Raw genomic sequence first — 288358 nt, forward strand, 5'->3', positions numbered from 1 at the left:
GGAAACCAAAGCATAAACCAAAATTATATAGATAGTTTAGACGCGTTTTCTAAGGAAAAATTAACTTATGCAATCATGCTGAACTTGAGTGTGTGCACGTGAGTGTGCATCCTCATAATGACCTTGAAACCACCGGAGAATGACAACACCAAACTGTTGCATGGGGTTGCAGCCCAGGGCTGCCTCTCAGAGGGCTGGGTTAGCTGTGAAAATCCAGCTAGGACACATGCAGACTCCAGCATCCAGAACAAAATAACCCCTGCAACACTACAGTGAGTGGTGTCGTAAGGCTGTAGGAGACTGTCAAGTTGCTGTTGCAAAAGAATCATAAAAAATACAAGCCTCAGTTGAGAAACTGATAGCATGTGGCCTTGATGTGAAGAGGAGGAGACAATAGGTTCTTCCATCACTTAGCTCAGCCTTAAAATAGGTCCATTTCCAATTTGGGAAGCAATTACAAACACTGACTGGAGTAGTGGTGCCAAGCAACATTTAAGTGCAAGTAACAAAGGTAAGCATGGCCAGAAAAAAAAAGACTACTTGCAAAGCCCAGAAATGTAGCATAGCAGCTTTTTTCCTCCTCCCTCAAAAACATAATTCATTGACAGAGATAATATAATTTTTTTGTTTTCTTTTTCTCCCCAGTTCTTCGAAATCTATACAAATGTGGAAACGTATACAAAAGGGAAACCTTTTTAAATTCATGCATTACAAAAAAATAAAAATTTATCTACTCACTTGGTCATGAATAACTGCATTTATGCTATACCTGTAAGTTCCTCTGTTCACTAAAAAACTAATAAAGACCTACACAAGCTGGAGAAAAGAAAAAACAACCATATAAAGTCCTGTCTGAAATATAAAACATGACATTTGATGCCCAGTTGAAGGCTACAGACATACTCTTTGACTTAAGAACTGAACATCTGAAACCACATTTATGGTTGATTCCTCCTACAGAGAGATGCAATTAGAAATCAAAAGAGGAACATAGATAAATGTTGCTTAGAAGAAACTTCCTGGTAGAGCATCCCCTTACAATGAAATCAGAAAAACAAAACAGGACAGAGAAACATCAGGAATTGGTCACTGCCACCTAGACAAAAGCACATGACAAATTCTAGATGTAACTATGCAACTCAAGCCTGAAAACATTTCCTGCTCCTTGTTTGGGACAGAACTATGAGTGATCACATTGTCTGTTAGAAGATTTACCATTGAAACTCAAGAAGCAAAACACTGCCTAAAGCTGTGAGAAAAGAAAAGCACCTCAAAACCTACACCATGACACTGTCTTGGGCCAATGCCTGGCTCTGCAAGGTCAGCAGAGCACCTTAGTGAGGGACCAAATCTGCTTTATTGCTGATTTGCGTTATACTTTATTCAATGCAAAAGACACAGAATGTTGAAATTCTTTATTTTTCTAAAAAAAGCAATCAGACTTTCTACACTAGAGAACTGTACTCTGCTTTTAGCCTTGTATCTTACTCAGAAAACATGGTTCAGTCATTTAATTAGAATAGTCTACATATGATTAATAATATACCAGCACACTATTTGCCATTTACATATGCAAATACATTTACCATAGAAGGTAAAACCAAAATAAATAAGCATCCTTCAAGCATACATGAGGGCTGCCTGCACTGGGATGGAAATTTTGTCCACCAAAATATATTCTTCCATTGGAAATTCCACATCTTATCTGAACCTTAGAACTCTAAAGAGAAATATGCAAAATTCCGATCTTACACACAGACATGCATATAGTTATATTTCTAAATTACTTTCCAATTGTAAAATTAATCTTAATAACTAATAACTCATCATTTTACACACACTGCATGTTCTTATTGCATGTTAGTACTCAAACATTTTAGTCATCTTAGTTATATAAAGCTGCTTAATTATAACCTTGATGAATGGTTTGTAAAGCTCTTCATTTTATTTATTTTTGAGTTATCCTCTGAACTATATGAATTCTGTAGAAGGAAACAACAGATCAGCAAGCAAGAATCGGTATCTGACTCATACTTAAAAATAAGTCATTAGTCACAGGTATGCTTGAGTGTCACCCTTGTCTTCAACATAGTCTTCATCATTCATCATACGCAATACATCTGTCCCTGTACAGGCGACACTAACCATCTGCAGTGTCTCTAAACTTGACTTTCTTTACATTCTCACCAATACCAGTAACCACAGACAAGTATCAGTTTGTACAAATATGACAGCACTCGTATAAAATTAGATAAAATCTAAAAAGCTACGGAATGTTTCTATTTTCTCTAGTGCAGTCTGATGTTATTTCCTTACAGTCATTGAGAGAAATGCATATCTAAGACTTTTTATATACGTATTCTAATCAGCACTGTGCTCCTTAATTATATCGAAATGTCTGTTAGAAAAATTCTGCAGCATACTATCACTATACTGTGTAGGATACTACAGCCAGTGGAAACGTGTAAGGAGAAAAAATGCAATCATCAGTCTTGACAGCTGAATCCAAATAAAATATAAATCAAGTATCAAATCCTAGAAGCTGGAGGAGGTGGTCTTATATCAGTGGCACTAGTTCTATTGCTGTTGTGCGGTAAAGGTTTGTGACACAAGTACTTAAAAATTGTTTTTATCTTTTCCAATTTAGTTGTATGAACTGGTTTTAGGACTATTAAATAATGAAAAAAAAGTATGCTGTGTTACAGAATATTTATGTAGGAATGGAGGAGGATTCTAATCTTTGATATGAGAAAATATATTCAAGAGTAAGACAAGAATATTAGAAAGAGCTGCTACTCATGTAGCTATGGAATAAGAGCATTTAACCATGTTTCCTTCTTTAAGGGTAGCTATAATAAAAGACTAACATTGTGAATGTGAAAATGACAGTAGGAATCTGAGATGTTGCTATATTATGTTATATATAATATATACAAGTATTATTTCAATAGAGATGGAAAATCACATGGACATTAAATACAATACTAAATATCTAAATTCACTATTTATTTCAAGATTAAACATCATCTGTGTTCCAAACAAAGTTTTTTTCAGATGAAGTTTTCAGCAGCTGTGGAAACTTTTCAGAACGTTGTTTTTTCCTTTCCATCTAGAATGAAAACCAAGCGCACACAAACACTGGGTGTTTTCTGCACCCTAGAAACTGAGGAGGTTAGTCAGCTCTGCTGAGCTTGTTTTTCATTTTCTGTGACCTACCTAGTGGGAAACTTAGCATTTTGGGGTGGGTGGGTGGGAGGGAGTGGAACAACCACCCAGCTCTTCTAGCTGTGGTTCCTGCCAGCAGCTCCTCCCTCCCATCTCCAGCAGCACCCGCAGCCAGCTGCCGCGCCGTGACAAGGCACCGAGCAGGGGGGGAACATGAGAAACCCTACAATCACTTTTCTGCTTATTGCAACAAAATTGTCGCTCAGCATGAAACCCATTCACTAACTGCACACGCTTAACATGGAATCAAATAAATATCCTCACCTATAAGCAGCATTATTTTTTAAGCAGAAGTGAAACTCCCTAGGGACAAGCCGTGTGCACCCACTGTGCTCTCCTGCTCTCACTGCTGACAGTGCAGAGTGCTCAGGAAACAGATCCCAGCATGTTGGCCACCAAACCCCTTGTGCTTCACAAACACATTCTTAACAGGAATTAATCCCTTGTACCCTTCACACAAACACTCCTCTAACTACACCTCCACTGGACCGGACACCATTCTTTGAAGTTCATTCCCTTGCAAGTATGAAACCTAAATACTTCACCTCAACTTCCACCTCCCAACAGCAGTAAGATCCCTGTACGTCACTATGGACAGGCTACGGAGGGTGATAGCAAAGTGAGATACTTCTGAGCATGTTAAATTCACGTCCTTTTCTCAATTGTATATGGTTTGATAACGTATTTAGTGCTTTTGAGATGAGCCCAAGAGAAGCTCCAAGACTTCTCACATCACAGCCAAGCTGCTTCAGAGTGGTCCCTTCATGCCCTTTTGTATTTCTAACGCCTAACTTCACACAGGTGACTCCCAGCAGCTGTTACCAGCTTCAGGTTCGGGGATATTTAAACTAAAGTGAGGTTAAACTTAGTTCTATTTTAGGTTAAACCTAGTTCTATTTTCCCTAGTTTTCAGAAGAAGCAATGCTTCTCAGCTCAGGAAAGGCCTAAGATACACTGAGACAGTACCGACGTTTATATTTTTAGCTAGTGAAACTGACTTCAGTACGTACGGCAAAACAAACATATCTGTGGGTCAGAGCTATTTGGTTTGTAAACCATAAAGTTTATCTAGCAGTCTTAATTCATATTTTCACACTAGTCAAAGAAATTCTGACTGAATTCCAGATTTTAGGTCCAATTGACTATGCTACTACAAAGGAAAGCACTTTCACTCAAAAGTGAGCAAATTTAACGAAGGAATCACCAAGAAACACAAAACCACACCACGCTATTAATCTCTCCAGTGTGATAACCCTTCTGGTATGGAAATACAGAATGCTAAAACAATTACTAGTGAGGAAAACACTAATGAGATTCTCATTTTTAAGCACAATGTTTTAAGCTTCCCATCAAAGGAACCATGCTTCTTTATGTTTACAAATGTATTTTCAAAACAGAAGTAGGAAAATACAGTAGGGGAGAGGAGCTTGTGGGCAGATCACTCACTCGAATTTTTCTCATCATCTTCTTACAGTTCTCTCAGAAGTCTGACCTTATTTCTCTTTTTTATTTCCAGAATGATTTTTAAATTTCTCAGCAACAAAAATAATAATAAATTGCAAGCAATTCTCTTGATTTCTTTTTATAATTTTGTTCAGTTAACATCAACAGCTGTCCTCATTTTTCCCCATGTGGCCTTTTTATTTCCCGTCCTTCTTCTCTCACAGCTTACAGGTAATTCCCCTCTTACTCCATGTCACCGGCTAATCTTCTCTGGTCTGCTTTCACTCGGTTGTCTTCCTTTCATTTTCTTATTCCTGTCCCCACTGACCTACCTTAGAAACACACTCATTTTCTCTCTTTGTAGCACCCGAAAGTTGTTCTGCTCACCACCTTGCAATGCTGGTGGTGAACACAAGTTATAGAGCTGAAGACAGCTGCCTTCTGGGGACAGAACTGAATCGCTGCATCATCTTGGAATTAAGTGAGCTTTGCACAGGTTTAAACAGCTCACTTAATCCCATCAGTCTTTTGGAAGTCCAGGCAGTGTGCTCAGCCAGATGTCGAACTGCAAAGTCTTTGCGGACAAACAAGCAATCACAGCCGGGGAGCACTGACCCAGATGGATCTTGGAAAATAGGACAGCTCCAGTTTAAATGAACTAAATCTATATGCAACTAAACCACAGTCCATTCATATTCGGGGCTTCAGAATATTTGAAAGCATGTTGAAGTATGCTACCTTATTTCAGTTTGTTCCTAAAAACAAAAAAAAAGGAATAATTTGGGCAGCTATTGACATTTAAAACAGAGAGAGACCGGTCTGAGCCTGCGTACACCATGCTTGTGTTCAGAGTACCACTGATAAAAAGAGGAGGTGGGGAACAATAAAATGATGATGGTTCCCACCTATAATTTACACCAGAAGAGAACTAGAATAAGGATTAGATCCCTCTGCTGAGTTCTTCAAGCTGTATTGATTTGGGGAACTAAAAGACAAACAGAAGCTCAGATTTATAAGTTCTGCAAAGATGCTCTTTCATTTAGTATTTTGAATATTAGACAATAATTTACTTACCAAGAACTATTATACCTACTCTGTAGATTTAAAAAGTAAGTCTCTGCAGTAACACGTTGGTCATCTTCCTTGTAACATACACTGCACACAGGCCTTTGGTTTATGAGATCATTTTGTTTCTTGTAGGATCGTTCATTAAAACTGCAAAACAGCTAATCTTCCATTTAGAAAACTACTTTCAATGAATCCAGTAACCACTTTAAGTAGAAGCACATCTGCCTCTATCATCATTTAACATGAACAGATGAAAAACTGATAATGGATGCACTAACATACAACAATACAATAATAGTTTGACATACTTTACATTACTGGTGAACTGATACGAACATAAGACTCCCTCTTAAAATAGAAATGTCTTTGAGAAATCACAGGACTAAATAACCTTTAAAAACATTTCATAAAACACTGTTTCATTCTACATATATTATACAAACACATAGAAGGAAAAACTTATTTAAAAAACAACAAATCAGAATAAACAGTTTTTGCCAGATAAATTAACCAGTTACTACACATCGAAAGATTTTAGCTTTTTCAGAAAAAATACTTTTTTTTTTTTTTTTTTGAAAATATCAACTTTAACTGTAAGTCTACACTTCTAATTCAGTCTACTTTTATAATTCAGATGAATATTACAACTATTTAATATTAGGGCACTAATCGACAAAGGAAAATAAAACAACAGAAAAACCCCTGTGCAATATTGACTAGGATTCTCGTTGTGAATCCATAGCGTGAATGTTTTGTACTCATAGCTCAAAAAATTAAACAACATAAAATCTGTAGAGCAGGTGATGAATAGTTACTCTGCTGACTCATTCCAGATGTATATACAAGTTCCAAGTATGGGAGCTCCCACGACTGATGCCAGCTGAGCTGGAGGTGAGAGGAATGGCCCAAAGATCCTTTTATCCTTTTGGAGGCAACTCTTCAGTCAACCTGCTGCTAAATCACTGTGTGCTGTCAATCCAAGACTGCAAGTACCACACCGCGTTGTTAACAGACTTAATTCCAAAATCTTCCAGCAGATGTCCTCACAAGGCAGTTGTGGCAGGGAGGTTAGAGATGTGACCATTTAAAAAGCACTGAGATGAGAAGGTAAATAGACTTACAGTGAGGGCAATACACATATGTAGACAGATAAAAGTATTTAATTGATTCTGAAGTGCCGAACTTAAAAAAAAATAGGCAGCATGTTAAAAAACACAAGGCTGTCATCTTAAAAGCTAAAAAGTCACGTGAACAAATACATAACTAGCACATCCGTTTTCAGTAGCACATCTGTTTCAGTTTTGTTAGGTAGTTCTTATATCTCAATTATAAACAAAACAGAAGATTGAAAAAATGACGGTAAAAAGCATGATCACAAGTTGCACATAGAAAGCAGTATAAGGTCGCTAATCCTGTCTTTCTCCCTCCTGTTTCATGTTAAAACAGACACTAATTTTATCATGTACTCAGAGCTGACGTGCAGCTTTCTACACTACTCCCTGGTGGCAATGACACACAAGTGTTGTCACAAAGCTCGTATTCTTGGAAGCATAAAATCCCTCAGGGGTTTTAAGGGAGACTTAAAAAAGGAACAATTTTGCTAGAAACAGTGATCCTTAGCATTACTATTATGAGTGGGAAGTTAGAATAGCACATTAAAATATTTGACTTGTCCTTCTACATCGTGGGCAATGCATCCATAGGTAAGCAGCCATAGGCACTGAGGTGACTCAGTCAAGTACTGGTCAACAAACTCAAAGCAGGGATTCTTTAGCCAGGCCTATCAGACCAGTATCTCCAACAATCAATCCATTACCTGCTTTAATGCAGATGTTCCTGGCGTCATACATGAGAAAAAAATCAGGGAAAGATGAAATCAAGGTGATGAGCATCAATGACTCATCTACAAGAGCATATACAGAAATAAAGAAATCATACTTGGGGCTTATTGGGAGACCAGTCAACATGGACATGTCTCTTACTACAGGTAAGGGGCAGGTGGAAAGAACTTGAGACTGTTCCAGCTTCTGAAATGTGCTTGGAGGGTGGCTAAAATAGCTGGGACAGATTTCTCTGCCACAGGTTCTTCGGTGGACCCATTACTGCAGACAAAGTCAGACAGTGTTGCTATGTTCTACACACTGAATAAGGTGAAAGCCACCATTTTCAATTATAGAAACAGAGTGCTTATGAAATCTTAAGAGAAACAGGTTTTGACAATATCTTGTCTGAAACTTCAGACAGATACTTCAGATATGCATGGCTGATCTTCTGCAGCCTGACTGTCCTCATTGTCAATAATGGAAATAAAACCAGATATTTAGCTTGGTGTCAGTGAATGACCATCAGTGAACAATAAAGAACTGTCACATTTCTGAACTGGTCAACATTTTCACACTACAGAAGCATCAGATAAAGTTCATTCTGCACTAAGTTTGTCCTGAGAAAAGAAGAATGCAGGTCCCACATCCTGAAAAGCATGGCAAATACAGTATTAAAGCTATTAAGCTTCTCCCAGCTTAACTAAACTTCTCTTCAGCTATCATCAAAACAAATAATCTCCTTAACCTTTTCATTGTGCTTTACTTAAAGCAAAGAAAGAAAGAAACAAACAACAACAAAAAACTACAGAAGAATGATCTGAAATCAACATTTGCATTGGAAATACAAGAGGACAAATACAAGTGAAGCGTGATGGCCAGAAGGCAGCTACGGCATATTGTTAACCATTTGTACTTCACAACGCTGCCTCTCTCTTGAATCACAAGCTCCTCACCTTCAGCCACATAAGGAACATAGTGTCTGCTTGGACTTTAATTCTTACTCTACTGTTTCCAAATACAGACTTGTGATGGGTACAAATACACATCTCAAACAAAGATATAAGAGATTCTGAAGCAAAACTCATCATAACCAACTTTTCCTCCGAAGTTTGGTTTCATTAAGTAAACATATCCCAGTTAAACCCTTTACAAACTATGTCAACAATCACGATCTTCCCCTCTTTCCCCAGAAAAACTGGAAGGATAACTGTACACGTGTCCAAGAAATAGAGGATGTCATTTTATTGGAGGTCCACAGGTAATTGTATCACATTAGGGAGTGGAAGAATCTTATGGTATGGCACAACACAATACCTCACTCTAAACACTTAAACAGAAGGTTAAATGATATGCAACATGATCAAATCAGTAACTTTCCATCTTCTAGGCACCACTGATAAATTTAAAATAAACTTTAATAAATTGAAAAAATAATATAGTCCATTAATTTGTTTGTTGCACTGTCTTTAAATGAAACAGCACTTTGAAAGTCACAAATAAAAAAGCAGCACTTTCTCTTAATACCAACACCACCGTAACACATACTGTAGCGTGGCATGCAAATCCATATCTGCAGTCTTTTTTTTTTTTAATTTTGTATTAACAAATGGAATGGTAATTTTCTACCTCAAATATTAGTAGCATAACATGTAAGTGCAGATCATTCTGGCCACAAGTGTGGTAAGCCTTAACAAGTGTGTATTACAAGAGCATAGAACACAGAGCATGACACTTACATCCAAGAATCTCTCTTTTGTACTGTACATGGTCTTTGTTACAGGCTGAATTCCAACTTGCTGTACCCAAACTGCAGGAAACAAGATTATTGACCATTTCTGGTTTTGCTTAAAAATAAGATACAGTCACCACCAAAGCATAGCTATTAACAACCTGGTCAAAAAAATGCCATAGCTCCAATGGAAAAAATAACTTGTCTTTTTAGTAGACTCCATTATGCAATAAAGTTTCCACTATAGCCATGTTATGAAGTCTTACAGTGGTACTGCAGCGTCATTCCTGTTAAAGGTTTGTGTAGACACCATGAAGTGGTGCGATGTTCATAAAAGCTGTTCAAACTGAGCTAAGCTTCACGAGACCACGTACTGAGTCTTCATGCAATGAATCCTGGCTGGCTAGACTCAGGACGTGCATTGTATGGCTGTGTGTAATAGGACTTCCACTTGGCAGCATCCCAGGGGGTGACGGAGCTTCTTCAGGAGTAAGAAACTGATGGCCTTCGTGTTCCTCTTTTAAAGGTATCATGTCTGTCAAACCTGTGTCTGATGTGAGATTTGGCATGGAAGATGGTGGTGTTGGTTGCCCTAGAGTTAGAGTTGCACAAGGCCCACTGAGAGAAGTCTTTCCAGGTAAAGGTAGCTCTTCACTAGTTATGCTGGGCTCACTCTGTAGTAGAGGGGTGGCAGCAGCCTGCAAAACGAATTTAGTGCTCTGAATGCACTGGTCTTGGTCACACTGTAGAATGGAAGGGTGTCAAAATTATAAGGCAAAGAAAACAGGGTAAAAAAAAAAAGGAGGAAAATGGACAAAAGACATGGAAAAGAATGGGATGTGAAGAGAAAAAGAGAGAGCCATTAGTATCATTCCGTGGTTAGCCACCCAAAAATCTCATTGCATGCTACCCAGGAAAAAAAACCATGCATAACTAAGCCGGTGCTTTGGATTGTTATCAAAGTAAATTATAATAAATGTCTACAGTGTTCACATAAGAGATTTTGGTTACCTCCAAAATCCTTACTTTTGTAAGTACTGTAATTCAGATACTTTGCTTAGTTTTGTTCAAAGCAATCTGGAAAGCCTAGCTAACAGTCCTTGTGTAACTCACTGCATGGGGCACCTCAAAACCTCCCTGGCTCTAGGTGAGGGAAGCAGGCAGGCGAATCACTTCTGCTCTACTCATTTTTATCCTCGAGTAACTGGCAGTTCAGAGAGGCCCAAAGGCAAAATTCAAGCATCATTCCAGAGTCAAAAACACAAGGCGTGTGTCTTATTTTACTGGTTTTCACATGGAGGAATTAAGGTGCTACAGACGTTTTCCAGAACAAGAATTCCTTTGATGCAGATGGTTTTATACAGATATAGGTGTTGACACAGCCTCTGTGATCTCAATTTTTATATTCCAATTTAATACATTATATTCTTATTCTAGAAGACATGTAGAAATAAGACAGTACTGCATATTTATTAATTTGATAGAAAAACAGCTTTCATGATTTTTAGGCTGTTTCTTTATTAATTTAATCTTGACAATACAAAGAGTCAAGCTACTAAACAAAAGTTTTCTGGCAAGCACTTTCACAGTAGCAAGCCAAATTCAGCATTATATAAATCCAATTAAGCTCAGTGAGTACGCCCAGGAATGCTTTTGGCCCTGCATCATTCCTAAGCACCATTTACACAAAGTTGTCATTCATTCCTTGAGATGACAAGACAGGCGGGTGTTTCAGCTGGCTAGGTGGCTAGTAAATCTATTGCCTATTTCAGTTTAAGTACTTCTTTCTAACTGGCATGATTTTTGAGAGCTTCCAGACAATATATATTTAATATATTTAATATATTTATATTTAATATATATTTAATTCACAGCCCGATCAGTTGTAACATCTGCAGATTTTTAAAATCCCGTTTGATTCATTTGCCACACTACTGTTCTGCTGTGCAAGAGAAATGCTACAGTGATTGAATACAACTACAAATCCAATGCAGCAAAGAAAATTTGGAAGCAAACAGTAAAAATAAACATATCCTGAGGTAGGACATGCCTATTTACTATAATTTCAAGGATTCCATTAAAGATACTCTACTTTACAACTGATTTCTTCAATCTATGTCATATTCCCGAAAGACTTAACAAATCCAACATGTATTCGAGATATTGCCAGTCATCAGTAACCACTGCTACTGACATTGCAGCAATTCCCTATAGTGCCCGTTATTTAATAAGCCACTGTGATATACACTATGCAAACTCTTATTAAGACTTTTGCTTCCCCTCGTCTATGATGAAAACCATCACTATGAAAGGTTCCTCTGATATTTTCAGGTCCTCTGATTCTACAGGTTAATTCCATAGGTTAATGGTGGATGCACACACATTATATTCAGACAGAGTGCAGGCTGACTGCTTGGTTACAGTAGACAGGTAGTATTTTAAACACATCTGAGTGGTTTAGGACCCTGACACCAACTACTTTCTGACAGGCAGAAGTCTGATCCTTACTCAGTTATGTATTTTCCAACACTTATGCTTTCAGAAAGACAAATGCACTCACTTTGTTACATATATTAAGTTTATACAAGTTTCAGGCAATTTTTTGCCCCCACAAAATTATGAACAGCCTCAGCCAAGCAATTTAAGTAGTCCCATATAACTTCACAGAATCATAGAGTGGCTTGGGTTGGAAGGGACCTTAAAGACCATCCAGATCCAACCCCCCTGCCACGGGCAAAGATGCCACCCGCTAGATCACCTTGTGCAGTGCCCCATCCAACCTGGCCTTGAACACTTCCAGGGATGGGGTAAATTTCAGAGGGATTAATCACAGGCTTAAAGCCAAAACCCTGCATAAACACCTTACTAAGGAGAAAATTGTTCAGGAGTCTTTAAAGTCATGCTTTCAATTAGTAATTCACTGTGAATAACTCACTCTTGATTAATATACTGTTATTCATCCCTGCTCATTTAAATTAAACCATACCCCTTGAACTAACCTTACTGTGCAGACTTAAAAATCCGTTAACTGATTTTTTCGAGCTTCAAAAAGACAAAATCCATCTCCTCTGAAAAGCAGTAGCTAAGGTGCATGTTAAATAACAAAGGACTGCCCATAACCACTGGGGTCCATTGAAAAAAAAAACACTAATCTTAGCTGACTTAGTCGGCTTTAGTGAAGCTTCAGCACTGATCTTCAAAAGCAAATCATTACTTAATATGTTCAGGCAATACAAATACACACCTTTAAAATAGCTGGAGATAATTTACTTGAATTCTTTGTATAGTCTGAATTAATTTTATTATTACTGAACTCTACTGCATTTCAACTGAATCAACATGGAAAAGATAAAGCAGCCTTATAAAGCTCCACTAAACAGAATGTTACAAAACTTTTGCAGGTACTATATCTCTCTTCATTTTCCACGGATTTGTGACTTCCCTAAAGCCTCTGCTCTTATTCAGATACACAATTTCAATTTTTCTTTTTTCTACCTATTTTTTTTATTTAATGAACAATGATCATCATGAAATATCTTATGTAAACAGAAAAGGCTGTAATCAGCTTTCAAAAGTGATTAGAGTTGGGGCTTATACTAGAAAAGGTAGACGTGTTAAATGAAGCTCTCAAAAACATACGATAAAAAGAGCACATACTATACAAGCAGACTATTCTGCAGCCTAAACAGCTAACACAAAACTAAAGAAAGAAATCAGATTTGTTTATAGGGCTGGCATGGTGGTTTTTCCTGGATTCCATATTTGGTTTTTTAACCAAATGAAATCTATGAGCAGAAATCTGTCAACAAGATAATCTTGTTAACAAGAAAAAGGAAGCCAAGCTCTGAAATCTAAATAGTTAAAAATCTACTGTAAAAATTATTCCACCAGTACCTTCTTACTTCAGATCTACTGATTTTATTTTCCACTTGCAATTTTCACTGTTTCAGAGGAACAGCAGATTCCAAAGGTAAGACAAGTTTAATAAATTCTACAAGTACAGAAATTCAATTATATATATACGCATAGAAAATTTCAGCCATCTCTATTTTGCATTAAAAGGCACAAACCAAAGCAAACTAGACAAAGCCTAAAATTCTGAGTTTATTTCACAAATAAATACAAACAACTCTGCCTGAAACAATACTTTTAATTTTGTTTTTCTGAAGTCAGTTTTTTTCCTAAGCTACAAAAAACATACACGTTACGTTAACAAAGCTCTTGAACATGGTAATATGTTTTTTTTTTCACATTTCTAATGCTAAACCAGAGGTTGTTTACTTCAAATTTAAAATTAACTTTCTTAAAATTTTGTCTAACACTGGTAACATTGAAGAATTTTTACAGTTCTCAAAGATGGAGGAAAAAAAAAGTTGAACTATCTCAGCATCTCTGAATAAAGTACAAATACCAAAAAAATCAGAGACCTCACAGCACTGACTGACAGTGCTGAGCAGTAACAGCAAGGATGCTGAAATACTAGATGGATACAACAGATGGGTAAAGAGTGGAGGAATGGAGCTGCATAACTGTTCACAAGGGCTGTAGGATTCCACACCCAGAATCAGGTACTGTGCAAAAACCAAGCCACAAGCCCAGCAAGACAGTGGCTTCACTAGCAAGAAGTACAGTGCAATAAGAGTGGAACTATGAAGAGAAACAGCTCTGATGCAAAGTTGAAATCGCTCCTCTTTCAGGGATTTTACTTCAGACTAGCTACAGTTTGCTTTTATGGACTGAGAGCCCATGAATGGTTAGAACACACTGGGGGCATTCCAGGAGCACGTCTTCTGCAAGCAGCCTAGTCCACGTGCTCTGATCTTGCTCTGTGTTTGGAACAAAAATGCAGCAAACATGCACGATCGCTTCTTTGCGATTCAAAGCAAAATACTAAAGACAATTAACTGCATGTGCCCTTAACCTGTTTTAACTATGAAGTAAAATGCTTTAATGAAAAATTTCTATCAGCCTTGGCCATAGTAATGCTGACTTGGTAAGATCCCTAAATTCTGTCTGGGGCAATGAAAAAGCATATTTGTCAAGTACAACCGTAAATGTTGAAGGAAACACCTGTAAAACTCTCAGCGAAGTGGGGCTCCAATCCTTGCTGATCTTTGTGCTGTCATAGTAGCACACTGGGATTGTCAGTTAATGTTCCCTGCATCAGCTGGATTCTTTCTTCCAGATCACTGCTAGAAGTACTGATATGAACATTTGGGAGAGGACTTGCTGCATGTCTCACTGGTAAGAAACAGCTGCCCATGTACTATAATGGTTCCTGTGATTCACAGTGGTATGCGTAAGAAAGAAAACAGACTCTCTAACTAAAGAACTTGCATATGGGAAAGGGAGGACTGGGTATAAGGTAATTTGGCACACAAGCCGCTGCCTAAGCACTAAGAAGACACCTAGAACACAGGAGTGCAGGTAAATTTCTTTAAAACAAAGAAATGAACGTGTCCTGATATAAAGGCAGATGGAAGTAAAATCTAGCACTTAAGGCGTTAGAGAACTTCTAGAGACATCATGGTAAAAATAAACCAAACCAATTCCTCTTAAAAAAAAAAAAAAAAGTACACGGAGTGAGATGGATTCTCTGTTTCTTCATAGCATTACTAAAGAAAAGACCCTGTGCATTAAAACCCAAGAATCAACTCAGGCTTTTAAGATAAAGCTAAGTACTAGAGAAGTCAGATTCAGGTAACAGTAGCTGATGGGTTTATGCTGAAATAAGAACCTTTCCATAATACAAAGAAAATTAAACCTTAAAATGAAAAAGGAAAGAAAGAATTGAACATACTTAGAAAATTATGATTTCACGATGGTTGAGATACTGCCTGTCATGCAAAAAAACAAAACAAAACAAAAAACAAAACAGAAAACTCTTTAGAATAAGAGAGATGCTCAGACAATTAAACTAATGAAGAGCTTGCAATAAAATGCTATAGGGAAATACTTTGGAAACATCAGATCTACAGATTATTAGCTCTAAGAGACCATGCTTGTCACTTGGATATTAAGAAGGTGGCTAATTAATTTGCTGGATTAATTTACCAAGAAAAAAAATTACATGTGGTACCAGCCTTCAAAAAAGTAAATATAGCTTCATCCCTTAGTAGAATAAGGTAGATACTAAGAAGAGACCAGGAGAAAAAGCTCTTTTTTTTTTTTTTTAAATGAGATCTAAAAAAATTACAAAATAGTATGGGTCTGTGAAGCCCTGATGATAAGAAAAGCCCTGACTTTTGAGACTGTGGCAAACAGAGTCAATAGCAAGAATAGAGCCTATATGAAATATTCGAAGTTTTAAAGGCAAAATTATCATTAAAGCTTTTAAATATAATAATAATGCCTCACAGATGGTATGCTGAATAAGAGAATTTATTGCACTGAAAACAAGTGTCTGGCAACTTTAAACGTAGAACGATACTTGTTTTGAACTTAAATGCAAAAATGATGATCTGTTAGATGTATTAAAATAAATGAGAACAGAATATAATACTAAGTAACCTCCAGAGACTTAAGAAATGACCAGGAGCTGGTTGGATGAGGCACAAGAATTCTATTTAGAAAGATACCATTCAGTGGGTAAAAGATTTGAGGGAAGGGATGGAAAGAGGGAAGGAATGGAACAAGAAAACACAGTGAGAGAGCAAATGCTCATTAAAATCTTTAATATCGAAGTGCAAGAGACATTTTAGCACATTATTTGGATTTAGTATAACGGTTAGAAATTAAGAGTCAATATAGACATAAGATGTAATGCATTCTGCAATAAAATCCTAGGAGACATGCCATAAAGATGTACTGGAACACACTTCAGATCTCTGATAAATGACTTCCTGGACTCAGAGGTAAATTGCTAAAATAACATTATCATCTCTGGTGATGTATAAATGGCTAAACCTCTGCCTATTTAAACAGTATTTATGGACTAAGACTGACCTACATATGATCTTAATTTAAGAAATTTAACTTTCTTTGTCCTTTTCTGAACCCACACTAATACGAGCTGCAGTTTCAGACTCAGCTCCTTCAACCAGCCAGTTCTTTGGGGCCTACCTGTCTCAGCTCCAAGAATGCATTTTTCAGTTTAGGCCTCTGTCTTTATTTCCAAGAGGTATGCAACCTTCCAGAGGGGAAGATGGAATCTTATTCCATGTATTGCATAACCTTTGTCAGCGAGGACAGCTGGTAAAAAGGAAACCTCTTCTTCCACAAAGACTTTGCCTCTACCATTCTCCATCCACTGCAGTCTTGGGCTTGAGCCAGTCAATGCTTTAAACTTTCAATCACCAAAGGAAATTTTGATGTTCACTTTTGAACTCCCAGCAAAAGGAATTCTAGAGAATCTTGCAGAGATTCCTTCTCTAAAATAAATGGGATGTTGTGTGCCTTTTTTTTTTTTCGTCTGCCATGAAGCGTACTCCACTGCCTTTCATTTGAGAAACTCCAGCAGTCTCTTTTCAGAGGACAGCAAGTGAATGGCTGGTGTTCCTAGCACTGCTGCTCCCAAACTCCTGAAGAAGAATCTAAGATTGTGTACTGGGAAGATAGACGAGAGAGACTGGTAACGTAAAGCTTGGAAAAGCAATAGAGGTCACTTTGTGGGTAAAAGTTTTAAACAGAATGATGAAGTTTTACTTGATTAATTCTGTCTAAATTTAAATTGGAACGGGAAATCCGGTAACCAAGCAGAATGGATGAAAGCTAAGCTAGCAGTAAGGTGAGTTAATTTTGTTTACACACACAAAAAAGTCCCATTATGTGGATGAGATCGAGATCTTAACTGCGGATTAGGGAAATCAGTTTTGTTGTTTGCTGCTTTATGAGACAGGAAAGAGAAGAACAAAGACAGGTACAAGGTCCACTGAGAAGAGCAAAAACATCCACCTTAGAAAAAAGAAAAAGGGAAATGTGAAACAAGAACACATAAAAGGCAAAGTTATGTTCCACTGCACTGTAGCCAGCAGGAAACGCATTTATAATTTCTTATGCTTCAAACAATTCAGGAAAGAATGTAAGATTTTAAACAGGGAAGAGAAAACAGTGCTAGAGAGATTAAGCAGGTCTTTAACAGTTTGCAACACAACAATGGAGAAATTTTAACGCTAATATGCAGCTGCCACTAGAATCCAACTGGTCTTCCATAGAGACCAGGAATAACACCCTGAGATGTAATGGTATCACTGTCTCAAAGAGTTCCTCCATACAAGACACGGCCTGTTACATTTTAAAAACTTATTTTGTGAGATCATTTTCAGGAATGAAAGCTGCACATTTCGAAGCATCTCTAATATCTGTTAAAGAACCTAAACCTTTCTTGCCTTAAGTACCATGATATAAGGATATAAGAAGATCAAATCCTTGAAGAAATGCACTTGCATATTTACAGGTACTACACTCTAAAATCATAACAGCTGCCTGTTTGACAAAGTAATACCATAAAAGATTTCTCCATTTCCAGAGACAAATTTAGACAATCTTCTATCTAACTGAAAAAAGGTTTGCTCGTTAACATCTCATAATGATAGTATCTTCTTACAATGTGAGTTTAATTGCTATAATGTTAAGATAATTTAATGCTAAGAACTTACTGAGGGCTGATGATCATAAATAATTAGTCTTGACAAAGTCAGGAAGTTCAGGTAAACCCTGAAAGACCTCAAGCTATTTTTAAGTTTTGCTTTCTTTTCCTTCCTTTAACTTCCCCTTCTCTTTTCGGGGTTAATTTTTTGAGAAAAATTTGCACAGAGCATTACCTTGTTCTGCACAAAGGCATCTCACAGAAGATTCAGACTTAATGTGTCCCTAATACATTTTCTCATTAAGGAGACTAACTAAGCTTCCATTTAATTCTCAAAATAATAAGCAGAAACAGGTTAGCAACTAGAGTAAAATTTTTATACCAGTTTATCAGCAACACTAAAACTATCTGTCTGGGAAGATGTTAGAAGGCTTTGTGGCCTCTTCCTTGTGGCAGAGGAAGGGGGTACATAACTCATGGCTTCTTGGACAAAATCTTAGAACCCAAGATAGCGTAAAGATAGGTGGAAAACAATTCAGAAGTAGGCACATGTAAGATTCTTGCCTCTGGAAAAAGATCTCTTTCACTTATTCTCCTTGGCACTGGAAATCCTAGCTTCTATTATAACAGCCATTGCTACCAGCAAAACAAAACCAAAAACCACCAGTAAAAACTATTGGCACGGTTTCAAAAATGTTTAAAAGTTTTGTTGTTACAACCCAGTTACCATGTTTTGTTCATTGGAAGTTCAGTGTCCTCCTGCTCTTTATTCAATACACTTCTCCCTCTTTGTTCATCTTTGCTTTTTAAAACACATTAGTCTATGCAAAACTGCAGTATACAAGCGAAGGAGGAAACATAGTACGAGAAAAGTGCTACATCAAATAACAATCAGTTGGAAACTGATGAACCAGAGCAAGTCCATAATACTTGAATATTCCAGTTCAAAACATAGCATGTGTCAACAGTACAAGTCAAAATGTCGGTATATTCAATAAATCAACAGTGTAGAAAAACTTTTTTTAAGAATCCATGAGCATTAACTATTACACTTTGTGAAACACATTAAAAAAAGCCTTGTTTTTCTTTCTTTACTGTTAATAAACAAGTCATTCTACCCAGTGTCAGCTGTATCCAGTTAGTTATTACTTGATTAGTTCACATGAAAGTGGAGAAGGAAAACATTCACAGGAATCTTGACGAACACTATGGGATGATTCCTACCATGTTGCTCTGAGATTGTGTGGCCCCATACATAGTGATGCCATTTGATGGTCCTGCTAATTGGGGTGTATCTGGTTGTATAAATCCTCTTCTGTCAATTAAACTATGGAATAATCAAAATAAAGAAGAAAAGAGTTAGAAATATTTCAGATCAATAACTCTCCTCAATTAAAGGAAAGAAAAAAATTATAGCATACAACAAACCTTAATGCCCTACCAATAACTTCAAATGTCCCTTTTAATCAACTGAAGAAGTGCAAGACTTCATTTCTACTCATCCTCAAGGTAAGTGCTTCCTTGTAATATTACTGTCTATATAGTTATAATGTGCTGCTACTTCTCTGGAGGTTTATCAGGGACAAAAAATTTAGAAGCTGACCAGCAGGTACCATGAAAACATGCATTTTAAACCACAGGTGTGAAAACAAATTACAAATTACAAATCTCATTAGTGCATTTTGAATCAGAATCTATTTTAAAGTTTTTTTAAATTATTATTCTGTTCCTAAACCTCAAAATTAAAGCTCAAGTCCAAAAATACTGATTTCTTAACAGCTAATTAATCACAACATTTAGAAAGAAAGAGGAACTTTTGTTCAGACAACTTACTTGCCAGGTGCTTCATGACAGCTATCTAACACTGCTCATAGTTCTCCACTATTCTTATCAAAGTGATGTACTCATAAGAAATTCAAAAATAAAAGGGTTTGTGGATAAATTAATAGAAAGAAGTAAGAATCTATGTAAGATTACATAAAAAAACAATGAATGGAATCACCTGATGTAGCTAACGATTTTGCTAAAATTCCACATACAATTTTACCCTCAGTTTGAAAACTGTAAGAGTTACTATGGTTTTGCCATTTAATAATTATATAAAAAGCTGAACGTACAGACACTAGTACTGTATTCTACGTGTGGATTAGCTCATATCACTTCTACTCAAAACAAAAACTTCTCAAAACTTTTTTTTTGTTTATGCTTCAATTCAAAGATGTTTTAATTAAATATAGTTTCAATTATAGTTCCATACATTTTTAATTCATAAATGACAATGTTATTTTCCTGTGACATGAACAGTGTTGCTTCCCATCTGGAAAACTGCAAGCTTGAGAAATCAAGAATGCTGTAAAATTTTAACACATACACACCAAGAAAAAGAAAAAAGATATACCCCCCTTTTAACCAAAGACAACAAATTTTAACTGGAGGTTTTATCCTTCCTGTTACTAAAACCTAAGGTGTTTTAAGGCATTCCTGTCATAAGAGCTAAAGTCAGCACAGAATTGGTTTTATTTTTTGATTTATGGAACCTCTAAATCCACTCTAGGTCAAGACAACCTCAATTTTAAAAGATAAGAACAGGACGTACAGAAAAATCTAAGGCGTTTCCCCTCTCCAAAGCCAATGATGTATCCACCACTCAAAAAACCATTTAAGCTCTTGTCAAGAAGCTTTGCAGAACAGGTTTTTAATGTACACTCAAAACACTTAAAAATCCATCTGAAATTAAAATCTGTCTTGTGGAAAGCACTCCTTCCAAAATCAGATGCTTGAAAAAAGTGTGTTATTATATCAGATCACTAGTTAGACCTATGTTGACAGCTATGAATCAAATTAAGATTTGAAAGTTACTGTTGAGGACTTGTAAAATGCACTCTGAATTTGCTAGCATGGGTTTCAAATGAGAAACACGATATTTAAAGGAAGCGAGGAGACTTTAAATTATTATCTCAATTTGCAATCCATTTTCAAAGGCACTTGAACCTTTTGCATTTTAAGCTGCCATCACTAGTAAGCTATTTTACGGTTTTTTAAGGAAAAAAACAAACTTGAATATCTAGTGATTTGGCATGCACCTGAGATTAAATATTTCAGAGTGATCTCGTTCACAAGTGGAAAATTAGATTCTTTGTTAGATTTCAAATCAGGAAAGAGCAATAACCAAAAAAAAATAAGGCTATAACTTTTGTTTTGAAGTCAGAAAATTTTTATAGTCACAAAATATCTCCCTGCAGAAACTCTACGTTTACTTTATCATCTAAAAGAAATTATATTAGTATATGAAATTTAGGAAAAAAATGTGCAACCTCTATGAAAACACAGGAGCCAGTGCCACTCTGGTTTATTGTGTGTGGCTAATTGTATCAGTCAAAGCAGTTATTTCAAATACTGAGAAACATTATACACTTTTAATAACTATTTCCATGTGGAGACAAAAGAATTTGAAGCAAGGCATTGAGTTTTTATGTCACATACTTCTATGAAAAGCAAAAGAGCAGGATTAAAGGGTTGGCTTCTGACACCATTCCCAGAGGCAGGAAGCAGAGGCAGGGCTACTCTTTACAGGGATTACAGCGTTAACCCAGTACGAGGAAATAATATCTCAGGTATCTGCCTCCTTAGGAAAAGATGCCAGCCTCTCCTGCTGACCTCCTGCTGCTCTGTGGAACAATCTCTGGTATTCACAAGAGCAAAGAGAGAAATCCCACTTGCTGTGAAAAACTTTGGCCACTGGACTATAAAGTCAATTCCTCTTTCTTTCTCAATAGTACAGATTCATTTCCAGACAAAGCAAACCAGCTTCAACAGATGAGTATTGTCACAAAAAAAATAATCTACAGGATGAAATCATTTCTACATCTACATGTAGAAATCCATCTACAGAGGAACTAGGCCTCTCCTGTACACTTATTAGATGAGCTATCTAACCACTGGGCACTGAAGTAAGAAGGAGGAGTTGTGCCTTTCCTGCTGCCAATGTTTTTTTCCTCTGGTGTTTACTCTGTCTTGAATATTTAATTCCAGATGAAAAAACAAAAACATAAGCAACCTTGACTATACAAATGTTTTGGACCTGTAATGTGAAAAACGTATGCAGCAGAAATTAATCCAGTAAGCTTTCTCTGGAATTACTTTGGTTTAAGAGAACCAAAATCAACTTGGTGTGTATATGTTAAGAGTAGCACAAATAGAAAATATTGTCAATTTAAGTAACAGATTTCTGAGTGAAAAGGCAATATGAACAATTATCAAACTAGTTGTAGAATCAAGGTTCCAAGTATATTGCTCTTCTAGACTCATGTCACATCTGTTAGTTATATATGAGTCTAATTAACTTTCAATAGCCCATCATGTAACATCTAATTACTACTTTTTTTTTTTTTTTTGCCAGCAGTTATTAACTGCAGTGGCAAAGGTTCAAAGAAGAAGTTTATTTTAATTTCAGACATCAACCTTAAATCCACATATTTTACAGGATCCGATCACTAACTTAGTCTAACCACAATTTGCTGTGTCTCTTTAATACTGAAGAGAAGTTTTAGTTAACACTTCTAACAGACAGTAAAACAAAACATTATTTTAGTTGAGTAAACTCAAGAAGTCTGAAAGAATATTTTTCTATCGATCATCACCTGTCTTCATTTACACTATTTTTGATATTCTTACCTTGGAGAGAGGGGCCCACAGAGTGCAGCACAGCAATTAGTAAAGATGTTGCCATAACTGTATGGATTATAGTTTTCTTTACCTCTTTTATTTGACCATGATCCTTTAATCTGAAGAGATATGAACAAGATGCATCACATGTAATACAATATGGAAAATGACAGAGGCAATTTAAGGGTTACCAAAGCAGCAGCATGGTGCTTACATCAGAGGCAGACCAGAGAAAACCCATGATTACACTTTCCTAACAGCTTTGGACTGTTATGAAAGCTGGAACCTAAAATCTTACAAGCAAGCACAGGCTTTACCTCAATAGATTTAGACAGCCCCAAATCTCAAAGGACAAATATACTCACAGCAGGAATTTCAGCATCTAAACATGTTTTGCATAATGGTCTAAGCTTAATTTTACAAATATTACAGACTGTTCTACAGAAGAGGTTTGACTGCAACATACCATTATAGCCAGCAATAGAGGACTTGTTTCCCATACCCTTGGGTAACTTCTCAAGCTGTCCAATACCACACAACATCATTTGCTCCTACAGCCCACAAATGGCTCTAAAATATTATGAAGTAATTGCAGTCATTACTGCCTTTTAGTACATACTATGCTTTCTTTTAGACAATCTTACTTTTCTGTTTGTGAGGTGCTTGAGAGCCTGGATAATATACCTTACTGTATTCAGCTGGAAATGTGTGCCTTAAATGAAGTTACAGAAGAGTTTACTTGAAATTCAGACATGTTACACTCCTACAGTTCCCTGCTCTCTGACTTTCAACAGTCCAAAAGAGATTTGAGGGCTCCTTGGTTGGATACCTGATACAGAGGTACAATTAATTCCATGTCTGCTTGGTAAGTTTTCCTGGTTGATTGGTATTTTTTTCAAGTTTATAATTGTAACTGTGACCTTAAAATAACAACAAAACACAGATTTGACAGTCCCAAAGATGCTACTTCTACATTCAAAAAATACCTATGAGAAAAGTACAACAGAAAATTACAGTAATTTTAAATTTGCAGTAATTTGTTAGATTATTTGCTCAGTTCCAACATGCTTTCTAACATTAGCTAACTAGCTTTATTTCCTTCTTTCATTCATTTCCTATTCCACCTGTTAGTGAGGGAAAGACACACCAAGCCTCCACACATAGTTAAATATAATTTCACACTGAAACAACAGAAACCTATGTGCAAAATAGGACAACTGTAGAAATGAGAAAGTTGACCTTTGAATTAATTACATACTCCTCACTAGAGGTTTTAGATCTTAGAGAAACAAAGATATTTCAAAGGAAAAATACGATAAAAGATGAAATTTTAATTTTGAGAATTCAGCGTTTTCTAAAGTAAGTGAATTTTGAGTCAAATGGTATTTAGGACTCCAGGTAAAGAAAAATACTGAAAATTTAGTAATTTTCTACTGAATTGAAGCATATGAAATATACTAATTTGTCTTCTCTCTTCTGTACTACATTTCCTATTTCAAGATACAGGTCCTGGGGGTGTAAATCATAATGGATGCACTGTGTAACCACTACATCTTCAAGCCACAACTACAGTCCAAAAGAGTTCTCATATTTTGAATCAAGCATGACCAAGTTACTTCCTTCTTTACTAGTCAGGCATTCACAAAACTATGCATCTATGAGTGGAGCGCTCTGAGAATTACAGAGAAAAACTGCATAGAATTAAAATTAGAGATCTCCTCATCACTACAATATAGAAACATGTATGTAGAAATATACTGTGAACTTACATCTTCATTTGTTGTTTGATTGGAGCTGATCAAATACGTGTGAAAACCTGAGAGGCCTACAATGGACCATACAGAGAAAAAACACACCACAGCTTCCAACACAGTAATTGAAAGTCAAGGAAATATATGCAAATGAAAAAAAAATATATCCAATAACAAGCAGTTACAATCACAAAGTTCAGTGTAGGCAACTTCTAGTCCCCAGCTGTCTTGAGATCTTTAGGGCACTTCAAAGGGGTCAGCAAAAGCCAAACTCAGAAAAGCAAACCTATTGTCATTATGCTTTGGTGCACAGACCACTGAACACCACTGACACCAGCAAACGTTTAAGGGTCTGCACACTGAAAAAGGACCAACTACTGAGTGGTTCTGATCTCAGCTGCTGAAATTCAAACTTACACGTTCATTCTGTAATGTTATCACACTTCTTTTAAGATAGGTACATTGAGAAATAACAGTAAATAATACTTCTGATGGGCTGAGGGGAACATCAAATACAATATAGGTTTTCGAAGGCTAACTAAGTAGCAAAGACTGAGCAGATATGTTTGTAAAAATATTTAGCGTACAACGGGGATCTTGAGCAAGGACTATGGGCTCTAGATCTGTTCTCATAAAATACAAAGTCAGAAAGCTGCATCCCAGTTATATTTAGCTAACTGTCCTGTCTTTCTTCTGCTACTGTGGTTAAGATGCAGAACATGATGCTAACACTAGCATCAAAGTGCGTTAGTCCAACTAAAATACAAAATTCACTTGCTCTCTCAACCCCCCCTGGATATATAATAACTGAATACATTCTACTCTATAACTGTGGGGGTGTCCAAATGGCCCAGCCTTGGCAAATAGCCAGGACAATAACTGTTAAGCTTGTGAGCGTAAACAAAATCACGGAATGGTTTGCGTTGGAAGGGACCTCAAAGCCCACCCAGTTCCACCCCCTTGCCATGGGCAGGGACACCTCCCACCAGACCAGGTTGCCCAAGGCCCCATCCAGCCTGGCCTTGAGCACCTCCAGGGATGGGGCATCCACAGCTTCTCTGGGCAGCCTGTGCCAGGGCCTCACCACCCTCTGAGTGAAGAATTTCTTCCTTGTATCTAATCTCAACCTACCCTCCTTCAGTCTAAAATATCTAGCCCCTCTCCTGTTACTACAGGCTCTGGTAAAAAGTCTGTCATTCTTGTAGGCCCCCATTTAACTTTTGAAAGGCTGGAATAAAGTCTCCCAGAGCCCTCCCTTCTTCAGGATGAAGGACTCCAACTCTCTCAGCCTTAGTTAGGTTAGGCTTGAATACTTGGGGTAGGCTTGAATACTCAGAACTGTACAGTATTTGTCCAAAACTGACAGGAAGACTGGGAACCCCCAACTGATTGCTAGCTAATTATATGTCATCAGTGAATCAATAAGCTGCTTCAACCCTGGTTTGGTTTAAACTCCATGAACTGAATGGCTTTTCAATGCAAGAGTAACCTTTACCTTTTCTAATTTCTCCCAATGGGAACAATGCAAATGAAAAGCACAGAATTACCTTCCTAAATTTAGCATAAAAGTTAAAAAAAACAAAAACAAAAACAAAAACAAAACAGGCTATGCTATTAGATTGTTTAACTGTTTTTCATCTTGCATCTGTTACTCCTTTCATTCGCTTTCAAACTGCTTCTGTTTTCACTCCTTACAAACTGCATAACCTGAAAGCCACAAAGAAGTAACTACGTTTTAATAGACTGTTATACTAAGAAAGTCAGTCAGCACCCAGTGTTGCATACTTATTACAGTTTATATAATTCCTTTAACTCTAAAGGAGTCATCATCTCAACAGCAAGACAACAAAGTAGCTTCTAAACTTCATATACTCAGGCAAAAAGAGCAAGTTCCTATGGAAGGTTTTATGGAAGGTTTCCTTCTTGCTTTTTTTTTTTAATCATTATTATTTTTTATTTTTATTTAGTTTCATTTACCTACAACAGCCATGAACGCAGAATACATTTGCTTCTAGAATGCTATTTTCTCCAACCCTTAAATAGTGAATTTTTTTAGGGAGCATGAATCAAAAGCAGAAAAGGTTTTGGTTGCTAGAAAAATTGATAGAATAAATCAGTTAGAACAAGACAATGCGAAAAGAATAAGATAAAAATAATCTGTATACTAACTGTATGCTAACCTTTAAAGAAGCCAGTTTCCAAGACAACAGTAATTCAAAATATTCCAGAACAAGGACACAGCCTTAAAAGATACAAATAACATTCTTACCACTGAAGCTATCAACAGAAGAGAAATATGACAGCTCCTCACCATTATACAGAGACACAGGCTGGAAAATACATGGATGGACATAATTAATTGCAATAAAATATCCTAATATTAGTTAACAGTGAAGAGTCTTGTACTGCATGTCTGCTCTGACCTAATGAATTGGGAAATACATGAACTGTCTGTACAATTTTAAAGTGGTTTAAAAAACAGAAAAGAGCTGTTTGCTTTATGACCCAATCTGTTTCAACAGCAGCCAAATGACCGAAGTGCACTGCTGAGCAGCATGTTCTGACTACTCTGTCATCTCCTCTTCAAACCATGTGGAGAATCAAACCAACACAAGCTAGGAAATTACTCTCAGTTGGCTGTGCAACAGCCATAGCTTAAAGCAAGGAGAATAACTGAGAATGGCTAAGGAAGCAGATTGTTGTTAGCAGGCAGTTCAGAAGGTGTAAAACAGCCCTCCAAAATTGGACACAGTACAAGTCCACCTAATTGGGCTTTGAGAGGGTAGATATCATAAGAAGGACTGTAGATGAGCACTGCTCAGTAGAATCTACACACCAAGACCAAGAGGATGAATCACTTGGTCAGAAGAGGAACCTGAGAAGGAGGGATGCTCTCTGCAACCTCATCAGCAGAATGAGCACAGCAGTAACAAGATGTTTCTTGCCATGATTACACTCCAGAGGGTCAAAATACAAAAGTTAGTTTCCTACTGACAGAAAAGGGAATTCCTCAGACTTCTTTTTGGATCTTGGTTTGAGGAACTGGAAGATCTCTAGAGCAGGTGGTTTTATGTTAGCTTAGCATGACTGAGTCTGTTAAATAAAAATCCAATACAAAAAAAAGCAATATTCTCAATATAAAGCATAGCTTTTTAGCATAACATGGTATCTTGCACAGGCTTTTTAGCAATACAGACATGAAGCGTTCTCCGTGTCTGAATGAACTGATGCAACATTCCCAATACCATTCAGACAATTTAATTTTTTACTGCTCTGAATTGTAACCAAGCTATTAAATTGTCCAATGTGTCACTATCAAACCAGGCCATTTCAACAAGATTGACTACAGAGCCTGTCAAATTGGCACATCCCTGAATGCAAATTATGAAAAGCAGTCTATTGTTCCTGTACAAGGGTCCTCAAATGCACAGTCAATTACCTTTTGATTTAAGGACAATTGAAAGCTATTCTTGTTTGAACAAAGTATGAAAGAATAATCTTTTGTAAGAAGTAATTGTAATAGTTTTATTTGGAAGCTACTGTTGTGCTACTTAGAATAGTTTGTTTGTGGTTTGTAAAATTATTTGCACACTAAGAAAATTTAAACACTGGTTTTGCTTAAAAGGGAGTTTGCAGCTCGTGGGCTCTACCTAACAAACACACATTAAAGAAAATCATATCTACAGAATTTGTAGAATTTGACACTTGGAAAACCTACCTGGAAAGAGTGGTTTGCCTTTATATACAGCTACAAATGACTGAGCAAACAGGATGGGAGTTTCTTTTCATCTACTGTCAAAAAGAGAAAACTTTATGATGTGCAGTGTCCAGAAGAAGTTTTCTTGGCAGGAGTATGGAAAAGAATTATTTTTATAATAGCTTTATGAGAGGTGCAAACTGCTTATTCTGACATAAACCATTCAAAACACATCCATAAGAAGTGCGAAGGTTACAGTCTGTACAGAAATGTAAGGAAGAAATTAAAGAGAATTTCTGTCAGCTTCCCATTTTTCTGTTATGTTAGCTGCTTTCAGGTAGGATCAGGAAGATCCTTTTCCATTCTCACTTAGTGGAAAATACACAAAAAGCTCCCATGAAATGATAAATAGAACACTGGGCATTTAGAGAATAGTAGTCCCCCAGTATGCATCTGCTTACTTCTATGTAACTTAACAGAAGTTGACACTTGAAAGTGACTTCCCTAAAAACAGTAAGTCAATGTAAAAATACTTCTAGGAATTGAACTCTTCAGAGACAGTTGTTTCACAATCTATTTTTTCTATTCTGACAAGAATCAGCCATTTCAGATATTTTTTTACCGTAAGAGCAGAAGAATCTTTTGATATTTCAAATGAAACCACAGCATGGGCATAATGTGAAATATATTCATGAATTCCATCACAAATACATGGAACATATTTCCCTCACACATGAAAACTACAGACCTTTGTTAAGGGTACTGCTTGCAAAAGATGATGAATAAGAAAAACCCAGACTAGTCCCTTTGCTACCTCTAACATGTGGTGAGAAATCCTGTTGTGCAAGAAGTGATGAAATCATTAATTGATAAAATCCCAAATGTACATATCCAACAAAAGCAACAAAACAAAAACACATCCCAGATGTTACTTTACAATAAGATCTAAAACCTGTTTCAATGAAAGGATATCTTGCAGGACTGTCCTTGAGGGCATTGAGGAACCCTGTTTGTTGAGAACCTGTAGGAACAGAACCCAAATTACCAACTCAGTAAGAAATTGGACTACAGGCTGTTTTCACCATAGTGCATACACAGTATTTGAAGAACAACTGAATAATTGTAGTTTAGGGTTTACTGATGTGAATCCAAGATTATGTTATTCAGCAGCAACAAATCAGAAAAAAAACTTGTGTATGTTATCAGGTCTAACATCTGCAGAATATTTTCTCAGTAATACCAAATTGATGCATGCATACTTTCCTTTGAATAAGATTTCTGATTATCCCTGCTTTTTTCAGATCTAATATGGAAACAAAAAATTGTAAGCTAATTCTTTAATTTTGGAATACCAGTTTTCAAAAGCAGCCTCTTGACTTGGAAAATTTACAGCAAAAACCCAGATTCTCAGCTTTCCCTCCTTTATTCTGGAAACAGACAAAGTTCTCTAGACTATAATTCTGCTCCTACTGCACCTGTGTAGACATTTCTTTTTATGCACCCGCCCTTTTAGTAGGTGCTAATTGCCTCTGGAAAATAAAAGATATCTACTAGCTGAAAAGAGCTCCAGAACAGCATGCTCCAATGATCTGGAGATGGAGAGTTCAGTTCCACAACCGTGAGATATTTATCAAAAAGGACAATTTGACTGCTGGCTGATACATATGCAGCAAGTGAATTTGTCTGTAGAAATTGATTCAGTGTCACATAAGACACATACTTGTTGCGTTTTAGTGTGCAATTTAAATTATATAAACGCATCAAGTTGAAAGTATTTCCCATTAGCTAAATCCATCTGAAGGTTTGTCTGAGGAGAGCAGAATCCTGATTAATCAAGATGTCTTTCAAAGAAAAGAGAAAAGAGTGTATATCCTGATATCTGACCTGTGAAGTCAATTTTTCTGTTTATCGTTAAAAAGGGAATGTTACTTACCTTGTATTTTGAGTCTTTTCAGACTCTCATAACTTGGTCTTAGCCTCAAGGCACAAGACTAGTGGAACTTTCCCCTAGCTTCTTACTATTTTTAGGATCCTTAATGGCAATGGCAGCAGGTAGTTGTGATCTCTATTCCCTACTGCTGGTCACTTACAAGCAGTTCCCAGCGTATCAGAAGGGGAAGTTTCCTCACTCCAACATACAGCTGAAGTACTGATACCTCATACAAAGATGAAAAACTGAAGACATACTAGTATTGAAAATGTTTTAGGCTTGGGGAGATGGAAGAAAATCTTGCAAGACAATACCTTTCAATTAGCTGACTTACAAAGTCTATTTATTATCTTTAATACTAATATGTGCAAAGATTCTTAATCCTGAAAAGGGCAAATTTCCAAGGGACGTCTTGAAAATAACGCCACAGAAAACAAGAAGTTTGCTGCATCTCATTACCACATGGGTTTACCAAAAAATTATTAAAGTGTCAGCATGTAAGACTTATAAAAAAAATTACACAGATTTCAACAACTTGTCTATATCAAGAGATATTTAAAATAAAATATGTTTCCTATGTAATCAACAAGGTCAGAGAAGGAACTTCTCTATTAGGATGAACTATGAGAGATTAAAAAAAAACAAACACAAATGCCTTCAAGTTGCTTGTAAACATCCCTCAGCCCCTTCTCAAAAGGATATTCTCCAAAGGCATTCAGCCCAATACGGGCTGAATATTTTTTTGATACAGTCAAGAATATATTAGATAAATTTGAATGCTGAACTTGAAGCTCAAATGTAGTAAACATCAACGAAATACTCACAGTTCATACCTGCTCCCATTGCCTTTGAGGACCAAACAGTCTTTAGAATTATGGACATTTTTGCTGTCTCATCCAAGGCAGATAAACCTCCATAGTGAGAATGTTTTACAGCTGATACACTTAGACAAGTTAGCACTTAACATTTACTGTATGTTACCTCTAACACCTATACAAAGCTGAAGTTCTTCGCAGCCACACAGAGGCAAAATTAATCTCTCTGATCTTTGTCTAATTCACACTTAGAATTAGATATGCATGCTGTGAAGTAAAAATCCACTAGATAAATCAACATGATACACAAAATATGAAATACTGGCATAATATTGGTAATTCTTATGCTGAAAACTGCAAAAAAAAAGCATTGTAGTTTTTGTGAAATAAAGGTAGATTAGCTTCAAAAGTAGCTTTATATTGTCAGACCAATTGTTTTCAACTACTGAACTTTAACAAAGTAAGGTGACAAAAAACATGCTGATGCCTTAACTGTAAAAGGTATGCAAATACATGCACATGTATGCCCAAATAAATTTTGAGTATTAACAGAAAGCGTTCTCTTTCCAATAATTACTTTTCCCTTTTAAACAATTAGGTAGTTTTTTCCTCGTCTCTTTAAACTGACATTAGAAAGGCCTTATCTGGCAGCGAGAACAACTTGCTGATCCAGACTCTCCAAAATCACTGCCCCTAGCTCTAGTGCTGCATTTCTGAACTGTGTGACAGCCACTCAGTACTTTTGCCCTTCTTTTGTGAAGCACGAACAAGAGTAATAGTTGTGTTTTTCAAACTATAAACTTTCATCCCTTCACAGCGTAAATTATTTAGGAAATTAAACATAATCTGGCATATTTTTCAGTAAAGCATTCTCTAAATATTGCCATTATCAGGTTAGCTCTATAAATGTGTTATAAACCAGAATTATTACTTCTATCAGGCTTCCATTGTAACACAGAATATAAAGAAATGAAAAGATCACATTTCCAAAATGACTGAGGAAATACTGTTCAAGGCAATATCCTATATAATTAGTGAAATATTTTAATGGGTCCTAATGAAAATGGGTTAAAACCCCTTACTATATACAAAAGGACTTCTTTTTATGACAGTTCATAACCTATCACCACAGATTAGATCATCATCATACAGGAGCTAACACAATTTGTTATGTGTTAAAACGACAAAAAAAAAAAAAACAAAATAACAAAAATGAACACCCCAAAGTCTGGGAAATATCTTCTTTAAACCAAATTCACAATACAAATAAAAATCAATCTCAAACTCATCAATATTCATCTACCTACAGCTTATCTGATTCACTCCATTATAAATTGGCCATTCTCAGAATGTCATGCAAATGAAAGTAACATGTTAAAAATAGGGTAAAGGAAGATGTAAAACTGAACAGTGAACAAAAAAGTGTAAAATAGGTCAAAACTAGTTTCTAGTAGTTTACCTTTTTGTTTGGATGACAATTGACCTATACTTAAACAAAAAAAAGTTCTTGGGAAAATGATGCTAACTGTATACTTAGACATGCAGTATATGTGCTGCTTTTCCAAAAACCGTCTATAAAACTACAAAAAAGATCAGAAAATTAACACTCTATTAAGGTAACGCCAGTGCTAGATCAATGACTACCATGACCAGGGTCTGCTACAGACCAGAGTGGGAGTCACTGGGGGTTGTGAAGCTTCAGAGGAAAGGCAAATAAATAAATAAATAAACAAACCCTGAATGATCAAAAGATTAACTTAAAAGTAAAAAACTCAAGTAAATGGCTACATACGTAATCTGATTTCACCAGCATACTTACGAAGGATGACGTGGGTGATAACGAATGCAAATATAAAGACTGTCAGAAAGGACAGAGATAAAATAAACATATAAAAAAATCTGTAGTTTCTTTTCCCCACACAGTTGCCTACCCAGGGACAGTGGTGATCAAACCGTTCTGAAATGAGAGGCAGAAGAAAAAAATGGAAAACAATTAATAAAATGCTGTTTACTTGGAAAAAAGCTCTCTGAATACTTTATTAAAACTCACGATTTAATTGGCATTTGCAACTAGCCCCAGAGAAATTCTTACTTAGAAGGGAAAAAGAACAGAAAAAAGGAATATTTTAATGAAAACTTACAGCTCTTGAATAAATTAAAGCATGACTGAGGTGAGCTCCCATTGAACTTGCAGCATTATTATGATAAATTGTGCAGTCAGACCAAAAAGCTTGTATTTATCCACTGTTACATGGAGCAGTACCAACTCAATTGCATTTTTTCAAAGCAAGGATATTTTCTTCCAGTGACTTTCCTACTCAGAATTAGTTTTCGTATTTACATCTGTCACGATGACATCTGACTTTTATGCCCACTACCATCCCATCCATTAATTACGGCATATGAAATATTCACACCCTCCCACTTTTTTTTTTTAATGCTTTACTCAAAGTATTTTCCATTCCAGACCACCTATTTTTCAACTAAGAGTTGACGCTGCCTTACAAACCCATTCAGAACAGTAAAACCATTCACACAAACCATTTTTCAAGCATTAAGATTTAGGCAGCCTTGTAAAATTTGCTTATACTTTTCTTTACTAAACTGAACCCTTTCCCTTTATTTCCCCGAGAGGTTAACGTGTTAATGGGACAGGAAGACGCCAGGGCAGTTCAGTATCGAGCGTCCCAAACACCAGTGCTGGAAAACAGCAGTGGGACCAGTGAGCCCTGCAGCTCCAGGCAGCCGGGAACCTCCTCGTCCCAAAACTCTGGGTAATGAAAATGGAGCGATTGTCAGGAAACAAAAGGGCCTTTCGTAACTGGAGAGATTACACTGCCATAATGTCAGAATTTTAAATTTCTAATCAAATCCAAGATCATAACACATGACAGATGCTCTCATGCTGACTGACTCTCACCCTCTGATCCTCATCCAAACCCTGTTTTGTTTTCTGTGACTTTTATGCTTCCATTGACGTACAATATCAAACTATTTGTAATTGCACAGGAAAGGCAAGCTATAAATTTGAAGTCCTTAAGCTCTATGTTAAAAAGGCACATCTGTTCAAACACACCAGTTTATTTTAACTATGGCTTTATGTTAAAGACCTACATGGGAGGTTTTCCTTGAAGGATGTATTTAGGATTATCTCCATTTAGGAAAAAAAGACATCAAAACAACAGGCACAACAGATTTCTGAGTTCACCAGACTTTCGGGTTTTTTAATGGTTTTGTGTAACAGATGTTTGGACCACATGTTTCTGCCATAAATCTGTTTCAAATTCCAGTGGGGCTATTCAAGGTGAAGTTGCTGAACTTACTTAGGATAAGGCTTCAGAAACACTTTGATTTAGAGAGACTGCTAAGAATACCAAGAACTAAATACCTCCAATATCTAAGAGTCGGCAATTTATTCAGTGGAATACACTGTTATTTCCAAAATAAGTAGCCACTACATTTCAGTAGTGCTGATTTTTACATTTGTGCTTCTGAATGAGTCCTTATTGTCTGATAAACACTTTACTTCATTTAACAAGTACCTAACATAACACATGAGCAAATACTACCACAAAGAAAAATACAGTTATAGAGACTTCTAAAAGTATAATCCCAGGGTACTTTTGCACCCTAGTGCTTCAGGAAAAATAAAAAAAATCACGACATGTCTTTAGAAAATTAATTCCATACATTCACATTAATTCTCTTCTATGCTCACACACTAGGAATCAACGAATTCTACTGACATAAAGCTCAGTTTCTAGCTGTGAAACAATATTTAAATATATGTATGTGTTTGATAGATGCAGATAAATGCACACATACAAGCACACACCTATGCAAATACACACACCTATATGGAGGCGCATACACATAAACATATACTTAGTAATAGAGACGTATTTTGACTTACTCGCCTCTCCTCTCTATTTCTGTCTTCAAATTTTTTTGGTAAGCTGAAGGCTCTGATTGCTCAGTAAACACCTTGCTCAAATTGTGGAGTCAAGTAACTACCTAGTATATTTATAAAGCAGAAATGTACAGTAAAGGCTAGTTGAAAAAAAAACACTACAGTGCTAAATGTGAAACAAGTCTAACAAAGCAAGGGAAGTACTAGAGGATTTATGTGAGTTATGAATAAACCAGGCCTCATTTTTCCCAGACAGTCATAAAATACAAAGGGATGTGACATTTATGCTATAATGCCACAAAATAGTATCTTAAATAGCAAGGGATTAGAAAACAGCCAATCCTGGCAAAATGAGCAGACACATACTAAGCAGAAACTCCTAGCACTGTTGAGAAATATGAACTCTCTTAAGACTAGAGCTCTTTCTTCTTCCTTGCAGAAAGTACTATCTTAATAAGTATCAATGAAGAAATAAAGTATCATCAAGTTCCCCTCCAGAAGCCTGCAAACTGAACAAACAACAATTTGGAAAAGGAAGCTTTTGCCTTTGGTCTGGACAATGCAGGTAACAAAAATTAAGATTCACCTTCATTGAGAAATGAGAAAAATACCAATGCTGAGAGAAGCTGGGAATTCTGGCCCTTGTGAACCAAAAATGCTGGGCAAATACAAATGCAACTGATTCATGTTATGAAGAATCATGGACTGTTTGGAGGTGATGGTTGTGGTTTTGGTTTGAATTTATAAAGTATCCTGGCATAGTTGCTGTATTTATACACTTAATGCCAAACTTAATTTAAAAATGTTTACAGCAAATGAAAAAAATCAAAATACTGCTAATACAAGCTCTTGTTAATAGAAAGTATATTAGAACTTAATGAGGAAAAGAGCTACAAGGTCTGGAGTTTGTCTATGAAAGCATCTCAGGGACAAAGCAGCTTTGACAGATCATCATCATGCATTCAATTTTAAGCGAATAAGCCAGGTATCTGCTTCAGGATGTGGTATGGTGTTACAGCCATAACGACCTAATAGAGAACTACTGAGAAAGACAGCCCTGCTTCTCCTCTTCTAGAAATCCTGTGAACAACCTCTTGTCTGTGCGTTCTCCCTCCACAGACCAAGACTGGTGCATGTTTTACCTTGTGGGGGCCTGGTTCACAACGTCAGACTGTCTTAAAACTAGGGTTGATTTTCTGTTGCTTAGCTCCCCAAACCAGCTCATCCCAGTATCAGACAAACACCGAAGCTGACACAAGTGAAGAAGAAAGAACACACTGCCAGAGAAGGGATGACCCTTTCTGAACCAGCTCAGTGTTAATTCAGCTCAGCTCTAACATCAGCCTTACTACTGGTTAACACTTGCCAGGACCGCAGGAGAAATTCAGTTTTAATGAACTTTTCAGAGTCTGAGAACAAAAGCAGATGTAAACAAAAAGACTGAAAAAATGTGTGAACAGTTTGTAAGGTGAAGGATCAATGAAAAAAGAAGACAGGTAAATGGAGACTAAAATTGCTGCTGTAAAGACCACAGAAAACCAAAGATGTAAGAAATCTCAAGAGATGTCAGCAAACCTCCAACAGTGACTTTATTTTACCAGTTTGTCCCAAGTGATCTAGCCTGGAATTTGGCTAACTACTTAGGCTAACCAGCACCTTCGTAACTAAAGCCCAAGTGTGAGGCCTCACAGGATAACTGAGCCAACCTAAAAGCTCAGTAGCAGTGAAAGAGGTGGTCCCGTGCTGCCCTTCCTGTCACCTCATCCCACTTCCTTCTTTCATTGTCTAAGCTGCTGCTGAGTCAGCTCAGTTCACCGAACTGGCAGGAAAGAAAAAAAGGAAATTATTCTGTTGGCTGCTCAGTGAGTAAAACTGGCTTACCAGCGGCTGTGTTAGTAAGGGCTGCCTGAATGGGCACAAAGGCGACAATCACATGAGGGGGAAAGAAGGAGGAAGTTCAGATGGTGTTGCCCTAGAAGTGGTGAGCTGTCGGCAGGACCCAGCGGTCTCATTAAAACTCACCCAGTGATATATGGGATTGGGACCACATAGAAGAACACGCAAGTTACATCATGCTTTAGACACTTCTCTCACTTTTTAACTTCCCTGAAACATTTAGATCTGATAACTTGCTTAAGAAACATTAACTGCTGAATATCACAGATAAAACCAAAAATGATAACATCTCCCATTTTAATAAGCAATGGAGCGTTTGGGCCTTATAGACGCAGAGCGTTTCCATTAGAAGCCACATGGAAGCTTGTTCCTTGATGCTCAGAAGCAGAGAGCCAAACCTCAGCTTTTCCACAGCACAGCATGGAGACTCCTTAAGTTCTTAAATGCTCAGCTTCCACTTTTCAATCCCTGAGCTCCAGGAAACCATGTACAAAATGACTCTAAAGCTTTCTTCCTTCTTTCAAAGCACTCAGTAAAAGCTTTCTAACTTACCAAGAACAAAAAAGTGTTTTTACACAGAAATTTTACAGGCCAGCCTAGTCCTTGCAGCTTTTGTTGTCTGGATGCATTGTGATTTCAGAAACGTTTATTATTATTTATGAACTGCTTCCTTTTGCCTTTGCTCGACTGGATCCCTGCACACCAACGTATGTTTTCTGAAGCTTAATGTGAAGGCAGGTCTAAGGAAGACAAAAGGCCTGCAGGTACAATTTGACATTAAATTGCAGATTCCAGTGAGCGCAAGTCAGAATTCACTTGGCAATTCCCCCATTTCATTCAATTAAAGCATTGCATAGCAAAGACACAAACCTAAGGCATTCACTTAATGTTTACTGTGCTTTGTTTAGCACATGAAAACATGCACCCTAGGATGGGGAAGAGTCAACAGCCCGCTATTCAAATTTTGTGACAGTCAAACTCACATTCCTACTCAAGTAACCAAGACAGCTCTAACTGAAATTACTTTTGATAGTAGCAGGACAAGATAGGACCACGAGATCCTTTGTTCTGGATGCACACTGAGCAATTATGTAGAGATACCAACACATCTGCACATATTTATTATAATGACAATTAAAGCTCTTTGTAGAACTATGATGTCATGATATGACCACATCTATTTATGCTTCTTGACTTAGTATTTTGTATGACAAAAGGGTATTTTCAGAATTTGGTTGCTCTTGAAATGCTAAGGAACACAAACGAGGGTTTTTTTTTAATTACAAAAAGTATTTTTCCTTCTAAGATACAGTAATTCAATCTCAACAGCCTGAATCATGTACACATACACAAAACCAAATATAACCATGGTATTAAAGCCTTTACAGTCAGTTTGACATAACTAATAAAAAGTCTTGTATCCATTCTTCATAGCTTATTCATAAAAAATATCCTTAGATCAGCTGTTTCGTTCCATTGACTTAGAAGTCCTTACTCATGAGAAAAATTTTTGTATTAAAAAGACTGATGGGACTTGCCATCAACTGGCAACAGCAATCAAAAACATGGATCAATTTGCATCACTTAATATACACAACATTCACCTGTGAGACTGTCATCCTCCTAACAATGCCTTTGCTGTTACTTCAAATGAAATTGGATTAGAAATTTATGTTGAAGTGAATAACAGAAGACTGATTGCAAGTTACATTCATATGCATGCTGATGTTATTTTAGAACATCTGTTAGGGACAATGCACAATAGATCCCTTAAACCACCAAGCTTTAGTACTTTTGTATTCTGATCCCCAACCAAAATACCCCAAGAAAACAAAATGGAACAGAGCGAACCTCCTGGCCTCAAGTTTACACTTGGGAAATATGCACCAAAGGTTTACTCCAAATTACTTTCTAGACCCTAAACTGATTTCTACAAAATGATACAAAGTGAAACAGCAATGTAACATTGGGGAAAATAGGCCTCCTTAATTAATGAAATAAATTAATAATGTGCATGGATATTTATACCAAAAAGTCATTCAGAGATGCAAATGCAAGGGATACTCAACACATTTTACTCCAACAACTGCATAAGCACTACCCCAGAAATCTAAGCTATTTGTGCGGATTTTTAAGAAAATCAGTTGCAATGTCAACTTTTTCCACTCTAATCAACTTCAATAGTGGCAGACTAATGTTACTCACAAAAAGAAAATAAACACGCTTAATTTTGTTAATAAAAAATAACGATTTATTAGGAAAACGTCCAAACATTGCCTTAGCATGCTCACAGTAATTAAATTCTACCGACACATAGCCCACTTCACTGTTACCTCCAATAATCAATGTTGACTAATTAACAATAAATCCTGTTGACTGCAAGCACACTAATGGTGACAATTTCAAAGCACCAGCAGTTCAGAATAAGAGTGCACAGTGAAGGACCTCACTGCTTAACCATCTTCTCCTTGTACACATACTTTTGTAAATATGCTAAGTTACACATAAATATAACACATTAGGAGCCATAAAATTGCCAGACACACACCCAAATCATGAAGGAGGAGAGCTCAAAAAAACCCAACTCATTCCTAAGGTAAGTGTGGTATCCATGCATCAACCTCTACAAAGTTCATGGCTTTATTCCTTTTTTATTCTACTGAAAAGCATTTTTTTTCTTTTATTCACTTCTACCGTTGCCTTGTACCTACCTTCTAATTCCTTAACCATCTTTCAAAATGTTATTGCACCAAATGTAAATATTGGTTATTTATTTCAGTTTCTAATAATATTCTTTTGCATTTTCTCCTAGTTATTTCTCTCTTTTTTTTCCCCTCTCAGAAATCTCTACTCTGACTTCTGAAATTTACAGCATCATTTACATACTCAGGGATTTTGATAATCTCTGCTCTTTTGTACCTATTCAGACCAACACCTTAGCTATAATATATTTCTCTGAAGTAACCTTAGACACCATTCCATGTTTTAAAGAGACTTTCTGCCCAGTGCTTTGGCCTAAACTTAAAAAATAAAAACAATCTCTCTGACACACATACCATGCTCCCTGAACTTCTAAAGTACATCTGGTATCTAGATGGCACAATCATAGACAAATAATATACAATGTCTGGAAATGCTGCTGTGTGCTCCATCTGGCAGCCTCTTCAGTGCCCCAAAAAGGTAGCACACCTTCAACAAGAAGAGACATAGCCATTTCTCACCTGTGAAAACTGGAGAGAAAACTAAAGGGGGAAAAAAAGGAAAAAAGGACATAGCAGCTAACCTTGTAGTTTTAACAGCTGAGCTAAAGAGTCACTTTTCAAGAGACCTGGAGCTAGGGCTTAACAGGTTCAAAAATCAGGCCCCTTAATGAAGTGAAAATGACACTCTTTTCATAGCAGTACTTCATAGCTTTATCTAAACCCAGAAAATGTAAGAAAAGAAATAGGCAAAGGTCGTGAAAAAGCTTTGACAGCAAAAAGAGAGATAATAAGGGAACGAAGGAAGTGTGCTACAGAATGGAATTAAACCCAAGCAAAATGAAGCCCTCACATCAAGTAAATGTACGTTGGTTATAAAGGACCAGGAATTCTTGGGCAAATTACTCTCAGATACAGTGTCAGTGTTATAAAAAAAAAAACAAACAACAAAACCACAAAAACTTACAATGCCACCACCCCTCAGCCTGCTTTTGAAGAAACTAGTGTTTTCCGGGCTGGAAGATGGTGGTGTCTGGAATGATGTCTGGGAAGAGCTGCTCCCAGAACACACAGGTAATTCTATGTCTTGCATCGCGTGTTAGATGTTATGTACATTTTAATCAATAATTCCCCATTTGAAGAAAATACATTTACAACATTAGTGCTTAACCAGGGAACCTATTTTTTAGAACAGTGATTTTTATCCAGAATCTGCTGTTTGGCATACTGCTAAGTACATGACACACAGTATTTTCAAAACAATACATCGATGTAAACCAGCCAGGATCAGAAACAAGACTATGGCTACAACTGCCTAGTCAAAATGCTTTAGGGAAGTGATGATTTAACCAGAAAGAGGGTGTCTATTTGCTTCTAATATAGCGTATTTTCTGGTTTTGTTTTTTACACAGAAACCATTTGCTCTTGCTTACGTAATCCACTGCTTTGTCTTCCTTAACAGCTCATTGATTCTGATCACCAAACCCACTAAAATATCCTCAATGTCCTAGACAAACCTGTACTATATTTTACTAATTTTTAATCAAATACTCCTTCGTACGCTTAAGGACCTTAGTAATACAACTCACTTTTAGCTTTCCAATATTGGGTTAAAAAGGATAATTTCTTTACCATTGATGTATATCCTCATATACTCAAATATGGTTTTGATTATTAAAGGACCAGCAGTTTTACTATATTTTGACCTCAAGTATTTCTCCCTGCTCCCAAGGATCTAGCTTCTTTTTTTTCCCTGGCATGCTCCCCACTGTAATGTCTAGCTTCTAAGAGAAATCCAAGCTAACGAAAATCTGAAACAATATTTCCATTTCATCAACGCCCCCAGAAAGTAGCATATATAATTTTACAGTTGGATATAAAATAATTAATACTCTATGCTAACTATATAATATATGGTTAAAGGAATCAAAAGAGAAAAGAAACTAAGCTCAAAGTCTTAGATTTTCTAGACTCACCTATATCTTTAAGTCTTTACATAACACCCAATTTCTTCAACTGTAAGAACATAAAAACTGAAAAAGACAACCCAGATCCCTGCCAGCCTAATAAAATCTTGACACTTGTTTTCATGTTTAGGAACTTTAGAAAAGCAACCAAACTTACAGGTGAGAAGAATCCTACTTCCTACAAAAAACAGAACCATTGGTAGGATTGATGAAGAAGGCTACCTCAAATCCATCAAGAGCTACGGAAAACAAAGTGTTAACCCTCAAATGCTCAGGAAAGCCTATTTTGAAAATTTCTGAAAGCGTGAGAATATTCTGCAGGAAGTATCACTGCATGCTTGCCCTCTTCTTCTGTTCTTCCCTGGGGATCCACTCTGGCCATGGCAGGAAACAGGCTGCTGCACCAACTGAAACCTTTGGTCTAGCTTAGCATGCCATTCTCATGCTCATAATGGATCTCTGAAAAATCAAAGTGATTTCTTAGTAATCCTAATGAAAACATTTCAAAAAGAAGCCATCTTCAAAAATTTGAGCTTTCAATCCTCTCTGGAAAAAGTTACCTGCGTTGAAAGAAACACAGTGGGACCTGACAAGAGAAGCTATCTTTATCCATGAATCACCCACAAATTTATGACATACATTAAAAAAAAAAAGAATAAATAAATAAGGACAAATTCTATTTTAGGAATATAAATGGTAATTCTCTTCTAACATACTGGATTTTTGCCTTGGTCTAAGCCAGTTACTTTGCTCGATAGGCAAAACTGTGGCATGTGAATACAAAGAAAGCTTTAGACATCTGTTTTTTGGACTAAGTTGATTTACTGCTTGCTAATCATTAGTCACTGTTTTTGCTTAGTCATTCCATACTATATCTGGGGAAATAGTTTGGAAACAATCAACTGCCTCTTGTTCAGCTTTTATTATAAAAATAAAATTAAAGAAATCTAAAATTATTTATCACAAAAGAAAGTTGATGTTGAAATCACCAAAAATATAAAGAAAAAGTATTTTCAGAAGGAAACCTGACAATTGGATTTTTAATAGCATCAGATAAAGCATCAACATTCCGTTGTCAAAACTCAGCAATAACTAGCCCAGGCTGAGAAGTTGATTGCTGGGGTTATTCCTTTTTTTTTTTTCTCCTTTAGCTCTTGTATTTATATGTACATTATTTTAAATTTGCCTATAATTTTTAAGCAACATATTGTACACAGAAAGCCCTTGAGGGGCTAACTTCCAACTGCCATTCATAAAGGCAGTTAAAAAAAAGCAAGTCAGGAATACATCCAAGATGTTTGACTGAAGGGAACTGACCAAATTTTTGAAGGCATTACATACAAATGCAACAAACTGCACTTGTATGAAAATCCAGATTTCTCTGGATACTACTATGAAAACATTGTGAAGCTAAAGGAGTTTGAAATTGCTACTATATGTACCATTCTAATTAGGTAGTTTTTAAAAATACATTATTTTTGTGTAAATAAGCTACATGACCTTTTGTGTAAGTAAGCTACATGGTTACATATAAAAATGAGTGGTAGGATGAAAATCAGAAACAGTGCCAAGAAGTAACAGATAGGCTTACTGAAAAGGTAGTACAACTAATAAGGGGGGAAAAAACATGAATTAGTTTTCGCAGGTACTCACATGTTAAAAACACTGCTAAGGATTCCTTACAGGAAAAAAGCATCAACAGAAAACACTGAATGAAAGAACCTTTCTGTCACACTGCATTAATTTGTCCAGTATCATAAAACACCTTTAGGGAAAGGTAGTAAGTTGTTTTTTTCTGCGTAATGAGTGCTGGTTTGAAGAAAGACTCCATTCCTTTATCACACACTCTCTGTAGTTAATTATTATGCAGCAAAAGCGTCAGGAACTAACAAGAAGGTAAAAAGGAATGCGTAAGCATATTGGTAGTGGGTTGCAAACATAAGTTACTCAAGTGCCTGTATATGTGTGAAGCAGGAGTGTTTTTGCACTGGTTTAATTAAGGAACTAGCAAATTATAGCGACAGAAGAATACTCACACCTATTGTAAGATATGTTAAACTAAAATTAAATAAAAGCATTATCATATAGACAATGCTGACTCTTAAGAATGGAAGCAAACCTCATAACATATGTTCTGAGTAACTGTACACTCTTGCATTGTTAGGTTTTCAAAGTATGTGAGCAATCCAATTCTCCTGACATCCATTTTTCATAGAAAATTGGTTACAAATACTTATAGATTTCACTTATTGCATTAAATACACATGAACATTTGTATGACAAATGCCTGCACCTAGACAGGAAACAAAGTACTACATAATATACCCTGAAAAGTCACAGTTTATCATAATTCCCATTATAAAAGCTGATGAGAAAAAAATGCGGGAAATTCATTCCAATAAATTAATTATTAAAAAAAAAAAGCTTTAAATCAAAATTGTGTAAGAACACATTGCAATCATCTCACCTATTTTATGAGTAGAAAAATCTAATCCTGTTGGATACAGTTATCACTTATATGAGTCACTTGGCTCAGCCTCTTCTCTGATATATATATATTCATACAAATTCACAGCTGTTGCTTCGATACAGATAAAATCAGAAGATAGAAACTGTTTTAAGTTGGTTTTCCCCCCCTCCATCACCAATTATTTCTTAGAGTAGACTACAAAATTTAATATCAAGAGGACATAATCAGATTGCACATAACCTGTAGAGAAAATCATCGTTTATTAAAATAGCCAAAACGTAATCTTAAAATAGGTATGCATGGGAGGGTTGCTCTTACTTACGATGGACTCTCTTGATGAGGACAATAGCATTTATTTACTGCACTGGCCAACAGCTGCATTTTCATGTTGTCAGCTTTTTTGAGCAATACCACCACACTATAATATCCAGGTTACACATTTGATATGATACTTTCCTGAAGAGGTGTCAGCTGCAATTCATAAACATCTCTCCTTGCCACATCCAACAGCTTTTACAACACTTAGAAAACTCTAACAGCAGCAACACCGAGGGAAGCATCTACAGATACCAACTGATGGCACCAGGCCAAAAGGCTACACTTCTTGCTCTCATGTAAGCGTACTCAGTCCATGAATATCATCTACATACGAAACTGTGATTCTTCCAGTGACTGCTTTATATCTAAAAATATCACTGCTGAATGCTGCAATTACATCTCTCAGCTGGAGACATCTTGCTACATTATTTTCTTGAATGCATAAGACACAGGCTCAACGGCGTGCTAATCAGCAGCACTAAACTCTAAATGGGATCTAATTAACTAGAAAACTACTCAGATTTGATTGGTGGTTCTTTTTTATTTTTATTTTTTTTTAATTTTTAAGTTTGCTTTTAAATCCAAGCATATCTTAATCACCTTGCCTGCCCTCCAAAGCAACAGTCATGAAAAAGACAGGATGGTCAGAGGGAAAAAAAAGCCCCTATCGTTACAAAATATCCTCAGGTCCTGACATCATCTATTTACTCTCTAAATATAGCATGCTTGTCCAGTAATTTCATATGGATTCTGACTTAAAAAATCCTAGACTTAAAACTGTTCAAAGGTAGGAATTACCTATGGTGTGTGTTCTGGTCAGAGTGCAACCCTAGCCATTTGAACTATGCCTTGCAGAGTTGGTCTTAAATTAAAGGGAAAAGCAGCTCCTTGTCTGCAATTTAGTTTGGGGAAGGAAACAATCCTGAGACTCATGCAAAACTCAGTTCCCTCTGCACTGGAATGTTCTCCTCCTCCTCTGCCTCCTCTCAAGCTCTTAACGTTTAACAGAGCTCGTAGGAAAAAGGATGAACACAGCAAGTGACCTCATGAGTAATCTTGTCACTAACTCAGATTTCTTCTTTTCTCTCTAATATCGAAAGTATTCAAAACACATAAGCAACTAAGTCGAACATATGCCATATCTTTTTTTTTTTTTTTTTACTCACCTACGCAGTTATCACAAAGGCTGCAATGTGAGGCACGAGGTGGGCGGAAAATCTTGCAAGTAAAACAGTATTTTAGTTTCACTGTCTGTCCATTGATGATCACTTCTTTTGTTCTGGGAGGGGGGCGGTATCCTCCTGAACTGGAGCCATTTGCAATATCTAAACACGGAAATGCAACACATTAAGTTTTGCACACAAACTGTACTGTATACACATAATCATCCTTGATGGCAATCTATAGCAAGTCTCAAATTTATATGAACTCCATATTAATAGACTTAAACTACTTTTTTTTTTCCTTCTCATTCTCCTAAAATAACAACTTTTACAGATAGCAAAGAGATGATTACAAACAGCATCCACAACCAACTAATTTCAATTAAAGAGAAAAAAGGAAACACTCAAATCCAAGTCTCAAAAGCTGAAAGCTACCTAGACCACCAAACTTCTATGCTGTCATATCCCCTAGTAGTTCATGAAGAATACATTACAGACAATTACGGCTATTGGTACAGGATAGTTGAAAATAGATGTTTTTCCAAAAGACTTTATTTAGTTCGACCTTGAAAGGTAAGTTTGCTCCAAGGAAGACATTCATCTCTGAAAACGAGAGTGGACTGACCAGCAAGAAATTATTTACATTATTCACAATGGAGCACATTTATAGATCTTGCTTTTCTGAAATTTAAAATCTACCCCCCAATTTTACTTGTATACATTTTGAAGGTGTTTTTTTGTTTGTTTGTTTTTCCTCATAAAAATAGTTTCCAACCAGCTCATGTGGTAAAAGTGGTGGGGTTTGAGCTTTCTTTTTGATTTTAGGACATCGGCATTCGTTTTTCCAGTAACTAAAGGACTGATTAGGCTACATCACAGAAGTTCAGTTCTGTCCTTTAAATGCTCCCAAGCTGAGCTATGCTGTGCAAGGTGAACGTGTACAAACAGTACTTTTTTCTCCATATACCAGTTCTCGTACAATCACAGTCAAATAAGACCACAGAAGTGAGAAAACAATTTATTACTTTCAGACAGGAAGAACAGTAAAACCAATAGGAAAACAAAGACAATTATTTTCCAGTACGTGACTGAAACTGCATTGCAAAGTCAGGGTCACCTGCACAGCTGCTTTAACGTGTCCCAGCCTGCTGCTCACCCACTCGGTAAGCCCGCACCAATAGAAGTATCTGTGGGATGCCACTGCGAATCTGACCACTGAAACAACTGCACTTCAGAAAACTTTCTTGGAGGAGGTGGACGGAGGGAAGCAATAGCTGCACGTATGGGAACCAGGATACGAAGCATTCCTGAGGGGAAAGAAGTGGTGGGTACTGAAGAAACAGCTGCTGAGGTGCATGGATCCTGTTGGATCTGAACCAGTCCCTGCTCTGTCGCTGGGATGCTGAGCCAGGTCCTATGATCTGCACGTGGAGGCAGAGGTTGCTGTGTGGCTCCCCCAGCAATCAATAACACTGATTTTGACCTCGAGGCCAGTACTACTTGCTATAGTATTTATGATTTAACAAGTATTGCACTGTAAGCTACTAGTGTAGCTACATGTCGAAGCATATCTCTACAATAAAAGTTGTTTAATGTGCAATATGGACATTATCTTAAGTTTCCTAGCTTTTTCATACTTATGCTTCTTAAAAGAAACTTAGCTAAATGACTGATTTTAAAGCACTCTAAGCAGATACATGAATTTGATGAGGTCACTAGGAGTCATTTAATTTCTTCAGGTTACACTGAGAACCATTTTTTGCGTGCATACAATTTACACTGATTACACATTGGTTTGAGTTAAGTAACTTTTTGCTTTTGTTTTCTTATTCAGAACTAAGCTGAAAAGACATTCTTCTGAGGGTGTAGCATAAGTGCACTTATACCGTATAAAGCTTTGCAGAGACACAGGGAAAACAGGGAAGAATTTCTTATAATTGTGGAAAGAAAATCTTTCATATTTACAGAGAACATTTTTTCTCTGTAGAACAAGTTGTATGCTTTGTGAAATGGTGAAATAACTTGTAGGAGGAGTACTAGTCCACATGAGACAATATAATACTTTTTAGGGGAGAAAACTGTCAAAAGTCGTGGTTATGAAAATCCTCTGTTGCTGATTTTAGTTGCTATCACTGTAAAAGATAAATATGCTTCCATATGCTGTACCTTCAGTGATATAATCACAAGCAGGCTTGCAATACCTGTTATTCTTTACATAAGTCCACGGACCTTACAAAACACAGGGTAATGTCCATTTCTGACCATAAGGGTCAAGACAGACTACTAAGTCGTGAACACAAATGTAGGTCATTAGCCCTAATTAGCTTTTCATCCAAACATGTTTGTGACTACTAGTTCATTAATAAACTAATGTTTTCCATTTGATACTTATAGTCAAATTGAGGTATACAATTGCAGCTTTCAATACTGTTTAGAAATGCCAATGCAATGAATTTTGTGAAATAACACTAACATTATTTTTTTTTCTCTCAGAAAATGTTACTTGGAAATGACTTTCAAATCACAGTCTAGGTGAATTCACTTTTTCCCTCTCTTGAAACATTTATTCATAAAAAATCCACAGCAACTGAAAAAAACTTTCAGAAGTTCAGAAAGTCCCCTGTATTTACTTTATTTTAAAATGTGCTCTGGCAGAATCTCAAAGGCAACTTTCCTTTCCTCTGGTGCAAAAGGGAGACTACTGGCCAGCCTGTTACACTTACAATGCTGGTTTTCTAAGAGGATTTCCTTCCTAACCTGTGCCATGAAGTTCAAGTTCACAGAGACAGCCAATCCCTATGCTCCCTAACTGAGGCAAATTAATCTGAAAATCCAAGTGCAAAAGCTGATGCAAATTAAATTAATGAAAACAGTCTTGCTGATTTTCCATGGAGTCAGAATTTTCCCCACAATCCTAAATTGCACAATCAAACCTGAAAGACTCAGCCATTCTGTTTATTAACTTTTTTTTTTTTTTCTGGAAACAACAACAGGGCAAAGTCAAATGTGCTTGGATTTAATCAGATTTATCTATACTGCGTGTGCTAAACATGCCTTGTCGTCGTCTCATAATGATTTTCAGACTGCAATTAGCCTTCGGTTGGACTGCTCATACTTGTGTTCTAACACGGACAAATCTTTTAATATATGCAGTCCCTTTAATGCATACTGAGATTAACCTTCACAGAATTGCCTTCCCCAAATAAACCTCCATTTGACCACTGCTTTTTACATTTTTCTCTTCCAATCCACTACTGATGCAGTTAGGCAAGCTATTTTATAAAAAGGGTAAAATTCTCCCACTAATGGAATTGCCTTCCATCTTCCATGGTACTTTGCTGTGATAAATTTTATAGAACGTATCTAGCAGCATTAAATGTTCATGCACTAGATGGGGCCCCATCATTTTTATTTTAGGAAAAAAAAAACAAACCACAAAGGACACGATCCATATCCTTGTAGGACCAAGGTACCTGAATTGCTGCAAGAAACTTGCTTCGTGTATTTAGCGGAGAGACAGCAGTCCCGCAAGCTTCTCATATAACATTATAACATACTCCACGTAGTTCTCTCAAATTATAATACTGATTACTAATTGGAGGTGCAGTTTAGATGAGAGACGGGAGCTGGAATTTCGTATACATACAGGATCCTTCCACTCAAACATTTGCTATTTTGGTCAATTTTCCTACGACCTTAAGAACACACACACACACACTCTAGAAGGTATCTCCACATTTTCTTCATACAAACTTAACAAACCTTGCATGATATGGTCATTGGCGTCAACTTAAAAGTGACAATTTCAATCTTCAATCATTAGAAAAATCAGTACCTATGAATACTTGTAATGTTTCCTCCTGAGGAAAACAGAATGCAATGAAAAACCTTCATGTATGACCTACAACATCTGAAGAACAACAACAACAACAAAAAAATCTGCAAAAACATAAACTTCCTCTAAGAAATGTCTTCTCTGTGTTGAACCACTTAAATTTAAGCTACGTACTTAACAACTGGGGGTTCAAGAGGAAGAGTCATTTTATAAAGTGAAAAGAACTTAAATAACATTTGTCTGTTTCCAGACAGTAACCTCAGGGACTAACAATACTGGGAACCTGGCTTAGACAGCCACTAGCAGCTGCTAACTGCATTCTTCACATAACTCTTCATCTGATAGGCAACAAGAAACACTGACCAACTACTGCTCCCGACTTTAGATAAAAGACTTACTGCCTTGACTTTGGGAAACGCTACACGTTATTTTCTGAAGAGCTGCACTGCATCATCTTCTTTAGGCCTAGAATTTTCTGTGAAACGTATTCTCACTCCCAGAAGTAAATGTAATCTTCAGTGATTGATTTGCTGGGGGAAAGAAGCCTTGAGTGCAAGAGCTTTCTGAAAGACTTACTTGATGCACGGTGTAGTTTTATTAGATTTATTTTATGAATGTTATTTAAAACATGCAATATCAGGTATGACAGTTAGGCTGGTATCCCATCTTGGGAAAAGGGGGAAAACATAAGCAAGTTGCACTCGTAAGCAGTATTTCTTTAGGCTATTGTGCAATTCTCTGAAATGCCTATGTTGTGGTGGCCACACAGATTTAATTTTATGAGGCTCTAAGGAAATCAGACAGTGCATTTCAAAACAAATGAAAGACAGGAGGGGGAACTGTGGATAAGTCTCAAATGCAGTCCTAAGCATCAATGAAATTAGAGAGACAAAACAAAAAGAACCCTCAGAGATGGCATGCTGATGTAGCTAACATATTGAGTTTGGGGCTTTTGGAAGGACAAGAAAGAAAGTGAGCAGAAACTGAACTGCTTGTACAGAATAAATGGTGAGGATACACATAAGTTAGACAGTTACCCTGAAGAAAATTCCAAAGTATTTCTTCATTATATATGGGCCTTTTTAAGGCTGGAAGGAAAAATTAAAGTGGCCATTTTTTTATTTATCTACATCACTCATCAAATGCAAATACATACAAATATTGTAGAATTGTTAAATCTTATATACATCAAATGAACAAATGATTTCCCATCTTGAAAACCTATTCTGATGGGTTTGGTTATTCTTTTACACCTTCATATTTAGAAGTATATTATCCTAGAAACATTTTTTTTTCAAATTTTGAAGACTACTCCACACTAAATGAACCGCAAGAGACAAAAATTATAACTGCAAAGAGGTTATGAAATTCCAAGTGATAAAGATTTGTGAAATTCAGTGTTGATAATGCAATGTAATGCACACAGGACTAAACAAGCCTATTTATTATGCTATAAATGGCCCTGCAAAACAGTCGCGGAACCTTCCAAAATGTATCTTGGAATTACTGTGGCCATTACAACAGAAAGGCAGCTCAATACTCAAGTATGGTTAAAAAGCAATGAAAGGTAGAAAATATGATGGGCTGGTGCTATACTAATGCACAATGCTTCTTTATACTGAAGACTTACAGAATCCTGCTGCCTGCATCTTAAAATGATATAGAAGCAATTGAACTAAAACAGAGAAAAAATGGAAAAGAAGATCAAATGTGTGGAACAGCTTTCATACCAGAGAAGATTACACAAATAATGCATTCTGAGGCTTGAGAAGAGATGACTGATTGAACATGTAAAATAGAAAAAGAAAAAGCACAGGAGCAACCGTTCAATGTCAGGAAAAGAATTACTTGGTGTCAAATGAAATAATCAGGCAGCACTTAAAACGAAGCAGCAGTACTTCTTGTCTAACTTGCAAACTCAAAATCTAAATAGCATTCCAAGTTTCATCAGCTTCAGAAAAAAGAAAGACAAATTAATAAAGAACAAAACCTTATAAAAATATATATATATATACAACCCTTAACTTTAGACGTCCCTAAGGACTTCTGTAGGTTATGGGGAGCATTGAGGGTACAGCAGAGCTCCTCGATTCTTTCTGTGTGTTACTTGTCACTATCACAGATCAGACATCAGGCTATAGATGGACTACTGATCTGGTCATGTAGGGCTGCTCCTGTTTTCATGCTCCCATAGAAACATCAGCCCTTCTCAACACAGTATGTTACAGGACCACAGAACCCACATACACACCATGAAAAAAATGCAACTATTTTTTTTCCAGGGCAACGCCAAGAAAGTTTTTTCATGAAAATTATAATTAAGTAAAAATACTACATCAACAAGTTTAGTTTCTCATTTGGAAAAAAAATATTAATAGGTCCTGCTGCATTTGACTAAGATTATTGTACTTTAACAGTAAATAACTCTACATTATCTCCAGTGATTTTGCATTATACAAGCCTCATGCATCTAGTTGCTTTTGTTCTATATCATGAGAAAAACATACATTGTTTTAAGACCTATGCTCCTTTCCTCTCCTAGGCCAAACACATACAAACATATTCTTAAAATATTTCCTTATAGGTCATGTTTTCTTTGTTTCTCTTTCTTGCTGCCTTCCCCTTGAGCTTCACATATGGTGTCAAAAAACTCACAGTGAACAGAGCCCTCATAATGACTAGGTAGTGCAGAATCATACCTCTCCTGGTTTATGTATGATTATTCTTCTATTACATCACCAAGTGATTTTCCCTTTTTATCATGGTATCACAATCTGTGGATAAAACTCAAGTCCCCTTTTATTCTACCATTCACTAGCTAGAATCCTTTTTGTTAGTATTTGATTTACATTTCTAATCATACATTCTCTACTTGTTCATTACATTTGCTAAGACTATTTAGAGTATAAAAAATAAATAAATCAATCAGAACACTTGCAAATTCCCCCAACCCAGCACCATCTTCAGAGTCAAGCATATTCCCTTTTTCTTGAGGCCATAATCAGCCTCTGCAAGATCATACTTTATCACTTACTGTTTGCCACTGAGAGTATATTTTTGGAAAGCTGCTCACTGGCTTTGTTGTAACTTCATCTACACCTTATTTCCAAAATCTGCATGGAAAAAATCCTATGCAGGACCATATCAAGAGCTCTGTTACAGTCAAAATTTAGCTTATCTGCTTCTTCTTTTCCGCTAAGACAGTTACTCCCTCAACGAAGGGCACTGTTTCAGTTATAACTGACTTTTCTTGAAACACTATGCTGCTCATTTCAAGCCTTAAATGGCCACAACCCTGCTGCAGCCCCAATTCTTAGAATTTTATTATTTCACAGTTTACCCCAAGTCTTTCCAGAGACAAAATAGTTTCCAGAAATATAACAGATTTCCATATAGTAGAATAGCTAATAGACAGATATACATATAGCATAGTAGAATTTTTGTTTTGTTTTGTTTTACCCTCTGAACTACTACTTTTCCTCACTGACCTACATTTCCTATCAGCAGGCAAGAACCGTGCAGTTTCTCTCCTGAGATCAAAGCAGCGTTGAATACTTCAGATTCCCCTCTGGTTATCTCTCATTTCCAAATTACATAGCATGCATTCAGCTTCTTTCTTCCTCTAACAGAGCCCATCCTGTCATCTTCAAATGTTCCTAGCTAGTTTTAACTAACATTTCTTTCCCCACTTTTGCCTTTCTGACACTTTTACTACACGCTTGTGCTACCTCTTTTGAGTCATCTTTGAAATTGTCTCCATTTCCGATACAAGTACTTTTTTTGACTGAACTCTTCATGCAACAGTAATACAGCCAGAATGGCCTCTTACTACTCTTCCCAACCTACCTCTATATGAGCATAGTTTGAATTTAAAATAATTAAATTAATATATTTAAAATAATATATCAATATAATAGTTATGGAAACATTTTTCAGTAACAGAGTTCTCTTTCACTTTGGGGATATTCCTAATTTTTATGCAATTCCCTTCACAGAAGGATTTGTCGAAATTACCAAGCTTACTCCTCTCTATAAGAATTGTCATAAGCCCCCACGTCTGGGAACTTGAGCCCCCGACTCCACGCTTGCTGACAACGTAGTTCCTCATTTCAAGACTCCATTGGCCCTTTTTGGAAGACCACAAGTTTTGCTACTAAAGAAAAGCCAGTATTTTCGATTAGCTCAGTGGTCTGTGCCTGTGAAGCAAGTTTTGTGCTACAATAATTTTTAAAGCAATTTTAAATGCAAGTTCTGAAACACCCCCGCATGGAAACATCTTGAGTCCCCTAATCAACTTTTTAATATTATCTTGGATGCTAGGAAAAAAATCACCAAATTTATACTTTTCATTTTGCATATCTAAATCTCTGTATCTGACAGTCACTTTCTGTGAGGCAAAAATTATTATTGTCAGCCGCTTATTTGAAATAATGTGTTTCCTGACATAGATGAATGTGTCTTTGAACACAGGGGAAATAAACAATTATCTGAACAGGAACTGCTGCCTGTATTTTGGATTAAAGCTGGGACCTTATTCTAGGAAAAAGATTCCATGAGAGAGCTTGACGAAACTAGACAGCAACACTGATTAGGAAAAGGTATCAAATGAATAGTTCACTATATTCTTCTTTATTTTTAAACATTTAACAACAGCAAAAAAAAAGACTTATGTTTTTGTAGTCTAAGGTATGTATTTTATTGTGAGGTTTGCAGATGCTTCAGTTAGATGATTCAACCCCTGCAGAAATTCAGATGAACAGTGAACACGTTAATAGCACTATCATAGAGACTTTGAAGAAAGGAGCTGAAACCTGGCACACGCCGCAGCCTTTGAGCTTAGCACACAACGTTTTCTGTACAAATCTTGGCAGAAGGGGCACAAGGAGGGTCATAATTCATACATCTGCAGCAGCAGCTTGTTACAAGCTACAAACTTTCATATTTCTTTACTGTAGAGCTCAGACTAACTCCTTTTATGAGTACTCCACCACTCCAGAGAAGCCAAGGATGCCACATTCGATGAGAAGTGGGTTCACTGGAGACTGCTGCCATCGAGCACCTGGGGCAAGGAACCTGGCTCTGCTCCCCACTACCTCAACACGAAAGAGGAGGCACCTGCCCAGTCCAGAAAAAGGAAAGGCTTCAAGGAAGCTCCATCATGGTATCACAAGGTGAGCAGAAAGCAGAGTGGAAGGAAGAAAGGAAGTATCAGAAAAAGAAGAAAGAATGATGGACAGCAAATGATGTAACCAAGTAGGAGCCAGTTAAGAGTCATGGAAGCAGGGCTGCGCAGGAACACAGGAAAGAGAGGAGAACTCAGGGCGTGTGTACCTAGTAGATACAACAGGAATAAGAGGCAGAAGAGAGCTACAAAAGGGGCTCAGCACCAGAAAGCACAGGATGCTCCACAAACAGGAAGCAAAACCCACTGGTAAAGCATGTCCTCAGCCTACCCTACCCTCGAGGCATAGATCGTGCCATGAAGGAATCGCTTATCAGTTATTTTAATAGCCCTGCGGACTCAAGGAAATTACAGAAAAAAAGAAAAATTACTAATAAACATTGTTTATAAATCAAGTACTCTCCAAATGATATTAAGGTAAGTTGGCTGGAGATCATCTGTCCAACCTGAATTTGAACCCATCAAGAATATCTTTCGTAAATATAATAATTAATTTCATGACATTGTTTTGGATTTCTATTTTTACTAAAGCCTGTTAGAACCAGCCACCACTGCTCTCCAACATACATGTCCAATCCAGCCCGGAAATATTCACTCTTCCCTTTTCATTTTGACAAACACATATATAAAAACCACTAAAACACCGTGCTGAGACAGACGAGCAAGTTGCTGCAGGTCGCAAGCCTCCCCAGTTCAGCCCCACAGTCCCTACCAGTCCGTGCAGGTGTTCTTTGCCAACACTGGGAATTAGCACAGCAGCCCCCACCCAGCAGCTGACACCTGCTGGTGGAAGCCAGGAGCAAAGGTCTGGAAGTAAAAGGCCCTTGCAGACATACTACAGACATTTCCGAACAACCAGGAAATACATGTATGTGTATGACGTGTTTTTTTTTTTTTTTTTTTTTTAGGTTCAAGCAAGTTAAAACAGTTTTTAAAAGTTTTAAGCTTTTAAATGTGCTGTTGTGACTGGAGGCAGCTAACGTGCCTTACTGTAGTGTGGCATCCATGTTAAGTTCACACAGAAGCTTTTTCAATGAATAACAGGAATCAACATTTTTATAGCGAATTTCTGAAACCGTTAAAGTTGTCAGCAGCACAGGAAACAATTTAGGATGGGAAGGTGCCAGCCCTCTAAACTAGAGGAATGCTAAGAAGCTCCTTCCCTCACTGCCCTCCAGAATAAAAGAAAGTCATAAATTAAACTTTTATAATTATCTGGGAAACAATCCCAGTCCTGTGTCTGGGGGAACTCCGTAAACAGAGACCAGTGAAAGTATGTGAATAAAGCCCAAAGGAAACAAAAGCTATCAATAGCTAGAAACACTGTTGTAAGGAACCAAATTTAAATCAAACCCTGAAGCAATGGAGATCTCCAGGAATCTTCGAGTCTGAATAATGCCTGGAGCAGCAGCAACCAGCTCCTTTATGTGCCTGTGTGATAGAAGAGCTAGGGTTTTGTTTGCACAGGATCTGAACAGAAAATCCTGGGTGTGGTCACCGCTTTCCTTCATCTGGAGCAGAGGGACACCAACTCTTCCAGCAAGCCAAAGCACTTCTTGGAACAACCTGTGGTAACTTGTTTCTGTGTCAAGGCCCTCACAACAAGAAGCGCATTGTTACAGCGCTGCCTTCTGCCTTATCTGTCGAGGGTTTTATTATTCAAAGAACATTTATCTCCTCCTTTTGGATTCTTTTTTTTGCATCTTTATAACCACTGGATTATGAAAACAATGCATCTAAGACACTTCCTGTGCCAACTAGCAAGCATTCAAAATACCTTATCCTTCAAATGGGGACAAGAACACACCCAGTTGGTATTCATAAGCCTGTTTATATTTCTGCCGCTCTGTAAGAGCAGAGAATTAAATTGCACATCATAAAAACCCTAAAGTGACTATTACACCACAGCCGTTTCAAAACCATAGATTCAATTAAGTATTACATATATGAATACTGGATATAAAACCTGAAGAATTCATTTGCTGTGCTTCAATTGGGGCAATCCTTTAATAAAAGCATATTTAAAACATGAGCTCCAGAATGCTCCTGCATTTCACCAAGTAGCTGGATATAGTAGTGAAAAATACCTGTCACAGCTAGATAGCTAAATGCTAATAGCTACACTTCAACAACTTGCTTGCAATCTCTTCTAACAGACCACTATCATTATTACCTTTATATGTAATTACCGAAAAGGTGCATTTCCATTAGAAAGCCTGGCTGCTTTACATAAAACGAACAGGCTATATAAGTTTTTGTTCAGAACAATTTTTTTCCTCATCTGCACCATCATTATTATTTCTGGTAGATAATCAGAGAGTAAATTTCGGGAGCACCTTCATTAATGGATTTTAATTTCATTTTCCTTAACTGTCTCAAGAAATTCAAAGAAAGACACAGAAATGGAAAAGCACCTACAGAAATGACAGGGAACATAGGGCAGTGCCTAAATAGATACTATTGTTCTTTCCAGATTTTCTTACTCTCCACTCTATTCCTCTCAAATGAAGGTGTGAAAACCTGTTGTTTGGGAAAATTTTACTTCATTAGTTTTGAAACAGTTTAAAGAATTACAGCTATGATTTTCTACAGCTGAACTCTCAGTCATCAGTGTAGGTGGCCCAATTCAAATCACCAAATCTGCCTTTCTCTTCTAAACTGAGGACCATTTTATTTTACACAGCATACTTTTCTCAGAAGGGTAAGCAACAGAAGGGTTATTCTTACTTTAACCAGAGTTAAGATAACTTCCCTCACCAAATACATTTTTCTTCACATAAAATTATGCTCCAACTTTTCCTTACAACGACCTCACATTAGAGTAGGCACAAATTCTTCTCCATCTGGCTAGATGTCACCTTCTTCCTGTCATGGCAATGTCAGCTGGCTCTGGGTTCTGCACAATTACTCCAAGCAATGAATAAAAACAATACAGATTGTCTTACTGAAATATGAATGCCAACAAAACACTCTGTTTTTAAAAAAGCTGGATCTATAAAAATTGGTGAACTGCACATCGGACTTCACAAACCCACGGGGGAAACATTTCTTCCCACGAAGTTCAACAAATACAACTGTTACATGGTCATACAAAAGCCTCAAACCTACACATAGAACACATGGAGCAAATAAAAATAGCTGCTGTACCTAGTATGTTGCAAAAGCATTGGCTTCACTTCATTGAAGTATACAAAATACTGTTTGTTATACAAACCCCTTTCTATCCTATGACTTAGCAGACTGTTACAGCTGTGCTCAGGACCTTCCAAATCTGATGAAAGAAAATGATCTCGCTGTAGCGACCACCAATAAATTCATCACTCTATTTTGAAATTCTACTTCTTAAAATAATCCATAACAAAGGTAACATGCATCTTTCCAGAAAATAAAATAATTCTTCCTCCTCCAACAGCAATTTTCTGAAACTGAGCCCAACAGAAAAAAACTTTTAGTGACAATGAAACCGTGAGATGCAAACAACCACTAAAGTACGTAAGCTATTAAAAACAAACTTGTTACTCTTCCTTGGTGTTAAAGGCTCAGAAAGGCTTAAAATAATTAATTAAAGTTGTCAGCTTTCTTGTTTTACCTTAACAATATTTCTTTGCCCAACACATTTCTTAAGTGCAATGCACAGCTTCAGGATGCCTACATCATGCCCGCACTCTTATCAGCTGAGTCTGAGGAAACTAATGCCATACTGATGTGAACATTTGCTGTTTTGACATGAATTCCCCTACCATTCTTCACTTACAAGCATGATTCAGTGTGATTTTGTTGTGTACAAACCACATTTGATTTCTGAGGAAACAAAACCAGAACTTCTGCTACACATGTACAATAAATGAGCTCTACCCCAAATCATGGTATGAGAGTCCAAACCAATGACTTTGCCCTCACACAGTTTCACCAGTATGTTGTGGAGGACATTTAGTCTAGAGAACAAGACGAAACCTTTTCTGAAGTAAACCTCTCAAACTCATACATTATTGATGTAGGATTGTTTGCAACAACAGCCTTAGTCCACTCTTTTGCTTTTACTGCCTTCAGTTATTTGTCATGGTAGACGAAGTCTAAGATCAGGGACCCCACAGGTAGTACTCCTGTGCTTGCATACACCTGTTACCTGTCTTTTCAATTATATGAGTAAGAGTTCCTCTGAAATGACTTCAGTTCACACAATTTCCAATGGCTACCATTTCAAAGTAGATACAGTAGCCATTAGTAACCTTTAGTAGTCTACTACAAAAATAAGCAAACACACTGTTTCATGAAGCAGCTCTGCAAACTTGCCCTGTGTTTTCTTATCTAGGTAGCATATTCAAACTATTTAGTGTATCTGTAGAAATTCCACAACTAGAATTTAGTTGTCGATTCTCTCGATAAACGAGGTTGATTAAAATCTAGTTCACTGTCCTTTAATTGTGCAGGCTTTACACAGATACTGAAGTACAACCTTCCCAAGATTACATCAACTTACAACACTGTATATTAATACAGAGACTTATCTGACCCTTTCACAATATAAATAGCAATGTAATTAAATTCTGTTAAACTCTGAGGGTACATTACTTTAAAAGATGCACAACTTTACAACCTTTGCCGTATCAATTTGCTTGCTAAAACCACTTTTAAAAGTATTCACTTGTGCATTACAGGGAAACTTCTACCATACCCGTTGAAAAGTATTTACAGTAATAACTATCACTCTCCAGGTTTGGTATTTTGTTTACTGCCTTTCTTAGCTAAGAGCTGATCGACCATCTTTCCACAGGAATCACTGCAGTGTCATCAGACATGGCAACTCCAGGACAATTACTGTGGCAAGATAGGAGTAACTCTTCCCAGGAGCAGAGCAGCACGCTACCTTCACACAGCACATACACCCTCGGGAGGAAAGCGAAGAGACAACAGACCTTCATTGTTACCTATTTGTCTCTCTAGATCTGCTGCTTCATCTGGTGTTGCGCGTGGGAGGACACCAGGATCACTGAAACTAGTACGCAGCAGGGTCCCCATCACGAAAAAGAAAAGAATCCCACCAATTGCAGGTATAGCAGGTGTAATCTTCTCTGATAAATACGGACAACTGGAAAAAGAAAAAAGATTAAACAATCAATAACAAATAATGCAACTTGTTCTCAACAACTGTTTACCATCATAAATGCATATTAAGAATTCACTTTCTCACATGGATACATTACCTTCTTTGGAACATTTATGAAAGCTGACATTTCTGTTTCTGTTTGTGACACTTCTGAAATTTCTCATAATCTGTTTAGTACAATACAGGTTGAAACAGCATAGCAATGATCTTCCTAATATGCAATACATGCATTTACATAAGAAAATGTTTTTATTACAGGATATTATGAGCTAATATATTTATTGCAAACTTGCATGAAGTCAATATGGGAGGAGAAGGAGGGGAAGAAGGGACAGGAAGTAGACTGAAAATATTCAGCCATGAAGACTAAAGCAGATAACATGATGAAACAATACAAACTAAAAATGTAATTAAGACTAGGAAGTGAATTTGTAGTTCACCAAAAAGAAGGTGCTCAAGATCTTAACACCTGTGGCACATTCCTGTAATAGCCTTGTTAAATATATTAATATTATAACACCAGTGGACAGTGTCCCAAAGCCTACTGATTCTCTTAATCCATTTCTTGCAGCTTAATAAGCTTGTTTACTCATTTGCAAAGTAAGGTAAATGTAATGAGAGAGCACTGCAACACACCTGGAAACAAGTAATCCAGCTGGTCTAGGGCAGCGTCCACAGCCCTTTACTAGCACAGGCTCTACAGTTACCAGATTTACAATATAATTACAGGTTTTAGAATTATATAACAGTTTTAGCAATTTTCCTCTGTATTTCACATGTAGTAAAAACAGTAGACAGCAACATCAGAATCTATGCAACACATAAATATAAATATCTCCTTATGGTTGTGCAAAAGGAATGTGGGTATATGAAAACTTAGATATTACACAGTACACCACCAGCTAATCTGAGTCATATAATAAGCACTGTAGGATCATCTCAGAAAATGCACAGAAAGAACATTCTCTCCTTAGCTCCTCTATTAAGCAGAAGGGACAAAACACACAGATTGCTTCATGTATTTCTGATGTCTGCATGAGGAGTCGTAACATAAGCCTAAAAATGACACAAGCCTAACACCAACAAGCTCTAGGCCTTAGGGCTTTGTCTCCAGTTTCCAGGTATCAATCAAGTTTAATTATCATCGTCTTCCCTGTTTCTGTTTGCCGCCTTAAACGATGATTCAGACATGCCAGCTTCTGCACCGCATGTTATCCTCAGTGGGATGTTAACACTGAGCAAGCGATGACAATGTCAACTTCACTGCCCATCACTGCAGCCGATGGGATGGGGAGGGAAAGGAAGCACTTTTCCTACCAGCTACCACGTACCAAGCATTTATCTTCCTGCACCACCCCGTTAAATGCACTCGGATGCTTCATAGAACAGTGGGTTTAATGGATACAAGTCCAAATACATTACACGGCGCATCATACCACCCCTGTGGTGGACCACCCTTTCACCCTACATGAATCAACAAAAGATTAAACACACAGTTGTGTATGAAAATTAAGAAGGGGGGCGGGGGGAATTCATAGACAGGATAGACTGTTTAAATACTTGGAAACACACTTGAAAATGCACGCTTTTCAGAAATCTGTTTCCAAGAGCCAGATCCATGAAACCAGTGCTAGGGGAAGCAGCAGCAAGACAGCTGGTAGATGTAGGCCTTGTTCCCTTACCGTCAGAGAAGCCAGTCGGAACGAACAACCAAAAGGAAGCTTTCACAGCACACAAACACCCTACTGCTCATTTCATTTCTTGCCACAAAGGATCACTGAAATCAAAACTACCGTAATACGTTCAGACAAGAGTACAAATATGCTGCAAGAATGTATTTTTAAAAGGATTAGAGGGAGCATGTACATTAATGAACGCTAAATATAGCACAGTGCTCTTATTCTTCTACTGCATTATTCATTACACATACCAAAGAAACTGCAACTGTGCTGAAGTTTGTTGACCAAACAAGAGCTGTATGTGTGTGAAAGGCACCCGGGAGGTAATCTTAGGGTAGCATGGTAGGTGCAATATGGTTTAGATACCAGTGCAAAAATAGCAGCATTGTCAACCTACACAGCTTACATCTCAACTTCTCAGTGATACACACAGAGCAGAAACTGAAGGGTCATCAGAATAGTAAAGTGTTTTGTTTTAACAATAACTTCATATGGAATTGGTAGAAAGAACCAATTCCTATACTGAAATACTGTGAAAGCCTTGCATTGCTGGAAAGTGATGATTTCACTACAGGAAAAAATACATGAATATGTCTGTCTGTGCCTTGCTGAATCACAGTCCATCTGCAATGAGAAAACACTCAAAAAGCCCTGCACGCTCTTCACCATATGCAACTGTAAGGTGATCTGCTTCTCCTAAAGGTGTTTTCAGGGTATAAAACCTTGAAATTTATTAACTTTGGCTTGGAATTGTTTCTGTACTTTATGCCTGTTAAAAAAAGATTGAAGATGTGATCTTTGGCAGTAATAACCAAACAATGCTCCATGAGTTCAGAAATTAATTCAAATTGAAAAAACAGTCTGCACGGAGATTCAGATAGAAAACCCAGACAGGACCATTCAGTCCAGTCCGACCTAAATAGCAACAGGCCCTACAATATTACACGGGCCTGCAGACAATGACATCCACCTTTTAGAAAGGCCCAATTAATTTTTCCAATTCCTGTCAGTTAAATTCAAAGAAACAGAAAGCGTATACATCACTCACTTTCCGCATTTGACAGCACCCTGTGTAGCCCTTTTTTCTGTGAGTATGAAGACAGATAAGAGATCACAGACAGCTCTGGGAAGAGAAGTTCATATGGACTTTCTGCCCCAGACTTTGGAGGGTGAGGAAAGTACAGCTAAGTATGTTCCCTTTGATTAACTATTTTTTCCTCTTTTTTTTTTTTCTGGGCTATTAAAAAATAAATCCATTAAAACAACTTCAAATTAAAAATTTGGATTTTAGCTCAAAATTATCAATACATCTGTAGAAATGCACTTGCATTTATAGAATTTGTATTTGCATATTCATATAAACAAATGCATTTGTACTGGTACATTAAGTTCAATGTTATTTTAAGCAATTTATTTAAGCTATTTAAATTCTCTATCATTCTACTTTCAGAATGGCCAAACACTATACACAAAAACCGCATTATTTCTAGTATTTGCTCAAATTCCTTAATTAATTTACTTCAGTTGAGTTTGCATCCCATTAGGGATTACAGCTTTCCTCATATATTATTGAAAATTTCTTTCTGGACAGTATTTTCAGATTACTATTTTTTCCAAGTAAATATTAGCAGATATTTCCTGACAGCAAATTTCAGAACTTCCGAACACTGCCAGTCCCCTGTTGGCAGCACCATCAATGACAAAGCAGCATGGAAACAAACCCTTGTCCCCCACATCAGCACAGCAAGTACAGACAAATCTTTTAACCTCATCTCTTGGTAACCACTAGACATGAACTAACAGCCCCACTTTACATCTTAGACTCAGGAAAACAATTAGCCTTAATCAGTATTTGTAGTGATCGCACAGAACGAGTACTGATAGGGGCCATCCCAGAAAATACATTTTTAGGACATATTCTGTGGCCAGAGATCCCACTACAAATGCTATTGTAGATATGACTTCCTCAGAGAACAATGTTTGGTTTGCACATAGCAACGAGTAATACGTCCTAAAGTTTCAATTTATTAAATAAGGTTTTTAATTAATTAAGGCTTTGTACAGATCATCCCTGGATTTTGCCTGGCTTCTCAGCTCCTTTTTTGAAGCATCATGTGAAAGTTTGCATGAGTGTAGGAGGGAAATAAAATCTGCTGGAAGACTAGTCTGTCACAGCTAGATAAAAATAAAAACACGTTGGCATTTAAGAGATAATTATCAAGTATCATGCCCGTGAACGAAGGATGCAGAAGAACAACAAAAGTAATTCTTTATCACCCAGCAACCCTCTTAACTGCATAAGCATGCTCCCTGTGGCTACCGAGATGAGCAGAAAAATACATGTAGTAACTGTATTGAAGTGTGCGCACACTGGGAATCCTACAATTTTTGAGCTCTTTCACTAGAAAAGGGAAAAACAAAAGAAGCCTGCTTCAGGCCTGTCCTGGAAAGATAAAGGCTTTCCTGAACAGTTCACTGACAGTCATTGTTATTCACTGATGGGGAGATATAATAAATGACAACTCTATCCAGTCTAAATAATGGATACTTAGACTCTCTAACTTGAAGAGAGACTCCATAGTTACAAAAAAAAAAATTACTAACAAATATAGCTACTACTCCAGAATAGAAAAAGACAAGGCTTTATACCCGAGAAACTTGCTGACCTGAGATCCCTGAGATATTGTTTATTATTTGCCAAGTTGGCAGACAAAAAACAATGAAAATATAGATTTTTATGCAAAGATGTAGCCATCACAATTATACTAATTTAAAAAATAGAGAGAGATCTATGAGCTTGACTGGTGAGACTAATAATAGGATACTATATGTCAAGCTTTTCACTGACAAAAAACTCTTTGCAGCAGACATTAAAAAAAATGTACTCCAGGAAAAGGGTAATATAGTATGTACAGTAGGACCATGTAGCATCAAACAAAGAATTACCAACTGCTCATTTTCCTCCATCATCAATTGAATTTCTGTTTTGGCGGATATTGCCTACTTAACGTAGTGGTAGATATTGATGTGTGGGTGTTGTCCAATGCTAAGAGAAAAAACTGAATTCCGTTCTACGTGTTAAAAGCTAACTTCTAAATGAGACCATGCTGCTTTCCTTAAATTAACACACGGGGTTTGCTTGCCCTCCCACTCTTATTCATGGCTTCTCTCAACTTCTCCTTCCTTTCACCTCCTCTGCATCATTGCTCCAAGTCACTCAGTCCCATGCTTCTGACCTGATGTCAACATAAATCTTTGTCAGGTTCTTTTGTGAGCCAAGTTAGTTTACTAAAATGTAAGAAAACTGTACCATTTTGTTGATGTCTGTCTGACAAATCACACATGCTCTTGGAAAAGTCTCCAGAGCACCCATGTTAGCATAAGGCAGGAGAAACAGAAGTACATACAAAAACTAGGAGACAGAAGCTGGGATGGAGAAAGAAGACCTTAATTTCAGCAGCTTCAGTAAGCTTTTCATTCAGACTGCTGCCTTTTTTGAAATATTCATCTCTTTCAATTTACAGATGGCAACAGAGTGCCTATATAGATAGATCAAAGACAAATCCAGACTCTGGACTAGAACAGCAGAAATGCCTTATAATCTAGCTTTCTAATGACAAGTTACCAGTTCAAAGAAAGCAGCCAAAGATGCGCATGCAGACCACAGCACATAGAAACAGTGGAAGATGTGAGGATGGGCAAAACATGAGGGTACAGCAAGAACCTTGAAGGCTGCCCCCTGACAAAGGATGACAAATGGGACAGCGGGAATTATCAGAGTGAAATAATTTCACTGCTGTAGGGTTGTAGGCTTGTCTCTTTTTAATTGTTTTCCACCAGGGTTTGGATCAGGTCCAGTGGTTTTCAGGCAGGACCACAGTGATGAAGCTGGGCCGAAATTAAGCCAGTCAGTCCGTTTGTGGGCTGAGGTCTGGATCAAGGGGCTCCATGGCCGGGCAGTGGCACGGTCATGGTTGAGCCAGAGACTCTGCAACAGCTCAGCAGGGACTAAAGGCCCCAGGCTGAGCTTAAGTAGACCTCCTGAGCCCATAGGGGTAGAAGAGAGACCCCAGGTGATGCTGCTCAGGACCATTATGGCCTGTTGGTGCACTCAGGGCCATGACAAGAACCCAAGAACCCAGCTGTAGAGAAACACTTCGTATGAGATGGCTGGATGATGTTACACATCATGTTTTGCACCTGTGCTGTGAAGGCTGCATTTGTGCTGACAGACTAGCTAACAGGTGTTGGGAGGTCCATGTTTCTTCTCTCCTCTTTCCCTCTCTGTCCTCCCAGTTTATTCTGTGTAACAAGAACTGCACATTTCTATAGGAAAAATCATGTTTGTATGGACAGTGTTGTTCACGGTCAAGATGGTAAGAAGTAAAATCAAACGCAGACATAAGAGGATTGTCAAAATAATTTACTACAGAAAATACCAAAACAGTCTTAAAATATTAAAGACATAGAACTGCCTCATCTAAAGCAGAGTTAATTTTGTTGTATCTCTGCGCTGTAACTTCTGAAAGTGAGGAAAAACATGAACTTTTTTGTAAATCTAAGATTTATCAAAACATTTCATGGTACCAGTTCTTCAGTCAGTATTTTTTGGGATGCTCATGTTTTCACCCCCAACCCAGAAATTCCAGCATCCTACAACTACCTTTTTGAGAGGACCTTATTTTAAAGTTAAGGTGAAGAAACTCTTCAGAAACATCTGACAAGAAAAAATTACAGTGGGAAAGAACTTGCTGTGTGTTAACCAGCTTATGGTTGATTCCTCATAAATATGCTCTTGGCACACAGAAAACAGGATGTAATTTGAGTACAGATTAGTCCAACTAATGTTACACGAAGTGCCTAACAAGATTAGCTAGAGAAGTTCTGCATTAGTTTCCTCCATCTGCCTGATACTGTTATATAGCCTTTAAAATTCCTATTTGAATTTTTGAAAGATTAAGGAAGACACAGACTATATTCAATGGGATTTGAAATGTGCTTAGAAATTTGATTTATTTCATTCTTCTTTGTGTTTTGAACTATTTGGAATATCACAGAATCACACACTGTTTGAAGTTGGAAGGGACCCCTGGAGGCCATCTGGTCAGACCCCTGCTCAGAGCAGGCAGGGCCACCTAGAGCAGGTTGCCCATGATCATGTCCAAGCAGCTTTTGAAGATCTCCAAGGAGGGTGACTCCACAACTTCTCTGGGCAATCTATCATACACTTTTTCACTTCCGAATGGTCAATAAAATTCAAAAACTTGCTTGATAAAATAACACAACAAATATCACTCCTCTAATACTTGCATCATTCCAAAGCCAGGAAATTTGGAATCAGCATTCCAAACATGTAAGGACTATGGAAAAAACAACAGCTAACGAAAGAGAGAATGACAGCAGGAAAGGAAGGAATAGAGAGAATTTTATCTCCTGTAAAATCCAAAAAATATTATACCCTAATCATAAATACAGTTTTATTGAATAGTTTCAGACAAGAAGCATTTAACCTTGCTTGAATGCTTTACAAGTTATTCTATACTTTAAGATAATGGACATACCTTATTTTTTCTGTATTTGTTATCTTATTTGTTCTGTATTCTGTATTTGTTTTCTGTATTGCTTGGGGGCAACTCCACTTAATTTTAATTCTAATTAACAATCATTTTTAAGTGGGCATACATACAGAGTAACAGTAGTTATATGGTGCATACAAGCATCCTAGACTCTACAAGCACTTAGAAATTACTTTAAAAAAAGATCAATATGATGAAATCGTACAGATTACAGAACAGCATGACCTTTAAACCTAATAAATTAGATACTTTAGAAGTTCTCTCAAAACTAGTGAAAAATAAAGTTAGCTTAATGCTATCCTGAACAGCAAAACCTCAACAACCAGTCTTGAAAGTTCATGTGAAAACCTGACACAGTTTGGTCTTTAATACTGATGTCAAAACACCTGAGCAATTTCCAAAGGTAAAAGACTGACAGGGACCTCCCTCTCCCTTGCTCAAACCAGCAAGTGTTCAATGGAACTGTTGGCCCCACTGATTCCATTTAGAGCATTAACACTGAAAACAGATTTACACTGGCTGAATTTTGATGGAGAAGTTTAGGTGAAACTAAGCAAGCACTGTAGATTACGACATTGTGTAAGATAAACCACAAGCTCCCTCTACAAGTGAAGGTCTTAGCAATCTATCGTAGCAGATATGCAACAATCAAAGTAATACCCTTGTGTGATCTCCCAATTTTCATTGCTACATGAATCAACTCTAATGAACCACTGTCAAACTTCAAAGCTGGGACAGAAAATGCATAATGCAAAAAGAGGCTTCTACAAAACAGATGTGGTTACTGAAGCTCCTACAAGGGCAATTAAATTTTATTTTATCTAGAGAAGGAGCTTTGTTTGTACTAAATTTTAAGATACTGACTGCATCAGCTGTTGGACAGAAATTTCAAAGCAAGGTAGTAAGAAAATGGGAAATATCTAACTAACTACATCAAGAGCCTGAGTCTTACCAGCTTCTTTATGGAAAGCCAATGCACATATGACATATCCCTGAAAGACAAACTTAGAAAAAGCAAGTCTTCCAACCACACAGCAAACAGAGGCTTTCTTTTTTTCAATTTCTGCTCACTGACTAATTACTTGAAAAGCTAGAAATGTATTTGTACTTTAATTCTGTTTTTGCATGCTGCAAAAGGTCTGGTTTCCATAGTAAAAGACTACCAATTAATAAATTCTATTAGGTGCACAAGATCTCAATTTGTTTTAAACAGCTCATGTAGAACACTTGTTTTTCCTGTTATGCTTCATATCACTTCCTTATTATTTCTTAATATTTCCTGTTACGTGATTTTCTAATTAAACCATCAGTTTAATCCTAAGTACTTATGAACACAAATGAAAACTGGGCCAAAACAAAGGCCAAAACGTCTTGTATGATAACCACAATTTCCTGAACAACAAACTTTCAGGTGATTTTCCACTGGATTCTCTGGATATCAAAACCTATGCAAGTAAATTGCTCCCAGACAGTGGGCACTGAACTTTCAACAAGTAACATTTTGTGTTCGCCCTGCTAAATGACCAAATGTAAAGCCTAACTCTTGCTAAAATGCAAAGGCCTGCCAGTGCAATCCCTACCCAGGGCCACACTCTGCTGTCACTTCCCTTGTATGGGGAGTGAAATGGCCAGCAATGGGTATTCTGGACAGAGGAATTGCTCTCAGTCCCTTCCCCTTCCTAAAAAACCCACATTTGTTTCCTGCTATTTTTCAACGTCACAGCACGATGAAATGAGTGCCAGTCATCCAGGAAGGATGGATGAGTTGAATTGCCATTTTCAGAGGCATTCATCCACTACGTGAGTGAGCTTAGCTATAAAACGAAATCCTAGATACAGTCATAAGGGCCTAAGGATACCATATCCAGTGATCTATAAGGATTTTATTTTCTTACTCTCTTGTTTTTCCCCCTGCACTTCTGCATAATTGCCAGTCTTTTGCATAAAACACACAAAATAAAGTTTTAATACTTTTCCCCTGTATTTTAGATTAAAGATAACTCCTCAATTGAATGCACTAAAACAGAAGCCTTTGCATTTCACTGGAAAACAGAGCTAAGCTTCAGACACAGCACTTCCTGGGGCTCCTTTACTTATCAAAAAATAAAAGAAAGAGAGAGAACTGAAGATCCTGCCCACACTACATATCAGAAGTGTACAACACATTGTTATAAATAAAGCAACTAGGAGCATAAGACAAGAAGCACAACAACAACAACAAAAAAAGATTTTAAACCTCATGTTTCCCAAAAGAAGCAGGGTTAAGCAGCAACAATTCAGTGAACTGGTCATCCTTCCGACAGTCTTAGGCATGTCTGCATTAACCTCACAGGCTTGGGTTTCACTAAGTGCTGACAGAGTTTTACCTGAAATGGCATCCTCTTTTTCTGCACTGCATCACCAGGACTCTCAGCACTGCCTCACAGCATCACCACAACTCTCTTATCCCAGCCTAAGCACTCACTTGACAAGCAGACCGGCATCCTACAGGCTACTTCAGATTTAAAAAACAAAACCCAAAACCTAATTGGCACGCATCATGCCAAAGCAGTGCCAGCTCTCTATATCTAAATCCATATCTAAAATGAGTCAGTTTAAAAATAAATAAATTGCAAGACCAGTTTGAGGCAAATCTTTTCTTTCATGGAAAAAATAATGCACCCAAAGCTTCACCTACACATAAAGCTCTACCACTACAAATATTTTGGTTAGCAAGATGTAATTTAAGCAACTAGTAATAGCCTTTTATTATTTTGCATTACAACTGAGGTTTGTATGCAAGTCACACGAGTCCAAGCATTAAAACTTTAAGAAATACTATACCCTGCAAGATTGCTTCTAAATCACCAGAGTTAACAATATCATAGCATTTCATTACCTCCAGGGATGTGAGGAGAAAAGGAATATTGCTCTAAGTACAGAAATATTTTTATCTGATTTTTTTTCATTTTTTTTTAAAAGGATGAGATAAAATGCTCTGTAGAGACTTTTATGTTAAATATTCAGTTACAAAACCTAAATAAGCATGTTCACATTTAAAATCGGTAGCTTTAGCACATCATGCTTTTCTCTGTAGTTCCAAAAATACACCAAGAACAGGCCCTTTCTTCTTGACAAAGACCACTGACCAAAATTTTTCATTACATATTCCCTTCCTGGACACTTGTATAATTCACCAAATGTTACTTCTACCATAAAAAAAAATCTGATTTATATAACCCATTTAAATAAGGGAAACATTTTCTAGCGTATTTTCTCTTTAGCCAACTAAATCAAGAAATAAATAAAATGGAAAAATACACTTACAGTTATAACAGGTGTTATTTTAAAATTATAAACAGAATGAAAATTATTCATACTAATGTTAAAAGTTAAGAGTATCACAGAAGATTCAGTAACAAGCTCAACAGAAAAAAAAACAACACATTTAAGAGAATGACATTCATTCATTAGGAACTACAGGTACCTTACAGCTAGCTGGTGCACAGTAACTAAATATTTTGACTGCCAATGCATATAACGAGACCTGAATGGAAGACGGACAATAAAGAAATGCCCAGCTTTTACACTGTTTCTCAAAAACATTACATTTAATTTAAATACTTCACCAAGGGTGCATTTTATTTCCTATGGAATTTTTGCTTTCTAGTATTTCATTAAAATTTTCCTAATTGAGTTGTTATTGCAATTTTGTTCAGTAGTTACCACCAAACCTAAATTTTAATGTAAACTGAACCACAGCATCACAGGTAGCAGAGAATAACAAACTGCCACCCCTCCTCAGAGGTGTAATTTACTTCTTCAATTTAATGTCTGCTTATTTTTGTCAGACTGCCAAAAAAGGTGTCACAAGAAGGTGAAGCAAGCAATGAAGGTCTTTATTATATCCATTGTAACTGTAAATTTCAACCTTTTTCTTTCGGCGTTTTAATTACGTAACCTGTTACTGCCTATACAACACAACCCCAAGGCCCGCTGAAAGACAATTTCTTCAGCCACTATTTATACTGAAATGTTAGTAGATGATTTTGCAAGTGGAATAATGTGATCGCTATCCCTAAGGCTAGCCAGCCTTGAAAAACCAGAGCAAAGCTCAGTTACTTCATTGTTCCCAGAACACTCTCCAGGGAATTGCGACACAAGACTTGCTCCCTGGCTCGCCGTTGTCCAGCGCGCTCTGCTGTCCGCCCAGCTTCAGATGCTGCTGCGTAAACAGTTTCTCCCAGACACACTCAACCATGCAGACACCTCTGCAGCTCTTGGGCTGCACTTCGGCACATTCATAACGACGGGAAAGCAGTTTGATAGAAACGGAGATCTTCTGACTACATAAAACCGAGTCTTCCAAGTGCTGGCCTCACGAGCCCCATCTTCTGCCCATGGTTTGTCTTTAGCCAGGTTTGCCTTCCTTTCTCCAGCCTCTCCCAAGCTCACAGCAACAGACCCTACACAGGACGAAGTTGCACTGTTTGGTAATTTTCTGCAGTTGTTTTCTTCTAGCCTGTGCTCTGATTAAGTCTATTCTCCATGGAAATGTTTGCCTTTGGGGTCTGCAAAACTAAATACTACATTCAAAGAGATGACCTACCTCTAAGAATAAGAAGTGTGCTGGTTATTTCAACAAAAAATATTAATAATCATTAATAACTAATGATCAATAATGAATCAAACATAATTGATACTAAAATTACTATTTTGTCAATTTAATTTGTTTAATGCAACTTGAGATAGTTGGCCTGAATGAAATGGCAACGCCCTGCGTGTTCTTCCTCCTTCCACCCTGTGCCCTCCCAAACATGACTCAAAGTTCAGGTGAGGTCTGGAGCTGCCCCTTGTTTTTCAATAGCTTTCCTGGGTAAAGGTACAACGTAATGGGGATTTGGAGCATATTCTGTCTGCACGTTCAGAAAGGAGAGACCTTGGTGCATCATGCTCCTGGTTATAGGGAATATCAGTATAAGAAGGAAAGCTTCACGCAGACAAAAGCTGACAGCATGTATACACTCCTCAAAGAAGAATATATTAGATTTCACACCTGACAAGATTCTTGGAGTCTGTATGTCAAATACTATGAAAGTCAGGGTGGTTTTTTTTGTTTGTTTTGTTTTTAAGGAACACTTGGAACTCTAAAAAAAATATTTAAATCTTAGGACAACTTCATATTTACTTCCAAATATTACTTACTACAATTTAGGAAACTTTTGTTTTTATTGTTTTCATTTATAAGAATCTGCATAGTAGTTATTCACGGTTTTGAAAGCAAAATCCATACAAAAAATCTTACTTGAGGTCACCAATGCAAAAGCAAAACAATTTTGTAAAAACACAGTGTATGTAAAGTGCAAAAATGACAGTATTTTAGTGTGTATAAGCATCATGCAAATGCTCACAATGAGCATGTGATAAAGCAAATTGTATGAAAGACACATACAACAGGGCAGCAGCAGAAGTGATTTCTGTTTCTAAATAAAAAGACCAGGAGCACAACACACTATTTATTCTCAAGTATAGAAAACCCTTTTTCCTCCCAAAGCACAGGTAAATATCCTGCTTTGCAACTGAAGTATAGCATTCGTCCAATACTCACTCTGCTTTGTCTGCAGAGGAAAATAAAAGAACAGAAATAGAAGAACAAGGACGAATGGACTGTCATGCAAGCAACCTTAAATCAAAACACAGCTGTAAATCTAATTTTAGGCCTATTGAACTTGACATTACAAGCTTAAATAATATTATGTGCACTTATTCCTCCAAGAGCAATTATTCTGCCCTCTTATACTTGAAAACAAAACTTCCTTTTTCACATCGATTAAACAATAATGTTACCTACTGTCTCATTATCCTGAAAAGTATCAAACCCTCAAAGCATTCACAGGTATGAAGCACACATAAAATAATTCATCGTATCACTGAACACATTCACAAATCAAAACCCAGAAGCAACGCCAGGAAACTGGACTACTCATTTGATGAGCTGAGTACTGAACTTGTGCTTGTTTTGTTTTTTTTTTTTTTAAAACTCTTCTTAAAGTAATAAAACAAATTATTCTCACTATTGGACCACTTCCATGCTTTTCTCCTATTTGACACTGTCAAGTACATTTCCTTTCTCTCTATAGAAAGAAAGCTTCTTACTAGCAGACAGAAGCTTCTAACAAGATTTTGCTGAAAGGATGAAAAAATGACTGAAGACTACACAGCTTACAGACAGCAGACATGATCCTAAACCACACACTATAATCTAGAGAGAAATTCACATTTCAAATGTATGCTAATTAAAATTCTAAACATTGCATTTTGCCCTGGATTGCAAAACAACATCGCTATCATCTATGTCCCAAATACATACTAACCATCTATTAACTTGTTTAAAACATGCAGAAAACGGGAGGTGGAGGGGGGATTGAAGTAAATATGCAAGAGCAGAGTGCAGTTTTCTATTCAGAAAAGCTAGAAATCTCAGAGTGCCGAAGGCCAAGCTGTTGGTATAACTGCATCCATTCCCAACAAAAAAATTAATGTAGCCATCTCAGAACTAAAATTAAACGATCACAGAATGGTTTGTGTTCATAGCCATTAATTCATGTGAGGCCCGTTATTGGTGTCCAGATCCAGACAAACACCAAGATAAGACCTCTGTGCATTTTTTTTTTTCAATCTGTTAGAACAGTGAATAGCCATTAAAATGAAATAAATATTCCATATCTGCTAAGCTTGAGTTCCAGGCTTGTGTTTTGGGCTCATGTACTGCACAGAAGGGTACAATGAGCTCACTGTGAACATCCCCAGGTCAGCACAAATCTCGCTCTTTGCAGTCAACACACTATGTTGTTTCTCCACAGCAGTAATAATTATTCACAACATCTTTATTTGGATCAGTAACCTAGAAAATGTAAACACTTACTCTGCAAGCCTGTTCTAAACCAGGAATATGGTCCCAGTTCCAAAAAGCAGCATCTAGGTACACGATTACTACTGACTGCAATGGGACCTAGATGCCAACATAAGTCTAATCTTTGAGGGAGTTTCATTAATCCATCCTCTACGAATCCCCTTCTCTTCCTTTTCTGGCAACACACATACACACATGATCATATTAATTGGAATAAAATTGTGTCCACAACTGGATGTTCCAAAACTTAGCACCTAGCTAGATATTAAGACCAACAAAATGGAATGCCCTCTGAGACGGAGCTCCGTAAACTGAATGACCTGCGTTCCTGCTGTGCATAAAGAATGATCACCACAAAATTTTCACGGTAATTACAGCTACATTAAAAACTGCAATGAAACCATAAATGAAACAATCCTTAAAATAGAAGAGTCAAAAATGACCAAAAAATTGTTTTTTTTTTTTTTTTTTTAAGAAAGCTGAAGAACAGCAAATACTTTTATATAGATTCTTTTATTGGTTTAAATTCTACTTCTTCACCAAAACACTCTCCCTAAATCAAAGGACTTGTGCTCTTTCTTTCATTTTTCCTTATCGTTCTGGAAAAGCTGGGCACATTGCTCTTGTTAAACACTTCCCACCTACCACTGAAGATAAAAGAAGTTAAACCTTAAAACTATAATAAAATAAAATTCATAATTCTGAAGGATTATTTCTATTTCACTTAAGACTAAAGTAAAAAATAAAAATAAAAATCTCCATTCTAAGCAAAGCCAACAAGCGTAAGTGAAGCGTAAACCGAGGCTCTGGAAGCATGGCTGGCCAAAGGTGATCTGCTGCAGTCAAACTGGTACAAGAAAAAGCCTAGATTAGGGAAGCAAATTTTAAAAACTATTGAAAATGTATGGCTTAAACACTAGTTGTTGGTACACTTCCTGTGAATGTCCTGCATTGCAATCATCTCTATTTTGTATACGACATACTACTCATGCTAAAATTAGCTAAGACTATATATTCTTTCAAAAAAACAAAGCAGCATTCCTTGTTTTTTGATCTATTCTGCGCTCAGATGCTTGTAGCTTAGCCAACCCTCTACAGCTGCCTCGACACCATGCCAGTGAGTCCACTTCCTCAGCCTTTCTGTGCTTAGGAAAGAATCTCCGGAGACCCCAAGAGTATTGCGCAAACAATGCCACGTCCTCTAACAGTTCCTAAATGCAACATCCATCTTTGCTTCTTTTGTCTCTCTTGAAGGGCGGAGAAGGTAGGCTTTGGACTTCGTTTTTGGTTGATGAAATATTTTGTTTTCTCCCAAAAGGGTGACGGATTAACCTAAGAGAAGCCCATTCAAGAGAAGTCAGCAGCAGTTCGGCGGATAGGACAGGACCAGGAGTCAAAAGTTCTCTTCCTGGATCAGCCAGGAATCTGTTGTGTGACCTTGAGCAAAGCCAACTCACCTAATATCCCTTTGGTTTTCTGGAGCATACACCTATCCAGGACACAAGCAAGACAGGATAAGTATGTGCCAAATTCTGTATGACTATAAAAATACACACACGCACCATTTATTTTCAGTTTTTTTTTTTTTTTGCCGTTTTGTTTTTGTTTTTGCTGCCAATGAATCCTGATCATGGTCTTGGACTCTACTGTACAAAACACTATCCAAGCAACAAGCAGATCAGCTGGAATCTCTAGGCAATACTGAATTACAAATAATTGTTAACAGGATACACAGCTTGGCTTATACAATACAATAGGAACAAAAAAGGAGGAGGACTTAAAATAGTAACTCCATATGTTACTGTGCTGATTATTAGTTGTCTCAGGAAAAACCTACTGTGGTCAAAAAAAATAAATGAGAAAATACATGGAACCAGAAGCATTTCAGCCTCTCATAAAGAGACAGGGTGTTTGTCCTTTATAAATTTAAATCGTATTTTCTAAAATGATACTGAATCAGGCTTAGACAAGAACTTAACTGGTTTGCAAAAACATTCACTTAATAGGAACCTGATGTTGACAGATATGTTAGCAATAGTTTCTTTCCAAATATAGCCAGTGCATGTCCATCAAATATTTTAGACAATAGTTCTGCGGAAATTACTTTAAAGTTCTGGGGGGAAAAGTTTGTTGAGATACTGTAATTCTCTCTTTTTTTTTTTTCTGTGAAATTAGTGATCTTGAGAAACATGCATGCTCCAAGAAAGTATCGTAATAAAAAAGCCCTAAACTTTCTGGATTACAATATCTGAGCCTGGAAACAATCAAATATTAAGTATTTGCCACTCCAAAGAGTAACAGTAGTCTCTACAGACCGAAGTGATTTCCTTCCCCGGCACGCTGACAGTGACTAACTCTGTTGACAGTGCCAGCTTAAGCTCCTCTTCCTCTCACCCAGCCCAGCCATTTCCACCCCTGCCTTGTGCTGACACAAATGTTTTTGCAGCTACACGGTGAACTAGGAAACAGTCCCGACTGACACCCTCCCCAGGAAAAAAGGAAGAGCAGGAAGTGTGCTAGGGCAACAAGTTAAATGGTTGTTGAAAACTTTTTGGTTTTCATTGTTTTAATTTTGCCTCTTGTATTTTAGATTGTCATAAATAGTTGATCAACAGCCTTCAAAGATCTGAAATCATCTTCAGGTAAATTGTAAACATACCCATAGCAGAGAAAAACAGCAAAATACTCATTGGCAAAATCAGGTATCTCCATTTGATTGAAACATGCCATAGGACTGAGTACAGCCTGACAGTGTACTAAGTACTGTGCAGTAACATTATAAGGTACAGCCGTAATCCCTGAAGCATTCTACATAAGCACTGGACCTGCAAGAATCAAACAATTTAACAAAAATCTTTAAAGGGAAGCGGCAGATACTAATAAAGGCTATTCAATTATTTACAAAGCAGTACTTGCTGCGTGCCATAATTTAGATGATTAAAGAAACAACTCACACCCTTACATCCCAGTCTTTTCCACAAACTGGACTTCACTGTCTGTGGAGCGAAGAGACAATCCCCACTGCTAGGGTTCAAGAGTCCCAAGCGTTGTCCTTCAACCCCCCCCCCCCCGTGCTCATCAGCCTTTAAAAAGAGTGCCTTGTTCGTGTTGAAATGAATCCTTCAGAAGGTAAGAACAGTACAGCTGTCTGGGGAAGCATCCTGATAATCAGTTCTCACAAATAAAAAATGAAATTTTTTTTTTCATAGTTAGCCTGCAAGCCTACCTCGGCACCCGACAAATATTCAGCGCTCCAGCTGTGCAGTCTCCAACCAGGGGACCATTCCCTCTGCTCAGCAGGGAAACAACTACAGAGATGACTACACCTGAGAGGCTCTTTATACGTGAGGATGTCATAAAACTCCACAATTTTAATGATCCCAATCTGGCAGGAAAGAACAATATCCAAGCGTTATAGACCTATAATGAAGAGAGAAAAATCTTTTCTTTTTTTTTGAAGGTGTTTTCAATACAGCACTGAAAGCTTCATTTTTGTTCCTTTCAGCACTGTTTCTTTCTCCAACAAAAGCAAATTTTGAGCGACAGAAAAGTACATTTCCCTCTCTGCCCTGCAGCTCACTCCGTGACTGTGCAATCAATGACGAAGTCTTAAATGGGAAAGAGAAAGAGAAAAAACGACATTGCAGTGAATGATGAATGCCATACAAAAATATATGTCCTTGTATAGCCTCGAGCTTCAAAACAAGGGAAGTAAGATCCCTGAACAAATGCAAACATTCAAGAGACAGACAATCCTTTGTTACCAAAATTCGCTTTTCTTTAAGTATCCCTGGCAACTACCTGCATACCACTGCTACTGTTTTATTAAGTGACATATTAAGTTAATTAGGTCAGCACAATGAACATGACCAGCAAGTACTGTCCTGTTGATAAAGTGTACAAAAATATGCTTCACATAAAAACAAATTCAGATTATGAATTTTATGTGTTATGCAGTTATATGTTTATGTTATCAGATGAGCTTTGTAAATTATTTCAACTTCTATTACAATTTTTCAGGCACCTGTTTTTTGTTTGCTCTGACAATGGAGAACGGAAACACTATCAATTGCACTTTGGGCTTTAACCAGGTCTCATCTGCACTCCTCAGTTGCATCATCTTAATTAAAGGCGGGATTTTAAGCAAGTTGAAGCAGCTTTATACCCTATAGGCAAATCACCAATCCGCTCCAAGCTAATTTATGTGCAATTCAGTAGACCAAAGCAAAAATGCCTACAACAGCCATTATGTAGAAAGTATGGAAACTTCCCCCTGTGTGTACAAGCTGAAACTTAAATGAACTTTCCACGTGAAGTCGGTATCGTGGCAGGTTTGGGGATTCTACGAGTCCCAAAGGGTTTTTTTGTTTTCACACCCAAGGCAAGTCAGGAACACAACAGAGGGCTGAGGAATTCTCCACCTACAAGGAGAGCACAGGAAGAGGTCCTGATATCAGTGGGAGCTGTAGTCATAGCAGTGGTTCATGACGAAACTCGGCCTGAACGTGCTCTTTCAGGAGAGGTTAGAGAGCAATGATAGACATTTACACTTGAATGTAAGAACCCAGGAAAACACAATACGAAAAGTTAGAAATACTGGTTCAGGATACTAAATTCACCACACTAAAGAAACTACAGAAAAAGATACTAGGATGTCAATGTCAAAGCTGAAGGGTGTATGGTATCCAGGAAAGTCAGACACTGAAGTGACTAGGAATGTGTTTCCAACTAAAAATAAGGATTCCTCGCATAAAGCGCAATTAGCTTTGGTCAGAATCACTTAGGGAAATGTTTGTTTAAAAAGGTTACTTACAGTACTGCTAATGGTTCACTGTAATTGGGCTGGGAGATGAATAGAGGTTAAAAGAAAAAAAATCTCATTTTCACAAATAGACCAAAAAACAACTAGTATCAACAGTAGCATTCCTGATAGACAAAGGCTTCTTCAATGAAAAAGCACTGCTCTAACAAAGAAGCAATGTTAATTACAATATGGTTTTAGATTGCAGGAAGGACTTTACAGAAGAACAGGTCATGGAAAATAAATTGGTATTAAAGTAAGTCATTTTTTTTAACCACTGAAATTAAATGCAAAGATAACACACACAGTGATTTGAGGCCATGCCATGCTCTACTGTGGGGCTGATAATCCAGAAAATTGAAAAAGCAGTGTATTAAAGCAGAAACTACACAGGAAGATTTCATAACAAAACGATGAAATTAGTTGTATGTTCTCATATGACTAGCAAGTAGCAAATAATTGGATTTATGAAAACAATTCTGACAAACCTAGAACTCTAAATTTTCCCTAAATACCATTAAAAAGCTTTGGAATGTATTTTGAAATAAGTAACTACAGAAATAGAAAGTAAACAGAGATAGACTACAAGGTGGTTCAATATCTGCTTTTGATGAGATTAAAAAAATATCTAGACAAAGCAGATGCAATCCCACCTAGTCTATCTAGGCTTTAGTAAAAAAGTGTATGATATAATCCTACTTGAAGGAGAATGAAGACTGTACAACAGTGGTAAGCAGGGTAAGAAACTTGGTAGAGAGAGAATGATGATGATACCATAAGATGAATTACCAGGACTGAACAAGGATACTCACAGAGCTCTTCAAGTGTCAGGAGCAGTTTTACTGACACAATAAAATTGGTGCACGCATGCAAGATGTTTTTAATGCACAGAGCACTCCAGAGGACTGGATATTAAACACAGGGAAATTAATCACTACAGCACAAGGACTGGGGCAATTCTCACAGAAAGCAGCAGAAGGAATTCCTGCCATGCTGCGGTGACCCATGTACCAGGCATGACAGGAAGAGTGACAGAGGGAACAGGGAGCCTCTGGGCCACCTACGAGGATGTGGCCGTGAAGGCACCAAATGTGATGACAGACAAGAGAAGGGAAATGACACAAAAAGTTATGCAGAGCAGTGGTGACACTGGAATACTGTATTTCGGTGTGTCCCGTCTGTGTTTGTTTTCAGGTGTGTGTTTGCCCCTCTAACTGCTTACATTCCTGAGCACTCAGGCTGGCATAACACCACGGTCATATGCTACTCTGGAAAGAGTGCTGGTATTGTCATTCACTACTTGAAAGAAAAGAGACTTGCTATTCACATATTTTTTTACATATTTTACATTGCTGAGAGTTCATGAAGTGCAACCACAGATACAGAGATATAAAAGTGCAGATGGTGTATTTGAGGAAGCAGGAAGGAGGAATACATCACTTATTTCAAATAACTCAAACAGCAAACACGGGGCTTTCCTTCCTTCGCTGAGATAGACAAGCCATTCAGCTGACTTCTAACAAAAGAAACTACTCATCTTTGAGAGAACCTCTCATTTAAGAACTTTACAGCATTTAGGATAAACAGACACCAAACAAACCACTGAAGTAACTCAGTTTTATTATTCCTACACAGAACACAAAGACAGGCCTATAAACCATAAACTCTAGAAATCGAAAATGCAAGGCTACAAACCAAGAGGCTCTTGTTTTATTTCTATCTACAAGACTTTAAATATTCAAATGCTTACTGGTGGATACAGAACAAGGACTTAAACAGAGCTGAAATAAAAAGACTGCCAAATACTCATAATGGCACTAGCCACTGTGTAATACACCTGAAATAGAAATGGGACAACAGAAGTCCCATCTCACACCATTATTCTTCCTGCATTTACTCCTCAGCTGAGGTGAACCAATGATAATTAAGTCAATGTGTAAAATCAGTTATACTCCAGTGACAAACATTAACTTGTATTTCTTCACTATTAGAACTACCGAAGAAATTCCTACTCCCTGTCCTATCCAGATCTACGTTCACACCGTCTAAATCCAAACCATACCCCGTTTTGCAAGGACCTACACAGTATCCCAAAACTTCATGCTGCTCAGACTTGCCAAAAATCTCTACCTCACCTAAATCATAAGAGACGCTCACATCATGAGAACGATTCATTAAAATTAAAAGACAATATCAGGAGCTTACCTATTAGAGGAGTCTAGGAGAAATTTCTGAAGAGCACCACCCATTATTTTTACTTACACAATCACATTTTAACTGTAGTTGCTTTTGCAATTTCAATTTTCCATGCACAAGTCATCAAAACACCAGTGTAAAGTACTGACTGTGTATCTGACAGCCTGCTTCAATGACTTTGTGTCAAATTAGCACACTTTTTAAAAGCAGATTACTGATCCTAGATTACTGCTACACTAAAGAACCCTAATTTATTAAAAGGACTGTTATGAAGAAAAGTTGATTTAAATAGACACAGAAATCAGCATCACCAGAAACAGCTGTTTACATCCAATTTTATGCAGGAGAAAAAATACAGAAAGATAAAAATATTTTCTCAGAGTACTAAGTGATTACATATACACAATAATATGCAAGTGATGCATATACATAATATAAAACAAGCCACTGACTACAGAAAATTATGTATTCTGTCAAGTACCCCAAAAACTGACAACTAAAAAGTCAGTATTTCTGACTTATAGTAAATAAAGTGAGTTAGGGAAAGGTACAAGTTGATTACAGTTATTTAGATAAACATTTTGTGATAAGAGATAAAAGTATGTTATTGGCAACTGTTTGAAAACCTGGAAAAAGCTACTATTAAATAGCAGTATTTTTAATAATGATTAAGGTGTATAAAAATTGTAAAAAGTTGCCTCTAAGAAACATTCAGGGATAATGGCAAAGCTGCACATTTACATACCTTTTGCATAACCAAAGGAACTATTCTCATCTAAATTGTTTAATTTACAGGAAACGAATACTAACCCCTAGATTAACAGGGCCACCTTACAGACAGACCTGGGCAGGCAGGAGGTGTGGGCAAGCAAGAACTGTGTGAAGTTTAACAAGAACACATGCAAGGTCCTGCACCTGGGACAACATAACCCAAGAGCCCAGTCCAGGCTAGGATCTGTGTGGCCAGGGGGCAGCCTCGCTGAAAGGGACCCGGGGTCCCAGAGAACAACAAGCTGCACACAATTCATCAGTGTGCTGCTGGAGCAATGAAGGCAAGTCTTACGGGATCCTGGGCTGCATCCGCAGGGACATTACTAGCAGAGGTAGAGGTGATCATCCCACCCCACTCAGCGCTTGTCAGGCCACACATGGAATACTGTGCCCATTTCTAGGCTCCACAATTCAAAAAAAATACAAGACACAGGGTCCAAAAGTGGCCCACAAAGATGACCAAAGGGCTGCAGAAACTGCCCTGTGGGGGAAAGACTGAAGGAGTTTGGTCTTTTTTACCCTGGAGAATAAAAGGCTCAGGAGGGACCTCAGCACAGTATGCCAGTACTTAAAGGATGGCTACAAAGAGGAGAGAGGCTGTCTCTTCATAAGGAGCAAGATGTACAAGCTGCACTGGGAAAGGTTTCATCCCGATACAAGAATTTATTTATATATATATATATTTATATATTTCTTGCTGAGAAAGCAGCATAACAGGCTGAAAGCAATCCAGGAGACTCCTGGAGTGAGTGGGTTGAGGACAGCTTCCAGGGCCGGGAACTGACAAACCAACCAGAGAAGTGTTACTGGACCTGGTGCTCACGAATGCAGACGAACTCATGAAAGAAGATGAGATTGAAGGCTGTCTGGGCTGCAGCAACCATGCCCCGGTTGAGTTCATGACCTCAAGGAACATGGGCCCGGCAAAGACCAAAGACAGGGCCCTGAACTTCTGAAAAGCACACTTCCAGCTACTTTAAGAGTTAGTGGATGAGATCCCTTGGGACCGTGTCCTTACAAACACAGGAACAGATCAGAGCTGGCAGCTCTTTAAGGACACTTAGAGTGCAAGAACTCTCCATCTCCAGGTGTAAGAAATCAAGCAGGGAAGGAGGAAACCACATGGCTGAGCAAGAACCTGCTGGGCAAACTGGGGTGGAAGAAGGAAATGCGTGGACAGTGGAAGCAGGGACACGCGGCCTGGAAAAGTACAGGGGTACATACTGTCTGTATGTGTAGGGATTCTCTGTCTTCACTGGCAGTGAAACTTCCCATGTCTCTCAGGGCCCTGGAACTAGGCAATCCTTAAGGTCCCTTCCAGCCCAAACCCTTCTGTGATACTCTCTCACTGAGCATGAGATTCATCCCTAGCAGACAACCAGCACACAACAAAAAACGCATTTTAAGCGTTTTTTCAAGTACTGTGTTTGCTTGATGCTGTCTCACTCTTAATCGAAGAAATCTAGCTGTAAGAGCAGCCACCATTTTAAAGCAATAAGCCATTAAGTAATCATTTCTCCTCGATATTTTATTTTGCTTCATCAAAACCACTTTGAACTGTTATTTTTACTCCTGATATTGCTAGACACAGCTAAGACCTTAGAAGAACACGTTAATTATAAACAACACTTTCACTCTCAATGCATTGCATCACACTAAAACCAAAACAATCAGAAAAGCTGACAACCACACACTAGATACAATCAGCGTACACCAAATACAGCACAACATAATATGTTAAACTAAACATCCAATCTCGAGGAACTTCTCAGCTACAAGAAGACCGGTCTTTTACTAAAGCTTCCAAAGTGATGGCCATGGTTACGAAGTTTCAGCTCCTGCCAAGCATCTTCACTGATCTCCATAACAGGCTAGATGCCTTGACAAAATAGGGAACGAAAACGCGCCTTTTGCACCAGGAATTATTCCGCTGTGCAAAGCATGAATTAAAATCACCTCTGAACTCTTCTGAAATAGTTGTATGTGTAAATCTCAACCCCAAGGAATTCACTGAACTTCTTCATGCATTCATGAGTCTCACAGAAAACATGCTTTTCAGGATCAAATATGCATACACAGATTTACGTGAATTTTACATTCTGTACAGACTTACCTATATGCATATATGCTTATGTACATGCAAGTGTACACACGTATGCACATATATTCTCACAGCCTCAAGAAAGTTTAAAAAGTATTTCCATGACAACTACATCTAACTGTGGAATAATCTGAACGTTAATTCAAAGTTTTATGTCTGAAAACCAGTGAAGACAGACTACACAAGCATTCGCTACTCCAGAAGAACTAGAGAAACTGGAGGAAGACAAAGAATCAAAAGTAGACATTTGGCACCGGCAGTTCCATTGTCAAGCATATTTTTACCAACAATATAAAGCTGACCTAACCCTCTACAAGAGGGAAGTTGACAAAAACGTACTAAAAATAATATATGAGAAATCGTTATCAAAAAACTTGCAGCTTCTGACCTTTATTAAGCTGTATGTCTGAGCATCAGTGGGAGTCCTTACTGATTGAGGGCTATGCATTCCTACATTCATACTATGGTGCTACTAAGAATAATCAGAAAGGACATTCTGAGTAAGAAAAATATATTTGTCCTGAGCATAGCAAAGCTGGAATTCTCTTCTCTTCCAGGCCATCTGATAGAGAATAGTCACTAGAAACATTTCTGAAACTGTTAGTTGACCAGAAATAACTATTCTAAAGTGCAATCGGTTTCAAAACAGCAAGTTTGCTGCAAAATGGAATTGATACAAGTTACAGGAAGTAAAACGGATAGCATGGCTCCACAAGTACATAAATCATATTCTTCTTTGGTTATAAAAAGTCCATTAAAAAAGTTGTATCTTAACAAATTCTATCTTCAAAAAAAATTGTAATTGGATTATTAAAAAGGTCAAATGTAAAAAAAATCTCATTAGTGACTGTAAACGCATTTTTACTTTGGAATACAAGTGATATATTCCAGAACAAATATTTTCATTTCTTTCACTATCACAGCTTTTCAAAATACCAGCAGGTTGTAATTTTTTTGTGTGTGTGTGTGTCTAAAAATAAATGTACTGTGAATCATCAAGCCATTACACAGCACTTCCTGGGCTCTACTAATTCAGCCAAAGAATTGCCATTTTCATCCTTTCTAGAGCCACTTTCTGTAGAGTCCAGGCATTTCAAAGCATCAATTAAAGCTGCAATCTATGTAAACTTATCCAGCATTAACATATGGCTGTAAATTTACAACTCCTGTACAAAGCAATCCTCCAGATAAGGCTTTGCTAAATATGTGCCTATGTTTTACTACAAAGTGTCAAATATCAGAAATAATGCACTATACAGGAAGAACAAAATTGCCAGGCTGCAGTCTGTATTATGAAAACAAGGGGAAAAATGGCACAGAGCATCACATAGATGATGAAATTGGATGCAGAAAAGGTTGCCAAAGCAGGGATAATAAAAAACATTAATGTAATACTGTGTGTTATTAGAAACAAACCAACCCCCCACATTGTAACCCATACAGGAAGATGAAATTTTTCTTTACTGTTATCTTTATTTTCCAATTGCTTCACTGAAAGCCCTTGGGATATTTTGGTGGAATGTCCTCTAACAGGTTTTAAATTTTAAATTAAAAATTTAACTCTTAAAACTACTGCCTTTTCTTAAAGCTTCATTTTTTTTTTTTTGCATACGCTATATAACAGCTTCCAGTCATGGACAAGAGAATATTTTTAAAACCTTGTTATATGCTGGTCTCCCTCCAGTGAAAACTGTAAGGAAAGACCTTAAGATGTTACTGAATTAACTCTGCTCTCTGCCTACCTTGTTACATCAGCCGTCAACGAGGTCTTACCCAAAAAGCTAATTAAAAAATCTGGCAGGAAGAGACCTATGCAATGCTGATCTGGAACTTGTTAAGAGGATTTATTTACTGCAGTGCTGCCTATTGGAGTTAAATCCTTCCCCAAAAGATGTATATTGACCTACAAATTATGTAGCAAAGGTTCCTTTATCTTGACACTGCAGACACATTACCCTATGGACTTGTATAAAACAGCCATAAAAAAGGAAGGGGGGAAAGATATAGGGAAATTGAAAGCTGCTTCTTTTCTGTACATTAAATCCCGTATGCAGACTTCAACTTGAAATCAGTTTGCTCCAATTATGCTATATCTTTTCCTATACTAAAAGGCCACATATTTTGCTTTTAAAGAAAAGAAAATTTCTGAAAAGAAATTTTTCTTTTAAAGAAAAGAAAATAAATTATTTCTGTTACTATTATTTTAGAAAGAATATTTTTATTTTTTTTTCTATCACCTGCATTAACACTGATCAAAGATTAGTTCAGCTGTTGAGGGAGTGAAAAAAGACTGGATAAAACAGGACTAATAATGATTCCTCATACTAATCTCTCTGAAAGTTGGATTTTTCAAGTGAAGTTTACAAATAAATGTATAATGAGTAGTTTGCATCTTGATATACTTAATCCAGGGAAAACAGGTTGCCCAGAGAGGCTGTGGAGTCTCCTTCTCTGGAGATATTCAAAACCCGCCTGGATGCCATCCTGTGCAATGTGCTCTGGGTGATCCTGCTCGGCAGTGGGGTTGGACCAGATGATCCCCAGAGGTCCCTTCCAACCTTAACCATTCTGTGAAAAAATCTCTGGAATCTACTTAATTTTCCTACCTTTGATCATAGAATAGTAATAGTTTAAGAGAAGAAACATGATAAAAGATAGCAGGAAAACAACTTTGACACAGACCGTGTGTTCAGAAGTGAGGACAATTGGGAGCCATGAGAAAACTGAACAGAGGAAGGAAATACTTGGAGCAACAAAAGCGAATTCTTTTATAATGTGTCTGCCTACTGAAAGGAAAAAAATATTAATAAAAAGGCTACTGAATATCTAACTTTTATGATGTTTTAGATATGAAGAGCCTCGACAGAACACAGCAGGTTACAGTAGGATGCTGTATGTGAGAGCTCCATTTTCCATCTTTCCAACTAAAAATACTCCTGCTGGGAAAAACTTCTCACAACTTAATTAACAGCAAGTTTAATATAGAGTCTCTGAAGTACACTGGCGGTTTTCGGAGAGAGCAGCAAAATCAAAATAAGGATATAAGCAGCAGAGGGCATGAATGCTGCTTGGCACGCACAGAATACACAAAATACAGGCGTACTGCCTCCCTCTCCTCCTGCCGGGTGGAAGGAAGGGGGACGTGACCGCACGGCTCGGCTGGGTGCAACCTCCACCGCTCAGAGCTGGCCCACCCGGCCGCAGGATGGTATCAGATGGACGACGGGTTCTTTCCTAAACATTCAAGTTACTTTTTGGATGCCGACGGAGTTATTTCTGGAATTATGAAAATTTTTACAAATCTCTTCCCATGACCTTCCTGACATTCAAACTCCGATGAATAGCTCCCACACTAAACTGCTCATTCTGAGAAGGAAATTTCATGTTCCTTTTCCTTAGTGGCAGATAAGTTATGGATTGTCCGCAGCAATGATTTACCACAATGTACTAACACAGTGGCATATCAGCCATTTGTTCTTAATTCAAAAATGCCTGGCCCTTTTTTTTTCTGGCATGACCCTTTTCTTTCCAACCCAGTAACAGACCTTGTCAAAATAAACTTTGAAAGCCTGCTCAGTACCATATCTCATTAATGTCATAGGTTCTGTAGGCTATTCCTGGAGTTATACAATTACAAACAAAAAACATTAAGTTGCAAAATCAAGCTCTCCAAAGTCAACAAATGACAAAGGCATTGCCAGAAACAACACGCAAAATGCCTGGGATCCTTAATTTGCCCTGTGTGTATACATTACGATTAAGTTTTTAATTATATGATCACATCCTATCTTCCGTACAAGACTGCTCCCTGATTCAGTTGAAAAATAAATTAAAAAAACACAAACAAGAAACACCAAACAACAACAAAAATCTTCAATATATTTACCAAGCAACTACTCAATATTTTATTTTCTTCTGGCATTCAAAACATAGCCCAAGACCTTACACGCTGAGCGCTATTCAGGCATTTCTATGAAGGTGGAATCCTCAGCTTCCTGGTGTGATATTCCACAACATTCATTGTTATATCAACTCAACATCTTGTAAAACACTGTCCTCAAAATACATCTATGAAATCTACAGAGCCCCTAGAAATCTACTCCAAGATTTGAGATGGGACAATTCAGCCACAAAAAGGAAAAAAATACAGCATATTTTCCAGACCAGGTAGCTTTGAATAGCATTTTCACTATAGAAACATAGAATGGTTTGGGTTGGAAGGAACCTTAAAGATAAGCTAGTCCAACCCCCCTATAAAAGTTGCACTTTATGTTTAGTCAGCACAATATTACCATGAATTCAACTGCAGCTGAGACCACATAGCACTCACTTTTGCAAGTTTATGTTGCAGGTTCTTAAGCTGAAACAGAAGAAAAATATAGAGTAGTGCCCACCTACAGAAATTCTGATTTTAAGCAATTCCTCATAAGAATGCTGGAAAAGGTAGGAATAAGTCCAGCTTTCAGCACTGCACTGAGCTGTACTCTGTAATTAAATTCTAAAGCCAAGTTGATGATATGGCTGGTAGTCTCAGGCTCCTCAAATACATACTTGGGCAAAAAAATGTAGGTCACCAAACTAAAAATAAGAGGATCACACAAGAAAGGCTGAAATTTTGTAACGGGTGGGGCGGGAACCAACACACAGAAAACTAGAGTTAGTTTTGGTTTAGAGTACCAAAACCTACACCCTGAAAGCAACTTTGCACCTCAATGCAATCATATGCCAAACAGAAAAATACTCCATATTTGATAGCTTACTACCACCACACAGGGCGTATTTCAGCAACTCAAAAACGGACTGACAGGAGCACTCTCACTGCAAAGCAGCTAGGCATGCCAGCCAATGCAACGCTTTTTCCAGTACACATCCAGTGTGGGAAATGCCAAGTACTACGGTCACACACAGCTGACATGCAACAACCTAATGCAGATTAAAAAAAAAAATACTTTTGGAGAACATTGTGAAAAGCTAGAGAGGTTCTAGATGCTCTTGGGACAGCACATGTTAAAATACAAATACCAGACAAAAGTTATTAACATGTGATAGCTAAGGTTTGTGTTAAACAGTAGCAGGACTGGATAACAGAAGCTCTATGCTGGGACTGGTTTCAGAGGGAAGGGCATTTAAGAGGAAGCTCTGAAAGAATCATGCTGTTATTATTCCATGAATCTCCATAATTTTATAAAAAGCTTGTACAAGGTGGAACTACAACAAAATCTTTTAACTTCCATCAGTTCGTGACTTTTGTACTATATCCACACATCCCATGTAAATGCCAAAGGGAATAACAGAATTCCCAAGAACCAAAATACATTACATGGAATTAAAACTAAGAATAAGCAGCTGTTTTTAGTCATACACGGTTTTATTATAAAGACAGAGATGTAAAAACTGTTACTATCCCAAGATGATCCATTTTAAATCACTGTTATAATAAAGCAATACATTTACATCTTTTGCTTGCTTGTTTCTAGAGGAGCTCAAGTAATCATCGGAATAAAACTAGCACAAAAAGTAGTGTCGTCTTCATCCCTTGATGTCTTTGAGTGGAGCATGGATATCTTTAGCTAAGCACAAAGTGTGCTTTGGTCAGATAAGTCAAAAGGCTCATTAGGACAACTGGATGAAACAAAGACCTGTACTATGTAAGGATGGGCAGACCAGATGATTTAATATTCTCTTCTGGGCATAAACAGTATCAAGAACTATCCCAAAGGAAACCATACAATAAACGCATCATTATGATCAATTAAGCCATGCTCACATTCATTAATCTAAGCGTCCCTCACTGTTCTCATTGCTCCCCTCTAGAGGTGTTATCACAAGGTAGACTAGACAGATGAATGGCCTACATCTTCCTCCTTCATTTCTCATCTCCAAATGCAATCTGCTGTATACTTGGACTTACCCCTTCTCTGTATCTTGCTTACGCACACTGCTCTTTAAAAAATAGAAGTAAGCGGTGTGGTGTTTTTTTTTTTTTCCTCATTACTTTCCCAGTTAGACTATTTTCTGTCAACAGGCAGCAGCCTTACCTGTGGACGTGGCATTTAGGAACATGGTTTATTGGGGGACTTGGTAGTGTTTGGCTGCCGGCTGGAACTGATGATTTTAAGGGTCTTTTCAAACCTAAATGATTCTGAATCTACTGCAATATGCAAACCATGTCTACTCATCAGAACAGTAACTGTCTGTCTCAGCTCCTAACGCAAAGTCAAGTTACCCTCCGAGAACAGAACAGCACCTGTGCTGCTAGCAAGCAAAGAAAACTGCATTCAAAGATAGATAATCATTTTGAAATCCATTTATTCTTCATGGTATTCTCTGTGGTATATAATATTGTATCAATGTCTCTTGCTGAAGAAGCTTAAGCGATCATACTTCTAATGCAAAGTGATCATTATGCATAAAAAGTATTTAAAGTACTTGTGACCAGCTTCAGGAGGGTCTTTAAGGTCTCCCTCTGATTCAAGCACAACACCACATATCTAAATATCTCTATGGATCAGAGTCTACTTGTACTTTAATCCTATATAAATCAGCTTTATTATGATAAAGACAGAAGTTTATTTTGTTGTTCTGTAGAAATAAACAACAGTAGCATGATATAAGAGATTCTTTCAAATAGAAATCTCATTAATACATCACAACCGGGAGCTGACAATCTGAAGTTACCGAAAGGACAGGGAATTATGCTAAAATAAAGGGTGTAAGATTCCTGTTCAGGCCAAGTGGATGACACGCACTTGCTGAAAACAAACCTGCCAATTCCTCTGTCCTCTACAGAACTCAATACCATTAAACCCAAGCAGTGGAGAAAACGATGAAAATCTGTATGACACTACTCAGGTGCATGTTAAAATTTTATTTAACTGGTAAGTTCAGAGCACTCTAGAGGTTCCCTGTTAAACCAAAAATGTGGCAGCTGGGAGATTAAGTGCTTCAGTCAAACACACATGAAAGCATAAACTGCAAAGGATCGCCTGTCTCTGCACAACTCCTGTAAAAAAAAGAAAAGAAAAACGCAGGTAACTAAATTCTAAGAAAACACCCCGTGGCAGACATCTACAGTAGTTCCTGTCTCAGGTCACCAATCCAGTCGTTGCAACAGTCACAGAAGTCCTTGGCTGGGCAGGATGTGCAATTACTGAGTTCTCATGCATACATTTTAGGTTAATTTAGCAACATCCAAAAGCATACATACATTTTTCTGAGAAGGAGGCAGACTAACTATTACATGTGGCCTAAAGTTGAGATTTTAATCTGCCACCTCAAAGCATCTCAGTAATTATTTTGCTACTGAAACAAAATACATAATTTTGGGAACAAAGACACAAAGAAGAACCCCAAATCATTGTATTTGGCATATCATTTTCACAAGAAAAAAAACCAAAACAACACACACTATTGAAACCAGTATCAATCTTTCACTTGGATTAAATTTCTTTGTTTATGGTCTGCAGATCTGCTACTTAGCACACACATCCTCTTGCCACTCAGGCTGAGACAACAGTCATAAAAGAAGGAGCATGATATTTGGGCTTTCTGTTTTTCAAAAATCCTTTTTAAAGCTTCCAGCTAATTATCTGCCTCCATTTAAAAGGAAAATACGCAACAGCACATTAGTTTTTGCAGTAAATTTTACTTGTGTATTTTCACCTCACTTGGAAACATCTTGTGCACTTGTGCATCTATACAAAAAATCATTCAAAATCCTCTTCCACCACACAAGTAACGTGAAGAACTGAAACAAAATTAAACTATTTTCATCTCAGCTTTTCTAAGGACCATGCTATCCACCTACTCTCTCTCTTCCAGCTTCTTTCTATAACTTCCAAAAGACCAGGACAAACCTGCCATCTGATTTTGACGATGTATAAAGGAGCGAAGGATATCTAAAAGCTTGTTTGCTCTAATGAAAATTAAAAGGTAGAGAAGACAAACAAATTAGCAGTCCACCAAAGCAACAGCTGCTGCCCAGTTATCTTTTGTACAGGAGATACTGTGGGAACAAGGATACAAGGCCACTGGTGGCAGGTATCGTATCTGAGGGTTCTCCAGAGAACCAAGGGCATGGCATTTTCACGGAGAGAAGGTGGAGTTGTTCTGAAAGGATTTGTAGGTGATGAGTCAAAAAAAAAAAAGAACAAAAGCACCAACCCTTCACTATTTCCCCCATATAAAGACCCACTTGTTTTACAAAAATGACTCAAAATGCTCCAAGAAATGTTTTCTCTTGGGTCTAGAACCTAACTCAGGATCTGTAGAAAAGTTAAGTCCTATTTGCTTCACTGTCTTCTTGACAGATTAACTGTTTCCCATATGCAAATCCTAGTTTTCTAAAATTTATTTCCCCTACAACACAAGAGCACCAAAGGGTTAGAAATGTAACCTGCTTAAACAACACGTTTAGGTCTTCAGTAGTCAATCCAAATTTTGCAATGCTGTTTTCTATAAGCAATGAGGGAAACAGAACCAAAGTCACAACTGTACTGTAATTCTCAATAATAATCATATGTTCCCATCTGCACGTTTTAATAATAAAAAGCAGATGATCTTATTAGAGGATTATTCAACTCTGGTATCTACATCATTCCTTAGGAAATTTGCTTAGGGGAAGCACATGCCTGGTTATGGCACTGCCATCACGTTCAAAACATTGCTTTCACACTTAAGCTAGAAGTCACAAGTACTAATTACAAAAACGTGTTAAGTTTGTTGGTGCAGTTCAACAGTAAAGTATTATACAATCACAGACACGTCTATGTTACAGAACATAGACATACCTATTAGAAAAGTGTAGGGACGATGAAAAAATAAAAAATAGGTCCCGGTTTGTCTAGGTGTTTTGTTTTAACCTCAAAAGGGAGAAAACAGGAAATGCTGTCAATTGCTATAAAAAAAATCCTTCAATTTTTATTTTTCCAGCAATATCATTACAATATATCTGTGATTTTTATCTGGCTACTGCAAGACTTTCAAATATTGTTTGGTTTATCCTGCCATGCACCTTTCTTGTTAACAAAACTGAAAGAAAAACGTAACTTGGAGAATAGCTTGCTATCTGAACAATCAACACCGCTTTCACAGAAACACAGTTAAATTGTATCTCCAGTCAGCTGTCAATAAAGAAGACAGGGCACAAAAACTTATCCCAAAATGGTATGAATATTTAAGTCTGAGTTTAAAATCAAACTACATCATACTTCCCATTTAAGTTGCATATTTACAAAAAAAGAAGGGGCACCATCACATTTGTTTTAATGTTACCATGCTAGACATGATCTAGTTAGACATGATATTTATGAAAAAGGAAACTCTCATGTAAGCAAACATCTGTTTATATGGTAAAATGTTTCCAGTATTTGTACTAAATGAACTCTGGAAGCAATTATAATCCACGTAGACCATTCCCTAATAAGACTTTATCTAATCTCTTCTACAAATAACTCCATTTATATTGCTGTTAATACTCCACTTAGTGTATACATGTTACATAATTAACATTATTCCTTCCAATAGGCCAAAGACAAAAGTTATCATCTTTGCTTAAAAAAAATCAGAAAAAAAACATGAAAAAACAAAACTTATTAGAAGAAATATTTCTTTGGAGCATATGTATTATGAGTAATGAAAGTCATGTCAATAAGTAAAAAAAAAAGATTATATTTAAACATTTATATTTGATTTTTTTGATATTTTTCATTTGATTTATAGTTGATATAATATATATGATATATTTATAATATTTACATATTGTAAAAACCTAATGTGATTCTGATTATTGTGAAACTTTGGAAATACGATTACATTTTTGGCTGTATTTCTATGAAGTTTAATTTAAGGTAACGTCTTGCACTGTAAGGAGTGAGGAACCAATTTTGTTGACGAGGCTAAATGTCTGAAATAAAAGACTGCGCCAAAGCAGGACACTCGTCTCTTACTCTCTAGAAATGACTGACATGTCCCCCAAAATAAATTGGAGTAATTTCTATTTTGGCAGGAGTTATTCACATCTCTGCTGACTATAACAAAGAAAAGTGTTTGCTTTTTCACGTAAGCAACCATCCAAGAGCGGATTTTGATAATTATAGTACCCAGAAGAACCCATGGGTCAGGACTCTTCACACTTAGGCTCTCTGAAAAGCAGTGCTGAAAAGCACTGCTTACAAAAAATGAAAAATATTACAACTGCTCCACAGGATTGCTTTATCCACTTCCTGATATTTAATCAGTCTTGCTGTCATGTCCTTCAGTCCTGACTACACACTACAGATTAACTGCGGACAGGACTGCACAAGAATCTGCAACCGGAGGTCAGGTTCTGCAGATGGCAGTCAAATAAAATAGCCAAAAAATGAGTTTTCTTTCACGTCCAAACGTAGACGTTATATCCATACAGTCAAAAGCACTATCACCTATAAACATTTCTACAAATATATAGCATGTCTTCTGTAAAGGTATTTCCTGTACACCTTCCCATGAGTTTGCAGCAGGCATTTTACAAACCCTTCTTCATCTATAGAAGACTAAATCCCAGCAGGCTTCTGGCAGGCCACCAAAAGTAAACTGCTGTGCAAATAGCAAGACAGCTAGGGGCTACGTGAACAAAGCGCTCAAGCAGGGTGCTTCTCTCTGCCTATACGCAAGACCAAACCCTCCTGCTGTTACCGCCATCACACATGAGAAAATGCAAATTGGAGAACTGCATTTGTGGCATCCGATCTACAGTGACCACCACTCCATGCCAACAAACCAGAAATCTGTAGGAAGTAGGCTTACAGCTCCTGGTGATCGAAGAGGAAGCGGGGAAAGGAGGTAAATGGTGCTTTCTCTGACTCACGCTAAGCCTGAGTTGACGGTTGGATATCCACAAGAAAATCTCAGAGAACGAGGCTGAGACATCAGGTTAGGCACCAGAAGTGCCTAACCAGCCATCTGCACAGACAGATGTATCTGAATTACTGTCACCACAAGGACAGCAGTGGGCTTTGTTATTCTGCCTTCCGTGACCGTTTACTTCTAGTTCTGACTCTGAAGTACCTTGGTTGTTCTGTTGAAGTTTTGAAGGGAATTGTTTGTGTCCTATTTTTTCCCCTCACCTTTTTTTTTCTTCTCTGTATTTTGTCTTTGGGTTATCTTACCCACAAATAAAAATCGAAAACAGCACGGATTGTGACTTCAAAAGCTGCTGACAGGACAACGTAAACAATGCAGCTGTGAAAATTGCTCTTTTGTTTCAGTGGCCTCTTCTTGGAAATCTTGTACAAGAGACATACTAGAAATAGAATAATTCCATGTGTGCTACTTATATCCTAAATAGTTTGCATCCAAATAAAATCAATCATGAGAAGCCAACCTATCCCTCCACTGGTGAGGATGTAAGACACTAGGACACATGCAAGAGAGATTTTAGAGCTTAATTGATACAATCCTCATTATCTGCTATAAAGGAAGACCCAGATCTATTTAAACAACATCCTTGCTCAACCAGCCAAGATGCAAAGTAGGAGATCTCCTCAAAGACCAATCACGAAGTAATCATAGAATCATTTAGGTTGGATCTAAGATCATCTGGTCCAACCTTTAACTTAGCACCGCCAAGTCCACCATTAAACCATGTCACTAAGCACTACGAAGACCTCCAGGGATGGTGACCCAACCACTTCCCTGGGCAGCCTGCTCCAATGCTTCACAAAACTTACAGTGAAGAAGTTTAGCCTAATATCCAACCTAAACCTCCCCTGGTGCAACCTGAGACCATTTCCTCTTGTCTTATCACTTACTGCCTGGGAGAAGAGACCAATCCCCACCTTGCTATAGCCCCCTTTAAGGTAACTGTAGGGCATGATAAAGTCTCCCCTGAGCCTCCTTTTCTCCAGGCTAAACAAGCCTAGCTCCCTCAGATACAGATATTCAGAGAGGACTATATCACAGATGAAAATCAGAAAGAACTTTTACATCAAAAGAAAAATCTTTGGCAACATACAAAAAGCTGTATAATGCAAAGCCATTAAAGTTAAAGAAAGGATCCTTGCAGGATTTCAAAAGAAGGCAAGAACAGACAGCATGAACTTGCTCATCAAAATGTCCATGTTTCAGCCGTGAATATGACAGCAATTATCGATTGTAAACCTAACCAACAACTTGAGATTTAAATGTTAGTTTATAAAAAAAAATAACCACCACATTGTTGGTTTCATAACCTTCTGTCCTAGACCAAAGGAGTTAATCTTTCTTTTTTTTTTTTTTGCAAAAATCTACAATGCTCAAAGAAATATTTTGCATCTTTCAGTGGGAATGAAACTGGCAAACATACAAGAGATGCTATACTTTCTCTTTTACAAGGATATAGCAATGACACAGAGTTATTTTTTATTATTATTTTTTACTGTTTTAGAAAACACTTAATGACAATCAAAGGAGATTTGGAAACTAACTGTGCTAGTTTCCAAAATAGCCTAGAGCTACTCTCCCTCCAGAATCAAACTATGCACGGTTGGTAAATCTCACACATAAAACCCAAGGGCTGTCAAACAAGGAAGATAAAATAACCACTCTGGTGACTACATTTCTGATCTAAAATAATGAAGACATAATTCTGTCACTATGAAATGACACAGAAGATTTTCCAAAGAATTTTACTAATCACATTATACATTCCTAGAACATGGACTGAAGTTAAAATAAGGCAGTGTGAAAACACAGTTAATAAAGCAGACTTGAAGTGTACCATAATAACTGCTCTAAATCACATGCCAGTCAGATTCATTATGGCTATTTAAATCTTGCATCAACAAAAAACAGAATATATAAGAAAATAGGTTTTTACAAACAACTGCCTACTGGTTTGAAGGTGCTGAGAGATCAAGATCTTTTTAATGTAGAAAGTTTTCATAGAATCATAAAAGTTGGAAAAGACATCAAGATCATCTGGCCAACCATCAGCTCATCTGAAGTTATATACTTCAGAATCTCTCCATAAAATAAAGATTACTACATAATTTTCTTTCAATGAAAATGAAGTATTAAAGATAATAAATCCACTTCAGAGGTCTTTTTTTAAGTATACTTAATATTCACAAATACTTGAATTTTTTGAAATCCAAATATCCTGATAGCCAGTGGTTTTTTACTGTAAATTTGAAATACTGAACAAAAACACTTAACTACACAGGAAAAACATGAGATCCCAAAGATGTACAAAACAAGAGATCCAGAAGTGACTGCTTATATGTCCAAATTAATTATTAGAATACAAAAATTATGTATAATAATTACAGCCATACCACTCAATCCAAAAGTGTCCTCTCGCTCCCAAATTGCCCCAACAGCAATTTAAGAGGTTATTTCCTGTAAAAACCCTGACAACTTGTCCCCAAAATACTTCAAGAGTCTAAGAGAATAGCAAGCTCTCTTATGCTTGCCACTGTGGATCAGTCTCCTGTCCTCCCAGTCAATTCAGGACTGTTCCAGCCATTTGTTTGCCACTGCTTTCGTTGCTTGCCTTCCTCTAACTCAAAGTCGCCTTGTTAAATTAAGGTTTCCATTATTCATTCTCATTCCAGTGTTAACATCAGACAGGTAAACCTGCTTAGACATGTTAAAAAAAAAAAAACAACTAAGAAATGGTTCATTGCAATTCATATGCTCAGTACTGGGAACAGTGATCAGAAGAGTGGATTCCATGACTACTTTATGTAGGTCAAAACAAGAATTCATGGTTTCACACTATTCATTTTTAAACTCCCTCTCACAAGTGCTACTGAAACTCACTGGATAATACATATTTAACTTTAAAAATTCAGATATTTAGAGCTCAGTGTATCACATGAGCCACATAACTGCTTTGCAAGTTTTTCAGGTTTCATGTCCCATCTTTGATTTTAGTTCAATACATTTAAGATGCCAGATCACACTGTTTCTAATAAGGTGACTCTATGAACCTCTTTTGTGGCAGAAGAATCCCTTTTCAGGCCATTAGGACGAGAGGGAATGGCCTCAAGTTGTGACAAGGGAGGTTTAGGTTGGAAATGAGGAGACATTTCTTGTCAGAAAGAGCAGTCAGGCATTGGGACGGGTTGCCCAGGGAGGTGGTGGAGTCACCGTCCCTGGGGGTGTTCAAGAAAAGGGTGGACCTGGCGCTTAGGGACATGGTTTAGTGGGTGACATTGGTGGTAGGGGGATGGTTGGACCAGGTGATCTTGGAAGTCTTTTTCTTTTCCAACCCTAATCATTCTACGATTCTAAAATGGCTGCCTTTTCCCTGCTATATGTCAAGAAAGCTGGAAAGCAGATAGACAGTAACTCCAGGGTTTACTAGATTCTATGCCTGAGCTATCTGAAAAATCGGGTACGCAGGAACTAAACACTACTCTCAGACTACTTGGTCCAATCTACCCCTACACACCAAAGTCCCTGCAGACATCAGCAAGCTGTTCCCATCTGCCATTTTTCTTGAAGGGGGGAATGGAGGGGTTCAATTCTTCTGTATTAAGACTAGATATACATCACAGGTGACATATTTCTCCAAGAGAAGTGATGCCCAGAAGTCTAGTACCACTTGTTTCTAAAGAGTCCTCAGGCTTCGCAGAAGATGGATAGGTGTATTGTCTTAGTAGGCAATAAGACAACTGTATGTTTACTACTGGAGCATGATTTTTCCAACTAATAAAAAATATCTAACTGGTTGATTAATATGAAAACAGAAGAGTACATGCTTTATAATAAAATTAGATTTTTCTATTGTATGCAGCAGGACTGGAAAACACCATCTGGTCAATTTTGTAACCTACTAAATTTTTCATGTCATTCTCCATTAATTACCTTTCCTAAGACATCAGTGAATATTTATAGATTGATTTATTCCCACATGAATAGTTGTTGACAACCCCAAACTCTAGATCTTAGGTTCATTTTATAGCTATTTAATATGAGTCACCAATAGTCCTCCCCCTTCCTTCAGAAGTTAACAAGTTCTTTCTGACATTGCCTGTACATGGTAACAGTTATAACACATGAACCACGGACGCATGAATCGACAAATTACATTTTACTCAATACACAGTACAGATGCTTTCCTCTCCCCACCCCTAAAACTACTGCATTATTAATAAAGACATGAAAAAGCAGAGTTTCAGCTAATATCCTTCTACTGTTTTATAGATATATTCCTGAGTAATAGCAACGCCATGACCTTTGGAAGCTACCTTTCTCCAAGGAAAGATCAGCTGTATGGGAACAACCTCAGATGACGCTTCATCTAGCCTGTCTTGTGAAAACTTCTAATGATGACAACTCCACAATCTCCCTAGGAAATTTATTTCAGTCCTTATCCATCCTTACGCTTGGAAAGTTTTTTTTCCCCTAATATCTACTAACCTCTAACCTGAATACTTCCTGTTGCAACTCAGAGTCAGAGCTTCCTGCCACATCCCAAGCAATGTGTTGAAGTATTTATCATCATCCTTCTGCATATCCAAAGGCAAGCACCATAACTCTCTCAGCATAGTCCTCTCTAAAAGAAATCCTGACTTTCAAAAGCCATGGCTTTTTGAAGTACATGGGGTGTGGGAGGAGTGAAGGGGATGAGAAGGAAGAAATTCTCATGACAAAGCAGCTGCCGGTTTGTTTCTTTAGAGAACCTAGTAGGTTCTCTAATTTTAAGAAAAACAGAAAGGAAGAGGTTCAGAAAATTGAAATTAAAAAATTCAAGGCATTTCTCAGTTTAACAAACTAATTTATCATCTACTGAAGAGAAGCAGTACCCAAGGGAAGACAGCATCCTTCATTACCTAGCAGCTGCACATCACCCCAAGCACACGGACTACAAGGGATGAGACAATTCTCCTGTAAAAGCAACAGAAACAAGCACGTGTTCACGTACTTAAGTACACACCAGTTCTGATCTACAGTAACAATTTCCACTGACACTAACAGCATTTAACTTTTTCAGTACACATTGTAAGCATTGCCTGTGAATTGTTTAAAGTATGTTAAGATTTCAGTCCAGTAGTTTAAGAGAATTGCACTCCAGTCTGAAAAGGATAACTCGACATAATCTGGTCTCTGCATGGGTTCTTAGTGCCTTATCAGCCATAGCTCAGCAACACCAAAAGAGAAGTCCACTTGTCTCCAACAGATTTCTCTTTAGACCACGTCTTTATTGTTGTTTTGGACAAAACAGAGCAAAGATGATTTGTTGAACTGCTATCCTGAATTTAACCAAGCAATGCTGCAAGGAGGAATTTACTATTTTGAGGAGTTTCATTTGACTAGGCTGGCCCAGCTAGCAGAGTACAAACTGAAAACAGTTTCTGAAGAACAGTTTAAAGCTTGAGCATGTGAAAAGAGCCTGAAGAAACAAAAAAATTGGGAAGATAACATCTTAAAACACTGTGCATTCCAAAAGATATTTTTGGCTGCAATAAACAAGACCGTGAAGTTGGCCTTCAATTTGTAGCATGAATTGTGCTACAAAACCACATTTCTAGAACACTGCATTTCACAGACACTTCTCAGGAAAGGATGCATTATGCTCTTCCCCAACCAAAAATAAATAAATAAATAAATAAATAAATAAAATTGGGACTGCATTTTCAGTGGTCCTTTTCTTCTTTGGAAAGATTCAACCTTGTGTCAAATTCCAGTCTTCTACAGGTACACCTCATTAACGTGGTGCCATAGTTCTGTTCACAAACATTAGCAGAGATCTAAAGATACACAGGTGATTAGATTCAAGCTTTCCCAGCAGCTAACCTCCCATTTCAAATTAAGTCACAAATAGTGCTTAAATTTCATTGATATTTCACCCTAAGAAATAGACAGTCCCTTTAAAACTCTGTTTTCAAATAGAGAGAAAGGTCTGCTTCTGGATAATATTTTTGCTTAAAGAAAGATTCCAGTGGAACCTGCCAGCACAACAGAAGGCTGCATTCAGCTACCTTAGGGTATGCTCCTCTTTCATTTTTTACAGCTGCTGAAACCTCCTCAGTGTCCTGAGGGTCCTTGCTTTAAGTGAGGGCAGGCAGTGGCACAACATTGTACACGAAAGGTCAGTAGTTCTGAAACACATTCACTCCCACTGGTCAGAAAGAAGCCTGGACATCGTGACCTTCAGAGCAAGGTTCATCATTTTTCCCAGGCTTTGTGCAAGAAAAATAAACCCCAGATGGCAGGGAGCCCTGATAACTAGCTAAGGAAGCAGCCAGTGCCAATCCTATTGCAAAAACAAAACAAAACACCAAACCATAGTATAATAATGTAATAACAACAAACAGCAAGGCAAAAGTTGCTTTGCTACTCACTCCTGCCAGCTGTTTAGTATAAACTAGTTGTTGTACCTTTTGATTAACACAGCTGAGGAAAATCTCACACATACTAGGCCAGTGCTGTCACTGGAGAACCAAGCTGACCTCCTCTGTTTCCTACGCTGGCAAATGAACTTTACTCCATTTCAGCCAACAGTGCTATCAGAAGGCGGAGTCGTCTTACAAACTGAAAATAAATTTAGAACCATTACACATGACAGCAACAAGGTGCCTTCAAAAGAAATGTGCATCAGTTTAAGAATAAAATACAAGACAGACCCCTCTGTCATCTGCCAATAAACACACTAACGTTCATTATTTCATTCATAAAAACGACTTAACCATTTAGGTTGATTTTTTCATCCTCCATGTCATGGTTTTGCACTTTGATTTCAGCCACACCTTTAATAACTTTACTAACCTCTAGCTAACCTAATAGTGGATTTTCCAACAGAAAACGCCAGGTAGCTTGAAATCAAACTTGCCTATTGTTCCAAACAAATAACTATACCGTGTTTGTTCTTCACTGTGCAAACTGCGAGAAGCCAGCCGAATTACTCAAAACATATTTATTTTGCGTTTATGCTTTTATACTACCTTGAGAAGGAGCACAGTCGCATTCCACCTGGCAAGGTGCGCAGAAGGCGCACGCACTGCTGTGCCTTGGGGTGCACAAGGTCAGAAAAAGCATTCTGAATTAACAGTGAAAGACAAAGTTTTGCAGACGCCTGCCTACGCATAACAAAGATGCAGAATAATCCACTGTCTCATCTGTAATGCAACCTACAAGCCTGCCTTCTAGGTCTGTCCCTCACGAGGACATCTTTGGCCAGAGCCACGGAGCTTCACTGTCAGAAGAGATTAGCACAAGATAAATGAGGAACAGTAAGAAAAATATTTCAGGACTGAAAAACACCCACAAAAAATGTTGAAACTCTACAGCACTACCGGTATTACTGTCCTTAACAGCTGCCTTTTCTGACCTATTCTTGATATATATATATATATGTACATATGTACATATGTATATGTATATACACACATACACACATATATAAATAACCAAACTCCAAAAAGAAAAAAATAATGAAGATCTATGCATCGCACTGCCACTCCCAGAGTTCTCAATTCAGTGCTGATAAACTAGGACTGCCAGTGCATCTTCGTGGGCCATTTCAGCACTCATATGTAATACACATAACCCACAGCGAACATGAATTAGAAGCACCTGTTTAACCTTTTCTTGGCAGGATCCCCATCAAATATGTTTATCTCCCCATCCAGACAGTTAGCAGTACTGGAAAATAATAATACAAGTTCTAAACTTTAAGGCTGTGTCTATTTTAATCAACTCCTCATGTTTCAGCTTAGTAACAATGAAAACACTTCAGCCACACTCTCAATTTCCATGTGCTAAAACAATCCTACAGGGCTTGGACTGCAAAGAAGTCTTACACACGAAAACTGCTTTCTGCACATACAGCACACGTTTGGAGGCCAAGTACAATCTGGCATTTCTGCCTTGAAATAATTCTCTCTTTCCCTTTCCGTAACCTCATGCCTTTAGAATGTCCGCCTTTCCACAATTCAGAGATCTGATAACAGCACAAATTTACTATTCACATTTATTATGTCCTTTTATTTGTCCAGGTTTTTCCCTTGAATAGTTATTGTGCCATTTACTTTAATATGTAATGTATCTTATGTATACAGTATGTATTAGATAGTTTACTTTAACACACAATTTTTACAACTGGGAAGTATTTGCATATTACTCATTAAAAAATATCAGTAAGAACGTTTTGGAACTGTACCTAAACTATAAGGGAAAATCTTTCACTTAATCTGATGAACTGTCAGCCTATACTCCTTTACTGCTGAATTTTAATACTGTGTGGTACTTCCTACACTGCAATGAGTATTTACTGGGGAGGTCATATTCGGGCTTTCTTTTAGAAGCATTTTGTTTTCCCATACCTGCATTAATATATTTGATTCTGATCAATGCCTCAGTAATAGTTTATGGTAACACCTTCCCTTCTATTCACAAGTCATGTTTATTTTTCATTTTTACCCTCTACCAAGAGGTATGTTGGTAGCATAGAACATACACTAACATTCCAGGGTGCAATGTAGCTTAAGTATCTTGCTGCGTTGTTCAACATACAATGTGCTGGACACATTAGCAATAACTGAAAAATCCACTACGTATATCAGAAGTTATTATTAGCTTATTTATAGGTACTAACCAAACATGGACATATAACTGTCTCTGAAGTACGTGAAATTAATTTTCAAAACCAAATACTACAGATGTGTCAGCTCCACCCCACTACTTATTTTTTTTTTCCTTCAAACTCTTCTGCAGGCATTGAAAAATCTTCCGAAATTGTCAGTGTCACTCTTTTTATCTTTCAAGATATGAAGGCAAGAAGAGCTGGCTTAGAGACGCACTCATTCTGGAAGCATAGCACAACTCTTATCTGGCAAGATCGACTTCAGTGGCAAATTTCCATGCTCCGTAAGTCTTTGACCTTTATTTTGCAGTCAAAAAAGACTTGCAATAAAGCTGAAATTAAAAGCATATTTCAACAGTGAGTTACCTTTGCAACAGATGTTGCCTCAATTAATCTCTTTGTATAGAGCTGAGAAGTTACGAACCCATGTTCTCCTTCCACAGACAACATTTCTTTGCTGTAACAACGTCTAGTGCCAACAACTGTTTAAAAAAAAATGTTTCAGAAGAGAAAATAAACATACTTTTGCCAAGAACAGTCAAGTATTAGGTAATATCGCACCTCCAGACTATCATTTAGCAACCTGAACTGTTGGTTAACGTTTTCTAGGCTGCAATAACAGAAAGGTATGCGTATTGGGAAGGGCATGTTTATCTTCCAATCGAGCTGGATGTTGGCGCACTACAGTCTCACTTACTGGGATCCAAGCATGTCAGCTGCCTTCCTCATATCATGCTGTTTTGTTTTTCCTCGTTCACAGCCAAATGCCTGTTTCCCAAACTCCTCAAGTGCGAGCTGAGGAAAAAAAGCAAAATATTTTATCCCGCCCAATTTTTATACGCTTTCCTCCGAAATGCCTTTCCACTCCCAGCACGCATATTTTGATGTACTCAAGTATTGGAAGCGAGGTTCCAGCTTTCAGCAACTGACATTAAAAACCAACGCACGGGGTAGGCTGTTCTTAAAAGGGGCTGGGGTTCCTTACATCAGAGCAAAAACATCTTTTACTTTAAAGGCGAACACTCACAGCAGTGGTTGAAACTCTTCTTAGCCTCCCCAGCCCAGGCTAAAGAAAAGAGAGCCTTCTAAGCTTCATGCCTTGTAAAAGAAGAATGATTATCCTCTCACGGTCTTATATTGAATTAGATTCATCTCTGTCAGATTTCAGTCCACAGCTTTTTGCCCGTCTCTTGCTCTATAGACGATTCCTTCTGCTCTGATTAGTTTTAGGTGTCTTATTTAACAAAATCATTTTAAAGGCCAGTTCTTTTATTGCACTGTGAATAGAGACATCCACTCCAACTGTCTCTTGCATGCAGACCGTTCAATTTTCCATTAACTGCTTTACGATTCTTCCTCCATCCTCCTAAGGTTAAACTTTCAACATTAACAATACCAATCAAACCAAGAACACAAAAACCACCCAACTACACAGCTGAATGAAACTGAAGAAACAGGCAATTTCCCCAGGTCATTTGCTGTCTCATCTGAAGCGTGGCAGAAATGGCAAGGATTATGAGAATACTCTTTTCCTGGTTCAGCTTAGCATACATTTTGAGCTAACTCAGCTGTTTTCACACAAAAGCAGGTAAAGAAGTGCTCATGCAGCTTTTTCCATGGGCTTTCTCATTGAAGCAATGCAATACGTTGGCTCCACAGTCTGGCTGTGGGGAACTGAGAGACTACGTGGGCAGGGATGCAGGAAGAATTGCATCGGCTATTGCCTCTGTGTTGTGTTACAGAATTGGGTATAGTGTTTTTAACAACAACAAAAAAAGAAATTATGAAAAACAAGACATGAACAACTAAGAAGCACTTAATAATGTGTTATTTAAAAACGCTACAATTCAGTTTTATTAACTACAATTCAGTGTCCTTCAGAAATAGAATACAGTGAAGTAGTCAAAACTCAGTAGATTTTCCTTAGGCAACCAACAGCCTAAAGATGTGCACAGATGCCAAACAACAAACGGAGACTACAGAACTAAGTTCCTCAGGTTGGGGTACAATTGCAATCCATAGCTAGGATGACCTGACAATCTCCTCACTTCCCTGTTTCTTTACACTAGGAAAAGTATTCTGAGTTTTCAGATAGTCAGCTCCGGGATGTAAATAAGCAGACAGTTTTAATCTGTGTGGGCAGAGGGGGTGGATAGGCTTTCTGCAGGAAGTGAACTTCCTGAACTGGTTCACCATTGGGTGGGGTAAGAGCAGAGCCAGGCAAGAGAAGTAATATCTAACGGCTGGAAAAGTGGAAGAGGTGGCTCCATCCTTTTCAGCAGCCTATGGCCATTAGATTGGCCTTGGTGCAACTGAAGCTGCTTAATAGAGAGGATGTTCCTACGAATTGCTCCAAAACTTTGCTTCAATTCATGAACAGTAAGAATGCAGCCCCTGTCACCATAGAAAAAAAAAAAAAGGTAGAGAGGTCTACAGGCATGAAGCTCACCCTGAAAATCAGTGCTTTAAATACGTGGTACAGGGAGATGTGCCTTTGGCTTCCACCAGCCCCAGAGAAACTTAACAGGGCTGTCACAGGATTTAGAGGTTCAGTGTATTTCACCCAGATAAAATACATTGTTTCATTTATACTTTTTTTTTTTAATTTTTATTTGTAATACTGTTTGTAATCCAGAACTCTAGGCCTGTCAGTAGAATTTACTTTTTTTTTTTTTTAAGCAAATCAATGTTTAAAAGGAGTTCAGATTAATCTGACATATCCCAGGTGGTACCTTGCCCCAAAGACAACAAATCCAGCGTTAGCAGCTTTTCAGACAGACCATTTCATCATTTACGTCTGAGAGCCCAGAAGCTGAACGTGCGATGGATTAAGGTGCAAGACTCAGTCTGAAGCTGGAAACATCCAGCAGCAGGCTGGAGGAGGAAGCTGAACAACTTTATGAACTGGCTCAAGCATTGAGAGAAAGACCCCACGACTTTACACAGCTGCACAATGATATAGGCAAATGCAATATAAATCACAAATACTCGTGGGAAGAAGAAGCGTGTGTTCATCCCTTCCACAGGGCAAAGGGAAAAAAACAAGTCTTTCGCCTTCACCTTTACTCCCTCCCTACCTCTTCCACAGCAACAGCGCTATTGGGCTATTAAAAGCAAACAAGTGGCTAGGGAAGTTAGATGGAAGGAAAGAAAAGTTCACAAAATTTAAGTGAGATACGGACAAACTGATGAACACAACGTACTGTTGCAACAATTGCATTCAGGGACAAGAGTGAAATTGATTTTATTTAAAATTGTTGCTGCTGTTTACTTGGTAAGACACCAGTACAATTCAGCATAAGCCAGATGGATAGCAGAAGACAAAACCTGATGGGGAATGGTAGATAAGTCAAAGAAAGCAGGAAAAAAAAACCAGAATTCTTGGAAAATGTGCTTTGAACTGAGAAAGCTATATTCAAAGGTAAGAAAGGAGGGGGGTAGAAAGAAGAACGACGACTATTTCACTTCTAAGGTCTTAAATTTTATTGGAGTGAGGCTTAAAGTTCAAATCCTAAGAGTAGATGATGCTGAACTAAGTTCTCGTGAAATATGCATGTAATAAGTGGGTTCTTAGGAACTAAAACAAGATTAAAATTATCTCCCTACATATACCTTTTACTGTCTTATGGGAAGAAGTTGTCAGAATTACTACAGATAAAACAGACCGGCTGAGGCAGGAAGGGACCCCTGGCTATCATTTTCTCCAAGCCCCCCGCTCAAAGCGGGAGCGGCTAGAGGAGGCTGCTCAGGTCTGTAGCTGGTCAGGTTTCAGCACCTCCACAGCCTCTCTAGGCAACCTGTGCTCTCTGGGCAAACAAAACAAAAACAAACAACAACAAACCCCCTTTTTCTCATGTTTAAATGTTACTTCATTTTGTGTTCATTACCTCTTGTCTCGTCCTTGGTCACCACTGAGCACAGTCAGTTGTTCCATTTTGTTTTGTTTTTGTTATTTTAACTTCCCCTCCCGCAGTCAGGTACTTACACACTTTAATAATATCCCTCTGAGTTTTCTCTTCCCCAAGGTAATCCAGCGAGGCAAACCAGAAGTGAATACACTTTTTACACTGCACACTCCAATCTTTATAGCATACCACACAACATGTTTTATGCACCAGTCTACTCAGAGCAATGATCCAAGTTTACTTTGTTTCCCCACCCAGAGCCTACCAAGCCCTGGAGAGAGTTCAGATCTTGTCCCATGCTAAAAGTATCTTAAAAGTTGTATTTTGTCACCATATAGAAGCATTATGAGTGGAAGCCCTGAATAAACCATGTACACGTGAAGGAAGTTTATTGCAGAATAATAATACTGATGCAAGAGAAATCGATACTACTCCAGCTTTTACTCTTCTTCTTGCTTTTAACTATTTTGCATAGCTCCACCTGAGGAAGAAATATAACTCCTCCACATTCTATTACAACGCTAGAAAGCCCTTTTTACCAATAAGACAGCGTTTACTAAGCAACATCTGCATAGATAGCTATGCCATGAAAACCCACACCATACTACAAGCACACCACTGAAATTTAAATAAGGGCTGGTCTTACACTTGCTTCTTCCCTCAAACACAGCATTCATAACCAGTGGGGTATCTGACAAGTGTACTGGACACACACACAAGCAGGACTGCTGTTCCCTGACATCCAGGCATCTCAGTGGGGAGGGTACACAAAATTTATTGCTATCAGTAAGAAAAGTTTTGTATAGCGTCTCATTTCTATTCCTTTTTCAATCGGAAAACAAAAAAATTTCAGCCCCTTGCCAGTGGCATTTAACCTACATCCATAACTCCTAGTAATATATTGGGTGATTATACCAAAATAATAAAATTCTAGTATATCTGTTCCCTACTCTTAATTTCTTAGGAACCAAGATGTATTGATATGTATAACAAGCATATAATTTCATACATTCACTCAATACAAACAACATAACAGTTATCTTACATTTAAACTATAACATGAAATTCCCAAACTGCAGATTTTGCATTTCCTGACTTCTGAGTTCAGGTTCTCAGATTTCAATTTAATTGTCCATATTATACTGAATCTCCTGCAATTATTTTCATTAAAAGAGCAGAGCTACCGCGCATTCACCACAATAAATGCATTCTGCCAGTATTCACTGCAGTAACCACCTTAAGGGGAGGGCAGGAGTGGAAAAACAAAACAAAAACAGCTGTGATCTCATTAGCCAAGCTCATTAGGTAAGACCTCATTAGCCACCATCCCACAATAATGTGAATAAACCCTGCAGACACTAATGAAAAGGAAGCAATCACGGACCAAAAGCCAAATAATCATATAGCACTGCAGCCCACTGCCAACCAAGCACTTAAAGTGCTGGACTGAAATTGGGCGAGATACCCAGCGAGGCACACAGCTGAAATCCCACGGTCAGGCTTCCCAGGCACAGAGCATCCCTGTGCCAGCAGCACAAACAGGAGCTCTGGGTGCATCAAAGCCTCTTCCAGCACGAAGATGTACAACTGAGTAAGGAAGAGGGTGTCTAAAACAAAACTGAAACTCCAAAATGCTTCAGCTTTCCTTCTGATAATTCGGCCTCAGAGGTCCTCTAAGTTTTTAATGTTAGTAACATTTAATATTTCCACTGTGTGAGAAAAACAATTTTATTTTTCAGCTATTACACACTGACTTTATCTTGATTTCAGTCTGTTTCTTTGGTTTGTAAACAGTTTAACCGCTTTCCAGATTTTGTATTAAGTTCTGAAAAAAAAAAGTGCTATAGTTATATAGAGTTTAATAAATTTTGGTGTTTCCAGCTGACTTCAGGGAATTTTTCCCCTTTTTCACCAAAAGAAAGATGAGCAGCAGCATTATGCACAAACCTTTGTTGGGAGCCTTGAACTTTAGTGATCATCAGCTACTGCAGCTTCACTTCACTATAAGAATCACCAGTCAGGAAAACAAAAATTTCCTAGATAGTGTTGGTATAACAGTTTAAGCTTTTTAATATTTTTATCATTAATGTCCCGGTACTTCAAGATTTTTTTTTTTTTTGACTAGGCTATCTTGAAACAACCACGCAGCCTAGAAAGTTAAAAATATTCTCACAGCTTTCTCTTCTTCTGCAATCACCTTCAATTTCTCATTACTTAGTTCACATTTGAATGTTCAGACTAACAGTTTAAATCTGCACTAGAATAGAGCCCCTTTCCATTAGAAAGACAGTATAAAAGGCTTTGTTTTGATGTTGTTTTAACTACCTAAAAGGTATAACTTAGCTGTTAAAAAGGAATTTATGTTTTAAAATGTCCAGTTCAAATTTCAGTATATCAGTTCCTACTGAATCTATAAATGAGTCTAGACATTTTTAACAAAATATTTTTCTGCCCAAAAAAGGAGTGAAAAGACTACTTTTGTTCAAATCCTACACAGACTAATAATTTATCTTTTCATTCTAAAGGACAACAACTTCTCAATCATCCAAAGGCCAGCTCATCACCCATATACTTTGTATTTTGTATGAAATGCCATTTACAAAACAGTAATGCAACACAGAAAATAAATTATGTAACAACACAGGTATTTTTTCCACTATGAACCCAAATTTAAAAATGAGTAAAAGGAACACTTTGCATGAAGCTAAAAATGTAGTATGGTCCCTGAGAAACTGACTTAAAAAAAAAACACATTTGAAAAAAAAATAAACAACAACTTTCCTTCAAAGTATGAAAATTACCGAGGGGTGGACATGAGAGGAGTCCCAGATCAGGTCACATGGGAATGCTAGCCTTCTAAGAAACAGTAATAGAAATTATTTTTTCTGGTACTGTAAATCTAACATGATTCTCCCCATCCCAGTCTCTAGAAGACACACTCACTACCCACTTGTTAACATAAAGGAGCAGCAGTACCTACTCAGAGAAATCCAAAACAAAACAGACACACTGTACAGATTACGTGGATATAAACCTCCAACTTCTGAGTGATGAATTGAAATAGATTTTTAATCAAACAAATTCCACAAAATTACACGTCTAATCTCACAGTTTGGAGGCTGAAGATGTACAGAAGTATTATGCACAAGCAATGGATATTTGAAGACATAAAGGTAAGAAGACCAACCAAACTTTTGAAATGACCTGTTTCTCACTCTGAAATGGGTATCGTGAATCAAAGATGAGAATTTACATCTACCTACAGCAACCACGCTGAGCGACAACAAAAGCAGCAAACTGTCCCCCATCAGACTGATGTGTAATTTTCACTCTTCCTTTTGAAGAAAGAGAGACATCAAGCAAAGGAGACCACAGACCTTCACATTTCACTCCACAGATACACATGCATTGACGATCAAAAGCCATACAGTAAGTTCCTCGAGGTCCTGAGAGGACGTGGTAGCTGAGGAGCCAACATGACTTCCCACACACAGCTATATTCTCTATTTTCATGTCCCTCCACCCCCACAAAGAAAAGGGGGGAAAAAAGTGGAGAAGCTGAAGCTGAAATGTAAGTAGAACACTAAGTGAGAAAGGAGTAAATTAAAAGATGGTTTCTCTATGGAGTAATATAAGGCCATCAAAAAAACATAATAATAATAAAAAGCTGCTTAACATTTCACTGTCTTTTGGAAAAGGAGTTAAAGTGTTACAAAACCATAAAATGCCTCTGCAGTTTCAGAGGAACTAGAGAATGCATGACTTCCAAAAATAGGAGAGGTTATCCTTCTGTTATCCTCACAGAATTTTACTCTGGGAAAAAAAATGAAGAATTTAATAATTATTCATTTCCAGATAAAAAAGACCTAGCCTTGAAACGCAGCAGTGCATGGCCTAATATCAAATGCTGTTGGTATATTTCCAGGTTAAAAGGATTTAATTTTGTATCATATAATTCATTCAAAGCTGGTTTAAAAGCTTAAACAAGCTTACCTGCTCAGTGAAGTGCTACTTTGAAACAGGCTAAAACAAAACTGCTCCCTTTTGGCCAGACAGAAACTATAGGTGACGTCTTCTCACAGAACCTTGAAAAACTTACGATATATGAAGCAAGCAAGCTTTTTGTGATCAAGAAAAGGAAAATCACCTGTCAAGGAAAACAGTATTAAATAGACTTTGCCCCTGAAAGATATTTGATTCTGACAGTTGATATTTTCAGGGTAAATTAAGTGCAAAAGAATAAACAACACCTGCTCAGAATGCATTATAAATTTGCTATATCATTTGGTAGATCTATGTAAACTATGTTCAAAAAGTAAACCCAAAAGACTAGGCTTATTGCATTCCATGTCTTTTTCACTAACATGGCAAAATGAAGAATTGAAATATTGCTCTGTTTTCATTTTAATTACATTTTTTTGAACAAAAAATACTGAGGGGAAAAATGCCTATTCATCATTGCTTTTGCCTACACCATTAAGCACTACTAAGCAGCCTTCCGTATAGGAAAGGATGCAGTTCTCCGTTGAACAATCATTTTATTTTCTATGTTGTAAGTTTTATTTTAAAGGCCATCTTGACATCTTCAGCAGGAAGTGTCCTGCAAGCTTATAGTAGCCTTTAACAGCTGAAGTCAGAACTGGTAGCACTTCCTTCTAGCAATGTGTAGTTTACTTACATCCTAAAATGACCACGTCCTTAATATACTCATCTTAAAAGCAGAGGAAGAAAGACGAAGGAGGTTACCAGATGGAGCACGTGCCACCTACTCGGAATACAGCCTCACACTAAGAATCCACATCTCGTAAGAGCACGAAGCACAAGCCACGAGATGAAGATGCCTGTTGATGCCACGGTGAAAACACTCAGCCTGCTAACATCGGTGTTTACACACAGAGGCTCGTCACAGTGAGCAGCAAGTTGCACCACTTTACCGTCGCGTGTGCTATAGGAGCTCAATATTGAACCACCTACATCGCATCAGAAAGCGTGACTCACGGATGTCCTCCAGTCACACTGGTTTTCAAAGCAGGAGGGCTGGAAGAGGTTGCCAGCAACCATAAGAGCAGATAGGAAGCAATGCTTTGTAGACACATATGCGCATGCACAATCTCAGTTTAAATAATTTTCCAACATCCACCTTTGGGAAAAGAGTGCAATTACACAGATGCCCACCAAAATCACGTTTTAACTAGCTCAGACAAAACTCTCCAGTCGGTTGAATCAGTGCAAGCGTCAAATTATATCAGAAGCGATAGTGCTGTGACTCACATTTACAGAGAAAAGAGCCGCACTGCTTCAGCCCTGCCGGCATCCAGCCATCTGCTCCAACCTTCTCCGAGTTACTGACCCTGCAACAGAGCTGACAGAAGAAAACCTGACTGTGCCCAAGCCAGTTTTATTCTGTCAGCATCCTCACTCACATCCACCTTTCATCGGAAGCCTGAACTGAAGCAGCTCCGGCGCAGACACGTTCCCTCCTGTGCAGGCTCCAAGAAGGAGCCGTGCTGGCAGCCAGGGGCAGCTCACAGCAGCAGAGCTCGCAGCCCACCCACCACAGCTCCAAACTAGTGAAGCTTCTGCATCCATACGAGACCTGCCGTTTAACAAGATGCCTGTTTTACACATCTTCCTGTGTTAAATATGCCATCCAGCCTCCTTGTTGCTTTTCCGTAACCTACAGTAGCCCAAATGACCCTAAGCATGAAGGGTTCTCTTCTGAGAATGCATACCTAGCTAAATAAAAGCAGTAAGTATGAAGTGCCTTAATTTTGCCTGTCTTTATTGCACCAATAAAGGGCTTTACATACATGCAAATACAGTGGTTGAATGGACTAGGCACAGCAGTAATATCTGCCCTTCAGTTACTGATGCTATCTTTGCTCTGGGGAAAGGAATTTGTTTTCCAAACTTGTCATGCAGATACTTAAACATGAGCACTGAATAGTATTTTTAAGAAAACTGTGTCTCTGTGTAATGGGGCAAGGCAAAGCAAAGTCCATCATTGAGCCAAATTTGCAAGAAAGAAGAAGGAAAACATCATAAGGTTATAGTCAGGAACTGTATGTCCAAGATAAAGTAATATAGCCAAATTTTAAAGACAGATTGAAGTGAATTGTGGTGCTTAGTCCTGAGCATTTTGAAATAGACGTAACTTTTAAGAGTACCTCAAGCACAACATCTCTGTTGGGTCCCCCAAGTACTTGCAATACATCATGTTATATTTAATAGACAGGTTACAGAAATAAAACTGTTTATTTGCATTTCCTTCCTTCAGAAGCAGGGGAAGATGCAGCAGTTAGATTGCAACTGCTTGGAAGCTTAAGATGTTGGTTTTTTTTTGTTGGTGATGTTTGGTTTTTAAAGCAAAATCTCTTTTACCTCTTTTCAAATGAAAAAGAATAGCAAAACGTCAAAAGGAAGAAGTAGTGATGTACCTCGAATATTGGGGAGAAAAACACCAACAGAGAGAAAGGAATAAAAACAGCAGAAAGCAGGAAGTGGAAAAAAAGAAGTAGGCAGGAAAAAGCACAGAAGCATAAATATGAAGAAACATGAAGATTACAAAGGCATGATTCAAAGTCAAAAGCTATGCAGGTCAAGATGTGTTTGCTTTTGGAGAGCTACAATTTGTTGATTCAGTGAAATGCATTTCTACCCTGGAGATGAGTCGAAAGCACATGAAATAGCTCTGGATGAATGGGTGTCAGAGCAAAATAAGAGGTACAGGAAGAGATGACGTTAGAGGAACAAATGAAGCCAAAAGGATACAGGACAAGTGTTTGTTTGCACGACTCTTTCTCAGGAATCAGCTGTCAGGTTCATCTCTTTCCTAGTCCCCCTCTTCATTGTCTGCAACTGGGGAATGACTTGGAATGTTAGCACCTATTTTCCAGTTTCCAAAACCCAAGTGGACAAAGTCCTCTCTTCCAGCTGTAGCGAAGAACAATTGCAAGAACATACACAGTATCTTCCTCTTCACTGAGAGCTTCACCTCACAGTTCAGATACACAAGACACACATCCATTTAAAAATCGCTTGGGCCCACGTGTACACGAAGGACTGAAGCACTTTGCTATCACATCCTGTAAATGGCTGGTTGAGGAGCAGCTTCCTAACCAAATCAGTTAAATAACAAAAATGACATTCTAACAACTCAAGACCTTCTCAGCTGATCAATAAATAGCAACTTCAGACCACTAATGAGTGATACAATGAGAAACTGCTTCAGAATAACACTTTTTAAGCAAGGAGAGTCCCCTCTTCCCTTTATAACCTTACCAAGCTTTTGTAGTTCAAACACTGCAAACATGCTGAACACCATTCCCAGTCTCAAAGTTTGAGGGATTTGGTGTAGGTTTTTTTGTTTGATTTTGCCTTCAGAGGATACACAATAATTCCAGCGTAAGTGCTTTTTAAACACCAAACCTACCTTATCATTATTGTAAAAATTAAATATCATTGCTGCCCTCTATTTTTAATTTCCTTAAAAGAAGAGTGCAAGTGATACAAGAACGACTCGAGCAGTACACATGCTTTGCTCATACAGTTATTTAAAGCCAAAGATTTCTCCTTGCTTCAAGATTTCTGGTTAGAAAAAGTACCAGTTTCGTATCAAAATGCTGTAACTTGACTCCAAATGTGGTCCATCGCACACAGTTACACTGCAGATAAGCTCAAAGACACAATACCAGTTGGAGCATTCGAGTCTCAAAGAGCACATAACTCACAGCGGTAATGAAATCAGGTGACGAAGAGCTAGCGGCTCATCCTGCTCTAGCAGTTCTGAATCATGCAACTGCAGAGAATATTTCTCTCTGAAGGATCAAAGTGTTATAACACATAAATAAGCCGTAAACGGTGGTTTGGCAAATAAGTTTTACAACCACGACTATAAAACATTACACTTCTGATCCTACATTAACATTCTGGTGTTTATGGGAAGTCCAGCACTTGCCTTTGGAAGCTCTAGCGAAGGTGATGAGACCACACACAGATATGAGTGTCAGCCCACATGGAAAACCTTTCCAAAATTAGGCCTAATCACACCAACCAGAACAGAGTAGCAGCCAGTTCTGATGCAATACTATCAGCAGACACCTTCGATACCCCTTTAAAAAGAGGAAAGTAAGCGCACGTGCGGTAAATGGACACCATCATCCACTGTGCTATTGCAATTACTCAAAGGATGCTCAAGAAGTTTCATAATGTCTGCAGAAGATTTACAATGAATCACCCCTCTAACATCACCCGGAGCCCATTGAAGACAATTCACCTGAGCAATTCACAGACACCTTTTCCGGTCACACGGATTTAGACTCTGATCACCTACTGAGCATTTTTACCTTCTTAAATGCTACTAGTATGTTAAGATTGTCTTCTACATTTAACTGGCACAAGTCAGAGCTTGCTAATGTCGCTATCTCTTTCTTTAAAGGCATCAGGTAGTAACCTATGCTGTTCAACTGTATTTTTTTTTTCCTGACGCAAACCACAAATCAAGCTAGGATAGTTTTAAACAGATGAAGCAGGATGATATCTTTAAAAAGAACTCAGTAGTTCCTATAGCAAGTATTTTAGCAGTCTGAGCACCATTGTAACTCAGTGCTTTAAATAATTAAATAAAAGGTGAACTGCATTTTACATATCAAGTACCTAATTACTGGCATGCATACTTAATTTAGCCGCTCCAATATAATTGCAAAAAAATCAGTACTTTAGATTTGCTGCCACTGTGTCTTCACTTGACAGAGATGAAAAAGATTCCTGAAGACTCACAGCAACAGAGAAAAAGGCCCTATGAGGACGCCAGAAACCTGCTTAAAAAATAAATCCAAAACTGTAAGACAAACATTGCTTACAATAAGACCCACCTCACACACAACAAGTTACCATCACAAAGTAATGCTGTTACCTAGTGGTGAAAAGCTAGGTACATACAAAATTGTATAGCTCTGCCTTTTATTTAACTAACCTGGAATTCTTTTCCACAAGCTATTAAATGACTTCAAGAAGGAAAAGATGGGGAAAAAAGCCTGATTTATGAACTAACAAAAGACACTGCTTTCCTCGCACTCGGTTCTGTGACAAAAGGTCAGTATTTTTGCACCTGCCAGTTTTGATTCTAATCAGAGTTACTGACGGACAAGCAGCTACCTCATTTCCTGACCGTCCCAAACCTGTTGTTTTACGCTCCTCTTGCCACAAGAACAAGAGCTGGAAATCTGCAGTATAAAAGCCGTACCGCCTTCATCCTCAGAGCTGAGTTTTCCACAGAGCACAGTAACGAAAACAGGACTGCGTGCCCCTCAGCACCTTACCACAACACATTCTCAATTACATAAACCGACGGCAGCCGATTTCAGCCAGCACCCCCTATGACATCTGGATAAGTATGTTTATGTTGCTTTCAGTCAGCAAGTAAATAGCTACAGGAAGAGAGCGAAGACATGAAGACTTTAACGTCACTTACTCAAATGCAAAGAAGAGTCCACTGGTGACCAGGATGAGAACAAGAGTCAGGTAGAAGACTCCAGTCTGTCGAGCCATCATGATCCTCCCATTGCAGAAGAATTTGTTCCTTCCAGGAAAAACCTCCCATTTTCTCTTGGGAGCTGTTTTCTTTTTCTTATGGGGAGACTCCATGGGAGACGAAGAGCTGTGCGTGCTGATCTGACTGTATTCGCAGTCTTTCATGGGCCCACTGCCACCTCCAGGAGTCATCAAGAGAAAGTAAAATGTGGGGAGAACCCCACCAAAAAGCAGGTACAATATATATATAGTGTGCAAAGCTTCTTCTGACCAAGGTAACCCTCTCCACCAGCCCCAGTTAAAAAGGAAGAGCCTGCTACCAGGCCAGCGGTAGGTGCACCACGCAGACCCCGGTTAACTCTTCAGACACCACAGCTGTCATGTCAGCAGTGTTTGAGAGGGCTCCGTCCTTCCTCCACCCGTTACAAAACAGGACAATCCTTTTTTAAAGGGACGTATCGCAAAACGAGAGAAAAATAAGAAGATACATAAAGCAGTTAGGCTGTCCAAAAAAAAAAAAAGTCTTTTTTTTTTTTTCTCCGAGTTTATTTTCGAGCGGGAGGCTTTCTTCTTCCTCCCCACACACACACCCCGAGGGGCAGACGTCCCCGCGGTCCGCAGGCTGGCCGAGGCACGGTGCGGGAGCGGCTCCACCATCCGCGGCAGCGCCTGGCGATCAAAACCCTCCTCGGCCGCCGCACGGCGACCGCTCCCCGGGGAGCCCCGCGGAGCCCCCGATCCTTCACGCGCCGCCGCGGCACGGCCGGCCGCGATCCGCCTCAGGGCAGGGCGGCGGGCCGGGGCCGGGCCGGGGCCCGGCAGGCGGCGGCTGCCCGCCGGCTCCTCATCCCCCCGCCCCGCCGCGTCCCCGCCTCACGCCCCGCGCCCCGGGCGGCGCCGGCTGCCCGAGCCCCCGCCTCCCCCCGCGGCGCGGCTCCTCGGAGCGAGGGCGGAGCGGGAGAGGGGCGGAGGGCGCCGCCGCCGGGAGAGCTGCGCCGGGACCCCGCCGGCCCCTTACCATCCTCCCCGCCCTCTACCCGGGCTTATCCCCCGCCGCCAGCCGCCTCTTCATCGGTGAAGCGGAGCGGCGGGCGAAACCCCCTCTTTCGACCGCCCGCCCGCCCAAGTGCTCTGCCCTCGCCGCCCCCCTCGCAACCAGCCGCCCCCGCGCGCACACGCACGGGCACGCGGAGCCTCCCGTCAGCCCCGGCCGCAGGCGGGCGAGGTGTGCGGGGGAGCGCTCGGCGCGGAGAGGCCCCGCCCGCGCGGCCCGGCCGAGCGGGACCACCCTCCCTCCGCCCGCTGGGAGCTGTAGTTTGGCTGCCCCCCTCCGCCGAGCGGTCCCGGAGGAGGGGAGGGCGGAGGAATGGACTACAACTCCCAGCGTGCCCCGCGAGCCCTGCTGGCGGCGGGGGGCGGGGCGGAGCGCTGCTGAGCGGTCGGGGCGCTGAGGTGGCTCCGCGGTGGGGCTGAGGTGGCTCCGCCCGTCCCCAAATTCGCTCGGGTCGGGGCAGTCCTGCCCTGCCCTGCCCTGCCCTGGGGCACGTCCGCAGCAGTCCCAGCAACCACAAAGCGTGCCCATCAAATGTCCAAGTAAATTAGGCTCTATTACAGCCCCACGTGGTTGAGTGCTGTCCTAGGGGAGACACCGAAAAGTAAACGGTGTGAGGGCGCAACTGAATTCCTGTGTGTGGGCAGCGATTTCTGCTTTCATAATTCCACTTCTAATTTTGCAGATATTTATCCCTTTAATGCAATAAACTAATTATCAGTAAAGAATGACTGGTAACAAAGGAACTTTGGAACAGGCTGACCAGCACTGGATACCCCCCTTTCCTTAGTGAAAATTCATAACTTTGGTAACCAAATAGTACGGACTGACCTGGCAGACACTCTCCTGGTGGGTCTGCCACCCCAATTATTGATATGCAAGAATCATTTTGGAAATGTTCATGCCACATAGGAAAAGTATGGAGGGGTGTCTCACTCTGTAAGGTTTAAAGGAGTAATCCTGTGGTAAGAAGGCAGCAGGATGCAAAACCAGCTCATGATAGCATCTCTTGTGAAAATGCAATGGCATCCCCTTATTTATTCATTTATTTTATTTATTTATTTATTATAGTAGGTGCTGCTGCACTACTCCTTTCCATATCCTCCTCCTCCCCCCAGTGCTTATTGTCATCACTTTGCCTGCTATCTCATAACTTACACATATAGGCAATTCACATCACAGCATTTTCATTCTTTGAAATGTTCTTTATAAGCAACTGGTGAGTTTTCTTCCTGTCTTCATGAATGCGGCATCAATACATGCCAGCAGAAGGCTGCTGATAGAAATGTGATTCACTGAATTTTAGTCTTCATCAGGTTTTTATTAGCACATTGCTGGAGATCTGTACTCTGACAATATTAATGGTTGTATGATGTGAAATAGCTCTGTTCTCTCCAGAGGTTATGAAATATTTCAGGCATTCAGAAAACAGAGCAGACAGTTTATGTAAAAATGTCATTGTTGGCTTATCTTCATTGGTAGCACTCCGGCTAATTTCAGAAACACTCTTCAGAAACAAAACATTTGCAAACAATACCAGCACCTCATTCAAGCTGCTATCTACTCCACGGTATTTCACTTGGGTTTTGTTTAAGACACTGTGGTTGTGAAGTGAACTTCAGTCATGTTAACTGAGAGGAATATGTAAAAGAAGCTGAGGAGTGCCCCAACAAATAATTTGAAAAGTAAAACTCAAGAGTGAAAGTCCAACTTCTTCTGCTTTCAATAGGCAATGTATTTTGACTCTATTATGATCACCCAGTGCTACCTGTGGTACTTTTCACACAGAAAGCCTGTACTAGTATCTAATTTGTACCAGTCCTGCCTTGGAATTCAGATTATGATCCTTTTGCAAATAATTTGAAGACAGTATAAACACCTTTTTAAAATTGCTTTTAATATCACTTGAAGACTCCTGTACAAAGGTATTTTATACAACTAATAGTTACCATTCGATGGTATTTTTGAAAGCATTTTTTATAATTCATTCAGAATATTAATGAAAATTGTTTTGAGGCACCAAACAGATTAAATCATAAACACAGTAGGTAGGACGAATAGATTCTCTCCTCGTAAAACTTTGTAGGATCATGTGTTCTGGTATGTCCTTTTCTGATTTCTTTTCTGTGACTCAGGTTGATCTCATGCAATGGAAGAATATGGTGCAGCAACAGATAGTTAAAAGAAAAAAGCCTATCTTTTTGTTGAGAAAATGACAATGGAAGAGTTGTTACCACTGAAACTTGCTGTCTCTTATCTTGTCTTCCGTGTGGAGGTGTCATAAGGGCAATTCTTAAAACAGCAGCTAATTTGCTGAGATGACAAGTCACCTTATGCGTATAGAGCGTTGCCATGCTTCATGGCAGAATCAGCTTGACAATGGTGTGAGCGTAATCAGAAAAGGTATTTAAACGATTAGATAATCACAAAGTAAAAAACTGTAGAATTTTGAACATATATAAGATGTCTGTACTCCACACATCCTACGTTGCCAAACCAAGTGCTTCTAATGAAAAAAGGAGGAAATAGCAGGTATCGAACTGAAAGATCCAATATTCTCACAGGTGGAAAGACATCAAGGCACTGCCACAGACATGGTTTCTAGGGACATTTTCCAAATCTTTCACAATCAGTTTTTGGAAAAAAAATAAAAGTAAAAAGTATTATTATTGTCAGGCAAGGCACTGAAAGAAGCCTTGCAGTTTCAAACCTGCTCAATAGTACAGAAGTACACCATACATGCCAGTTTGTAATGTCAGTAGCACTTACATAATGTTAAGAGTTTTTACAATTTTAATACTAAGAATTTTCTTCTTTTTCCCTCAACAAACATTTTTCTCATTTTTCTCCTTTTTCCCTCAACAAACATTTTTCTCATTTTTCTCTGATGTTTTTCAAAAGTAACTCTCTACCACTGCTTGGCCAACAAACCATCATTTTAGCTTCTTACCAACACCAACTGTTCCTTTTGTGAAAGTACTTCATTTCCTTAAAAATGTTTGGGGTAAAACTGGAAATATTACTAAATTTCGTAAAAGTTGCCAAATAGCCTTAGAGGAAAAGTTATTTTGTTTTTGTTTTCCCATTACTCCTCTGGGAAGCTAAATAGTTCAGTTTTCTACTTTTAATGTTATCTCGTTTTTTTTTTTGAATGAGCTTAATTTTGTTAAAATCATTATACTTCTCTAAAAATGTAGCTAAATATTTTGCAAAGTATAAAATAACTTTTTGTGGTTTTTGTCAAGAAAACTGAAAATGAAATTACGTACGCAGCTTCAGTACCAACAGCACTAACTTTCTTTGAAATGACAGATTTGTTTTTCAGATAGGCCACATCCCCAGAGAAAACTGTCCAACTCATGACCATTGAATTTAAAATTGCCGGTGCAGTAAGTCCTAAGAGACTAGATAATATTAGGCATGATGAACATTAAGAAAAAAAAAAAAAAAGAAAAGAAAATGAAGAAGTGAGACACTGCACATCTGAAACACTATCTAAGGAATCAAAAAAGTAAACAGAGGTTGTCATTTCTAAAACATAATCAGCTTAAGCAGGTCCAAAAGACTTTTAAGTGTCTCTTAAGTCTTGCTATTGAAAGAGCAATGTGTCTAGTCATTTATTGTACAGCCTTCCAACAAAGCAATACATACACTGCTTCTCTGCAGTGAATTAAACAGGCAAGAGGAGGTAAGGAAACTTTTCAATTTCTGGAGACCAAAATCAATTTTGTATTTACAGTTTACCCACTTCATGCTAAACCATATCTCATGGTTGTTGGTGGTGTATTTTTTTGTTTTGTTTTCTCTTTTGAAGCGTTGGAGAAATAGCTGTTTATAACTTGAATGTCTGAAATGGCTTAATCATATAGAATATGCAATATTTCTACAGTTTTCAGCTTACAACTTTGGCTTCTTAACATATGGCTTCACTGCTTTGGATAGAATTCAAAATCTATGGATATTTTCATTTATTCCAGCAGATGATCATAATTCTCCTTAAAAATGCAATTAAAATCCAAAAGTTTTCGGAATTGGGCATGCTTCCATGATCAATGACTGATTCCAAAGTTCAGGAGATACAGCCTCAAAATCTTACAATTTCAACTGAAAAAACAAACACAAGCGTTACGTGAGGTCATCGCTGCGGTATTTTAACCCTATTTAACAGTCCTTCTTGCACTAATATGAGTGAAAGGAAGCAGAAAAAAATGATCATTTTGGGAAGTTCACATAACATGCAAGTAAAGAAAAAGAAAGGACCAGGAAGAGAGTAAAGTTACATGAGGAAAAAATATTTCCACTCTTATCAGTGTTGGAGCACATAAAATGATCCCTCACTGGAGCCAGGAAATAATTTTCCTCCTTAAATCTGAAATCCTGCATTAGTGTAGTGGAGTGAATTATATTTTGTTTGTAGTTTTGCTACCATGTGAAGAGCCTTGCATTCCTCATTGCTTGAAGCAGAGCAGCTCCATTTTATCGGTCGGTGCTATGCAGAAATTTCTATACACTCCACCGAAGGTCTGTAATAAGGATATTTTACTGATTCTTGATTAACATGGTTTGTACAGCTCTATCCTAATCCCAGACCACCAAACCGTTACCTTTTCTACTGTAAACTTCCTCTTTAAAACCACACTATTTTTTTTTTCTTTTTCACAATACGTACAGGAAATGAGCTTAGTTTTCAGAGAAGTAAGCATATGATCACGGGTCATGCCCGTCTGTATACTCTTCACAGCACATATGCTTTCTGATTTCTCGGTGTCTCCACCACGGACTGGAAATTCCTTGTCATTGAGATAGGCCTCACTTCTTCTGTGCAGCACATTCAATATGGAAACAAGCGGCTGTGGGAGGAATGGATGCAACGAAGCTAGATTTCCTTTCCCATCACAATAACCTTGTGGTGAGGAGAATAACACTCTCCGAAACTGACGGTGAAGGATGGCAGTTGTCCTGTCCTCTCCTCTGACCCTTCCACCCGCTCATGTAGTTCCACCCCCTCGCTTGCAGTCTCTCCACTGCTTCTCAGGCTTTTTGCTGAGCTGTCTTGGCACAGAGGTATCAGCAGAAAAAAGGACTTTTTTTTTTTTTCTTTTTCAATTCCCCTAAATTTTCTGCCACCTTATCATGTTGGAACTACTCATCAGAGGACGTGACAAAGCATCCAGGACTGTCACAAGGGAGGGGCAGGAGGAACACATTGCCCTGCAAAAGGGAAGTGAAAGAGGAAAGAGGAGAACAAAGGGGCAGGGAGCAGGACTGCAGCCAGCAGTTGGATCGGGCTAGGCTGCCCCTGAACTTCAGGCTCAGCCAGACCTGCTCATGGAGGCATCCCCTAGGTGCTGGCAAAAAGCGAGAGGAGACAACACACAGCTTGAAAGCAGAAAAGGAAGGGAGAGCATGACCTTACCCTGCTAGGTGGTGGTGAACTGTTAGATAAGCTCAGGCTTATCATTAAGACTTGCTGAGGGTGGCAATATGTAGTGGCCAAGTTCTCCCCACAGCGTTGGCATTAATTTGCCTTTCTCTCTCTCATAGGTTTTTAGGAAACTTTTAAAAAATTAATTATACTTGAAACTTCTACTCTTTTTCCTATTTATCTGAGCAAGTTACAACGTCCTTCTTTAGAGAGAGCAGGGAAGTCTCACCGACGCTTTAAACCATTGTGTAAGTCCATTGCAAAAGGAAACCAATAAAACCCGCCACCAGCAACAGTACATACCTGCAAAGGCTTGTGTGATTAGCGTGGCGCTGTCAACTACAATTACTTTAAGTAACCAAAACAATGAAAATAGTAAAAATGTTTTGGGTTAGAGTTCTTTAAATAATATCTCTTGCTTGAAAGAATATCCCTTTCACAGGCGGTGTTTTTTTTTTGAACTCCTGTTTCCTACCGTGGGTTATAGAAGGGACGAGACTCTTGGTAGATCAAAGCATAACCGCAAAGATGCTCAAGTTTATCTCATCTATGACCTTTTCTCCCCACCTCTGTGTATGTTTCCTGGCTGCTGCTTCCTTTCTCTTCTCTGCTGCCCCAGCGAAGAGCCTCTTGCAGGGCTGGGGAAAAGCAGCTCGTGTTCTGCAGTGGAGTGCAGGAAAGTGTTGCCACCCGGCTCCTGCAGGAGCATGACGCTCATTTAGAGAAAAGCCTCTGTTATAATTACAGTCGTGGGCTGCTTTCGCTGTTTTGAACTCCACGCTTCAAGCAGCCATCGCTGTCAGTGGAACACATCCGTGACGCGCTGATGCGGAGTAACACAAAGTGCATAATAGTTTTCCTTGGAGGAATTAGGCCATTAGAGACTTTTGAAAATCCCAGAGGGGGGCTATCTGCATCACTGAACGCTTAACTAGGCCATCTGAAAATCGAGCTAACTGCTTCTGAAAATCTCTTTAATGCTTCATTGTCACAATTCAACGTCATTAACTGGGAAGATTTAGCATTGTATCATTGCTTTTCTCTTGCTTCCTTCTTTTCTTTCCCGTATTCCTTTTCCTGTCTTCAACTTGGTTTTGTGTCTTTTCTACACCTGCCCTCCCCTGCCACATATACTTCCCCCCAGCAAACAGCAAGGTCTTGGGTTTCATACCCATCTCTCTTCCCCACCTTCTGCCATAAAGCAATGAGCAAAAATAAAAAGGGAGAACAGGTCATTTTACACCTCGGAAAGCTATTGTTTTCAGGACAATAAGCCATGACAGACTCTGGGGTGCAGCAAGGACCAGATTAATGTTGAATTTGGAAGATCTACCTCCTTCCCCCCACCCCCAACAGAATAAGAAACTTATAATTTATACTCTCAAATATGAATATTCAATGAGCTCTGTAAACAAAGGACTAGACATGACTCATGAATCATATGGCTGACAACACTGCAGTAGAGAAAGGAAGTCTGACAAGCAACAGAAATGTGACACAGATGATATACAAGTGTGGTCAGAGACATAAAACAAACACATTTTCCCTGTGTCTTTGTTCATTTATTTACTATATTGTTCATTCATGTATTTCTGTGAACACATAAATGGATGGGCTTTGCTCTTCTCAGAAGCTTGTGACATCAGAAGTTTAGCAATTACTTATACTAGTACTGAATGCAACTTTTTCAGATGGAAATGTACTTTTCAATTCATAGTTTATTTCATACCACAACGAGTACAGTGGCTCACTTTTAAGTGTTCTCAGAAGCTTGCATTCTTCAGATATGCCCAATATCTGGCCTCATAAGACATATTTCTATTTTTTACTCTAAGACTATTATTCATTAATTATTTTTATGAACTAAATGGAATGGAAAAGGCATGGGATTACATGTGTGGTTAAGACAAAGTTTTGACCAAGATTTGGAGAATGACTTGTAAAGGCTTTAGAACATCTGCTTTTCACACCAAACTAGGAGAATGAGTTTATAAATCTTTTTCTTTTTTCCTTTTTTTTTTTTAGAATTAGTTTATACTAATCTAGTAGCATTTATATAAATTAATTCTGATGAGCAAATGGCAGCCTGTAGCATAATCATATCTTAAACCAATAAAACTGTAAGCATCAAATCCAAGAAATCCGTTCAGAATTCTAAAGAAAATTATTCATGCAATAAATAATATGCAAAGATTACACTTGGAAGCATTATAATACTAACAGGAATAAAACAGAAGAAGAAAAAAAACCCAGAAACATTAGCTTCAGAAAAAAAAAAAAAGGCTTGGGAGAACAATTTAAACTCAGATTTGACGTAAAGGCAATGAAATTGCTTACCAGTAACCAGAATCCCTCCCTCTGTGAAATTCACATATTCGTTTGTATCACAAGTGTTCGTAGGTAGAAACTGGAGAAATCTTTCCACTTTCTGTGGAGATCTTATAAAAACCTTCTGGTAATTAAAGGCAGCTTACAAGAAAGGTGAGGGGGGCCCCTATCAGACAGTGTAGTGATAGGACAAGGAGTAATGGTTTAAATCTAAAAGAAGGTAGATTTAGATTAGATATAGGGAACAAATTCTTCACGATGAGGGCCCTGGCACAGGCTGCCCAGAGAAGCTGTGGATGCCCCATCCCTGGAGGTGCTCAAGGCCAGGCTGGATGGGGCTTTGGGCAGCCTGGTCTGGTGGGAGGTGTCCCTGCCCATGGCAGGGGGGGAACCAGGTGATCTTTGAGGTTGCTTCCAATCCAAACCATTCTGTGATTCTACGACTTCAGCTATAGCAGGTTATGCTCAGACCTACCTTCCCTCCAGCCCCGAGCAGATACGTGGAACATCCTACGTCAGTTGTCTCTCAGCCACAGAACCCCAAGTGACCAGCAACATCAGGGGGGGGACTGCAGGAGGGGGATGCTTGTGTGAACGTCTGAGCTTGAAGAGCTTCAGTTACCAGTAAATAGGCTCCCTTTCTAGCTTTGAGATAACTTTGTGATAACTTCAATAGATATTTAAATGTGGAAATTTATAAACTGGGTGCATGCATAGAAGAAGGAAGTTTCCAAATACACATAATGAGAAGCCCGAGTCCTTCAGGCAAACAACGTCAGCCCTGTGTGCCTCTGAGGTGGTGTATACTTGGTAAAGTCAATGGCTGAAGCTTCAGGTGGCTGCTCAGAGCTGAGGAGTAGGGCCCAATGCCATCAGGACAGGAAATATTAAGCAGCTGCTGCCCGTGGGATAAGTTGCAGGTGGATTTTTAGGAATACCTTACATAAAAGAACATCTTGGGGGGCGAAATCATCTGTAAAAAGCTGTGTTTCTCCACTTTCAGAATTAACTGCACCAGAAGGATTTGTCCACATGAATGCTGTCAAGGAGCAAATTACCAGTGGCATGAAGGGGTAGCTCATGGTGTTCATGAGAACCTGCTTTAGCCCCATTTTTTGTGGTTCTCATTCAGGCCAACTGGTGCAGACCAGCTTTTGGCATAAAAGTTAGGGCTTTCCTGAGCAGACTGGCTTCATCCTTACCTTTTTTTTCTTTCTTTCTTTCTTTTTTTTTTTTTTTTCCCATACTCAGTGAAGCACGCGTTAATGCAAAATCCAACCCCCACTTTTTTTGTTGTTGTCTACCTACCACAGCTTTATTATGCTCCATGCAGAACACACAGCAATTGTCTGCTCTAACCACAATGCCTGACCACAACATGTTGCTCAGAATAAGCCTAACACACACTGGTAACCTTTGCATAGCACACACTGCGAGCACGCCCCACCTGCTGTTGTTTTGCTTGCTGCAGGTGACGCTGCTCCTTTGCAACAGCTCAGGAAACCATGACAGCATTTCAGGCCTCTTCTGAGCCTGCCAGGTCCAGGTAAGTCATCTCCAGATGTCACCTTCCACATGTTGCCAAAGCTTCTAGATTTACATGAAGTAGAATTTCTTTATTTATTCATTTATTTACTATTCTGAAGACAACAACCAATATTTCACGACTTAGGAGGTTTTGCATCTTGGAGACCAACTTTCCTCATGGCACCATGCCATATATCTGGGCTCTGTATCTGAGCTGAGAAGCAGATAATCAAGAATTCTTGGCCACAGGAAGCCACATGTAAGATGCCTGTCTGAGTTAGCACCTGCCATTCAGCGCTAGCAATCTGGGCACCCATGCATATTCAGGAGGCAGCTGCTGCAGTTCAGCTTTCGCAGATCCAAGGTGGGTCTGTTTGCAGTCAAGATCTTCAAGGCCACTGTCCAGCGCCTGTATTCCCGTACAATCCTCTTCAGCAACACTGAAAATATTGTCAGCCCTTTTCCCAGTGTGGATTCCCCTGTTGCAGGGAACAAAAGATGGGATTCACGTTCCCAGCAGCTGTCTCTGTATGGTTCTTGTAACTACACTAAGAGAGAAGCTGTCATTGTCATTTTCAGCTCTTCACTCTTCCAAAGTGGGTAGCTGGCACTCTCCCCCTTTGCAGAACCTGGGCTTCTGCAAAGCCAGGAAGCCTGTGTTTATTTCAGGCATTGCAGCTTTTTTATCTTGGATGAAGTGCCCCTTCCCAGCCAAGCTGCACATGTGCAGTGATGCAAGGGACCGTGACCTCAGCTCGCCGCCCACGTGGCCTGCTTTCTCTCATCAGATGCCAGTTCCTACATTCTGCAAGAATCCCTGTGACCTGATGTATCTCTCTATGAAAGAGGTGGTGAACGCTTAGATATGGATTACTACCATGAGTCTTTCAGTCTGTGTATATCCATCTCAGCACTGCTGCTGGCTCCAATCAGTCCTGAGCACAAATTTCCTTCCTTCCTCTGCACCTCCTCAGGAACACAAAAGCAAGAGTTTCCTGGCCCTCTTTGCACAAAAGACCCCCGCTTTCTTTTCCCACCCACTCTCAAAGTCATGAAAAGCACCAGATTCTCTCCTCCTCACCAACCTACCCCAAGTATACAACTCTCCATCTCCTTAACCCTCATAAGCTTAAGTCCCCTCCTATCTCTGAGCAGGTGACAGGTTCAGGAATACTCTTTGCACCAGGCCAACATCAAGGCTTGTGGTCAAGGCTCATGTATGAACAAAACCCAAGTTCTCAGGCATGTGGACAGTATCCTGTCGCTTTGCTGCCCAACCCATATCCCCTCTGGACCGAGGCAGCCCATATTCCCTGCTATCCCACTCGAGGAGGCCAGCCCTGGAGCTGAGATCAGGGAAAGCAATGCAAAGAGCCCCCCAAGGCCTCACCTGGTACCTCCCTAGAACATGCTATTTGCAGCCCTGGGAGATGCTGTGAAAGCAGAGGCTTTTATTCCGGGTGGGAAGAGGCAACACAGGGCCCGGAGTCCAGCCTGACCGATATCCCCAGGAGCTGTCAGGCTGAACATTTACCTGAAACGCACCAAAGATGCTTCCATGTGCGTTTGGAGTACGGTTCACACAGCACAAGGATAAAATTAAATTTTGGGAGAGGGCATCAGCATCAGACAGCTGGAAACATAGGAATGCTGCTGCAAGAATCCCAGCTGGCCAAAAAACAAGTACACAAAGAGCAGTACTGTGTTGCTTGAATAAAATCTTTGATCATGAAATGCTTTCTCTCTCTTGAGTGGTTGAGGACTGAAACGGATGTGAACAAGCACCATCTTATATGAATAGCAGCCAAACGTATGGGCAGGGCAGACGCATGTATCCTATAGCCTCTCAAATATCTCCCATCTGTAGTGAGAGGACATAAGTACTGCATAGCTTGAAGAGAGAAATACAGCTGGCAAGGACATAACTCTCTTGTGCTAGGTCAGGATTTGAAACAAATTTTTATTGCAATGGTATGGTTTGAAGGAAGTTTTTAGATTTCAAGAGTTTTCAAGAGAGACAGGAATTCACTGGAGAGTGAAATTTTGCAAAATTCAGCTTAAAAAACCAGAGATTTTGTAATTTCTAAAAAATATTAAAAACACTTGTTGCTTTTTCTTTTTAAAGATATGTTTTATTCAATATTGACTTAGGGAGGGAATAATAAAGTTTTTAATTGGTAAGGCTTTTAAATTTTGTATTTTAGCCCAATGGTTAACAATTTGATTTAAAAGTTACTAAAATATATAATTTTGTAAGTATAAATCAAAGTTCCTCCCATCCCTAGCAACTCCATTTGACTGTACTGTAAGATTGTTTATATAATAAACTGATTGAAATTCATTTTATCAGGGGAACATATGTTGCACTGCTGCTTTAACATTTGAAATCTTAACTTACTAGAGGAACTCTGAGAAATTGTGTCTGTGGCTGTAGCTCTTTGCTGTCCTGGAGGGCCTGCTGCACCCAGGGGTGGAGGTGGAGTACCCCTTGGAACAAAGGCATTATATTATAGCGTACAGTACAGATGGGCATCATCTGCATGGCCAGGTGCTGCTTTTGTACCCCCAAAGATATTTGAGGCCATATGATGTTGTCATGTCTCTGTCTATCCAGAGCAACAAAAGCTACAACCCTGGCATTTATAAATTTCAGAATTAATGTTTAATTTTCTGTCAAAGATAAAACTAGAAAGATTCTCTTCAGTTATTGCTTCTTCCTTGCAACTCCCCTCTACTTCATATCAGGCAGCAGTACTCTTTCCTATCAGTTCAAGAGATCACCTGTGTTCACTTGAAGAGGTTTTGTTAGTTTTTTTGTTTGTTTCCTCCCCCTTGCTGAGCTGAAAGCACCTGAAATGTCAGCTGTGAATGAGAAACCCTAGTTGGAAGTTTCTGCATCTCTCTGTTTGGCCATGGAGGTCCAGCAGACCTTGGCCTTCCAGGGGTTCATATACCCTCCAACAGAGCAAAATCCCTCTGTTTGCCCAGCATGACACCAGATGTCATAAAATCTGCCTGCTATGCATACATCCAGCATGCGGGCAAGTTTACGCAGCCTGCACTCTCACATTGGGAGCAATGCCCCCAGCTGACCTCCCGACCAACGAGGCTTCCATGGGGCAGATAAAACAGCCTTGTCAGCCACATCCTGACCCAAGGGCTTGTTGTAACAGGGCCATAGCTTAAAACAGATTTCAAAGAGCTGGAAATCCTGACGTAAAAAAAAAATAAATCATACTTTCAGCTCTGTGAATGCAGCAAAGCGCTTCTAAAATTAAGTATTCCTGTTTCTTTCTCTAGTCACTCATTTTATCTACTTTGTAGCTGTCTTTAAGTGTTAACTTTGCCAGCAAAGCAGAGAGGCTTAGAAAAGAAGATCTGCAGAGGGTCAAAAAATACACAGCATTTTTCTAGAGAACAAAAAGCCTTGTCCAACAAACACAGAAAGAGATGAGATGCCAGTGGTTAGTTTTAAGCTTTATTTCTGGTCTAAAACCAAAGACCTCTTTATAGCCTAATAGAATTATAGACTCGAGTCTACCATTAATAGCATGCATGGCGCCAGAGTAATAAAAAATGGAAATTCATTGTCTAAGAATGATTTACGAAGTACAGTAATTCATGTCAGAGTTTCCACAACATTATGGTTCTCAAAAATCTCAGGTCCAACTAACTACCAGTGTTCAGTTAGACATTGATCGTTTAATGAATGCATGCACTTTACTGATTTTACTTTGGCAATGTTACAAGCATGGAATTGAGAGAGAGAGAGAATATGTGCCTTGAAATATTCAGCAACATTTCTGGTCTGCTTTGTACTTGGGATCTTTAAGTTATTCATTTCATCTTTCCACCCTCTGGGAGAAATCTGTACCACAGAACATGTAAACTTTGAAAAAATACACATTCTTTAATGTTGGGTTCTTCAGAAATTGTAATAAATAGAAGTGAGCAAGCAAAGATCAGATTTAAGGACTGTTTTAGCAACAGGCTTTATTTCGGATGACCATGAATAAAAATAATGCATAGAGAACATTAATCAGCCCATTTTCTACCGTATGTCCATGGTGTCCCTGTAGCTCACACAAAGTGAGCTTCCTCACTTCTCTTTAACCATGCACATTTAGTTGCAATGGTTCAGCTCGTCTTCAGTCATCAATAGGGAGCCTTGTTACCATGGTGACAGACAGATGGATTAATGCAATGTTTAGAGAGATACAGCAGTGCCAAATTTTGATATATACAGTAAGCGCTAATGTACTGCATACACAAGAGGGCACGCATGCAGAAAATCTCAGGGACAGTCTTCCGTACGCACAGAGAGGGCTCTGACACAAAATTCCCATTATCTTGACAGAAAGTGGCCATCTATCTCCCACTTACAACCTTCAAAATCGCCTGTTGCAGGCAGGGACAGTTGCTTTAGAAACTTAAAATGAATGTCTACCGAGGCCTGCTAGAAAAGGCTGCTGTCAACACCTAACAAGTAAGGTGTATATATTAGGCCACGGAGCTACTGGTCATCTGAGAGTCATTATCTGTAATCCACTGCTTGAAGTGCAGGCTGACACTTTCCGCTGAGCCCGCTACATTGGCCTGTTTGCTTTACTCACTGCGGCTCTCACTGATGAGGAAGAAATGCTAGGTTTACAAAAATGATTGGATTTTTCCCGAGCACAGACAGAGTGCATGTAGAATAATTCTTCCTAGCAACTTTCACGCTTCCTTTTCTCTCAAACCTTAACGACCGGCACCTTCAGCACCCATCTCACCCCCTTCCCTAGAGCTGCTAATGAGCTTTCCTGTTTTTAGAGTATTAGCTTAATGGTTTGTGTCTTGCAAAAATCCGCAGACAGAGATGAAATTGATATAGGAATAAGATGTGACAGTTATGCTATAAAACCCTGCCAATTACACTATGAATTCCCCAGCTCAAAGAACTGTTAGTTGCATAGTTGATTTTATTCTCCATGCAACATTTGAACCATCCCATTATTGCAGAACATCTTCGCTGCAGAAAGCTGTGATAAGCAGCTAAATTCACTGAAAAATCAGGTATTTTTAAAAGGCAAGTTGACCTACAGACTGAAATTCTGGCACAAACGTGGCACTTTTAGAAATATTCTAAATGGGAAATCAGAAGTGCTTTATCCAGATCACACTATTAATTTATGTTACAAGAATAATTTAATTAGAAACGTTTCTCACCCATCTACACAAAGTGATAATTATCATTCATCATGAGCCTAATATTCAGCTCTCCTCCCAGGCCTTTTTTTAATTGTAATATTAACTATAGCAATTAAGCTCTGTGAATGACCGCAAAAAGGGCCTTTGGATATAATCTTCGCTGAAGCTGATTAGGAGAAGTATACATTTCATATTCATGCCAATTAATTTTGTGGCTGGGTTTCTCGGCGGGCGATGTACTATATGAGTCAATTTTATATTGGCCACCTCCCAACGACAAATAAAACACCAGCCCCATCTCTTTCCCGAGTGTTTTGCAACATGTGCCACCGCCGAAGGCCCCCAGACCAATGCAGCTGGCCTCATGAGGACACCCAGTGGCACGGGCCGGGCACAGCAGCTCTCCCCCGGCCCACCCAGACATCCAACAGAGCACTTCTGAAAGTGGCCCTGGAGATGCTTCTGCTGCTGAGCGTTGGCCCATGCCGGTAACGTGTTCCTCCGGCACTGGAAGGCATCATAACTTGGTGAGTTACATCTGAATCGGATGACAGAGAGCCAAGTTTGATGTCACTCTTACGCAGCCCCTCTGACTAACTCACGCTGGATTTGCGGGGGAATGTGCCCGGCTGTACCGAGTCGCCCAGGGTGACAGGGAACCCTGGAGGTCTCCAGCCCAGCCTCCTCTCCAAGCAGGGTCAGCTGAGAGCTCACACCAGGTCGCTCAGGGCTTTAACCAGACAGGTTTTGGAAACCTAGAAAGGAAACTGAACAGCCTCTCTGGGCAGCCTGATCTGAGCCCGACTGCCCTCATGAGGGACGGTCGTGGGGACCTGTTTGAGCGGTGGACTCGGAAGTATCTCGTGAAGCCCACAGCAGGAAACACACACACAGGATACACAACCCTACATATTGGGCTGTCACCAAGAGGCCTCTTCTGTCCACAGACTTTTCTCCACAGAAAATCTTTATTCCAGGCTATTGCCAGGTGACAACAGCTCACCATCTCACTGGTGGTGCCAGACCACCTTTGTTACCTCAGGGCAGACATAAAGGCAGAGTGGCTGAGTCTGAAGTCCCAGACCATGCTTTATGGGCAACATGGCAATAATAAATTATTTTTTGCTGTTTCTTTTTTGAAATTAATCAGAAATACATTTTTCTCTGGACCATGTTAAAGGCTTTTCTAGTACAGCAAAATAATTATTAAAAGTTGATAGATATTTCATTCTGTAATGAAATACATACTGAAATCCTTAAAGACATGGTATTCAGTAAAAAATAATGATAAAAAAAAAGAGCTCATAAATATTTGCTAGGTCTCTAAAGCAATGGTAGCATCACAGGAATTGGGGAGGGATCTATGATTTGCCTCTGTAGTTAAGAAAGGAATGTGGACACAGCCAAATAGATGAGGGCATATTTTACTCGCAGAGAAGGAGCATCCTAAACATTGAGCAGGTAATAAAACATGTAATTTAGTAAGGGATAAGAATAGAAAATAAGTAGATACACATATGTGCAAGAAACCCCTGCGATGTCCTCAGAACCATCCCGCAGAAGCCCGTATCTCCTGCAGCCACAAATGCCAGTCAGCGCCCCCCAGGAGCTCCCCAAGTGTCCCCATCTCTGCAGAGCCACACGAACGCAGTCCAAGACATGTGACAGCCCCAACATGTGATATCAACATCTCTGAAATTTGCAGTGTGCCTCTGATCAACCTTAATGTCATCACACATGAGTGCTAATTTGGGATTTATAGCTGGAGCTCTGGCCACACTGCCAATGGGACTTCTGCCATTTACTGAACTGTGGCCAGGCTCTGGCCTTACAAAGCAAGGACGCTGTGGTGTCAATGCAACAGTCAGGCACAGCCAGTCTTGTCCTAGGTTAAGCCTGACCTACCAAATAACCAAATGGAAAAGTGAAATAAAAAAAAGAATCGTTTCGACTTCTGCAGAAGTAAATGATAAGGTAGAAAAACAGACCTGTGCTGAAGAAGAAGACCTGAAGGAGATCCAGACATCCATCCTCCCAGCCTATCCTTTTGCCAAAGAACTACAGCAAAACTTTGTGCGAACTGATTGATTTCTTCACTTCCTCTTCTCTAAATGGAAAAATACCCCTCACATAAATCTGTGAAGCTAGCTCAATCAATATTTTTGAAGTGTCTTCTGTTTCTCAGATGCAAGGCTCTTACTGTATTTGTTCTTGTGTCTGACAAATGATCACTGACTTTGTCAGGATATCTCTGTCTAAATCCTATAAATCATTATTCAGTGACCAGATCTTTCCTAAAAGAGATCTGAGGACTTATTCTCAGCATGGGAATTTCAGACACCAAAGTCTTAAGAGAGGCACAACAGTAACCAGCTTATTTCTTATTACCATAAAACCAGAAACTACTGTAGAAACAAAACCATAGTTGCAGAATGCTTCCATTTCTTGTCCAATAGACCAGAAAATTGATCTGAAATGCTTAACCAGTTTCCTCATGCCTCCATCTGTACACAAAGCTAAGGGTGCCCTGTACTTTCAGGAATATCAAAGCTTTCATAAATACAGGAAATGACCCAACTCAGTCAAAGAGTAAAACTCAACTCACCCGAGAGCTAACGAGCAGCTCAACTGCTGTATTTTTCTTCTTCCAAAACCAGCATTTGGCTCCTTCTAAAATTCTTTTACATAATTCTGTTAGCGAACATGTCATTTTAACCAGTATTCAAATCAACCTCCTGTATGTTTTGAATTGGATTTCCTATCTCCAAGCCTGATGCTGTGCTTCATCTGCCAACTTTCTCTGCAGTGGCACTGAAGGCTGCTCTGGATACATACTATCAGACAGTTGGATAGTTCAGTAAATATATTTATTATGTCCCAATGAGCTTGTAAACTAGCTCTTTCCCTTCTAAAGATCTGGATGTCAGCCCTGGTCCTCAAGTGAAACCAGCCTTCAGCGTGAATTGCTGGTGTTCTCATGTCACTGCGCACTCCTGCACAATTAGCTGTCCGTCTGCTCATAAGAGGACGTGGAGCAGGAGAAAAACAGGTTGGGACTGAAATATTTTGCAGCATTATGTTAAGAAGTTTGCACACAGTGTTCTTATTTCTTGGGTTAGCTGCTTATAGGCAGGAATACCACATATTCACAAGGATTATTAAAAATACCCCAAACAAACAACAATAAAACAACACACAACTTAGGGAACGTCTTTATGCAAATCTGTTTCTTCTGTATTTTTCTTAAATTTCTTTTCCTCCTTGTGCTCTTGCTTATTGTGTTTCCACACCTCGCCCTCATGAATAGTGTATGCTTTATGAACTTCCTTAAGAGAGGCACTGTGTTACCAATTTTTCATGAAAACCCAAGAGTTGATGTAAAAATCCTAAACACAACTGCAGAATCATGGATGGAGATTTATACATACTTTGAAGCTGAAATTTTTGGTTGCTTCATACTGTCTGATTTTGCCTTACCATTTCTTTTTTATAATAAAAGAAGACCACAGAAGGAAGTCTTCCATCCACAATTGCTTTGTTGTGAAACTTGGCATCCTAGCCACAGCAAACTTTAACAAATATCAAACATCCACACAGTGACTGAATCTGGCAATTGTCATTTACTGATGTTGTCTAAATTCAGACGTAGTCAAATTAAATTAGTAAAAAATAATGCATTTTTCAATTCTACCATCACCTATATAACCCTATTTGCATATACATTTTCATACCCTCATTTTACGAAGATTTGATTATTTGATACCAGAATCATAAAAATCAATATTTCAAACAAAATGTGTCTGTTTTTAGAGAAAGATAACTGAATCTTAGAAAAGATAATTGGTTAATTCTGAGTAGCTATATGTAAACCAGTCTGTTCACATGTGTACCCTAACAGTGACTGAGAAGGAATAGAGTAATTATTCCTGTGTAAATTATATTTCAAAGGAGAGCAAGAAGATATTAATATTGCAACCTAAATGGACACAATTCTGCTGAACATTTTTTTTTAAAGCAAGACAATTTATTTTATAACACTAGGAATTTTAAGTTACTCAGCAAGACAGAGTGGATTTCATGGGTTTTATGCCCTACTTTAAGTCTTTGTGAATGATTAATAGAGACAGATCTTATCTGACTCTCGTAAAGATGGATTCTTGGCATTGTTCAAGATTAACTAACATCATTATTCCTTTTCTCATCTCTTTCTCCCTTGTCCTGGAGATTTGAAAGAAAGTGATGCGTTGATTGATGCGAACTCAAAAAACTATCCTGAGAAGAAAACCCAGGATTTTATCATCAAGGACAAAAAAAGAGGTCATTATCTCGACAGTTCAATGATTCTCCTTGCAAATATAGTGGTGATTTGGGCACAATTTACACTCGAAATGTATGCATGCTGTTGTTTCAGTTTTATTCACACTAATAACGTCTAAATACTTTATATAACCATATACACTTCTGCCTTGAGATACAATAAAAAGTAATTATTTTATATATATATAAATATATATATATATACAGAGAGAGAGCTCCTGTTTCTCTCACAGCTGCTTCTTGATGCACAAACGCCGTGCAGCCGGCGCAGCACACGCCCTGTCAGGACAAGCTCTGGGTTGCCTTTCACAAGCACGGCGACCAGGAAATTTCCCAAAATATTCGATTTTTCGCCTAGCAACCCAATCCCCCGCAATGAGCCGCTTGGGTACAAACTCCGGAGGCTCACGGGGAAGTGCACTGAGGGAAGCCGGGGAGGAAACACCCGTGGGGGCTGCGCTCGGCTGCCTCCCTGCCCACACACAAAAACCCTTAGGAGGACAACAGAAAAGGCTGGTTTTAAGACAGGCTTTGGCGACTTTAGCCCTGCGTGACGGGCAAAAAAATGAAATTAGAACCCCCTAAAGACTGCACACCCCGGTGGCGGCGTCGCAGCCGAGATGGAGGAGGAGGAGGAGGAGGAGGAGGAAGAGGAGGAAGGGCGGCTGCCTGTCCCTGCCCCGCTGCCTTCCCTTCCGGGTTAGCCGCCGCCACCGCCTCCTCCCGGGCCATGGGGGACGCCCCACAGAGCGCCGCGGCGGCTCCGCTGGACGCGGGGCTGGGGCCGGCCCTGCCCCGGGGCGCCGGGAGCTCCGCGGCCGCCCAGGACGAGCTCTTCCTCATCAAAGGTGCGGGGCCGCCGCGCTCAGGCGGGGATCGGTGGCGAGAAGGAGCTGGCCCGGGCTGGCCCCGGCCGAGGACCAGAGCCCGCCGAGGACCAGAGCCCCCCGGGGCGCCCCCGGTGCAGCTCCGGCTCCGCCGGGCCGGGGTCCCGCTCCCGCCGCCCCGGGGGCGCTGAGGGGAGGCCCCGGCTCCAGGCCGGCAGGGCACGCGTGGAGCTCCTCCTCCTCTGCTGAGGGCAGGAGTTAATTAAAAACCGGTGGTTGTTTCCGAAATCAGGAAAAGGTTGCTGGTTATTAGACCCTGAAGTGTAAAACGCGCGGGGCGTCCCGTGTGCTGACACTGGCTGAGGCACTTCACGTGCTTCATTGACATGACTACAGCAAACTGTTCCATCACAGTAATAGAGTGATTTTTAATAGGTTAATTAAAGTAGGGTTCATTTTTAACATGTGGGACCTAACATAAGAATGTTTTGCTTCTTGCTTTCTATTCAGGTCATTTTTTTTTTTTTTAAACCTGACGTCTGTTTAATTTTTTACCCAGCACAGGCTGGATATCAGGGGTCACAAAGGATGAACTTATAGCCCCCTATAGAGAGGATTTTAATATGAACCAGATGCTTTTGTACACTGCATCCAGGCTTTGTAGTGCATCTTTTTCTTAAAAGTGATCTGGTTATGGCTACACATGCCTTTCTGATGCAAAAAGCAGAGGGATCAAGGGACCCCAAGTAACTTTGGAAACACTGAAGAACTGAAAGTGAGGGGCGCTTTGTATCTTGGGAAAGCTCATGCCTTCTTATTATTTTGAAAAAGAGCATTAGAACAGAAAATGGACAAAACCAAAGAAGTGGTGTTGCTTACAGAATGGTTTTCTGAGGTACTCACGGATTCCTCAGATGTCTCTTCGAAGTATCGAATGGTGCAGCAGGAGAACTACATACATCTTCCTTTAGGGGAAGGGTAAAGCATGGTCATAGAGCAAGATGATTTTAGTAGCTTGGCTCTGGAGTGAGAGAGGCTGCTGAGGAAGCAGTGGAAATTTGGAAGTACTGTGAAAAGGCATCCTGGGATTTGAAAGACTTCTGCATTCCCTGTTTTGCAAATAAAGGCTTGCTATTCATTTTCAAAGTGCTCTATTTCAAAATAATTCTGTCCTACTTGCTGTACTGAGTTAATGTAAATAATTTGGACAACGTCCTTTCCCTTCAGCATGTGCTGACATTCTCCTTTTTCAGTTGTTATTTTCAAAACACGTTTTACTTTTTTTCACCCTAGAAAACAAAACCTTAATTTCTTAAACTTTTCTTGGCAGGTGGAATTTTTCTAGGTACTGTTGCAACAGCAGGAATGATAGCAGGTTTTGGCACCACACTTGCCATGACAAAAAAGAAGAATCCAAACTGGTTCACTAAGGTTTGTTCCTTTTAAACTGTTTTCGAGTTGTGATACACAGAAAAAAAATGCAAAAAAGTGCTTTATAAAAATGTTGATACATGTAGAATTTGGCTGTCCAAAGTTGATGGTAAGGGCACTAGACTTTAAATTGAGTCAATAGGAGTAGGATTAGTTTAAAAAAATCGATTCAGAGTTGGCGCTGCTAAATACTTTAGTACTTGAGATTAGTTGAAATAAAACAACATTAAGCTTACACTGTTAGCTTTAATCATACTACTGCTATACAATGCAATGTAATTGATGATCTATTTTTATCCTGTGATGTGAACATCCTTCAGTCACGAGCCTCAGCGATCCAACTTACCATGCAGTCCTGTGGTGCTATCATGAATTGGGAAGAGAGGAAACTATGGAGTAGCGGTGGAATGAAGAGGCAGAAAGCCTATAAGATGCGGAATACATAATATGAAAAAATAAAACACTATGAGAGGTTGTTCCACAGGTTATAAGAACGTATTACAATAAAGAAGTTTTCTCTCTTTTTTAACTTTTTTTTTTTAAAGTCCTTTATCTTGGACATTGCATTTTTCCAGATATTGCATATTCTTGGCTGTCAGACCTGTCCTGTTAGCACTGTGATTTATCAAGAGTGACATTACATTGACATCCAAAAATACGTCTGCTGGAAGTGGCTCCAAATGATACATACCATTTAAATTTTTACTGAAAACCAGTACCTGCTACTATCTGTGCAAAGTAATTTCAACAGTTTGCTAGGAAAAAAATACATGATTCCTGGGTCCCTCAACTTTAATACTGCGGAGTGTAGAAAGAAGGTGATATATTTTGTCAAGGTACTTGTAGGTGAGCAATTTCAAAAGGGAAGACGAGACTTTGAGAATGTCTATAGAGGCTCTCTGAGGTTTTGTTACTGAAGAAGTTAAGTTTTGCAGTAGCATTCTTACTTAAATGTAGTTACTGCAGGTCATTGCCTATTATTTTTAATAACACATTACGTATAATAATAAAAGTGTAACTATGAATAACTAAAGATGATTGCATCCTTATTAGATGCTTAATGCTTAAACAGTATTTTTTCCATATAAGGTGAGGCTGTAGCTTGGCAGGTACTTCAGGCAAACATAAGCCAGCAGTGCTGTTCAAAGAAGTAACGCAACCATCCCAGGATTAATGTTGGAAAGAAATAAAAGACCTATTCTTTCAGCATCTTTGCTGGTTTGTGCTACCTTTTGTGCCAGTGAAACGACAGCATACAAGAAGCAAGTGTAATGTGGTCTGGGACCAATTTAAATAGTTTGATGGGAGAAAAAAAAGCAATTTAATGGAGGAGTTGTAGCATCACTGCATCATGATTTCATGATTGCTTTCATATTTTGAGGCAGCAACAGTATGAGACCCTAGTCTTGCAGAACAGCATCGATATTACTAGCAAGCGATAAAGCTGAAATTGAACTTATTGTACCTCCTCCACGGCAGTGGACTTAACTAAGTATCATAAGAAACTGTAGAACCAGAGCCCCATATTTACTTAAAAATGAGACTACATAATCCTGTTTTGTAAACAACTGCAGAGGCCTTCAGTTAAGAAATTATGTTTTGGGATGTGTGTTAAAATTAAATGGTCAAATGCAGCAGACTCCCTATGAGAAGCATCCAATTTTACCAGCATTTAGTCAGGTGTTTTTACAATGAATTTTACAATGGGTTAGGTCATATAAAGCAGCGAACACACTGAATACAGTCAACCAAAGCAGTTCAACTTACCATTCGTTTTAAGCGCTACTTCCTTTCAGATACATTCATATACACAAGAGAATGTTTACAGGATTGAGGCCTGTGTCTGAAAAAAAAAAAAGTCATTTCTTGTTCTCCTATTTCCTGCTTGTATCTTCCAGGAAAACAAAAACAAACAAACAAACAAAAAAAAACCAGTGTGGAGCACATATTTTGGTACTGGTTAATACCTGCTTTTTAAATCAAAGAGTTATATTTTTTTTTCAGTGTAGGAGCAGTAATGAAGAGACAATCTGTGCGTAGAATAACAGGTTTATGAATAAAACTGTTTTCTTAAAAATGTTCTTTTGTTGGTGATGCCTTTTTCCCCCATGATATCATACTAGTTTACTCGTCATCTTTTTTTTTTTTTTAGCATTTCATTAATTAGGATTCTTGATGCTCTGAACACAGTATCTGATAATCATATGACAAATTTTGGTGTTTACAGAGATCTTTATATTTAATAACACTGAGGAATCACCTTTTGACCAAACACTGTTTGACTGCTGTCAGTAAAACCAAATCAACTGTTTGTACATAGCACTTATTTTTTCTGGGACAATCAAGCATTTAAATAGCATTCGAGTTTTTTTGCCAGCAATTTTCACACATAATGACTTCTATTTAAAGATTCTGTGTAGAGGATATTTTTGTCCATTCTTTTTCCATCTTCCAAGGGGGAGAAATTCTTTTACATGTTGTATATGTTTAGACTCTTGAGGCAGGAAAATGTCAGAAATAATCATCAACATTTTTAGATCTACTCAATACAATCTCTACTGAAAGAGATACGAAAATTCATTAGCTGTGATAAGGAAATAATAGGACGTGGTTTAATGGTGTAACTAGAGATCTTCGGTGTTTGTGTCTATGCACATATGTGTATGTATATACACATGCTTACAGAGCACACTTTTGTTATCAGCTTCCACTTTTGGGATGTCCAAATCAGGATGAATAAGGATCAAGGTAGATTTTGCTTGTGCCCTTTGCAAGTGTGTACATGTCCTTGGGTAACTGCCTAGAGCTAAATCCAAAGGACAAGCGTTAGTACTGAGCACTATCTCAGGATCATTTTAACATTTTGATAAATACAAAGCCAAGAGGAAAAAAAACCATGCTTCTTCACTGATCAAATACCACACTGATAAGCACTGTTCATGTGCTGAATTACATCAAAGAACAATTTAAAAAAAAGTCTTATAGAGAACACAGAAGATTTTTTCCTACTTTTTGTGATAAACAGAAAAGTGCAGTTCTTTGGCATATTTTAGAAGAAAATTATTTTAGATCTTTCCTAGAATGGCTCAGGTTGGAAGGGACCTCAAAGCCCACCCAGTTCCAACCCCCTGCCATGGGCAGGGATACCTCCCACCAGACCAGGTTGCCCAAAGCCCCATCCAGCCTGGCCTTGAGCACCTCCAGGGATGGGGCATCCACAGCTTCCCTGGCCAACCTCTCCCAGTGCCTCACCGCCCTCCGAGTGAAAGATTTCCTCCTGACATCTAAACTAAATTTCCCCTCATTTAGTTTACAATCTTCCCACAAGTTAATTTCACTTTTCCGTATTTTAGACTACTAAAGAGTTTTCATTTTTGTATATATATTTGTATGCCTGTACTCTCATTAGTTTACCTCTGAGAAATAATTTTTTTTTTTTTTAATACCCAGTAAATAAGTAGGACTATTCAGTTGTGTGAGGACCACAGATGCCAGCCTTTTGTTGTTACCTTCTTAAATCTATGTTTCTGTGTGAAAAATTGAACAGTAATACTTGTGAGGGGAAAAAAAAAGAAAACCCAAACCCTTTTACTGACATTTACCACTAGGAGTGAGAGGATTATGTCCTACTGCTGCTATAGGCTACACAGATTGAAGCTCTCCTGCAGCCCATAAGTAGAGAGAAGTGGGCATTGTGATCCGAGAACGGCCGGCTAGCAGCACACACGCAGTGTGAATTGATTGATGTAAGCCAGCGCGCATTCGTGCACTTCATAGCTGCACTGTGCCCTGATGTGCTGGGACAGAGAAGGTTTCATCGTGGTTGGGTTGCAGTCGTGGTTGAGGCTCCATTCTTCTTGGCCTGAGATGACATCCCCAAGTGTTTTTGGGTTTTCAGGACACATCTCATGGAAGACTCTCAAGGAGCAGAATCTTAAAAACACCCACTCTTATTTCTGAGAAAAACAGAAGTATGAACACTGAACAGCATTATCTTTGTTGCCACTTAGTGAACTCTGCAGGGGATAGGGTTTAATGTTGCTGCTTATTCTTTCCAAAAATTTCCTAAACAGTTTGTAGAGCTCCTGCAGAATTGCAGCCCCTCAAAATTAGTCTTTCAGTCACAGTTACATTCTGCCTCAAACTGAAAGCTACGTAGGCTCATCTAGTTTTCTAATTTGCTACTTCAGGAGTGCAGATAAAGACATAATGGACTGAAGGCCTTGAGCTACTCATACTCCCCCTCCTCTCCCCCAGTAAAAAGTACCAAAATCAGTTTTGTAAAGTGATTGTGTTCTGACGTTTCTGGCATAAGGGCTTGTGATCCACTTTAGGGTTTTGATCCTGATCCAATTTTGTATTTTGAGTGGTGCGATTACTGTCAGATTCCTGTGCCCATGAAACAGTTCGCTTCGATGTTTCCGGGTAACAGAAATCATCTCCATGTGCTACTGGCAGCCATAAAAGCTGTTCTTGGTGGGAAAGCAGCTTATACACCTACTTGCATGTCTCTTTGGGCCTGCTGGCCTCCATAACAAGTTTGTGGCCACACTACCACAGCTGGCAGGACAGGAAAAATTATAGAGCACTAAGTTAAATGTTTTAGTTTTTTTTTTTAAAAGCAATTATTGTTCGATTTGTCTTGATCACTCTGTTTTTGCTTCTAGGGTATTACTGCCACAGCTGCATTACCAGAGAGTGGTTCATCGTTGGCCTTACGAGCCCTAGGATGGGGCTCACTCTATGCATGGTGTGGAGTTGGATTGCTAAGTTTTGCCATCTGGAAGGCTCTGGGTGTTCACAGTGTGAGTACCAAGCATGATCCTCTCAAATACCATATTTTCCTAGAATCAGTCATCTTGGGGTGGCATCTCTGTGCTACTTCAGCCTGGCAGCACCCTTTCATTCCCCAGATATAGAGTGACTAACCTGAGGGCTCTGCAGTCTGGAAAGTCATTCTTGCATCTTCCCTAAGTGGGATGTTGTGGGAAGAGACAATCTGGGGGAAAGAACAGTTTTGTCCTGTTCATGTTTATTTACACAGATGTTTCAGATTCTTCAGAAAAGAGTCAGTGTTCTACTTCGGGGACTAAAATAGTAGCTGCAAGCTTTCTGTATCCTTTGCTTACTGAATTGAAGGCTACCCCCAAGTCCTATCTTTAGAGCTGCCTGTTTATTTGTTCAAGGTCCATTTTCTGCATCAGGACACGAGGGACATAAAAACTGCGAGGAAGACAGCTTTCTTTCTAGTGTGTTCCTGTAAGGGGCAAAGGGGCAGAAGATGTGTAACAGAGCGCTATTCCATGACATGCCATGTCAAGGCAAAGAAACTCGGGAAGCATCTGTATGTCTCAAGGGGCCAAGGCTATCTTTAGCAAAGTGCTTATGTTCCAGTGTTTCACAGCGTTGAGTGTGAACACTAGAGTTCATGTAAGCATTTTGGTTTGCCCCTAGTAACGAGCCCATGACTGAAGAGTTCCCCTGCAGCTGTTTGGCAGAACTGTCTACATCCTCCTAAGGGGTAGGAATGAATAGACTTCCTCTACTTTCTGTGACAAATTAATTCTATATTCAGCAAAGCATTTCATGCTCTCCAGACACTAAAAACAGCAAGATATTACTTCATCCTGATGCTCATTAATAGCTTTATTCAAGTTCTCACTTGTCCACTCTGCCAATGAATCTTGTGGGTTACCATTTGGGTCCCGACATACAACCACATCTTCCTTGGTCTCCAGTGTTGAATCTCACTAAGAGCCATTAAATGCAGGCAGAACACAACAAAGCATAGCAGGACACAGCATGCAGCTACAATGCATTTTGTTTATACTCAAGTCCTTGTCAAGCTATAGTGGAATAGCAGAAAAGGGGTAAGAAGAGTGGGAATACCAATTTATACTCTCTGCATGCTGGGCTACAGCAGTCCACTCAATTTCCTGTCAGTATATCATCATCCAAGAGGATTAATTCTGTTGGAGTACTTCTGGTCCTGCCAAAGGATAGCAAAATATGACCCTAGTCAGCAGTTTCTGTTTACTTTTGGTCAGTAAGCTTAATTTTTATTTTCTTTGAGAAATGCTGACCTGGACCCACAGTTGCTTTCTTTTCTTGTGAGGCCACTTTCCTTGAGACTGTATGACAAGGAACAACTGCATAAACTTGAGATGGCCAAGTCCCAGGACATGTCACAGTCTGACAGGGAGCTTCCTGACAGCAGTGGCTCTCGGGTCTTAAGCATGCAGCACAGTGCATGGCCTTTTAGCAGCTTGTTGAACATTCCTCATCAAAGAGTCGTTCCTTATTTATATTCTGTGTTGTGTTAGTGTTGAAAGGAGATGGGGGCAACTCTTAAAAAGCTACTGCAAGTGCCTGTTGTAGGCTGCTTACGTTTTACAATATGGCACAGTTAGAACTGCAGACACTGAAGGAAGCAGATTTCTGTCAAGACCCTGTGACCACATGTGATTTTGAACAGCTGTCTCCCTGCTTATGACACATTTATTGCTTTCATTATAGACTTAAATTCCAGCTGCAGGAAAGAAACCTGTATGATAGTACTAAAAAACAACAATTGGCATTTGTAAATTGGCTGGCACGTCATTCTTTATCCTGTTTTGCCTTGTCTGTTAAAATCAAACATACATGTTTAAAGTAGCTCAAGATACAAAATCAGAAGTGTTAAAAATGAAGTACTGTGACCAAAGAGAAGACGTTCTTTAGCATTAAGAATATTTCTAGAATAAATCATTTTTGATTGTTGTTGACACTTTTTGCATGCTGCTTTAACATAACAATCAGTAATATTGACTCATGAAAGATATTTCATGGGGTAACACGATACATTTGAAAATTCTTCATTGCTGTCACGTAAGCAGAGACAATATACCAGTGATTGGTCAGTTACAATACTAACTTTTAGGGACCCACATTAAATGCATTCATTGTATCTAATAATTGTTACATAACCACAAAAATAAATCAAGTTTAAGTTGTATGAACTATTTACTGGAGTTATCGCTTAGTGAAATAAAGTTTCTTTACACATTAACTTTTCAAACCACAGAAGACATTTCTGATTTTACACTAAGCTCCACATTTCAAATTTTAATTTCAGTTCAACATTTTGAAAAGAGGCTCTTACAGGCTTACCTGAATAAAAACATCTTATGGCTTCAGTGTAATTGACTGCTGTGAGTTGACTTGCACAGTAACAGTTGCAGGTTCCAAAGTACCTGTAGAAATTGAAATTACAATTCCAAGCTAAGCACGATGCATATAGATTTGAAAGCTATGACTTCAAAGCAGACTTTAGCCTCTGAAAGCGCTGTATTATACATGACCTTAGGGAAAGCTTGATTCATTTTGATGCCAGGAACCTGTGAGATCTTAATAACTAAACTTTTGGCAGCTGGACAAAGAGTAGAAGAGCTTGCTGCCCTGCCCCTTCACCTTACTGCCTTTAACAGCAACCAGCTGCCTTTGGGACCTGCTAATTAGTGATCTGGCCCTGCTGCTATCCTCTCTCAGCTGGGCACCAACTTCCTTTGTTTAAGAGCTACTGGTAATATTGGTAACAGTATTATGACAGTTCATATAGTGTTTCGATATTAAGTTGTTAAGCATAATAAAATTCTAATTGTAAACACTACAGATGTTTCGTATAGCAAAAAAGAAGCTGCGTCTGTCACACATAAAAATGCACTAACTGCAGTACGTTCTCAAATTCATTGTCAACTCTGTCCTTGTGAGTGTCTGGGTGGGACCTCAGCGAATAAAGGACTGACTTTCACGTACGGTTTGGAGGGGAGTTCTGAGTCAAGTAAAACCAAGCTGCTCTGTGGTGTAATGCCTAATACCATCTCAGGGAGTAAAGCACAAGAAGCCACAGTGGGAAATCAGGTGTGGTGGGCTGGAGATCTCAAAGCAATAGCTGTCTGGCCAGCAACACTGTTGGGCAGCTTTCCCCCTGACTGATCATCCACATAAACTGCTGAAGTTCATGCACACCAGAGCTTGCTCTGACTTTAAAGGAGAAGCAAAGCTGGGCAGTAAAGGTGGAGAAGCGCAGCAAACGATGTGCTCTGTGTGCTTCGAACGCTGCTCACTTTAGCCATGCACTGGTTTGTAGTGGTGGGCTACTTAACTGGTGTCCATCAATTGTTGTTATCAGTGTGCTTGCCGTTAATCCATTTTGATCATATTTGTGCCCATAGAAAGAAGTGGTAAGCACCTTCCACTCACCTGGCAAGACAAAACTAAAACCAGCAATGAGGCTGGTACAAATTTTTTTTTTTTTTTAAGAAACTAAAAAAAAGTCTGTCAAGTGCCTGTCTGTTATGCCCTCCTGGGCAAAGCAGATTCCCCACAGGCGCTGGTGTGCAGGAGGAGGGCAGGGGCTGCGGGCCCCCCTGCGCACGGGTGCCGGGGGACTTGGGGATGTATGTGTATGGTTTGTCTGTCTTGCACTGCAGCTACATCTGCTGGCGGCAGGAGAGAACGTCAGTACATTCAATGTCTCTAGGAATAAGCCAGTTTTATTTTTCACGCTTATTGAATGAGTGTTTTTAATTGCCTTATAGTGACCCGTTTTCTCAAACAAGTATTACCCTAGTGGCAAATGCTGTTGCCACTGGTTAGAGCCCAGAAGAGCGCTTTTCACTTGGTATCACTGCCAAAATACTGTGATTTTTAATGTTCTGGGATGGTCCCTGTGAGCATCAATTATCAACGGGACAGGGTGATTGATAAAGATATGTATGACTGTAAGCTTTGTGCCTGTTTAAATTATCTTGTCATCACTTACGAAGTCAGAGATGGAACGACAAGAACAAACTGGCACGGTATTTCCTTGATAAGTTATAATTGCCGTAATTAATCTGCGTCTGTGGTTCTGAAGCAGCATTGCGAGTACTCAGCAGTTCGTGTTGTGGAAGGAAACTGAAACTGCAGTGCCGTGAAAATGCTTTATCCTTACGCCTTCTGACGCAGCCTGCTCTTGCTGGAGAAGCAGGCACGGAGCAGTCATTGCTAAGATCTGTTCTGGACGCTAGGATGATGCTCCAGCTTTGGCCATACTAAGTTTTTATTTAATCTTTGTGGTTTATTGGTTCTTAAAACAGTGCTGTGACGATGCCTACTTCCAGCTCTTAAATGGCTTTATTGTTAAGGGTGCTTCCCCATAGCTGTACAGCCTACTGATTTTATGCTAGCATGAAAATCCAGGAGTGACAGTGAGCAACTGATCTTTGTATCTTGGTAAGGGATATAAAAGATTTTATGCTGTCTCAGGATGGGTTGTTAATATCCCCTGACTGCAGTTATCACCATTGTAATTCTAGAATATGCTGGTAAGTAATAAACCCTCATAAATTCCTGTGAACTGTTATCCCTAAACTGAGAAATGATGGGTCAGTGAGGACTTGGTTTGAAAATGGTTTAAATTCTGTTTTTCATTAACGTGAAAAAGAAATCTTAATTTTCAGAACGTAGGAGCTTATGGTTATCTATTTTTACATTGTACGCTGTGCAGAAATTATCCAGCTGTCATTAACAGTTAAAATGACTTTTTTAACTTGCTTCCCACAATTTCTTAGGAAAATATTTTAAAGTAGGTCCACCTTTGATTATCCCAGGGCCTAACAGCTCTGTATTAGCAAGTATCATCAAACAACAGCACTGGGTCAGTGAAGCAGTTTGGGTCCGGGGACACCTACAACCATATCTAGAGGATTTTTAAAATGTGGACTGACTCTAGCCTTGTCCCATGGCACGGGTATGTCCCGTATCCCATGGGTTGCACCGTCTCTTTCAGGGACAGACTGGTCTTAGATCTCAGGTCATCATGTATTATTACGGTAGGCTTGTGTAGTTACGTGTTGTGCTGAAATAAAACCTTCCAGTATCTAAAATCATAGGGTTATCAGAGGTGAGAAATAACTGATCAAAAAGGAAATGGCACGTACTCTTTTATAAATCATTTTCTAATCATAAATTGTCTAAACATTGTGGAGTTTAAACAGTTCTGATCTCAGCTCCATCCATGAAGGCACACAGCGTAGTCCATTTGCAGCAACGCAAACCATGTCTGTGAGTGTACTGTTAAAATACGTGGTAAAATCGGTGGTCACGGCATAGTCCTGGAAACTTGGAGAAAAAAAATGTTTTGTCTCTGAATGAGGCCCAAAATCTATTGTTTTATTTCTGTAATATTACTTCATATTAAACACTTTAATTAAGCTGAAGTTATAGTAAAATTGTAAAATCTAAATTAAAAGGTTAATGCAGAGCAGACTTGCTGCAGCTAATACAGTTTGAGTGATTTATCTGGTGTGTCTCCTGCCTTCCCTGCTGCTTAAACACGTCTTTTTAAAGGCAGAAACATAGCATTTGTTAAGTCTGTACAAGCAGGGTGCACACCATGGTGTTCTCTTGCTTTATTTGGTGAGTGAAATGGGCAGGGTCTACTTTTGTGAAATAAATGATTCCTTGTTTTTTGAAAAAGACCTTTTAGACTCATCCCTCTGTCCCCAAGTGCTTTCTTTATTCTTCTTAGTCCTCAACTCTCTGACTTTAGAGGAGTTGCGTACTCTGATTCCCCTGTAGCTGACAGTCATCAATACATTGTTTAAATTTATTCCTGTATTGCATTCGGTGTGCTTATTTTACAGGAATAACTGATGGTGATAATCACATTAAGTTGAATTGCAGTTTCCTTACAATATGGCTGCCATTTGTCAGCAGTACCAAATAACATGGACAAATGTTTCACAGTTTTCTAGAAGTTACAGTTAACTTGTAAACCTTTATTTTAAATAAGCAGGGTTTTGTTTTTAATTAAATACTTGCAGCTACAGAATACTTGACAAATACTAAAACATGCCTCTGAATGCCTGTTGGTATTATTATTTTTTTTACATACCAGCAATTATGAACCTTTTTTTTTTTTTTAAAGCAGAACAATGCTTCAGCACTTGCACGCTGAGGCATTCAACAATTAACAAACAAGATAGATTGTGCTTTAAGAGCCCTTTTGCTCCCCATGCCCTCTGTAAATTAGGTTTTATTTCCTCAGAAATAAAAGCATTTGTTCTCCCATAGGAGAAGGGTTGGGATGATTCATCCGTAGGTTTGTGAGATCGTGTCTTGTTGCTTATATATCTGTTCTGTGGAAAGCTGGGAAAATACTGAGCAGAATTGCCTAGTAATTTGTGACTAATATAGTTACAAAATATTAGTTTATCATTTTTATGGTGACTCCTAATGAAATATCCTCTTTTTCACTGATCTTAACCTTTAAAATATTAACAGCCTAACACAATTGCACAGCTGTGTAGAGACATCTAAAACAATTAAAAATGATACGGAGAATATAGGCTTGCCATGGTTTTGTTGGTAGGGACAATTCCTAGGCGGGCTGCTTTTCTCTAGAGGAAACCTAGCCTCTAAATCATCATTTTAAGTATAACACTATTAGCATCCCCTCAGCTATTTTGGGAGATACTTGATATAATTTCTGTGAGACTATATTCATAGGTACAATATAAATACAAAAGAATATTGGGTTTAAGGGTGGATGATTTTCAAAAATGAAATGAGAACATAGAGAAAAATTCACAGATTACTGGGTTTAGCGTCCATAAACAGTACTACTACCTACGGATCGCAACCAAGTATAGACATACTGCAGAGGCTTACATTTATATGCTATTTCATAAATAGCATATGCTGCTATATAATATAAAACATATATATAATAGAAAATATAGAAAATATAAAGGATAAAATATATAAAAGAAATGCCGTCATAAAAGCATTGTATCTCCTAGAATCATTCTAGAATCATCATAGTGTCATTCCTAGATGTTTTTTTACTATTAGTTTTTAATTTTCCTTGTATTTAATCCCCACCTATTCACTACTTTTCTATTCCTTACCACGCTTATGTTTGATTGCACATAAAATCTTTTCTTTCCTATTTCTTGATCACAGAACTCAAAATAATTCAAATTTGCCCTTTTTTTTGACATCATTTTACTTCCTCAATACTTAAATTCCAAATTTTTGAAAGAAGATGGAGTACTAGTACAAGTTAGCACTTCCTCCTGTTTATACACAGTTTTTCTGTACTGCTTGTATTGCCTAATTAGTTTGGTGAGGGGAGGACTTGCCTCCACACATATGTACTGCTAGCATTTTGCACAAGAAGTAAAAATTAAAAACAAGGAACCTGTGAACTTCACTGTGTACTTGATAGAGCGGAATGCTTATTCAAGGAGTAAGACCATCATTTTCTTCCTGGAAAGCTGCTACATCTGCATTATCAGTAGGGACAGCTGTAAGGAAGTATTTTAAGAATATAGGAAGGCTGTAGCAGTAGCTCTCTCGAGGAATTCTTTTACTGTGTCTTGGAAGAGACTCGTCGCTGTCAGCTGCCAACAACGTGTTAGGAAGGCAGATAGAATACAGCAGCGTTCAGCCTTTGGTCTGAAATTGCCTCTGTGGAGCAGTTCCAGGTCTCTGGAAGCGTGCAGGTGGATCAACACGCTTCTTGGCTGCACGTAGTGCAAACTACACATGTAAAACTGAAGTCTGAATAAAAGCTTATCTGTCTGGTGTGAATTCCTCGAGCTACATCTCGGTACCGTGGGGTCTTCCTGTGCTCCATGAAGCGTGGCAGGATGGCTGTGCTCACCATGTGCTGCTGTGCTCTAGGAGCCAGGCTGCTGTGCTGGACTGAAAGCACCCAGTCGTCCCCATCTTTGTGCAACAGGAGCTCTGGTGGGTTGGCTGCATGCAGTTCAGCGCTGCTTCAGGCATCGGGGCTTATGCGCCACTTAAGAACAGGGCTTTATTTTTGTGCTGGCTCTTTTCTCAGCCATGAATCTCACTTGTGGCTGATGCATGCTGTGAATTCCTGGACGTAAAGAGGAAAAAAATTACTCAGGTTACCCTTTTCAGGAACTACCTGCTTGCAGACAATTCCTGTTTTTCATTTAATTCAGAAATCCAAATTACAGCACACAAGAGCTTATACAGTGGGGATGCTCATCCTGATGCTTTGGGTCCATTAACCAACATGCTTTATACATTTAGATATTTAACTATTTTAAATTTTAGATTACATTAATTTTTCAAATTGCCCTGGGTGACTAAGGAGCAATGAGTAATACACAATAATAGACTAATCACGTGGATGTTCTTTTCAGGCACCCAGATTAGAAAGTAAGATTCTACAGAAATAAATGGCAAGGTCCTCAGTGATTTCAAAAATATTTCACTCCATTTTCCTGCATGGCATGAAGGCCTTTTGCAGTATAGCCCAAACTTTGTACCATTATTTTTATTTTGAAGCCTGGTGCAGCATCACTGAAATCAATGGGAATGGGCTTGAGCATGAAACACTAACATAATCAGATTTGAAATATCATATACTACAAAAACCTAAGCTCTTGGCCTTTCATTTCAGAAAAATCAACTGGGAGATTTACAGAAATTTAAAGTATACTCATGTATCTCTGAAGCTAAGGAGAGCTTTTCCAGAAAATGAGTTGCCTTTTTAAGATTGTGGTTTACAAGATTACTGTCCTGGTGTATATAAATTAATGTCTGTTTTGCCCATTGATAATAAACAGCTAACCACCTCCTTTTTTTATGTACTCAGTTTGTGATGCAGAGCAGCTTGCTTCCCATTCACAAGATACACAGATTCCGAGTAGTCGGAGCACTGGGAATGCCTTTGCCAGTGAAGTGTAAGACCTAAGAATATGGATCAGAGCACTGTTTTCCATGCTTGCTTTAGAGGTCAGCGTGGGAGCAGGCACAGGCTGCCCTGCACCGAGTGCTCCATTTTACCTTGACAGTCGGGGAATCGCCTTCAGCTGGCGGGCTATCTGCCCTGCGCTTGGAGTGCTGTAAGGGCTCGGTGCTTGCTGTTCTCTGCAAATAACTTGCTATTTCTGTATGCAGGCTCTGGTAAACGTTTGATAACAAGGGTGACAGCAATTATTTTTAAGATTTGGAAAATGGTGGCCAGAACAATCCTCGCTGATGCTCTTAAATCCAGGGCAGCCTGTCTCATCTTCATGCCTTGTGAGGTGGAAGGTGGCTGATGAGAACATGCGGCACGGACACACCGTATCCAGCCGATACTCCAGTGCAGGGCATCTAACCCCATTTCGCCTGGAAGCTAATGTAAGCAGTTCCTACCGGTATAAGTACTAAAATAGGAAGCTAATAATTCCTAGAATCTGGGTTGGCCTATTATGAATGTCAGACATTAAAGAGAACATTTCTTCATAAAACTTTCATTCTAGGATTCAAACAGACTCTTTTAGCTCCTCTTCCATTCATTTTAATACGAACGGCCACGTAAGTGCTCTCAGTAATAGTGCTATCCCAATTTTTGTGTGACATTCTGTCAACGATGTACATTAAAAAGACATTATTAAATGGAAGATGCTTTTAGGTCCCCATATTTTTGCCACCTGAGGCAGGATCATTAGGTTAAGATAAGAAAATAACAGTGATCTGTAGCTATTACAGATTATTTAATGCAGTAAGGTAGATGATACCCTTTTAGAAAGAAGCCTGACAGTCAGAGGTGGAACAGTTACTGTAATTTATTTGGCAGGAAAAAACAGCGTCAAGCTTTGCAATATCTATGATAAAAAAAAATAAAAAAAATCGCTCGAATGAAATTGACTTCAGAGAGTTGCCTGCAGGAAAAGCGAATGCTGGAATGTTAAATCAAGAAATGTGCTACAAATCGTTCATGTACCACTAGGTGCAGAAGCAGGATTTGAGAGAGCGGCCTGTGATCCTGAAGGCAGCAGAAGGAGGTAGAATACATTCAGCTTTTAGTGCTCGGTTTACTCTGCTATTAATCAGAGACATTATTACAGTTGAACTGAGTACCCCAGGGTCTGTGTGGCTGGCAATAATAAAGAGGCAGCCATTTCAGTGAATTATTTCAAAACATTCCAGTGTTTAGTGGATAGCATATTAGCTTTGCTAATTAAATTAATGCTTTTTGAATTGAGACCAGTGGCATGCGTATCTGGGAATCTGGAGAAAATACAGGAGAAGATTTCTGGGTCGGAGAAGGGAGAGGAGACCTTCCAAATGGGATGTCTACCTAAAAAAAGGCAAGGCAAGACATGGATTCACAATTGCAGCATTTCCTCATCAAGAATGTGCAGTATTCATAGAATATAAAGCTAAATTTATCATTTTCACAAGACTCTCACCACAGTGTAGGAGGCTGAATAGATACCAGGAAATCCATTTCATGGAAGGATAACTAATTCATATCACTAGTGAAAATTTTTTTCCTTCACTAAAAGGATCCTCTGAAGTTGTGAGTTATTTTGAAGGCCAAATGTGGTCCTATACTAAATGCAGTATATGTATATATAAATGCCAGTCAAGGCCCAACATACTCAGATCATGGTCTCTGACTCAAAGAAGTCACAGCCTAAAATTTGGTACGAGGAGGGCTCATAAGCAGACAAACATTGTCACTGGGAGAGAAGGGAGAGGAACTCTGGGTTGCAGTTTCCCTGGTTGTTTGTGTGTGCATATGCTGGTCCCACCCATCAGAAAAAAGCTGGTTTTTGGTTGTGTCCGTGCATTTAGGCAGTGTGGGAAGTGAGCTGTAGAGGAGCTCTGAGGGCAGGCAGGACAGTGGCCAGGATTTGTAGCCAGGATCAAGTACATTGAGTTTGTGCAACAAGCACAAACATGGAAATGGAGGAAGAAACCGAAAAGGTGATATTAGTGGAACAGAAGAGAAGGGGGAAATACCTTAGAAGTCCAAATCAAAGCCCTAATGAAGTCCTGTAGTGCAGTTTCGTACTGGAGGGATAGAGAGAAAATAAAAGTCCATGAGTAGTACTAGGCACGTTGCTCAATATATTTCTTAAAAACTCAAAAACTATTGTGGAGAGAAATAGTAGGGTACATGGAAAAGGACTTAGATGCTTGCAAGAGAGGAAGTGATCAATGAGAGTCTGACTTCACTTGCAAAGCGGTTTTATAAGTAGCATTAGAATCTAAGGAGATAAGGCTGAGGAAATTTTTCAAGGGGTCTTCAAAAAAAAAAAAGACATTCAACAGTTCAAATTTTGTCCATGTGTTAAAGGAAAATTGCTTTTCTAGAAAATGAGTTGCTTTTACCTGCAGAACATAAATTAGCGTTCTGAAGGGAGAGAAAAAATCTGCACGTTTTTAAATCTGCAGTTGCTAGCAGTGTTTTAGTGCTTTCTAAATACTTTTTTCCTTTTTTTTTTTTCTTTCAGAATAGACCTGTAGTATTTTATTTCCCAGACAAGATTGCTTCGTGCATTTAAGGGTTAGGGTTTGACATATTTGTAATTATGAGTTAGCTGTTAGAATGAGGCAGCACTGTAGTTCACTGAATGGCTTCCCTACCCATCATCTTTTTTTTTGGAGGCCTTATGTAATTGCTTTAATTTTCCTTTGGTATCTTGTGTTGTCAGTAGAGTAATAGAGGTGTCCTGTGGGGCTAAAAACAAATTAAAAATCAGAGTTTAGAAGCAGCCAAAAAAAAGCAACAAGAACAACAAAAAAGAAATAGATTACACCAGATCATTAGCTGGTATAAAATGTTTGTTTCCAGTTTTACCAACTGAGCCATGGCAGATCAGGTTAGGATCTGACTATTCCTATGTTATCAAATACCCAGATAATACTTAGAGTGAGATGAGAGAGCTTGGTTCACTCTCTAGGAAGTAAAAAATGTTAAATATGTTAAATACTTTCCACACACCAGAAAACTCAGATAACTTAATTACAGAAGACTAGAAAATATGGTTGGGGAAAAACAAAGTTCCTAAAGCATTTCATACTGTAAATACTTGTATTCAATTGTCAGCAATTGTGTAATGTAATTTTGACTGTTCTACATCGTCTCTGATACTGGTGTTTAGTATATTTGTAAATACTACCTGTCTGTGAAAGCTTTTTAATTTTAACTAAGTAGCAAAGATACTAGGTTAGTAACTACTGTGTTGAGTGCCAAGATTGAAAAACAACAACAACAACAACAAACAACAACAAACCAATAAATGAATCGAAACAGCTATCTGATCAAAATAAAATGTAAAGTAGAGAGCAGCTTACTTTTTGCATAAGAACAAAGACAGGATAAAACAAAAAAGATAATTTGGCTCTGAATTTTCCTCCTACTTTATATAGTATATTTTTATTTCATTAGCAGTACCTAGGCATTTTTACACAAAAACGTGGAATCTTAAATGTTTTCCTTCATCATAATTAGTTATTGTCTTAGCAAAGATTTTTAAAACTTCTTTGTAAACTGTTTCTTTGATTGTATCAGCTGTAATTTGAATAATTGCGTTCCAGCAAGTACCAATTGCCTGCTAGAATTATTCATACACAGAAGGGCTTGAATAGAAAATGCCCATAGGTATTTGTTGAAAAAAATGATGACCCATAACACACAAAAGTTTGGTGTATTAGAGAAGGTGTCTCTTTGGCTATTTAGAATATCTAGATTTCTTGGAACCCCTCCATGGGATACAGAGCTTGAGACAGCGTTTTGTCTTGAAGAGGTCATTGCATCTGTGTTTTAATACCACACATCCTGTCTTCTGTGCGTGAATGTCATAGATTCTGTAGAGTGTCCTAGAAGTAGTAGTTCAGATCTTCCCTTGCACATCCTGCTCTTCATTTAACAGGATTTGTACTGATTTTGTTCTTCCATGTCTATCCTTTAAAAATATACTACATATAAAAATATTGGAAGAGAGGTACCCACTAAATCTAAATAGTATCTTCAAATACAAGTGATTTTTAAAGAAATATCAGTTTTGGCTTGCCAAGACAATCGAATCAAATATTGGTGATAAAATGATTGCCGTAAATATAGATTTGGTAATTGGTTTTAATGTGTTGATACACAGACTATAAAACCAGCAATCTTTCTCTTCTCTAGCAGACATTTTAATTTACCAACAAAGAAAGGAAAGCATGGTCCTACATGTAGTTGTGAATCTTATTTTCATTCCTACTAATATATAAATTTTCGTTTGTCACCTATATCCATATTGTTAGATAAACCTAAACTATCAGAGGTGAACATTTTTTTCTTTAAACTTTCTTTAAAATTCTTGAACAGACCTAGTGGCGCTTTTATCCATAGAAAGTGTAGAATAAGGCACTGAAGCTGAAATATGGGCACTTTCTACTGAAGTAATTTTCCTACAAACAAACAAAAAAAAATAAATGTGTGTATATATATATATATACACACATACACATAATAGTTCATATACTGGTAGTGAATCATTCAGGCAAGTGGTCCAAATTAGGCACCCCAGTGTAGTGCCTTAGAAGTGGGGATTGTTGTGGGTCCCTTCACCCTTTTTTTTCGCTTAGTTGAACCAGCATAATCAGAGGCTATGTCTAAATTCACTGTAATTTTTAAGGCCTTTTTGCTGCTTCTTTACCTCACACAGACATATTTTGTGGAATAAGCCCAGGTTTCATGGTACTACTTTATTTGTTACTTCTTAACAGCTGACAGTTTTTATTTTTTAATCTCTTTTATAGATGAAAGAATTCCGGACTAAAATGCAATCAATGTTTCCAGCAATTCCTAAAAATAGTGAGTCCACCGTTGAATGGGAAGACTTACTTAAATCAAAGTGAAAGAATCAAAAGCATTTGGAGATGGCTCTCTCAGCAACAACAGTGGAAGTAGCAGAAGTGTCCCATATGAAAAAAAGAGAAGAAAGCTCAGACTGAGCAAGTTACTGGCAGAGTCCACTGAGCTTGGGGATGCCAGTTAACATCTAACAGCAAGAGAATTAAAATAATTATTTATACTGTACTTCTTCAGCATGTTTTATAGTTGATTTGGGAGGAAATGAACCGTCCAAGACAAGTTTGATTCAACTAGAAAAAAGACTATCTTATGAAGACTTAAAGAAGAAACTAACCTCAGTAGTAAGTATGAGGACAAAACCCCAATAAGCTATCGCATTCACCTTTTCAGAGAAATTTTAGGGAATTTCTCTAGGAAACAACAGTACTTTTAGTGCCATTTACATGTACCATTAAGAATATAAACATAAGACAGTTACAAAAGATGCATTAATGAGCCTGAAGGTAAAGCACACAGTGCACTCTGCTAAAAATAGAGGAGATATTTAAAGTTGTAACAGAAAAAGTGTCTAAACCAAGCTATTTTTGTATGTCTGATGGGAAAGTTTAAATACTTCCAATAGGGAAGTAATGATCTGCTGAGCTCCTCTGTAGAGCAGCAGCAGAGATCTCAACAAAGTGCACTGTCTTTCCTCAGTAGTAGACTTTTTATTGGATCCCACAATTGGGAATGTGCATAAAAGCCTCTACTATATTTGTATGGAAATGTTAAGTTTTAGGTGAAAAAAACTTTGTATTTCAGTGGTTCCTGTGGCTCTTCTATTAGGAAAAATAATGTGTCATTTTCCAAACTGCAGTAATCTCATGAATCGTGGGTGTAGACTAGGAAGAATAATGTCTCAAACATTGTATTTGCAGAACTGTAGATCTGTAAAATTGCAGAAATTAAAAAAAAAATACCATCAGTGAACAATCCTTTGTTGAATGCTCAATTATCATTTTTTTTATTAATTGCGCACAGTCCAATTAAGGCAGCTGTCAGATTTAATAAAGTCCTCTTCAAACCTGTCCTTTGTGATTAAATCTTTATATACCTAGGAAAAAATGTTTTTAAAAAAAGCTTTAAATGTCAGATGAATAATAGAGAAGTATGGTTTTCCTACAAAACATGACAGCACTAGAATAAGATCTTTAAAGCAGATGATGTATAATAGTTGACATCTTTTCCATGGCTCGATGTTTGTAATCCAATATGAAATAAATTGTGGTGAATACTGCCATCCTATGTACATGAACAATGGTACTGTTTTCATATTTCTATTTTGCATGTACAGGGATGCCTGCAGTGCCTATGCATACACATATCAGTAATATTGCTGAGTTACCACGTTTAAGAAGTAGCTATGCCATGAAAACTGATCAAGTACCTAACTGAAGTAAATAAATGCAGATCTCATGATGCCAACTAAAGGTTGGTCACCTTTAGTTTCTAAGGTGGGATTCAGATTACTTGGCTTTATCTGTACAAAATAACTTCTGGTAAAATCTCATCTAAATTAGTCATCCAAGTTCCCTGCACAGCCGATTTGAGAAAGACAGAACTGGTCAGAGGGCAACTCACTCTGTACTAAAACGAGCAGCTGGACCTGGAATTTTACAAAGCATCTGAACTGTGCCAGCTGCCTCTGGAAAGAGTCACTCTGCTCTAGCTTACCTTCCATCAGTTCAGTGACTACACGAGAACACAGTTCAGGAGAAACCCTTAAGAAAAATGAGTCGTTTTCTGGCACTAGGTTTTTCTAGTTTTCTAGCACAGAGTCCTGGGGGTTAGATTAGTGTTAGTCCTGGCACAAGAGAGCTGTCCCTTCTGGTAATGTTAACCATTGAGTGAGTCTAACTATATTACAGAAGAATTCCCTTATGACAGATAGGATGAATTAAATCTGGAGGTGTCCAGTTATACGTACATATCAGATGATGTTTTTCAAAAAATTTGAACCTAGTGAAATTAGCAGACAAATCTTTAAAATAGAATCACTGGTAGGCCAAGTAGAGAGTCGTCTGGTAAATCTGTGTTAAGGTTGAGCATAAAACATTTCCCAAAGAGTGAGTGAGGAATTAAGATCATATTATTCCAAGTTTGATTGTATGCTTTGGGCTGGAAATCTTTTCTCATCTTTTCTTTTTTCCTCTCCTCTCCTCTCCTCTCCTCTCCTCTCCTCTCCTCTCCTCTCCTCTCCTCTCCTCTCCTCTCCTCTCCTCTCCTCTCCTCTCCCTTCTCCTAGATGAAGGCTTAGGTAGAAGAGTGAGAGCATAATTTAAAAGTAAATCAAGTCTCAATCTACATGAAAAACATGGGAGGCCTGGAATTTCTTTCTTGCACTGTACAGTTCTATTCACTAGGTGAACATTCTGTTAGTTTGGGGATGTTGCTTATTTTCTTTTTCTGAAAATATTTGGCACAGCTACTGGAAACTACAACAAAACCCTAGAAAATATGCCATTCTCTGTAGAAAAGGAAGGAAAAAAGTACATAGTATGCCAACAGCAGCTAAATACCACAATGTATGTAGTTATTGCAACTGAGCAAATAAAATAAAGCTAAATGCAACAACAGACAATATAAATTAAAATGTAAATAAGTTTTCAAGATTTAAATACTAGAAGTAGACAGTAAAACAAAAACGTGTTTGGGTCCAGTGGCTCATTAATTGCTTCCTCTTTTATTTAAAAAATATTTTATCTTTTAATTTCTTTCTCCATCAAGGGAGTATGTGAATGAAACTTGTAAGAGGAAGTTTATTTTCATTATCAACTTTTCCTGTGCAAAGAGTTGCACTAAATAAAGGGATGTTTGTGACACTGCTATTAAAAGTGTGTAATACAGCACAGCCACAATGAGTTTCATTGTCACTTTTCAGTGGGCCTCTGTTTCATTTACTCTGTTTTTCACCAACTTTCTGGGCACATTTAGTTATAAGGATAATGGAGGCCACATGTGTTCCTAAAATTAGCCTGCAGGCTAATACTTAATAATACATGAGCTCCCTCCATGCTGCTATGTTGCTTAGAAGATGAAGGAGATGTGGGGAAAGGATGATGAAGAGACCAGTATGGAAAATGGCTGTGCGAGAAACCCTGATGTGCCGGCTCCACCGCCCTTCGCGTGGTTCTGAAGGAAGTCTGCGCGACACCGCCAGTCCCAAGGTCAGTAACAGTGTCTTTGCTGTAAAAGGTGACAAATGAAAACAAACTGGAAATGCTTGTTTAATTTGCTCCACTGCCCACTCTGGCAAAAACATCTCAGGGGCTTTTGCTGTGATTTTTGTCACCTACGGCATCTGCTGACTTAAACCAGACTCCTCAGAGCTCATCGTTTTTGAAAATTCAGGTCACCTAACATACACACAGAGAGGAGTAGCCTTCGATATTTAGGCTGTCATTCAAAAATCTCCAGAGAGCTAAGTGCCTGAAACTCAATTAAGGCTGAAGAGCTGAATCAACACTGCCAGAGTTTGGGCTGGCGGTTGCAAAATTCCTGGATGTTTTAAGCCTGATAGGCCAGAAAACAATCCCATCTGGGCCAATGGTCTATTTCAGCAATCAGGATTAAGCTGACAAGTTTTCTGTGATTTGTCTATTTCTTTAATAGCAAGAACATATTGTTAAATTAGCTAATGGGAAGAAAAATGTTTACCAGTTAATGCGATGCTTTATGTGGAGCACCATCTGTGTATTGTCTGCTGAACGTCCCTGGATGTGGAAGAGAGGAAATTGTACAGAATTTCAACCTTGTCTTCTCTACTGTCATTATCTTGGGCAAGTATGATAAACAATCATATTTATCTTCTGGAGCATATAGAGTTTTAATCAACCTATTAGCCAGGATGACATTTTTCACAGACGTTGGAAGGTACAAAAAAGACATTATCTCCCCATATGCAATCCACTTCATGGGCACTGAGCACTAGAAACCTAGACCAAAGCGAACGAGACAAGTTGTTTTTCCCTTCACATCTAAATAAAGTTATTTCAAGGGACTTCAGTCAAGCATACTTGGGGACTCACCGTAAAATTCTGGAAGGAAACAGAAAAATCGGCTTTTGTAGACTGTACAACAGAAAGCGTAAGAGAAAGTTTTAGTCCTTCATGTCCAAAAACCACCCTTTTCTGTTTGGTTGGACACATTTCTATGGGAGAAGTTTTGCTAGTATTTGAGATTCTTGAGAACTGGTTCAGTTATTCATTGGTCTGACAACTAACTGGGAACCTTACTTTCCTTCCAGTCTGATGTGGTTTTTTCCTGATCATCAGCAAAGCAGGGAGGAGACATTTTACCATTAACAATCCGGATATGGGAACAATTCTTCTATGACGCTAGCCCTAGATTATAAAGTAACAAGAGTGAGAAGGCAGTACTGGCTGTAGAGGGTTGTGACAAAACACATTTACTTTTTGACTAAGCACTGATTGCCTAGCAGTGCCTTGTACCACTGCTACAAATGCGCCAAAGTAAAACCATAGAAACATAGTAAAAACATAGAAACCATAGAAACATGACAATTTTGTGATCAAGGTATTCACTTAGGATACAAACAGGTAAAGCTCAAGAATAATTAACAGAAAGAGGGACAGCTTTCACAGCGGAGATGGGGGCCTCCTGCTTGGGATACACCCTAGGACAGCCTCCTGGGACATGGAGACCTGTTTCAAATTTTATGCTTTCTGCTTTGCTCTTAGTTTGTGGTTTTTTTTTTTTTTTCCTTACAAAATAAATAAATAAATAATAGAGCAAATAACTCAGACTGGGAACATTTATTTTCATGGTTGGGTGGATTCTTCTAGTATGGAAACATTTCCTATATTCTCCCTGAAAAGAAACATCTTCAGCTGAAGACTGAACTTTTTAAATCCTGTACCACCGGACTAGATTTACATTCTTCTCTTCTGTAAGGCCTCTGGAGTTCTTGCAAGCAATAGCAACTGATTAAGCCCAGTTCCTGTTCAGTGTGCTTCCCCTTGGCTGTTGGACTATGACTATATATTGATAAAGTGTAGCAGACAGTTTATTGTTCTCTATTCTGCTTGGCTACACAGCTTATTTATTGTTTGTTATGACTTATCTCAAGAATAATGTGTAGATGATACGCAGAAAGTCTGGGATTCACCTGCTTTCACACTACGTTGCTCTACAGAGACAAGCATAGATCCATAACAGTTCTAGTTGCTTCTCCTTCCCCTTTAATTCACAGTGAGAGCTTTAATGATGATGGATAACCAGCCAATATTGACCCACAATTTTTGCAGCACTTTAAAGAAGAAAGATTTTCAGATTGGGCACACAGGGTCACTTGTTCTTTTTTTTTTTTTTTAATTATTTAATTTTGGCTTATTACATTATGTAATACATCTGTATGTTCTGTGTGACCGTAGTATGGATCTAACATAAAAAGCTCTTTTTGTGGGTCACAGGTTTATTTAAATGTCATTTATGAGATCACACTAGAAGCAAAAATAAAAATAAATAAATAAATAAATAAAACTTCAGTGATCCTGTTGAAAAATAAAAGCTTGCATATCAGGGATGACTTACGCTATGCTAAACTCTAGGTATGGTACCAAAGGTAGTCAAAGCCCATATTACATGCAGCTGATTCTTTCCAAGGAATGCACTGGATTTATGCTCCTAATTCCTGCAGACATCTACAGAAACACACATTGAAATTCTAAATATTTAAACATTTGATTTAAATGCAATGTAAACTGTACTTCAGACAAACATACCAGAAACTGTATAATTAAATACATATGCTTTTTAGGCCAATTGCTAATGTATACTCACAAATGATAATAATTTTGCTAGCAGACTGACAAGTCACAATAGAAACACTTATGTTTTGAGTTAAGCTAAGCTGATTTTCCCTCTTTGTTTTTAAGCAGCATTCCTCCTCTCCAAAACTTTCTTCTCTGGGCCCTCACTGTCATTAAAAATGAGTAAAAGTTCTCTCTGCACCAGCTTTTGTCGGCAAATAGAAGGATGTAGCAGAAAAGGTTTTGGGGTTTTATGTCCAGGTCAGAATCATGTGGCACTTGGCTGGCCTGACCTCAAACCAGCTGCAACATGGTGGGTTGTTAGGGTTTTCTTTTGGTTTTTGAGTTTCTTTAAAGCTGAAACTTTGAAGCTCAAAATCCTCAGAAGGAACAGAAAGAGAAAGCTCATGCAAACAAATACCACTGATCTTTACACAGCTTTGATCTCTTATATATCTATAGTGCCTTTCATCATGAAGGAGCCCAATAAGATTTATAAACTGCCTTCAAAGAGAAATCTCTTATCCTCTATATCACAACGTGCACACCACTGAAAACCAGTCTTCAGAGTAGATGATGACCCATAGCATAACGTATATTAACAAGCAGGAGAATAATTAGCTGATACTGAAGAATACATTACTTGGTGGGATCTGTACTACCAGAGAAAATAGTAAAGGCCTCACTTTTTCATGCACACTTACCTAAACTGGAAAGAGAGGCACCTTTGAGGGACTCATAGCAACCACAAGGGCAGTACGTCAGCACTGTCACCTCAGTCCCCAACATCACCTCAGTTCGAGTTAGCCATTAGATTCAGTTAGTTTCAGACTGCATCCCCGCAGGGCTTTGCCCTGTGGAAGGTTCTAAGAGGAAAAGACACAGACAGGCTCCAGGCAGTTTCTACGCATGTGCACATATGCAAGGGCACACACACGTGCACAGTGTGACAGCCGAAGCCCCAGTACACACACACGTGTGACTGGGAAGGCTGCTTCAGCCCTGTGCTCATCCCAGACCTCAGGGCTCCTCAGCTTTCCACACCCCAAGCACCCCGACGTCCCTCTACCCTTCAAGGCCCCGCAGGGCAGACAGCACATGTGAAGACGTGGTGGCGAGCAGAGAGGATCTGACCACGAGGGGCAGAACAGCCCTTTGGGAACCATTTCGGATTCCTGGGTGCGGTAACTCTAGCCCTGGGATGGCTCAGCAGGTGTTTCATGCTCTGAGCTGTGCCCATCTGTCATCAGAACAGGGGCTTCTGCATCGCTTCTAAACGTCCGCCGGCGTCCCACAAGACTTTGGCACAGAACATTTTATAAGCACATTTCTCTTCTCTCTCCCGATCTCTCTTGGCCTTAGGGAGCCCAGCTCAAACAGCTCCTCTCCCTCCTTTCCATTAGCCGGAATCCTTGATTAACTGAGCCTCCAACTGTCTGAAAATTGCAGGCTCCCTTGAAGACTGTCAGGTAATTGCAGTCTCTACTGCATTTCAAAGCTAAAGCTTAGGTTACTAAGCCATCTCCATAATGTCTGATCAATGAAGTGATCAATTAGGAATGGGAAAATGAGCTATGGTACAGCAGGAGGAATGGCTAATGACCTAACATGGAGAAGTCTTTTAATCTCTGGCATCCACGACTGCAAGCCAGCCCGCTCCCTCACAAAGCCAGGAAAATTGAAAATTGTCATTTAAAAAAAAAAAAAAAAAGAACAAATGGGCACCGGATAAAAAATCGATTAAAACTAGAAGTGTTATAAGGACCTAGAGTGGGCTCAGGAAAAATTCCAAATGTTTGTTTAACTGATACATGAGATTGTTTGCCCTAGTAACTGTGTCTCTGTTTGATATGTATGAGGCTTTGAATATTTTATAACAGTGATGGCTGTGTTCACTTAAAGGCAGCTGCTTAAAAAATTTAGAATTCCAGAAAACACTTTGTCTTTCAACTCAGCATTATGTAATGTTTCAGGCTTGATACCCATTTTCTTTGAAGGCTTTTCCTACTGATAGCATCAGAAGTGTCATCCAGGAAAGATGTTTCATCTAAAAAAAAAAAGTGTTGTTGGGTCTTTTTGGTTTTGTTTTGTTTTCTTTTTTATTCTGCTGACAGATAATGAGTGTTAATGCTTCATCTGAAACAAAAAATGATAGCTGAATTGGAAGAGTGCTGGAGAGGAGGGCACTGGGGAACACATTTGTGAGCCATCACACAAATTCTCAGAGAAGCCCAGGCAGAAATTCAGAACATCACATCTTAATAGAACATAATGTACTCCAGAAAGAGTAGAGATAATGTATCCTAATGTATTCAATATTTGCCTTTGATGTAAGCTTAAGCATTATTCCATATGTTTTACTCCATCACTAAATTAATTTTGGTTGGAAACCATCGCACATTAATTATCAAATATGACTAAGCTCCAGCTCACTTGTTTTCCTAGGTTATTTGATGTCTGCTGTGAGACGATTACATTGCAGAATTTTGTTTATAATAGATGTGGCTAACATGTTAACAGTGACTCTGCCAGATTTGCCGGCTATCAGGCACAAACATAGCTCAGCTGTCTGGGAGAAGAGCCTATAGGAAGGGAAAGACCTGAGCCCCTTCAGAAACTTTGCACATGTCTAGGATCTTCTGTAAAATAAAACAGAATAACTAAGAATCTATTTTTTACAAGGAATGAGCCAACCTGTTTGGACCAAACATTTCACTTATTGAATGGCAATTTACTGCAAGCAAACACTCGCTTGGGTAAAGAAGGCAGAAATTGATTTTAAAAAATATTCTCTATATTACAGACCACTTCCCGACCTAATGCTGTACTTTGTTTTGAACAGCTTTTATGTGAATTTTCAAGAACATTTTAAATAATAGATGTGCCATAATTACAGCCTGTGTTTCTTGTGAGAGGGGGTTTTACTATTCAGATCTTGTCACTTTAAGATCAAAAGATTTCTATTTCAGAACTGTCTTCCTTGCTGAGCTCTAGACAGACAGAATACTTCGTGAGTTGCCACATCCTTAGCTGTTGTAAGCTCTATTACCATTAAACTAAATACGTGTTCCTGAAAATCCTTTATTACACAAGAGCTTTTTGCACTGTTGCCCACATTTTTTAATAGAGAAACCCATGTTCCCTTCTAAAAAAATCTAGGGTTTGTCTTGTGAGAGGGTTACCAGAGGGTTTTCATCTAAAGCCAACTATTGAAAACAATTGATCTAACAGTAGAACTTCAATTTTTATGTTTACTTAATCATGTGTATATCCTTTTTATTTATTTTTATTTAATTTTTTTTATTTTTTGGCAGTGTTTCATGATGTCTTTTTGATCACCATAAATCCCTGAATTACATGATAGCAATACTTCATTATAGTCTAAGAAACTAAGAGGCAAAATACATGAATCAGATTTCCTAAAGATTTTTGTTGTTTTTAATCAAGAGAAAGTTTCATCAAGAGAAAGTAGCAGTTCTACCAAATGACCAAAAATAAATGTTCATAAATCTAGATCCTGTTGTATGAACAAAAGCTCATCCAATCTGCCTCGTTAGTCAGCTGCGCAGAACTTACACCTGCTCACACATAGGGGAGGCAGTGTTCAGGCTGTGAGGAGGTAGTGTCATAGCTAGCATGCGGCTGTTTAAATTTAAGGCCAAATCACAAAAAGCAGACTGAGCGCAATCACGGCAATAATCACACAAACAGTTTGCAAAAGCTTCAGCCCAAAATTTTCAAGGGCAAAATCTCTCTGGAGTGATGATTTTTTCCTATTATGTGTCACTTTAAATGTTGTTAAGAAAACAGACTGCTTCTAAGTGTGGGCTCTGACAAATGAGATGGTTTGGATCAGAATGGAGCTGTATTAGTTCTACTCATGACCTGTCTCTGTTGATGTGCCAACCTTGAACCATTTGCTTAATCCTCATTAAAATTCCTGCTAGCTTCACTTAAGGTTTTAATGGAACATTCGTTTAAGGGGATATTGCTGCAGGGAAAAGTAGCCCCTATGCCTTCTCTTCCTCAAGCCACATATTGCCACACTTTGCCATCCCCTCCTCTGAGCTAGCAGCATCAGTTGTGCAGCTGAGTAACAGAACAAATCGGAGGAGATTCAAGCTGAAAGGCGATGTCTCCCCACAGTTTTATTTCCCAGCTGCTCTGCTTTCCTGACCGAGTACATCCCAGCTCCTCAGCTTGTGCCGGCACAGTGCACGAGGTAGGGAAGGGTTAGGGACTATTTTTGAGCAGGAGCGAAATGCCAGGCAAACCATGATCTGAGTGAAGACAGATCTGGAGCCTTTAACTGTAAAATCATGACCCTGAAGAACAGGAAATCCCACTGCAGTTCTGCATGGTTACATGAACTAAATTCTGCTGGCTTTAATCACTGTGCACCAAAACTTTTTTGAAAGGCAAATCTCTGTCCACCGAAACATTAAGCTTTAGAAGGGTGAATGGCAAGGAAGGGGGAAAGACGTGACAATGTCAGAGGTACGATGATTAATTTTTAGAAAATCATTTTGAAAAATATACCTGACCAAAGTATTATGTGATGAGCACCAGAATCTCATCTTGTAAGACAATGTTTGGAATTAACATTTACTTTTTATTTTTATTTTTATCATCCTGCTGGCAATCTGTTAGCATTATTCCACTTTCCATTTAAAAAAGCCTTCTCATCCATAGCAGATGTTCAGTTTTTCTACATGTATGTTCTGTAATTCCTCTTAACTCTACTAATAGGCATCATATTCTCAGAATTACAAGTTTTCTTATAATACCTCCACATTGTGTCTGTAGTATCCTCTTAAAATCTGCACTGAAAGCTTCTTCTGCCATTTCCCTATTTTGAAACAAAACAAAACAGTATTCAAACATCCTCACAGAATAGCTTTTGCAGTATGGGCAGTGGCTGTAATTCTTAGAGTCTCTATTCATTCTGAAATATAAAGTTGAAAGCCTTAACTGGCTTTAATAATTCCAAGTTGTCACAAGAGAAATGGGTTGGCTGTTCACATGGTAAAGAAACATTTGAGCATGAAATATATATCTGATACTACTTGCACTTGCCCTGAAATAGAGTTTTTCTGCTATTTTGCATCATATTATAGAAGTCAATATGTGTGATTAATGGCTTAACAAGAAAGAGAAGTATCACAGAACGCCATTTTGTGTCCTGCCAGCCAAATGAACCCATTGGATGCATGCCTCCCATATGATAGGCAGTGGTATGAAAGGTCATATATTGTAGCAGAACTGCTCCGTAAGTTTTAATTTTTCTAAAATAGGCATTTCCTTTAATATATTTGCTAGCATTTTCTATTCTCCACCTCTATATTCTATCCTTTTTAATAAAATATTTAGACAGGTAGGCTTTGCATCAATGGCTGTTGGCAAAAACAAGGGTAGAAAGAGCAGAGAAAAGAAGTAATGGATGTTAGCAGTGGGTGAAGAACTTGGATTGACTGAAGGCCCCAGTAAGACCAAAATCTTTGGAAAGGACGCTATCTCTTCCTTGAAGACACACAGACAAGTAAAAGATGTCCAGAGTCTGCTGTTTCACACAACACTGCCTGGTCAGATGCATTAGTATAGTCAACACCACAGTTACACAAGTAGGAGTCAGCCAGTTACCAGGTGGTATTGCAGATTTCTGAAAAGTGCTGCCTCCTTGGAAGGAATATTCCAGTGGATACATTTGAAGCCACCCCCAGAGGCCACCCCTGAATCACTGCTGTCTAACAATTAAGGTTTCTTCAACACAACTTGCTCCCAGTCATCTGCATATCTTAGCTTCCTTACCTTTGCAGATTTGTCCTTCTACCTTCTCAAATAGACTTTATTCTGGTTTTCTAAACAGCTAAAACAGCACAGCTGAAAGCACGGTTAGCATGATACAAGCTGCCTCTGCCCCCCTGCTTGCTGGAGGAGTCCAGCCGCCCCACTTATTTCTGCATCTGTTCTTATCCCCGCTGCCACTCCCAGCAGGGGCACGAGGGAGGTCTGCAACCTGTGCAGAGCCTGGCTGAACGCTGCAAGGGAAGTGATGAGGAGAGCAATTTTAACCATGAATATCCTAATGAAGCTCCCGTGTTGACCTTACACACTTCTGATTAAGCAAATATGCAAATGCAGAGCAGTTCAGAGCTGGATTAACATTCAAAGATTTTTAAAAAGCTACTGTGGCTACATGCAGAGTGACCTTTAGGCCTGCTCAAGTCTGTTAGAATGCAGATGGGGAAAAAGAAAGACATTATAAAGACAGGCTCCATTTTTTTTTTTTTTTTTTTTAAATCTTACAGCCACCATAAAATGGACCACAGGAGGAAATAAGTATCCAGATCAAGTTTTTACAGCTGATGTAGTTTCAGGGCAAGAGATTATTCTGCATCATACCTGGGGATGTCTCTGCCAGTACCTTCCAAAACCAATAAGTTAACAGAGGGTTTGATCACATCTTGTGGGTTTTGTGCTTTAAACGATGAAATAGGATAGCTGGTAGATAAGGATCCAGAGATGGTTTCCCACAGTGCTGCTGAGAGTCAGAGGGGATCAGGAAATCCCGGGTAAGTAGCAGGCTCACCTCACGGTCATAGGAAAGCCATTCCAGGCAACTCTGAGGAATCTACTCTCCTCTACCAGCTGGTGTTCAGAAAGTGATCATTAGGAGCAAAACCTCTTCTCTTTAATTAGAGAAAACATCTGTAATGAGGAGATACTCCGTTTGTAATGTCAGGTGCTATGGTGTTTCTATAACAGTGGTCTGAGCTGTGGTGTCAAGGCTGGATACCAAGATCCACGGATGCCAGAAGGCAGTTCAAATCTCATTCTGATAAAAGAAGAGGCTAGACATGGAAAACCATGGGAAGGGAAAGGTTAACAAACACTGTGCCAAGATTATATGTTAGAACCGTCTTTCTCTCAGCAAGTTTTCATGGCCATTTACAATCAATTGCTCTCACTACAAACACACGCCGTATTTCTAGGAACACAGCAGTGGAAGAGACCTCCTGGGTTCCCAAGACCCTGTGGCTGCAAAAGCTGCATTATATTCCCCATTTCCTGAATCGGGGATTTTTGTTGGGGCTGTTCTTACTATTCCCACTGAAAGGCTGTTCCAACAGGGTTCCCTGATAACTGGGATCTCTCTTCTAATTTCCAGCCTCATTGCATTCATAGCTACCTTTTACCCATTTGTTCTGAAACGTGACTTTGCCTAATTATTTCCTAAGGCCCATTTTTGTATCAACGTATTTAACTATCTTTCACTAAAAATATTACTTCAAAAGATACTTTACCAATGAAAAATAGTGAAGCAGGAGGATACTATAAACCAGATGATATCTTGTGCTTGTATAAACTGTCCTGACTTTAATGTTAATGTATATTTTGTCTAGGAATTTAATAGAAACTTTTCATGCATTTGTTTTCAGGCTAGACATGAAAACAAATAACTGTGCTAAAAGGCTATGAATATATCCATAGCAAACACATGTGGAACTACACTTTCAGATAACATTTCTGCCATTTTTTCTCAGAAAACATGAACACCAAAAAAAAAAAAAAAGAAGAAAAGAGAGAGAGGAGAGAGAAGAAATTTCCTGTTCTAATTTCCTCTAATATTTTATTAAAAACACTTCTTCACTCTTGATCCCACTATAATCATGTGTCTTAATGTAGTATGTCCATTACTTTTTAATTTTTGCATCATTCAACAAGATGTTACTAAACTTTGAAGGTCTTGTGGAACATATTTGTTTACCTGATACATACTTGAGGTTTCAGAACATCTTTACATAGCTGGCAACAAAGTTTTATAATACAGTGCTTTATTTTCTTGCTTTGGAGATAAACAATAAGGATCAAAATTTACCACAGCTCAAAATACTATGGAATGTTCTCAGTAATTCGTTCAAGTTACAGCTAAAAGGCCTAATACCCATCTTCGTATCTTAGAAGCAATCACACAAAGTTTTTGAATCTACTGACTCTTTGCATGTGCTAGTAATTTTGGAAAGGTTTAGTAGTTATTTTCCAATACTTTGGTAAATCAAACGAAAATAAAAACTTTGACAATGATAACGAGCATTTAAAAGCAATAACATGACGCTGTAAGGGGAGCATGCTTCCCTTCTGCTCTAGGGAAGTAGAAACAATTCTTGATGGGGATTAAACCACAAGAAAAAACATGTTCCATCGTTAGTAGAAAAAAGGAATTATCTAAAAGCTCAAGGAATAAAAATCTGCCATGTTTTATGCATTTTGTAATGACAGACTTCACATGGGCTCTAAGGCAAATTCTAAAATAGCTCAGACTAATACAATACCAGGCCTGAGTTCTGCAAGAAATCTGACTGGTCCGTGTTTATAGCAAAATCTGAAAATGAATTTTCATTTGAAAATATGAAACTGAATTTTGTACCTTTACATGTAATGGGTCTTCATACTATAAGTATCCTGCTTTATTTCTGCCCAATATGAGAAATTCATATTGCAACAGTGGGATAAATATGGCTGATTGTGCTATGAAGTCAGCTTATGAAGTCTGTAAACCAGAATTAAATACTCCTTATGAAGTCTGGAAACCAAAGTTAAATACTCTTTTTTGAAAACAGTCTATACTTTAAGAAAAAAGAAGAAAACAAAAACAAAAAACCCACCAACGGGGCTTTATGAGACATAATTGGGATCAACAGAAATTACTGTAATTCTGAGATATGTTCTATAGTTTTTAAAACCATCCTTTAGTGTTCTGTACCAAAGGCATAATTATACATTAAATTATAGCAGATGGCACCAGAAACCTGTAGAAGTATCATTTGTTAATATATTCTGCTGGGCTTATCCATCAAGGTAGTGTAAATTGGCATAAATTACACTTTCTTTTGGCTCTTTGGCATGTTGATTGCATTGCGTTACATTCTCTCTAGGTTGTACTCTATTCTTACCCTCTAAACTATGACTGAAAAGTCATCTTGCTTAAACCTAATTCAGAAACAGTGAAATCTTTGCATGTCAGAGCCAGAAGCCCCGGTGGCTGGTAAGAATCATATACCTGTCCGCTCAGCTCCTCTTCCTTCTGAACTAGGCAGCCACCCCGAAAAGGGCAGGCTGCCAAGAAGGCAGATTGGGGAGACTCTAAAGAGAAAGAATGAAAACTAGAGGTGGAATCAGATCCAAGTGGATCCTTTCCATGCAAGTAAACACCAGATGCAGGGAAGTCAGCATTTGGATCGGCTCGTTCTGGTGGCGTGGGGATGAGATGGAGGCAAGAAGGGCTACGTGCAGTGTCACCACCACGTAGCAGTCCTTCTCCCGGGACCCTGCCCGGGCACAGCGTAGACTTGCTTCTCGGGAGGAAAACACAGGCAGCCATGTTACTCGTCAGTTACGAGATCAAATTTAGAGCGAGACTTTGAAAACGGTCCCGTACTCTTTGTTCATTCAGCACCTCTGTGCAGCAGCCTCCAGTGTTTGCAGCCACGTAACCGAGCTTCCCATTACAAAGCCCCTCAGCGGTGCAGGGAAAGAGCAATGCACTTAGCGGAAACCTGTGTGAGAGGTAACCATGTCATGTTTTGTTCTCAGAGCCTTGCAAAGAAGCCTTCTGCGAGATACCTCTTAGAAGTCGTGCCTTTCGCAGGGAGGGCAGCTAAAGCATGACTGCAGCTGGCATTCAGAGCAAGGAAAGCCGGGAAGCAGGACGGTAAATCCTTCCCATTGTTACCTACACTTAGCCTGGGAGAAGTTGCTCAGACGAGTAATGAAGAAAACTAAGCTGTAATGTACCAGTTCTCCAGCAGAGGGTAGCATTCGTATATGGAAACATGCACCTCCAAAAAGTGCTTTCTGCTGCATCTTTTAGAAAAGCTGGGAATCTCAGCCTTTTCCCTTCTAATTAGTTCATAGGTAGATGAACTAATCATCCAATCACCCAATCCTGAACACTTAATAAAATATGGAAAAGTATTATATTAAAAAAGTTAAGTCAAGATTTAAGATTACACATTTAAATGAAAATTATTAGCAATGAAATAATTAAGATTCCAGAAGCAAAGTTGCCTTGAACTCTATATCTTGCATTCTGCATATTTTAGAATGCAGACAGTATTAGAACATTGATTATTGTGGTGATTAAATATAGACAATTTAGGAGTGTCTAAATCAATCAATCCCAATCAGAGATGGGGACCTCAATTCAGAAGGTGGTGAACACACACTTGTGTATGTATATCTGTGTGTATAGCAGATCAATGAGACGATGTGTGTTCCAGCAGACACATACCTGAGCTGCTTTATTAAGTCCTTCTAGGTCCCTGGTTTTTAAAAAGTGGAGTGGGAAAATAATCAATTCATGCAAAGCAGCTAAATTAATATGATTCTTGGAGCCTATTTTTTTCCGCATTTCATCTTTGCAGTTTCATTCTTTCAGTAATGTAATCTGGCTGCATTAATATATGGCACCTGCAAGAAATTAGCCCGTGTATAGGCACTGAGCCACACTGGAGCTACTCTGCTTATCTGTGGCCCTCCTTCCTTCTAGCTTCTAGCTGTCACTTTGTCTGAATTTATGCCTTTACAATGTGATTGTGCTTAACTTTACAAACAGGGCGGTGCCTCCCACTATAGAGATGCTGGGAGACAGGCAGGTGGTTTGGATGTTCCAGTCACAATACACAGACGATTAATCTACAAGGCTGCCACCCTCTCCAAGATGACAACTGATTAGGAGATCAAGAAAGAGTTTGGGAAGGGTTGCAACGTAAAGAGAAGTTAAAGGGACAATTGCTGTTGCTAGAAGCAACAGCCATGTTTTAAGAGGCTGAATTAACCTCTGGACTTCTGGAGTGCACCCATAACTGTGTGAGATTTTTCACTCTGTCACACCTGCTTTCCATAGGTGTAATTCATGGTAATGGGTAGAAGCTGACTGACTGAGCAGAGAACAAACTTGCGAATTTTATGTATGGTTTTGTGACACTGACTATCAAATTCACTGATCTTGTGGTTTTTGCCATACTGCAAAATCATGATAAAACATGAATCACAGTGCAACCTGTGGAGATGAGAATATAGCATAAAATGGATTTCTGCTCTGTGTCTTTTTGATAAAAAAAGATATTGATGTGAAAAAAACTCAAAAATTCAATTGGCTGTGTATGCAACACTTCAGTGTTCAGAATAATAAAGGTCTACACACTTCTAGTATATCTGAGAAAAGAAAAAGATCTGTTGAAAAACTAGGGTTTAATATCCAGGTCAGTGATATTTTATTCCAAAATCCGAAGCACTAAATTTATCCATGTGATAAAAATTCTCCTGATTTCAATGTGATCAGTCTTGTACAAGGGCTTGCAAAACCAGGGCCTGAGGATGAATAGAAAAGGGAAATTAGAAGTTAATTGAAAAGAAAACAGATGTTAAAGAAAGATGGGCAACAAAAACATGCAGAAAGAGAGAGAGAGAGAGAGAGAGAATAAACAAAAGAACTAGAAAAAGGAGTGAAAAAAGGAAGGATGATATGGAAAAAGAGAAGACAAAATTTGACATAATATATATTGTGGAATTTAGACATGTTTCATAAATACATTATCTATATAGCTCAGAAAACCACATACATGTCATTGCATTCTTTTCTGTTGAAAATTACTGTTTTAAATGTATAGTATTTGTAATCTAATAATCACAGTAGTTTTAAATCCCCCCAACGTGATAAAGTAAAATGCTGCTTATTTGCTTCTTGTATACTCTAGCACTTCTTCCTTTTACTTATTACTTTTCCTCCCCCAAGAACTCCAGTTAAAGAAGAGAAAATTTGATATACTCAAATGTTAGTTTTTTCAAACCTGCAGGTGCACCTGTGCCCCCAAAAGCTTATCTGATTTTTCCAGTTCCAACTGGTCCAATGAAAGATAACAGCTCTGCCTAGAAATTTTGTTCTGCATACAGCAAAATGTCAATGCAATGTGCCGTGACCTTCCTTTTTTTCCTCCTGATGCATTCAAAGTTTCTTATACATTCCATGGGCCTTGCAGGTGCCTTAATGACTCTATCCCACAGTGATACCTGGCTTCCCTCAAACCTGCTTTCAGCCAGTTCTTTATCTTTTTTAGATACTCTGGGGCTCCCCAACCCAGCTACCTTCCAGTGCACAGAGTACTAATGACCCCTCTCATCTTGTGCTCCTCCTGTCCCCCAAATCCCTTGCCTATTCTGTCACCTCCTTTGACGTATCACACTTGGAAAATAAGCTCTCAGAGGCTCACCGTGTATTCTTTCTTACTCGCTTGTACAGCATTGAATAAAGTGGTACCTGGATCCTTAGTCAATGTTCCTGTGTATTATTACGATCATACAAATAGGCTATTGGGAAAATGTAGAAAGTTCTTCTTTCAGAGACTGCAATTAGTTAAGGATGAATATGTTCATCCTTATAAGTGGTACATTCATTCACATAAGTGCTGGAGTCATATCAATTAGGCTAATTCACTTGAGTAAAGTTATACTTAAGTATTTGTAGGACTGAAGCTACACTTCCATTGAGAACTCTACCTTTGACAATTATCACAAACACCTACATGTTGCTACAGGGGAAAACTCAAATTAAATTGCAATCTGTTATAGATAATAGAGATGAGAATGCTCCCAGTCCACAATTCTGAGACATCCAAAGAAAAAGCATCTGCAAGAAAAATATTCAATTACCGCCCTTTCCTCACACAGGAATACAAGGCTCAAGAAACCCAACAACTTAAAGAACAAAAACAATGTTGTAATTGTTCTCTGGATGAGACTGGCCACACAACCCACCTGCAGAAAACTCCACAAAGATATTTGATAAGCTTGTCATGCAGAAGGCTTATCCTATTTTTTTTTTGAGGTAGAGGATGATTTAAGCCTTGAATCACAAACCCCTTTAAGAGGCAGAAATAATGAAGTGAAAAACAAAATTAAGAAGCTTCAGAACGCATGCAGGAAAATCTACTCCAGTAGAGAAGGAGAGAAAAAGAAATGAACTCGTCTGATAAACTCATTTGTCATTCTTTGCAGAATACCTTGCAGAGAGAGGCAAGATGTCGAGGATCTTGTGCTGTCCATGGAGGCTCCGTACACAGCAAAGGACATGGCTTTATTGATATCTTGTTTTTACTTTCACCTCTGCAATGGCACAGATTGTATCAGAAAGTTTTAAAAGCAAAATAGAGGTTAGATCCATTTTCGATACTCTAAATTAAAAGAATAAATGAATCACCCAACTGTAGTTAATGGGCAATTAACATAATTCTGGTCCGGTGTAGCTGAAAGATAATGAAAAAGCTGATTGCAAATGAACCAGCAGTAATGTGGGAGGTCATAATAGTCCCATAACTCTGAATGAGAAACCAATTTCTCCTCTAACACTAGATGCTTTGATTGGTGAAGGGCTTTATCATACTATGAAATTTGCCCATGATTGTGTGAGATATAAAAAAAAAAAAAAAAAAGGGTTCTGCTGTGCAAGGAGTGGATGGCTTTACAGAGCAGGTAATCTGAGCAACTGCATGAGCCTGTACTAGCTATCATAAACTAGAGGGTAATTAGGAGTGCAATGGTGAATAGAGAGGAGAGAAGCATATATCTGAGTAATGAGTTCACAACTGTACTACAACAGGGCAACAAACCACCAGGGGAAATGCAGCAGGGTGTCAGACTCTGTTCCAGCCTGGAGACTGGATGTGCTGATGCCCTCTAACTTGGCCCACCTCCTGGAGACTGCCTAATCTCTTTGTGCTCAATTTGTTCTTAGTTAAGGAAAGAGTAATGGGGTGGGATGAATTCCACCCACAATGCTTTTCTCTTCTCTCCGCTTACCATCTATGCCCTGATCCTATTAAAACTTAAGATCTTGTTCAGCAAACTGTCATCAGATAAAGTAAATTACGTTTAATGCTAGTGGTAATGCTCTGAAAATCAAGAGAACAATTGTGTCTAGGGCAAGGACCGCCTCTTTCCCTAGAATTTTAAGTAAATCTATATTTAGCCCCTTTGTGGCTTTTGAGGGGGAAAAAAGGTAATCATGTTAGAACACTGTAATGGTAAATGAATCTATGTCCTAGAAGCAGATGGCACATTAATAGGGTGCAGACACAGAGAAAAAGAGAGCTAACCCTCAAAACTGTCTTTTTGGTTTTGTTGTTTTTCATCATTGTTCCTATGTCTTTTTTACCAGTCTGAATAAAATGACAGTAGATTTAATAGAGGACTTAATCCTAATGCCAAACTTTATATCATGGCAAATCAATAGGTTATTGCTGCATTATGTTATATGCAAAATAGATAAGGTAAATAGATAAATTGACAGCGCTTAACACTCAGAAATATTTAGCATAGCAGAGTGCACAGATTGCAAATGACTGTTCTAGGTAGATTTTTATGTCACCTTTTGCACCACTGTCCTAATGCTAAACTAAGGCGGTAGCAGAAGTCACTCAGTCATTTGAGATGACTTAATCTTCTCGGCATGCAGGGATGCATGCAACTCTGACAAGTAATCACCAATGCATATGCCGCCAAGCAGTCAGTGTCAGTAGATACCTCTAGTTCATTCACTCAGATAGGTATATCCATCTTTGTGGGGTCTGTAACATAGTAAATAGAACTGGGTTCAGCATGGAAAAAGCGTATATACCAACTAACATATTACTATCCCTCCTGCCCAATCATCTATATAACACCTCTCAGATAAGAAAATCAGTATTGTCCTAAGCAAGGGCAGGTAATAACATTATTTCACTTGGGAAAATCAACATCACTTTTATAACGGAGCGTCTTATCTTCCAAGCTTACTGGAGTTCTCTACAGAGATCAATGCATATGTGGATGGTGTTTATTCAGCTGACATAATCTATATAGATTCCTAAAGGACTTCTACAGAATCCTTCACAAAAGCTTTTTAAGAAAGCTAAGCAGTGGTGGAACAAAGGGAAAGATGTCTCTATGGGTAACTAACTAGTTAAAGGATAGGGCATAGAGAGGAAAAGTGAAGAGATGTTTTTTTCAACAGGGTGCATTCCACCCTTGGAGTTGCAATGAGGTCTGATCTAGCACCTGAGACAGTCAAGGCATTCATAAGTCATTTGGGAAAGTGGGTGAGAAGTGAGTTCAGGAAGTCTGATGGTGATACAGAGTTACTCAAGGTAGCAAGGACAAGCAGTGGCCAAAAGAAAAAAAAAAACACAACAAAAACACAAAAAAATACAGAAAAACCTTATGAGGTTGAGTAGCTGAGCAACTAAATGGCAAATGAAATTCAATGTAGATAAATGGAAAGCAATGCATGTTGGAAAAACAGTTCTAACTCCACATATTAATATGACAGAGTTGATCATTACCACTTAGGAGATAGATCTGGTCTTATGATAGATAGTCTTATGAAAATGTCAACCCGATGCTCAATAGCAGTCAAGAAGGAAAGTCAAATGTTAAGAAATTATTAGGAAATAAATGGAGAACAAAACAGAGAACATCACTGTGCCGCTATAGAAAAGAATCACTCAACCCCAGGTTGAATACTTTGTGCTGAATACTATCCTGTCTCTTCAAAAGGATACAGGTAAAACAGGACATTTCAGAGGAAAGCAACAAAGATGACAGGAAGCTGTAGAGCAGACTTCATATTATGAAAAGTTACTCAGCAACTACAACAGGGGATGTTGGCACACTTAATTCTGGAAGAAGTATGACCTGTAAGAAGATGACAGAAGCCTGAGAAATCATGAATAGAATGGAGAAGATGGATCTTGATCCTTCCCATAAGAGAACTGGGGAACACAAAATGAAGATAGTAGGAACTGTATTCAGAACAAACATAAATACTTTTGTGCAGTAGGTGGTTAATTCACTGCTTGATGATGCTGCGGATGCATGAAATAAAGGGGGATACTAGACAAGTAGGAGAGTTACTGAAAATACAGAGACTACGGCAATTCAGGATGTCCCTTGAGGTGGACATAGCTGCAGGCTAGGAGAGCAGCAAGAGGAAGCGTCATGCAGAGACAGGTGATGGGCTAGAAGTGCCTTTGGTCTTACTGGTAAGAGCTCTCGGTATGATCTTACCTTCTTACAAATTGCCTCATCTGGGATATTAAAAATCTCATTGACTGACTAAGATGAGAGAGGAAAGATGAGGGAATGAATAACACACGTGACATGATTCAGAGAAGTGGTAGGCTTCTCAAACTTTATGTCAATACTGATTAAGGATAACTAGTAGCTGCAGAAGTAAGCCCTTTAAGAAAATTATATAGCTTCACATATTTCTTAACTCATATCAATCAATCTCATCATTTTCTTACTAAGTTAACAGGACATTTCTTCTACCAGAGAGAGATACTTTTCCTCCTCCTGCTTTCCAATGAATTATGACAGAGATCACCTCATCTGGTGATCTGGGACAACTTGCCAGGCTCTCCCATAATCTTCCAGTGTATTCTCTACCTTGAAGAAATATTTATACTTTGTTCACTGTAATGAAATCGGAATGATTTCAGATAATGAAGCCAACTGGGAAAGAAGAAAAGGATCTATATTTGAATGAAGACTTGGGGGGGATGACACTATATAAAAGAGACTTGAATGCTATAAAGATGACATCACCAGATGGAGCTGTTACTTACAGTCCTCTAATTTCTCTTTCTTTGCATGCAGGGACCTTCTTGATTTTAAGACCTATATACAGCATAATTTCGTGGAATAATTTCTGTACACCGGACTGTGGGAAGCAGCAGAGCAGTTTGCTCCCTGTCCCAGTCAGTGTCTCTGCCAGAGCTGTTACTCTGGGAACTCTTTGGTGCTTCTCAATGAAGAAATTGCCTGAACCCTGACTACTCTTTATGCAAAGAAACTACTACAGGTGTAGTGGAAGTAAAGTATCCTACACAAGTACAACAACCAGTGTCTTCCATGCTGGTTTCACCCTATAATGGCAAGCTCACCTGCAAGGCTCTATATCCATTTCTGCTTTGGCAGCAAGACAAGCAGTTACAGCAGATCCCCACACAACCTTATCGATTCTCTCTCTCCTCCCAGTCTTTCCAGAACACTGCTTGAGATGGGAACCTCTCTCCCATTTTTCTTGCTATAGATCTGCTTATTCTTTCTGTTATCAGTGCTCCCAATATGCATTATCTCTGTGCATTATCAGTTACAACAAAGCCAAAAGAAGAAAAGCTCTCACTGTAAAATATTAAACTTAAAAACCTAGCTTATCTGATCAAAAGCTTTGGCTCTTTCCCAGGGAAAGAGCAGCCTTCGGTTTATTGCCCAGAGAGAAGCCTATTCTTATTAATCAAGGCACCTCGGCGCATTATTCAATGAATAGCCATGCTTAGTGAAACTGGCCTGGTTGCTGCCTCTGTGGCACTTGCTGTATTTAGAGAAGAGGCCGTAGAGACTGTATTTAGAGAAGGTATCACAACCTTGGCAAAAACAATCTCCTCTTCGTTAAATTCTTGCCTGCACCAGAAGCTATCACAAGGCTTTAAATTCTACTTTGGAATTCTATTTTTAGAGTTCAGGTGGGATTTATATGGTGCTTCGACCTGACACAAGCTTTCTGCACAAGGCCTTGTATGCCCTCACTGCTGAAACTGCTTACTAAAATAAATTGAGGAGGGCTTGTTCTACACGTGTCTAATAGGCTACGGTGTATCTTAAATGTAGGATTTCCATGATAACTAAAATTTCACCAAATGCTTGTAGCACAATAAAAAAGACAAATGAAGTTTGTAAGTTCAGCTCTCATTGTCAGCGGCATCTGTGTTTCTTTAGTGACTGTTGCAGAAAAATACCAAAACCTTATTTTAAGAGTAAATGAAAGAAGATTCCCAGGTTATTTACAACTAAGAAAACTGTCCCCTTTTCAGCCTAGTATATGATCATGCTGCCGTCAGCCCTGGCTCCCTTCCCTTACATAAATTTTGAACAGTTGGCCAACTCAAACAAATAGATAGAAGGGCACGGGGGAGAGGTCTCACGGATATTAAGCTCCTTTGAGTTTCACTAGGTAGGGGAGAGAGATTACTAATATCCCACTGACAGAAACATGTTTAAGCCATATTAGATACTAGGGAAGGCAAACAGGAGCATAGGAAGACATAAATATAGAAAATCAGATGCTGTTGATTTTGTTGCTCAAGGATAATGTTAATATGGAGAGGAAAGACAAATGGGAGATCAAGACCTATTTGTTCACAAAGTTGTTAGTTTTTTGTGCTGTAATATTTGTGGTTCCGGGTGCAGATGCAAACTGGGCAGCTGTGGACATAAACCCTTAATATAAAAATATGGATTAAAGAATCAGTCTTGAATGTCTTGCCCAAGTTCAACCAATGACAGGAACAATTACAAACATTGCTTCAAACTGCCTGGTCTAGATAAATTTCTGTTCCAAGCCTGAGCTGAGGTAATGAAAAATATTCCCAGGATGGTCTCAATTTCATAACTACATATTAGGCATAAGCAAAAACAAAAAACAACAAAAAAAACCACAACCACCACACACACACAAAACAAAACATGAAATGAAGCCAAACAATTCACAGCAGTAGAATAAAGCAATGAAGAATGACAAAACCAATGAAGAAATCCACAATGTGTTCGCCTGCGCCTCACAGTAATTAATGCTTTTTGAGATATTAGATAAACTTTTCTTTGTCGTAATAGAAACAGATTTCCCAGATCTCCTATTTCAGCTCTCAAGCTCCACCTTTTCTCAGCTTTGTCTGAAATTAGCCACATTTTCTACCACTTTAATAAACGTGGAATACAATTTGGAAATTATCTGTTTGCATCAGCACTGGCAATGAACAATAGCTCAAATTTTGAGAGTCAAGGCTTCAATAATAAGGCCTGATTTTCTTAGCAATCAGATGCATACACATGCATACACACACACGCACGCACACCACATGTCTTTGTGAATAGGGCCCAAAACAGCTGCAACCTTCCAGAAATTAATTGGATTCTGGATCATTTGCATTTTTATATAGTATACCAACAAAAGATAGAGATAGCAAGTTTATTAATGTGAAAAAAGAGAGAGAGGCAGAGAGGGAGGGAAAGTGAGCGTTTTGGTTGAACTGCTAATCCAAATTTTAATACACGTAGTTCCCATTCACCTTACAATGCTGTAGCAGATCCTCTAAGGTGGAAATTGATATGCAGGTCTAAACTGCAGGCAGCTGTTAAGGACTCCTACTGATGCCTAGGGCCTTTACAGTTCCTCATCTGGGTAGGCATTATGATTTGATAATGGCCATTTTCAGACAACACCCAAGGCAATTCCAGGATTTGCTGTCACAATAGACACACTGAAAATAAAGTCAGTGTAAATAGATTAAGAAATTGACAGAATAACAAGGCAGAAAGAATTAGAATGAATACACAAATGGCAGATGACAACTCAATGCATTTTGCTGCAGAGATGGGATAAGGAAAGTGGAGCTGGAGGATTTATCTGCTGACTGTATGCCTTCAACCTGCTTCCTGACTGTGTGGATGTTTATTTCAGTGAGAAATGAAATCTTTATTAGGAGATTTCTTATCTCTCTTGCTGCCTATTGAAAAACTTCCTTTCTGCTCAACTGAAAGCTCCTGATCTATAGGGTGCCCAAGAAAGCTAAAGATTTTCCAGGTACACAGCTAGTGACAAGGGGGCAATATTGACACCCCCATTCCACTTGGGAACAGGAAATAAGTACTGAGGGCTGAGTGGCCCTCAACTCCTGTGGGTGTTGAGGTGAACATCAGGTGGTAACCAGGGCTTTGTATTACACGATTCATTTACAAATTTGTTTGCAAAGCTTGAGCGGAGTTATATTTCGGGTTTAGTGCATGAACTTACTTGTGGAATCCCTTATTTAGCGTCTTTTGTTCTACTATAAATAGATGGAATTTCTTTGATTCCTTTTTACTGTGATTTCATCTGATGGACTATTGGTCGAGGACAGTAGGTTGTTGGGTATGGAAGGGAGTAGAACTGCTACAAGGATAAAAATGAAACTCAGTGCCGTGTTAATGCTCAGCTGGATAAGGATCCAGGGAACTTCAATTTTACGTTAGTGCAGTAAAGTGCTCCCCAGGACCGTAAGACCTGGAGCACAACTTTTCTCTTGGCTCATGGAAAAAAACACCTGGATGGGAGCACACAGGAAACCAGGGCATATAGCAGTGAAATGGCCATCTACTTCGGATATGGCAGAGCTTTGGTTGGTACCAAAGGAGATTCTGGGGTAAAGGTGCTGCTGGGAGGAAGAAGGAAAGAGTAACCTGTCCCCCAGTGGGGCTACGAAAGCAGTAAGTTGCATCCTTGAGTAACCAGCCCAGCTCCACTGTTTCCTTCAAGCCCTTTCCTATTTACCTGTTTTTCTAAAGTCACTGAGAAGCCTTAAAAGGCCTCTGGCATTTGAACAAGGCAAATTCTGAACACTCAGTGCAGGGTATTCAACCAACACATCTTGAGTAATCTTGCAGGAGTTTAGGATCATCTTGAATAAAATACTTAGCTTTGCTTGACTTCATGGGAATTAAGACAGTGCTTGAGTGTTGTATTGAATAAGGAACAAAATTGTATGTGTGGTTTACATAAATAATACTTAAATCTTTTGAGATTTTATACATACCTATTATCTTGCGAGGATCTCATGTGTGTAACTTTTCCATCAAATTCTGTAACATAATACAATGAAACAACCTTTCATTTCCCTACCTTTTTCTTTCTTTCCTCCCTCCACATTTCTTTTCCCCAGTAAGGGGCATCCTACATTTTCTGTGGTTTGTTTTCCTTCTCTATAAAGTTTGACCTCTTCTTCTTTATAAACTTTGAATACAGTCCCCACTTCTATCACAGATCCTTCCTTTTCTTGTTTCATTTCCTCTTGGTTTTCTTCCCTCAGGTGTTGTTTTTCATCCTCTTTTCTTTCTTTTGGGTGTTCTCAACCACTTCCGTTCCCCCACCCCCCACCCCCCTCCCCTTTTTCCTCTATCTCTCTCCTCTTATTCTGCTTAAATTACAACCACTCTGTTTTCAGTTTTAATACTGAGCATCTATGGACTGTAGTCTTCCCCACTAATCTGTGTACCCAAATCCTACAAGGTCAGAAAAAGAGATAAGGTGATTTTAGCTTTGGCCAGGGAAATGAGAAATCAGGCATCAAGAGTGAAGCGAAAGGGATGACCTGCCACAGAGCCTTCAAACATGAGGAAGAATGAGGTAGTAACAGTTATGAAAGGAAGAGGAGGGAAGAGAAGATTTCCGTGAAGAATGTGCGAAAAGAACAGAAAGTAAGGTAGTGGGTGCAAAATACAGTGCTACTACTTTTCTTCCCAGGTTCAATGTTCCTTCATTTTGAAGGACCTGAAGCTGCAAGGAGTACAGAACTCCATTTTGCTGTAAATCAATCCTGTTAAATGAAATAGCTTCATTATAGTTAGCATGCCAACATTTAGAAATGAATCAGAACCATGGCCAACATCCTTCTGGCTGAATAAACAGATATAGCGAGACACATTACTGAATGATAAAGTATCTAAGTACACACCAAGCCCTTATTTATCTATTTTTGTTACCCTTAGCAGAAAGCCTGCCAAAGTATTCTAATAGTACCAAAAATCCAGGAAAGCAATACTCTTATAACTAGGCAAATCTTTTGCATGGTATTGTATTTGTACTGCCTAGGGACTTGCTAATTTCCTGCTTTTGAGACAGTCAAGAAATTCAAGAAGTGTAAGCTTGAAATCCTGGCCCCACTGACGTCAAAGGCAATACCTCCATTTAACTTCTATGGGGCTAAGAACAGCTAATTTCTAACTGAAAGGGAGCCAAATGAATGCAGTCTCTGTGATCACATCTAATTTAGATGGGTTAAAACAGCACCAGAGGAAAAACGGCAGAAAGATGATGAATATTAGGGCAGGAGTGATGGAGAAACTATAGGTAGGGCAAGAAAGGACCAGAGATGAGAGAGTGGGGGAGAAAGGGTGCAGATAGGAGTGGAAAAGGAGCAGAAGAGGATCAAACATGCCAGGAACTGCAGACGAGGAGAAAAGAAGGGCGTAGGTAATGAGGACTCAGAGCCACTATAGGCAAAGCAGAGGTGGTTGCCATCAGGTAGGCTGAACTGAGGGCCCTAACAGGAAAGGGTGAGACTCAGGATGTGTCTATGGAAAGAGAGAGGTATTCTGTGTTTGTGACACAATATCATCATAGCTCTGCATCTGCTCACTTCGTAGCTATAAAATCTGCTGTGTTTGTCTGCTTTTTTTTGTTGTGTTTTTTTGTTTGTTTTTCGAAAAGTGTGAAACTTATGTACATCTTAAACATTCAGCATCTATAGCACTCATCTTCTGTATGTCAATGGTGCCGCAGTTGAAGTCTCTCTGGAGACTGCCTCCTCTGGGATGAGGAGGCAACAGCAGGGGCAGCTCTGCTCATGTGAAAAACTGTATTTCACCTGTTAAAATCTTGCAATGCTTCTCCAAGCAGAAATACAAATATTAATCTGCTGCTTCACTAGGCAATATGAATTTATTAAATTATTTTCTTTTCTATATTGAGAAAGCACCAATAAAGCACTAACTTCACTCCCTGAGAGGTAGCAAAAGAGAAAAGTTGTTACATCATCAAAACCAAATCCCACTATCAGAGAACTGCATTTGAGATTCATTTTCAAACTAATTTATATTCCCAATGGACAGGTCACCTGCTAATCCTTCTGGGAGTATACTCCATTATTCCTAATGTCTTTGCTTTACTATAAGGTAATACCTCTTTCTCCTGAGCATTTACACCCTTTAAACATTTGAAACTTGTTACAGTTCATCTCAGTTACTCTTTCACAAAGTTGCGTAGACATGGCTGTGTTATTTTTTCCAGGCTGGTTCATCTTCCTGTTGTCCTCAGGATTTCCCTTAGTTTACCAGTTGTGCTCTAGCAACATGCTAAATCAAACACATACCCTGTACTCTAGCCAGGCTACAACAAAACTGCACACAGAGGGCTATTAAGACAGTGCTCAGTGATGCACAGCTTTTGCACATGCAGCCTGAAATTATGCCACGCTTCATTGCAACTGTGTTATGCTACATATGCATGCTTAATTTTCTCTTCACTATTACCTCTTAACAATATGGAAGACAGTGGTATAAGGCTATTCAGCCGATTTACACCCTTTCTGAGCACGGCTTGAATGCTGGTAATGATGTCATTTAAAAAAATCTGAAATCTGAATTGGGCTACTGGGGACTTTACCCAGAATTTTTTTTTTCCTTTCCTTTCTTTTTTTTTTTTTTTTTTTTAAAAAAAAAAAAAGTCGTTATATTATGAGAGGTCTGAAGTTTAGCAAAATATTTACCTTTTGGAGCTAACAGTTTCACTTAATGGAAATCAGGTTTTTGCTTTGCACAGTTCGAAGAAAGCCTTCTCAGATCTTAAGCTACCTGAACAAAAGAAACAGTTTTTTTTTTTTTTATACTAATTAGTAAACAATTCTAATGCTCCAGTGGACATGGCTAATTCAAAAAGGACTTGAAATTGAAGACTAAAATTGGGATTGTACATAGGCTTGGTAAACAGTTTATACAGTGCACTCCTGGGACATTATCAACGGTGCATTGTTGCATACAAAAGTGAAAGTTCTGACAGTAAATACATACTTAAGATCTTTCAAAATGCTACTTATCAAAAGAAAATACTCCTCAAATAAATATGTATAGATTATTTCAAATAGAGTACTGTGCTACCAGCCACAGCTTTTTATACTGTTCTTCCTTTAGACGCACAGAGTAGGATCTGGCTGGAACAATCTGCAAATGAGGAACATCCACATGGTGCAGACTACATCATTACTATTTGTACATCGTTTTACGGTAAGAGATGAGAAGGGACTAAGGAGGAGTATTTCTTCCTTCAGTACCTTTGAACTATTCCTCTGCAAAAGGGGGAACGCTTTAGCAGCATGCACGATTGCCTTGAGAAGATGCAAGAGCAGCAGATGTAAATGTACATTGCACTGCATCTCACTGCTGTTATTAAAGTTATGGTTGCTCAGGAAGCAATTAGTCCTTGTTATGGTATAGACACTGAGACTATGCAGAAAGTGAAACACAGTCCTTGATCAGTCAGCCCTTCCTTGATCCTTGTCACAGCCTCTCCTACGTTGACTTTCTGCTCCGAACACTACCGGTTGCAGTCCAGGAGCAATGCTCTTCCTTTCAGATAAAGGAGAAGATATGATCAGCTCGAGACACTCTGTAGATGAGAAACTTACAGTGCAATGTCAGCTAATTCCGTAGTGTTTCTGAATCATTTTCAGAAAAGAGATGCCATAGAAGAATTCAGATTATTATTGGCTCCTTAATCTGGCTTTAGACTGGTAAAGCTAACAGTTTCACAAGCCAAGCCATCTTCCCCATAGATTTAGAAGACAGGTTTTTGCATAAGCTAGGCTTAAACCAAGTTTGTCCCTGCTAGTACTGGCAGCCCAACCCATATTTAAATCAAAACTTCATGGAATAGTACGTTTTATGCCAAAGTAATAAAAACTGTAATGAGACACACACAAACACACATCCCTATCACAACATATATATGCTGTGTCCTGGGCATACTTTTTAATCTACATCTAACTTTTTAGTAGTGACGAAGCACCTTTCAGTCATTACTAGAGCCATTAATTTAAGTATCAGTGTTGTCTGGATGTACTGTTCTCCTACAGTGCCTAGGATGTCCACGCAGCCACTGATTTAAGAGACAATATCACTTGCTTCCAAGTTTATGAGGCAATAAACAGCTCCCGCATATTGATGAATGTGGAGGTGTTTGCTCAGCACATTTGCAGGGGACGTTTATTACCCAAGTGCTGTGCTTTAAAAGCAAATGAAATTGCAACTATTCTCACTTTCTTCTGTTGGGGGGAAGGGAGAAAAATACTGTTGTTTTTAATTTGTTCCTCCACTTTCCCTCCTCCTGTGACTCATTAAAATGACTGACACAGCCATGGACGTTTCCTTCATCTGTGCAGTTGACGACTACAGGCATTTTTACTTTGGTGGCTTTGCATGAAACTGCTTTAGAAGAGGGTGCAATCATCAGAATACCAGAGAGACGTGACTAAGATTATCCCTTAGTGCTTTATTACCCTATTATTCCTTTCCAAGGGATTAAATTAGTTCATCAGTATAACCACACAGAGTAGTTAACCCTACAATAATTCTCAATGTTCTGTCCACATAATATAGGCATGAAATAATTTTAATCTACATAAAAGGGATCATGCGAATGTCAATGATTAAAAGATGAGTCTTTGGATTGTACACATGGCAAAACACTTCTTGGAATCTGAACTCCTTTTAAGTGTATGATATTGGGAAGGAAGAGAGGGTGGAGGGAAAAGATGAGATTGATTGCAAAGCTGCATGCCAACTCAGTTGTTATGAGGATGCCAAACAGAGAAAGCAATCCGTGAAAAATGTATTAAATTATCAAAAACACAAAACTGATTTATAGCTGCTGTAATTTCTCCCCTGCTCTTTGTTCCTATAAAAAGGATGTTAGGGAAAATGTTTTCTTACAAGAAAAGAAAATGTTTCTAGTTTTTATTAAAATACATACTGATGTTTTAAATTGTTTTATTTAACTATGTTAAGAATTAAAAAAGAAAGATAATTGAATGATAAGTATGAATACAAAATCTAAGGAACCAAACAAATATTTTCCAAAATCCTTGAGGAGAATGGACCATGGAATCTTCTGGCTTTTATGAGAAGCCTTTATTATAAATAGCAGCAGATCTGTTGTTTTAAGAAAAGGATCTGTGAAACTTCTAGCAGAGCAGACAGTTCCTTTTTTATCCTTACAATATGAGATTAAAGAAAAAAATATCAACTTCAAATATTTCATAATGCACATTACCTTTCTTCACCGTTTTTCTCATTGTGTTCTTTTCTAATTTAAGACTTAGATATGCAAATCTATATTCATTTAGATATACCTTTTAATCTGAGTAGTAGTCCCAGTAAAATCAACGGGACACATGCTTAGGACAAGCCAGCCATTAGCACTGCTATGCCAGTAGGCTGTCAGAGGTCATTCTTTTCCTTGGTGTTTGAAAAATGCCTTCAACACATCAGGAGGTGTAAAAATTGTAACATTAAGAATTAATACTTATATTTAAAAGTAGAAAAACTTTTGTTGGTCATACTTAACTAGCCCTCATTTACACTGTTAGAATTTCTACCACTCCTTCTTTAATCCATATACTTGTTCTTTTCCATTATGGTCCTTTTCTCTCTAATACATTTTCTCCTGCTTCTGGTTGTCCTGATTTTTTTATTTTGCCTTGAATTTTGTCCTCCATTCTCATTTGACAGAGTAAATTTGTTAAGGAGAAGAGAAGCGAACTCTAAGTTATGCTAATATCTGTTCGGTTACTGTGATCTTTTGCAAACATATTTCAATTTAGTCAGCTTGTACTGTCTTCTGCCTTCCCATGGCTGTATGTTAAAGGGTAGTCCCTACAAAGGAGATGGGGAACAGCAGTGTCTGTTTCATTTGCAAGTCAACTGACAAGATTTAGTTTACATTATTTGCTTGGTAATGTTAGCTTATCATACATTATGAATTATGGAAATTTAAAGGAACAAGTCTTCTAACAGGTTTTGACAACCTCACTGATTGCTGCCTGGGGTGTTTATGGGCATAGGACAGGGGTGGTCATTGAAAATTTCTTATTTAGATTCTGCTTTAACATACCTGAACTGCCTGGAAAACATGTATTACAGAAAGTCCAGAAACTGAAAGCAATGTGTTTCCATGCCTATTGGAATTACTTAAACAAGACGTGACAATAATGGTGCCTGTGGCCCAGTCTGGAAATTGGAGTGAAAATGAGTGTCATCATAAATGGTTTAGATTAGCTCTAATTATCTCAAGTGTGAAACAAAACACTAAAAAAAATGTTTTTTATATATATATATATATTACTATATCCTGTTCTATAACAATTGGACTACCTCTGAGAACTGATAAAGGAACGAGGTACATTTACTTTCTTTCTGAAAGATGTTTTAAAGGTGACCGCTGCTTCCTATTTCTCTTTCTGGCCACCCAATTGATCATTTCTTCTCAATGGAATGGGAGAAAAGTAATGTTCCCTTCAGGAAGGATAACAATAGCTTTTAATACTGTGTGCTGGATAGAAACATCAAGAAGGAGCAAATGGTGACAGCAACTAGTCTTTGCTAGGAAGTACTGTTATCAACATCCCATGCAGAAGAAGAAAGGGTGATAGAAATATTTTTGGAAAGGTCATTCTGAGTGTTTTGGCTGGTGTCTCTGTCCCAGTGAAAATACTAGGAAGAGCAGAGATTTTGAGCAAGGACTAGGTCTTTTATGGATATTATATGCCAGCCTCTGCTAGAGGAAACATCAGAATTGTATACTTTTTCCTTCCATCTCTTCTCTGCAAAGGGTCTCAAATACTAGCAATGCACTGTACTCAGTAAGCTTCAATTTCAGGGGAAGTTTGAAAAGCCTGTAATATTCTGTGTGAAGGTTATTAGGGACTCCCCAAAAATCTCATGTTGAGTGACTAATTGCTGGCAGCAGACACATTTCTAATGAATTTTAACACAAATTATTTCAATACACTCTGTCTGAAATTTTATATGTAATCTCTTGTATTTGCATATGCAGTTTGGCCCAAGGGGCAAGCTAGTGCTGGCGGCTAAACTAACTCAAGAAACCCTTTTTATAAGAGGAGAAAGGAGTGATACGATCAGATATGTTTTCTAATGCTTAGATATTAAAAACACATTATTTGGAGATAGACTCCAAACTCTAAACAAACATAGGCGATATAAGACTCAAAATTGCCAGGTTTGTCTTCCCAGCCTGTTCTGAGCCCCAGAAAATCTTCTCCATTCTTCTATTCCCCATTGAGGCCAAGCAAGCACGTATCTCTACGTATCTCTACCTTAGTTGGAGAATTCCTCATGGCACACAACCTAGGTTTGAATCCCGCCCTAACATGAAGCCTTTTGCTAGTGAAGGGAACTCCTACTCTTTCCAGCTATTTCATTTGTATAAAGGGGCTTAATAAAGCCTTCCTTTTAGCCAGAATTAGGGGTGTTCAGCACACCTTTATCTACAGCTGTCATGGCCTAGAGATCACAGGCTTGCTTAACAGCAGCCAGCTTGCTTGACAGCAGTCACTGACACTTTCCAGCACAGCAATATTGTATCCAGCCACAATACCATATATGATTTCATTTCAAAGCCCTTTTGTTCCTGCAGGGGTCCCATCAAGCAAAGCATACACCAAAAGTATAAATTCATAGAAAACACTGGCTCCCTGCATGAATAAGAGATATGTGTTAAAGCGGAAAAATATAAAGGAATTATATCTGTCATGCTGCTTATGTGTGATTTTCATATTTATTAGCATAATCAGATTTATGATTATTCTTACGTATCTCTTGAGAAGCACAGCTGACAATTATTTAATTTTTTAATAGTAAAAGGAGCAGATCTCTTAAGCAGCAGGTGAAAAGGCCAAGAACCTAGCTTTGTGACAGAGCAGTACTTCAAAACCATGCCTTCTGTGCAAGAATGACACTTTGGATGAGCCAGGACACATGAGAAGTGTGTACATACTGTAGTACTCTGGAGGCTCTGAAAGGAGAGAAGTCCCTTCCTTAATGACTTGGGAAGCTTTGCCTGCCGGATTTATTCACTCCGCCCCGCACCCTCCCCCCAGACAACAACCCCCCACACTTTCCTCCTGAAAACAGCTGCTCTTTTGATGTGTTTTTAATACCATTTGTTATTTCCTGGGCAAAGCTGAACTGTGGCTCACCCGCCAAAAAAAGCAGACGTAGACCTATAAAAGCTATCTTGCTATAAAGGACTCTATAAAACAGTATGTTTTAATTGCTTCCTGGTTTCAGCAAACTGTTTTATACTGAAAGTTAACATTAGGTTGACACTTAACTTCTTTGGGCTTTTTATTATTTTAAAACATAAATTATCGGAAGCTATTTATTTTAGCATTTATTTTCATGAATGGAGGTAGCATTTGTGTGACTGGTTAAGCATTTCAAAAAGCAGTACAACTTACCCCAGTTTTTAATTAGTTGCACAAATTATCACCAAGCACCGTAAATTTAATGTCATCTCTTTTACACTAACAAAATAAATACTGAGCAGGTAATAACACATTTGTATGGATCAATCGAGTATCCTGTGGGTAGGTTACTATTATACTCATTTTGGAAGCAGGGAGGTGTGATTGAAGGAGATGCCCAGGGTGACGCACACAGCTGATGGCTTGGGCTCTGAATCAGGGAGACTGACAACTTAGAAAATGGAGATGTTTGGCTTTGTGCAGTGATGACCAGAGCTTTTTTCCCCCCTCTTCATACAGAACCATCACAGAATCACAAATATGATCAGCTCAGAAATGACTGCCTTTCTTGGAAAAAATACAAGAAACAGTCTGTTTGTGTTGTATGTCTAACAATGTTTTGGTGCCCAGCCAGGTAAGTCTTCCCTTAATAACCTATCTTCTCACAGATTTTGAGCCTGTAATATGGCTACTAAAATGTATTTAAATCGTTTATTAACTGAGAGACTCTTCTGAAATCTGCGCAACAACAAATTGGTATCATTCTGCAGAGATAGATATACAGTATTTTCTGCACAGAGGTCTGAGGCACTGTTTATCTCTCAAATAGGATATCGGCTCATGAGGTTAAAATCAACCAAGTGAATTTTTACATTATAGATTCTTGAAAGAATCAGATGAAAACAGATGACGCCCAAGCGAACTGGAAGCATGCATTCTGCTTAGTCAGTCATAGCCTGCTCCCATATCATGTGGTAAAGAAAGCCACAGCTGATCCGTAAGCACAAGAGGGTTGGCAGATAGTTTGATACGTCTAGGTTTTGGAAAGAACTGCTTCACATTTTTCCTGGTGGAAGATTGGAACGTACAAAGAAAAACAGTATGTTACTTAAAGGTAAGTCAGCACCCTATGAAAAACAGCAAAAAAGCTGCCTGATGTGAAGACCTAACCCTTTTCCTGGAGCAGTCAAAACCTTACAAGCTACAGCAGAAGCAACACCGAAACCGCACCGCTAATGATCTTTTCCTACAACAAGCGCTCTTCCAGGTCATGCATTTTTAAGGGGAGCTGACAGGTGAGCGCCGACAGCCCTAGCTGCAGCAGCTTAGGCTGTTTTCCCCAGCGCTCCTCTGGGTGCAGCTCTCTGCTGCTCCATGCCAGCCCACCCCAGCACCGCTCCCGGAGCTCGTCCTACAATGGCAGGATGAGAACCAAGCAGAGGCCGCGGCCTGCGGCGGAGGCCTAGGCCCTGCGCCCTCCCAGCCTGCTGAATTCACCCGGGCGCACGGCAATCCGGAGGCTTAACTGCAGCCCCTGTAGGCAAGAGCTTTCAGCCGCCAAATACTATGCAGGCTCCCCGATGGGCTCGGCAGCCTATGTCAAACCCTGTGAGGCTGTAGTTACCATCACGCTGCAATCATGTAGCTGAACTGCAGGCTACAATTGCACCTTAAGAGGAGCAGTGCTGAGAGAACATAGCAGAAATCTGTCTAGCATACAACGCTGTCTCTTAACGGCAGATGCCTAGGGCAGAATACAACGCAGGTTGTTATATAAAGCCAGAGGTAGCATCGCAAACTCCTCTTGTAGGAATCTGGCTAATTGCTTTTTGAACTCAAATAAACTTCAGACTTCTACATGAGTCCAAGGAGGTCCGAACTGTAACATATTGTTTTTTAACAAAAGTATCTCATTTTGTTGCTTTCAATAATCCATTTGCTAGTCCCAGGAGCAGCACCTGCTCCTTGGATTGGAAAATGTGATGACTTCCAGCCCACCTCCCCACATCTCAGGCAGGTTCACAGATCAGGATCAGCACCAGTTTCAGTCACTGCTCCCCCGGCTGAACCAACCCAGTCTAGCAATTTCTCCCGTGGAAGCCATTCCCCACCTTTCCTCACTCCCAACACTTACCTCACTACGTGGGTAGTGCTCCCTCACCTTCGTGCCACGGGGCCCAAGGCAACCCCTGCTACCTGCATGCATCCTCCACCCCTCCATGTCGCCCAGCCATGCTCTGGGCACAGGAACCTTTCCACCTCCAGCAGAGGGGTGAAGGCTCCTTGCAGAGGTGGGGACCTAGTAAATGAACCCTTTAAGTTAAATTGTGAGTCTGTGCTGATATTAAACGTACTAACAGTCTGAGAAAAAGAATAATAAATAAATAAAAAAAAAAACCACCTAAAATGTGACTACAAGTACACATTCTGCTCACCAGATGCTTGGCCCACTGGGTTAAATTCACTAAATTAACAAGATTATTTCCACCTGAACAAACTATTCATTCCTATTATTGCTAGTTAAAAGGAAAGGCTGCAGGATGTGTGCTTGTCACAGAAAGCAGTTGACCCACTTAGTTCTCAGCTTAAGAAATAAATACTGGATGTGTCTTTCCTAGGCTGTAGATCCAAGGGAAAAGGAGAAAGCCAAGGTATAAACCTGAAACAAATTTCACCAGGCTGTGCAGCTCAGAGCATTAGGAGCAAACAGTGTATGAAAGCATGATTGTTTTACATCTTCATCCAGATGTAAATTCGTCACTGTTGGGTCAGGGTTACATCTTCAGTTTCTGTGTTGTGTAATTACAGCTGTTTAAATGCAGAACAATCTAATGTGCCGATAGCTCACTCATTTGTGTGGCACCATTTAAAACACTGCATAATACCACTTTGAAATATTTGTGAGAGAATTTACTGTTATATAGATACCATCTGTCCAAAGTCCATGAGTTAAAATGTACTGGCCTCATATGTCACATGTTCTCAGTAAAATGTGGTTTATTTTTTCCTCTCCTACATCTGAAGTTAGAGAGACTCCTGAAACCTGTATTTTGCCAATACACACGTGCAAAGTGTATCAACCACAAAAGAGACAAACAAAAAAGACCAACAAGAAACAGCAAAATAACAAACAAAAATCCAACAACTCAGAAGCATTGGGTTGGTTCCAAGAAACTATGAGGTGGCATTACAAATTATTAGGTTAAAAAAATAGGGAAAATCTGGAGTCTTCCAAATAAGGATAATGAGGAGTCTTTCAGTAAAGTAGGGATTCTGTTTTCATGTTTATTTTTTCAGCAATAGTGAGTTGAAAAAGTTAACTTTTAAAAAGAAAGCTTACTGCCTGACTCCAGAAACTACAGCCTTAAGAAAAAAAAAAAGTAACTGTAAACCCAGTGAAGTTCTAGGTGATGACACTGTGACACCAGCCAAGGTCCAAGTCATGTGGGGTTTCACTTGGCTTAGCATTTTCAGCTGATGCAGTTAAAACTGTAAGATTCAGCTATTAGTAAACTAGTGAAGCAAGGATGGATGTTCAGTGTCAGCCATTAGTTCAGGTAACAGGTACTCTGGATTTTAATTTCACTTTCAGTATATTTCATGTTTCTCTTTTCTCTCTCCCCTCCTGAATAAGCAGAAAAGTCTTTTTGAGACTGGCAATACATATTCTGGGAATGACTGTGCCTTTGTGTTTATAGCCTCGAGAGGAAAACTGTAGCAGTGGGGAGTTTGTATCTAGTGAATTCTCTTTTCAGAAAATGAAATGGGAATCTGCAAACTTTGAATGGAGTGCTGGAAAAAATAATAATGCAAAAACCAAAACAATGCTATTATTAAGCATGAAAAAGCCCATAAGAGAAAGGCACTGTAGGGAATTTTTAGCCCTCAAAGAACTGTAGCCAGCCACACTTACAGTTAATATAGTCAAGCTAAACACTTCTACAAAGCATTATTTTAACAGTGTCCATAGAAATTAGTCTTCATAAATCAGCCATGTCATTTTACTAAACTATTTCAGTGGTGTTTTCTTGGCAATCAGAGGTCAAATCATTTACCACTTTTGTAATATTACTTGATTAATAAAGATACATAATCTAGAAAGCCATGAATAGTAAAAAAAAATAAAAATAAAAATAAAAATCATCTTTTCTGTATAAACAGAGTATATCTACTTTAAAATAAGTGGAACTTTTCATTGCCTACAAATTTGTATAGGTCTCTCCTCCATGGTGTCAGAAACCAGAAAAAGCAAGGAACTTGCACTCTGTAGGATTTATGCATGGAAAAGACATATGGTTTGCATAATTATTCCCAGCACCACCACCACCACCCTGACCCAATGCTATGGAGAAATATAAAGTAAGCAATGTCACGCCTCAGCTTTCTACAAACTTCTCCAAACTTTAAAAATTATAATTACAAATGTCTATCAAATAATTACACTATAAGAAATATTAAATGTGGTCTTAATTTTTCTTTTTGTCCCCAGAAAACATATTTTTTACATTGGAACTGAGGGCAAACAACTAACATAAAATATTTCTGAGTTTTTAATTATGAAAGGAGAAATGTAATTAGTCATAATTATTCTAGGGATCAGTCTTTCTCAATTAAACTTGCAATTTATATATTTCCTGGAGGAGATACTGAAATGTCTCAGATCTCAGTAGATTAAATTCTGTATGTAAAAAAAAAAAAAAAAAAAAAGCTCTATAAAAGGTTGTCACAGAGCAAAGCATGGGCTCTGTTTAAACTATTCTTGAAGACAGTAATGCTCAAATGTTGCAGTTTGGAGTAGAACAACCTTTCTGAAGATGATGTGCCCTGTTCTACTGCAGACTCTGCCAATGGTAAACTAGACTTGAAGAGAGAGGGCAAAGGGAATGCGTTTTGACTCTGGACCATCTTTATCTCTTGATCTCTGTGCTGGCAGGCACTCGCCTCTATATGTAGTTAGCTTCCTGGACTACTGATAGCATATGTTGCAAGAACTCAATTTTTAAATATTGCCAGCAGTTCTAAGAGTAAAGACTCTCTTTTACAGTGGGAAAAGCAACTCTATAGAGAATGAAATAAAAAACTAAAGCACAGTGATTGTAGACACAGAATAGTTAAACCCTTCACAGCTTTGATAAATACGGAGGAGGTGTCTTTTATTCTATCCCACCCATAAGATTTGTCAATATAGAGAATCACAGCTAGACTCAGGAACATTTTCTAGAAATGTGTTTTACCCAGAACTATATCTAATCATTCTGTTCACAGAGGGGGACACTTTTCAGTGGCTTGCGGATCAAACTACATTTCTGTTGCTTCTCTTAGGTCAGCATCCTGAAGCATTGACTTGTGATGCATATGGAGTAAGAAAGCAACAATGACCCCACACTACATATGAGATATTTAATAATACGTAGTTATTAAAACATATGTTTGAACATCTAGTATGACCAAAGGCAACTATAAATGGACTCTGAATTGGTGTACTTCACTTTACACCATTTATGGGTGCCTCTGTAAGTACCTTAAACTAAATATGCCTTTATTTGCTTTCAAAAAGTTTTATAATATATTTTTGTATGATTGTATCATTGCTAGGCCAGACTCTGATTAAGCATCCAAAGCACATAACCAAAATGAGTTCTGTTTGCAGAAAAACACTTGTTTTTGTGAGATGCAGTTAGAAAGTGAAGAATGGAAATATCTAGATGGAAATCAGTTTATCATACTGTCACACATGTAACTCCCAGGTTATCTGTAAAACCCCCAAACACTGGTTAGTATCTGTGTAGGTAATATGTCTGTGTGTAAACACTACAAGGGGAAGTTTATCCCAGAGGGACACTTCTTTAATAGCTTTTCCATTTTTAATCCCCAGTAACCTTTTCTTCCTTTGCCAATAGTTCCTTGTTTTTGCCTCTGATTTTGAACATATTATTTGGAAGTACAGATTATCCAAGAATATGAGCTACCAGAAGATATATTTATATATTTATTCATTTATTTCAAGGAATGGGTTCTTTAAAGTACCAGTTATCCGAAGCACAGGATGTGGAAGAAAATGTGGGTAATTCTCTCGATCTCTATATCAGTGTGCTTGAAAATTAGGAATCCAGTACTCAGCTCTCTTGGTCAGGTTGTAATTTCAGATACTGCTGGGCAGCTATCTGAATCTCTCTGCGTGTTTACGTGGCCTATCCCCACATGCTGACAGGTTCACACCTGTAAATCTGATTAGCAGACAATGTTTGACTTGATTAGTCAAGTGCAAAGCTCAATGCAGTCAGACATTTGAAATTCAAGATTTCCTGGAGCTGTGTTAATAGGTTTGAGACCTGAGCAGTGTGCAAATGAAACAACAGGAGCCACACATTCTTCAGACAGTGTTTCATTTCTTCACATTCGGGGAGTACTGAATCAGGGACTGTTTGGAAGTGACATGTCCCTCCCTTGCTTGTTCCTCTTGCCTTGGGACAGTGGTTTGCGATCAGAGCTTTTCTGCACCTTCTTTAAACAGAAAGCAGTGAATTTTTGTAATGCGAACCAGCAAATTCCCATTTCCTATTGACTACTGCCTGTGCATTTGATATCTCTGAAGGTCTAAAGGCTGCTTTCAGATTATTCCTTCACATGAGAGAAAACACTATATTCTCCATCCAACCTTTCATAAGGCTTATCTATCTGCAGTCTCTAAGCTCATCCTCTTGTTTTCTTATTGCTTTTCCATTCCTGTGACTCCCATTTCTCCTCAAATTGATGTCAACGCAAAACCTTCTTTCTTTTCTAACACTCTGTCTCTGTGGAGCATTTGTGATACCACACATTATGAATGCTCTGTGAAATCAGTTTCAGAGTAATGATATGCTATGTATGCTTAGAAACGCACTTATGTTTCCAAATGTCTCCTTGCATATTATTAAGGTTAGTGAACCAAGAAGATGAGTACTTTTGTCACCATAAGGATGATACACATAAGAAGATACACATGACTATAGATACAGACCAGTTATAGTTAGTCTGGGAGAAAGCCAGGGAAGGATTGTCATTTATTATTTAAACCCACCCAAGCTGCACATTGTATTTTACTATACAGTATCAAGGCATTGATCCTTGCCCCTCTGTCCTACAGAACCTGTAACATGAGGGAAATTAACACTGCACTGAAATAATTGCTTTATTACAACCCCCTAATACTGACACAGTTTGCAAGAAGTAAAGGAAGATTTATTTTCATGCACTACACTCTGTAACACACCACAGTGAGTAGTCTCAGGAATAAGCTATGCTCTCTGGTACCATATGTGAACTGTGGTACATCCATGTATAGATGCAGTTATCTGCATTCAGACTCTCAGAATATTGTCCTAAATTAGGCCAAAAACACCGTAGAAGAGTAACAGGACATTATGATAGGACAAAGTAATGGTGGAAGGAAGAAATCAATAAATACAAAGAAAGGCTGAAAATGGCTTTGGGGTGAGAAGAGTTATTCCCACAGAAAGACAATTTGCATTGATTTAATTTCTGACATGCTTTGTTTTCAAGATTTGTAATGATCTATACTATTACTATTTGTTCTAAAGCATTGTCAGAAGGCCTGAACAAAGACATGAGTAAGCAAGAATGGGAAAGACAAATTTTACTGTCTGCATGCCATCTGTGAGGGGCAGAAATCACCTATAGGCATGAAAACACGAGCTGGATAAACAGGGTAAGCAGAAGGCTGGAGCAGAACAGAGTTCAGAGAGCAGCAGCTGAGAGGAGAATGGGGGGACCGAGCAGGAAGATCAGACACAGAGCTTTAATAATCATTGACCTTGCACTAAACAGCACAGGAAAAAGGCAGCGCTCCAAAGATTTAATACAGGGCAAAACCAACAGGGCCAGCATGCGCACTCTATTCTGCTATCCATTTCTCCCCAGCCATATTAACTGTGTCCCATCTCTGGTATCTTAAATTTACTCTTCCCTTCCCCCAGGCAGCAATTCTCTCTTTTTCTCTCTCTCTCCCCCTCCTGAACCCCATCTCTGTGAAACCCACAGGGTAACATCTATAACCAAACCAACATTTTCTTAACACGACAAAACTATTTACCAATGAAAATTTGTGATTTTTGAGAAGATGTCTTAAAAAAAACCAAAAACAACAAAACCCAAACCCTAAAATTACAATACTGTATTTAAACAGAGAAAATCCTTGGAATAGCTGGCTTTCATTTGGTGCTTGTGTGAATGCACAAATGAATATCAAAAGACTTCCCTGCATCATTTGCTTTATCACTGAGCAGCCACTGGGAAACTTAGCACAGATTTCAATGGATTGCATTAAGACCAACGCACACTACACTATCATCATTTTGCATAACACAAGACAATTTCAGCATTTATTTTCAGAGCAAAGTACTCCTTGCTTACAAACACGTTCACAATGAAGCCCGCATTTTTATGACAAGGCAATCTCAGGGGCTGACTTCCCTCTGGCACTCACTTTCACATACCCTGCTTCCTTTCTCACATCTTCCAACACACACGAGAAGGAGCTGTGGTCTGTAAGGGTGATGCACCCGGTGACCCCAGTCACAGAACAGGGCAGGAAGAGGTGCGCTGCTGTGGGAGAGCAGGTGCTTGCACAGTACCACAGTCTCTCTCTCCTCTTCTGTTACCCTATGCATTGGGTGAGTCTGCTCAGTGGATCAAAGTACCGATCACCAGAGGAAGCACCAGTTCCCTACTGTACCCCACAAATGCACAAGATGTGGTGGTATGTGGAAGAGAATGTCCTCTGTTCTCAGATCAAGATGCCAGCGCACACTTTCCCACCTCCACTGACCCAGCGCCCCCTTCACGATTCATCATTCTCCCTCCACAGGTGACGCACAAACTTCTCTCACCCAGGCCTCTTTCTCCCCTAAGTTACCTGGACCCTTGTGTCCTCTGCAGGAAAATCCTGCCTACCCTCCCGAAGAAGTATGCCTGCAGGTTACACAGTAAGCTCGGACACACACACAAAACCCAGCCACAGGAAGGCGTGAGGCATCACTAAGGCATGTCAACTTCCCAGTCGGGAAGAATTGCTACCATTCTGCTGCTGCAGTAATTTGCATGAGGGCTCGGATCACCTGATCCAGGCAAAATCAGCCAGGCTAGTGTAAACAGTTGAAATATGTTGAAATAAAAAAAAGGTGTGACTTTTCCTGTCTCGTTTTATTCAAAGCAGATGAGGGAGAGCTCGCACAAGCAGCTCCCCAGCAGGGCAGCGGCGATGGCACAGCACAGGAACGGGGCAGCAACAGGCAGTCGGTGGGTAGCGATGGCTTAAATCAGAGCTGTCCGCAACACCAACATCTGCGGTTCGGTCATCCGTCAGTACAGTCAGTGTTTGTCAACACAGTCAATGAGGTCATTTGTCAAAGCACAACTCTGCCGAGTTCCCAGGTGTCTCGTTCTTTTATGTGAACTTCCCTAACGTACGTGCGGGAATAAAAATGATGTTCTTGTCATTGCAAGAATAAATTCATTAAAGGTTAGAGCAAAATCCAAAACAATTACAAGGAAGCATTTACCTCTCCACAGATAGCATCTCTCTGTTATATTTGCCAGCAATTTGGAAAACTAATTAAAATAATGGATTATTGTACTCAATGTTTTAAACTAATCAGTAACGTTAACATGCTATGCATTTGCTCTTTCCTATAAACACTATTTTTAAAAGCCTTCCTAAATTGACACTTTTAAATAAAAATCATTTTCTTGATCTTTTTAATTATCTGTAATCCAGCATATAATAAAGCTCAGCTTGCTGGTACTTGCACGAGTACTAGAAAGCACAGGTCATTGGGCCTGGGTAGCTGAGGGTGTTTAATAGCCCAGAGTATCTTTTTCCAAGGAGAAATGTCAGACTCTGATCTCATGATATTGATGTACAAATGCAGGTTCATCGACCGATGCAGAATCCCATTAACTCAAATGGGGCTTTACGCAGGCATCTGCCCTACTAGCAAGAATCGAGAACTTTATGATTGGAACCTAGCTCCTGAACAACAGGAGTTCGCATCTCATAACCTCCTTCCTCCGCCGTGCCCCATTCCCATGTTGTCATACTGCTGATAGATTCAGGAAATTCAGGGGGAAAAAAAAGATGCAAGAATTTACTTTTAGTCCACAGACCGACTCTTCTCTGTCATGATGTGAAGTGTGCTTATTGGGTAACCCAGTAACACCTATGAAGTGACTCGGTCTGTGGATAAATACTGGGACTAGATCCCCAGGAAGGGAAGCTTTATTTTTATAAAGCTTGTTAGATAACAAATAGGAAATGTTTTCAAGTGGTTGAGCTTCCAAAAGGGCCAAACACCCTTCAGATGTCTCCAGGTGAGCTTTTCAGAGGAGAAGCCCACTAACCTTATGGTCAGCCTTGAACGCCTCCCCTCAGGGTGGTTTTCACAAAGAATACATCCATGTGCACTCTGCTCAAAACATCTGTCTCTTATTCTTGCCCGAGAACTAAACTTAAATAAGGGAAAGAGATACTCAGCTGAGCTATAAATTATGAATAGTTCTTCAGTGAATTGAACTTTGAAGCTTAAATAACAGAGCAGTGAAATTCTGGAAAAGCGAAAGATGTACAATTTTAATTTAGTGCTACCCCAAAAACTCACTTAAAACATTTAAACATCTTTATTTACTTTAGCTAGAATCTTCAATAGACCAAAAGTGTCTCTCGGGAATCAGCAAAGTGTTCTGCAAGATCTGAAGAAGATCTGGGGGGAGAAGGCCATGGGGGGGACTATTCACACTTCAAAGAGTTTCCTTCAATGACGCTATTTCAGAATAAGACTTACAAAATGTTTATTATTTATACATTTAGTTATTTAAACAAATGCCATGTATTACTTAGTTGAGAACAAAGAGAGTTTGAAAACTTTATTTTTATGCTGTAAAGAAATTAAAAGCCTGTTGGACTTAAGTTTCCTTTGACATTCTTTTCTCCTTTTAAAGAGCTTTTTTTTAAAACTAAAGACAAAAAGAATGTCAAGTTCTCACCTCTCTGTTGAGATTCAAAGAATTTTTTTTCCCTTCATTTTGGTAGTATTTTGTGTGGTAAGTATCTTATCAAATGAAGGTTGTGTTTGTTTGAATTTCAATGAAAATAAGTTACAAGTAAGAAGCCAGAAGTAAGAAATCCACGTTGAGAGTGCTAATTTTTACACTTTAGATATTTACTCTAAAGTCTGTTAAAAGAACAGAAACAGCAAGTGAAAAAAAATAAAAACCAAAGCAACAGCAGCAACAACAACAACAAAAAGAAACACAACAAAGCCAAATTGACATAACTTTGCTGTTTCATTATGTCACATCATTTCAAAGTTTCAGAAATTAGGGAAATGCTTTCTAAAGCCAGGGTATCTAAAGGCGTCCAGTGGCCTCAGCTGTCACCCGTGGGCAGAAAGATGGCACAAAAGTGCCAGGAAATGTTTTTTTAAGTTTCTGCATGTTAATCAAATTTTCTAAGTTTTTTAAGCATATGCTGAACTTCAAAAATGTGCCTGAATTCATCTTACAGGTATATGACTTCAGTATGTTCTTGATGCTGTCCTGAGTTGGCTCCTGAGTCGGCAACAACCCATCACGGTGGTACTTTTTTGGTCTTCCTTACTTCCAGGCCCCTTTCTGTGTCTCCGAATCATTTCTGTTTCTTTGAAAACACAGACTGACTGTGGGAGAAGTGACTTTAACTACTTCACTTGCCTGGTATGGCAAATATTCCCACAACACACGCTAACGTAGATGGGACATTAGTCTGTCTTTTTGTCATTTTGCTAAGTAACTGTCTCTTATAAGGTGGGAATGAATGGCATCACTTATAAGAGCTTTCTAGAATAGGATCAGCATCTGTGAAAGGCTCGGGCTGGTCAGCACGTTAAGGAAAATCAGTCAGTAGCTTTTCCTTATGATAAACGCAGCAAAACAGACCCAAATGTGCCAAGTTTCATTCTGACTGGAACAGGATAACCAACCTTTCAGAAAAAACCTACCTGCCAGATGCGACAGGTGTAAAAAACAGTGTCAGGATGCACCCCTCCCATGCCCAGTGGGCCCTGCAGGCACCCACAGGTGAAGAAGCCAGTGGGCGGCTGCCTTCCCGCAGCTCCCAGCCCAGCGCCGGAGGTGGGCACACAGCAATTTCTGTGCAAACTCCAGCTGTGAAGGTGAGTTCCCATGGCCTACCTGAAATGGCAGTGGGAAATCAGAAGCTCTGTAATGGCGTGTTGCATATTTCAGTGTAAACTCAGCAGAATCAGAGGCTATTGATTAACTTTATGGCTACATGTCAGCTAGACTAAAATCTACGGCAGGCCAGACCCAAGTTTATGTGCCACTGAGACAGAGTGCGTCTGCCAGCAGGGAACTATAAAGCTCTGAATTCCCCAGCGCTGTAACCAGGTGAAGCAAAGGTACAGCTGGTTACCTGCTGCTATGCTAACGTGGCTTCTGCAGCTCATACAGCTGACAAGGAACTCCTAGAAAAATGGTGATGCCTTGGCAATAGTGTGCTTAGCTCCATCCAGACTATCGTAATGTTCACTTGCCTTTTCTTTGCTTGAAATAACATTTATCACTGCTTAGGGAGTACTGATAGCAGAGATTTTAGTAAGCTTCTCCATCACATTCTCTTTACTTCCTTCTGTTACTCCTATCCTTAATGAGATCAAGTCAACACATTTTTATTTTTTTTTCTGGGTTAAGGTTTGTGTTTTCTCAATCAGGGACTGAACTTTCACCACAATTGACAAGTTTTGTAGAATCATGGAAATAATTTTCTGCTTTATAGTATATTTTTGTTAGGGGAAAAATTCAGAACAAACCAGCTGAATTTAATGTTTTGTTTTGATCATGTTTAATACATTTGAATTCATAGTGGACAAAATAACTCACATTATTATTTTGATTAACTTCCCATCTTGCTGTATAACATTAAATATCACTGTTGCAATAGTATCATAGACACATTACCTATTACTATTCAGTACTGAAGCAACACATTTTTTATTTATCAGTGTTTCAAAATTACAAAAAGCCTTGCAAACCGTGTCTTAACAAAACAGCTTCCTACCTTTATTCAAGGCTTGCTTCAAAACTGGAGAATACTCTCTGGAATATAAGAAATAAAGTTAGAATCATATAGGCTTTCCTTCTAGTTATAAAAATCTCAGTTACTGAAATCTCTGCACTGAAAACTGTGTTGTTATTTCCACTTACTGTTGTTCTGAGAACTTTGATTGATTCAGCCTTCTCTTACTTCATGACAAATTAATGAAATACAGAAGGGTTCTCTTAACATGATGGATGCATTATTTGATTCAAAGTCCAAAGAACCCACAACTTCCAGGGTGAGTGTCATGCAAGGATGGTTTCAGTTAACACATCTATTTTAACAATGGAACAACATCATAAGGGCAAACCCAGGCAGAGTTATTAGCAGTTGGATAGCCACAGATCAGCTTGTGCCCTGCGGTCCTTTAAACTCTTGTCAACCTTCCTTCAGGCTAAAGAAGGGAAGAGTTAGGGAGAAGCTCAGAGTGCTGCAAACCTTTTTAATGCCTCACAAAGAGCATTATAAGGAAAGGCAGTCCATACAGAGCCCTGTGGTCGAAAGGGTGCATCTAAGCAGAACTTCCATGGGAGGTGTAAAGACTGATCCATACCATTTCATACTCTCTCAAATTATGTTGTGGAGGAAGATGTTCAGATAGAATGCAGTCAGTATATGCTTTTTCATCTAGACTTAAATTAAGACCTTAAAAAGATCTTTACAGAGACCTTTGCTATTTCAGGCAGGTTTTATTTATTTACTTAGCAAATTCCCATCACTTTATTTGTTGTACGTTGCTGCAACTACATTGTGTTTCTAGTAAAAAAGTATCCTACTCTGCAGCCACACAGTGCCTTGAGCCATAGAAATGTCAAAATATTACAACACTTCATTTGTTACTATATGGTTAAAGGGGGAATGAGTCACTATTAATTTGATTATTTTCAAAAGAGTACTGAAATTCCCAAAAATGTTCAAAAATTTGAAGATACAGTAATATCATGTATTTTTAACTTTGACTTGTCTGCAGCTGATAATGCTAATACTAATTTTAGTAAATACCGCTGCCTAACAGCTCATTAGAAAATGAAAGTTTGTCTTCAGGTGATTGTTCTGCTCGTGTTCTTCATAATTTACTATAGCAAAATCACTGTTTGATCTCAGGTGTTGTATAATAAATGTTACCACTTGCTTTTTCCTTGTCAGCCAAAGAGTTTCAGAACAACAGGAGATATTTCCATCAACTTTTGATTCTATGAAAATGAAGGGGTGTGCCTATAATACCTCACCATGCCAGTGAAAGTGTCTTAAAATGTTATGTATTATCAGATACTTACAAAGAGGAGGTGAGGACTGCAGCTTTTAAGAGATTAAGTATGATAAGATGGTTCTTTCAGTGAATGGGCAAATGGCTACTACTCATATTTATTTCATTATGTCATTATGAGCTTTTTTTTTTTTTAAATTAGAACAAGCTGAACTTGAACAAGCTTAACTTTGATATAGTTTGTTAATTGCTGGGTTACCAAAGACTGATGAAAAAAGCTTTGGTCATAAATAGAGTTCTTACATAAACATATTCTCATGAAATGAAAAAAATAATAATTCAAAGCTATACATAAGCTTTTATACCCGCCTCCCCATTTTGAGTTGCATTGAACAAACATTGCCCTCAACTCGATCCTTTTCTGAAGGAAATAAAATAGAATAAAACTGACATGCCAGGAAATCACCAACATTATTCAGCTGATGAAATTTGATTAAAGAGCTGGATCGGGGCCGTACAACACCTGCAGACTGCGTTGTGTTGAGCCCCTCGGGCCGGCACCCCCGGCCTGACGGCCCCCGGAGGCTCTGGCGGCCGCTCCTGCCTCAGACACAGCAGCAGCAGCAGCAATATTTTCCCTATGTAAATAGAGTTGGACAGCTTGCCGAAACCTGCTAAATATTGATTCTGCTAAGACTTTGAATTAAAGTTAATTTAAATAGTACATGTAGAGAGTTTTATGAATTGATTTCAAATAACAAAGATGTATTGAAAAAGCATTAAGCCCGAGTACCATTTTAAACAATGAATTTAAGCTTATGGTAATTGAATTACGGGTTTGAGCGCAGATGAAACACAGGCTTGAGGGGGAAACGCAGGCTGTGCTGTGTGAAAGAAAAGCTCCCCAAAAAGAAAACTGTCCTGGGCGTCAGGCGGGTGCCCCCTCTCCCTGAGGGGCCCTGGGTGGGCAGTGTGTGGGACCACCATGTGGTTAGCCCCACATGAAGGCCGCTGTGGAGGCAAGCAGAAGGTTCTGGAAGGTGGGCTGAAGGTATGGGGCAGGCCGTGAGGAGCACAAAAGGTCTGCTCCACTCTGGTGGGAAGCAGGCCTCGAGTGTGTGGCCAAGGGGAGCCATCTTGTTGGGCATCCTTGTCATCGCCCGTGTCACTGATGTGGGGAGGAAAGCTAATGAATAATTAAAAATTGAAAGTAGGGAACAACCCTCCCTCCAAGGATCCTTGCTACTTTGAGCCCTGAGGCACAGAGTGCTGCTGCTGGAGAGGAAATGTTGAGTTTATACAAATAAGGGGATTACCAGCTTCCTTCCGTGCCTGCTCCGTGATGGCCCCGCTGTCCAGAAGCGCAGCCATGGCCTTCCGGGTGCTGTGCCACCCGTGTGGTGGCTGGCCCACTGGCTGTTCCCCTACCCAGGGTGAAAGGGCAATGAGAAGCCTTCCTTCTGCTCTTGCAGTACAGCTTCACAAATGGCAGGCCCAGACATTGACAACCAACCAAACAGCGCAGGTTAACCTGCCAACATTGGAAGAATTTAACGGGAGTTGTGCAATCTCCTTAGATCACGATTTATCAGTATATTTTGTGGCACCTTTTTGGCATGACTCTATCACACTAGCATCACCTCATCTACTTGTACCTGGGACAAGAAGCTGTGCTGCACTTTGTGCAGTCAGGATGAAGGTGCAGTGCCTCTCAGCTCCCCCTTACGCTAGGTATTGGGAGGCTTTGGGGGGTAAATCAAATCAACCAGCTCCTGGAGAGTTTGCAGCCAGCAGCAAATCACCATTCATAGTGTAATGGGTGAATAATTCTCTGAGTGTACAGTCGTAGCAGCTGTCAAAATGGGTAAAAAAAAAAAAACACCATTTGTTCATCAAAAAACCCATGTCCTGGGTAAAAAACAAAACAAAACAAAACAAAAAAAAAACAAAAAAAACAACCAACAACAACAACTAAAAGCAAACCTAACACCTGAATGCATCAGGCACTTAACCCACTTTGCCTCGACTACATTAGAAGCAGTACCACTAGCAGTAGTGCTGTCATGTTTGATAATAACTTCTAGAAGGAACAGGCTGCGGATGGGAACCTCCTCAGGTAAGGCCACAGCCAGGAGAGCACACCTGACTGCAGCTGAAGATAAAATAAGCCGATGAAAGAAGATTCCTGCTATTTCCCAGTTCATGTGAGTAAATTCTACCATTGACTTCCATTAGGCTATATAACTTCTGGAGCACAAAGGCAGGGAAACTGATACGCCAGGAGATTCATCTCAGGACTTATGCCAGAACATACCACAGTAGCTGGCTTTATAAAAAGACACTTTCTACCTGCAGACCAACAGAAGCAGGGCACAGGTAAACATGCCCAGTGTGAGCACCTGTGCTCTGTTAGCAGTTATGGCAATGAATCGCAACCCACCCCAGTGGAGTCAAGCAGACTGCATGGGTGGGGACCCAGTGTGAGTACACAGATGGGCGCACTACACATGCACGATCTGAGCTCTGCTGGTGGTGCAGACCTGCACAACTCCAGGAGGTCACCGACCCAGCCTAGCTGGGGATTCTGGCCCTTGTGGACAGGAAGGCTCAATCTGACTTCAGCTCTTCAGGTAGCAAGTACATGCAGCTGCGGCTTCCTTGAAGTCAAAATAATGACACCAGCTGCATTTATGCATTATTACCATTCTTCTTCCAGGCAAAAATGGGCACAGTGGCTCAGAGCATGTTTGGACTTAACTGTGTTCTGTATAAATGAAGGTATTTAATGAAATTGATCTCTATGTACACATTACTTATTGGTATATTTTCCTCTTTATGCCCTAGATACAAAATATATCTCAGCTGATGGTCTACTAGTCAATGTCTTGGTTCTGGGGTTTTCCTTTCCTAGACAAGGTATGGATACTGTGGAAGGCAGGAATATGCCAGGCTGATAAATACGTGTTAGCCACTTGGGGCACAGAATAAGTTGTGGCTGAGCTGACATGGAGGCCATAATATTATTTTCACAGGGTACGCTGGTCATGCATCGAAGTGCTTTTAAACTGGCAGTTTTATTGATATTCAAAGAAAACTATTTACCCCAAAGACCCTATATAACAGAAAAGCTGAGGAGGTTATAGTTACTGACTGGAAAGGTTGGTTATTCGTGCTTACCATAAGTAACATACCCATCTTTTGAAGAGGTGTAGAAATGTAAGATGTATGATGAAGCTTTTTTTCTTTACCTCTCCTTGACAGATCTCAACCACCTCCACACTGTTAAGGCTGGCAAACGATTGTAGTCACTTTTTCCTGCAGGATAAGAACCTTCAGGGGATGCTGCTGTCTCAAGAACTGGTTATAAAATCCAGCACAATGAATAAACCTCTCTATATACCAAAAGATATCGATAACAGACAAAATCCAGGCAATTCAGTAACTTAAAAAATGGGATTCTGTATTTGTTACTGATGCTTAGGGGAAGGGAAGAAAGCAACATGAGTGGCTTAGGGAGTAAATGTTAGGGAAAAAAAAAAAGAATGAAAGAGAAGCACTTTTTTTCTCCTGCCTTGTTCTGTTAGGAGGTATGACAGTGAAACATGCATGGCTATACAAAATGGATGGAAGTATGGGGAATAGAATGTTGTAGGTGGTTACAAGATACTGATAACAAATACCTTGTTAATAACAGTCTCTGTCTTTCCTAACAATATATAGAATATATAGAGCTGGTTCTGCTGATGAAGCCTTGTTGTACTTGTTATTTCTCACTTGCTGTGTCTCATTCCTACAGTGCTTCATCTTTCATATAAAAAGCAAAAACCAAAAACAATCTTTTATAAGCAGTCCAATGTAAGCTTTAGTAGTAGTGATACAACAAATAGAACATTGTTTCTTTGCAAGTTCTCTTAGATTTAGTAGTTAACTTTGCAGTTTTCTATTATAATGACAGTAAAACTTGTACTAGATTTATTTATTTTTCTTTGTTCTTCTCAGTTGCAGATGTATATATAGAACTGAGAAACAAATTGCTACATGTAGAGTGGAACTGCATCATGGAGTAAGCTTTTCCTAGCATGTGTCTAACAGTTTTTCATGTTAAATAATCATGTATCTTTCTCCTGGCATGATTATATATAAACTTGCCTTTTAAACATACTCCATAGCGGAGCAGAAGTCAGAATGTTTGTCCTTCAGGAGTCTCTTTGCAGACCTGAATAAACATTACAGAGATGCCTGAGCCATTTGGGATTTGCTCTGCTAGCTAGGCAATTCCACCCCATCACCCTTTTAATGTAAATAACTATCCTTAATTAATGGAAATGCAATATATACTACAAGTAATGACAGACTGAGTAAATTAACAAATGCAGGGCAAGACGTTGTAACTCTGCTGAAGGCATTGGATGAGGATCTTGCCCATTCATCTCATAAGTTTAGGCCAGTTAAAAACAATGTGAAGTAAAAAACATTTTTAGACTGTACAACCATGCTGAAATGAAATACATTTTAGATTTATGTTAGAACTAATAACTGGAAGCACAAACCAAGTCATTTAGGCATGTAGCTAGTTAGATCTCGTACGCAGTCCAAAATATGTGTACCCACAGTTGCTGACGGTTACAGAAAGGAAGGCCAGGATTTGAAAACCCTTTCCTGATGATGCACAAATAAACAAATGAGCATAAATTTAACAACAAAGTCAATATTAATCCTTCCCCATTCCTGCTGTCCTGGAGATTTGAAAGGTAAACATAATTAAGGAAAAATTAAATTTACCAGCCTGCATGTGGCGGCTCATCTTTTCCTTTTCCTTCCCTTCCTCTCCTCCCCCCACCTCTTAAAATCTCTTTCTACTTCCTTCTTCTTTATACCAGCCACCAATGAAATGCCAAATTCTCTTGGCTTGGTTTAATTATGTGTTTCTTTGGAATGACCCAAATGTGAAAACAGAGTGATGCAGCAGGGACATAAGATGCTTTTCTTTTAGCTTGATCTTCGTATTCTGCCTCCCTTTCTCCAAGTCACCATGTCTTTTCTCCCGTTCCTCCCTCAGTACTTCTCTTGCTCCTTTCTTCAGATTCAACCATCCCTAAAAATATCTTTGTGATGGATAGAGGGAAAGGAATTGGGCATTAAAGGTGTAAGATTTCACCAGAAAAATGAAGTGTGGGAGCCCCCAGAAACCTCACAAATTATCTTGAGGAAAATTGAACTTGCAAATGGTATGGGAGCATATTCTAGCTTTTTATAATTGCACTCTGTATGTGGTTCCTGTATTTTTAGTTTACTGTTGCTTTTGTTTCCATTTTATCCCATCTGTCTCCACCTGCATTTACTTGTTCATGACTTGGAACATAAACTTCTTGCAGCAGGGACTACTTTGTGCTTTTGTGTGTGGTTTCCACATATATGGCACTACCACGTTGATGGTGATAGAAATAGCAGTCATCATCCCTCTCTGAAGAATTTGTTTCAAAACCTGAGACTATTCTCCTGTTTAATATAAAGAAAAAAAAGAGTTTTGTGATTGTAATAATGTTATTACAGTGTTGGGGCAATAGGTGTGTATTACTTCTTAGGATACACCAATAGAGAGGTAATGAAGCAGCACACGGCTTCTTGAAAGGTTGAACTAGCGTGTGCCACCTCGCTTCAGCTGCCAAGTTCCAGTTCAGTTCTGTGTTAGCTTTGTCACCTGCAGAGTGGATGTTTACAGCCCTTCCTCTTTTACAGGGGGGAAGGAGGAAACAGTGAGTGATTTCTTCTCCGCCGCTGAGTAACACTGAACAGCACCTTCCGAACAAAACAGCAGCGTGAAGCACAGTGACAAAGGGTTAAAGCAAAGGCTGAAATGAACTCCTGCACCTATCCCTGCAACAGCCGGACCTTTATTGGATGGAAGTGTTTTTGTCAAAAATGTCAGGTTCACTCGATTCCCTGTCACTAAGTAGTACTTTCATATTATCATAAAGTAAGAGGTCTGTTCTGAATTGCCCTGTGAAAATGTTCTAAGTGAATCCCTCATGTGAAAGACAAACATATGCTTTGCTACAATATTTCTCTGTGTAATTAGATCTTCTGGAGGTATCCGGGGCAAAAAGATAATGGCCCCGTAGAAGTGATGTATGGCACAGAAGTCACCAATTGTGGTGTAAAATACCTAAAGAAGATGGAAGAGAAAGTGCAAAGGCTTCTAAATGTGGGTGAATTTTTCTTCCACATCCTTCCTTTTGTATAGTTGAAAATGGTGTTTCTGAGCAGTTTTTTTTTTTTTAAGGACATTGTAGGAAATCATAAAATCATTTAGATTGGAAAAGACCTTCAAGATCATCAAGCCCATCCATCAAGCTGACCTATGCTAATAAGAAACAAAAACATATTTTCCTGCCAAAAGGGATAGTCATCTTTTAGCTCCTGATGTGATTCTAAAGGTCAGTGAGATTCAGGGACTCCACATATCTCAGTGCTGCTATTTTAATCTATAAGCAATTAGTTGCTTGGTCCTGCCAAACAATGGGTAGCTTATTGATACAGCCAAATACTTGTGGGTTTGATTATTGCCTAAAATACTAATTGGTTGCTTTCCCCTAAGCAACTTGTTATGGTTTTAGAACGTCAAATATCACTCTCTCTTGTTAGCACTAGTCTGACTTTCACTACATCGTACCTGTGATCACATCAGCACAAAAATGTAAATTTTTTTAACTGAAAAACTAAATCTCTCTCACAGGAACAATACCAACAGCAGCTCAGACTTGTTCAGGATTCAGTCAGAACATGCTAAGTTCACAAGTCTCGTCAGTAGTTCTCCAAAGGCTTAAGAAAACATTAGTAAGAGATGTGAAATCATAAATTGACAACAGAGAGGAGTTCTTACATTTTGCCTTTCTTCTGATAAATGTGTTGTAATATTAACCAGTGATTTAAATAATTTACTGTTACTACTGTAAATCACATTCAGGCAGCATCTGTATTATTAACCTTTCCTTTCCAGTCTTCCAGTTCCCCAGGCAGTTCTGCTCCTTGGTCCACCTGGAAAAGTGGCAGCAATGTTACATGCAGATGGACATCATGTGCCTGGCTGGCTAGATGGCTTTTTTTTCCCCTCACCACATTGTTTAACCAGGCTCAGAGCAGTCCTGAATAACATTAAAGCTCTGGCTCTGACAGCTCGCAAGTGTTTTGCCACAGGTGTGGTTTTTCCCCCAGAGAACTTCTGGGTCTGAATGCTGAAGAGAAAAGAGAACAGGCTCAAGATGTCCTTGACAAGAAAGGGGTGAGTATTGCTCTGCAGAGGGTTTGTTTAACAGCTTGCTTGTATCCACAGGGTAATATCAAGCAGTAAAATGTTAGTAAGAAATGGGTTTAGTAGGGGATGCTACTTCCACACTGCCTAGTATTAAGCTGTAAAAATCACCCCTGAAATATGCCTCCTTCTGTGATGAAGAGTTACAAGTGGGTTATAATTCACCACCTATTTCTGAATGCTTTGTTACGCAAGAGAAAGAAAGACCGCTGCAGCAGGCGATGTGGGAGTGGAGAAATTACTGAATAAGAAAAGCTAGAAGGAGAAATTACTTTTCGTGACTCTAGGGAGTCACGTTTCAAACTCGGCTTATAATTGTATATACTTTACCTGTCTCTGAAGTTCTCTTACATATATTAATGTTACAGCAATCCGTATGAACAAGACGGGCAGTATGCCAAAGGGGGATGTAATTTTCAACTACCCCCGCGCTGTGATTGGAGAGGGGAGGAGGATGTCCACTAACAGTGTAATTATGTGGCAATTCCGGAGAAATTGATTATTATTAGCTTTTTATGATCACACTAACAAAGTCAATGATCCAAGATGAAACAGCAAAAATTAGTGCTTGAACAATATTCAGCAACAAGATGTCACCAGGTGAGAGTGGAAACCAGATAGTTCCTGAAACTGAAATGGCCATCTCCCACCAACTGCAGCGATGGATGTGCTCTATTAAAGCCTGATTCACTTTACCGGGGGAATCCCAGGATGAGAGGCCATGTAAGTATGCAATGACACATACAGTATCGAGAAGTGGGGGGGTGTTTATTCTAAATACCCATATCACTGGGGTATTTGCACCTTTAACCAACAGAGAGGATTACAGGTAGTGAATACAGATCAATTTCGTCAAGTTGGTTATTGCTTTAACAAAATCTTCTGTCACCTTTTCTAACATCCTCCCAAACGCAGCACTGAGACTAGATACCTGCATGGTCAGGACTATTTGCCAGCCATGTCTTCCCCTTTGAGGCTCCGTGGTTTTATAAATAATAATTAGAAACACTTCTCTGTGATTTGAGAAGGTTTTTCTAAAACGAGAGCAAGTTGCTAGAATACTTGAACAGCAGAGTAATATTTCTGAAGGTCATAATAATAAAGGAGGGGAAAGAGAATAATCATTATTGCTCTTTCTTGCAATTAGTCTGCTTTCCGATATCCCACATTGCAACTAGAACATTATTCAAGAACACCCATCACAGTGCTTAACAAGATTTAATGTACATTTATTCTTAACATGTGGAACATATAAAGATTTTATACTGAATAAATGAAATTCATTAAGCCAGAGGAAAAGGAGGAATTTACATCAAGTTTTTTCTTTTTTAACTACATTATCTTGAAATACAAATGCAGATTCTTGTCACTGAAAAATCTTTGAAGTTGTGTTTCTTCCTTTTTTTCCTGTATATATTTTTTGTCTGTAGACTGGTAACCATTTTCTTAAATCAATCCATACGTAACCATTTCCACACCTTGATTTATAAAGCAAATTGTGATCGGCTGCTCTCCCGAAATAGAGCATGACTTTATACATACAGAAACTTGTACATTACCCTCAGTTGTTGGTTTTCTGTGTTGGGTTTTTTCTTTTTTCTTTTTTTTTATTTTATTATTTTTTGGAGATATGGCCCAAATGAAAGAAAAAATAATTCTACTATCACTTTGTAGGTACCACATCATGAAAAAGAAACTAAAAACTTTGTACTAAAAAAAAAAATGAGGGTATGTTTAATGTACAACTTCTATATACATCACGGCCCTTAGGCAATAAAAAAATATTTTAAAAAATGATTAAAGGAATCGTGAAGAACTGTCATTGTGGAAGGTCAAAAAAAAAAAAAAAGAACAGATGTAGACAAGACAGTTCTGGTGAGGAAGCAATTGATGTTTATCATCAGGTTTTGTTTAAAAATCTTTTAACTTGAATTTTTTGTTTTGTTTTGCTCCTAGCCTAATGTAACCATTTCTCCTGAGGAGAAACCCATATCGTTTTGTATTTTGACTACTGACTGACACCCTCCTTGATCCCCTACACCTACATCACTAGAATCTTCTATTGCACAGAGCTTTGGGTGATGGTATACAAGTTTTTTTTTATTTTTTCCTTATTTGAAAAAATAAAACACACAGGAACTTGGTATGTTGGTTATTTTTCACCTTTTCGTTTCAAAGTGGTGAGATTTTTTTCCATCATACAATGGTTTGCCATAACATTTTTTTTAAAAAGTCACTAGTTCGCTTCCCAAAAAATATGCAATACAAACATGGAAAAGAACATTGAAAAGGATATCTATGGAAAAAAAAAAAGTGTGACCTTTGAATGTACTAGACAGCAACTTTGGTTAAAAAAAATAAAATAAAAAGATGTACTTATACACATAGACAGCAAATATTAATTTCATAACTGTTCAAATTAATAATTTCTTTAATTCCCAATTGGTAAATAGTGAATGGGGCAGAGGAGCAAAGATTCTTTTTTTTTCCTTCTTCCTACATTGGATAAACAAGAACAGAAAACAGCCAGTTATATGTGACCCTCTAATCTCCACTCACACATGCTTGGCTTCTCACTTATGTCATAACTGCCCAATCTGAAAAAGTACATCACAGATGACAGATGCAACCAGAGAGTTCAGGACAGCAGATATTGAGATATCCAGCAAACGACCCTCGTGCAAAAGGAACTCTGAGCGGTTCTCGTCCACTCTAGCCATGGCCAGCAAGGCCTTGGCTGCCCTGCACATCATGTCTACGCTAGGTGGCTCCAGAGGCGGAGGCTGCATGTGCATGAGGTTATGCTGGCTCTGCTGGTACTGGGCCATGGTGACCCCATCCTCCAGGAAGCTTATCAAGTTTCCGATGCTTCCCTTCTGCACAGCTATTGCCCTTGCTGCTAATGTGTCCCCCTGGGCAAGGTTCGATAAGAGCGCCATGGACATTTCTCGGCAGACCGGGTTTTTGCGATCCCCAACGTACCTAACTAAAGTAGCGTAGAGTTTCTCCTGACGACTGAATGGGGGGGTGGCCAAGATAAGGTCCACATTATTGTCCTGGATACTGAGCTTACACAGGGTCTCCAGCACAAGTCTCTGAGGCGAAAGAACTGAGTTGGGCCCCACGGTTGGAAAAGGATCCTGTGCCTCCGCAGATGGGCACACCATCCAGTGCAGCAAGCCATCCAAAATTGGCAAACAGATGCTTTCTGTGTAAGCAGACAAGTCTAGCTGCCCAGAAATGTTGGCTAATGTGACCAATGTATTATCCCTTAAGACCTCGAGGCAGTCCCACCACCACTCATCCTTGCTGCAGGCCACCCCTTTGTCCTCCTCTTCCTCTTTCTCGTAAGTCTGCGGCGCTCGCTTTCTTTCTGGATGCTCATGGTGAAGAAGGATCAACTTTCCCAGGATCAGCACCAAGCCTGGATGTTTGGACATTTCGGTGTCATTGCCAGGCACAAAAGACAAGCTACGGACGATATTTGACACACAGATGCAGCGTTTGGCCAAGGAGTCTTGCCAGTGAGTTATGGTGCATAGAGGAGTCTCATCCCGGCTCCTTGGCTCATCCTCTAGCAGTTTAATATTCCGGTGGCTTTTGGCTTGATGGATCCCAAAGGGAAATTTACTGCTCTCTGTTTGGGAACCAGAGTTTGAGTCTTCAGGCAATGCTCCTGGCCGGGCTGAGAGGACATCGTCAATGGTTGCTGTTATACTTTTTTCTTGCTGTTCCTCAGATTCACCTTTCCCCTCGAGGTCCTTCTTTTTGCTTGGAGAGTTCAAGGGAGGAGGGGCTTTCCTGCGTGGAGGAATCTCCATCTTGCTTTCAAAGTGAGTCTGGATATGCTCAGTTGTGTCACCACCACCAAGCTGCCAGTGGAGAAGTCCACTATCAAATTCCTGAACGCGTCCAAGTTTGTCAGATCGGTCAACAACAAATAGATTATTTTTCTTTACAATCTTTATTGGCAGCTTGTCAAATTTACTGGCTTGTTTTGGCCTCTCGCTTGGATCAGCAATGGCACCAGGAGTGGAAAAAACAATGCTTTTTTCTTCTTCTACCTTTTCATCATCCCCCTCCTCCTCCTCTTCATCAAAATAGTCAATACATTCATCGTTCTCCTCTTTTCCAGTATCCTCTGCCAAGGACTGGCTATCATCTTTCTTGGCTGCTTTCTGATCAAGTGCTTTGTGACCTGGATCTCCCACTTCATATTCCATAAGGATTCCAAAAATGTCAATCAGGCATTTTCTAAAATATTCTACTAAAAGCTCTAGAAATCCAGACAACTAAGGGGAGAAGAAAAACAAACAAACAAACAAAAAACAGATAAATATTTTTGTCTGCATGGAATTTTACTAGGAACACCAAAGCATACATCTGTGAATATTTCCCTCCTCCTGCTGTGGACTTGTCGCTAGGCCCTGTACGGCAGAAGTTAATCAAAGGAAATTCTTTTAGTTTCTGTCCCATCAGTATATAATGTCAGACTATCATGGCTCCAATTGCTTAAACTGTAACAGCTAGGAGAAGTACAATACTTTTATTCATATGCCTCCTTTAAGCTGCAGTAGACACCTAGCCTAGCTGTTCTGTCCCCTGGGAAGTGCCTAGTATTCTTTATTGTCTGTTCAGAGTACTGAAGTTTCAGACTCACTTTGCTTTTCTCAATTGTACTTTTATTCGAATCCTAAAGTTGACAATTCTTCTTTGCCTCTCAGCCTCTAAAACCAACTGTTCTGTAGGAATCTGCAGTTCGGGCTCAAGGAACTAACATCCTAGATTAATATCCCACCTCTACTGGAATGGTTCTCTTTTTGCCTGGCAGTATTTTAAAATTGTTATTGGAGCCTGGTGCTGTAAGTCATCCTTCAGAAACAGTTTTCATTTAGCTTTAATCCTCTTAATTAACTTGTAATCATTTTCTCATGGAAAGGCAGTAGTTGGACTTGGTACTAATTATCCTTAGTGGCTTTATTATTAAAAATTCTTTACTGTTATGATATATTCAGCCTGATTGTCTGCCTTCTAATGGTTGTTTTAATTGTAGACTAATAGGTGTTCAGCAAAATGTATCCTTTTGTCCATTCTGAATTCTCTAACCACTGCCAAAACCCCCAAAGAATTAAGAACAAACAAATCCTTATGAACTGCAGGGATTATCAGTCATCATAAAGAGTCCTGACTGCCATTGGAAATTGTGTTTGAGGCAAAAGTAACCCCCCAAAAATCTAAAATAATCTGGTATTCTGTGTAATTTGCACAAGGTGCATTAATGCAATCTCTAACAGAAAGAATTCAGATGAGATTCACCTCGCTTAACTCCAAACACCTGCAACAGTTACACACCTAACCTAATTGTCTAGATTCCTTTTATAGTCCATGATCTTTTAGAGGCCATTTCTAGGGTATGATTCATCTGACCTATTTTAGATCTCTACTTTAGGATGAGATGAATCATGCTATAGATATCCCTTGTTCTAAAGTTAGGTGGGATGAAATGTACCATCTGTGTCTGTATTTAAAAAAAAAAAAAAGGTCATTATATTTAAAAAATGATGAGTTACGCTATTAGTAACCCAGGAATGAATGGAGCAGAGAAACTGAATATTTAATTTGTACAAATTTTAGATTATGTGCATTACCAGCATACCCTCTATTACCGCCACCTAACAGGCCAATGGGTAGAGCAGGGCTGAAAAATGCTGTGAGGTAGCGAGGCAAAAGCATACACTGTTAAATTGCATGTTACTTGTGTCCTGTGGACAAACAGTGGGTTTTAGACTTTAAATCATCTTATAAATCTGAAATTTCTGTAAAAACTTAATTTACTGGAAGAAGAAATGAAACAAAAAATATGTGATTAAGAAAATCTTACAGCCTAGTATGGGACTAATGAGTCAGACAATAGTGACTGAAAGGCAGTCTCAAGTAGATTTAACATTGTTCTGAAATGCCTTTTTTTGGAAACACAAGACTGCTGTTTTCTGGGATTGTCCTTGAGCTACAACAAATGTGAATTTACACATTAGTCTTCTGCCAGTGATAAAATTCTTACATTCCTGTGTGTCCCTTTCTACAAGAGATACCCTCCCTTTTAAGCTTGTTTCCCCTACTCCACCCTCAAGCATGTTTTGTTGCTCACTGTTACCAATAATCACAGATGGAATTTTTGCAATACTCAGTTTTATGTTAATTATGATCAATTTTAAGAGACTTCAGCTTTTTATATGTATTGTATTGGCGCTTGCTTTCCTTGGAAGGCTGAAAGTTATTTTGCTTTCCCACCTACCTGAGAGAGGTTGAAAGTAGCGACAGTGCTGTCATCATACAGAAGAATATTAATAGTGTCTAGCGCCCAGGTACTTTCAGCCAAAAGACCAGATTTAAGAGACATCATCACTCTCCAGGCCTCAGGAGTTACTGGAGAAAGAAAGGATAAAAATAAAACAGTATTAGTGCATTCTCGCAGACTGTTAATGAGTTTTGAAAGAACAAGCTGTGACGTTCCGAAGATGCAAAATACAAATGAAACATAGTTACCGAAACACTGCTTGTTTAAAACCCTGGTTTCACCACTTAGCTTCATTCTGTTTTTCTATAACTGCTGCTTAGACTTAATTCCGGAGAATACCTTAACAGGGCCATTCTTCCTACTTTGCTGAAGATGAAATCATCTTACAAACTTTTGAGAAGTTGACCAAAGCAAAAAATCCATAAATACAAGTAGAATACTCTGTCAGGAGTATGGGAATTTGAAGTATGAGAACTTGAATGTGCGAAATGTAACAGGAATTCAAGATAAGTAGATACTTAGGAAAGAATATGGGGAGAAAAAAAAAAGACAAATAATATGGAATGAAAACATGGGCCACTCAAGGAAGGCAGACACTGTAAGTACGCAACAGAACAGCATTAGCTCTGTTATGAGCTTCCACGGGACAAGAATGTAGAAATGTTGCACTGGTGATTTAACAGACATTCCTATGGAACTTTCAACACATAACCTTTGGAAGTCTGAGACAAACTTCATTTTTAATATAAATATGCTTTTTTTGACACCTCACATCTCCATATTAAAAACTGATTTCCTTTCAGGTCAGATTTGCTGGGGCGAGTTTTAAGTATCATCCTCCTGATGCATATATTACTACATTTTTATTGAACATTATCACATAATAGTTACCAAAGTTAACTGTTTGCCAAAATAGTCTTAAAATGTAAAATAAAATAAAGATCAAAGTCCCTTTTTCCCAACGTGTTTCGGTATTTGGCTTTTGTTTTGATGCTTACCAATATCTTTTGAGGTAATCTTTCGTCTTGGTTTTAAGACTGGTTGCGATGCTTCTACAGAGCCTGGGGGGAAGGTAATTTCTCGCCTAATCGGTGGTGGTTGGGGTGGAGGTCCTGTGACCTGTGACACCGGAACTGTGGGTATAACCTTTTGCATCTTCATGGAGGGTAGGAAAGGAGACTTGCTTGGAGACATACGGTTTTCCAAAGAGCGCTGGAAGGATGCTGGACTTGGAGCTCTAGAGATGTGATTTGGCATAGAGGGTGGCGTCTGGTAGGATGACTGAGGAGGTCTAGTGATAGGCTGCATGGAGGCTGAGGATGACATATAAGAAGGCTGACGTTGGTTGACATGAGAAGGCCACTGACTCTCGTGGTTTATCCTCTGGTCAGGTACCATCATATCATCAGTGCGATTCATCCCTGGATACGGCGGGGCCTGTGCAGGGCCTCCTGGACCTTGCCTATTCTGGTAAGGGTAAGGCATATCGTTTCGTGTTGGCCACATGTTCTGCTGAGGACCTTCGCTGGAGGACGATGACTGCATGGGGCCACCAATCATCTGGGGAGGTATTCCATGCTGCTGCATTTGCCCTGGGCCCTGCATCCTCTCCCTGTTATATGGGTACGGATACTGTCCCTGCATGGGCCTCCTGTCAGGCCCAGTGTAAGCATTGCTGTACTGGTTGTACATTTCCTGTTGCTGGTTGCCATACTGCATGTTATACATATCCCCTTCATGGCGCTTGGCTGGGGGCCCATACATGCCATCCATGTGTCGCTTATAGTTCTGAAAAAAAAAAATAAAATGAAAGATTTGTCACTTTTACTCCATACAAAATCAAATAGATCGTCTGGAAGCTCATTTAAAAAGCTGAAGGCTCCTCGTTCCGGAAGGATCATGCTGATTCCAGTCAGGCACACAGTGCTATAGTTAGGCTTGATCGCGGGCTTTCTTTTTAAGCCTCTGTTGTGCTGCATTTATAACTTAATATTGACAGGAAACTTATCCTTGGGCTGAATTTTCTTATGCTTGCTCTTGTTTTCCCCCTTTCCCCTTCCTTTCCTATCTGTCAGATAAAATTCCATTGGCCATTTAAGACATGCATAGAAAGGCAGCAGTCCTCATCAACTAAGATATTTTCACTCTTTTTTATGCTTAGCCTGCTAAGAAGACAAATTTCAAAAAAAATCAAAACCACTCATTTAATCTTTTCAAAGGACAAGCACTGAATGAACTCTTAAAATAACAGGATATGCCACAAGCATGTAAGGTTGAAACACTGGATTATGATAGAGCATAAACTACACACAATATCTACACTATTAGGAGAAAACATTCTCCCTCATTTGTTACTCTGCATAATTCCTGGGAACACGGTCCTGCTTGGGCAACCAGCCCTCCTTCCCAAATCATCCTAAGCACTTTTAATTAAACGTGAGATTATTTTAAAAACCGGTCACATCCAAACATTCTACCCTAGTTTATGCAGGTTCTTACACTGCTGATCAGTGATGAATGAAGCAATGTAACTAACAGCTGCCACCCATGGTTTATTCCATCTTTGTTTCTCACCCTCTCAACTGGGGAATGTTGTGTGAGGTAAGCTGTTACACTGTGGGGGGAGCCGAGTCGTTTTTAAATCATACAAGTTTGTCTGTATTTAAGACAGCAGGACAAAAAAAAAAAGATGTTGCAATTTGAGGGGAGAGTGGTAAAGTTTGCAGGGGTCCTTGAATCCTTCGGGAATTTGTTGCACAGTTCAAACCACACCGAATGCAGCATTTGAATTAAACGGGCGATTTTTGAATATATGATCTATGTTAAATTCAAAGTTATGGCTCCCCTGGTATCTATATCTACATATAGATAAAATTCAGTATGTATTCAATATGGGTCAGTTAAAACAGCTCTGGGATTCATAAACTCATCTTCCAACTTTGGTGCACATAAAAATGCAACTGCTACATTGCTTGAAAGTATTTTTTTTTTAAAACTTGCTATAGAGCTGTCTGGCTATTTGAGAATAGCCTTTTCAGCCTTACATAAGCTACTTGCTGTGGCAAATTCCACACTTTGGGCCAATTCATACATTGAGAACTGACTTGGTAGTTGCCACATCTGAGAAGGTGTTTGTTTTACCAGTGATTCAGAAAGCTTAAAGCAGACACTTGGGAATGAAGCACGTACCTTTATAAAAGATATTCAGTGCTTTTGTCTATGTAGTGGCAACCACAGTGGCAAGTACATCCTGCTTTATGCCTAAAGGTAACCAGTGCTGAGGGCAGTGATGCACCTCAATTCCCCCTCCCGTGTAAAGGTTCAGCGGGGTGACCGGGGCTGCACAATGTGCCTCTCTCCACTGGGAAAGTGGAATTGTGAGATCTTGCAACAGACAAAAAGACACCAACACCGGTCACCTGCTGTGTAATAACTCTCAGGCTACGAGCATTCATACAAGAATTGAAAAAACTGGCTCAAAGTGCTTCATTAGCCCCAGGGGTTCCTGCTCCAAGCGCCTCCTTCCTAGTCATTCCCCAGCCTTCAGGCTGTAGATAAGGCTTTGAAAGGGCCATTTTTCACATTCTTCTTGAACGCCACGGAGTGAAACTTAGGAAATAGAGTAAGGAAGGGGCAACCTGATCCCTAGCTAAGTGGAAGGGGGGAATCCTCCGGGAGTGGGAGCCCCCTCTGGGAGGGGCCAAGGCCAGGATTCTTGCCCTTCATTCTTCAATGCTTTTTTGCATTCACGCTTAAATGAATGCATTTTGCAGTCAAGAGGCATTATACAAAGCACATAAACAGCACTAGGGACAGGACCAAATATATATATATACATACACACAAATTTAAGCTGCCTTCTTGCTTAAATGAACATGTAGTTAATATATAACCTACATATGTTAGCATGGAATATCGCAAACTTCTGTTATGCATCTTTGCAATTTCCCCATTAAATCATCTCGACTGCTAGTACATGCTCATTGTAAAGAACAACACATCACTTTTTTGATTGTGCTATTTTAGAGATGTTTGAACCAAAGAGATAGGTAAGAAACTGAACATTTTAAACCTTTTTGGTACAACGTAGCCTAAGAGCTCCTTTTTCTTTTTTCTTTCCTAAATTTCCTAGTAAAACTCTATCCCAAACTGAAAAGAACTATTTGGAATTGTCTGAAAACAAGCTTACATTCTGATATTGTATTATAAGGAAATGTTTTCTACTTTGGAAGCTAATTTCGATTACTGTATAACTGGAACTCATAACATGCAAGATGAAACTCTGACCTTGTTGAAGTCAGTGTAGTTTTGCTATTGACTTACAAGAAGGGATTTCACCCACAAGGTAGTAATGATGCATCTTACAAAAACCTTAAATTTTAGTATCACTTGTATTTTCAAAGATCTTACACAGAGAGACTGAAATGTGCAAACGGTGTAGGTTATTTTTAACACTAATAACACCTCTTATGTATTGGTAACATATTACTAGAGAACACAGAGGGAATATACCATCTGATATATATTAAAGATAGGTAATACACATGACCCACCGCAGCATTCAAAATAATTGCGAGTACTGCATGATTGACTCTGTTCCGGTTTTCTGTTGGGTTCACTTGGCTGCATGACATAATTTGAGGCCCTTCAATCTGCCAGTCAAGCGGCTTTCCTATTTGTTTCTGAAAGTGAGGCAGCATCACTTTACTAGCCTATGAGTTATACTTTCCCAGTCTGCTGGTTATTAACTTGGGACATTCACTTGATACACATCCAAAGCCACAGAACATCTGTTAAAATTTATGCTCTTTCAGTGTTATGAACATATTCTCCTATAGCTGCATATACACTGCTTATCCATATGGGCTGTGATTCTGACCAGAACTACAGTGCTCCTTTGTGCCAGAAGACATACATTCTATAAACAATGTTTTGAGTGTACACAGAACTTTGGGGTGACATTTATTAAACAAATATTATGAATATAGCTGTTTCCCCTTTTCCTACCTGCTGCTGTGGATACATTCCAGGTTGATGTCCTCCATATGGTGGCTGTCCTGAGGGAGGTCCTTGTCCTGGATACTGCTGCCCGTATGGTTCATGCCTAAAATGAAGCATTCAAATCAACACTTAGAGCTGATGGAATTTCCAAGCCACCAGGAAAAGGAAATTGCTCTGATGATCTCGCACGTTGAAGATATTTGCCTTTTGGAAACACAGTGAAGGTACAGTGTGGTATGGTCCAGAGCCTAGTGTAGTAAGCTCTGCTGGAGCTGGCAGTCAAAGGAAGGAGGTAAAGCAGATAGAAGGAAGGAGAAGCAATGAAGATGCAGCAGAGGGATTTAGGAGTAGCTGTCAGGAACGGAAACAGAGTATGGTCAGCAAAGAGGTAAGACAGGTAGCTACAGTGACACTGGGAACCAGTAGTAGCAGGACAAGTACTTGATGTATAGCTCAGACGTTGCGAGTCAAGATGCTTGTGTTTAAAGAGTAGATCTCCATGAAGACTATTTTCTGGATTAAGAATGTAATTAACATATAGGTATGTAGGTTAGGTATATAATCAATACCTAACTGCTGATTTAAAGTGAAATTCTGTGATTCTAAATTGTGATTTTAGTTGGACCATAGTGACAGAAAGTTAGTACAAATATTATTATGTTACAATATGTAATGTTTAAACACATTATCACTGAGTGAAAACAGTACTTTTATGATTTTGCTAAGATTCATTTAATTTTTAACTAAAGCTACATAAATGAAGCATACACATAGGAGGCAGAATTGAGCTGCACTTGGAAACTTACCTGTGGCCCTTCATGACCTCTGAGGGGCACTGCAGTGCAACTGCTGTATTTTTAGCACATCTGAATGAAATTTAATTTGCTGAAATGAAGTGCTTGGAAAGTATTTAGACTGAAAAATTAACACTGTATTGCAGACCAGTATGTCAGTAATTCCACTCTGCACATTACCAGTAAGAACATAGCCACCATTTGAGTATAATTATGGAAGTAATATATCACGGAGAGTCAGAGAAACAAAGAAGACTGGGGAACCTGACACATTAAAAGTTCTCATGGGACATGGCTTTTCCAAAAGCATAGAAAATTCACAGTTTTTGTGCGTTGACCAGAGTGAAAGCAATAGCTGTTTAGTATTTCCTAAAATTATCATGTGGATGGAGAGAAAATACCTAGTGACAGTTAAAAGAACAATATACCTGATAGGAACTGTCTACACTTGTCAAAGATTTTATGTGCTACACGATAAAAATGCGCAAAGGTACATGTGCATTATAAACATAAGGAAACGTTTTCTAAATGTTAGTTTTGTTAGCCACAGGATAACCACAATCCAAATGAAGCTGTGGAAGCTTCAGAATTGGTGTCATTTAATGCTGCACTGGAGGACTTGGGGCTATAATACATGTTCAGTTCAGTGTTGGCAGGGAGATACACAAGGCAGTATGTATACTCCTTTTCTAACGTCTATGATGCTACAGCTACACAAAGCCAACTGATTCTCCCAAGGCTCTGTACCCCCAAGAAACTGAACCAACGGTAAAAGCCTAAATAAGAACAGACAAAGCATAAGCAACACCAAGAGGCCGCATATTCTACGTGCTCCCACAGAGGCTGCTAGCACTCATTAGCTGGTTATTGCAGATATTACAAACAGAGAAATCAGTGTTCACCTTTGCTGGCCAGGGTAACGATTAGGAGAGTACATGCTTGGGTCACTGTTTGAAGGCACCATGTTGCTTTGACCAGGTGGTCCCATACTGCCTTCAGGACCCAGCCCATGATCCGACCTAAAAAATGACAAAGGAAACCTCATTCTGTAAAAAGCACTTATTCTCCAAAATTGCCAAGAAAACAAAACACACCCCTTAAAGAAAACATTTGCTTGACTTATCACCTTCCGCTGGAAACTTTAATCTCACTGACTCCCCAGCAATATGACCTGTTGAACATGACAGTTGTGTTAGTCTACACACCTACTACTTCAAACTATGAGTGAAAACTCAACTTCACTGTTACACTTAAAAGTCCAACTCTGCATCACTTTAGCTACCACCAGGAAACAAAAAAGGAAGCTGAAGTACACAATCTAATGAGAGTAGAAGTGGGAATAAAGCCAGAGCTGCAAAACCTACTGGAATGCTTAATAAAATCCAAACAGTCTCAAACCTCTCTGCTTGCTATGTAACAATGCTCATTCATCAGTGATTTTACTGTTTTTTTCTTTATTATTATTTTTTCCAAAGGCTTTCCCAGCATAAACAAAAGAGAACCAAATTTATTCTTGCTTACTTCACTGAAAGGCAAACTTACAAGGGTCCTGATGGACACACTGAAAGACCAGTGCCCCTACAGCTCAGACAGCAGACTCCAGAATTTCCAAAGACAATCCACTAACAGACCGCAAACCAAACACAGTTAGGCTGTGCGTTTTGTTTTTCAAAAAAGCCCACCAACAACTGTTTACGTGAAAACATGGCAAGAAGACTAACTGAAGTGCTACTTTACACCATCACAGCCCAGCACAGCAGCCAGCTGAAGGCAGCTGTCAAACACACCCATTTGCTGATCTGCTGCAGCTTGAGTGAATTCTGAAGTGTAACAATTCCTCTTTATTAATTTCTGTAAACAGCTAGACACTGTCACTACCAACGGTTTAACTCCCAGTGATTTAGCAAGATGCTGTAGGAAATATAGGCCGCTATGTTCTCTGCAAGGTGAGATAGGAAAATGAGAAGGGGAGATGATTGTTTTCACTAATGTGCTTTCCTTTCTCCTGAAGATTAACTCACCTCCTGTCATAGCCACTTCCATAAGAGAACTGCTGTCGCTGGCTCATGCTCATGTTGGACATCGCTCCAGATGGACTCTGGTTATACATATCCTGTATTCCACTGTTGGGCATTTGTCCAGGGGTCATGAAAGGCTCATTGCTTCCAGGCACTGAAACAGTAAAGGAAATTAAATATATTATTCTGGGTGTTTGAAGATATCTTTTTATTAAATGATATATTTTAAAATAATGTTCCGATCCCTAACACTGCCAAGGAGAATTAGCTGGTGTCTGACAAGCTCTCCAGGGCCTGATGAAAACACATGAAGCAGCACCACTACCAAGATGATGGTTATAATATTATATAGGAGCTGCAAACGAAGAAAGTAATCTCATCATATCGAACTGAACTCAACAGGCACCAAGGCAGCTTCTTCCCTGTGGTCTTTATAGCTGAAGATGAACTTGCTCTTTCTCTTTTCACCCCAAACAACGCTAAATATTAACGCAAACATGAACCCTACAAACAGATGAAAGCAAGTCTCATAGTTTGAATTATAAAGCTGTAGGGATTAGGTTCTTCTTTTGCTCATAAAGCACTTATATACCTACATATATCAGAACTTGCTTACTGAAGGAATAAGCCCACTTAATCTCAGATGGATATAACAACTAAAATGAATCTAAGACAGAGGAGACCTTCCCCTGACTCCAACCACATTGTGCTAGTCTCCACAGTCCAGGCAAAAGGATTTAAAGGAAAGCTTTAAAAGATCACATCAGGCTAACTATCTATTTTAACTTATCTCTCCAGTTCATCACATATCAGGCAGTTGGACTCAATCTTTGTATGTCCCTTTCAACCATTCCATTCCATTCCATTCCATTCCATTCCATTCCATTCCATTCCATTCCATTCCATTCCGTATCCTTCGCTTGATTTATGGACCTTTTCTTCCTATGTCTCCCCTCTGCCCTCTTTCTGTTTCCACTTCTTAATTTCATCTCCTCTATTTACTCTTCTATTTGCAGCCATTGTGAGCCCTACTTGTGTTCCTTCCTCCCACTTTCCTATATACAAGGTATGCAAGACTGATTCATTTTAAGCACATTTTATAGTATCTGCAAAAACACCTGTAGGTTAAGTGCCCAAAAGGATAAGAGTCAGATTTGACATTAATTTTAATTTTTGCTTTCTAAAAATGAACAACCTTTGAGCATGTTTATCACCTTTTTTCAAGGGTTGTCTAAGTGAGAAAAAGATTAGCTTTCCTATCCTGAAAAATATGTAAACAGACAGACAACATAAGGAGACTTGCTCAGTTCCACACAGTGAATTCCCAGTTCAGCCCTACTACACCCAGGCCTGTTGCTTCAGAGTTTCATATTCTAACACTGAAGTCCAGGATCCGATTTGTAGAGTAGCTAACCACCTTCAAGAAGCATACTGCATTGCATAAAATCTTACCCTAGGAATTTATGCCGTCATTCCTGAAATGTGTTCCTGGAAACAGTTTTAGGAAACAGTTAAGTTCCTCTAACATACACAATATGACTCTGAGAGGGGAAAATATGATCAGAGCAGAATGAAACAGAATTGCACTGCATCTCTCTTTTTGCTATAAGCATGCCATTTTACCAGTGTTAGAATCAGCAAAGTGTGCAGCTCATTCTGATGACTAGAATATCCTGATTAAATCGATGTAAGAACACTTAAACTCCCACAAAGAAAATACCTTTTCTCATTCCACCGAAAGGATCTTTATTCGGCTCATATGGCATCCTTCCCATCATATCTGGCATGTTTATTCCCTGCTGGTACGGTGCATTTGGCGTCATGGAGTTTCGCTTCGGGAATGCTGAATCACTTACATCAGAAAAGGGATCGTGCACACTAACTGCGCTGTTTCTAGCAGAGGAGAAAAAGGAGGCATTAACATCATCATATATTTCTAAGAACTGTGAAAGCAGACTGGACTATAATATGCCTAGTCCATGACGCTATCTTCAGCAGTGCAGGATACAGCTGAGGAAGATGAAAACAACTTTCACCATCATTAAAAAATCTACCCATTTTTTCCCCCATGCTTATCTGGCTACTTACATTAAAGATCAGTGTTTTTCATCTAATTCAACTGTGCATATTCCTATTAGTCATGTAGAAGTCTAAACTTTTCTGAAATTTCACTATGCTGTTGTCCTCACAAGCACAGGTTAATTACATGCTGTGTCAAAACAGAATTACTGTTGATCAGTTTCAAATTTACCAACTGAAAGGTAATGATTGCAAGGTTACCAATTTACTATTCCCTTGCTCTCCTACTAAAGACTAAACAGCTACATTTGATTTACCTCCCAAATACCATTTCTTGTTATGGAGAGGCACTAACTTTTATGGCTGCAGCCAGCTTTATTCTAAAGCCCTTACAAATTTGGCTTGGAAAATGAATTTTCACTATTAACTACCAAATTTATTCTTAATGCAAAAGAAAATATTTTTCACAATGGAAGAAAACTCAGTCTGAATCACAGATGATTAAGAAAGTTCTGGTTATCCATTCCGAGCTATTGGAGATGAAGAAAAAAGAATATAAGTATGTTAAGTTCTGAATGATCTTGTAAACAGTTCAAAGCTCAGGTATGTTCCTGCTGAAGTCAACAAGAACTTTTTTTTTGCTGGATGTCCATGGGCTAACGATTCTTTATGAATGGAGAGAAGACTTCAGATCAAGCTGGCCTGTGTGACTTGTAGGACAGAGAACTGAAATAAATCTCAGTCCATCCAGCTGAATCCTCCTTGGGTATACAGGTCCAGACCTGTATACCCAAGAAGCAAGGCTGTGGTTCTAAGCTGGTGCTGCTGGGTTCCACATTCCTTCCCACTCTTGACATGTTCACGTTCTCTCCTTTGCACTTGTGCTTGTTTAATCCTTCTCTGGTGCTTAGAAAGCTAAAGCAGCTCCTACTCCTTCCTCCCTTTCCCAATCTCCCCTCCAAAGAGAGATGATTTTCTGCCACTTCTAAGGCTGGACTGGTTCAGCACAGAATCAAACGAGTGCCTGAGCAGTTGAGTAAAGGAAAGACTGGCTTAAACTTTTGTAGAACTACAGCGTAAGAGAAAATGAAGCAAAGCCCTTCTCATACCTGCCACCCTGCATAGGTGTCATCTGTCCATGAGGTGTTGATGCTGGTGTTGGGGGCTTCAAATCGCCTGGCACTTCTGTCATGGAATTACTACCAGTAGACTGTGGAGTCTGTGGACCTTGCAAGGAACCAGAATTAGCTGGGAGATGAAAGAAAAAGGAAATATTAAAAGGTAGAAGCCAAATTACTGCGGAAATAATAATCATCAGTGAGAGAAACTAGTTCTTTCCCCCATGAGCCTGCTTATACCATGCATCTCAATACTTTATAACTTCCACAGATCCTCTGAGATCAGGATATGCTGTGCAGTAATAGCCATCATCTTTCCTAGAACCATGAATTAAATCTGATGCCTGAAGCAACATGAATAGAAATCATCTAGATGAAGGATCATTTAAAACAGAGGTCAGAGATACAGAGTTAATTGTCTATAGTTTACAACAGAGTAAATGAAAGGTTGTTCTTTGGCACAGCTTCTTTATATAATCACTACCACAACACAGACATTTATAAGGCAAATTTCAGCCAGAAGCTTTTCCTACAAATTTAAACTGCTGTATTAATATAAGAACATAATTTCATTTACTACTAGAAGGCAGACATTTCTGAGGTGAAACATGGCAAACGGTTAGTGGCACACTGCAACTCTATGTCAGTTTTGAGACAGCGTGGCAAAAGATTGTATTCAAGAAATGCAGAAGACAATCTAGGGTAAGAAGAAAGCAACCACTGGAAGTAGAATACGAACAGGAGCTATGGCACACATTCCTAATAAAACTGTATAAATAGTAAAGTACAACTTAACAAAATGTAGCTAGGATCACCGTAGAGCATGTGTAACAAGACCAGGTCAGTTCTGCAAAGCCACCTATTTCGTCTGCGAAAACTTTTACGTTGAGGTCTCAGAGAGTAGTAGCGTACCTGCACTACTGTCCTCCTCGACCATGGTAAATAGCTATATTCCTGATATGACAACGAGTGGAGAAAAGCATAGAATATTCTATTCCAACAGTAACAAGAGCATTAACTGAATATATCACATAAACTAATGATAAAACACGTTCAGACCAGTCTTTTAAAGTACACACTTGAAATTACTCTTTTTATACGAATACTGAGAGGATTACCCCCCAACATTTGATGTAGTATTTTTCTGATATAGAAGGCAATAGAAGGGCATCATTAACAGCGTCTAAACCTTGGATCAGACTGGCCTTGTCTGCTTGTTTGGTGCTCGTAGCAGGAATTCGTCCCGAGAAGTTGTAGGGTCAAGTCTATGGATGCAATTTTCAAACAGAAAAAATCACAAACCTAATAGACTTAGAAAGACATGGCTTTGGCTTGAGAGGTCTTTTTTTTTTTCTTTTTTTTTTCTTTTTTTTTTTTTCTTATGAACTGTCATGTAAGCATTTTATAGTACCTGACTATCTACGTTCAACAGCCAATTAACAAAACTTTATAAATTACTGCTAGAGGAAAAATTGGAAGAAGCAGTATGGGCTTTTCTTCTGCGTGTGAAAGAGAGAGTAGTTTATAATTGACTCAGACTCCTAGAACACTCATCATCTTGACAGGCAGAGCTTGTTTTTAACTGAAGAACACCCTTTTTATGTGTTTCATTTATATCTGTAACACATGCTCCACTATCTGGAAATCAGTCTCAGTAGCAAGTGCATATGTAAAATGCACATTTTGTAGACCATGTTGTTCCTGTCCTCAACTTTCTAAGGCATGTTTGGATTATGCTCACATAGAAATGACGTTCAAAAAAAGTTCAAGAAAAGCTCTCTGATTGCATTAGTACAGTAACAACAACATTTGCAAAAATTCAGGCTACAGTTGACTGAAGGCTTTAGTGCTATAACGAAACAAATCCATGAAATAATAAAGAAAATCATCATGTTCACATAAAATGAACCCTTTGTATATATGACCCCCTGAGTAAGACAGGATCATTCTCCCGCTCTTTTGTATTTCAAGGCCTATTGTGCTTTAAACACAGTTCTAGATTACTTCTAAAAAGCTTGAAGGCATTTCTGAGTTGTCACGCACCATCTTGTCATATTAGAACTGTGTAAGCAAACATCTAGTTTATCCACATACTTGCTGTAAAATATGATATTGCTTCACCCTGCACATTTCTCTTACGATTGGCTCTTATGCAGCAGTTAAGTTCTTCCCTATTCCACCTGAGCAAAACCTTAATTCGTATCTAAAGTAAACCCAAATAAAACAAGCAAAATATTCTTTCATTACTTATGGGCTGCTTGAATACATAGTATCTTTATTAGGAGTAACGTGGTTTTTAGAAATCTCTTCTACAAGGAAAGATTTAAAAACAGAAAGATGTCCAACAGAGAACCTACAAGTTAAATTTCTATCTGCTGGGTGCTAGTTATAGTTATTTGCCCTGACCCTGAACCCCTTCTAAACGACCGTTTATAAATATCTGAAAAATGGAAGGCAAATACTATTACAAGAAGTGCCAAGTTTCTGGTATTGCTTTGTTAATGTGTTTTGCTCTAGGTCCCTGCTGGGTAAGGCACACTTCTACAGACTAGGGCCTGCAACTGCTTCAACCTCTGGATCAGGTCATCAGCTAACAAGAAGAGCCCAAGAGTGGGTATGACCTACATTCTTTAAGTAAGGTAACTCTTTCTTGTAGGATGTAATTTTCAGTTACTTAAACCTTTACCATGCTTCAGACAATCACAAGGAAGTTATCCAGATGGATCTTCCCCTCAAGCTATTTTTTTTTTCTTGCTCCTGTAAAAAAATCACGTGCAATACTGGGCATATGAATGAAATTATTTTTTTCACAAGAGGTTCTTAGGTGTGTGGTCCTTTCCTCAGAGCATCTCTTTAAAGGTGCTGATTTGTGGCTATGCAGAAGACAATATGGCAACAGGTGAGATCATATAAAGGGCGATACATGGCAAAACTTAGAAAACTGGCACCCAGAATGAGCTGATACTCATGACATAAACTTTTTTGGTGGCCCATCTCTTCATCTGTAGAACAGGAATCATACTCCTTTTCCTCTCAGGTGGGTATTGCAAAGGTTGATCAATGCTTTTAAAGCCCTCAAATACAGTTATAATGAAGACCAAGAGAAAAAAAACAAGGAGTAAAGTTATAATTCTCTGTTTGAGGCTGTCTGAAAACTGTGGCACAAGTATTGAAAGGTGAGGGTAACACAAAATACTGAATAGCTTCTCATTTGTTGAACATTTGTTTATTTTGTGCACTGAATGACACAGACATTTCACAGAAAAAATATCAATGTGACCGCATGATTAAGAGTGTATTGAACTGTAGATGCACAAGGAAACATAATTAAGGTTACAATGATTATATCTCACTTTTGGCATTTCTTAACATTTCAGCACTAGACTTTGCAACAAAACAATATACTTTGACCAGTTTTTGGATATAGCATGTGGAAACACTAAATGCAGATTACTTATGTTCCCTCACACATACTCATACATTTTACACACATTGCTATTAGCAATGTTTTCTAGTTTTCAAGGATATGGAAACAACCTTCTTCTTTGTAAGAAAGTGCCAGATTCCTTTTTTCGTGTTTCACCTGCAATTTTACATTTGTTAATCTATTCTCTGAATTCTTTACATCTATTCTTGCAGGTATTTTATTATGCTAGCTGTTTCGTTTTGATCGTGGACTTCCTGAAACAGAAGCCCTGTCTTTTAAAGTGCTTTATAAGCTTCAGTACTAAACAAAGAATGAATAAAGAAGACAGACACTAATGTTCTTTTAGAATAGGTAATCTCTGTGTACATGACTGCAGCTGACTTGCGGATGTCCAGGAAAAAAAAACTGTGTATACATAGCTAATGAATTCTTCATCTCACGTCCGTGTCTAAGTAATGCTTCTCTCTCAAGTGTCATAGCAGATCTGTAAGAGTATGCTTTTAGGAATTTAAAATCCATCCAAAAAGAAATAAAAGGAGCATTTCTGTTAGTGAGAAGTGAAGTCCTACAAACCCTTGCCACAGTTCACTCAACGGCCCGTGTTATTCCCGGCAGCATGGAATTGCAGTACTGCCATGGCTTTTTCCTTGCAAAGCCTGAATGGCAGCACGGGCTGCTTTCAGGAAAGACCCTTTATTTACCAGAAATATGCAGTTAAAAAAATAAATACATAAAAAAGATTTCTCTTGCCAGCAATTTTTTCCCTCCAGGAAAAAAAAAAAGAAAAAAAAGGAGGAAAAAATAAAAAGAATTCAACCTCTTGAAACGCCATTAATAGGAGGCCTGACGTGCTCTCTAGGATATCCCTACCTTTTGCCAGAAGCTACAAATGTATACTCTAAAGTAAACAATGGAAAGGTTACTGAAGGTTAAGCACATTCGCATACTTCAGAGCGAGCAGCCAGCCGCCACGCTGGGAAGATAATTCACACAGCACGAACCCCGTGCCCCAGTTTGGCCGGGCTGGGGGCCGCTGGCTGCGGCAGGGCCCCCCTGGCGGGCGCGGGCACAGGCGTGGGGGCACCTCTGCCTGCCCCCAACGTCCCCCGACCCCTAGCCCATCCATCTTCCGTGGGGATTCCCTGGCTGGCCCGGTGGCGCGCTCCGTGACATCACCTGCCTGCTAGTAACAGCAGGTTGGTCAGCCACCTGCCACGGCCCCCTCCCCAGGTCCTGCTTCTCTGCTGCCAGGGAAGCACGGGGAGCTCGCTGCAGGCGCTCCCTGCCTCTCTCCCCCCGGAGCTGCTTCCCAGGTCGGCCGAGAGGCAGCCCTGCTGGCCCTGCTCCTCGGGAGCAAGCTGACGGTGCCATGGTGCCCACCCCTCTCGCTCTGCGCGGGGTAACCCCCTCGCACCACGTGCCTGAGAGCCACGCACGCCTCGCCGCACGCTGTGGCTATGAATTCACAGTGCCACGGCGCAGCGACGGGAAGCATCGCCTCCATGCCGGTGTTTGGCCGGCTTCTTCTTCTCCTGCACCCATTAGTGCCTAGCGGAACGGTTGCTGGGAATTATTTTCAGTTTAGGACTTGCCACGTGATTTGTGCGTGTTTGGGTCAAAACCATCGAATGCACATGATGGGAAGAGCATTTTGTCTTTGTACCCACTTCTGGAAAGTACTGGAGCCCTAGAAGGATGCTTACGAAGACCTACGGTGCCTTTCTCTCCATAAAGGAATGCCTACACAGCAAAATAACACTCAACAGTTGGCATGGACCTTGGCACAGACCCAACAATCAGGACACAGGGCCAGCAGGGGTCTTCTAATAGCTAGCCTGGCATTAGGCATCTGCTGCTGGTCTTCTCTGCTGGTGGTACTACCTGACCCAGACAGACCCAAGGTGTGATATCAAGGTCTCAGCCTACCACAAGCACATCTCCAGCTTGCACAGCCTCAGAGCAGTGCAAGACACACTCCAACACCTTCGGGCCCCCACCTCTGCCTGGCAGTTTTCTGAAAGAACAGAAGAGGATCCAACAGTACTATGAAGCCAGAATGTTTATTAAAATAGGCAGCTAATCCTATCACTAATACCTTTTCTACAGTGCAAACTGGCTACTCTGATTCCCTTTTTCAACTTTATATAATTGCTGACACTATTCTGAATTGCACTGTACACAGCACTAAGCTATTCACTCCTTTACATATCATTTACCTTATTAGAGTTAGTGATGTAAAAACCAAAAGTGATGGGAAATCCCAAATACAGTGCTACAAGCAAATGAACCCACACTGCTGCATCGCAGTCCCCTGGATTTGACTTGCACATCGCATCCTTTTCCTGAGCAGGTTCTTCTGCTGGGCTCTGCTTGCTATGGTTTTTGCACTGTCTCTCACAGACAAAATACAACACCCCCTCTCTGAGACAAGTCCCCCTGCTTTTTTATCAAATTACCCAAAGCACTAATGCTGCCAACTAGTTCTTTGCAAATGGTTTCTGCTTTGAAGTGGCTCTGCCTACACTGAGCTAACTGCACAACAGAGGCTAATGGTTAAAAGGAGGACCTTACGAGGCTACCGTTCCATGTTGTACCGGGCTCCTGTTCCCTCTGAATGCCAAAGAGTAACAGATTATCTAAAGTACATCCACAACTCTACTTCTTTTGTGCAGTTAAAATGTTAATGTTGGTATAAACCAAAGAAAAGGGGGAGAGAAAAAAAAGCTGACTATTAAAAAGAACAGGCTTGTACTCTCTGCAGCATCTATACCTCAGCGGGATTTCATGTACTAAAGCTGATACACACTGGGAAAGCCTTTCTGCGTACAGAAGTGCAGTCCATTCAGTGACACGAGTTCTTTTCTAGCCAACAAAACAAACCTTGAGATCTTTGCTTGCTTCCCCCTCTTCTAGTCTCTATGTCCTGCTGTGTTTTTATTTTAGAAAAATAGTTTCAGTTCTCCTCATAGGAGGCTTCCTTGAATGTTATGATAAATTTAAACTTGGACTTTATCATTTTAATCTGTGGCACCATGATACAAAAGGACGCTGTAAAAATGGTACGTGTGGTATTTCTGTTCCTTTGTTTCTGGTCTACGTATTTAAATCAGGATTCTTCATCTCAAAGTTCAGCCGATTCACGGGAATTGTCCCTGAACAAACTGCTGAGCGCGGTGTTGGAGGGGGACGGGCAAGGAAGGAGACAGCACAGCACAATACCCTTTCATTTTTAGTACTGCTTCTTAGTTTTAGAAAGAGATTATTTTCCTCTTGACACTCCTTAGCAAGTCTAAACAGTTTCACTCCCCTTACCAGCCTTCTTGGGAATGAGAGGCAAACGCAACATCTTTTAATTTTTGCAGTGGGGCACACTCTGGACATGCCATGCTCATTTCAGACTGATAAACATTTGGACTTGGCTTCACTTCTTGTGTTATGTGTTTTTCTCCACATTCTAAAATTGCCTTGCGAAGTCATCTAGTTGTCTTCTATATTAAATAACCAACATTGGGGTACCTGATAACTGTAGGTATTGACGAGGAAGTGGAACTATTTAAAGTATTACATGAAGAGATGTATCTAGGAGTGTTTAACTAAATGCTCCCCAAAATCCTTACACCAAATACATCACGCTGAAAAAGATTTAAGCCTTATTGCTTTTATCTTCTTCTGTAGTGACAAAGCACTATCATATGAAATGATCTTGTAAAGGCCAGAACTGTATTATATGATGATAAAGGTTTTTGCAAATTTTCTGGTATCCACAATAGGAATTATCAAACTGGGGCGATACAGCCAGCAAAATACCTCAAGAGCTTGCTGGGTCCCCCACTCTCCACCTCCTATTTTCAGCCAGTGAACTGAAATAACAGAAATTAAGTTATTAAATACTTTTCCAGTACTGCCCTCTCACATAGGGATCTGCTATAAACATTCCAGAATTATGTTCTCTTGGCAATAACAGAAGGCAGTCTACCTAACAGTAAATGTGAAGCTAGGTATTAGCAAAATTATTTTGTTGCTCAGATAAGTCTAATAACCAGCAAATCAAAGGAAAAATTTTCAGAAGTCAACTTAATAGACTAATACTTACTACACCTTTTCCTATATACTTAAAATGTCACTACTAAAGAATTTTCCTGTGTTGAATATCAATCATGACTATCAAATCTTGCAAGTCTCAAGTTAAATTAATTTAGAAAGAAACTACACTGTACACGCAAAAAGAATGGCCCAAATCAATCAATTCATGTTCTGATTTTTCAGAGAAGATAAAAATGGTGATGCTAACAACTTATCTGACATACAGGATTAACAACAACAGAATAGAGAGCGTGCCTCCAGACTACAATGTCTGGCCGTGGGGATACACCGTACTCTCAGCTCCCTCCATCTGTCACACATTCAACACGAGCCACATCAGAGCAACCATCTGAGATCCACTCATTAGCCCAGCATCTGCCATCCTGCCTCCAACTGAAGTTCTACCGAGCAACAGCCATGCTGAAAATGCAGCTTCAGAGTCACAGCAGTGAAGGTGCAGGCAAGAGGACCTCATCTTTAGATAAATGGGAACTCCTCCTGGTGCTGGCTGCCTCATGTCTTACAGCACCAGCACGGCCTTGTAGAATGCTTTCATTTTTACTGGAACAATGTAACTCTTTGAATTTTAGGGGTACGTTGGTACACGCATCTTGAGCAAAGACTAGATACGTAACCGTGGATAGCTCTTCAGAGTTAAATCTGACTCAACTCAGGAGCTGGTTCAAGTTGGAAAACAAGATGCCAACAACATATTTATCCTCGCAGTTTGTCTAATATTAGCAAGACATGCTTCTAAATATAAAAACTGCAACCTAGTGAATATCTTGCGCATTTAAAAATGGTTGTGTAAGAGGCTGCAGTTTTTTCTACTTACCAGGAGATGGCGGCTGAATCTTAGTTTGTTTCTTGGTATCTCCAGTGCTGAAGACTTCTGGAGGGGGCTCCTCCCCTCGCTCGATCTTGCACTCGAAGGCAAACAGGTACTGAATGTATTGTTTTTTCAGGGAGCTGGCTGCACTGCTCGAAGTGCCAACGTTCAATGTTGTTGCCAGCTCACGCCACTTCTTGTTTTTATTAACCTAGCACAAGAAATGGCAGAATCATTGGTTTGCAGCAGACTGGCTTGTTTAAAAGTCAGGAGACAAAAGAAGAAAAAAAAAGTACTTAATGCCTTGGTTTACTTTTTTTTTATTTTTTTTTATTTTCCTCTTCTAACTAATGCTCATTACTCCCACACGAAGTAATGCATAGACAGCATTTACAGTTATAAAACCATTAAGGAACCTGCTGATAGCTACATAAAAAGCTTTGCTTGTTGAGAGTCTTCTGCATGGTGCATCTTTTAAATGCCTTGCAGTCTTCCAGGGCCTGTGCTCTTCAGTTAGCAATTTATCTCCAAGCAAATGCACACTCACTCTTACTCTGACACCCACCCACACCCACCCCACTCTAATTAAAAAGCAGCTTCTAAAAACTAATTTAAAAAGCAATAACAGTGCTATTCTGCAATTTAAGTGTTTGAGCACTGATATGAAAAATATTTTTTTTTTCTCCAAACTAGCCACCAGCTGTCAGACAGTTTAGCCTATAATTCCTGGTTCGAGTCCTTTCACTTTAGGGCATCTTGCAGGGACAGATCAATGATCCTTTTGCTAGACGAGAGGCAGAGTGAAGTGAGGCCCCTTGACTAATTAAGGCAGACTTCAAACATGCAGGGCTAGCCCAGCAATACCCTGTGTTACATTGCTGACTGCACAGCTCCACTGTGAGTCTTGTTTACAGTGCAAGGCTGAGAATATCCGAAGAATCTGTTCCTGAGTTCTTCAAACACAGCTGATCTGCAATAACAGCTCAGTTCATTTGTCATCCTGGATGATGCCACTGGCTCACTCAGCTGTACCAGTCGTAGCAGAGAGTATTTTGCTGTAACACCTGATGCCCCAAAGTTCATTCAGGCAGTTGTGCAATTGCTAGGTATGATCCAAGGAGGGGAGATAGCACTGAAATAAATGGGCTATGAACATCTGAGCATCTGGGCTGATGCTGGGTAAGAATCCTGATTCTTGCATGCCACGATACCTTGTACTTGCCCTGAGGCCTTGTACTTGCCCTGAGGCCTGAGATTTTATGATTGCAGCGTAACTTTTCTAGCTACAAAGGTTATCGTTAGCCACACTGTTCTTGTGCCTTTATGCCAGCAAAAGAACTATTTCTTACATTTCTCTCTGTGTTTAATAACATCGTAATTGCTGCCAGTCAGTGAAGGTATTTTGGGGATGGCATTAATAGTAGGCTGATTGGCATGGCTGTGTGAAGTGCTTTTATTTCTCTGGTAGATCCTGCAAGAACTCAGGAGTTAAAGGAGAAGAGATTTTCATAAACTGCCCCTGCTGAGGCTTGAAATCCAGTTACACAGCCCTTTGTGCCTACTGACTTACAGCTAAGTGGTACGTAATGAACACATTGTATAATGCAAACAGGAACATTCATGCCTAAATGCCCACTGTACTGGCATTTAAAAGAAGACTGCCAGCAGCTGGTCTGTTCATGTTGGGACCCCATCAGCTGCACGTATTCAGAGAACATGTACTGCTGCTGCTCAGCTACGTTTCCTGTCACTTTCTGGGCAGAATCAGGAGATGTGGAGCGTAGCAGCTGGAGCAACAACTTTTTAGAAGAACATCACTCAGATGCATTTAAATAAATCTCATCAAGCAAAGCACTTTGCCTCTCAGTAGGCCCAAACAGATAAACATGGTGATCACTCATGTGGGCATACCAGCAAAAACAGAAGCCTTTACTTTCAGTGTCAATTCTTATCAGTACTGAAGCACACAAATTTGTAACTCAAGATCCTTCAAAAATCAGGCTAAGTGAACAGCATCTATTCTTTGGCAATGCATAACGTCTACCATTGCAAATTAACACTGAGTGTCTCAAAATAAAATACATTTCAATGTGATAAGCAAACATTAACGATTCTCCAGAACATCCCATGTGTCCCCATTGCTTTATTTTTGATACCGAGTCAGGCTACGGGCGCAATCTCGCTGTACGAGGCAGAGCAGCTGCATGATACGATTTACCTGTAATAAAGTTTCTGAGCTAAAAGTAATCAAATCTTTATGATGCTGGGGGGCATGAGCTGATCACTAAAAATGTCAGGATACCATCTCTTACCCATATATAGCATTTAACAACTGGCAAGGTGAACTGTATTAGGTTTCTCTGCCTTCCTCTACTAACAGCAATAGCTAGCATTTCTGGACTTGAAGGGCCAATGATCTAATTCAGTAGTCAAGTCCTATGTTGTGAAGTGTATCATTAAAAACAGCAGTAAAAATGGTATTAATTGATGTTGGAAGTTTCTTTCCTGAACTAACCAGATAAATCATTAAGATGTGCTCTCTTTCTGAGGATCTAATTTGATTTGCCATATTTTTGACTTAATATTTTATAATTAGTGTAAAATTATATATATACATAGGTATATATACATATATATACCATTAAATACTACACAGATATTTATCTATACACCTGTCTTTAAGACTTAGTCTTACAAAGCATTGGACATCCACAGACATTTTTAAATCCACAGAAATTATGGGTCTCAGCATTTCACTGTAGCTTCTAGCATCTAGCCAGACTGATCCTGTAGATGCCAAGTATGTTTAGTAAGCATCAGGAAATCACCAGCTAATATCAAATACACAAGGTAAGTCTGCAAATGCTGACCATTTACTCCTGCTTTCCCTTTTGATGGTGCTAGTCAAAAAACATTTAGTTTTGCTCTGCGGTGGTCAGTCATATAGAACCTTACATAAGTTATTTCCATATACCCCTTTGCAAAGTTCCAGTTAACTGGTGAGAATACAAACGAAAGCTTCTCCCATCTGTGGCATAGCAAATAAGTTCAGCAGGGAGAACAAGGCCAGAGAAAATTGTATATTCTGTATTCTAACATTGCACTTTTTTATTTACAGCTCTTCCTACTTTCCTTTTCCTTCCTCTCAATTAAGTAAATCACCTTTTCTTTGTAATGATTATGTTTGTAAGGCAAACTGAAATATCCTCTAAGTGTTTTCCGAACACAAGGAGAGCACAGTCTGTGCTTAAAACACAATTGTACTGTATAGAGACAATTGGAGATGAAAGATTTGGGAAGAAGGACTATTTTCAAGAATCTCTCTGCCACTTCTCTGGAGAAATGAACTGATTTGTCCCAGAGGCAGCATACCTATCTGGGAAGGATGGATTTCAAAATCTCCTTTTTCTTTCAGCTGAATTCCTTTCAGCTCTATCATCTGTTTTCTACATGTGACTCTGATACAATGGTCTTTTTCTCTTCTTAGCAGTATTACTGGATTACCCTGAACAGGTAACCCGAACAGGTAACAGCTTCATCTGTCTACACAGTTGATCAATTTTGATTCAAACTGTAGAATTTTAGAGCAATTACGCAGCCAAAGATGAACTCCAGACAAATATAAAAGCATGAATATGTTGAAACTCTACATCAACTCTATTGTCAGAGCTGAAAATGAAGTTGTGTAACCGGCAAGAAACATTCTAGAAAATTGTGTATTGCCTCTTCAAAAGGTTGGCTTTTAAGCAATTCTCACCTGTGCTAAACCTCCAATCTCTTTGACACAGACGTACAGCCTGAACAGGTCTAAGGGCTTCTTGCCCACAGCAGGCAGACTGGCCACAGGTGTGCCCCTCTCCTCCATGAATGTGAGGTACCGGTCTACCCACATCTTGCGCTCTGGTTCGTTTCCTAGTTCATAGACTTTTGTGATCTTCTCTCCAGTTGTGGTAGAGGAACTTGATTTCTGAATTGCAAAAAGAAAAAAAAAAGTTGGGGGAAGGGTGGGAGGGGGAGGGAAAAGAAAGTAAGAAACTCACAACATTGAAAAAGAGAAGATGTCAAACAAACTAAAGCTATCACACAACAGTCAGGAATGAAGGCTACTAGTTCAGGCACAAACAGTACATTCTGTCCATATACTGAAAACTCAGCTTTTTAATTAAAAGGGCCCAAACTCCCCATTTTCATGTTTCTTTCACCGATCTGAACTTTGGATCCCAGAAGGCAAGTTTCTGATGTTGCCTCATTTCATTTTAATAACAGGTAGTTCTCACATAGTCCTTCACGTCCACTTGTCTTAAAGTGCTTTGCAAGCAGTAATTTGGGCAAAAATAAAACAAACTTGTCCCACTCAACTTATCTTAATCCTAAAAAGAAATGAAATGAACACTGCCTTTCTACCCAAAGAGGGGCTAGAAAACCTAAAAGTGTTCCACCAGAACAGGAAATGCACAAGAATATCCTAAAGCATGAATTATGGCAGTCTAATACACTAGGGAGTAGTACTCAATTGAGAGTCATAAATGGTAATGTTTTACTGTCTGTCCACACCACTGCTGGTTAACAGAAAGAAGATGAAGAGTGCCTACAGTACAAGAAGATTGGTGGCAATACTCTTTGTGAATTGTGAATTAGCTGCCTGAGACAATAATGCTCGTGAGTAGCTACTACTCTCCTCTCTTGAACGAGCACAGAAGATGGTCATTTCATATGACCTGCCTTGAGAAGAGTGTGTGTATTATGACCCAGGGAAAAACAGGATTCAGAGAAATCAAAGCTGAACCACAGGAAAACTGAAAGAGGTGGAAAGAGCAGAATACTTTCATGTGTGGCAGAAGTGCAGGAGTGAAGCCCTTCCGTTGCTGCTGTTCCAGCTTTACAGCCAACAAAAGCTCATGCTATCCTGATGTCCTTTTCTTCTCAATCTAGAGATGGCAGAAAGCACTGAGGCTGCTACAGGGGCTGGAACACAGATCTTCTCACCATATCTTCTTTTTCCATCTGTGAGCTGGGCATTGTGCCACGCGTGGATGGACCAGGCACTGAGGTGCCTCTGGTCAGACAACGGAGAGGGGCTGTTGCTACAGGAAAAGACCCTCCTGCTTGCGCAAGGTGAAGATTTGCTCAGCACTGGGAGATGGAGTGGCTCAGAATTAAACACAAGAGAGAAAGATTGATATAAAGCTTTGGGAAAGGAGCCAAACACATGAAGGGAAACATACGCTTTCTATCTACGTAGTGAAATCCTAATCTTGGTTGTTGATTGCAGCAGACACTTCAAAATCATCTAGTCAATCACTCTTCCCCTTCTTTGCCTTCCCTTACTTTGAACAGGATACAGTACTACTTTGAAGTAAACAGTAACTTATTTCTAGTCGAACACTTCTAAACAACACCCTAGATGTACCTCACGGATGCTACAGGGCCACCCACCTGTCCTCGTCCCCACACAGCGCTGGTGAGGGCTGGCACTTGACACCATGAAAGATGCGGTGTGGTAGCATCAAACTGCCAAGGATTTTAAAAGCATTGCCACCATTCATCTTGCACATTAGCCTGGAAAATATGACAGGCTCTGTATCTCTCTCCAGCTGAAACTTGGCAATACTGGAGGAGAGCCAGGAGAAAAGAAACACGAAGCCAAGAGGGGGTGACCCAGCAGTTTCATGAGCCATTGCTGTTCTTTCCAGTGAATGGATATTCATTTTAATTAAATAAATAGCCTCCTGTAAAGTCTTCTGCCTTGTCTCCCGACACTGTGACTCCTTTGCAGTAGTTCTTCCTACAGAGAGATGCTACTACCTTCTTCACTTAGAAATAAGACACACTCCTGAATTCACTTGAGTCAGATTCAGTTGTGTTATAGATCCTACTGGTGCCAGAGTCGAGGCTGAACTCTAATTCTAAGGGGCTGGCAGGAAAGCGTTCTGACGTGAGTCCTGCAGATTTTGATTATGCAATGGAAGCACAAACTGACTCTGTAATGGCAACTACTTTACTCAGAGCGTCACTTGCTATGTATTTGGGTCTTTACGTAAATCGGTGTAACTCTTTTCAACAAATTCACTTTGTCAAAGATTTATTTGGTGGTGGGTGGAAAGTGGGCAGTAGGCAAGTCCTATTGCTACTAATTTGATTTTGTAATGAAAACAGATAACACGATCGCAGACTTGAACAGCAGAATAAACTGATGCTACTCCTCTACCAACTGCAGCAATAACAAAGTTACTCTACTGTTCATCAGCATTAGCATTAATTTTAATCTCATACTTAAGATGCTACAGAACTCCTATACAAATCAAGGTGGGAAATTCCAGCTTTTACCCAGCAAATTTTGTACGGTCTTTTATTTTAACACGCAAGGCAACAAAGAAGTTTCTATTTCACTTTTATGGTAGTTCACTATTAAGAATGTTCGGATTTCCCAGTTTTACATTTTCTTTTTTTATGCACTAAGATTTTCTTTTTCAAATCAGATTCAGAGCAGAATGGAGACCAGTTAAGAATTTTTCATTCTGGGTTCTTCCACTGTATGTCTCAAATAATGTTGCTTTTCAGCAATGTGGCAGCAGGCTCTAAAATGACAGTATAATCTGAAAACTTTTCACAGCTTACCGAAGGTAAGAAGTGTTTCTTACTGTGTGAGCTTTCAGGTTGTCAGGCTTTGTAAAATGGGTGCAATTTTCTTCTAAAATGAAATGTTAACTTTAGAAGAATGCACTGGAGGGAAAAATGCTATTCCTCAAGAGTAAAGATCTTTTTCTCTTCTCTATTTTTTATAAATGTAAACATATAAAAATGACAGATGTGTGCAAGCTAGTCTACACACAAACAAACTCCAGATCCACATGGGCACATTCAGCTGGAAGACTAAATTTGCCTATAGGTCAATGTTAACCCCTGGAAAATAGGGGTTTATTACAAGATGATACCATTAACAGATTGTTAGCTCGAGTGAGGGCACACCAGGCAATGCTGGAAGAACACAGATCGTGAACATTTCTTTTGTAAAGTTTGTTGATAATTTTGGTGATAAAAGAATGCTGGTGCAATCCTGTAGCACATACCTTCACTAACTTGGTTGTATCCTATCCTGCCCTCAATTCCCAGTCATTCTACAGATACGACTGGCTATGTTTAAATGGGTGATTAAAAAAACAACAACAAAGAATGTGGATACCAAAGCCAATTCCCCTATTAAATTTCCCTAAGCTCATACTTTATTTTCAATACACCTATCCCCTACTGAAGTTGTATAGCTCTAACACAGACCCTTGCATGGTGAGGCTACGTAATCCTTGTCCTAGAGTGACCCTGCATAGTGCAGACCCACTTTCAAATTCTCTTTTAAAGGATTTTGAAGATTCTCAGACTGTCAGGGATGAACGCTACATGTAAAATTAGCAGAGCAGAGATGTCCTTTTACCTATACACCTTAAGAGCCCTCACAACATAACACAAAACAGTTCCTTCTTTACATTTTGTTATGCCTCGGTTCCATATAGAACTGCTGAAAGAGAGGATCCACTTAGTAGGATCACAGGGATATTGTGAGTCCATTCACCCTTGCTTTTATCCTCTGCTGGAATGGAGAAGTTGTAGCCCAAGAAGCAGCTCTGGGATTTAATGAACAAATTTGGCCTGTTTTCAAGTGTAACAAAATGCCTGCAATCAATCTTCCAGTCTATGTCAGGCTGCTGTTGAAGTCGATGAAGTTATCCAATACACTGGCCTTCATAGGTAAAAAGAGATCAGCTAATTTACAGCACTCATTTTTCCATCATTCCAAAGCACTGTATTTATCCCTACCTGTGCACCAAGAACCTAACTGAAGCTAAAGGTCTAGCGGCACTTGAAGAGAAGGGCGTTCCAAAGAGAAGCTTTTACACTGAAAACACAAACTTTCTCTATTCATTTTTTCCAACACTAAACTTTGCCATATTTATATGGAAAAAAACTCTACATATGTTCACAATGGCTCTAGGATTTGTTGTGTAGTTTATACAATGAGCTCAGGAATGCATTGCAGAAGGACTTGATGGGTCAGACAGCCTATGCAATAGATCTCTTGCTTTCCTCCAGAAAACCTACCAAGCTCAAAACACTCTTACAAAGAAAATTAACCCCGTTTTTGGTACCACCCTCTTAGAAACACTGTTAAGAATGAGACTTTGTGGGAACAAGTAACACCAGCTGCCTTCTGAGACTCAAAGTTGCTGCCAAATAAACATCAAAACATCGAGGTGGTGCATTTCATGCCACGCCGCCCCTCTGCTCAGGGCATTCACATCTGGCTTTTGGATGGGTAGACCTTTGTTACTCCAATTGGCCTTCCTCTGATTTTAAGACATACTCTGTAACATATCGCTTTGTGAAAACTAAATTGTTATCAAAGAATTGTTGCTATTTTAAGAGAACGTCAACATTGGAAAAAAAAACACTTTATATTTCTCAAAAAAATATTGCAGTATTTTGCTACAAAGAAACTATTATCATTATTATTTTTAGCAGAAAGAAAATAATAGAAGAACAACATACATTTTCCTATTAAAGAACACAAAAAGCAAAAATGGCCAAGTAGACATTTGCTTCCCATAGGCCATATAGTCTTAAGGCAACATTCTCTTTTCTATATATGTCTATATATGTACATAGATTGTTCTATGTGCATATATATATATATATGACATTTATTTTTTTAGTTCCATGCACATCTCTCAGGTTTTTCTTGTACGAGAATGACTAAACATTATTCACCTAAAATAGTTTTCTAAGAACTTACACATACCAGTTTTATTCTACCCACAATCTGGGTTATTTCTAAGTAATTGAAAGAAACAAATCAGAAACAATTTTGTTTTAGATCATATCCCGAGAACCTAATATATGTATTTCCACATACACAATTCAAAATATAAAATGTTTTGAAAATATACATGGCAGCTTTTTTGTGGTGCTAAGTCTGCAATTCAAACTTTCATGTATCTTTTTTTTTCCCCCTTTCCCCCTTCCCCCTCCCACCCCCAAATAACACTAGCAAAGACAAATGCAGCAACCAGAGTGAAGACAGTTGTGTGAAGGAGTTTGGGCCCAGGAACAGAAATGAATTTGTCCTTAACAACACAGTCCGCATGCTTGGAAGCTGATGCATTAACAGGATGTTTTCTTCACAACAACTGCTGTATTACCAGACAGCACACTTGCATGATGCACGCAATTTTACTCTTTCTTATTTCAAAGTACTGTTGGGACAAATTTTGCCCTTGGATAAGCATGCTCAGGCCCCACTGAAGCCAGGCAGTGGAACTTACAGTCATGTGTCCGAGAGCAGAATTTGTACCCAGTGTTATAAAGAAAGAAAACTGTTTAGTGGATAAATAATGAAGAAAAGGAATTTATAAAACAAACAAGCAAGCATTAAAATATAATTAATTACAAAAAAATAAACAAAAACCAAAAAAACCAGAGCCACTTACAGGGCTTGATGGAGTCTTTGGCCAGCCTGGGCTGCTAATGCTATCACTTTCATCTCCATGAAATGAGGAGATGCTAGCAGAGCTTGGGGACATTGGGGAAGGGACTGGCAGGTTGCCTGGGGTTGGGGGCTGAGAAATACCCTGAGAGCTGTAGCTATCCTGTGGTAGAGGAATAAAAAAAAAATAATATGACAAAGGCAGGGCAAACTTTATTAAAAACAAAAAAAAATACATCCAGTTTAACAGACTGACCAATTTTTTATATATAAAATATATATAAACAGATAGACACATACAGAAAACACACACATATATAAATATATTTATATATATATATAAAGTATTAAAACAACATTCTTAATTAGTATAATTTGGAAAGTTTGCTGGATGCTTGGCTAAAGTCACTAAGCCACCATGCTTATTTCAAGCTCACATGGAATGCTAAGCATGGGTTTCCCCTTATGAAAGAAAGAAAAAAAACAAGCTGTTCACCTTATTTTATCAAATAAGGCAGGAAAGCAAAATATTAAAGTATGTTGCTGCTGCTGAGGCGGCCAAAACAGGAAGCTATAACTGAAGGCAGAGAAAAATGGCTGCAAGGATTAAAACCAGGCAAAGACCCTTCTTCCCCACCCACCTGGCACAGCCGAATCCCCACGCAACTTTTGGCTTGGGATGCTTTGCCCCCGCAAGTTAAAATGCCGTAAGAACTAGTAACTTTCAGATCCACACAATGAAGGGAAAAAAAAAAAAAAAAAAAGAAACAAACAAAGAGATTGCACGTGAATGGAAAGGCATGCAGGAGAGAACAGAAGTGGGTAGGCCAAAACCAGAAGATGGAGACAACACAGCAGACTCCTGCGGGCTGAACCAACACCACGTGCGGAGGTGGTAAATACCTTTGACTTGCTCTCGGGCTGAGGGGCTCCTTCTTCTTTGCCATCTGCTTTGAGAGGAAGGGGTAGTTTGGACTCACCGGGTGTCATCATATCTGCAAGACCCATAGGTGCTAATCGAAAACAGGAGAAACAGTTAAGCATGACTGTGTTTGGCTCGGTAGGAAAAAAACGCTTCCTGCTGCCAGCCTGTGGGCACACGTGAGGCAGAGGTTATCCCACCTCCGTCCTTTCATTCTAGCATCCGGAAACCTGCACACCTCTTCAGTGGAAGTGAGGAAATAAAAGAAAAGTGAGGAAATAAAAGAAAAAGAACAAAGGAAGAATGCAAGCACCATACAACAACGATAAAAAACACTTTACGAAGGAAAATTTGTTTCTCATGGCGCTGGTGGTCTGCAGCTACCCAAGGGCAGTTTACCAGTACAGTTCACCAGACCAGCAGTCTACCTCAGTTACTCCTGCACTTTCCCTTTAGCAACAGACTAACGGAGACGAAAATGACGTAGATTTTACTTTCAATTTTGAATCCGAGAAAAAGGCTGGATTTCCCAATTGCGCTTCTGCATTAAGACTGGCGTCCAGCAGGTAATTACTGCCCCGACTATCTTCAGGACGAGTTGCTCAGCCTTGTGAGCTTTAACTACAGAATTACAAGCTGCAAACTCTGCTCTGAGAAACAGCAGTCAACTTTTCCCCTCCTGCCAAAATGAGGTGGGACTATAATGAACGCACAAATGTCTTTCCCTGATAATGGCACGCAGTTGCTTCCCAGGGGTGTGAGGAGTTTAAGGCTTTTTTTTTTTGTATATTTGAAGATGTGAGTCCTAAGTATAGTATTATTGCTGCAGAGCTGCTGGGTTCCTGGATTTCTAGAAAGATGCAAGAAGAAACATTCAGATAAATACACAGAAAATACTGGGCAGAGCAGATGCGAGGAGGTGCCATGACACTGAATCAATGCAAATAACCAAAGAACAACAGCAAGACACCAGGCGATTCTTTTCCTGCAGAAAACCATGTGCACAGCATTTATGAAAGACTGGATTATCTTCCCTCCCTCTCCCTCTTTTTTCTCCCCCTCATGTCCTGCTTTCAAAGAAGGATCTGAGATAAAAAAAACATAGGCTAGAATAACCTATAAAGAAATGAGAAAGAAAAAAATACGTATCCCAAGCTCACAAATTTTAAGAATCAGCAAAGCATTTGCTTAAAAAAAATAAAAAAGGGGAAAAAAAAAAGAATGTGATCATTACCAGACCTAGTGTGCCTCTGCAAAATGACAATGCTGGCTCACACTAGGCAGCAGGCACAGTGCATAGCAAGCCAAAGAGAGGAGGGGGAAAAGAAGCTTTAAAAATGCTTCACAGATTGCCCACTACAAAATGATTATTGCACATATTCATGTATTACTATGTTTTAGAAAATAATTAGTTTTAATTACAGCAGTGAGAGCATGAGCAGGACTCTGGCGAATACGCTGGCAAGCTTTGCAGTGCTAATTTGCTAATATCTTTAGCATCACTGCAGGTTGAGACTATGGGTCTGCCAAAAAAACCTACCCAGCCATGTGCCATGTGAGTTTACAACTGTATGCTCAATATTCAGCTTTGAACTGCTGGTGTTTTTCATGGGCACATTTTCTTGTTTTTTCAAAGCACATTTGTAGCCCAATCAAGCCCTTAAAGTCATCACAACACATAATTCATAATTGAGCTTAAAAAAAATTTACTTGCAATACTTAAGACTTCAAGAATTGAACAAAAAGCCTTTTTCAAGTGATGCAGCTGCAGAGAAAATCTATTGGGATCAGCTAAAAATGCTGTTATTTTTATGTATGTGTGTGAAACCTCAACAAAACAGCCAAGCAATATTATACTGGGAAGCCAGCATCCACTACGCATGTGATTTGTATGCATTTTGCCCTTATACTGTTTGAAGAGTTGGGGCAGCTTGTGACCATTATGGAGTGAAGGATGGCAGCCTAACACATTTTAGTTTTGAATTCTACAGTTTAAAAAAAGTTACTTTTCTTTTAGAGATTTTTTTAAATGTACATAGCAAAATGGTCAAATGTATGCCACAGTCTGGTTTCAAACTGGGATGCAAAACTGTTATACAAAATCCATTTTAACACATTTCATGCTGTGAAAGTGCTAAAAAGACATCTTAGTTTTAGTTAAAAGCAAACCAAAAATGACCCTTCTCCTCTAAAGCTATTTTAGAGAGGTCAAACAAAGTAAAGTTAACAACGATACTTCTTCACCAGAGTTCTGCATGGCTAAATCCTCTGTTGATCTCTCGCTGTTATCTAGGTTGGCACATTGTATTTCTATTATAAAAGAATAGGATAATTCTGCCCATTCCTGGTAGTCCTGTTTCCATTAGAGCTCCTTTATAAAATCTCTCTTCCAGCGAGGTTTCAGTTAACATCTCATGTAAAGGGCAAGGGACTCTAGTCCGCAATGAACCACATATTCTGACTATATTATTCAGGTCTGGGAATGTAAAAACACCAATTCATTTTGTGTATTGCATATTTCTTGTTTTGTGGTATTTGCATACATAATATCGTCTCCAACTATCAGGAGTTGGAGACAATTATGAAAAAATTAATATGGCTTCACAAATCTGTTCCACTTTTTGTTCTAAATTATTTGCTTCATCTACATCACTTCTTTCTACTTTGAAGAGGAGAACTGCAAGGGTTTTACTAGCAAACTCTAAGGTCTCCCTATAGCTTTTACCTAACATGTTTCCACAGCTACTTTTCCATCCGCTGTTGAAATGCTGTTTCATAACTTCTTGCAAACGTATTCTCCAGTGATTTGCAAACAGACACTCCTTCACTTTTTAGCAAAGCAGTACAGCAAGAACATTGTTTTGACCCTTTCCGAGCAGCGAAATACTGTTATTGTCACGAAAGTGCTAAATTAAGACACGCTCTCTTTCTACATAGGTACTAATAATTCTGCGTGTGAAGTACAGACCAAAAGATAAAACATTTTAGAGAAAAGGATAACAGGGAAATCTTGACTTAAAAAGTGCTGTAGCATACTGTGAATAGGTTTCAAGTACTAGCCTCTGGCTTATTATAAGAATTTAAGAGCTAGAATGGTTTCAAAAAGCAAGTATGGGTCAAGGTCCTGAATTAACTATTCCACGCTGAATTTAATGTACTCAAAGGCATATATTGACAAGAGTGAAACTGCAGCAAAGTATTCTTTTTTGCTAAAGGCTGCACTATCAGTCCCAGAAGATGATGAAATACTGTAAGAGCAGCAATACACAAACATTGTTTTTCTCTTTATTGCTAGTGCAATAACAAATCACGCTCTACAAAACAGAATATTACATCCTTTGTAAGACATTTCTCCCTCCCTCCTGCCCCTAGCACTCTCCCTCCAAAAAAAAATAAAAAAAGGAAAAAAAAAGAAAAAGCAGAGAATTTATGACTCATATGGAGCTGGCAAAAGAATCCCCACTGCTTTTATACCCACAAAAAAAAAACCCACAACAGAACAGGGACAACAGCAGAACAGCATTGCCTAACATCCTGCCATAACTGACCGTTCCCCTGTGGGTAAAAACACAGCCGAGGATGCTCGGGCTCCTGATTGTGAAATGGGTGTGCAGGCGGCCAAGGATGTCAGTGCCACACCTCCTTTCTGCCTACCAGCCCTCTGGACTGTGGGATGACAAGTGCATGCGTTTTGGGATGCAGGTACGTGTACCGTAAGAGCTGGCTTGACTTACAGTCACACGGTGACCACCAAATTATGGTCATTGCCTGTTCGGACTGCAGGTGATGCGATATTTAACCTGCTACCAACTACTGGTGTCCTCTGAAAACTGTATTTATATGTGCATTATAGAATAGCTCACATGAAGGTATGTGTCAGAGAAAAAAATAAAATAAAATAAATGGAGTTCTTCATTCTTCTGAAAAATGAAAACCAACCAAGCCGCAAAACAGAGAAAAACAATTTAGATTTCTAAAAAATGCTTCACATTTATAAATATAATTGCTTTCTCTATCAGGGGTTCAGCCAAATAAATACAAAGTCGAAAATATATTATATATGAAAATGTAAACGTTGTATCTGTTCTAAAGAGTGTTCTTTTAATTCCTTTACTTTTTTTAGAGCTTCATGTTTTAAGTATTCCAATGTTCAAAATTTTCTTGGAATCACAAAACCCAGAAAAATGAAAGGTTTGGGTACAACAGAGGTACAGGCAGTATGAATGCCTTTCTACTGTAGGTTCACCTCCAGGGGTAGTAGGAGAGGTTTTGGGTGCCACTCTCTGTGCAAGTACAATATGGAAATCTATGAGATACAAACTCCATATTACTTCTTTTTAACGCTAATTTTCACAAGAATTACCAAGGTTAGCAGCGTGAATTTGTTATTGTATTGATGTTGGTTTTGTAAGTTTCCTTTTATTACATTTTTAAAGCCTAAAATTAAAAAATGGAGGGGAAAAATATATAAATTATGTATGAGAATGTGAACCTCTCTATAACAAAAGGACAGCGGAGTTTATACCACTTCTCTGTATGGCAGTTTGTTCCATAATTGTGAAAGGATTCTGGCACTTGTTCTTGAAGCTTTTGGTATTGGTATGGTTGGGATACTCTACCAGAAGGATCCATCTGCTTTGATCTCATAATTTCTGTGTTCCTAAACTGTTCTATATCAGCAAAAGCTGGTGATGTATTCTTTGATCCACAGTCACTGCTGAAATACCAGGATGCTGAACTGCAACATGATATTCCTTTTGATAATGATATTAATTAAAATATAATAATAATAAAATAAGGTCAACTGGTAATGAGGAGTTATAAATACTAATAAAAACAGGTGGCAAAAATTGTTATACTCAGCTGTACTGAAGTTCTGCAACCATGTAAATTTCAAAAAGCATCTGCAATCTTCCTCTGTTTTACAGAGCAAAACCTAAAACTGACTGCATTTGATTACAACAAATAAACCAAAACCTACCTTCCATCCCCGAAACAGGCAACGTAATTGCACTCTCAAACCCCAGAAAACCAAGAAACCAACTTCTCCATGTTGCTTACCTTAGTTTTTCATTAGCCTGTTACTGAAACAACAGTTGTTCATGCTCAGTGCATGTCAGCAAGTTAACCCTCTCACTTGACTCCACCAGCAGCTACTCAGTTGCTTTTTTTGGCCCTACGCACTAACCGAACCCTGTTTTTCCTGGCTGGTGTGGCTTTAAACTAGTGGGAAAAAGAGCCAGATAGCGGCGTTGCTCTTTGTGTCACAGATAATGCCGCTTTCGGCCTGTAAGCAGGCACCATCTGCATGTTCTCCATCTCATCAAATGCAGTGCATGGGCAAGAGCAGAGCCTGCAGTGCTCCCCTGGCTCAAGACAATATCATTTTAAGTCCTGTATTGACACTTGTCTTAAGCTCAGCCCTTCGTTTCTTTGACCCCAGCAGAATGACGAGTCAGCATATGGGCAATGGCAGCGTTCCCACTGCATGTGCCCCCAGCAGTGTACCCACGCCTCATTTTCTCTTTTTTTTCCCCTCTGCACCACCACGCTCTGTGCTGTTGGAGGCCAGCCGTGTAAAGCAATAGAGTGTAATCTAGATGCGTGTCTGCTCACACACAGAGGAGAAGAGGTGCACTGAACTCCTCCGGTTCATCTCATACTTACTTTCTATTGGGTAATCTTTGAATTAATAAAACTGGAACAAAAGAAAACCTCACAAATGCACTGGCAGAAAAAAAAAAAAACCTGATAAATGTTTAAATTATTAAAAATCCAATATTTCAGAATGCATAACACAATAAAAAGAGTATGACTACCCCATACAAAAGACTGCTAGGATAAATGGCCTTGCATTGAACAGATTTCCACTGTATGAAATAACGAATGGCTGAATTATCTGAACAAAAAAACCTCTGTGAATCTTCCTTTAAACTGGTTATTCCTTAGGAATACATAAATCTTCTTAGGCAAGGCACTCTGCCATCTGTTTGCTGTTGGTTATTTTTGCAGCTCTGGGGGCCAAAGGAAAAGGGGGAAAAATTACTTCTGCTAATAGCAAAACAGAATTTATAGCACAGTTTCAATGCTCAGAAGTAATTTTATTTCAGCAAGCCAGACAAAACACATAACTACACAAACAAAACATAATATTACCTGGGACAGCTCTGGTGGGGGAAAAGCAAGCTATTATCTAATGGTCTTTTCAATAGCTTTTCCCTCTTCATCCAGACAGTACAAGTGTGCTGTGCTGTCTGGACTAACCAATGGCTTTCAAGAAAAACTGAAAAAAGATTTTTGGTCTTTTTTTTTTTAAAAAAAAAAAAGCTTGCTGATTAACAGCTTCTATTCAGTTTCTTCTGCTAACAAAGATGTAACATCATATTCTTGAAAAATAAGACACCCTTAAGTACCTTGGGAGCTCCTAAACACAGGAAAGAAGCCCTCTGGACATACTAGACACTAGAATTTCACATGGCCATTTTCTGCCTAAGAAGCAGAGGCATATAAAATTGAGAGGAAGGAAAGGCAGGGAAGGAGGCAAAGGATGAAGGAATGGAACAAGTTACGCAGGGCAGAGAGGAAGATACTGTAACACAGGCTCTTGGTAATATACAATTTAAGCAACAAGGTATCTGTAAAGAAATAAACCAAGTAGAAGCACATACAACTAAGAAATCAAATCACATTAGCGCAACCTGTCCAGCTGTTTCAAAAATACTTTAAAAAACTAATTTTCAAAAAAGGCTAATGTAATCAGTAAAGCATGCACAGAAACTCCACGACTGGAAGATCCACTTCAGGGTTACTGAAACTCCATCCGAACCCTCCCTCATCAAAGAACTGGTCTTTACTGAAGTATCATCTCGATAGAAGATAATTGTTAGGATGTTAAGCTGAATAAGGACGATGAAGCATATTTGCACAGAATTATATTCACCTGTCTTCAAAGTTGCACACAAATCTGTAAATAATTCTGAATTCACAAGTCACAATATGAAAGATAAATCCAACATCTACGTTAAATATGCTTTGTTTGCTGAAGTAAACTATGATTAAATTTCATATACTGATATTTAAATAACATCAGAAACCCCATGGATGGTTATATGAATTTTGGAAGCACAGAAAATAAGGCCTATATTTTCAGAACAGAGCAATTATTTTAAGTGCCCAACTTACAGCATCTTCAAGTCAGAGCAGGTGCACATCTCTTTTTTTTTTAAAAACAGCACTACATTAAATATCTCAAATTGCAACCTCAGGAAGCAAGACACTGAAAAGCAACAGCAGCCTCTTCAGAGATGAGATTTTTCTCTTTCCCCCTCTTGCAGACACACACACAAATATACATAATACTTGCTAGTCAACACCTACGTCAAACTGGGTCCGAGTGTTGCTATAACTTTCAAAACATTGTACTCATCTACATGCTGTGCGAAAGGACTTCATGAAAAATGCATGAGTTACTGTACAAAAAACGCAAATACCTCAGCCTAGTTTCGAATCACTCCAAACTACCCCGGTAGGGGTGAATCGAATGAAGAAGGCTATCCTTTGCCATCAGCTCAGGGCTGGTACCTTTAAACAAGTTTTTGGAGGAAGGCCACTCCTGAAACGTTACCCACCATTACCTGTGGAGCTGTTCACCATGTTAGGTGCCATGCTGTATGGAGGAGCCTGCGGGTTCATCAAGCCAGAGCTGTTGTTCATCGGCTGAGTGTAGGGGGAGCTGGATCCCATAATACCGCTTTGATTCATGGCAGGAAAATTGCCTTGCCTACGAGAAGAAAAAGCACACACACACACAGTCTCATTACGTACCTCATCGCTGAAGATACTGTGGTTTGTCACAGAATACATCTCCTATTGTTTGCAAATAGCTAAGGAGAAGGCACGCAATTAGTTCATTTTACCTACATGGGGAGCTATTAGTCTTGAATTAGTCACTGTGTATCTGAGACAGAATTGGACTGAACATAAATTTCAAGAAATGTATACGGTGTTTTTATATGTCACAACCTATCAGCACAAAAATACAGCTCATGTTATTTACCCTAGACAGCAACGTGATCAGGAGTCAAAATTAGAACCTAGGTTTGGCGTATAAAAATTTCAGACTGAATGAAAGTTTTGACCATTTAATAGAAATCTTTGCCTGCCATAGCTCAAAATGCAATGAAATGACCAGAAGAAAAATGGGTGCCATAGAATCTCTTTCAGATTTCTTTATCTGATGTTATCAAACACACCTTGTTTCCTGTAAACACTGCCAGTCCCAGGGTTCAAGAGAAAAAAATAACTGCACATGAACATTTATCTTGAGTGTAACTTCAGGACCAGAAGTGGCATTCACAAAAGTCCCAATGAAATCATATAGATGTAAATTCCTGCTTCTTTTCTCCTTCAAAAAGGATTTTTTTGTTAATAACACAATAGATGTTCCTGTTTCCGGTATTGATTTAGGGCCCAAAGTCACAGTCATTTAGCAAATGCCATTATAATGACCACAGACCTGACTGCAGCACTGAATAAAATGCCCATATTGTGTGTGCTGTTTAGGTTCAATCTGTCAAAAAACGATGTACATACAATGCACTGTTTAAAAAAGAAACCTTTTTGATTTTGAAAGTTAATCATGTATCTGTATAATGCTATCATAACTGAGATTTAAGTTTGTCCAAAAAATGGAAGAAATTCTCCACATCTTCAAATGTGAAGATTTCAGACGAAATATTTTTGAAGACTAAACCTTAGATACTTTTTAGAACTTCAGTAGGTAAGTACACCTGTAACTGATTTAGCAAACTCTATAGAGAAACTGAGGTGCAAGAAAGAAAATAATCGAACCCAAGTAAGCAGAGCAACCCAATGTAATGCTTCACCCAACTTCAAAAATAGCCTTTTACTCTTTTCATCCACAATACAATTATCTACCATTTCTTGGTATCATTAAAGATGATACAATTTTATGGTACCTATATGAGTATATAGTTATATATGTATAATTGTATGCTTAAATAAAAAGACATGCACAAATATACTTACTTGTATATTCATAGCCTACATAGGAAAATATAAAATTCAGATCTCTTTCTTCAATGTACCCCTATGAATTTATGCTGTTTTTCAAATAAGTAAGATAAAAAAGGAAGCAACTCCCCTCCTTCCCCTGCCATAGCTTTGGTACCTGTCCGCATTTTTCCCCCTCCAAAGAAAACCAGAACAATTTAATTTTATTAAATAGGCAGCGAAAGTTGCATGTTGCTGTAGAAGACGCAGTTTTGGTATAAATTCTGCTGTTCATTATTTTACAGTACTCAAACAAAACAGACAACCCCCTGCAAACCAACAACCCTGAATTACTTCAATGGCTTCTTGTCTTCCCCAAACTCAAGACAGATTCTTAACACAATTGGTAGAAATGGATTTTTTATTTTTTTTTAGGAGGTAGTGGAGGAAGACCATTAAAGCACTATTTGGCCTAATTTTTCTTGGCACATTGTGAATTTCTTCAAAGGAAAAGAGAATGTGTTATCTAAATAAAGCATCTTTTTCCAAGTCAGTTTTGTCCTTTGCTCTCTGAAGACAAACTTTTCTTCACTCTTGCAAAGAGGCAAAGGCTTTCTTTTGATATGAAGGAGACAACTGCCATACAATGTCATTTCCCTGATGAAGCTTGTAATGTGCAGTGGAGGGAAAAGATTTAAAATGCACAGTGGTGCAATGCTCCAAGGGAAAATTACAAAGGGAAAAGAGAAGAGGAGGACCATTTGGCAACAACTTTTAAAGATTTCAGTCATACAAGCATGCTTTTCTTACGTAAATATTGTATCTTAAGATACCCCTCCCCTTTTTCTAGCTGAAAATTGTTGTATTTCAACAAATGCAGTGAACTGAAAAGTTCTTTCCATGCTGGGTAAGTGAGCTCCTTCCCATTACTGGGTAAAGATATGAGCACAGATGAAGAAAGTGTGCAATTGCATTTTTATGTTTTAAAAAAGAAATAATAGATTTTGAAAGGTTCTTTTATGGAGTGTGGATGGAATTCTGGAAAAGACAGAAGTCTCTACAGGTATCTGTCTCTCCAGTGTCCTTCATTTGCTTTAAAAATACACAGGAGACTTGTACCTTGCAGGTAAGCTGAAATTGGTCTCGACCTACTAATATTTCAACACTATTACTTCCTATAGCATGTATATCTTCTAAGCTGTGGGGCTGTTCATTGTCTCAAATTGAGGTACAACCTATTTCATGTTACCCACTATGTACATCAATCTCAATTGTAGCTCATGAAAGCACACTGCTGTACAACAGCTCTAAATCAAAAAGTAGGAAACTATTTCCAGTTTAGACAGAGTGGAAATTAAATAAAAGGAATATACTAGCTTTGGCCAGGACAGCAAGAAAACAACCAAAGTCTAAAAAAAATTGCTTCCGTACCCTGAAAGACCTGAATGGCAGAACCTAATTCTGAAATTTCATCTGGCAAGGCAATGACTTTCCCTTTCATCCTCCCATGTAATGCCACACTTAGAAGGCAGACAGCTCTCAATCTCTGGAAAGGGCCCAGCAAGTGAAAAGACTCAGCACCATTCCTTGCCGAACTTCGTTCTTCCCCCTTTCCCTATCACAGCACTGACCAGGGCACGCACGAGCTAATTCAGCAACTTTGAAAGGCGACAACCTGTAAAAATAAATGTTAAATTATTCTGAGATCGGGTGCAGTGTGCAGTACAGAGTTCCTCCACATATTATTCTGCTCTACGATGGCCTAGAATGGAAAGTTTCTTCAGGGAGAAATAATCAGGTATTACTTCAGCCTTTAATTCTCACTCCACAGTGGGCCTCCTTTGAGTAAAGACTGCCAACTGTGACAAATTGTGCTGCATCAGTGCTATAATATGAAGTGGAGTCCATTAAGAACTGAGCTGAGATCACCAAACTCATTTTGATTAACCTCCAGGTCACTAAACACTTATAAATATGTTACACAGCAGCTGCTAAACATATTTATATATGCTTAAGGTCACAGCATCATCTGTTGGTTGTTGGAGTTAAGTCAAAAATCTTATGTTTCCTTCTGTGCTGCTTTTAGTAAAGGAATATCCAATATACTACTTAAGAAGTAGTTATCTCAGAGTGTACTACCAGACTCTCTCCTACATCTCTCAATTCCCTCCCCCATTTTTCTGGAAGGCTAAACAAAAATGAAGTCTATTAAAAACTGTTTGCTGTACATGTAGTGACATCTAATGGCAAAAATTCAACTGACTGGCTATGAATTCTATAGCTGAACAAACCCCATTAACTATAGGACTTCACAGTATTTACCACATAAACACCAATGGTTGGGTTGCTTAGGAATAACACAAGTGATAATTAGGAATAATAGGAAGAAAATAAGAAAAGAAATATTTATGTGAGCATAATAAAAATTGTCTTCGTGGCGAGATGCAGCTATCCTCCAAGGGAGTGAACTAAACCCCAGTACTTGACCCTTTCGCCTTTCGCACACAGACAGCGCAACACATTAGAAAATGTAATGGTCAGAGAAACCCTGCATTATGTATGTAGTAGATGACCTGTCAGGTATTTTCCAGCTCTAACTTCTCTAATACTGTGATCCCAGATCACATATTTTCCCCCATTTAGAAGAAAAAGCAGCTGGCTAATACAAATTTAGGATTATGCTATCAGTTTAAACACCATACTTAAGCCTACGCATTTCTTCTTTCTGCTCTACTGTTACAAGATGTCCATGTTTTCTGCAAATAGAAGAGATTAAAAATGGGAAGGGGGTGGGGGGGATCTTCTTGCTGCTCTGTTGAGAATTTACTAATTTACAGCACTTGCATAACGTCAGAGCCAGTTGATACGCTCGAGGAAAGGGCTGCCACCCAGGGGGACCTAGAGAGGCTGGAGGAATGGGCTGACAGGAACCTTACGAAATTCAACGATGACAGGTACATCTCACAAGGAAGAGCCCCCTGCAGCGATGCTGGCTGGGGCTTGACGGCGGTGAGCAGCTTTGCTGAAAAGGCCCTTGGGGGGTGCTAGCAGACAGGGAGCTGAGCATGAGCCAGCAGTGTGCCCTGGCAGCAAAGAGGGCCAACAACATCCTGGGCTGTGTGACCAGGAGCACAGCCAGAGGTGAAGAGAACTGATCCTCCTCCTTTACTCAGCACTCACTAGGCTGCATCTGGAGTATCATGTCTGGCTACAGACCCCCCAGTAAAGAAGAGAATGATAAACTGGAGTAACTTTCACAGAGGGCCCTTAAGATGGTCAGAGCTGGAGTACTTGCCCTGGATGGACTGAGGGACCAGAGCTGGTACAGCCTGAGGCAGACAGCTTCGGGGGGGTGGAGGGAACACCTAACAGCAGCCCTCCTGAACCTACAAGGAGGTCAGCAAGAAGATGGAGCTGGACTCTTTACAGTGAGGTATGGTGGGAGGACACAAGACAATGGGCAAGAGTTAAAACATGAAAAGTTTAGAGTGGATATAAGTAAACCCTTTTCCCAGTGAAAACAGTCTGGCATTGGATCAGGTGGCCAAGAGATGTTGTGCAGTCTCTCTGTCCTTGGAGGTTTTCAAGACCTCACTGGATAAAGCCCTGAGCTCTCAGGTGAGCCTGCAGTGAGGAAGAGGTTGGACCAGAGACTTACTGAGGTCCCTTCCAGCCTGAATGACCCTATGGTCCTAAACTGTCATCTTCATTGTGCTGTTGATGGTCTGGTATACTATCAGGTCCAAAATAAAAATGGTCAAATTCAAAACATTCCCTTTTAAGAAGGTCATGTTCTGCCCTTTTGTTTTCCTTCATTTGCAATCTACCCGAAGCTTAATCTGCACTTAATCTATTTTCTCTGCAAAACAAGTAGCACCAGATCTAATTGTGACTTCTGAGCTAATGCAGAAGTCCACGTATTTGTAAAGAGGGGATGACATGCAAGATCTGGTCATCGTTATAAAGCACAACAAAGAAATCGTAAGAAAGAAGAGCACTGACAGTACAAAGAAGCACACAAGTGATCTCAGCTGCTGAGCAGTGTCTCTCATATAGGGACGCCTTTCTTTAACTGGGCCCGAAGTCACCAGCAGGTTAGTGCCTTGTCTCCAGCTGCCACACAGAAGTCACTCTGTGGCACTGAGCACATTGTGTTGAACGCCTGCTGGTATCTGATTTAGTGTCTCCTCAGAGTTGCCATCTGATGAAGGTTTTTATGGTCATCTTCCTCAGATTTGAACAGGCAACTGACTACAAAATGGAGTCCAGAGGTAGGTCCAGCTTAGCTATGGACCTACCTTTCTCAGAAGGACAAGAAATGAAAACTCAACTTTCTGTATGGAAACACATCCAAGCACAGAACTGGGGCCTCTCAGCCAGGTCTGCCCAAGGGACGGGAGGGATTCACAAGGGAGCCTCAAAAGCAGGGTGCTGTAAGAGAGGGGCCTTCCCTCAGCTCCGCTGCTCGGGTGCACAGCCAAGGGCCCGGCCGCAAGGCCCCAGGCTGGCAGCATGGGACAGCGATGTGACAAGGAAGGAGTGGTGCTGGAGGCGTGTGGGGCCCATAGTTGTCTCCATAGCCGTGTGGGGTGGGAAGGGTGCGGCTGCGGTCTCTGCAAGGCTGGCGGTGCTCCTGGGGTGGGGAATGGCTGGTGTGAACTCGCCATCCTTGTCCCAGCCTCCGTGATGGGCCGGCAGGGGACACTACCAGGGAGACCTGCAGGAATGAGCTGAGGTTGGGAAGAGCCACCACCGAGTCACACACGTCCTGGCAGCCACAAGCTTGCACCTAGGATTATGTGGACGCCCCTGCATTGTGCTGCCTGATGCTTTCCACAGCACTTGCATAAGGCAGTGATTTCTCTCAGTTATCCAGCCCTAGGCACTGGACCTGAAAAATTACCCTGTTACTGTGACCTGGCCACCTGAGCAATTGGCTGGTGTGGTGTGGTGTGGTGGTGGTGGGGGGAAGTTAAAAAAAAAAAGGCCCACAAGCTCATGGAAGTTTGCCATTCTCGCTCCAGATCTTTAACCTACATTGGTTTTGCAACGAATGCACTGTAGCATCTCCGGGGAGTAATTTGTGTAAACATTTTAAAAGGAACATTTTTTTTTTAATGCTGACACACTGCTAAGGTGGCTACTTGATTACAAACTGTGAAAATGACTGCGTTAGGCTGCGCTCACAAATCACAGTGTACTGACCAAATTGCCCTGTGCTTATCTGTGCCAGGTCTGCAGCACGACAATATTTCCTCTCTCTTTTAAATGTCAAAGTATGATTTGGGGGGTTGTTATTTAAACACACTGACCTGCACAATAACTAGAAGTACTTTATTTAAATCTGTCTTGAGCTGGGACTAGCCTTAAGCGCTTATAATCTGTCATACTTTGACACCAAATGGATTATTATAATGAGAGTAATTCAGGAGTGAGACCTGCAAATGCTTTCTCCCTGGAGAATTGACACGTAAACATGTGCATGCAGATACATATGCTCTTTTGTTATGGATTTTCCTTCTTGCTGTATTATGAGCTTCCTTGGAGAAGTGACACCGTTTCTGTCACTGGGGGATATGGGAGAACTGGAGGAGGGAGAAGAGAGCAAGGGAATATAAAAAGCAATGTTGCTTGCTTTGCTCTGACTGGAAGTTCATCAGTGAGTCATCACTGTTACCAAAGGCCAACACACACGAAATCTGAATACTGTCTCGAAAAGCTATAAAAAGGCATTAAAGGCAATTCCCATGTAAATAAAACAAACAAATTCAAAATACCACATATGAAGGCTAAGTATCTTCCTCTCTCGTTAGCTGCTACTATAAATGTACTAACCTGGATTTCCATTTCCTCCCTTTGTTCAGCAGGGAAGCTCACCACTTGCAATAACAAAGTTTTAGAAAAGCAGCCATGAAAGCTGGTGATGTAACAGGTGTTAGCTCTGCCATGAGGCTTTTGATGAAATCCATTTTTCAGGTTAGAAGGAGAAAGAGAATTTTATACTTATGTGTGTGCATGCGTGAAAAGGGAGGCCAAGGCTCTGAAATGCACATGACACTGACAAAACACCATGAAACAAAAATGAAAAATCATACAGATTTGTACTCTGTGTGTGTGTGTGTCTGTCTGCTGACACCTGGTACACAGAACGAAAGCCAGACTATTCTGCACAATGACAAGGCCTAAAAGGCAATGCTAAAAACGGGGAATAATTTTCTAGCATCATAATTATATGACAGTGCACATCACCTTGTAATCCACTGCATGCAATCTGACCAAGTAAACTGCCTGTTCCTTGGTTTGACTGATCTAAAGATTATTACATAGCATACTTTTTTGGAAGAATAACAGAAATAGCTTTTCTAAATATACTCCTTTTCTTCTGATTATGCAAATATTTTTGCCTTTAGCATCATCATTATTATTTATATTTCACTAAGAAACAGCCAAGGAGGGAGAAAAAATAAAAAATTAGTTGCTCCTATCAGACTGATTTGAAGCTTAGTCCCTCAGAAAAGCAGCCACAAAACCTTATGTTTGTTTATGTGCTATTATCATCACATTAAAGATTTTTGCAGCGAAAACATCTGCCTGACAGGCTACCTTTCTTGATACTTATTTAAAGCCCAATAAAACGTAACATAAGAGTGTTACACCGCATCAAACACTGGAAGAGCAACAGAAGAGGCATATGTAATTCATGAATATTGATGCTAATAACAATACAGCTACACAACATTTGTACTGCTGAATGCAAGTTAAAATCAGAATAAATGTCTCTCTCCCATTTTACAGATAACAAAAACTGAGGAAGAAATCCAAGATTAGTAATGGTCTAAAATACAGCCAGAAGAATAATAAAGTAGTTGAATACAATGAGGAAAACAGCACAAGCCCGCAGAAACAAATCCTTAACTTCATTTGATCCTGCTGATATAACGGTGTGTGACTGAAAGACATGAAGGATATTTAGTGAAATACAGTAGTATTTTTTTTTTATAGAGCTCCTTCTGTGTTAATTAGAGTCTTTTTGGTCTGAATTTCACAGTGACTGCAGCATTTGGTCGCCAGTCTTCAAACCCCCAGGGATTCCCTGAAATGCCTTTATTAAACAGCATTCTTACACTTTCAGCAAGACCTCCACACTTGAGTTTATTTGTATAAGAACAAAGTCCTCTGTAGTCATTGCAACCTCTGCTAGATAAATGCAATATAATTCTGTGTGACAGAAAACACAGGACTACTGAAAAGCAGGCCCAGTCAAATACCTTGTAATCCCATCGAAGCTCTGCTCTTAGTGACCCCTGCCTACCTGCCTGACAACGTGGATTTAAACTGCAGCTCTCAAGGCAGCTGCTTGCACCTGTCCCCTTCCGACAGAATGTCTCTGCACTAAAAGGAGATGCATTTCTTAGCCCAAGTGTGTGATGGGTGAAAGAGGGATGCTGTACAGCAAGCAGAAGCATGCAGAAACTGTGTTTCTAGCAAAAGATAAAAATAAAAAAAAAGCCTTCTACGCATGATGCAGCCAAGCTGAATCAGAATGCCATGAAGGGTGATTTAGCCTGGTGTGACTTGATATCAAAGTGAGGAATGACTCATATGACTCTCTCACTATGTACCTTCTATTTTTGTGCACGTTTATAAATAGCTTTATTAAGAAGTCGGAAGGCCCTATGAACTCTCTCCCAGAATGATGACTTGAAAGTGGGTAAGAGTCTGTTCCCAGTACACTCATAGCTAGGAGGTCACCAAAGCGAGGTGCTAAAAAGCTGCAGGAAGCTAAGGACACACTGTGTATTTCATCGATTCAGGCTCCTCTGGTGTGGCGCCACCTCCGAGAGGCTTGACTCCCGTGCTCCCTGCTCTTTTATCTTGGGATGCGATTCTCTTGCTGCCTCTCACCTCATCCTTGCAATGCTCAGTCATATTCTCGCACTGCTTTTGAGCACCACTCAGCTCCACTGAGCTCACTGTGCTGGCAACCAGCTGAAAATCTAATAAAATCCTGATCATTTCATGCCAGCTCCTCAATGTATCTTTTCATAGTAAATGTCATCTGGCTGACAGCATGCTGAACACAACTGTGCATGTGCAGCAGCATGGAGAGGAAGTTCTCCAAAGGGATTTCCCAGCAGACACATTTTCACTTACCTATCTTTGCCCAATAGCCTGGAGCTATTACATGTTTATCAATATTATTACTACCACTACTACCATCAGTCTCAGCATTTTGGCACTCCAGACAGTTTCACAACAGCAGTGTGGTGCATATGTCAACATAGTTTCAGCTGGCTCTTTTCTTCATCTTTGGCTCAGAAGATGCCTGAAACCTACTGTGACGACTGCAACAGGTATTTAATGTGTTAGTAAAAGTGGTGGCTCTCTTAAAAAAAAACACAAAAAAGAACAAGAAGAAAGAATAAAACAACCTACCTTACTGCTGTTAACTGTTTAATATGATTCTTACAAAGTTACTTATATGGCAAGTTTGAACCGATGCTCCCCAGCCGAACCCTATTACTGAAGTGAAGGGCTCTTCCTATTCATATTTCCCAAGGTAGCATTGCTAAAAATTATTTAACGTTCTTTCAATGATCACCACTGTAAAACAGCGTAAAACCTTAACATCACTGTAAAACCTGAAACCCGCCTACCATTTTTTATGTCTCTCGCTTTCTGTCGCAAAAACCCTAGACTGTTCAGTCACAGCCTTGTACTTGCAGAATATATGTGCCAAATCACACATGGCAGTCATGGCATTAGCTTTCTTCATGAGTCCCATTAAACAGATGGCTATTCTCCTGTTCTCTTCTGACTAGTTCAGTGATTTTAACTAGTAGATCGTCTGGCTAGAAGACAAAAAGACAAACAAAGTGAAAATCTGGTTTCCTCACCTGAAGCATTTCTTGCCAACCAAAGAATGAGCATTCGACCTAAAGTTTTCCTGTATTCTTTACTTTTTTGTAAAAAATAATTAATGAAGTACTCCATTCTTAATACCCTGAAGATCATATTTTGAAGTACAGAATTTCTACGTAACACCTGATTCAGAGGCAAAATGTTAATAAACTACAGAGCCCTACACTGCTGTTTTGATTCAAAACAGTGCTTCTATAGAGGACAACAGCTCTCCTAAATAACCAAATCAAGCCAAAAATAATCCTTACACAATAATAATCAAATTAGAATAGTCTCTGAGATGACTGAAAATTCTCATTCATGATTCTGAAAATCACCCTTCCTTCCCAACATACTCCCACTTTCACAATTTACGAATTGTTACTTTCCAAAGGAGGGAAGGAGTAGGACTCTTGAGGTCTGTGGTTAATCTCTAATGGCATGAACAGCATACAGCAGTCTACTTGATTGATGAGTAACCATACTAGAAAAAAACCTCTCCCCAAATCACTGGTTGCCTGCATGAGCTCTGCAGTATGGTGACATTCAGGGCTCCAAAATGATGGATTTACCTTTTAGCGAAACAAAATTCCAGATAAAAACATATTTCTCTCAGTCTCCCACAAGAAATGGCTTTGGTTGGCTCAGCACGTAAAGTTTCTCCCCATCCTTACACAATTTTATCAGCGATTTTGAGCTGGTCTACAAAATGCATCTCCATTAAAAAAAAAATCACAAAAGAGTGTTTCCAGCCTCCCCTTTGCTATAGTAAATGCATACAAGCTCAGTTGTGCTTCAACCCTCCTAATAAATTGCAGAAACAATCCAAGTACGGTTCTGCTTTGAAAAGCAAAGCATGAGGAAAGGAAGTGCCCTTTCAAAAAAAAGAAAATAAAAAACACATAGCTTGATCTAAATGGCTGTTTCTCGTGAAGATGGAAGAAGCATGGACCTAGGAATTACAGTTACAGGAATCATTGATATTTGGACTTCAAATCACAAACTTGGCACAGAGGGAAAATATTCCACCCCTTGCTGCAGCCACCCTCAGGTGGAGCAAGCGCAGGAGCTACCCTCAGCTCACAGCAATGCCATACAGTCACTTAGGCCAAGAAGCAATAGTGCTTCATCCAATTACACTATACAGGGACCTTTTTTATTTTATTTTATTTTGGAAGCCAAAACGAAGCTTCACTGACTGGAATTTACTGCTTGGATATTCAAACAGTGCTACCAGAAAGCAAAGTAGGGCTTATTTCAGTGAAATCTGTCAGGATCCCTGAAGAGATTTTTGGAGGGGTGGGAAGGGGGGCAAACAACCGGACACCTTGAGGCTTGAGAACTGGGAATGGGCTGAATTTGAACAGGAGTGATTCCTTCCCAGTAACTGCATATGAATGCTAACTAAAAGACTGGGCAGAAAGAGCCTTTTCTGCCAGGGGCTTATTTCAAAGACAACAGATAACGCACCCCAGCGCTGGGTCCAATTATGGCTCCCAGTCCTATCTTAGCCTCGTTTACTTTGGGGATTTCACAGTGGGCAGCCTTTCATCTAGAAGAAGCCTGGTTTGAATAAGCAAAGAAACTTGAATGAGTACTTAACCTTCCTGCACTCCAGCGCACTTCCCAGCAGAGAACAGCACCTCCAAGCTTAAGAGGAAAAGGAAAAACAATGGAAAATACATGCTCTCTCCAGGGATTAAAGACATGAAGTTTTATTGTAGCACTTCAAGTCTTCCTGCTACATAACTACAGCTTTTTAAAATCACAATTAGAATTTTAAACTCAAAGTTTCAAGATCAAAAAGGCTAGACTGGAAAATACTGCATAGAAATTGACAGGATCTAGGATGTTAAACACCTGAAAGAGTTCTGTTTTTTATTTATATTATTCTTTTTTAAAAATTTATTTGCAATTTTCGCCTTGATCTTTTTCCTTCTGACATTTTAATGCACCGTGTCCATTACTATATTTCCTCACCAGTACCTTCTAGTCCATCAGCAGTGCTGCATTACCCTGCCGTTGGAGAAAATAATATGGAAAAAGTGCTTTGCTGGCACCAGCGACATGGAGTATGAATTATACATACATAGCAGCAGAGAAACGCTGATGGAAGGTTAGTCTGTGTATGTGTGCGAGCGTGCGTGTGCATATATACACACACAGGCTATAAAGAAGACATATAGAATACATGTTTTTATCTCATTTACGCTAATTTTAACTGTCTCTCTGCACAACAGAAACCCTCTAATATCATTGCAGCTTTTTTAGATCAGTTTGAGGACTAAATACAAACTTATCTATATTATTTTCAGCTCACCACGATGAGGCCGTAGTATGTACTCTCACTGTCCTGAACAAGTACTGGGAGCCAGTCATGGGCTCCCAGTATGGCTATGGGCTTAATTATCTATTAACTATGGACAACACAGTATGCCTTTTCATTAGAAAGGAAAAATGTCTGTTACTTATGATGATAAAACAAATATTTTAAGATTTCATTTTATAAAGAGATGGATGTAAAACCTATTCGTATACAACTGCACACATTCCTCACGGGTAAGTCCAAAAGCAACTATATATTTTTTTTCCTCAGGTTGTGGGATCTCTGCACACAGGGTTCTCCCCAAAGTTTTGAGGCTGTTGGCCTTGGAGTCCTTTTTATACTGAAGCTGAAGGAACTTGTCAAAGATCTACACAAAGGGTAAGGATGATGGCAGTGGGCAGGTTGCTGCACTAGATTCTTCTACCACTCTCTTTGCCTCCTCCCTCCCCAAGTAAATAAGTAGCAAGAACTAACATCTATAGGTAATCTGTCCTTCCAGTGTCCTTACACAAAATGCAGAGAGTAATCCTAGAAAGGCAGCACACGTAGCAGGTTTTTCTCTGTCCTTTAAATTGTGGCTACCCTTCTCCATATAATCTATAACCCATATAATCTATAATGGACTAGATTGTCACTCTTGTCAAGTGTCCCCCAACACTTTACTTATCTCTTAATACACTTAATACCAAATTCTAGCATAGAATAGAAAGTTTTGAGTTCTGTGACTGAAGGGCAGATTGATCAGCTAGTATGATCCTGCAGCCCTTGTTTTCCCTGAATTTGGGGGAACAACTCAAGTCAGAGCCAGCCCCGTGGCTCCATGAAGCCTTACTTAGTGGTAGTAGACTCTAAGGGCCTCTGTATTCCTGAGGACTTATCTTGTCAAGCTGCCAGTGAACTAAAAATCTGGAAGTTAAAAAATCTACTTCTCTACAGCTGGACAGGAAATTCAGAGTTTTTATGTTTTAGAATCATGGAAAGCACACATATGTGTATCGTCTATGATTACTCACCTTTTGTAATGCACTTTGCTCAAATTATGGTGAGCCAACTGCTGAGCAGTTTAGACAGAACCACGTTTTAAAGTGCCTAAAAATATGTCAAAGCAATGCAACACCATATATTACTACAGAGACTGAACACCATCTCTCAGGTGGCATAGGGAACAGTGAACAATAATGTAAATATCCATCTTAGATTTAGCAACCCGATCACCAGGATTTAAAATGGCCAGAGGTTGCAAATTGCTAAGCTGGATCCCAATTCCTCTCTTTAATAAACTACTATGTCTAAATTGTCTTCTCTAAAATCAATGAAATTGAATTCTAAATTCATTCAATCTATATTAAAAAAAATTGCTTTAATTTACAAAATTGGAACATGCAATCCCAAGAAGCATATTAAAATAGAATTCACTGAGTTCAAAAACACTGCATTCAAAGACAGGATTGCTGCTCTTGTAGGCACATCAAAACTCATTTTAAAGTAATTAGTTCAGGTATTGATAACTGTAGTTGCACCAGCAAAAGGCTCATTTACCCATCTAGTTGGATGTGTACTTTATTGCCAGCTAGTACAGACTTAAGTCTTCCTAAGGCCACGCTGCTAACAATGTTATAAGGTGGCTATTTCACAACCATTTTCTTTTTATTTCCATATACCCCAGTCACATCTTCAACTGTTAAGACATACTCAGAATGACACTCCCTGCTGGCAGAAACGTACTGAACATGATGTTGACAAGCACGTAGCTCCAAAAATGTCTATTGACTTCAGTTGTCAAACTAACAATCAATTCTCTAACATCTGTACTGCGCATTTACTGTTGCAGTAAACATAAAAGCTCACTGTGAACAAACAGTTCCCAGAAGTTTCAAGATGAGCATCCACGAACTGAGGAACTCATAACTGGCTAGAGTTTTGAGAAGATACTGGCTAAATTTGCTGCCTTTCACATCCCCACTAGCAGAGAAAATGCTATCTTGTTTGTTTAAAATGCTTGATTTTACTGAAGGATCACTGTGTTGCAGATCTGTACACACATAAATATTTATATATCACTATAAATATGTCTATCGTTGCACGAACTATAGTGTCCTGAAAGATGTAATATTTTGAAACCATCTTGTCTTTAGAGGTCTCCACTGAGTTGCGACCTCCAACCAGCCTCTGGTGTCCTGGCCAGCGCTAACAGAAGTTACCAAAAGTATTTGCTTGGAGTTCAGTGGATATATTAGGCCTTCAATGTACAGTCCTTATCAGTCAACAGGTGTGTTGCAACCAAGAAACAAAAAGGAAAACACAATTTTGCAGTTCCTTCACACTGTCTTCCTGAAAATAAGTAGAATTACAATACAGTGTATTAGAGAGTTACTTTGCGTAGCCTGTTGTAAACTGTTACCAAGACCAAGCTTAAACATCCTCGGCAGTGTGAAACCACAGATATTGCTGGTCCAACAAAGAGATCTCTGAAAGACTTCTCTTTTTTTAGCCTGACACGTGAGATCTCATTTGGGAAATGCTGGCCTGGGTGCATGGGAAGGTAGTACATTGTAAGATTTTAGGTTACAGGAAAGGTGTTCTGTAGCTGTAGGAAGCAATCCAAGCTTAATATAGAGCTGATCTCCTGGTGAGGTCAAAGGCTAACTCAAAGGGTGTAAGCCTACTATCTTCCACATCCACTGCTTCTACTTTCATATTTTTATCTTTCCTAAATAAGAGTAGTGGTCTGCACTGATGATGATACCTAGGTATAACCAGCTGACACTTAGATCTTGATCATCTAGCCCTTGTTAACTAACATTGATTTTCTGCCCCAGTGGAAGTGATTTCATTCTGATGCATGCCATTTAAATTCATTTTACACAGCTGCTTAATGTGGCTTGGCAAAGCAGAGGCAAACCAGCTTTCTATGTCTAAATGAGACTCCTGAGTTGGTAAAGGACAAATCCTGTGGATTAGCAGCTGAAGATAAATTTCTCTCCCCTATTGATATTTGGCTACTGATTCAACAAGTTGACCTTGAAGGGGATCACAACCAACTTGTACAGAAATACTGCTGTGTAACCATGACTCTGACACAACCATTTCATTTTCCCCTTAATTCCACATAGAGGGGTGTGTTTTGTGGTAATGAAAACCCAACAGTTTGTGAACTCCACAGCTGAATCTTATCAACTCAAGACATACAAAGAAAAAGGCTGGATATTATTCAAGCATTTTGGCATATAACAGTAGATGTCTTTTCAATTAGAGAAAATAGTATGGTGCAAGTTTTCTCCCATTTCACTGATTTCTGCCTTTTAAACAGAAGAACCAGTAGACTTCTGTTTTCATTTTTTGTTTTGCTTTTTACTTTTTCATGTGCACATATATGAATGATGTTATTAATGAAAAGAAAAAAAACACAACACAAACAAAAGCAGCTATAGAAAACTGGTGATTGAAACTTGTTAATAACCATGAAGGCAGCAGTAATCTGGGTATTACAGATTTCCTACAGAGGTAATAAATGAAGTAATCTGATGGCAGGGAAGTCCATGAAACATGAATCTCAAGTGAAACTAGACAAGGTTGTGAGCAAGCAACAGGCTAGGAGCCAGTGTAGATACATTCTCCCTGTGCTTTAACTTATAATATGGTTACAGAAATCACAGTTGGAAGGACTTTGTTGAAAAAACAGTAGCTACATTTCAGGCAATGTTTTGGACCGAATACCTAATGCTCCTAAAAATCCTTTTAGCTACTGGCTGAAATTTTTCAAAGATGTTCACACTCAATTACAGTGTAATAAAACTTCAAAGAAATTTCAAAACTTCAAAATCCCATTAAGAAATCCTGTCATCACTTCTGCAGTAAATCACGTCAGAAAGGTATCACGCTTTGGGGGAGTGGCTCACTGCTGAGACCATAATGACAAAAACATTAACAAGTCAGGAGAATGACGTTGCACAGCCCTGCTGCGAGGCAAAAACATCACCAAAAGGGGAGAGAGATGATGCCTGGGTTGCAGGGAGGATGGGGAGAGAGGGGGGAACCCATTCTTTCTTAGTGATGAGCTTCTTCATTTCCTTCTCAGGCATGAAGGAAGCAAAGCGCCAAAAGCTATGCAGAATGTCTGTGAAAGAGAGGCATGCGCATTTTCACCATACTCTGACAGTGTTGTTAGTAAAAAGATAACAAAAAACTAAATCCCCTCTATAATGCAAGTATGTGTGTATCTTTCACATGGTTCTTATATTCCTTCAGCTGCCAGATGGCATGTTCATAAACATTAAAAAAAAAAAATGCCAAGGCCGCACAGCAAGTCCAGTTTGTATAGCTACCTGCTGGTACTGACCAGGCTGGTGCATCACGGGAGCCTCAGTGTTGCCGTAGGTGGGGTGCTGTGAAGAAAACATGGGGCGTCCGCCAGCCCCAGCCTGGCTGGGATAAGCAGGCGACCTAATGTACGGTGGCCTAAAGCAGAACAAAAGAACAGCCTCTTTGGATTTGCTCGGTATCACAAATACGAATCACTGACAAGTACTTTCCTTCCATGTACAAGAGAAGGAGGACTTGCAGGAACAGCCAGAAGCCATTGCGCTTTCTCCCCTACAGATGACTTGAGATTGAGGGGAAAACAACGTGCTTGCAACCTCGTGGCATCAGAGGGGGGTGACAAGTTTTGCTCAATTTGCAGTTTATAAATGGCCCTATATATAGCCAGTATTTGCAATAGGTATTTGATGAGTGCATTTCCTCTACAGGTGCTGGATCACTGGAATGAGTGTTCTGTGATGAAAAGGCTCTGAAATGGTGCATTTTTGCCCAGGCAAAGCTAGAATCCAAAAGCAGTTCTACAAAACTGACCTGGGAGGAAGGTTTGAGAGATAGGAGCGGTGATCGGTTAATCTAGTTTTTGATCAAACACCACACACTATGCCCGAAGTGTAAACTGAATCACAACCAAATACCTTGTACTTATTACAAACCAAGTCTTGCTGCAAACACCAACAAATATGTCCTTTTCCTTTCATTATGTGGTTATAAAGAAAGTGTCCCTGCAGCTGCAGCGATGGCCCATTTATTCCTTCTTGCCTGACCTATCAGCGTACAGCCTAACCAGCCAGCCAGAAGCAGGCTTCTGTAAATCTGACCAGACAGGTCTGTTAAAACACCCAACACAAGCAAGAGACTGCTGGTTCACAAATATCTGCAGAAGCATGGTCTATTTTAAAGGAGTGTGGTTCTGTCTCTCTGTAGAAGAACACGAAGTGCACTAAATTTACTGTTATTGTTTCAGAAGTTTGCTGTTGCTTATCACCAGAAGCCACCTGCCTTCCAAATTCACAAAGCAAGAAAGCAACAGATAGAGGGATACATTAACTTGCTGTTTTTGTTTCTACATTGTGTCTTGGAATCACAGCAACTCTTGTGTCCAGAAACACTGGTCTTGAATGATAAATACCTGTATGTGTGTATGTGTACATGTGTATGCATATGCATAAATGAATGCAAGATGCTTGATACGCACACACACATAAACTCGCTTAGCAGAACAGTAGAACCAGCTTTGTGTAATTCTCAAATGTAATGGAACTTCTCTTAACACACACACAAAAAAAAAGATAAATAAAGCAGGAATTATTTCAGTCCAGGGAAATGTGGAAATTACTTCATCCGAAAATTTCCCAGAAAATATGATTTCACTGTAAGTATTCAGTCATCTTAATAACCATGGACAGAAAAACTCCTTTGCCAAAATCCATGCACAAATGGCAGTATGCAGTTATGCTGTCCAAAGGGGAGACAAGAAGCCAGACAGTGGCTCCAGCCTCCACAATCCTGAATTTGCAGGTTCTCTCTTACAGATGCATAGGTGGCAGTTATCAACTCCAGATAACTACACATTGATTTTATGCCTCCTTCTGCCTTTCCCCTCCAGCTGCTACCCTCAGCATGCCTGCCTAGGAACAAGAACATCCCGCAGAAGAGAACTGTCATCATGGCTGCCGCTCACAACGTGGGCAGTAAGCACAAGACTTGATGGGCAGCTTCATAAGCTTCCTTACTCCCTGGCAGGGGCAAGCTGCCAGGGACGTGCTGGCCCTCTCTCTACCAAAGATCAAACACACATATCCAGCTCGTGGGTTTCAAGTTGTACAGGGCTTGTTTTCAACTCCTAATGTCACCACAACCCTGTGGGTTTTCCTAAAGCCTACAGTGCCAAGAACCAAAATGGAAGTGGCTGTCATCTTCGTCATCACAGCTGCTTTTTAAGAGTGTAACTCAAATATCCAACGGCATGCTTTCCTCTTGCATTTAAAGAAAATATTCTTCCCACACACCATCTCCTCTCAGAGACAGGGGCACAGACAGAACATGTATAAATGCATATGCGTGCACCTCTACAGCACCGTTGCTTCAGAAATTATAAAGAAAAGCACTGCCACTCGTTTCAACTCCTTTCACCTGGTTGCATACCTGCTCTGAGCGGAGTTCGCAGCAGCCTGCATCACTGCAGCAGCTGCCTCCTGTGCCTTACGGTTCACAGTTGGCATGGGTGGGCCCATCCCGGGGCCTCCCTGCTGAGACATGCCAGGAGAATTGGGGGTCATACTGCTCATGTTTCCAGGAAATGGTCTGCTCTGCATCCCAGCTGATGGCATCCGTCCCAGGGGCATGGTACTACAAGGCTGGCTTGGCCCCTGTCCATGCATCTGACTGTTGGCATTTATACCCATGCCGGGTCCTGGGCCACTGTAGCTTGTGTTGGGCACGCCAGTGTATGTTGGTGGTCTGGAGTAGTTTCCTAAACAAAATGATAAAAAGAACAGAGAATAACATTAAGCTTTCGAGCAAATATTTCTGTTCAGGACATTAGCAGCTGCAGAAGTGACACATACGAACTGAAGGGAACCATGCAGGACCCAAGTCGGAGTGACTTTGTCGCCATGAGGACAGGCATGGAACGGGACAAGCTGCCCAAAGACGCTGTTTGGATTCCCCTGAGACCCATCTGGATAAAGTCCTGAGTAACCTGCTCTGATATCACATCTGACCCCGATTAGAATACAAGATTGGCCTAGAAAATCTCCTGAGCACCTTTCCAACCTGAATTATCCTATGAACACCATTTCCACGTACCCTTAAACATTTTCTGCCTAATAAATGTCATGGGATAACAGCAGATACAGAAAAACATGGCCTCCAGAGGGTTAACAACACAGCACACAGTACAAAAACGCCTTGTGCAGTAGAGATACACGGCATGTAAGAAGCCCATTACAAAAGCTCAAAAGAGAGTCTTACTTTTGTAATTTCATGTCCTCATTCTTCACCTTCCTGCAATTTCTGCAACAGGCTATTCTCACTGGATCCTTGCTCCTAACCATTCCGTCCACTTGTGTCAGAGATGCTTTGGACTGACCTATTGCCAGGCCCTTAGGAACATTCCCTCTCCCTCCCACCCTCACCCTGGTAAGTGAAAAGCTTGGCTCTGCCAGCAACGAGTGTCTTAGCTCACAGCGCAGTTCTTCTGGGGAAACTAGTATTACAGGAGTAATCAGCAATACTACAAAGATGCTAATATAAAGAGGTGCCTTAGGAAGGATGGCATGAAAACCTGGCTGACCCCAGTCTCCATTGTCACCGGAACCAACTACACCACTTGCAGCAGCTTAAATTGAGCACTTGATTACCTGAGTACTGACTTTCCTATCGTATTGAGAGCTAAGAAAAAGTAAGTATATGGCATTCAGAGTTTTAGAAACAGATCCAAACAGCATGAGAAAAGAAAAAAAAATGGTAAAGATACGACAGAAAAGTATTTTAAGAAACGGATCGCATTACACTACTTCGGTCATCAGATTTGACTCGTCTTTATTTCCATCTCATCCAGATTAGTGGAAATGTGACCCATTCCCTCCCCGTGGGATGCCTCAGAGCAGAGTTTCCTGACTACTCTTAGATATTCCCACGCTCGTTTGAAGGCGGCAGCCAGTGGACTCTTCCTGAGCGTGGAAATCAGCTACATCTTTCCTCAGGCCTCAGCTACCAGGCAGAGGAGTCAGCGGCATGCAACTCCTCATTATATTTAAAATAAATATATTAATTCAGCATTTGAATGCACACATAATTAATTCATACGCTCCTGCTGCTGTGCTTTGGCTAATCCTCCCCTCCTCCCCACCCAGCAACTGACTCACTCTGGTACAAGTTCTCTTCAGCAAAAACATGTGTGACCTACGCTTTCCAAGGAAATGGAACAATGCTTCACTTCTGTTTTAGAAACCAAATTTGTCCATGCGTGGTTTTTTTTTCGCAGAAGGATCCACGATATGTGGTTTAACAGAGATGAAAGGCTCCAGATTCAGCTGTGTGATGACTTCAGACCGCCCTGTCTTTTCTTCTCCTCCTCTAGGCTCAGCTGCTGCCAGCTGACCGTTTGCTGTGCAGCGAGCCATCGCTCCTAACCAGAGTTCTGTTTGCTGAGACCTGCTCAAGCCACACCTCTGATCCAACCTATGTGCCTGTATATGCCCACAAACCAAAGGGCTTGTTAGTTTCTTACTGCTCTGCTTAGTGTTAAACCTGCAACACAGAACTTGGATGTTGCTCTGGTTTCCCAGTTGCTTTCTGCAAGAAAAATACAATGCAGTAAGGTGGAGTGTATGTACGCTCGAGGATTACATGCACCCAGTTAACACATTTTATGTACGTGCTATTAGAAACACTGCTTCCAAAAGTGAAGCAAATTCACTCCCTGCACTAGCAGACCTGATATCCATAATCACTGGGAGCTACTGTCAGTCCAATTTACATAAAGCCAATTTGTTTTGTCAGTTCAGCTCTACAAAGTACGGTTCAGCAGCACACTTGGAGGAGCAAACACCAATGCTGAACACTATTGCTGTTTTGATGCTATTTTGAATTGGGACATAAAATCTCTTCTTTCATGTTTTGGCTTCTCCAGCATAAGCACAACACAGAAAAAAAAAGCAGTGGAATCTTCTCCACAAAAATATGTGGCTCAGTTAAAATAGCTCCTAATCATTCATCTCCAGGGATACACGTCCAAGAGCACAGGGAAGTGGTATCTTCTCAGTAAGGAAAACAAGTTTCAATGTTTTTTCCATGTTTTTTTTTTTTCCTAAGCATTTCCTCAATACCTCAAGTACTAGCTATTCTTATACCTTTCCCAGACCACAAAAAAGGCAAAATAAAAGCCAAACAAAATACAAGAGGAATTGCCAGGAATGAGGAGTAAAATCTTATTTCCATGTTTCTCTAATAGATTAGTAATTTGTTGGCAGTGGCTTTGACAGAAAACAGATGGATGCAGCATTAAACACAATGAATGCAGCAGATGCTAGGCCAGCCCACATCAGCTGGACGTGTCAGGCAGCCAAGTCCAAGAGCCCACACTTTTCAAGTGGGTACAAGCCTGGCAACAGCGGCTGTACAATACCGCTGAACAACTCCTCCCCTCCATATCAAAGGGATTTTTGATTCCAGCTCCCCCAACCAGAGCAGAATTGTGCCCACAGACACGGTGTCTCAAATGAATCAGAAAAAAAACAACATGGTAACTGGAATCAGGAGGAAAAAAAGAAGCATAGTGAAGATAAAACATGAAAAAGCCTACTAACAACCTGCCAAAGACAGATGTTCATGCTTACTGCTGAAACTTCAGTCCACTTTGTCCAGGTTTGCTGAACAAAGTGCTCTGATACCTTGCCATTTCCAGGGGAGCCAAAGAGAGGGCAATGTGAGAGCTGCCTGCTAGCTTTGCTTTCTGCTTTAGGGAGAGAGGTCAGATTCATGGTATTAAAAATAGTATCTAAAAGACATTTTAGAATTGTTTATATGTTCACTTAACCATCAAGTTTTCCCCATACAGATAGAGACAATTTAAATATATTGTGCTGAACTCCTTGTAAAGTATTTCACCTAGGGGAATTCAGTAGGCATGGCTGGTTTTTAAGTCTTAACTCCACGGACTGTAGCACGTGTGGGACTGAACTCAGAGGTCCAGACTCTCAAAATAGTTAGGGCAGCTCATCCTTAAGATGCTACCACTTTGAAATCTAGGCTCTTGAAATCAGTGGGAGCAAGATATCAAAGTGCTTCTGTGAAATGAGTTCAACATTAAAGTTACAGTCCAACATTAGAGGTTACAAAGTACAAATACTCATTCATATTACTTTACCACAAACAAAAGGGTGTTTAACTTACCATGAAGTTTTGGGGTTTGGGTTCAAATACATTCACTAGTGGTTCTTCTCTTTGTTATACCCAAACAGAACAGTGTTACTGCTGAATTCAGCAGGAAAAGGTAGGGAGATGGGATGCATTTCCGACAGCTTTTACGGATCCGCAGTAAGTTTTTTTCTGCCCTGGTTTTAAAAGATCCAACTGACTGTAGTATCTGACTGCTCTCCCGAGTGCATTTAAAGGACATTTTGCTGTGACAGCAGTTTGATACTCGGGTCATAGTCCAGAGCTTCATTAGCTCACAAGCTAGATGTTGCCCAAATACAAAACCGAAAGGCTGTTGCTTTCAGCTCCGATTCTCACTTTGCTTCTTTTTATTCTTGGGGACAGAAAACTGCTGGGAGTTAACCAAAAATTAAACTACTGTTCTGTACTCTATGCTCCTGTTTTATATCACAGACATATAGAAGTGTGCAGCCAAAGCCATTTTTTATTTTTGTGGGAAATGCTTTCACAGCATTGGGCTAGGTCTCCAGTCCAGAATTGCTTCCTGGGCAAATATGTTTTACTCTTTTTATAGATCTAAATGTCATGTAAACACACGGAGAACAAATAAATCAACTATATGCATCTGATGGATCATTCTGCTCTTCTGAACTGTGGGTTAATTCTTCCAACTCAAACTTACTGGTGTAGTCTTCACCACAGCGAGCAATTCCATTGCAGAGAAAGACAGCAGACTTAAGCGTTAGTTTCCAGGACTGAACACATAGCAAAATACAATATTTAGACTATGATTAAACTCAACATTTAAGCTTAATGTCACAAAATGCTTTGACACATATATAAAAATACAAGTAGACCTATCCAACTCAGCCAATGCTTAACAATATTCTGGAGGAAGGCCTATGTGAGTAAAATGAGAAAAGCAAACAAAATCCTTGAGAATTACTGTAGTTTAATAATTTAAGAACTAGTCTGCAACCCAGGTGATTTTTAATATATTTGTTATTTTGGCAATAAAAAGTAAATGGGGATACAGTATTATAAATTCATCAACACCGGCATATAATTGTGCTTTGTAAGAGGGTATGTTAAGAGATGTAATTACAGATTACTTTCATTAAAAATAAAAAATGCTATTAAAATCTCAAATCCAGGTAAGTACATGACTGAAATATCATCATATTCATCCCAGTATTTTATTAAGGGTCACATTCACCCAGTGAAAACGCAGTATTCTTCTGCTCTATTTGTTACCTGTAGAGCTTAAAGCCTGCAGGGCCCTAATTTTATGATGACCAGTGCACAGGATCACTAGTACTCTCTGAGAGCTGGCAGAAGAACATGCTTTTCATCCATCACACTATTCACCAGACCCCTCTGAAACGGCCTGTTAATGACAATGATGCTCATTTTCTTCCTGCCCCTCAAGTTCACTTTTTAATAGCTGTTTCTTCCTGACCACGACCCATAAAATCATTACATAGGCACTTTCATCTACAGCGAGAGGAAAAGAACTGCTGAACTCAAGCAAAAAAGAAAGTAGTATTCGGCGTGTTACTTAAATGCATTGATTTAGTACAAAAACCTTTCCACTCAATCAGTGTGGATGGCTAATGTTTTACTGCACTTGACACCCACTATTCCCATGGTTCGGAATCTCAGCAGCAGCCGTACAGCTGGAAGTCAGGATAGCACATCATAAATCCACTGGATTTTTACCAGTTAAGCTAGTTGCTCTCTGTGCAGATAAAAATAAGCACTTGGACAGCATTTTATGGCCACAAAACGCTTTCCAAATAAAAGGAAAGCACCAGTCAACTGGAGTTGGGTAATTAATCTTCACACATGGCTATAAGGCATTACTAGCCCCATTTTACAGTTAAGGAAAGCAAAGCAGAGAAATGAATCTACTTGCCTAAGTTGAAAGATGGAGTAAAAGGCAGAGCCAAAATTAGAAAGTAGAAGAGTTTGGCTTGTAGCCCTGTGCTCAGAAGACTAAAACAAATGCAACCCAGAGATGAAAAAAAAAGGAAAATTGCATAGGGCAGCAAGATGCCCTTCAAACAACAGAACTAGTTCTCAGAAACCCTGGAGACCGAAATAACCATCCTTGCTAGCATGGGCAAGCCACTGGGCCCTTATGGAATTTCCCATTTCTGGTTCCAATCCTTTTTAACGATTTTTAATAAGAAAGAAATAGTAGAAATTGCTGAAATAGGAGAGGTTCTTGATGTACCTTTAAAGAAAATACTTCCCCTTATATATTCTGCAGCTTGACTTGAAGTTCATTAAACCTCTAAACAGATGCATACTTTATAGGGGTTATCCATTAAAGGCAAAACAACAGACAAGTTCAAGGTTGCATACATTGAACATCCAGGGGCAGAAATTGTTTCTTCTGTTTTTGTTTTAGTCCTTCAACAATTTTGTCAAACAAGCAAAATAAAAGGAACTGTCTCTCTCAGTCTGAAGGGTTAGTTAAAATTCACAAACCGTATGCATTAGAGCTCAATATTATATTCCCACAGTAGCCACTGTATTATTATGCTCGTTAGAAGACTTTAACCCTCGCAGTCACTGCACTATCTCAGATTGGCCGTGGGATTCCATCTAAGAAAAGAAGTCCTATTTTGGGATTGGCGTTCGGACCCTTATTCCATGCGTGGTCAAACTCAGTTTCATCGCAGACATGACATGCTAGGCCTCCTAAACAATAGCCCTGGCAATGCAACAGATTCATCACTTCCTTGCTCAGTTTATCATCACTATTTTTATACAAAGGTGCTAATAACAGAAACAGTTTCTTCCACAAGGTGTACCTCCATCTCTGAATGACCTTTTTTTTTTAAAGGACGGGGCATGGGGGTTTTGTTTGTATGTGGATTTAATTTATTTATTTATTTATATTTTTATTAAGTCACACACCTATCTGTCTTCTTATATACATCTCTCTCTTTTTTTTTTTTTTACAAACATATATATGTATATGAAAATATGATAAGTATTAGCAGCAAGGATTTTACCTTGTGGTCCATACTGGCTCATCTGAGGCCCATAAGTACCACTTGAATTACTCTGCTGAAAGCTACCAATTCCAGGATGCACTTGGCCTCCAGGTGAGGGGTGTGGTGACATGGAAGGTCCAGTTTGTTGAGGTCCATACTGTGACATTTGGGGGTTCCTCTGTATGCCTGCCATAAAACCTAAATGGAAAAAAGCACCAAAGTAAAATTTAATATTAATGTGACTGTTCTTTATTTAAGAAATCCTTGACATTCCAGAAACAAACAAAAAACAAACAAAACTCCTTAGTTATTTTCAGACTAAAAATATCCAGAAAACCAGTATTGTTCATACAACAAAAATAAATGCACCTCAAAATCAGCAAAGCTGTCTCAGTAACCAAAACTTGTATACAAGCTTCACAGGCTTTTAGTTGTAAAAGAAAGACAGGGGAGTCCTGCTTAGTTACAAATGGCTGCTGATTTTAAAACTAGAACGATCTCTAGAAGAAAAAATAAAAAGGCAGATGTCTGCATTAACTAATAAATAGTAGTGAATTTGCCTGACTGATGATAGGAATATCATAACTTCCAAAAATACAGTTTGCTACTAAAATGCATACCTTCAGCCTACAAAAGTCCACTGTAAAGATTCCTATTGCCCACACATCCTCAGAAGCTAAAATCTCCCTTTACGTGAAGACCAGCCAAACCAGCCAGAAAAAAGGTCACTTTGGCTTATATCTATGCTCTAGGTCCTTCTTCCAGTCTGTCACCAGCATGTCTGTACTGCATTCTCTCTTCCTTCTCCTTTCATAAATGTATTAACGAATCCCAATTTAATTTAAGGTTCAAAAGCTGCAGCAAATACCTAGTAAAATGCTATAAAATCTGCAAACTTCATATAAAGGAACAGAACCAAGCCTAGTAAACGAGAGGTAGAAGAAGGTTTTTCTGTTTATTCTTCTTAGTTTTCGTAAAATGGGAGAAATCCTGCAATCCTGCCCATGAACCATCTATGAAGGGATGTTGGTTTTGTAGTATTTCACCCTGATAAGTTTTAGTGCTGCTTTCAGCGTTGAAGAGGACGTACTGATGAGACAGCAAGTTATTTTCCTATTTCTTGAGGAAATCCGTGTTCTTTCCTGTTCTGTTTGCATATTAAATTTCATCTTCGTATTTCTGTGGGGCAAAACAGGGGTATGCAGAGGCACAGTATTTGCTCTGCTGCAACCAGCTCCACGAAAGGCCTCCTGACGGCTCGCCTTGCCCAGGGAAGCGTGAGACACCACACATTGCTGTGAGGCAAGAAAACGTGCACGAGCAAATCTGCATTCTGGCCTGCCCTGAAGCTTGTCCAGGCACCCCTGCTTTGCCATAGCAGAGGGCTGAAACAGTGTTTGTGGAAGGCGCCTGTTTCCTCTCCCCTCCAGCGCTTTTAGTGGCGCGTGTGCGCGGAGGTCTGAAGTTGAAAGCCAAGGGAGACACCCGGCCTGTCAGCATTGGCTGGGCCTTTCCTTCCATCAGCGAAGGGACGGGAGAGAGGTAAGAACGAACGCCCTGACAGTCAGTGGATGACTGGATGCTGCTGAAAGGAGGATTAGAAAAAGCAGAATAAAAAAAACCTTATTTTTTGAGCTACATGCAGATGTGTGATCAAACTAGCACCTGAAAACGTCAAGGTACTACAGCTCCTCTGACTGGCGAGCTGCCTCCGCCGCCCCTGGGGACTGCAGGCAGCTCAAAGGTCTCCCCTCAGGGAGAAGACCACAGCTCCGATGAGCTCGTCCCAAAGGGAAAGGGGTAAGCTTGTTGTCCTAACACTGCTGCTACTGATGTGACACCAGTTGAACGACCTTCCTGGCTTTCTCCACGTCGCATGCCTGTTTGCAAACCCAAGACAAGGTGCTTTACAGAACGGGACAGTATCTCGAAGTTGTACAAATGGAAAGTGGTGTGTACTTTACCAGAAATTACGCTTTGAGTCCAAACAAAATATATAGCATATAGTTTTTGAGTCCTCCACAGACTTTTCTTCCATTAACATGTTTCTCCAGCCACCAAAACACCATCAAAGAGACAATAAGCTCAATGCCACAAGTTGTAGGGAAAGAAATGAGCACTAAGATGGCCTTGCTCCAACTGGTGCCCAGTTCTTTTGTACTATGAATAGTTCAACTCACAACATACTTAAACTCTAACAACCGTAACTTTGGGTAGGATATGCACAGAGTTTTCCTGACCTCAGACACCTGATTTGATCACACGTGAACTGTGAAGTCAGAGCTCGGCACCTGCTCTGAAGGAAGCCCAACCGTGCTCACTGGGAGAGGGCAAGCCAAGTAACTGAAGGAGAAATGGAGGCTTGGGAACTAGTAAATATTGGCACTTCACGCTTCTCTACACTTCTGCAAAGAAAAGCTCATATGAACTTCTCCCTTTAGCTTGATTTTGAAACAGACCCCTCTTTTTTTAAAATAGTTCCACTTTCACACAAATCTTATTATAAAGCCTATGTCTGCTTCTGACAGTACTATAACTAATTTAAAAACCTAATACAATCGTATGTCTGTAGGAAATAAATGCTCACATTCCAGACACATACACCATATATATATCACACTCACGGGATCCATTTAAATGAAAAATTTTGTACTGGTCGCACTAAGTTTTTTATTATAAAGATAGTAAACTCAGTCCTGTATCTAGTAAGAAGTGAGTGTTTTCTGTTCACCATGGGCCTTTTAATCTATGATAGATAACTTTGCAAACACTGTGTTAGTGATAGAGGGTTTTCAGCCCAGTTATGTTATCACAGGCCATACTTTTCTTAACACCACAAGGATGGATGACACACTGACAAGCTATAGCTTGCATGGGTTGCAGTGATTTCCAGTGGAGATGCTGAGGAACTGCTGGTCGTTGAGTCTAGTGGAGAACATGGACATCAGTTTTAGCCAGCTCTGCTGTTGTCAGAACAGCTCCTGAAGGGACTGGAGTAATAAATGGAATAAATGTTTCCACCCTGATGACCTCTTCTTCAGGAAAATTCTTCTCATCTGTTTCCGATGCTGTGGAGTGGACTGCCAGGCTATGTGCACAGTCATAAATAAAACACATCAGGGGCATTCCCTGGCCTAGAGAGCGGTGTGGGATGCTTGTGTCCATTTGGCTAAACCTCCCCACTCGGTCCTAGCAGTACTATCCACGTGCCTCTTGTATGCAGTCCTTGTTCTGGCTCATCTCTGCCGTGGGCTGTGGCTCAGGAAGCACTCACAGGCATGGGCCAAAAGCATGCCATGCCGGTAATTACACAGCAGAGATAACTGTGTGACACTACCCAGGCCCATGCTCTGACTTCAGTTTATACAGATGCTGCAACAGAGGTGGAGCAGGTAAGCTCTGGGGCTTGGATTAACACAAACAGAACAGACTCCTTAACTGCTGTTGACGTGAAGCACCAGTGTCATCATCCCAGAGGGTGTGAGACTGTGCTCAGATGAGGTTGGCTTTGCCATCTTCTCTTGAGCATGGACAGGTGGAGAATTAACAAAAAAGGAAGCCTGAAATGCAGGAAGAGTATCTGTGCCATATTACTGTCTGTATGTTATGTTGAAACACGGCCTTAAAATAGGATCTGCTCCAACCTCTCCCCAGAGAGTAGAGGAGTTATTTCAGTTACAGATATGACATGGAGAAGGTAGACCAGGTCCATAATGTGATCTGAATTCCCTTAGAACAAAGATGACTCTATCCTCATCTATCAGTGAGAGCACACTAAATCTTCAGAGATCAGTGCACATGTCTGAAGCGCTTCAAGTATCTGCAGAAAGCTCAGAGGTCTGAGAGAGAAAAAGGGTTCCTGGTCAAAATGTTAACATGCTTGCATCAGAAAGAGAAAACAACATCAATTCTAGAAATCTGATCAGAAATGAAAGGGAGCAGCTGGCATACATTCATTTTTCTTTATTTACACACATTTTCCCTAGTGTTCAACTTCATTTTATAACCGATACAAACAGAAATAAATTTTCTTTCCAGAAAATTAGATCTAAGATAAAGTTTGCTTTTGTAAAGAAGGGAAGTAGGATTACATTAGAAATGCACTGGAGTAAAGGCGGTGGAATGATTAAACAGCCAGACTGCATCTGACATGTCAACCTCTATGACAACAGGGTGTTTTTTTCTTGTCATTGTTTTTTAAAGAAATTGATAGGAAACAGCCAGGAGTTAAGGCTTTAAAAATTGCAACGGCAACATGCTCATCAGTGAGCAAACCCTACTCCCTTCCCCTTATGTTAGTGATAAAAGAGGTACAGATGATGCTTTACTTGCCATCACTACAAGAGATTACTTACCAAGAAAACACTTGAGTGGAATTCAGCAAACTAAGCTATTTCAGGAGTAGCTGAATATATTGAGCCTTCCAGAAGTACTCTCATATTCTAGCTATTTTTATACTATATTCATACACCTAAAGAATGATCTTTTTATTAGAACCCAATTGAAGTTGTAAAGCCATCTTTGCTTTTTTTTTTTTCCAGTTACAAATGAAACAGTAGCATACTATTAACAATTAGCTCACTATTATTAATGATAATGTGTTTGTAAGTTCTGATAGAACATATATACAATGTTTCAAAACGGTCACTCAGCAGCATACTTATCTTCTTCCTTTTTGGCAAAATGCAGAGATGTAATACACAATAGATAAAGCTTATGATATTTGTGAGATAAGTGTTTCTTCTCCTTTGAGGAGGAAAAAGACAAAAATGAACTTCCCAATGTCCTATATATTACTAACACCTTTTAGCACACATCATATAGCTAATATCATATATGGTGCTTTTGTAAAACATCTAAAATCTTCTTTTTCCCTTATGCATACGTATACATAAAAGAGATTAACAACAGTGAGTTACTAGACTTTCAAGAAATTATGCGCTAAGGCTCTCTTAATTACATTTGTACAATGACCAATACAAAATCATCTGCTGAATACTATCTCTTTAGTATTAACCACAAAAAAACTCTATAGAACGTGCTGGGTGTTGCTGTGAAGTCTGAAATGGATTCTTCTGATCTTTTAAAGTCTTGGCTTGAATATGAAAAAGCCCTTCCAGGAAAGCAGGATCTAAAATGCAAAGGAAGTGATTGCAAAGTAACAAGTTATTGTATATCTGCTGATAGACAGTAACTCTCTACTGGCACACACTTAACCCCCAGTCAATGAGAGGTCTTTTGATTTAGCCAGGAGTAGTTCATTGATTTTCATGAACGACTTAAAACTGAAAACACACACAACACTTATTCATTTTAAGCTCAGGAAAACTTTGGAGTTTACAGCAATAGCAGATCATCATTAAATTACAAATGTGATAAATAAAAAATAAGGTAAGATACAACTTGCCATGGTACTTCACAAAAAAAGAACTTATGTGAGAAAAAAAAAAATACATCAGGCTATTGCTTATTGCTCTTTTTAGGAAGGTATGGCTAGTGGAAGAGCATGGGACCAAAACAACCCAGGAACTCCTCTGAA

The 288358-nt window shown here is 39.2% G+C and overlaps 3 protein-coding genes and 3 long non-coding RNA genes across 19 annotated transcripts in view; 2 read left to right on the plus strand and 4 right to left on the minus strand.

The window, feature by feature from the left end:
* Window positions 1-8779: 8779 nt before the first annotated feature.
* On the minus strand, window positions 8780-117086 carry ZDHHC14 (zDHHC palmitoyltransferase 14). 4 transcript variants are annotated; one of them, XM_083828785.1, is made up of 9 exons: window positions 116163-117086; window positions 59042-59202; window positions 45100-45258; window positions 32493-32630; window positions 28901-28949; window positions 24250-24352; window positions 22490-22599; window positions 19040-19142; window positions 8780-9986 (listed from the first exon to the last, which is right to left on the minus strand). In XM_083828785.1, the coding sequence occupies exons 1-9, from the start codon at window positions 116411-116413 to the stop codon at window positions 9630-9632; spliced, it is 1431 nt and encodes a 476-aa protein (XP_083684911.1). In that variant the 5' UTR covers window positions 116414-117086; the 3' UTR covers window positions 8780-9629. The 4 variants fall into 4 exon arrangements, with proteins under 4 accessions (XP_083684911.1, XP_083684909.1, XP_083684910.1 ...); XM_083828783.1 differs by having other exon boundaries at window positions 8780-10031; XM_083828784.1 differs by having other exon boundaries at window positions 59030-59202.
* A 19659-nt stretch (window positions 117087-136745) lies between these two features.
* On the plus strand, window positions 136746-158257 carry TMEM242 (transmembrane protein 242). Of its 2 annotated transcripts, none has more exons than XM_083829048.1 (4): window positions 136746-136907; window positions 138217-138317; window positions 142985-143122; window positions 143504-145965. In XM_083829048.1, the coding sequence occupies exons 1-4, from the start codon at window positions 136790-136792 to the stop codon at window positions 143690-143692; spliced, it is 546 nt and encodes a 181-aa protein (XP_083685174.1). In that variant the 5' UTR covers window positions 136746-136789; the 3' UTR covers window positions 143693-145965. The 2 variants fall into 2 exon arrangements, with proteins under 2 accessions (XP_083685174.1, XP_083685175.1); XM_083829049.1 differs by lacking the exon at window positions 143504-145965 and adding an exon at window positions 156909-158257 and having other exon boundaries at window positions 136751-136907.
* A 16731-nt stretch (window positions 158258-174988) lies between these two features.
* Window positions 174989-196049, minus strand: LOC310896605. Its single transcript, XR_014581662.1, has 4 exons — window positions 193854-196049; window positions 183440-183485; window positions 175835-175937; window positions 174989-175461 (listed from the first exon to the last, which is right to left on the minus strand). It is a non-coding gene; the product is annotated as an uncharacterized lncRNA (long non-coding RNA).
* Window positions 196050-202093: 6044 nt separating this feature from the next.
* Window positions 202094-208182, minus strand: LOC310896606. The gene is made up of 3 exons (XR_014581663.1): window positions 206147-208182; window positions 204831-204868; window positions 202094-203944 (listed from the first exon to the last, which is right to left on the minus strand). It is a non-coding gene; the product is annotated as an uncharacterized lncRNA (long non-coding RNA).
* A 704-nt stretch (window positions 208183-208886) lies between these two features.
* Window positions 208887-215240, plus strand: LOC310896604. Of its 5 annotated transcripts, none has more exons than XR_014581658.1 (4): window positions 208887-208992; window positions 209109-209234; window positions 209338-213358; window positions 213757-215240. It is a non-coding gene; the product is annotated as an uncharacterized lncRNA (long non-coding RNA). The 5 variants fall into 5 exon arrangements; XR_014581659.1 differs by having other exon boundaries at window positions 209338-212513; window positions 213077-215240; XR_014581660.1 differs by having other exon boundaries at window positions 209338-212281; window positions 212360-215240.
* The window catches only part of ARID1B (AT-rich interaction domain 1B), a 327483-nt gene continuing 253721 nt past the window's right edge, over window positions 214597-288358 (minus strand). For 2 of the 6 annotated variants that reach the window (XM_083829042.1, XM_083829043.1), the window contains 15 exons: window positions 282838-283017; window positions 276077-276404; window positions 257007-257152; window positions 249354-249463; window positions 248455-248613; window positions 242733-242942; window positions 238982-239186; window positions 230628-230766; window positions 229220-229392; window positions 227503-227653; window positions 226384-226500; window positions 224694-224790; window positions 220685-221474; window positions 219684-219814; window positions 214597-217680 (listed from right to left, as the gene is read on the minus strand). In XM_083829042.1, coding sequence (XP_083685168.1) covers window positions 215971-217680; window positions 219684-219814; window positions 220685-221474; window positions 224694-224790; window positions 226384-226500; window positions 227503-227653; window positions 229220-229392; window positions 230628-230766; window positions 238982-239186; window positions 242733-242942; window positions 248455-248613; window positions 249354-249463; window positions 257007-257152; window positions 276077-276404; window positions 282838-283017 — 4646 coding nt within the window. In that variant the 3' untranslated portion in view covers window positions 214597-215970. The remainder of the gene's footprint in view (window positions 217681-219683; window positions 219815-220684; window positions 221475-224693; window positions 224791-226383; window positions 226501-227502; window positions 227654-229219; window positions 229393-230627; window positions 230767-238981; window positions 239187-242732; window positions 242943-248454; window positions 248614-249353; window positions 249464-257006; window positions 257153-276076; window positions 276405-282837; window positions 283018-288358) is intronic. The other 4 variants (XM_083829044.1, XM_083829045.1, XM_083829046.1 and 1 more) reach the window with 3 other exon arrangements.

This window comes from Anser anser, assembly GCF_964211835.1.
Source record: "Anser anser genome assembly, chromosome: 3".
Lineage (NCBI taxonomy): Eukaryota > Metazoa > Chordata > Aves > Anseriformes > Anatidae > Anser > Anser anser.

Excerpts from the sequence above, each read along its gene's own strand:
- ZDHHC14 (XM_083828782.1), bottom strand. The coding sequence starts at position 116,413 with ATGACTCCTGGAGGTGGCAGTGGGCCCATGAAAGACTGCGAATACAGT. Across the intron at positions 59,203-116,162 it reads GGACTCTTCTTTGCATTTGA|TTGTCCGTATTTATCAGAGA; the intron begins GTAAGTGACGTT and ends TTCTTTTTCCAG. Across the intron at positions 24,353-28,900 it reads CTCAAGGACAGTCCTGCAAG|TGTGTTGGAAGCTGTGGTGT; the intron begins ATATCCTTTCAT and ends ACTTTCAATTAC.
- TMEM242 (XM_083829048.1), top strand. The coding sequence starts at position 136,790 with ATGGGGGACGCCCCACAGAGCGCCGCGGCGGCTCCGCTGGACGCGGGG. Across the intron at positions 136,908-138,216 it reads CGAGCTCTTCCTCATCAAAG|GTGGAATTTTTCTAGGTACT; the intron begins GTGCGGGGCCGC and ends TTTTCTTGGCAG. Across the intron at positions 138,318-142,984 it reads ATCCAAACTGGTTCACTAAG|GGTATTACTGCCACAGCTGC; the intron begins GTTTGTTCCTTT and ends TTTTGCTTCTAG.